This window comes from Hetaerina americana, unplaced genomic scaffold (assembly GCF_022747635.1).
Source record: "Hetaerina americana unplaced genomic scaffold, ioHetAmer1.1.p SCAF_15, whole genome shotgun sequence".
In the NCBI taxonomy this organism is placed as follows: Eukaryota; Metazoa; Arthropoda; class Insecta; order Odonata; family Calopterygidae; genus Hetaerina; species Hetaerina americana.
In genome coordinates this window covers 2341831-2630188 of record NW_027286625.1, presented here as the reverse complement: position 1 = coordinate 2630188, position 288358 = coordinate 2341831, and the positions used below count along the sequence as shown (strand labels likewise).

The 288358-nt window shown below is 40.0% G+C and overlaps 5 protein-coding genes across 8 annotated transcripts in view; 1 reads left to right on the top strand and 4 right to left on the bottom strand.

Annotated features, from left to right (window-relative positions):
• The window catches only part of LOC139686746 (ankyrin-3-like), a 445728-nt gene extending 427791 nt beyond the window's left edge, over positions 1-17937 (bottom strand). The window contains 1 exon segment of the mRNA XM_071583777.1: positions 17513-17937. Coding sequence (XP_071439878.1) covers positions 17513-17701 — 189 coding nt within the window. The 5' untranslated portion in view covers positions 17702-17937.
• Positions 17938-21054: 3117 nt separating this feature from the next.
• Positions 21055-25007, bottom strand: LOC139686864 (cilia- and flagella-associated protein 276). Its single transcript, XM_071583940.1, has 3 exons — positions 24882-25007; positions 24203-24438; positions 21055-21235 (listed from the first exon to the last, which is right to left on the bottom strand). The coding sequence occupies exons 1-3, from the start codon at positions 25005-25007 to the stop codon at positions 21055-21057; spliced, it is 543 nt and encodes a 180-aa protein (XP_071440041.1).
• A 17565-nt stretch (positions 25008-42572) lies between these two features.
• On the bottom strand, positions 42573-66450 carry LOC139686744 (STAM-binding protein-like). Of its 3 annotated transcripts, none has more exons than XM_071583774.1 (11): positions 66346-66450; positions 65946-66226; positions 65739-65837; positions 65385-65553; positions 62265-62447; positions 61084-61235; positions 57932-58157; positions 55801-55938; positions 52617-52729; positions 47761-47863; positions 42573-43343 (listed from the first exon to the last, which is right to left on the bottom strand). In XM_071583774.1, the coding sequence occupies exons 2-11, from the start codon at positions 66077-66079 to the stop codon at positions 43281-43283; spliced, it is 1380 nt and encodes a 459-aa protein (XP_071439875.1). In that variant the 5' UTR covers positions 66080-66226; positions 66346-66450; the 3' UTR covers positions 42573-43280. The 3 variants fall into 3 exon arrangements, with proteins under 3 accessions (XP_071439875.1, XP_071439874.1, XP_071439876.1); XM_071583773.1 differs by having other exon boundaries at positions 66354-66450; XM_071583775.1 differs by lacking the exons at positions 65739-65837; positions 65946-66226; positions 66346-66450 and adding an exon at positions 65629-65676.
• A 2692-nt stretch (positions 66451-69142) lies between these two features.
• LOC139686742 (glypican-6-like) lies at positions 69143-271147 on the bottom strand. The gene is made up of 11 exons (XM_071583772.1): positions 270607-271147; positions 107667-107843; positions 96309-96543; positions 86168-86324; positions 85592-85760; positions 82799-82929; positions 81728-81821; positions 81615-81688; positions 80358-80473; positions 79046-79221; positions 69143-72204 (listed from the first exon to the last, which is right to left on the bottom strand). The coding sequence occupies exons 1-11, from the start codon at positions 270836-270838 to the stop codon at positions 71822-71824; spliced, it is 1944 nt and encodes a 647-aa protein (XP_071439873.1). The 5' UTR covers positions 270839-271147; the 3' UTR covers positions 69143-71821.
• A 9438-nt stretch (positions 271148-280585) lies between these two features.
• On the top strand, positions 280586-284645 carry CAHbeta (carbonic anhydrase beta). 2 transcript variants are annotated; one of them, XM_071583894.1, is made up of 5 exons: positions 280586-280779; positions 280854-280938; positions 281018-281157; positions 281322-281561; positions 283714-284645. In XM_071583894.1, exons 1-5 carry the CDS (start codon positions 280687-280689, stop codon positions 283921-283923), a joined length of 768 nt encoding a protein of 255 aa, XP_071439995.1. In that variant the 5' UTR covers positions 280586-280686; the 3' UTR covers positions 283924-284645. The 2 variants fall into 2 exon arrangements, with proteins under 2 accessions (XP_071439995.1, XP_071439997.1); XM_071583896.1 differs by lacking the exon at positions 283714-284645 and having other exon boundaries at positions 281018-281223; positions 281322-281428.
• Positions 284646-288358: the final 3713 nt, after the last annotated feature.

Sequence of the window (288358 nt, the reverse complement as noted above, 5' to 3'; positions counted from 1 at the left end):
GCGACCGCCCATATGCAAGTTAAATTTATATAGGAATGAAACGCATCCATTCATTTTGGCACAAAGGCTATTTTTTTTGCAGAAGACACCCGTTAAAATACGTGCAAAGATGAAATCAAGTCGCCGAAGGAATTTTTGGGAAAGCTCCAAGAGCAAAAAAGAAAATTATTTTTTAGTCAGGTCCTTCACCTAATACACCAGAGGTAAACCGCCAGGGAGGTCATAAAATTCCATAGCTGACAAGTGCACGTCCTTGGATCGCTTTTCACAAATATCAAACCCAGAGATAATTAATAGCCGCAGCATCCATGAATTTATTCGTGAAAAAAATCTGGAAACCTCTTCGTCTATAACAATACAGGGGAATTACTTGGCTATTCCCACAATTCTCACGACCAGTGAAATCAACGAAAGGCATATATCATGTGGCATTGGCTCTGTTTCACTGCCCATGCTGTTGAGTCAATGATAGGGGGTCTACGTGTATAAAGGGGGTAGGGGAGGCTTCATATATCACACACCGCACCTTGTCCGACCATTCGGTTGCAACACGCGGGTGGGAGAGCGTTACCCCTCGCCCACACACTCAGCAGAGACTGTTCCTCTAAAACCATTGATAACCTTGTTTCCCCCGAGGCTCTTGCCCTCTCCTCAACTTTATCTTTCCTGGGAAAAAAACACGAAAACGTGCGGTGTCTTCACCGCGGCCTATTTCCGCCGAACTAACGCCATATGTCCTCATTTCCACAGTAACTCTCAATGGCTTGTGCTGCCGACCCCACGCTCTCGTAAGATGATGGGGACGTACCATGACTTCTATTTACTTCGTGTGTGCCTATGATTGTTTCCAGGAACACGTTTTTTTCCGGAACTCCCACGGTTGCTCTGCCTACCCTCGAAAAAAAAATCTGCGGATTACTATGCCTCTGTGGGTCAATCCACTTCATTCGTCGAGAATCAAGCTTTGAGAAAAATGAAGTATTTCGCTTCTCAGAAATCTCGACGGCCGAATTGACTCTCGATGCAGAGAGACAGTGCTGGAGGATGTATTTATGGGTGGGAAAAATGAAGCAATCGATGTTATGTCAACCGAAATATACTGGTCCATCGGTTCCAATATCGCACAAGTTGACAAACTTCCGGGTTCACTCAATTCCAGGCTTTGTGGACGCATCATCCGAACGAGTTGAGAAGCAAGAACAGTCGATCCTCACAATCGGGAGGCCAAATTGTATTTACTCAACAGAAATATGTACCAGAGAGCTTTCATTTCAATGAAAAAAAATTTGAGGCGTGGCTTAATGCTTGATTTTAAGATATCAAACAGCTGATGGGTAAATATTTACATAATTGTATCACATCTAATTTTGAGATGAAGACAAAACTGCATTCCTGTTTTTTTACATGTGTTGGCGTTCGTATTTTAAAAGTTTTTCAAGTTTCTGATATTTTGATTAATTCAGTGTTACCAATAATTCTTGATTACTTAAATTTGAAAGCTAAAGCAATGTGTCTCAATTGTAAGGAGATTTTTTAAATCTTCTCTCTTTTTAATCAATAAGGGACAAGGTCAAATGCAGACAGCTTCTTTTTAAAAAGAAATCGCAAGTGAAATGCCAATTACGTGCACGGAAACAACGTATCACAAACAAAATCAAATTTTGAAATGAAAGAAAAAATCAATGTGGAAAGATATTTTTTCTCGTTGTATCAGTGAAGGTACAGGGGCAAAACTTGGAGGCAACAATATTGAAAAAAAATTGAAACTCTGAATAATGTTACCAGAGTTTATAAAATAATTAGTCCTCTTTTGAAAGGGCGCAAACGAGCGAGGGAACTTGGAGTTTAAAAAATTTTTCAATTTGTGAACAATGAATACGCGCAAAAGCTTAAGCGTAACTGAACAGGAGAAACGATTATTTTTTCCTTGTTTAAAACAGAATATTGCAAAAATATTTTAACAATAAACCTTAGTGAAGGTCAAACGAGACAATAGATTTGCTGATGGCCGTTTCGCAACGCGCGAAAAGGAGAAAATTAATTCAAACAATGTGATCGCGACCGTTAATACCGAGGAAAAACTCGAGATGCATGAACTGGGGATAAAAAGATAGATATAACTAGAGAGGCTATGGAAAATATTCATTGATAAAGTCAATACTCTGACACACGTGGTTGTAGTTAGGTGAGTACACCGTGAGAAAGGAATATCGCAAATTCCTAGAATACGGCGTACTGAGATAAAAAAATTTTCTTTGTGATATTGCGATATTTATGGCTGCCGAAATAAAGTGTGGTGAAGAAAAACATATCTGAGACTACTACGGTATTACTGCAAACTTCAGTGATTTTTAAACGGAAGAAAAACAGTTTATGCTAATAACTATTGCCATTTCATATTTTATATGTTATGACGATCTTCTTCGATTATTACTTACAAAATGAATTTCTTGTCAATATACATATAGGTTGTTTGAGTTTATTCCCACGATGAGTAACTTCACTCATTTTTTTCATTAATTAATTCTGATATTTTCTTCGAGTTCAAGGATAAAAAGAAAAAAAGAAAAGCAATAAAAGAAAAACAAATCAAAACCAGAAGATGAACATCCGAAACCATGGTTAGGGTAGCGCCTTAAGTGGATTTCGAAAACTAAGATGGTTTCAAGCAAACTTTTCAAAACTCAAGAATAGTTAGTGGAAACAAGCGAGAGGTAATCGAACGGCGAACGAAAATCTCGCGTATCCGAACTACTTTTTGCTTTACTTAACGTTTTGCGCTGCTGCAAAGTAGAGCCCAGGAGTAAAAGACAATAAATTACATCATTTACAATAATTTGCATGACCAACAAGAATTTACAAAAATCTCAGGATGCTACGGCTTCGACTCATAAAATTCATAATTTTTTCATTCAACCAGAGGACGCTAAAGGCTTTTTACTGATGCTTTTATGTAATCTTAAAATTTCTACTATTTAAAAAAAATGAGTTTTAGCACAAATCCTTAGCTTGCAACATGGAATTTCTTTTTCAAGAAATACATTATCTTAGTTGGAACATTTATTTCTTTTTGCATGCAAGAAAAAGATTACGGAAAATAAGGTATTGACCTTATAAGGTACCGTTATGATGAAGCCATGCGCATCAGGAGAGAAACGAAGTCGATAATTATCAAACAGAAGATAAAAACCTATAGCCCTGTTGGTTCACATGTAAATATTAATTTTTCGTCCTAGATACAAAGATAGTAGTTCTGAACAAATATGCCAATAAACGATTCGCAAGAAAAGCATATACGAGCATTCCTCTAAAGTCACGCGCTTCTAATTACTTGTCAAATTTAAATAATTGAGGAAAGTGAAAAGAGAGGTCAGCAGTGTCATTACTGGAGTAATCAAACATGAACTGATGCTTCTTAATCAAGACTGAAAAATCTATTCAAGAAGAGAACACATTGCGGAGGGGGAGAGGAATTTTCCTGAGCATCCTCCTATCACGTTATCTAGATGAGTTCAACGAGGAAACTGTCTGTCATATCTCTCCAAGTCATGTTAACTCCTGGCTTATCGTCACCACCACACGAGGACGAAAGTGATCCTGATTTCGATGGCAATATTCTGATCAATTGCGTGCTTCCGACATGGAGGCAGAGCGACGTATCAGGAGTTTCACTAACTATATTCACAATTCAAACTATGTATATATTAGTGACGTATACGAGAATATCAGGAAAATCATAAGCTATAGAATGCGGCATGGTTATTCATTTATCCAAATGTAACATTTTAACATCATTTCCTGAAAGAACTGTTCACTCTGTTTGCTCAACGACAGAATATTTCAATGACGCATCAAATTATTATCTCGCTTTCCATTCCATCTATAACACCTTTCTGGGATCCTGAAATGAGTCACTGAAGATAAGCAATCCAGCGAAGAAAATTAAGTTGGGATATAAGACGATTTTTGAGCAAGACATATCAATAGACGCTGGTTATGAAGCACGAAAAAGTGCAGGGGAAATAAGATATGAAGCATTTCTATAAACAATATTTCTGATTTGTGATGCTGGAGTGGTAATATACCAAATGGATGGTCAAAATGAAAACTCAGAAATTGATACCACAAAAAATATTTCTTTCCCCTCTGTAAATTACGTTCAAGTAAAGTTCTGTGTAACTATAAAATTACAACATTTCCGTTATTGCAACATAAAAAAATTAATTACAGCAATTACTGTTTTACAATCATGAAAACATGATTGCGAGTTCAAACACAAAGTACTTAGTCAGAAATAAATTGTGGGCGCAAATAACAACAGCAAGACAAAGAAGCCGATGGAAGAATGTAATTCCTTCGCGGATTTTGAAAACTCGAGATGAAAATTTGGAAGAACAAGTACTTCATAGAACAATATAAACGTCCTTGGGAGGACACGCGACATGGTAGGTAAGACAAACATGCATTTTGATACATCTATACTAAGTTGTCTCAAACTTTAGCGTAAACTATATTTCAGTCCCCTCAGTCTCTAAAACCATCATCTCCTTCCCTCTTCAATCATTGAAATCCCTCGGTACCATTAAAAATCTTTTGGCACTCTACTGAGATCAATAATGGTGAGGTTGAAAAACTCAACTCATTTACTTGTTTAATACCCACAACCGAAGTACCAAGTTTAAGAAACTTTCTCCGAATACAAAAATGGGACCAATAGCACATATTCCTAGGTTAAAATAAATTTGCGTATGCCTAAAGCAGCTTCTGTGATACGAAGCAGGGTAAAATGTAATTCTAAGTTTTTCTTTACATTACATTCTTGTTAACGCTGAATGGCCCGGAACTTAGCAAATAAATTGCCCGGAAAAATAGCAAACAAGTATTCAATATCATATAACCCCACCAATATCATCAAATATAATCATTTTTTATCAAGAATATCTCTTCGAAACCGAGGGCAGGCTTTTGCCGACATTAAAATACTCTAAGAATTATATCGTAAAAAAGAACAGAAGACGGTGATCTTGAGTCAACTTTTTTCAACAGCAGGGAAAGCCTAATCCATTAGCACCCCGAGACATGGGAAACTGGAATAATAAAAGTCTCACGTGCCGAACAACCTTTTAAACTCCTCCCTACGCCGCTCCAGTTCCAAGAATTTCCCACAGGCGCTATGGGCTTAGTCACGATTATTTAGTAGGGGAAGGGATTCACCTAAACCTAAACTTCATTCATAGACTGACTCCAATTTCAGACTTTCCAAGACCCAATTAATGTTCTCCATCAAATCAACGGCAATTTTAAACAAATAGGGTGGCTTTCTTTTGCGTGTTTTGTGACTCGAACTTAAAAACCATCTGCGCTGGGTCCCAAATGCCCGGGGCGAATTATTCAAGATGAAATCAGTCACATGCGAAACAACACCTCTCATTAACTTTTACTTCCGGACTCACCGCTGTAAGTTTGATGAAACCGTTTATTTGAGGCAAGTACGCATATATTTTTGGAATGTTTTTCACGCATCAAAAAATATGTTAGAAATGTATCTGATGTGTGTCATCTAAGTTTAACTTCCGAAAATTGGTTCGCAAATGTTTAAGGCTCAGAATCTGTGTGTAAATATAAAGTTGACGTGATTTTCTTTGGATGAGGAGCTGAGAGCGCTCACACGGCACATTAAGCCTTCTCCCTCCCACACTCCCATTCGCTCGCTCGTTCCGACTGAGGCGATCAAGAAGGTTAGGCCGATGGCTTCGATGGCTCTCGGGTTTGTAATCGAGAAGGATCGCTTTCGTCTCACAAAGGATGCCGCTGTGGACCGCTCCCACACAGTTCTGCACTCTCTCGTACGAAAGGGGGGGGAGAGAGGGTAGTGGAGGCCATGGAGTGGGAAGAGAGGGTCGCTATAGAAACGAGCTTTCGACCTTATCTTGCAAAGGCTGTTCGAGATAGGCGCGCGCAAAGTTAGGTCGAGGGGACACGGTTGCCGGAAGAAAAGGGTGGCAGTCGGGAAAAGAAGCAAACCTAAGCGCATGGAGAGAGAGAGAGACGTGTTGGCTGATATCAAAACAAGACAAATCAGATGCGTAGGGTAGCAATCTGGTATGTTTCTTTCCAAGCGACAGGGATGCTCGTGTTATAAATGCGCGAACCGTTTCCGGTGATACATTAAAATATCCATATATCTAGCCGCGCTCATACTGAATGACATCACGACGATGCTGATAGCGTGTGTCCTAAAAATAGCCCTGCGCCATATCTACCTCCTGCCATAACAACCGAGAATTATTTCACCGCCGTCTCTTGTCTGTGTGATCGCAATGAAATTCTTCCAGTCTACGGGCACTCACGTGACATACCGGTTTACCTTCCGGACAAAGGAATGACGTACTCCATTGTGATACTTTCCACGCCATGCGGTAAGTATGAAAGTATGACGAATACGTTATGATATTCAACATTCAATTTCTTTCGTTTGGACCGGTACGTATGCCATTTCTTGGTATCAAAATTGATTTAACAACTACTAACCGGAACACATTTTAACCACTGCCCCATGAAACCATTCTCATAAACATTCCAAATATATTTCACGCGTTTAGCGTCATGGAGTGTTTTGAATGATTCTTTCTTTGAATGATTCTTTGTACAGGATAATACGCCGTTCTCTGTATCTACTTCATCTGTATTTATTGGCTGCTCATGAAACGATGAGTGACAGGAAAATCACCAAACGATTAAAATCAAGAGACCACCATTAGAATGGTATTATTGGATTTAGATTATGGTGGGGAATATTAAGCGCTTTTTTCACGCATTTATTGTTCTGAGTTAGACTAAAATGTCTAAGTATGTCAATTCAAATGCATCTATTTACTTATTTCATTTAATTGGTGCGATCGACATACCTAGGGCTTTCGAACAATTTCCCTAGCATTGTTCAGAGAACTTTCAAGTATTTAAGTCGTAGATTCCAGCCATTGTTAAAACTACACAGAGAGAAATCGATATTTTGGCACCACAATTTACATGAAGCGTAAATACTGTAAGTACTGTCCATATTTTCGCAAATACAGATTTACTGGTGTCATTACTTATGAAAATGTAAATTGAGTTTCGAATATATAGCAATATCTTATACGAATTTACACGTAAATACATACCTTGTTTTTACATACATGTATACTCGTATGGAGATACTTACGGCCATGAATTAGAACCAATACCACAATTGGTTTTAATTACTTTTCTGTAAAATTTAACGCCACTTTCAACGTTATCTTCAGAGGCTCGAACGGGAGATTACCCAGACTATTTTTAGTGGGAATAAAAATAGTCAACCAAAAGTAAGTGACGAGTTATTTTTTGCATAATCTTAACCGGCCTATGAGATTGAATCAGGCCAAAGGTCATTCCATGTTTTCCAATTCATTGGCCTTCGTAACGCCACCAAATATATTAAATTTTCACAGGAGAGTTGGATCAACCATTGTGGCTATGTGTCGAAAGATATGTAGAATGGTCGTATACATGAACTTCGTTTAAGGATTTGATTTTGAGTAAGTTATATAATTTTTGTAATTACGAATGAACGACTCTAAATTTCTACAATTCATCAAAACATCATCAAACGAATGAAGCTACGATATAGAAATCATCGAGGCAGTTCGCGAATAATTGGCGTAGAGAAATTTTGTTGCCATAGTATTTTGAACAATCTTTGCTTTATTTTCTAATTCCATTTTGTCATTCGACGCACTATCTGCTTCATTCGTTAAAAAAATCGCACGAAATCATTTACAAATGAACATCCACAAACAAACGAATCTGAACTCCAGGGTGCGACGGAACTTTTTTGCGCCACCAGCGTTGTAGGCGGCGGCGAGTGATTCTCACTGATAATCAAAAGTAAAATCGCAACAAAATAATCATTTGCTCCACTGGCACTCTAGAGAGAGAGAAAATGCTTCAACTGCCAGCCACCACGCCTCACGTTCAGCGAGTTGCATAAAAGTATACTTCCATTAGGAAAACCCTCTCGCGGAGAGGTTCCTCGATTAATTCGCTGAAGAGTACCCGGAAAGCATGACGAAAAAATTAATAACGGACCGAGAACTTATCCAACCCCACTTTACGGTGTGCAGGAAGCGACTCCTCGTTCTTCCAAGATATGGCAGCGGCATAATTATGCGCGATATGATCTCAATCGACCTTATATTCAACTCGGCGTGCATCGTAGAGCGCCTTATTTGTTTCCAGTTGTTTTCGTGCTCGTTTCTTGGGCCTGGGGAGAGTTTGACCTCCATGAAGGGATAAGAATTCCATGCTCAAAAGCTGTGGGAGTTTTGGAAGGACCAGCACATTTGACATACTAGACGACATAGACACTAAACATAGATTTTAAAATTTAAACCATAAAACAGCCTTAAAGAATATTGCACAGTGGGTATTTCAGTGAACACGCATACAAGATTGAAAAAAACTTTTCAATATTTTCCGTCGGTCCGAGTTAAGGCATTTCATTTGGTACGCGGGAAATATTCAACCTCGAAACACTAAAAAATGGATTTAACTTTGCAACACAGCGAGTTTTTGCCCCAAAGCAATCACCTCCGCATCCCAGATCAAAAGACCCACTGGAGGAGAAAAAGTGGAATAAAATGTTTCCAGTAACCCCCGATATCCACTCGCTTGCAATGATCAAAGGGAAAAAAACAGGCCCTTAAATATCGAATGAAATGTGGACATGAAAGGCTGTGCGTGAGATAATAAATTTTGACGATTATTAAAGGATTTGGCAGCAGGATAAAATATCAGCGATAGAAATGATCATCCTCAAAAACATCATCAAAAAAGCAGGAAGGCAACCGGATAAAAATGTAACATTGAGCAGAAAAAGCTGGTTTAGGAAATGTATTAAAATAAAACGATGAGTGGGCGGAGCTGCCGCCTACTTCAAACAAAGGATGGAAACGACTCATATTTTTCATTTCTCTCTTTGAATAAGATAGTTGCGCCTCCGAAATTTCAGGATACGAGGAGGAGTGTTATTTTGACGTGATCACGCCGGCCCTGCTTATTCATGATTATTATCCAATTCTATGAGCCTTCCCGCAAAAATCCTCTTCACATAATAATTTTCTGGACGCGCATGAAACCTAGCATATAGCACTCGTAGCTGCCAAACTCTGTCCAACCAAAAAACCGCCGTCAATTCTTCGTGATGGCGACTTAAAAAATACCTAATCCTCCCGATAGCATCTAAATTTTCAATAAAATGCTGGATATTATTGAGCTGACTGCAGATCAATTGAGTTAAATTTCTTTTTCAGTGAAATGATACCGACAAAAATTTTGCAAAAGCAAATTACGGAGTGGCATGATACCCGTTCAGCCAAAATACAACAAATGATAATTACGTATGACTTCCAAAAATGGATACTCACATACTTCGTGGATATAATTTGGGAGGTCCATCATTTTACCACAACAAATAAAATGAGTGCAATTACAAGGTTATTACTCTTCCATTCCCTAACCAGGTTAGGGAATGCCGGAGAATGTTTTTTTTTTAACGGTAAGGTTTAAGATGAATGCAAAGCTCCCACGGATAACACGTATCAAATGACCTCGTATAACTTTTGAATAAATACCAGATACATCCTCATCAAAGTCTAAGTCACAAAGGATTGCGGCACTGCCAGCTGAATGGAATAGAAAGGGTATGATAACCTTACGAACCACAAGTTATCTTTTTATAAACACTGGATATTTTCAGACCGGGGACCTGGTAGCCTAGTAGGTCCAGCGTTCGGCTACTGAACAGAGAGTATCGGGTTCATATATCGGTTATATCTCCGCAGCTGAAAGCAAATTGTGATTTTCCGTGCATCTGAACACCGTTGGGAAACCGCAAGTGACACAAAAAAAGGAATGGTACCCCCTAAATGTGTGAGTATCCCGTGTGTCAGTCCTAGGTGCGAGGCCTGGTCGAGTACCCATCACGCCAACCTTCGTGTTAAATCTAAATGCAACAATTTCAGAGTGTAAAATCATTCGCCTTAAAGACTGTGGTAGGGTAATATTCCAAAGGAATCAGTAGGTCATTTAGGAGTGACCCTCCAGTGACTGCCCGGTAGTAAGTGAAAGAGTAATTTTAAAAAATTGAATTATTTTAAAATTGAGTGCCTATAATAATAAGGGTCACATCTTCATCCGCCACTTTAATATAAGTTCACCCTTGGGCCTCGCGAGTCTTAAGCGACGGCTAACGAAGCTAACTAGGGAGCTTTAGTCCTATGCTTTCGCGTATTTAGTATCAGTGAGGACTTAGGCGGCGGTTGAAGATGATCCTCAGTCACTGGATTGGATCTTATTACGTAAAACTTAAGAATTTTGTCCAATTTTGGGGTTGCTGGTCACTTGGTCCTTTCGAGATACATAACCTGCAATTTAGAACGTCACGCCACCGCTTCTTTACTTCGACTGATCCCTGGTCAACTCTATGGTGCAACGCCTTGCGAGTGTATCAGTGAAACTGTTGCTCTCGTTCAATTTAACTAATTAATGCAAAAACGAAAGGAGTGGACGGCGAGATTCTGTGAGTAGATACTTCGTTTGAGCTCACTACTTCTCCGGCATCTCGAACTACAAATTTAACACTATTCCGAGCATTGTAAATACGAAATAGATTAGAAAAATAAACATATTCTAAATGCATTCAGTAATTGTCACATCACATAACCTAACAATATGTAAACTGTTAGGATATTTCAAAATATATGTCAGTTCAAACTTACAAATACTTAAGCGTGTATCCAGAAAAACTGCGGAACAAATAATGTCCGCGGTAGTACATTTATCGCTAATGAATAATTTCATCCTGGTCAAAAGGCAATGGAGCGTGGTTTCTCACATTCCCACTCGCACGCCCAAGGGTGTTTCCGCTCGACTGAAGCCAAAAAGCTCTTTCGGAATCCAAGACGATACGAATGTATTTGAACTTGGAAGACTGAAACAATTGAAGGAAATGGCATATTTTCTGGCACTTCTAAGCTCGCTTTCAAGAGGAAAACTAAACTGCCTATTTACACAAAAGTGTACGTGGCACTCATGAGAGGAAGCGGGGTTGAACATCCAAAACTTTCCTCACGCTGCACTCAAACAGACCGAGTTAACTTAAACGCCATTTCAATACATTTTGAAAATATTAAGAACAACAAAAATATTCTATTTCTAATTAAAATAACTACTAAAAGTGCTTCACATTTTCTCACGACAATAAGAGAATAGAGGGCAGAGATCGAAAACATAAAACAAACGTTGAATTCAGATACTAAGTGTGGTATCTGAATTTCGAACTGTGGTATTCCCAAGAAAAGAATATATAGAAATCTAAAAATATTTATTAAGAATCATTTAAAACCATTTTGTTTTGGATATAACAATTTTCAGACTAAACAGATTGAGAAAGTGGATCGAAAAACTTTTTTCAACGCTGGACACAATTTATGAAAATAAATCGGGTAGGCCAAATGAGAGTTTGAACAACACTTCAAGGTGGAAGAGAGAAATTAAACCATGGAACTCAAAAGGGAAAAGATACATGAATTCGGATACTCTACGAAGACAAATAATTCGCATGATGAAACACCTTTAAGAAGACATATAAGAGGAATATCAGGGTGCAAATACTTTCAAGGAGCAAATCAAAACAAATTTGAGCTCTATTGGGAGCTTTGGGAGAAGCAAGAAATTACTGGGATTAAAACGAATTTGGATACATGATGGACACCGATGCGAGAGTGAAGTGAAGTATGAAGGTCCTCAAGTTATCGCTCTTAACTTTGAAAAACGATTAAATGGGAGTCTTTGTCTGCTTGGCATATACAAGTTAAATGGTCACCGAGAGTAATAACCCCGATAATCTCACGACCTTCGATTGACTAATAATTACGTGAAGTTACAGCGCCATGATGCAATGCTTCGCTAAGAGGATCATGGGAGTCTAGGGCAAAAACTGATGCTGGAGACGGCAGTGTATTCCTTGATAATTATAGCGAAACATTCTGACGAAGTAAATCGATCTGTGGATCTAAATATGTGGTGAGTCTCGGTGAACTCGCTCATCGCCTTTGTCATGGCATCACCGCATAGGAGAGGTTAGGAACCCTTCTCTCGCGAGATGGAATGCAACATGATACACCGTGTGGCCGCGCATGTCCTCCCCATGACAAGGGAGGTTTAAAAGTGTTACCATGGTGAAATAAGGGATCGGGACTATCCCACGCGACAGGTAGAGGTGCCACCCCCTCCCCATTCTCCCTCCAGCAATACATCATGGGTGAGTACGTCCACCCAGGTGCTGGAGCATGTTTGCCCACCTATCCTATGCAACGGGGTATGGCCACGACGCGGTGGAAAAGGATAGGTAGTAATACGAGGTCATCCCATAGAACCCGCAAAGAATACTCTTTCGGCCATTTATTACGAGCTTGTCCAACACAAAAGAACCGGAAACTCTCTGGGGATAGTCCCAGATGTGGAGGTTGGAGCGAATGTGATTGCAGCACAGGAGGGAAAAAAACCGTCGGCAAGCGGCTTGATCCGAAACTGGTTCAGTGCGGAGTATCACGGAGTGGACGGAGGGTGATGAACGGTTCATGCATGAAAATAGTGACGGAGATAATAAAAAAAACGTGCAAACAAAAACTTTGGGAGTAACAGGAGTGTTTCGAGCATGGAAGGAGGGGACAAGAATAAAAGAGGGCGGATACGAAACCTTAGAAACTTGTAGAAATATGCAGATGTTATGTCAAAATGTTATGTCTTTGAGTGCTCATTCGAAGTATTAAATATTATTATTGTTGTTATTCCACAGCTCAATGTAGGTTTTACTTGGGCACAACATGTAAAGCTGTACTACGATACGTTACCTAGTTTCACCTAACAAAACACAACCAGACATCTGACGCCATAGATAACTCCCTCCTCAATTCTATATACTTCCTTCCTCCCGAGACATTACAAAAAAATACAAACGCGACATTTAACTAGTGCTAGTTATCTAACGTGTTCACTCGAATTTACGCCGAAATCTTAAAAAGAAAACTTCAGAAACAGTGTCCCGAGTACAGCTATCTGGCTTTTAGCATCAAGTATATATACAGGCAATTTTTTATACCCTACCAGCTACTAGACAACAGGGCAGGGTAGCTCTTGCCATCAGGTGACTCCTAGGACTACGAGTATAATCGTATAATGTTGGGAACAATAATGGTACATTAAGGGTCACCTATGACAGATAAAGCTAAGGTCAGGAACCAGACGAAGGGTAGGTCACATAGCGTCTGCTTCTCGCAGTCAGTGAGACGGCGGCAAAGGAGTTTGACCTGAATGGAGAAGCCGTTAATGCGATTTGAGTCACATTAAAAACACTATTGAGGAAGGCATATGTAAAACGACTCGATTATTTTCTCATGAATACATAAAATACGAAAGTCTAGCATTTCATGTCTGGGCATCGTCGAAAATTTTAACCATTTGGGCTACTTATAAAAGAGAGATAATGAAGAGATAATGTTACCAACAAATTTAGCCGTACCTTTAAAATCATCGTGCGTCTTATCAATTCCTCTTTGTTTCGGATGTCCTATATGTTCATGTGTGGCATGGAAAAACCATCATCCGTACTTATAAACAATAAAAATGACACTAAAACTCGTTATGGGTATGACGCTTATAGACCGCTAACATGGAGAACTCGATCACCCCACTTCCCTTGACTTGATTAAAACTTTACGAAAAACTCTTTCTTTGACAAGATCAAAATCATCAGCAGAAAGGTTACAGAAAAGGCACCTTATTATCTGTTTCACATTAAACAAGTGGTTGCAAATTTATTTGCATGTTAGAATTTTTTCTGTGGTTATGCATCAAGCATGGCACGTGACTTTATCTGTTAGTTTGCTGTGCAGGCTTTGTGATGATACATTCCCTGCCATGCACCTTCCCGGTGGCTTGCAGGGTAATAGAATACTATGTAGATGTAGATGAGATACCACTGAATGAACAGTGGCCTCACTAGCCGATGAATCAGCATCGAGCCAGAAGGCCATTTCCGAGAATAAGAATTTTGAATCAATTAGTTAAGAGGAATGGAATGCTCAACTCAACTTTCAGGGCCAAAAGGATTTTTCTTTCTCTCGATGCGGTCCCTGTGTCGGTGATAGCTTCCTTACCTACTGCTTCTGATCATAGCGCCTAACGATCGCAATTAGTTTTCCGGGAGCCTCCGAACCAACAGAGATTCACGGCATTTCCAAGCCCAAGGAAGACTTGAATCCGCGACCATTGGCAGGAAAGGCGGGCAAGTTACCCACCAGTCCGGCCCCGCCATCACACCTCAGCAGTTTGAACGCGATTGCACGCTCTAATCGCTACCACATTGCCGCCCGTCAAAATTTCTAAAGATAGCCTTCCCGAATGTGTGCATGTGCTATTTTTCCCGAGAAGGCGACAATTGACCTTCAAAACGCGCTTACCCTCATTTTCACCCTGAATCGTATTAGAGGATAAAAGATTCGAGCCTTTAAGGGAAATGCCCTTCGCGTAATCCTAGCCTTAATATTATGACACTGTAAACCCCGTTGTCAATCTGAGTTACTAAATGGTTGAATTTTGGGCGAGATGGCGATATGCAAGAACTAAGTGCAAACTCAAAAAAATGAATTATTCTAGCGTTGTACACGTTTCCACTACACCTTAATTCACCGCTGTAATGCAAGCAAAGGAAAACATAATTTCACCATGCTGGCTGCAACTCCGGTTTGCATGAAAGTTACAGTCTGTGAAAACCATCACTTAGGTTCAAATAGAGGTATTTTTATGGAATATATATGCATGAAGTACTGTAATATATGGTGGGCCATGCCCTCTAATACATACAAGTATATTGTATATAGAAGCTTCAATTGAACCATATGACTACTCGGAAACAATTTTTTTGTTATTTGTGTCGTAAGCCATTCATGGCACTACCTCAGAGGGTAGGTATAAAATTAGACTAGGGAGTTCAAGCCAACTTCTATGGATTTGCAATAATTAAGTTTGGGGAGTTAATTAAAAATCCCTTCTGCCTGAAATGGATAGGCTAATCCGTCCATACCGAATATTTCTCAGGGACCATTTTAATTTTTTTCCAAAATCATGTGTCTAGGTTTCCATCATAATGAAATTATCAAATTTCTATTTAATGTAATACGAGTAGACTATAATTTAGGGCATATATTGGACATTAGAGCTCCTTCTGCTCGTCATCTCCTATCAATTCAATTAAGATACCTGCGGATATTTATAACTCAATGAACAGGCCACGGAATGTACAGATCATTTCATTGAAGTTTCCTAAAATGATCTACTTCCACAGACAAATGGATTCTAAGATACATTACTTGCACAAAAATAGTAAAAATGAGCATTCAAATAGATAAGATGTACCTAATGCCAATATTTATAATTTCTATATTTTGAGAGACCAACTTCTATGGTTTACTCCAACTAGCATGCTGCTTGTTGTATTTGTCTGCGCCAAATTACAGAGCCATAGTAAACTGTAAGAAGATTGATAATGAAAGCATGGAACGAAAAAATAAAACCGAACGAAAATGAAGTTATCAGATAAATCATTGTGATCTTTCAGGTAGAGTTGGAACTCGATTTGGGAGGTTATTTTCCATTTATGGAAATCATGTTTTCCCACTAGGTCCACTGCAGGCGTTGAATAACCACTTTCACTCGAGAGACTTTGACGTTCGCGCGACGCCTAAGTCTTCTTTCTGTATTACAAAACTTCAACATGACATCATTCCGTCCATAATGCTTTTTTTATCCTCCTGTAGGTAATATCTTACAGAGAGGGATGCAGTGATGTCACCATCCGATATAGAACTACCTACTATTATCGACCTCCCGCCGGATGGTGATCCCATGACGGCATACACAAGTATACTTATGATACTGGAGTCTCAGATGCATCACGGAATTATGTTTCATCTTCTCGAAATTCAGGAAGAAATAGAAGTTTTCATAAACGATACTGTACGGACAAAATATCAGGTAAAACCCAACACTGGCATCGAATTTTTAGAAACATAAAAAACGCGCTCAAAAATGATTTCGATAGTTTCTCACCTAATCTGGTATGATATAGCAGCAGAAACTGAGAGGCACACACGAGGAAGAGTCAGATTCCATAACGAAGTCAAAGCAGCGGTCATGAACATATGTCTAAGTCATCACAAAAAAGAAACATCGCAGATTTGTCACAAAATTAGTGTATGCAGTGAGTTTGCTAAAACCAATTTTATGGTACTTACCTTTTAAGCTGTAAAAGGAAAAAATATCTGACATTGGATTTTCACCGTCGTGATTGCGAATCGATCGGAAATCGAACAAATGCACAAAATCGGCAAATTCATAATGATATTTTAATCAAAAGACCTTTCACCAGGTTCACTTAGGCACGCCACTTAAAATGGGCAAAAAATCTGAGGTCACCATTCTGGAATGCAAATGTGTATGGTATACTTTATGCTCAGGAAAGTATGGCGCCAGTTTGACTGCCCAAAACTGGTTTCCTGGTGGGTTATAACCCCAGTAGTGGCTTTAGTATCGGCTCGTAGATTGCAGAGGAAAAATATTTTCGTGTAGGTGCTTACTCGTTAGACTACTGGCAATGTTTGAAACGTTCGGCGAAAACCAAGATTACCGAAACGAACAGATTGTTTTCGAGCGTATTACTCCCTCAGCATCGAACGCATCAATGCATTGATCCACCCACCCGGCGATTAAATATAATATGGAGTCACTCGTCAAATCTTGACGAGTGACTCCACAGCCTACTTTCTCGTTCAGAGTCGCTCTTGGAAGGCTTCTCAAACATGCAACTCTTCGTGAAAATTCCATAAGAAAGCAAGGATAACCATTATTCTCAAAACGTTGGTTTTCCTCAACCGGCACGTTGAATTTTTCATCGTCCACATCCTACGTGACCTCGAAGGCGGCCGTTTTGGGCAAAAAACTGAGACAAAAATCTGCATTAGCAAGGTCACAATGTCGTGCAACGTGGCCGGGTCAATCCCGCCCTTTTCCCAATGCTCTCTCTCTCTCTTTCCTTCTCTACTTCAGCCGGCGCGCGCTGGGGCACGGTAGGGAGAGCCGGCGACCCGAGCAACTCCACCGGTATGGTCGGCCGCAGCGGCGGCGGCGAGGAGATGTCTCGCGGGAAGCAGCCGAGCGAGGAGATAGGGAGAGTAAGAGAGGCGGCGAACGACGACGTACGCCCCCACTTCCCTCCCTTCTCCGCCCCCCAGTCTGTCCTGCCCCCCCCCCCCCGCCCCACCCTCGGCCCACAAACGAGGAACGCGCGTGAGAGAGATCGGGAAAGGAAAACACGAGAGAAAAAAGGGAGACGAAGGAAAGCTTGCTAGAAGGAAACCCTCGTTCCGCCCACCTGTTTGCCGGCGTCTCTCGGGAGTGTATCCGCGTTGCCGTTGACGACTGGAGCCAATCCCTGGGTAATGGTCCCGAGATCCGACACTTTCTTCATAACTTCCTCCTCGAACCCCGTGCCGTCGGTTGGCGGGACGGGAAACTCATCCTCGTCCCCGTCCCGCGCCAAGGTATCACCTTCGACCGGCATGTCTTGTTAGTTAAGCACACTACAGCGACGAAATGAGCACCGTAAAACAATCAAAATTACACCACCCAGGCAATGGAGGGGTTAGGCAGCCAAACGTTTAAACTATTAAACAAGGAGCACGAGCAAATATGGCGGATGCTGCCGCTGTTACTATGGAGACCGAGTAAACAAGCACCTCCTTCCACCAGCTTCGAGTGGGGAAGGAAAAATATTCAACTCAGTGATGGCTGACAGACGAAAATACGAAAGAGAGGCAGCACCTATTGCAGAATTCAAAAAAAAAACCGCCCGGCTTCACTAAGTTCTCTTTTCGTCACCCTCACGGTTTAGGCAGAACAAAACACAAGCGAGCACACGCACTGCGACACACCTTCCCACTTGATTGTGAGTCCTTTTTGCACAGAATACAACCGATTCTTCCCCACCTCGGTAACGCGTCGTCAATACACCTCCACGCTGACTCCACGGTAGGTCTCACTGTTGCGGGAGTTAGCTCTGGTTTGTGAGGTTTTCTCTCTCCGTTACTCACTCGCACACACTCACTCCACCTCACTCTCCCTCTCTCACTTCCACCATTCCCTCCGGCCGGCTCCCCTCTTCTTCAACTCTCCCTCTCCGCTGCGTGCCTCCCCTCCAAACTACCCACTCACACTCCTGTCTTTCTCGTTCCCCTCCCTCCTGGCCATGGCAGCTGCCCCTTAACCGTCGACTGCCATCACACACACTCACACACACGTCGCTTTACCTTCCGAACTCCAGGGAGGCCCGTTGAGACGACCGCCCGGGGCAAACGAGTGCTTGCGTACTTTATTCTGTACACATTTAATGTTGCACGATTTTCACGCACTGCACAAAACTCTGGATAGCGATCGATTGGTCACGAACGGTCATTGGAATTTATAAAAATCTGCCACGTGACGGTAGCGGTCTGGAACGGCCAACGGGTTTGAGGAGAGCGCTGTGGGTGATGCGCTTCCCTGATTGGTCGATCAGTGCGTTCAACCGTGGTCAGTTCGTTTCCAAACCAAATCCACGTGCGGTCCAAAAAAAACACTCGAGCAGCCGTGCACAATTATTTGAAAAGGTTGTTACACAAATATTCAATTAAGTGGCTAAATATCGGTTTTCGTTATCTTGAAAGGGGAAACTTGCGGGTATTTAAATGGGGATCATTATACATATTGTTTCCACAAATAGTTGCAAGATACTTTCACTAGTAACTGGTTGAATATATCTCTAGTCATCATTCACGTCGAAGATGTGTATTCGCGGATGGTTGAGAATAATTATTAAATTCAGTTTCTTTTTATCAATTTTAAAGCACTGCTCAGCTAAACGCAAGTTCGGATTCAAAGAACTGTTTTTTTTATAGATTTATGCCTCTTTAATGCAGAATGAAGGTCACAGTGCTATAGCTGTTAAAAATAGGATAAGTGGTATCCCAAAATTCTTAAGAAAGGGGACGTGAAGTCAGATGTCATGCAATAATCGTGGAAAGGAACAACAGATCTCACCTTAAGACTTTAAGGTGAACTCCGTTGGCATTCTAGAAGATGAAAATATTTTAGCGAAATCACGCCTATCCAAGTCGGTAATCACGATGCGCAACCATGATGTAATTCGACTCTCCGGGGTAAGAGATCCGAGAGAGCTCCAATAGCAATCACATAACTCGAAACAGCTCCAGAAGTAACTTTGACTGAATCTAATTTCGAAGTTAAAATAACGCGATGCCGAACCGCCTATCAGAATGTAGCGAAAGTTTGTTGCGCTTCGCTACCAAATTCCATATTTTTATCTATTATAAATTGACCTGTAAATATTTACATAGGATAAACAATTAAATTTACGTTTCCCATATTTCCATGGTATTTAATATCCAATAAGAATGTTGCCCACTGATTTTTAGCGCAGTTTTCAAAAGGACAAAACAGATAATTTTTGGCAATCGACAGGATGATTTTTTTTCCCAATCGATAATGCAGAAGTCTTATATTTGATACTAATACTTATCAGTTAGTGCTCGTATCCCAAATTACGGTTTTCTAATCCAAGTATAATATGTAAACATGTAAAAAAAATAATTAGCACCTTGCCTGTCGACATGTAACTTGCCATGGACCACACTTTGTGAAATGTTGAACATAACCAGTAAATAAGTGTTTCACTGACTAATTTATAAAGCTAATATGATTTAAAACCAATCAGTTTCGGTAGAGTTATTTAATAACATCACTAAAACACAGAGATAGTTTTACATTTCAGCGTATACACAATTTTTTTCAATGACACGTCAACAGGTAAACATACAAAATCGAATCACATAACAAGGGAGTAATTCCACTTTAAAATACAGCAACATTTGAACACTTTATGACAATATCATTTGAGAAAATTCGCAAATATCTTCTGAAATTTAAATCGTCTACACCAGGGTAAGCAGTAGCATTGAATTAAACTCCTTCAACCGACATATTGTTCATCATTGAAACATTAGCACTGGTATCATAACATAGGTAACGTTTCCCCGTTTAAGAGTACTTCACCATCGAAACATTACATTCTAGTATTTGGTGAATGCTTGACAAGTTTTTCATAACCAACAGTCTCATCATAGCTCCGCATTTTTTCGGAGTTATCTGCCCCATTTGCAAGTCGCATGATCAGGGATCGAAAGGTAACAATTATAATAAATCCGATTCAGAGTTACGAATAGCATTGCGTGAGTCAAGAGTTACATTATAGTCCTATATATTCCTTGATTCCAAAATATGTATAGGCCACAAAGCTAATTACTATTAATTCTGAACGAACCTGGTACAAATATGCCACCCGGAGAAAGGTAGTTTCAGTGCTCCCTGGGGTGTCCAACCTTTCTACAATTCACGATTTACACATACTTAAGTTTCATCAAGAATCTAAACTCACGACTCAGGGGAAGTTATTGCATGTCCTATTAACTATTTCTTCGTAATTATTTCATTTCATCATGATTCTTTATTCTTTAGGCCGTGTTTTGTAATAATTATAAAGAAAAAGATATGACAGTCGTCCAGTTTCTTTCATTTTTTTAGCAATGGAACATTTATATATATAATTACATTAATTGAATAATATCGGTCTATTGACTCACATTTGAATTGTCCAAATACACAAGCCATTTGTCACTCGCCGAAAAAATGCGAGAGGCAATATTATAATGAACGAAGGGTCATATCGGTTGAAAAAGTTTTCGAATTTCAAATTAATATTCAACGTCGAAATTTTGCTGACTCCCTGGGGAAAAATGGCTTCTCCGGAACCCAAATCTCAATCACGATATAGATCCGATCCCGGGGTTCAGGTCAAAGGTCCTACGGAGCGTAGAAACTTCCATCGACTTTCCGTCCATACCCACCAGCTGTTCGTGACATGTGATGGGAACTCAGGTTCAAACGGACAGCGTGAGGGCTCCTTCTCTCTTTTACGCCTCCGATAATGACCTCATGGCTGACGTGTAGTGGGGGCACCACCTCCTCCGCTTCCTCTGCCTCCCTAAAAAAAATATATTTCATTTTCATGAAACCCTGATTTTTATCATTTCCTAAAAACTTGTCATGAAGAGCATATGGAGTGATCGATCATGATGTCCTGAAGCCAGTGAGAAGGTGGTGTAAGACCCATCACGAGTGCTGGAAAGAGAACGGCGTAGGGCACCCAAACATACATTACACTCGTGGCTTATACGATTTTCATTTTATCAATGCTTGTGCGGAAGGGCTAATCATGGGGAGTTATTTTTCCCCACACAATTGTATTACTTTAATAGGGCCTACTTTTCATTCCAATTATTTAAATAGATCATCACAGAAACAGAATATTCTTAAACGATGCCCTAGATTTTCTTCAAAATGTCATCATTCATTTTGGGCCCCTCTAGCAGTATATCCTGGCTAGCACCCCTGCATTTAAATCAGCGTGCACTGGATAAGGAGGATTCATTAGCAAATGTGATGAAGAAAGTAACTGATGCATGTCATGACTATACATGTCCGATACTCATGACTGTACATAATCGTTGATTTTACGAAAATTTAACCTATAATCCAGTTCATGAAAAAAAAGGTATGCACTCCTTATATTTAAGTTCTCGTTGGAATTGTTTATTGCTGATGGAGTTTGTAGGATAAATTATATATAAGTTGTTTATTCCCAGATTTGTTCATAATACCAGCTTTTCATTCCCTGGATAAGAATATAACGACAAATATTTTGAGCGATTTGGCATTTCAGTCATTGAAGCATGAATTTATAGCAGGTCGATTAATTTTTTTAGTTTGATAAGCCTCACGTGGTCGAATGTCACAATACATTCCAGATATGTTTTTATCTATTTTACAACTATTGGTACGCATTCCATCGATTTTTAGGTATCTTGTGGCCTTTCGTCTTCATTATAATACATGAGGTTAATAGGTCCACCAGAGGGGCGCATTTAAGTATGACCCCAATGAAAGGACCGCCATCGATCACACACCCCTAATTATCCAAATATATTTTTCTTATTTTCGCATTAGGATTACCATGAACCCTTTACTTCAAAATATACCTCAAATTCGATTTTACTTTCAAATTTTAAGAGAAGGTACTGGGAGTGTTTTAAGAGGCACATTCCTTTTTTTCTGTGCTAAAAGACGAATGGAAACAACGCCAATATCATTGTAACGTCATTCACAGTTGAAGTGAGATATTTTTGCCTCATTTCGTCCCAGGCACCTTATCGATACCGAAAATCCTTTTTTCTACGCTGAGCCGTACCTTGAAAATTATTATTAAGATCTGGAATGTGAATAATAACGGATTTGGTTCCCAGTCGGCTTAAAATATTTGCCTACACTCGATTATCACAATCTCACATCATCACAGCTCATTGATGCTTCATAAGTCTAAATTTTCCTCGGTGATCGTATTCCATAGTTGTCCTTACGAAAACAAAGAACATAAAGAGATTAAATAAACAGTCGTGACCCCGTGTATCTGCCGTGCATTGCAGCTCAAAAATTTGAGAAATTAAATGAAGCACATTTCAGAATAAGAGAATAACTCAAACAGAAGATTTAATTTACAGTGGAGTGAACAGTGCTGCATTATTAAATATTTTTAAAAGCGAACTGCTCGCCTGTATGAATGCCCGTCAAAATACTATAGTCTACCAATTGACTCGGAGACAACACTCAAGTCAACAGTCACGGGAATCACTTTTGTACTCGTAATTCAAAGCCATCACATTGTCATTATTTCACCCCCAATTTAACTATGATGAGAAAAAATTAGCAAAAGCAGCAACCAAAAACATCGATATTACCTGCATAATATGCTGATGCAGTGTATCAGAAACAAATCAACATCAAAATGACAACAAATCAACATCATAATCCTCAGCGCAGAGTTTTATCAGGCCAGGCTCTTCAAAAAAAATCCCCTCGAATGCACAAGTTGTCTGGCACTCTAGCAACAGCAATCCACACGTAATTCCCAGTGCCTGACGCAAGTTGCTAAAGTAGCAATTAATTGCATAAATGCGAGATGTGATTTAATTTGGAAATGCTTCCGAAATTCACAAAAGAGGAAAATTGTAATTATTTTGTCCTTCTGTAAGAGAAACACAAATAAAACGTATTCAAATGATATTACAAATGTTATACAAACAACGAAACAAATCGGTGAAATGGGAAAGAAATTGGCGAAGTGGAAAAGAAGGAAGGAAAAATGGCATGGAAAATTCTAGCACCTAAATTTGAGAATGAAAATTGGAAGTTGAGTAGCAACAAAGGAACTTAACAGGGAAAAAAAAGAGAAAAATGGACACGATAAGGAAGAGAAGAATATGCCTATATGGGCACCTGAAGAGGATGATAAGAAAAGACTGTCTAAAGGAATATTCGACTTGCTTGACCAAAACCAAAAAACTCATTCACATGCTTCTCACTGCTCAAGATAGGACTAAATTAAAATAATATTGCAGCAGAGGAAGGAACAAGAAGCCGAAATGAATCCTAGGAAAAAGGTGATAACTTCCAGTTTATCAAAGAGAAGATGATAAAGAAAAAAATATATAGGATGAGGAAAGAAGAAAGATAAGAACATCATGGAGAAAGAATGAAAAAATATTGGAAGGATGGAAAGAAGAACCGAGGGAAATAATGAAACAATATTTTACATGGTCAATAGATAGCCAGAACGAAGAAAGAAGGAAACAATACTGCAAAACGCCGTGGCTACTCCCAGCAAGGAGCTGCAGGTGCGGAAAACTAAGTAAGTTACTGACAAGTTACTGACAACATCTTGATGCTCATGATTTAGTAATTTAATGTTCTGTTAGCATGGATGTAATGTGAGCATTCATGGTTTGACGGAACCGCGCAAGGTCTTGAACATACATTACCCGCCGATTCATGGGCAGAACTGCTTAGAGAAGTATGTTGGAGGAAAATTGAATATCGATAAAATGAGTATACTTACGTTTGCTCTAAATTTTCCTCCTGGCGATATATTTCCTCATCGTTCGGAAAAAGATACGTGGCGTGGTCGTAAACGGAGCTGAGTGTGAAGTCCAGGGCATCCCCTCCGCCCTTTTTCCGTCGGCGAAGTTGGGTGTGCTGCGAGGCACTGTTGGCTGTGTGGTGCTGATGGAGTCTCTCCCACGGCGATAACTTCCTCCCCCAGTGCGGATTGTACTCCGAACCAACACTTACAACCTGCCGAGAAGTAAAAGGGGTTATCTTCAGTGATTGTGTGATTTCTAAACGAGTGCGAAATTTTCAAAGGCCATAAGACCTTTGAAAATGTCCCAACGATATCATCATCAATATTTCAATCCTTTCGCAGCCCTCCATTATTTCTTCTACCATGGTATGCTACATCACAATGGCTTTTCCTTCTTTTATCCCCCTCTTACTTATCCTCGCCCGCTGTATCACCCCGTAGGTTTTCCCTTCGACGCTCTCTTCACATGTTGCTAACAAACCCATTATGTTTCACGGTCTCTACCAATCTGGTTCTCCTTTTCCTCACAGTGCTCCATACTAGCCTTTTCCCTCCTGATCTTTTGTTGACTTCCTCGTTCCTCCCTTTATCTGTCCATTCGATCTCCAGCATTTTCCTCCCGCCCCAAGTTTCGAAGAACAGCTTCTATTCTCACCTGGGCTGCTCTTCCAATGCTCCAAATCCCTGACCCAAGGAGCGAAAACACCACACATTTATTCTTTTTATGCATTTCCAGCTTGTTTTCAAGCATAAATTTTATGGGCATAGACCAATAATGCATCGTTCAATAATATTGAACCCAAAGAGCATCTTGTTCAGCTTAAAACCAGGAAACAAATATGTGGCTATTCGAGTGTTCAGGGTAGTTTCTTGCAAAGGCAACACATTATGCAACGTTACCCAAAGTCGGAGTCGTAGCCAAAATCTAAAATAATGCAATATTTGATTTTTAATGTACAAATAAACGGCGATTAATGTACGTATGAGCGCCAAAGAAATATTACATAGCTAACAATAGGGCTTTTGAGCCCGACGTTTCCTTACCAAGGCGCCCATGGGCAGTAAACAGGCTGCACAATCGGATTCGGTTGGCTCCGCATATGACGGAGGGAAATGTTCTTCGCATTTTTCTGGCAATAGTCAACCGGGTTAGGGGAGGTTTTCGATGTATATCTGCTCTAAACATTTCTATACTCCTAAGCCCTGACTAGCATCGCATAAAATATTCTTTTCCACTCCATACTTACTATATATTGAAATAACTCGCTATTTAGATCTGTATACTTTCTACAAGACGTTTGCCATCCTAAATGCTCTTCTTTTCCACCCCTTATCCCGCCCTCCCGACGTTCTCCCATCTATTACCGCGACCATCATCCCAGAGCCTCTCAGTATCGTCCTGCATCCACTTGCCTTGCCTTAAAATATCTCAACTTAAAAGTGCCTACGTCAAATAAGCACTCACACTTTTCTTCCCTGAGAACTGTGCATTTTTCTTTAGGGTGAATTCTAAGAAAATGTTTCTGCTGAAAATAACATGTGCCGAGGCGCCTTCATTAATATACCGGCGTTTACTCAAATGAGAGAGTGTCAGCGGAAAAAGAAAGTCTAAAAATCGCTATTCCGACCTGATTTACTCTCAATATCTAACGTGAAGAAGCTTATCAGTTTCCTTAGTGGTCTCTTTTATACGCTAAGAAAGTTAGGAATAAATTTCATTTTAAAGATAATAATCCTTTTGAAATGGAAGAATATAAATACAGAATTAGGCAAAATGAAGTACAAAGAACTGAACAATAAATTAAGGCAGGCAACAAATAAAGCAAAAGAAGCATGGTGGAAGACGCAGTGCGAGGATATGGAAAGTCTGCAGAGGAAGGGTGAAATCGGTGCGCTGTACAGCAAAGTTAAATCGTTATCGGGAAGTAAGAAAGGAAGAGCTATGCTAACAGTTAGATATAAGGCGGGTAAGGTAATAGTTGACGCAGGAAAGATCCAAGAGAGATGGAAGGAGTATATAGAAGAACTGTATAGTAAAGAACTCAGACCAACAAAGTTAGACATTGAAAAAGAAAATGACGTAGAGGAAGACAGCTTAGGTCCAGGCATACTAGACAATGAGATAGAAAGGGCATTAAGGGAGATGAAACTAAATAAGGCCGTGGGGGTGGATAACATTCCCGTGGAACTTTTAAAATGCTTAGGAAAATGTGGGAGGAAGAGGCTATATGGGCTGATCCGTAGTATTTATGAGTAGGGAATCTGGCCAGAAGACTTTGTGAGATCAGTTTTAGTACCTATTCCGAAAAAGGTAAAGGCCACGTCATGTGAGGACTATAGGACAATTAGTTTGATATCCCACGCAGCTAAAGTTGTTCTCAGGATCATAAACAAAAGAATAGGGAGTAGGGCAAATGATTACTTAGGGGATGATCAGTTTGGGTTTAGGAAGGGGAGAGGTACGCGTGATGCCATTGCAGTAATGAAATTATTAATCGAGAGGAATATAGAACACAACCAGGAGGTATTTGCATGTTTCGCAGATTTCGAAAAAGCGTTTGATAGAGTGAATTGGGAAAAACTAATCAGTATTCTGCAGAAAATAGGAATAGATTGGAGGGAAAGGAGGCTAATCCGCAACCTGTACATGTCTCAGACTGCTCAGGTGCGGGTGGGAAACGGGGAGTCAGGATGGGCAGTGTTAGGAAGGGGTGTAAGGCAGGGTTGCCCATTATCACCGTTGTTGTTCAACCTGTATGCAGAGGAAATGATCAAAGAGGCATGGGACGAACTAGAGGTAGGAATGAAAGTGGGCGGGGGATCCGTAAAATCAGTTAGGTTTGCTGATGACCAAGCTTTAGTTTGTCAGTCAGCCAAGGGGCTGCAAGCATTGCTGAGTGAATTGGAAATTCAGTGCGACAGGTATGGGATGAGAATCAATATTAACAAAACAAAGGTTATGCGATTTTCTAGAAAGAAAAAGGCCAAGCTTAACATTAAAATAGGTGGGCAAAAAATAGAGCAGGTAGAACAGTTTACGTATCTCGGTAGTGTTTTGGACCAACACTGTCAAAGTAGTAGGGACGTAAGGAGAAGAATTGCGCTAGGCAAAGAGGCTTTCACAAGGAGGAGGGAGTTGATGACTGGGACTTTGAGTAAGGATGTTAAGAAAAGACTCGTAAAAACTTTGATATGGAGCGTAGCTATGTACGGTGCGGAAACTTGGTCATTGAAGCAGGAGGATAGACGTAGATTGGAGGCTTTTGAAATGTGGGTGTGGAGAAGAATGGAGAAGGTGAAATGGACAGAGAAGAAAACAAATGAGGAAGTACTTGGTATGGTGGGCGAAGAGAGGGGTTTGTTGGGAGCAATCCTATGGAGGCAGGAAAAGTGGATGAAGGGGGTGTTGACCGGCAGTGGGATGTTGAAGACTGTGATAGAGGGTAGAATGTTGGGCAAAAGAGGAAAGGGAAGGAACAGGATAGGGATGTTGGACGGGATGAAGGGAGGAAGAAAGTACTCAGAGATGAAGAGGGACCTGATATAGAGTAGGATGATGGATTTTGTGTTTTGTTAGGAGTAATAAAATATTTGTTTGGTAGTTGTGTCCATCCAAAAACCTACCTTAACCGGTAGATTACCTTAAAAAAAATCCTTTTGAATTCCCTTTCCCCTTCACGAATTAATGAGATGCGAAAAAAGTGTGGGATGGTTTATAAATTTTAAGAAAAAATATGCTTTGAGAGAGCCGTTAAACGAGCTCATTTTTTTAATTTGCTGCCAAGCCAATGAATCCCATAGAAGTTTTAGTTAAATAGAATTAAATGAGTTTTTTACTCATTAAATTATTAGCATGTAAGTGAACGCAATAAAAATCGGGTGAGAGCGTTAAGTAGAAGATGAAAGAGACAATTGTGTCTTCTTCATCTGGCCATTGCTTGAAATACGTGCGTGCGTAAATATCAGCATTTAAAAAAATGCTGGAACATTTGCACAAAGATAGTGATAAAAATTGTACCAACCAAAATAGTGTATTAACAAAGTACGTAAGCAAATCTAATTTAGTCTATTGGCAGTGAATTTCAAATAATCTCCAATTGCAATACAACCGAAATTTGTTGATACATCATGGGGGCTTAAATTCCTTTTTTTTAAGTTAGCGCATTTAATAAAATAGAATGGTTCAGTGGAATGGGTTTCAGGCAGAATCCATAGGTATGAGGTAATGTGGAAGACTTTAACGACGTCACGAGATGCAGTGTCTTCCGTAAGGATGAAGTTTCTCTGGCAGAAGTTACAATAGACTGGGTGGAGAGCTATGTATTCGTTGCGGTATAACGCGCTCACCGAAAGAGGAATAAAGTAAAGATTAAATATTTCAAAATTGGCATAATTAATTATACCACTCTGGATATGCGAGGCTCAACTTTGGGTAATTAAGTGAAGAGAGCGTTTACGATGACAAGAGCGAGAGCCAATGGTGTGAATGAGGGAGGTCAGCATACATTTACATATAACATATATCATGTGATCTAACAAAAAGTTGTGTGGCAGGGGGTGCAAGCACCAGGTGAGAAGGGTAAGGGATAAGGAAGTGAGAGGGTTCTTATTTGGTGAAAGAAAGGGATATGCTAAATGTACAACCTTACCCTCGTACATGTCCATCACGCCCACAATCCGAGGGTATGTTGATAGCATTCCTACAAGCAATGCCATTCCCAGCCAGTTTATATGGTCCGTCAGAGGTCGTTGTGGCGATGTATTTCGTGTTTTGCAGCTCAATATTCTTGTTAGTTTTTCCCTGTCGTGGTTCTCCCATTTAATTCTTCAGCGACTGAATTCGATGGTTTCGGGCTCAATCGGGTGGAAGTTCATTTTCATAAAATAAGGAACACACTGTATGATCCAGTGAATTTTATGAAGGCACAACTTATTTCTACTCTTTAGTGTCATCATCAGGTACAATTTTATCATGAGCAATATATATATATATATATATATATATATATATATATATATATATATATATATATATATAACACTTTTTGAAAGACTCACGGACGTGAATAATAATGTATAACACTTAGCACTAGTGGACACAGACAAAAACACAGAAACACACAAAAAAAGAGACTCACTATTTTTCGAATTTTCGGTGGTCGTTGCCACCTTTATCAAGGAGGAGAGGGACAGAGTTCTGTCCCTCTCCTCCTTGATAAAGGTGGCAACGACCACCGAAAATTCGAAAAATAGTGAGTCTCTTTTTTTGTGTGTTTCTGTGTTTTTGTCTGTGTCCACTAGTGCTAAGTGTTATACATTATATATATATATATATATATATATATATATATATATATTGTCTTCGTTGATAGAAAGGTATGTGGGAGAAGGGTGGGTTCGCAGTCCTGGTGGAATGGGATGGATGAGGAGACTGGGGGAAGATTTACCTAGTAATACAATGAGGGGTGGTTCCTGATGATGACGTTGAATTGTTGAACCTAGTCGTATCTTAATGAATTTCAGGGGACGAATACAGTTTGAAACCATCGAATTCAATAGAAACGCAATTATGGCGAAGAAGACCAAACTCTACCAGACGGTGACTATCAAGTATGAAGTGGTGCCATTTAATATCTACCTCAAAAGTAGATGCCTCGCTCTTGGCCTCATCGCGAACTACGTCAATGTGAATACCAACAGAAAAGAATTAATCCGGAGGTAGGTAGTCCTGGATGCACGGAAATTACAAGTGTAAAAGGAAATGCAAACTTGGTGTGCAAAGAGTAGTATTAGCCACTACATATCCCTGCTACACCCAAGGAAGTGCCAAGAGCTGAGTTGTATCGAGTGGACCTTGTTGGATGACTATGTAAGACATAAAATCAGTGAAATTGTTCATAAAAAGGGGTTGGTCATCCTAGGAAAAACATAATCGCCGTCAATGATTAAAACAATCCTCTGAAACTCCCCCAGGGAAAACAGCATCGCTGCTCTTCACGATAGTGTTGAATATGCCAGAGGTCGCACTGGATATACAGCTAAAGGGATTGATTGAATGTGGTTTTCAATTTGCTCCCAATATTCCAATTGCGACAACAGTTTTCGAGAAATTAGTCATTCACTGTGAAATTGCCTTAAGCAAAAGTGACATTGATTAAAATACGATCTCAGTTTTCAAACACTAATTCTACAGTTAAATATGAATGTCTATAAACAAGTGTTATGGCTACGTGAATAGTGAAGAATTTGTGTAACTTCCAAATGACCCCACTACATCTTTGCAAAATTTGTTAAGAAATGTTGAAAACCATTCTCAGCATCTTCAATCAAAACGAAGTACAAAAAGTAATAGCGATGAACCCGCGGGCTCTCAAATTTTACCGCCTTCTGAAAGTTCATTGTGAAAAATTTCCGTTTGCCCATTGATTTCCAGGGTATTCACTGCAACAAGGATTCTAGCAATCCCTCTAAATTTTTAATTCAGGGAGTTTACGAATTTCGGAAGTAAGGGGTGAAAATTCAAGTGTTTTCTGCCTCGAGCTCACCAAGAGAGGTCCTCCACACTCCAAACGTACGTGTATCCAAGTGACATTTGATGTTTCAAACCTTTTTACAAGTATCCCGGCTCTGAAAGCAGTAAAAGTGGCTAAATAGGGTGTTCAAAGTGCGAGGGCCGAACCGTCCTTCATCAAAAAGTTTGGGTCCCTACGGAGAGTGAATGTAGAACAAAAATATTTCCAGTTTAACACTAACTCGTAATGCAGACAAATTGGTTTGCCAACAGGGTCCCCCTAATCACCACTCCTTGCGACCAATTTATGAATAATGTCGAAGAAAAACTATCCTACTGTAAACTCCTATCCTATCCTAAAACTATCCTACTGTACTTAAATTAAGCATTTTGTAATGGTTAGCTACGATATCATATATATATATATATATATATATATATATATATATATATATATATATATATATATATATATATATATATATATATATATATATATATATATATATATATATATCTCGATGATATAGAAACACTCACACGAACAGTATAATATTTGGACGGCACAATAGAACACAAATAAAACAGTAACACTTTAAAGGACACTCACATTGTAAATTATTTAAGCTTTCGGCCACCTCCGAGGCCTTCTTCAAGTAAGACTGCTTTTTATTTGTGTTCTATTTTGCCGTCCAAATATATATATATATATATTTAAATTGTTCAAATAATGTAGATCATGACTGCTACAGGTACAAGCTCCACGGTATCTAAGTGAGCTCTTCTTCTCTATGCTTGTGACTGGAGCCGTTGGTAACAAATTCCCTCAGTTTGCATAAAAAATATTCACTGTTGGTGAATACGTAGACGATATCTGTGAAGTATGGATTGGTACAGAAAAAAAATAGAAAATTTTTTGAACGTTATAAATTTCCAATGCAATGAAATCAACTTCACATGCGAGAAAGAGAATAAAAGGAAACTTAATTTTATGGATACTGACAGTCAAAAACGGTACGGGATTTTGTATTCGCATTCTTCCGAAAAAGTACCACCAGAGACAGCATCATCCCCTTTAACTTATGTCTACAAAAGTCTCAGGAGTTGCCTACTTTTCCTTTCTTGTTAAATAGACTGCTGGACATTCCTCTCTCAAAAAACAATTTCAACCGAGAGCTAAAAACAAAAAAGGATATTGTACTGAGAAATAGATTCAATGAAAAATTAGTGGAAAACATGCTATGCTTAAATAAAGATCCATTAGAGTAAATATTCTTCTACTTAAATCTATAAGAAGGGAAGAGAAAAATTATCATTGAAGTAAACTCCCATACTACGGGGAGATATCACAAAAAATAGCCAAACTCTTCCCTACGGAACAATTCTGGACAGTAAACTTCGAGTATAATAAAAACAATCTGAAATCCTTTATCAACACAAGCCAAAGACAAAGTAGATAAACCAAGCTAAAGTGACATGTATAATTTAAAGTTTATTGATGGCAGTGCGATCTAATTAGGTCAAACGGGTAGATCATTAAGAACGAGAGCGGAGGATCACAAGCGTAGATCTCGGAAATATAGCCTCACGCATTCTCGCTTCGCCTAACACCTGTGGGAAGAAAATCACGGGAGTAACTTCAACCATGAGTTGTTGCGCCCGATGGATAAAGGGAGGAGGATGGGAAAGTGGGAGGAGTTTGAGATAAGAAGAAATTATAAAAGGGAAATTTGATCAACGACGTATCCTTTGAACAACTCGCCCCAATCGTGGAAGCCTCCCTTTCCTTAATTCAAAATCATACTTTAACCCCAACCTACTCTCTTTGTTTTAGTAGGTAAACCCCCCTCTTCTCCAGGCCATAGCACCTTAACCGCGAACCCCTCTCCCCCGTCCCTTTCCCTCAACGAATAGCATATATACTCGTACCTACGAAAGTTAAAACTGAACCTGATTATTAAAAGCGTTGAAACTTGTCGTACCTTACAGTGCAACAATTTTAAAGTGTAATGCCCATTAACCAATGACTCCGGTAAAAGTTACTGTAAGTTTCTTTGAATTAGCCGTACCTTAATAAAATTTAGTGGACGAATACAACGCGTTCCTGATTTCTCATCTTCAGTAACTATTTTTCCTTACTATATTAGGATACTCCCTCTTCTTGATACGCCCTCGCCTTTCATGGATCTCTCTCTCTTCTTTTATTTTTCGAAGTCTCCTTCATTTTCGTCTCGTACACTTCACATATGTTCATACTCTTTCTTAGTCTCCTATTTTATTTCTAACATTGTCTCTACTGCTGCTATGGCCTCAACTGAGGATTTTAGAAAATTGAACTACATATATGGAGTCTTGATGAAGAGTTATCATGTGTTCTGGCTAGTAATACTTGATATTCGTACTAAAACTACATCAATTGATTCTGAAAACCTAATAGTTGACTACGAGTGGTTTTAATGCGCAATATCAGGTGTTATTACGGTTCAAGACCCGAGCGATCCCACACAGTTTCAGTAAGTTTGAATACATTGCTCGTGACATTGTTTTAGTGATTTGTTGATGACTTCAGGTTTAGGATTAAGAAAGGTACAAAAAAGTGAAAATTCCAAATTCACTTTACCTCAGGCACTCAGAAATTGTGCTGACCTGATTAGCTGGCACTAGGAATCATTCAGAAGCTAATTTAAAAAACAGGGCATGGATTTTTGCTGCAGGACAGATTTTTTTCCCGCTGTGTATACAACGAAAAATGGTCATAACCACATATTTTCATTGAAAATACTTGTTTTTGGGCTCATTACAATGCAGACGTATTCACCTGAAATTTACGATGGACGTAAAACTACACCGGATATCTTCGCCCCCCACAACCTCAGGTATTTATTTAATCAGGACACGTCATCACGACGCGGAATCTCTAATGTGTAAATTTACATTAGGTTAGAGATTTCGCTTTACAAAATGAAATTTTGAAGGCCTAATCCAAGACACTCATTGATTATGGTATCCGTATCAGTCGTGCCTATCCCTTCCTCACTCCATTGCATTGTCATGTCCTAGAGTCCCAGCCAATGAAGGTCACTCTAGCCTTCAGGGAACTTACCCCAGCGCCACAAACGATTCTAATTATTGTGGCGCCAAAGGGTAAACTGCACTCTAAGTGACCTGTCGCCACACCTATGAATCCGTTCGACCTTGCTTGTAGGAACTGCGATGCACTGCATAACTTGCCTGTCATTTTTCCGCCTCAAAAACCAATAGGAAAAGCACACTTGTCCTATTGGTTTTTGAGGCGAGAACCGCAGACTGAAAATCACACCGAAATGGTTCGAGACGGAGATATTTTTCATTTAATGCCACATCACTTCACAAAAAATTTCCCACGCAAAATTAAGCTTTACTGCAGTTAGTAACAAGATGGTGGGTCGGTTGTTCCTGTAAAATATTCGCCAACTCAAATCTTTAAAATCGGGTTGACAAAAAGCTATTCTAAAATTGAGCTTTAATCATTTTCAAAGTATCGGACAGTGTCAACTCAAAGTTCAACACAAAAATTAAACTAGGGTTCAAACATTAAGCGGTTTATTTTACATTATTGTAATTAAAAAATTGTTGAACAGTATGTTATTCGCTGTTAAAGATTATATACCACTAATTGATGCAGTGTCCACTCTTTTTTAGGTGCTAAAGGTCACATTGCCCCATAAACACGTCAATAGAAATTTCAAATACCTACATAGGCAACTCAATATTCTTAGCGGATGCCGGAATCTATATCCGTAGCGTTCAATCAAAAGATTGGTTAACCGCAGCTCTCCATCCTATATTATCATAAGGTAATCTACTGGTCGAGAGAGGTTTTTGGGTGGACACAACCACCAAATAAATATTTTGTGACTCCTAACAAAACAAAACACAATCCAGCAACCTAATCTACATCAGGTCCCTCTTCATCTCTGAGTACTTTCTTACTCCCTTCATCCCGTCAAGCATCCCTATCCTGTTCCTTCCCTTTCCTTGTTTGCCTAACATTCTCCCCTCTATTACAGTCTTCAACATCCCACTGCCGATCAATACCCCCTTCATCCACTTTTCATGCCTCCATAGGATTTCTCCCAACAAAACTCTCTCTTCGCCCACCATACCAAGTACTTCCTCATTTGTTTCCCTTTCGGTCTATTTCACCTTCTTCATTCTTCTCCACCCTCACATTTCAAAAGCCTCCAATCTACGTCTATCCTCCTGCTTCAATGACCACGTTTCCGCGCCGTACGCTAAAGCTACGCTGTATATCAAAGTTTTTATGAGTCTTTTCTTAATATCCATACTCAACGTGCCTGTCATCAACTTTCTCCTTCTCATTACGTTCCCACTACTTTGACCGTGTTGGTCCAAAGCATTTCCGAGATACGTAAATTGTTCTACCTGCTCTAGTTTTTGCCCTACTATTTTAATGTTTAGCTTAGCCTTTTAATAGGGATCGAGTGAATTCAGTCGGTAACAATGTGGGTATCAATTCCCTCGTAAAGGATTTCATTCTGCTGGAAAAAGCAACACTGTCAGCACCATGCAGACAACATCATCAACACCCAATCGGAAGACAAACACCATTCTTCAGATGTTGGCAACTGATATGATTTGTACATTGAAGTTCAGGCTGCTTTGCTAGGGCGGCTTCACAACCAGAACAAAAAGCAAAATTTTCAAGGCCTAAGGAGGACTTCACATCTACGCAAGCTAGTTGATTGGCCTAATAGATATCGAGGCTATTTAACAGCAAACGGTATTCAAGCAAATGCAGCGGATTCACTTCATTTCTCAAAGCGAGCAATAAATTAAGCGCCAATCAAAAACATAATAATAACAGGTGCTGAAATAACAAAAATTCGTACCTCATCATCTGAGCGAACGTAAACGCCTTTCTTCCCAATATGAAATATATTTGTCGACGAATTATAATCTTCGCACATTTTTCTTACAGCACAAGCATTTTATTCAACTAAAAAAATACCTTTAATTTTACCAGAGCGTTTCGCACCAACGGGCACCCACGAAAATTCTTTCATAAAATCGGTAAACACAAGAGTTGCTTGGCAACCACGACATGCTCAGTATCGACCCCTTGCGTTTTCTACTCTTTCTATTAATAAATTGGAGTCGAATAAAAAACATGCAGCTCTCGTAGAATATTAATGCAATTTCTTTACTACTCAAAAACTCAGAAAGGGGGACAAATCCAACGGATTTTCAGCTGCGCCAAATTTGATTTTCTTATTGACTTATCAATGAATAATCGGATGTAAAATTTTTTTAACTTTTTATTAAGTTTCAGTTAATTCTCAGATAGGTGACTCGCTGAGAAAAACTAAAAAAATAATTATTTTGTAAAGAAAAAACATTAACCCAAAGTGTTGGCAAGTGATGAGCTCGTAGGTAAACTGAACCTCTTTTGCCTACTTCCCCCTCTTGATTTTTTTTGCCATTGGATAGCACTGCCATTTTCTTACTCACGTCTATCTTGATAAAAGGCTCAAGGTGGTTCGGAAAAACTGCACCCCGCAAATTTTCAGTAGGTCGAATACCTACTTTTGCACTCCATTTGACAAGAATGACAGAAATGTCATCATTAACATATTATTTACTTGCTTATAATTTATTATTACGGTAGTAAATGAGTAATTTTCAAACGGCGGTATTTGGAAAGAAAGGGTCAACAGATTTGGGCAGAGGGTTATAATCCTTAGCTTTTCAATGTCTCATGAAGGGGTATAAGAAAATGTTGGAATCAGTCAACTCAGGATTGCAAGTAACACGATGAAGGTAAATCATAAACTATGAAGTTCTGACTGAGGGATATTATGGTCATGGGCATAAACCTCTTTACGATTTCTCAATTACTAAGAAAGCAATTAAACATGAAAGTATTCCTGTAATATTTAAAGACAAGAGTGTCCATTGTCACTTGCACTGTTTGACGCATATGAGGAGGAAATGGTTAAAGAGGCATGGTACGAACTGGAGATAGGAATGACAGTCAGCAGGGAATTAATTAAATCATTTAGGTTTGCGGACAAACATGCTTTAGTTTTTCAGTCAGCCAAGGGGTTGCAAACTCTGCTGAGAGCATTTGAATGTCAGCGTGTTAGTATGGGATTAGAATAAATGTAAATAAAACAATGGTTATTCAGTTTCTAGGTAGAAGAAAGCTCTAAGCTTAAGTTTAAAATAGGAGGGAAAAACTAGAGCAATTATGTCTCTACCACATGGTCAATGTGTTAGAGATATAAGTAGAACTGCATCAGGCAAAGAAGCTTTCACAAGAACGATAGAGTTGATCAAATGGAGTAGCTTCAGGCGTGATGTCGTGGAAGTCAAACATAATGAATAACTGATTGCAGCATTTTTCCACTTGTTAACTTGATAACTTATCAAGTGGAAAAGTACTACGATCTGTTATTCATTGACTTTACTTAGAATCCTTATGTACCGTATTGGTCAGAAAACAATACATTTCAGCAGTAGTTTCACAAAAATTGCCTCATCATCTCTGTGGAGTGATGAAATTTTGCAAAAATGCCACTCTTGAGGGTCATAAATTTCAGATTTTGATGACATTGATCTGATGATGCTCTGATGATCTATGAGATGATGACAGGAACTTTGAGTTAGGACTTTAAGAAAAGACTCATCTAAGCCTTGATATGGAGCATAGTTATGCACAGATCAGAAACATGGTAATTGAAGCATGACAATAGGCATAGATAGGAGGCTTTTGAAATACATGTATGGATGTTGAAAAGACTGGGCAAAGAAGGTGAGATGAACAGAAAGGAAAAAAAAATGAGGCGTCATGTATGGTGGAGGAGAGGGGATTGATGGAAGAAATCAAAAAGAGGCAGGAAAAATGAATGCCGAGCATTTTGAATGGCAATGGGATGTTGCAGACCGTGATAGAGGGGAGATTTTGGGCAAATGAGGCAGGGGTAGGAAGAGAATAGGGATGTTGGACAGAATGAATTCAGGCAGGAAGCATGCAGAATTGAAGGGGGGCCTATTATAAAGTTGGATGTCAGGCTGTGTTTTTATGAGAAATACAAAGGAATTGTCGCTGTACCATTTGATAACTAGTGTCCATCCAAAACCTCCAGTAGATTACCAATAATAATAGTGAAGACAATATAAAACCATGGCATATATGTTACTTTTCCCATGTTATATTTCATGTGTCTCTGAAAGACCATAAATTATGCAGCTGTAGAACTTCATGTTCACTCAGGGACACTATCCAATTAATGGCCAATAAGTATCAATCACCTTCCTATCACCAAACATTCTTTCATCTTTCTACTCCCATCCTCCTATTATGATATTCTAAAATGGGTCCGGACTGATATTTTCAATAAACCCAGTGTCTACCACTTTCCACCCTCATAGAACTCTTCTTGTCTCTTCCACCTTGCACATCCACTTACCCTTTCCTGTAACTCCCACCATCTACTTAATATCAAAAGTAAAGTTAAAAAAGAGGAAGTTCTCATGATTCATAGAAGTAGTCATTAGCGACCATCCAAAATCTAACTTAAAATTTTAGCAATTAATTAAATTATCACATATTGCTATTGTACTTCTGCTTGTCATATTCAATGAGTACATCGGCTTTTAAATGGCTTTCACTCAATTCCTAATTAAAAATGTTATCCATAAGCTAGTGAATACAATTTTTGAAAATAGTGGTTGAGAAAGTGTTGAAATGAATATGTGATGTTATCTGCTGAAAAGGAAAACAATGAATCATTTTTTGAGACTTTTTTCCTAGAACAGGACACCTTTTGGGTAACTATGTTGTGTATTTTTGACTATTTTTCCTCTCCACAGATGATATAAAGTTACAACATTTAGGGTCCTCAGATGACAAAATGTCACGAGAAGTTTTACCTAACATGCTATTAAATTCACCAATGTAGAAGCTAGAAAATAATATTAAAAAATCTATTCTATAAAGTCAATTGAAAATCAACTCTGTATACTGGATAATGCTAGAACATTAAACCAGGAACCATGTTAACATTTGTTTTTTATGTAACTGGAATTGTCTGGTATCTCAGCCATTTCTGGTAGGTATAATGTTCACTTTTAATTACATATTTTCATTACCAAAATTTCAAATTATGCAGAACAAGCCTGCAAATAAGAAGTTAGAGGATTGAAATATGAGAGGTGTATTCTAAAAATTACTTCATTCTTCCAATCTCATGAGCAATATCATGACAAAAAAAACATTAGCCAGGCAAAATTAATTGAATCTGCACCTGACATTCAGCATTTTAATATCAGTCACTCCAAGGAGGAGGTCAGTGCCTTTCTCCTTAATGGGACAACAGAATTCTGAATCTTTAAAAAATTTCTATGATGGGACTATCCAATATGGTTTGTACGCCTACAACATCATTCACATTTATGAACCTTCAATATAGTAGCATTGGTAGTACTAGTAGTATTTAGGGGAGGCGACCGACTGCTGAGGTCATTTGCGCCATAGGGGATGGACAGGAAAATATGAAGGGTGGAGCTACCCGGCATCGGCATTAGCCTACTCTTTACGAAAGGCACCAAGGGGTCCACAGCTTAACGTCCCATCCGACGGATGGCGTACTCACTCAAAGTGCCCTCCACAAAGCACCTTCACATTTGCCAAGAGTGAGATCTATTAACAGTTGGGTACAGCCCACGACAAATGGGCACTAAGGTACATGTCCAATTAAATAATGCTGCCTGCTGCAGGAAATGCACACTAAATTCCTATACTTGAAGTGTTTACTTATGGACATAGGTGTGCCTGCATCTTCTATCAAGGTATCTGATTGAAATGATCTTCTCATGTCCAAATTAAGGTTAAAAAAACTTACTCCCCAATAATATGGCAAAGGTACATCAGAATATTAATATGCAGGACCCTTGCAAGAACTGCTGGATTACATTAAGGTGGAACCTTTTCAATATTGACATTATCTTTTGAATTATTAATGAATTCATACCTAATCAGTTTCTGTGAAATTTTATCCACTTACTTGGAGAGGGGTAACCTTATAGTTCAAGTTGTCTCTACCAGTTGTGCTTGCAAATATTACAATTCGTAAAGGTGCCAAGCTAAATTCATTAAATGAGTGCCCTGAAGCTGTTTCATCCACAGTAGTTAAGGCAAAGGCACGTAGGGAAGACTAAAAATGATTCATAATCAGTGAGTGCACTGTTGTTTACTACAACAGCCATGGACCTTGCGTATACTTGATGAGAGTCAGTAGGATTTAGAATTCACCTGGAAATCAAACAAAATTAAAAACGACATACTCTCACTCATTTGTGCATATTTCTTAATAGAACATTTTCTCTATGTTTTAATGAAACTAGGTACAAACGTGGCCATGCAAACTTTTTTTCTTTACAATATAAAAATCCTTCTTTCCTTGAACATCATTTTTGAAAAGAATTTGTTTTTCAAATATCTAAAACACTACACCTAAATGTCTTTAAGATACGTACCTTAACAGATGAGACTTGTAGAGAAAACTCAACTTAAATATCATCAGAATAATCCATAACTGTTTTAGATGCAAACAGAGCACTCCAATCACTCAGTACACTAACATCCAAGTAAGTTTTCTTTTGAGCAACAGGTTCCAAAATCATTTCATCAATTGAATGAGCAAGTTGTTGCCCATGATTAAAAACAGAGCGAAAATATATTTTAATCATGAAATTTTCTATTGTACTATTGGATGAGACATTCTAAAAACCACTTTGTAAAGACTTAATTGAGAGGACATGATCATATTAGTTATTTTTTTCCAGTCAAATGAGGGAAAAAGTCTAGAAATATCACAAACTATGCACACCAACACCTTTACGCCTTCCCAAATATATTTATACACATAAATATAATGAACATCCCCAGATATTCATTTAAGATGGGAAAATATTTTTAGTGGTACCTTCATAGGGAATAAGATACCCTCTCCCTCAAGAGCATTAATAAACAAAGCAAATATTTAACTATGGATATTCATAAGCTAGTTGATTTTCACAAAATTTGCTTTGTACATGTTAACTATTTTCTTTCACAGGTTTAAATCAATGCCAGAATATGTAAGAGAGAGGTATAAGCAGCCAATGGAGCAGTGCCACTTTCTTCAGCTATGTTTTCTGCCAAAGATAATTAAATAAATCAACTTCCAAACAGCTTCACTTGAGAAACGTATGTGACATCAGTGGCAATGCAAATAAATAATAATTTCTTTTTTCCAAGCTCAGAACAACCTCTATCCTGGTATCTTTGAAAAGAGGTGGAGTAAGCTAAATTATATCCATATTATCATGAATGTGGGAAATTGGAAAATAAAGCCATAAAATGTTATTTAAAAGCATTAAGTACTTTTTTTCAGTGAAATAAAGTTTCATACCTGATGAATTGATATTCTTCTCCATTTTTTCTCAAAAATTTATAATTCGTACTTTTCAGAGGGCAGAAATCGAACCTCTACACTTTTTTATCATACGGAGTAAGGAGTGGAGTCAGTCTTGTCCTTCCGAATAAATTGACATATCACCTATAATCCAATATGATCCATAGCTCCCTTCACTAGATCCTTGAAATTGCTGCTATGTGAAATATTATCCCTTTTCCAGTTAATGATGGAGACAAAAATTAGAGAAGTTGAGCAATAATAGATATAATAGGCCAAGGTCAGGCACTGCCTCCAGCCCTACTAATTGTCTTCCTTCAATGCATTGTGATAAATGATTAGTAACATAAAACAAATTTTGGATGACCATACCTGAAGGGAAGAAGAAAAAACTCAGAGATGAAGAGGGACCTGATATAGAGTAGGATGCTGGATTTTGTGTTTTGTTAGTAGTCACAAAAAATGTTTTATTTAGTAGCTGTGTCCATCCAAAAAACCTACCTTAACCGGTAGATTACCTAATAATATACCTGTACAGAGGATCACAATTGAGAGGAAATCATCCTAAAAAAATATATAAATAAAACTTTAAAAACTCTTTCCCACAATCAACACACACACCTAGGCTTTAAATCTTTCAATCACAAATTTAAGTCTGCCACAAATCTCAGGTCCAGGAGACATTTGGTATACAACTACTCAATTGCCATTTTGATCAAAAATATAAGAACTATATAATGTGTCATTGAATTTGATTTTTTTATTCTATTTAATGGAAATTGGTTTTGAGGGTTATTATATAGGATTTCCATAACATGGTCTCATGATGACACTCAACTGCACCATCATAAAAGACTTAATCGGGATATTATAGAGTTGAGAATAACTGAAACAAGTGTGTTAATAGACACGTAGCCCCAATGAGAAATTCAATGAAGTACAATCTAATATAAATTCAGTGAAAACAAAAGTGCAATTCTAATATGCATTCAAACTATCACAAATCCACAAATGCCATTAAATCATTACAAAAACGTGTCATGACATTGTTAAAAAGAACAAAAATCTATAAAAACAAACATAATATATCAAACAAATATATTCTGCGATGCACAAAAGGTTTTAATTTAAAGTGGAAGCTCAACCATGCCCAACTGCCATTACCATTACTAAATCAACATCCACTTCTCAAAATTTGATGTAAAAAATAGATCATTGTAATAATTATTTACACAATTCTTGAGTTCCTGATGAAACTTTAAAAAATAATGCATTTTGATAAGTGAGACCAACATAACTTTCCCAACAATGAATAATGTTTAACATATATTAATAAAATTAAACATAAGCTTAACATCAATGGGTAAATAAAGACTTAAAAATGAAAGAAACTTTATTCAAGGCATTAAGCACGTTCTAAAGTTTTCCAATGGCCATGAATATATCTTCCTATAAGCCATAATATTTCCAATCACAATACTGGGCATTTCCCTTAAAATAATTTAACTACATTTTTAACACATCAAAATGCAAAATTTTAATGCTTTTATAATCACTAGGCCAAAATTAATTTATTCAAGGCAAATATGTAGAAGGCTATTGTAGGAGAGAAACTCTCTCCAATGCTATCCCTTGTTCATGCCATATTTAACAGAGAATGTGACAGAAGTACACAAGAGCAGAGACAAAAGGTCAGCAAAATTCTTATTATGTCACCAACATGATTACCAGATAAAAATTTCAATGATTTTTCACAGCCCCAAGAATCACTTTCAAAATACAGCTTCAATGGATGCCATTAATAAAATATGAATGAATCAAGCAACTCTTCAATTATCACTGCTCCAAGCCAACACAAATAACTCATCGGAATGGCTATTCTTCAATGTGGTAAGTGGCATAACACAAAGGACACCAATAACCGTCATGACTAGGCAACTTGCGGAAGCTAAAACTGTTTCCTTTTATTTCAGTTGTACTGTACTGATTTTGGTGAAGTTCATTAGATGCAAACCCATTTGGAGTTCAAAGTCTTCAATGGCCTTATTACAATGGATAATCATCACGATGTGCCTCAGTATTCTCACCTCCGAAGATCAACAACCTCAATCACAGCTGCTTCATTCAATTTGGTGTGTTCTGCTTCCTGGAAATTATGGAAAATAACCAATGCGTTTCATTACATTTCACAATTTTCAAAATTCACAACACTTTGCACTCTAATATGAGTGATAACTGTATTTATGTCCATATGAATATAAATTTCTTCTCAAAAATGGCTTCAAGGATTTTCATTAAGCATAATAATATAAGGATATTGGGTATGAGAATCATACGAGTCTCACATTTGGGAACATTTATGGGGGACCAAAACTGCTTAAAAAAGGAAATGGAATGCATCATATGAACAAAATCAGAATCTCAGCTTGGTTACCTATGATTTACTTCACATCATAAATATTCTGGCCCATGAGTTGTTTAGTTACTTTACGATTATTGTGACCTACTCATTTGATTTAAAGATGACAGAATTTTATAATGAGTTTTAATGAAAATAAGTTGAAAGTGCTATGTTTCACAATAAGGAAAGGCTAGGTTTAGGCTAAGTAAAAAATTGAGTTCTGTAGCATTACATTCCCTTTGAGGCAAGAAGCTGAATAGAGATAAAGAGGCTTCAGAGAAAAAGAGATGTATATAGGATAACAGAAAAGAATTAAGGAAATGAGTTGGATGAAGAAGAAAAGAATGGCAAAGGCTTGGTTGGAAGAGAAAGGAAATTGCCAAGCAAAAATGGAGGGTAGAAAGTCGAAGGTGGAGAAAAACATGTTTCGCGAGAAGTTGAAAGAGTGTGATAGGAGGGAAAATATTTGGAAGGGGAGAAGAACAGGCTCTTTGGAAATTGTGAAGGATAATAGAATGTTTTATGGTCTAAAAAAATAATGCAATTAAAACAAGAATTTATGTGATAGTAGTTCAATATGCAATAGTTGTTAAGGGCCACCCAAAATCTGTCTACATATCTCTATCTATAAGGTAGATTAGAATATTTACTTTGACATAGATACAGGATACCTTACATCACACTTCATTGTACCTTCAATAGACCTAACAGTTTTGATGGCATTCTAATGCACTAGCAATAAGAAAAAAAATTCTTTTCAAAGGTCCTATTTACAACTATTACACCATTAAATATTTAATGTTTAACTTAGTAGTATGTTTCTTCAGCACAAAAAGTATATTCATGTATTCCTGAGCATTATTATTTTGCACAATATACCATGTCATCCCTTTCAAGATCATGGTGGCACTCGTAGGCCAAAACATATTTTTTCTCGATGCTTAGCCTGGAGAAATTGTACCCACTCCTGGTATGCAGTAGTAAATTGTCCTGGGTAACATCTTGTATATCTGCATGCTGTTCATCCCAAAATATGTCAATTATTGAATAGGGGGAATTTAAAATTACTCCTCCTTTAGATAGTCCCTTTGATACCATACAAGTTGTGCATAAAAGTAGCGGGAAAAACTTCAGAAAAATTGATTTAGTTCATATATTGCTACAATGGCTTTAAATTCTTCCATGCACATCCCTTGAATATCGATACACTTTGGCCAGTGGCTGTCCTTCCTATAGTATCATATTGCTCCCCAATTTGGTCCACCTCATCCTCAACTAATCTAAACTCCCTAGATTGCATCTCTCACTTATTTGCCAAAATAGTCAAACACTGAGTCCCACATTTCTGCAATATGTCCTCAAATGCTGTTCTGTCTTCTCAATCCATTTTTAGTCCCCAAAACCGCAGACTTAAAGCTGATTTAAAACTCCTCCACAACACCCTAAACTTGACTATTGATTGCCCTGAACTGCTCTCTCTCTTCAACTTCAGGATACTTACTCAATCCACCTGCACTCACTCCTGACTCCATCTGCCTATTCCTAGAATATCTCTCACCAAGCGCTAACCATTATTTTGCCTCTCCTCCTATCTAAATGTTCTCCCTCACACTGTTGATCCTTTTCATTTATCATGCAACACAATTTCACCACCAAAGCTTTATCCCACTTTTCAACAAATTAAATTTTTCCCCTGTCCATATTTGGTTCTCGTTGTTTATTGTTATGCTGTTATTGTATTTTGTCCTCTTTCATGTTTGTTATATTTTTCACTGTTAATTGGCACTACTGCTGTTTGTGAATAATGTTTTAAAATAAATAAATAAATTTCCCACGACACAAAGGCTCCCTGGTAGGCAGAGGGTCCTTAAGGGTGCATGCACAAGCTTCTTAGACGGTACTTAGGGTCGCATGGTGGTGTCCTTTGATGGATGATGGATTTCACTTTTGGGTATAGGAATAGCCTGCTGGTGCCAAGTTAGGACTGTAAGGGGGTGGGGGAATTGTTGCATTGTGTCGCAGGTCTTTGCAAGTAGACACCAAACTGCTTTTGGTCCTCTGTCAAGATCTTCAGCACAAGTTTAGCATAGACCTTTCATATCCCCAAATTTTTAGTGTAATGTTGTGCACTGTCATCTTACCGATGTCAATACGATCTGTGACCATGTGCACTCTTAACCAGTGGTCTGAATTCAGCACTTCACGCACATGTTGCATGTTGTCGTTGGGTCCGGACATCGATAGCCATCCAAATCATAGCTCATTCTCCACATTCTCTTGGCCATCTTTGAAGTGCATGTGCCCATTAAAAACTGCAGTTTGTGACATGTTTTCATCCTTGAACACTTGGCAAAAATGCCTAACATTTCCGTACCTGATTTTCCCAGTCCAACACAAAATTTGATGATGTTCAATTGTTCGCTACATTTTGCACTTGCACTAAGCCACCCGATAAGGGTTCACTAAAAACACAATCTAGCCTGAACAAATGCCCACCAGCGCTTGGTGTGTGTTGCACTGCGCAGGCTTGGTGGTGGGGGGCTCTGAGCGGACAGCAATGTACAGTCACATCAGGAAAAAACTGTCCTTGATAATTTTCATTCATACCATGCATAATACTAATAATTCAAAATTTTAAGGCATGAGTATAGAATTTGATTCACTAATCAAAACTAACATTTTGAACTGGTCATCAGATAATTCATACGCTGAAGAACATCTGAATACCATGATGTCACACAATACAATCACAAAGTTCACAAATTATGCTTACTTTTCATAAGGCCGCACCAAACTACATTTTCCCAAACAGCCAATGCATTTGTCGCAATTCATAAAGTAAAAAACACATCATCTTAAAATTGAGTCTCGGAAAAAATTCTTTCAATTCAATGAAGACTGGAGCACAATGATTGAAGGTTAGTATTATTTTCCATGAGGCTAAAAGATTTATCAATTTTATTTTGTTGCAACCACTGTTTATATTTTTCTACCCAATTCTAAGGCCTATTAAAATTTCATTTGGTCATTAAACAGGTGTTTACTAATGATTCAATGAAGGATGGCGATGGTCAACTGAATTACCTGATTGAACCTCAATAAGGGAAAAATATACTTATTCTCAAGGGATATAAACAGCACTGCAAACTATCAATCAACTGAAAAGGTACAGAAAGGCACTGAATACAATCTTCATAGTTGACTATATGAGGGATAATTGAAAAGTAATTAGAAACACTGCTTTTGAATGAGCAGAACACCAAAAACATAAACCTTAGCAGTAAAGAACCAATCCTAAGCATGGGATATCCAGATACGAAATTGCAGTTATACATGGTAAGACATTTTCAAGGTAAGAAACATTCAATATTTTACTCATGTAAGATATAGTTCCAAAGGAATGCTGGCATTATCGAATAAAAAGCAAGATGGTATTGGGAAACCTTTAGGAAAACGTCACACTACCTCTACATGAACCAATCTGCTTTAAAATTGCTTTAAAAAATTAATTCATCCAGAGGATGGCTGATATGTTTTGCACTGTAGGGCAGTCCATCACAGTATAAATTAAAATCAAGAGTCAGACTTTATTCATAGACTCCCTCAGGTTTGAGGGAGATTACAATGAGGTTATGCAAGTTAAATTCATTTAAAAAACATATTTGTGTGATCATAATTACCATTATTTCCAACATTACCCAGGAAAAAATGGAATGCAAAAGATATTTCATATCGCCCATCCATACCAGGAATGCTACAGCAAGTGGAATTTTCAAATATTACTTTTTTCAAAAGGAGTTCAACATTTTGGGTGGATTGGCATCTCTTTGGGTAGATGCAGCATATTTCACTTAAGCATCTTTTTCTCAGTCTTTATGAAGATACCAAAACCTTGAGTGGATTTTTCATGGATGGAAATGTACCTGATTTTTTTTTAAAACCCACAGAGCTCAAAAAAGCAAAATTGGCAAATGGTTATCCTGATTTATATTTACTAAAATTGAATACAAAATATCCACCATAAAACCATAAACACAGTAATCAACCCGAAGGTTGGTTTAGTAGGTGATGATAGAGATCACCCATTACTAATTTTGAAAACCACATTAACCATGGACAATGATTGAACAGCAAAATATTAGCATAGAGCCAACCAACTTACCATAAATAGGGGGGGCTTGGAAGGATGAGGGTGAAATCCAGTCTGCCGGCAATTAGCGATGAAATCCAGTCCATAATCTGGGGTTAAAACATAGAATCCAGTCCTGAGGAGACAACAAATGCATACATCAAAATTAAGTCAATGGATTCTTAAAATCCTGACACCATCTCAGGAAAATCCAACAGAGGAAGGGAGTAAGTTTGTGATTTTCCCTGATTACACAAAAAATTCCTGATTTCAGACTTTCACCGAGAGAGTAGCCACAGAGATTACATTAACATTGAAATATGAGAGTTCACCTTATTCATATTTACCCTTCCCTTCATTCAAGCACGAGGACATACCAATTAAATATTTTCATGTACATTAAACACAAAGTGAAGTCTGAAAAAAATAAGTTCAAAAAATTTTCCTCTCTTGAAAATCAAAAGTCTTTCATTCGATTAGACCAGTGTGAAAAATAAAACCATTGACAAGAAAACTTTGAACACTTATGAATAAAGACTTCTTCATGGCTAATCTAGAAAAAAGATTCGAAGCAAAAAGAGCAACCATAAACCTTTGGAAAGCAGTTGTCTGAAAAAACACAATTTATAAGAACAATTTGAACTCAGATCTTTACAGAAATTAATAACATCTGAGGACTTGCTGTCACGACAACTGGGTAAAAAGATTAATATTATCAAAAAAATAACCGGCTGGATGCCTAGTACTCATTTTCAATGACAAATTGATTAAAGTACAATGTTCTTTCCAAAATGATCTTACTCTAGTCTGTTTTTTCTCCCTGTTGCATCATTGTTGAAAATAATTAATATCTTTTCAAATATAAAAAAAACCATAAACACAGTGATCAACCCGAAGGTCGGTTTAGTAGGTGATGGTAGAGTTCACCCAGTACTAAGCCCTATACGGCATGTGAAATTCACACATCCGGGTAGGGGGGCCGGTTCCTTTCCCTGTGCCGGTTATGGTTTCCCAGGAAGACCTGGTACCCGAAAAATCACATAGCTTGGGTGGAGCCGCAGGTGCCCAGAGTGCCTTGCCCGGGAATCGAACCCGGGACCCTCTGGTCAGTAGTCCAACACTCTACCCACTGGGCTACCGCGACTTTTCAAATATTTATTCTAAAATTTAAAAAAAATTACCTTATGTTATATGACTTATTCTATTCAGTAAAAATTTTACTCAGGTTATATTTTTTTATTTTCACTTCTTTATTCGCCCTTAAGTTTCGAACATCCATTCTAAAAGTTCAGTTGGGTGAAATATAATTTGAAACAATCCTCTAAATATAGGCCTGCATTGCAGTCGGGGCTGTACACTGTACAGCCCCGTACCTGTACACTGTATCCCTCCAGGTACAGCTCTGTACCCGTACACTGTATCCCTCCTTTTAACTCGTGTGGAGCACACCTGGCATCTTCCTTGAGGCCAGGACTTCTTCCCGGTCGGCCGTATCTTTTCAACAAAGTGCCTCCAGACCAAAACTTCCTCACTTGAACTTGCACTATCACATCCAATATTCACTTCTCTTTCTCCATCCAGATGTTCAACTAATTCAATTCTCTATTTTGTCTTTATTCAAAAAAAGCTTATCCCTCTTGGAATCCATTACGGGGTTTGTATACAAGGTTTTTTTACTTCTCTTTCTCAAGAAAGAAATCTAATACCTGAGACTATGGATGGTGGAGAGGCCTTTTGCCCTCACAACTGTTATGACAGAACAAAAATAAAGAATGATACACGAATGGTTCCAGAGAAATTAGACATGGAGACTATAACAAGCAATAAAGACAAACAGAACCTAAGGACAAAGCGTAAATGCAAAGAACTCACTTATCTCATCATGGACTTCATAGATTTATCTTCCTATTAGAGTGGCTTTTCATGTGGCCAAAACAGAAGGATTAGGAAGACTCATTATCTAAGAGACCAAGGGCAACTATAGATATTAAAAAAATTTGATGGCATATCACGCACTGAGAACCACGCTGAGTGGTTAATGTTATGAATACCTGCATATAATGCTATGACCCGAGTATCAACAGACAATGACAGTGTTAACTTTAATTAGCAAAAATACAGGCATAAGAAGAGTGAAATGCTATACTTTAAATTTTACTTCACCATAAGATTTATGGGTACCTTATGATCAATTCATGGAAAATCATGCCTACACTATATGCTAATATTATGAGCCCATATCACAATGTGAACATATACCTATGAAGAGCTTAAGTTTACCTAAGTTTGTTTTATGAAGTAGAATTTGGAGTATGTATATAAGTCAGTGTGTGTTACTAATATGTTCTGTTTATATACTGAAAAGAAATTATTGACTTTGCCATTTCACACACTTTATTTAGTAAACTACCCAGGTTTTGACGTTGAACGTCATCATCAGGTGACCTGAGGGAAAGGTGGGAGAGTACAACTTAGAACTCAGAATGATCAAGAGGAGAAAATTAGGAGATTTGCAAGAGAAATGGTCCAATTATAAATACTTAACACCTGGTTTAAACACCTTTATCAGCCAGATCATTGTTAAATGTACTTAACATTTGGGCCAGGTACCTGCCCCTGCTATCACCCTGTGTTGCAGGTCGTTAAGGTACTTTCATGTGCCACGCTAGTCTTCCAGGAAGATCCTTGCTCTGTGCTCTCAGATTTGAAGTATGAACTAAGTCATCTGGTACTAACTCAACACTGCTAATGATCCATTCCACTATGTTGCAGTGTTTTTTAAACCCTAAATGCATTTAGAATTCAGTTTATGAGATAATGAAACACCTTCTCAGTCAAATTTTTTGGTCTATCTCATGACACCACAGTATAATTGGTACTGATACATTCAATTGACTCCCCTCATGAATTTTGTGTAATACAATTTAGTTTCATAATATCAACTGTTCCCTTCTTTTCTTCCTGTATATGCCTTGATGGTTTAGTAAATGTTTTTACCATTCACACCTCCCATTTATCCTTCCAAACCTGGTAAAGCACTCCTTTCTGACAAGAGAGTGTTTCACTTTTATCCAGGGATTTCCACTTATCCTTCAGGCTGAGGGAGAATATATTATGCTGCATCATTTCACATACTTTTATTTGGAGAAGCCTCTTGGAAATAGTAATGCAGTTATAATAAACATCTTGTCATAATGCCATCTACTAAGATAGAAGGCTAAGACAGCCAAATGTGTTTCTATGAGTTTTTTTCTCATTTGAAGAATATTTTTACAAAGTTATAAGGTGCCCAGAAACACTTTCACACACCTTCCTAGCCATGAAGCGGTGCACATTATGTTATATTTCCAACATTATTGGTTCAAAATGGAAGGTATCTCTCCATAAAATCACTTCTTTATCAAGAGAATTGGCTCATATTCACTTTGGAACTCATCTAATAGATAATGTAAAACAGATTCAATTTGGGGGAGACCATTAGTACATTCTATTTAAGCACACATATGCATGTACTTTTATGGTCCACAAAGCTCTCAGTAAAGATCGATGTCATCAAAACCTAAAAATTTATGACCCTCAAGAGTGGCATTTTTGCAAAATTTCATCACTCCACAGAGATGATGAGGCAATTTTTGTGAAACTACTGCTGAAATGTATTGTTTTCTGACCAGTACGCTACATAAGGGTTCTAAGTGAAGTTAATGAATAACTGATCGAGGCACTTTTCCGATTGATAAAATTTTATGTAAAATAAAAATTTCATCGAGTGGAAAAGTGCTTCCATCAGTTATTTATTCTGTTCGACTTCCACCATATCACACCCGAAGATATTCAATTTGCTAGGTGAAGTTCTTCATCATTTTCTTCATTTAATTGTGCCTCTTTGATATTACTTTCATCCTACATACACAAAAAATAAATCTACTTATCTTTTGTTCAAAGATGAAATAATGTTCTCACTCTCAAAGCCACTTTTCTGTTCACTAAACTACATTCCCAACTCCTCGCAGTTTCACTATATTCCACATATCACATGGTACATCAAAGATTTCCTCTTCATACAGTTCAGTAGTTATTTCACTACTTGCTACAAAAATTATGTAAATTCCTGCCATGGCAATGGCTTGAGAGACTAGTATCATTCAATTATGATAATTAATCGCTGAGAGACAGATGGAAAAGTTAGCAATAAAAACAACACATGAATTCCAATAGATCTCATTCCTTTGGAAGACAAGTTGAAACAGGTAACTAGAAATACGAGAGGTGACAGAAACTGGCCTTTTGCTGTATCTAGCTGATTTCTCTGAACATCCAACTTTGGAATGAGAGAATATGCAAACCAATTTGTGTAGTCCACAATATGATAAGTTGAGATGCAAAGATAAGACTAATGGAGAGTGGTGTGTATGGCTTGGAAACATGGCCATCGAGACAAGATGACAACCAAATATAGAGGATTTTGAGCTGTGGGTTTGGGGAAGAATAGAAAAGGTGAAATGTAAAGAATGAAAATAAAGTGAATGCTGGGCATAGCATAGGAGGAGGGAGGTTGTTGGGAGAAATTCAATTAAGATAAGTAAATTGGAAGCAGGGCATAATGAGTGGCAATGGAATGATGACAGTTATGACAGATGGGGGAACACTACGTAAGCATGATAAGAGGGAGAGATATTTAGGCACGTTGAATAGAATGGAGATGGGTAGAAAATACATGAAGCTGAAGAATATTTTACTGAAGTATTAGTTGTTACAGTGTTTTGTAAATTATTAGGCAGGTCTTACAAGTGTAGAAGTCTCCTGTGTCCATCAAAAACCTACCTTGATCAGTAAATTACTGTAACAAGTTACTTTTCAAAAAATAATATTTAAAAAGTACAACCACTCACTCATTGTAACGAGGTGCACACACAACGGCAACAGCCTCAGGCATCATGCGTTGATATGAACAGTGGGTGTGCAGGTCCACACTTGACAAAAATGCTGTCTGACTGGGATGGGTCTGCAAGGGATTTAATAACGTATTATATTCACATTGGAAGCAACAAACGCACACAAAACCATTAAATATCAAAAAACTAATGCAATTACAAGGCTAATTACAATGAAAAAAATGCAATTAGCATTTAAAAATTTGACTACAGCATTTGATTTTTATTTGAGTGTAGCACGTAAATATGGGCATAAATGATGATTTTTTAAGAATCTCTCCTTTTCAAAGACATTAATATGCAGAGCTTCTTATGATATGCAGCTACAATTTTGCAAGAAATGACACATTTTGAACAATTACGAGGCTAGAAATACATACGTTCTCATTATTTGCTAATAATATTTACTAAACCAAGCAATTATTACAAGTGTGATCATTACAAAGATCAACATGTGATTGAACTAAAATTAAAAACAAAAACAAAATTGTTTTAATAAGAAATAATTGAAGAATACTTAAGAATTAAATAAAAAATTCATGGGATTTATTTTCAATACATTCAGGACAACAATTTGTCCCATTAAACATCTATAATTGAAAACCACAAAGCTTATTAAAATTCACAAAACTAACTGCAACCATAACTTCCAGTACCTCACCGAGATATAAATATGCATTTAATTCTGGCATCACACTATTTCAGTTAGAAAAAAGCCATTTATGTATTGTCAGTGAACATTCTCCCATCTGATGGATAGAGAGGAAGGTTTGGCATCAAAAACAACAAATGTGCCCTTCATGCTATCTATTTTTTGGGAAGGCTAATTCAAAAAGCCTGTTCGAGGAATTGCAGAAAACTTAGTCCCTTTTACACATTTCTTCCACACTGCCCAATCCTTCCATAATTTTGCTACCTCTATCAAATGCATACATTGTTTCAAGAGTGCTCTTTTGCTCCAGACACTACTATTCTTTGCCTTGAGAGTTAATTTGATCACATCCACCCGTGGATTTCCCAGCATGCCCCTCTATTCGCAGCATTTACTTTTATAATAAAAACACAACATCACACCTGACTCTTCACTTTTCGCATTTACTTTTCTTTCATTTAAAGCTATTTAGGGATTTGATAACATCCATTCTTCCAACATGATTAAAAACATCACAATTATTTTAAATTTTACCAACACTGGTACAACCAATCCTTATTCCTCACCTTGTCTCTTCTGTTCTTATGAAAAACAATCCTCAAGCACCAGATTTAGCTGAAAATTATGCTTACTATGCACGACATTCCAGTCCCACATAGCTTTAGTGTTTTCTTCCAGTTCTGAACCTTTTTGGTCTAACACTACTGCTGTCCCATTCTGTCTCCATTCCCTTCTACTGTATGTACTCTATCCAAAATTTCCAAAGTTGAATTCAATGGTTACATGAGTATCAAATGAAAAAAATAGCCTTGATCACCTTCACAGGGCCCAATATAAAACATCACAAAATTGAGGGCCAGTAATAATCCGGGTACGATTTCACAATTCTAGTAAGTTAGCATCCTTTCTAACGGGTCTATATTGACATGTAAACAGCATATCAATTCTTGTATCCCACAAATAAGAGGTATTTGCAGTGCACTGACACACCAGACTGCAGCCGAACCAAAACAAGTTTAATCACTGCATGATGAAGGGGTGATCAAAAGTTTTTTACTGAGTTAATGTTGACTTTCTTCATATTTGATTAAATGGCAAGTATTGCCCTAGCAAAAAACATAAATTTGGGGACTAAATTGATTAATGCATATTGACTTACAGTAACTCTGAGCACATTTTGGTCAACTGCTTGATTGTATTTATCACAGTGTATTCTCCTGTAAGCACACAGACTTGTAGCAATTGAAATTCAAAAACTATTTATCTGACAAAATTATATACACAGTATTTTCATTATTTGTACAAAATTTCTTAGACAATGTCCAAAATCAACCTATCAGAAATAATACCATAAGATTAGCATCAAAACATACATATTTTCCCGGCTAAAACTGCAAAATATTTAATTAAATTAATACTTATAAATATTTATGACTGCATTATTTCCATACTACTTTTCCTAAGAAATCATTATGTTCGCTCATTATTATGTTCCCTATATTTACTTTTTATTCAAATTCCTTTCTAATAGATATCTAGTATGAATATAACCTAAATTGAAGATGCATGAATAGCAGTTGTGGTAGAAATTACAATTTTCCAAAACCCTTGTCAAAGATAATTTTTTGAAAACTTTTAAGATTCTACAGCACTGAATTCTATCATTGCCCACTTTCATACAAGTATGACATCAGTAAATTTTTAAAACAATAACTGTTGAAAACTCATCGTGTTTCATTCACCTGTTGCATTCAAAATTTAATACGACAATATTAACATGATAGTTGATTAATGACAACAACCTAAATAAAGATATAGCAAAAGTTACCACGTTTGGAATCAGAAAGTATTCTATTTCTCAGGCCTGCCAGCAATATCTCGATTCCTAAAGAGCATTCTTCACTGATCATTTCATATTTTGATAATTCAAATACATAACTTTATTCCAAAACATATTCATTGGTGAAAAAGTAACTGAGAGATCAAAAATACTGCTGCTTGTAACATTTTCTAGCTCCATTTGGAGAGTAACCTTTGAATTAATTATAGAGTAATTCAAGCTATGTGAATTACAATATATGAGGATATATACTCGCAAAACTGGATAGAGCAATTATAATCACAGTAACTTCCTGAACTTTATTTTACTTTTCTACATATTCACCTATACAAGTCCTTTATAGCCGGCAGTAAAGAAGTCTTTGGTTTGCTGTTGCAGGAAACAAGTAACCTCTTGGACCACAGTATCATCATTTCCCAAATGCTGGTCACCCAAATGATTGTTTACGGGCTCGAACAGATGAAAATCAATGGGAGCTAAGTCGGGACCTGAACGGTGGATGCTCCAAGCATTCCCATCAAAATGTTCATAACAGCTCCTACATCTGTCTTTCTGGCATTTGCGACATATTTATTGACTTACCCTCGTAGACTGTGAGATTTGAAAATACTAACACACACATAATATTTACATCTGTTCTATTCACTTACATGAATCCAGCCAAGGGTGATGAGATCATGCTGATCTTGGTAGTCAAATATTTCCTCCTCATTTTTTGTTGTACAGGAGTCAGCTGTACCTGTCTGCTTGGGGACCAACAGGTGAGTCACTATCAGTTGATCTCGATGCTAACCTCCAAGAGAGAGAAAGTATGTCAATTTTCATTAATTTTCCTCTGCTTTTCACTGATCTCTACTTGAGATTTCAAAATAAAAATGGTCAACATGCAGCAGATGATGGAAAAGTGTAGAGTCACCAGATGATTTACATCCCTCACACAATGCAAGCAAGAGTCAGTCCATTTCCTATGAATGCTAAATTTTTTGAATTTCTGAAGGAAAATCTACCATGAAACACATTAAGCTGTAAGCATTCCAGCACATATTATCTTACTTCAATCATGATTAATTCCAAAGAAACTGCGGGAGATGCTGCAACAGTGACTTTTAACGGAGTCGTCCGCTAATATGCATTTCAAGGCAACAATTTCAGAGTGTAAAAATCATTCGTCTTGACAAATGATTTTTACCCCCTGAAATTGTAGCATTCAATCATGATGACTAGCAAGCAAAGTTTCTGACAAAGTGAAGACGGAAATATTATGACTATCTTTGTTCTCATCCAGTGGTTGGCAACCTATGGTCTATTATTAGTGATGCTTGGAGTATGTTAAATTATGCCATAACAATTGTAAAATCCAATTGAAATTATACGTAATTTTGATTTTGACATATGTCTCATCATGATATATCTACTAACAAAACCAAAGCTTTCAACCCAAAGGTCAATTCGATAGCTGAGGGTATAGCTCACCTAGTAGTCAGCCCAATGGCATCATAAATACCATAAAATTGGCAGTTCCAAAAATATTCCCTTATTCCTAGTCCCCAGTGAGAAAGATGCTATGGATCAACCAAACTTCAAAAGATAACATTAATGCATAATTCTAATCAGTGACTAATTTAAAAGACATGGACACCATCATGCCACTGCTGGAGTTAGGGTACTTTTAGTTTCATACAAAAAAGTTCCAAGGATCTTTCACTGAGAATTTGTAGCTTATTAGGATATCAGATGACAGTAAGTCATCTTAAACATTTAGTTTCAAGATTTGACCCTGATAATTTTTTCCAATCATCCTACATCAATTACAGCTTTAGAAGCAGTTTTTGTAAACCCTCTTTCTTCATGGACCAGAAAGGTCAACGCCATGGGACACCCCCTCACCGGCAATTTGAAAGTGAGAATAATCCCTCCTCTACCCTTCTGCAAACCCTCGCTAGGGCATGCCCTCTGGAACCATAATATACCAGTGTTCCACATACTTAATGGCTGGTCTTTACCCTTTTTTGCGCAGTGCTTTTTGGTGCATTGAGACCATGCACTCTGTCATCTACCATGGGGAAAAGCCCTATCCTCACTCTATTTCTCCACAGACCTAGGAGTATGAAACCACACCATGGGACACACCCCTTTGGATTTTGGCAACGGGAAATCCCCCTCCAACCAGCTGCGACGTTCTCTCTGGACTACGAAGGACTTAGCACCAAGTTACCTTGTCTTCCCCACCCCCTTCCCCACTTACAGAGTCACCCATGCTGCCTTCCACCTTCCCTCCTTCTTCCCCTCTTTTCCACTGCCCTCCCCTTACCCGCTATTTTGTATTTATACTGGACTCTAAGAGATGACTGTGACCTGATGATGATGTAGTTACATTGTAGCCGGTCGTAATAAATCATATTTTATGGAAAATTGGCAATTTTTCATTAATCATGATGCTCTACCATATCATGCCTGTAACGTCTCTTTTTATTCAACTTGTCATGTCCAAAAATGCATATATCATCATTTTGAAAGCTAATGATGAATTTACAAATATTTAAAATCAACATGATTAATTCTACAAATCACATACAACTACACATTCCTTTTTAAAAACAACAATATTACTTCCTTAATTTCCTAAACTGATTATGTTAAACTTAACATAAAATTTGAATGAAATCAACAGAAAACACCTCATGTCAGGCAGTTAATTCACATCACATAAGAGTACTTTCAATGATCAACTTTGGTGTTAAATTCATCCCAGAAAAAATGTCAAAAAAAAGGAAGTCTCACCAGTTTCCCAGCAAGAATGCCACAGGTCTCCACATTGCATTGCGTGTTCTGCTGGGCTAGAGCAAGGAAGGTGCGCATCAGCCTTGAGGGAATTACGACCATACGTAACCTAGGAGAAGGCCTTCCAGCACTATGAATCATCATTGATGAAGGGCTGAGAAGCAACGATGGAGGCTTTGTTGATCGGTCCACATTTGGGCGGGGCTGGCCACGTGGCTGCAGGTCTCTAGGAGGAAAAGCAGACGTGAGTATTCTTGGTCGGATGAAAAGTCATGAGCATTCTTAATCATACAGAATTTCCCAAGACAGAAGAAGACACAAATTTTACTCAACTAGAGAGAAATTTGTGACATTTTCTGGAAGGAAACAATTGTAACTCTGAATGGATTACTCCTAATTCACATGCATAGGTAACCTGAGAGAGTTCCACTTGGTGCATTTTCATGAACTCTGCTATGGAAAATCCTCACAAAATGACAGCCATGCTGCAATTGGGATATAAGCATTTCCTTTAAACCAGCTGGTACATGAGTTTTCATCAAACTAACCAGGTTCCCTTCCTGGATTCTCAATTCCACAGATATCTAATTAAAAATTATAGTAATGAAGGTTTTAATTGCTTATGCACCCTAGGTATACTTTTTGATTATTAATATCATACTATTGATAAAGTCACACCATTTATAATTCAAAAGAGATTAGGTGGTCAAATATTTAGACTTTCCATACGAAAAGAGGACCAAAAAAAAGAAAAAAAACGTCTATGCATTTTAATTGCAAAAGATTGCAGTCAACTTTTATTGCTACAACAAAAGACAATATGCTAAAAACAAGGAAGCCCATTATTTAGGAATTTGCTGATGTCAATTGCATAGAATGCTATAAATGCAACATTCTTCAGATCAAGTAAAAGCTGGATTTTTGTGATTTGAGTGATCCGAAATGTATTACAAAATGTAATCACAGATGAAAAATCAAGATAAGTATTTACTTCAAAAATATAATGTTATTCCTTTTTCCCCTTAGTACAATGCTGATCACCTAACCATTAGTGATGCCCAAGTGCCTACATGTGAGGCTTTTCTCCATATTAAATGAATTCGCAACTGATATAATTAACAATTTCACATTGGTATCCAAAACCACTTTAAGGACAATGTGAAACTTCATTTTGTGCATACTGACAGCATTTATGCATGCAAGAAGGAACACATTCCTGGGATTCCTTAAAAAGGCAGGTGCTGAACACTTCCCACCAGTCGCAAGAGTACATTAAGAAGGATATATTATCAAAATAACACCATTTCGTATACATCGCATGTCTGTTTTCAGTAAGAATTTCATTTGAAGTCAACATTGTTAATCTGCCTACAAAATGTTTTGAATGAGCCCAAATTTTGCAAATCAATCATGGAATCTCATTTTCTCACACTCACACCAATAAACCTGAGAACACTGCATCACTATTTCTTTGTTGAAATCATTCATATGACCCTATCAACATCAGAAACTCTGGAAATAAGCAAAGGTTTTTCTCCTGCTTACAGTTTAAGATTGTCACTATTCAAATCAAAATTAGCAAATAACTTCATATTTTTTTCTTAATTACACATATCCAGGATCAACTCTGACCAAATGGCTTTCCTTCTCCAAGTTTTCTCTCTCATTGTCACTTTACCCTCCAAATGGTGAAGACTTCCACTGCGAGACCTCAAACAAGTCATAAAATACAGGGTTTCTGTAAATGATGTTTCTGATTTTGATTTTTTATTATGCATACTAGCAGTAAGATAATTTCAACAAGTTTTATTTAATTTGATGTTCAACTGCTAGTTTCGTAGGTTGCCGATTGTACAGCACTACCTTAGCACTGTGATGGTGACAGTTGGAAAAACCACTAAGTGTGTCAGCATTTGAAACAAAAATCTGTTGTTACGGCTGAAGGGTGTTAATGTGAAAACGAAAGTGTCAGCAAACCATCAGTGAGTCCTGAGAGAAATGAAAACCTTTGACATTTGTTTATTCATAGGCCATGAATATTTATCCAGCGTACCTGCTGAGCACTCACAATAGTGAAAACAACTGCCTTGCAAGTTCTTTGCAAATGGCTTCTAAGGTATATATGCTACATCTTACAAAAATTCAAACACACAGTCCTGATTTCCGTGGCAACTTCCTCAAATCTGGCTAATGGTGACATTTATTTTATCAATCTACTTAATTGGGCGAGGTTGAGACCTATAGTCCCTTCTTACACCTTAGTCCCTTCTTACACCTAACCCTTATATTACAGACATTACATTGAAGACAATCACATACAACCAAGCCCTAGATGGAGGAAAATCCACCTAGGCAAAAATCGAACCCGTGACCTCTGGGTTGGTAGGCGAGGATGCTACCCCGCCACCACTGGGGTCATGACATATTTCTGAACAAGGCAGTCTTCAGTGATAGGGCACCCATCTACCTGCTGGCACAAGTGAATCTTTATATTATTTGATCCGGGGCAGTGAAAATACCCAAGATTCTGGGAGAGTTTCAAAGTTGACGTTTGTGCTACATTGTCTCGAGGAACACTATATGGGATGTTCTTTTTCATCTAAGTGATAATAATAGGGTTCGTCTGCTTGAACTTGCTCCATGAATGATAAATGCCACAACTAGAGAAGGTGATTGCAAATGGAATTTATAAACAAGTGGTAAATCTTATGCATTTTCACAATTTAGTGAAGTTATACCTGGATGAACATGGTCCATAACACTGGATTGAGATTAGAGATGTGGCCTACTGGTCTCACACCAATGTATTTTTTTGGGGTTTCTAACAGGGCCAACTGTATATCCCTTCAATGCCAACTACACTGTCAGAGCTCAAGGAATGGATCAGAGATAACTTTGACAAAACTAACACAAAATGAAGTAGAGCATGTTGCATGAGATTGATACTGATTTATAATGTTTGAATTACTAGTGGCATTCATATCCAACTTTGACAAAGACTTGATTTACCGCCATACAACTACTTTTATTGACCTTTCCGTCAGTACGCATTTTATAATTGTAACTTACAGCAGCAATGAAATGTGAAACATCCAATTTGGAAACCATTTCTGGAAACCAATTATAATTGATAACAATCAGCTTTAACTTACGATGTGGGAGAAGGCAACTCCAAAGTAACTGGCTTAAGAGTCCTGTCTGGGACCTTGACTGATGAATTGGAACTGACAGGCTGTGCAATGCCCATGAAGTCATCTTCAAAGTCATTTGTGGAAAAGAATGAATCTAAGGCTGGAAGTACTGCCTAAAATGAAAATAATGTCAAGTTAGTGGAATCAATAACAAACAACAAAGCAATGCCAAACCTCAAAGGCTTACACTTTTCAAACACTTATCGCAAATAAAATCACTAGTGCTATTATAAAATATAGATTGCCAAGACACATTATATGGATCATAACTGACCATAATGTAGTAAGATCTGGAGCTTTCCTGCCGTATTCGCTTGATGAAGTTTTCTCGGGTCTTCCACCAGGTCAGGGGTTCCATGTTGGTCGACGTTTCGATGCCTGACTTGTGCATCGTCCTCAGGGATGACGGACGTCCCTGAGGATGATGCACGAGTCGGGCATCGAAATGTCGGCCAACATGGAACCCCTGACCCGGTGGAAGACCCGAGAAAACTTCATCAAGACCATAATATAGTTTGCAATCAGCTAAGTGGATCCCCACTTAATGCTGAACCTTGGTAATGTATATTGTGAATCGCATCTCAACAGAATGATAGATAAAATCTATTAATTGAGCTATGAAAGGTCATTAGCACATGCATGACCAACTAGAGTTTTGAAATTCGAAAAACCTGCCCATGATAGCAATGAATCACGGTAACAATACAGTAAATATCAAAACTGTAAAATGTGATGCTTTCTAACATCAATTATTTGTGTCACAGTACTAAATAATTCCTCAGAATGTAAACATTTTGATAATTTAAATGAATTTTTAACAGGCGGGGATAATAATAAAAAAATAAAAGAAATACATTACTTGTCATTTTAGACAAGCAAATGATAGCAACCAAGAGGATATTTTAACATATTACATTTTAAATAAGAATTAGCAAATTGGATAAGTGATTTTAATGAGATTGAATGCAGTAAGATTCTCTTCAATGCTCACAATGTTCACGGTTGGTTGCTGCATGTCGTAACAACTGAACAACAAAAATATTTTAATATGCTACTGCTTAACGAAACCACAGGAGCATTATATAAGCAAATGCAAAATTCTTCTAACTGATGACACAAAATGTCAATTCAGCAATCTTTACCTCAGGATTGACATTGGGCATTGGTATTGGTCCATTTATCCAGAGGCTCTTCTCTTTATCACTCATCCATTCCCGCTCATCTTCTTCCTCTTTGGTTTTCAAACTTCGTGCTTTGGCTATTTCTAATTCTTCCAATTCTTTCCTCCTTTCTAATGCTGCTCTCTCCTCAGCCTCTCTCCGTCTCTGATGTACGACAAGAAAAGAGATGAAATTTTAAACATTGCAAAGTTGCCAGTTCATGAGCCATGCCAATGAAACATTTGTCACCAAATTTTTATAAAAAGGTTTTTATAAAAATTAAATAATGTAAAACTCACAATAATTAAAATAACTTATCACAACCTATTTTATTAATATTGAAACAATTCATAAGGTACGACAGTGGAACCACTAAACTTGAGGAATTGAGTCATTAGAAAATTCAGAGCACAATCATTGTGATTTACCAAGTTGCAGCCATCAAAATAATTACATTCTAGAAGTACTTAGAAAAATGGTGAACTTGGGAAAACTATTGATATGATACAAATAAGACATTAAAATATAGTTTGAAAACAAGAGTACAAAGTCAGATAATTTTTTACGACGAATAACAGGTGCAGTTGATATTTTTCTCCTGTGTTTGACTGGTGCTTACCACTGGAGGGTAAAATGTAATATCAAAGCACATCCACATTCATCATTGTGTCATACACTAAGAAAGTGACTGATGGAATTCATATTTCTAGCCAATGTACTCATAACTTTGAAGCAATTTTAATATAAAATTTAAAAAACAGATGTACTGTAATTTCATCAATAAGTTCAAGTTGGGAGTAACAAAGCCCAATGCCAGAAAAGTAATTATCAACACAAATTGGAGTTCACTAGGTTTTCTATATTTCCATCCTTTGGAGACACTAATTCTCCGAAATTCGTCACAAGTCACCAAGGCTGAATGCATAAAAGAAAACTCATTACTTTTAAAAAAAGTCCTATGTCATAACACATAAAAATGAGTCCGCTGAAGTGACAAAAACACTAACAAACCTCCATGACAAAAAAAATATAACCGAATTATATTTCCTACATAATTCATTTTAAATCAACTTATAGCAAATCACACCTAAATCAGTTAACATATTTCCAAGTTAAGGGATGGAATCGGTTACATATTACATTCAGTCATTCCCATTCAGAAATATTTTTAAATTATTTGAATACTGCATACGATAACCATAAAGCAATTTTAAAAAAGGCCAAAATTAGACCATTATTATGTGAAATCGGCAAATCATGTGATTGTGAGATGGAACACCACATTATTTTGCAATCCTTAGCTTACCTGAACTGTCTCAGATCATCTACCTATTCACAATAACTAACATCAGCAAAAAGGTCCTGTCTCGACATCATACTTAAGTATTCCCCAATCATTCTGATAAAAGTATACATGGGGTGGTAAATATACAGCTTTTTAAAACAGGCTGAGCTGGTCAACTATAGAATGCAATTTTACATAAACTGTACTGCACAAGTACAAAGCTAAACATTTTGGCTGTGCAATTTGATTCTAAAATGCCAAACCTAAATTAAATATTTAATCATGAATTTCCAAACCAAATATTCACAATAATTCATTGATAAACAATATCTTGCATGTTTTACAATTATATGACACTCCAGATTCAGACAGGGTAAATTCCCGTCATGCCAGGAATGACCTACACACATTCTTTTTTCTCCTCGTGTATTCTTTTTTTAACAATGTTAACAAAAGGGTAGTTAATATCTGAACACAATCATCCTATCAATGACTCAACTTTCCATATTAAACCATCAAATCCCTTATAAAATATTTTATAAAATAATAAAAGCATTGACTTCGGTGTCACAAAATTAAATACTAGTCACAGAATCTACATGCAATTTTTATCATGCAAACTTTGTAATGTGGTTTCTGGCAACTTATTGCTGTATTTATTTATCACTTCTCAAAAATCAACTTCAGTTTGTTCTCAAAGCTTTGGGAAATTTATGGCAGCTCCCATTGTGGGTCACAAGATAAAGAATGAAAGTAGAATGGACTATCATTACATTAGACATTCAAAATAAAGTCATTTCCTAATATTGTATGTGATTCCAATCCCTCAGGCTATTCACCCATGACTGCAGATGTCATTTTTTGCCCTCTCAGTGCAATTGAACGCATTTTTATATTTGAATAGTAAATACCCTTGTAACACCATTGATGTAATTAACAACTGGATGGTAGACTTATTGAAATGTACATATACTTTCATTCATGTTTTGCAGTTACCTTGATCATATCCATTGCAATCAGAAAATGCCTTATAACTTTCTCAGCAAATAGTAAAACGTATATAAAGGCATAACACTAATTTTGTTCCCTATAATATAATATTTTATGAGTGAACAGTATAGTAGCTTGTGCTGAACACAAAAGAAATTTTGATAGTTGCTTTAAAAGTATATAAAACTTAAGTTTACGTGAATCGCTACTTTTCTGTTCAAGTAAAAGCATTCTTCCGATTTGAACCCAAGGACTTCAGAGCAATCCACTATATTCCCTCTTGAGGACTATTTTTTTAAACGAAATACATTCCACATCCTAATTTAATGATCTTAATGAAAATCTTCAACCTCCATTGGCAATCTGTCTAATTAAATTCCAATAGCAACGTTACATTAATGCCTCTGGCCTTGCCACAATCACTCATTGACAGTGCACACTCAGAATTCACACTATTTGGAAAAACAACAACAAACAACCCCCATATTATAATGCTTGGTCAGTTGCATCTTAAAGAGAGCACAAAAATTAGAGATGGCTCAAACTGAGCATCAATTTCAACAACATGAGCAACTTTAGGAGAGTGCGACGAACTAGGTAACCTAACACATTACAATGTAATCTCCAAGCCCTGACATAGTGGTAAATACATTTTAAAAACATGCCAGAAAAAAACAAAATAAATTAGGATTCCTCCTATTGTACTCCTTCCATACTACTATCTTTCAAACCTCATTCAGCACAAGTTGATTATTGATCGTAAGATAAGCATTTGTTCATATATTAAAATATTTCATGTAATGAATATCATAGGGAGAAACCAATACCTTGAGCTCCAAATGCTTCTGGTATTCTTTTGTATAGCGCTCAAGGAGGAGAGATTTCAAATTTTCGGCCTGCGGCATGACTTCACGCAGTTTCTGGGAGTTAGTCGCTCTATCAGTGACAGACACAGTAGCGAAGTCTGGATGCGTTCGAATTTTTTCTAGGAAGAGTCTGAAATATATATGAATCATTAATACTCATTACAATTTAATACAAAGACCAAAAGGCACAAAATAATGCCAATACTTCATTATTAAGGGCAAATCACGTCGCCGACAACTGGTCAAGAGGGGATTTTCCAGCAACCATTAACTTAATATAGTAAGCATGAGACTTGGCAACATCAAATTACTTACGTCATAAACTTCATGTACAAAATGAATGCATTTTCCAAACTTCCCTCTTCCAAGTAAACATTAGCCATTCGGACCATTTCTAGTCCGGATCTGTAATACCTGAAATACATGCCATTACAATAAATCAATACGCAACTTGAGCGAACGAAGAAATCAATTCCGTAATATACAGTGGATCACGACCCAGTGGATCGGTGATAATTTTACCTCCTCGGGGGAATATCTGTGTCAATATCCACTGAATTTCCACAATCTGTTAACTGCTTTATTCTTAGATTTGGTTCCATACAGGGGTTTCCGCAGTCTGCTACCTTGCCGTGAATATCCGAGTCGTCCTCCATGATTACAAAATGTTCAGGAATACCCTATTATGATTGCTGCTCACGAGGTTTTCACACTATGACGTTGCATATTTTTTATATAATTATTCCTACGAAAATTCTTCAACCACTGCAGAAGACGACACAATTCAAGAAACAAAACTGTACCTAGAACGAAGTAGAAGACGTCAACGGTCATTAATCATGCATTTAAAGATCGCTGCCGGGAAACATGGGTTTCGATCAACAAAACTTTTAAAATGAATGAATAATTGTAAGTTACATACAAACTCACTCAATCATCCTGCATTTCACACATTAAACACCTTAAACTATCAGTTAACATGGTAAACATTGCCAGACAATTTCACGAGTAATCACTTGCACTAGCGCTACGCGGCATTAAATTGAAATACTAACGAATGAAAATCGGATATTTACTTTCAAACCGTTACAACCGCGCGTTATATAATGATTATAGGTAAAAACCTTAATTTAAATAAGCAAATACAGTAGAAATTACTGAATTATTTATCAAAAGGCGATACATATAATATTATAATTTAATGTCTCAAGGTATTTCAGGATATAATACACATTTCTCGTATTTTCGAGTGACAATTGGGTTTTTCCATTGACACTCTCCCCATTCCTGCTAATTACACGACTTCTTGAAATGGTACTCTCTGGCCCGTAATTGGTGTTAGAGGAGATTACATTTTTATATAAACTCATACGAGGGATGCATCAGGGATACAGGATGTTAAATGCTGTCGAAAAAATTCTAGAGTACCATTGAAAGTACCTATCATTATTGACAAGAAAAAAGAATTTCTGAGAATTCGAATCATCGAGACTTTTAAGCGAGTCAAGTAACAAAAACAAGATATATATGATATTGATTATTATTGGGTGCTGTGCGAGAGCAATGTGAGAAGTGTGAGGTGAATATTAACTATGAGAAAATCAACGAAATGAATTTTTCCAGAAGGAAGGCAAAATTTGGCAATAAACTAGAGAAGATAGAGCAGTTGACATATTTAATCAATACTTTGGGGGAAAATGGGCATCCAAGTGGGGACAAGGGGAAAGAATTGCACTGAAATAAGATGTATTTGCAAGAGGGGACAAGTTCAATGAGTAAAGAAGTAAAGAAAGATTGTTAAATACTTTGATACATAGTTTTCTGTTGAATGGAGCCAGAACCCTGTCCTTCAGATAAGGGGAAAAGTTCAGATAATTTTAGGATGTGGCTGTGGAGAAGCTACAGAAGAATTTTTTAACATTCACAAATAATGTTCAACATAAACCTTGATGGGCAAAGGCTCCAATATGTGCTCATGAGAGCATTTTTGTAATCACTATCATAACCTCCCAAAATACAGCGTCCATATAATCATTTTAACATAACTTAATATGATTACTATAAACAAATAATGATACCCAAGTATTTTTTTGGCAAATCGGCTTAGGTATTACAGATTGAAGTCATAACTATATACCCTTGGTCCGTAAGATTCAGGCTGATTTTGGAGCATAAAAAATGAATCTGGGAAATGTAGCCATTACTTTTATCTTTCATTATGGGTTTCAATTTTAAAACATTCATCACATCCTAAATCTCTGTGGGATTAGATCCTATGATCAGTTTCTTCTTGCTGTTTTGTTGTAATTATCTGCTTAAATTGCTAAAAGGCTTGTGGAGAATTGCTTTTCAAATTAATACTCTTGACCTAGACTCTATAGAAGCAACTCTATTCCATGGGTGTGATCTAATATCATCACAATGATCTAAGGCAGCTAAAATGTTCAATTTTGGAGAACAAGGAGTATTGTTAGACTAAGAAAAGTAGTAATATCAAATTGCACAGTATTTGCAATGTGGGCAAGCCACTAGGAAGTGACGCAAGAGAGATATTTGGATTGAAAAGCACCTCACCATACTTCTGAGCACATCACATTTATTAGCACCTGATCTCATCAAGTGGTTGTCAGTAATTCCTGTGATTGTTACACTATTTTACAAAGTAACCACTAGAGTACATATACAATTAACACATACGAGGGCGGTTCAATAAGGACCTGCGTTTGACAAAAAAGGGCATTCCTGAGGGAAGTTTATGTTATCATCGTGTGCTGCCATCTATCAAATGACGGAGACTGATTTAAAGGTTAGTTTGGATTTGGCAGCCATTCGAGTTTGACGTGTTTCGTGATTTTCGCTGAGATGGAAAAAGAACAGTATCGTTTGGTAATTCGCTTTTTGTTTTCGGATGGAAAGAAATGCGAGGAGATAAAAGCAAAGTTGGGTGCTGTGTATGGGGATACTTCCCCATCTATGACCACAGTTAGATATTGGTTCGACGAATTTAAACGTGGGCAAATATCTGTTTTTGATGAGGAGCGACCAGGACGCCCGGCAGACGTGGTTACTGAGGAAATCATTCAAAAAGCCCACGCCATGATTCTCGCTGATCGACGAACAAAAGTGCGCCAAGTAGCAGAGGCCGTGGGAGTGTCGACTGGAATGGCAATTAATATTTTACATTATAAGTTGGCGATGAAACACTTGTTGGGCCGATGGGTGCCGCAATTGCTCACGGTAGACAACAAGCTGATCCGGCTGTCAACTTCGAAAACTGCATGAACTACGTTATGAATTGCTGCTGCACCCCCCGTATTCACTTGATCTGACTCCCTGCAACTTTTTCTTATTCCCTAACATGAAGAAATGGCTCACGGGAAAAAAATTTAGCTCAAACGAGGAAGTTATCGCCGCGACAGAGGTGTATTTTGGAGAGTTTGACAAATCCTCTTTTGTGGAGGGGCTTAAAAATTGGCCGGAAGGTTAGGAGAAGTGTAGCTTTCTAAAAGGGGACTATGTTTAAAAATTAAAAAATATTTTTGAAAAAAAAGTTTCATTTCTAACACGGGTACTTATTGAACCGCCCTCGTAAATCAATGGTGACAAGTTTTGAGGTTCAGGAAGGATATTTGTACATATACAGGTATAATTGGCAAATGAACACCAAGTTAAATATAAAAGCCAAATTTATTTTTCAAATAAATATTATGCCTCTGTTTTAGTTAGCTATAACCACGGCATTTTACAACTTTTCAAAAAATTCATGGTTAAGAAGATAAATATATTTTATATATAAAATGTAAAAAAGAAAATTTTTAATTTTTTAGAGCTAGGAACAACAAAAAAGAATGATCTGCACTGTAATAATTAGCAGCAATATAAAAACAGATGAAAAATTACAAAATTGAAATGCTGTGGAATTACTGTGGTTTAAAAAAGACTGCAACTAAAACTACACATACAAACAACATTATGTGTACTGTTACATCAATGAAAATGCACCTTAGAAAATTCCAAAAATCCTGGTGGGATAAGAAACATTGTCCCAAATGCCACTGAATTGGGACAAGGAAATCCATGACAAAAATATATGTATAGGACTCATGCCAAAATTACCTGAATAGTTCATGAAATTTCACAATGCTCAGATCAAAATAACTAATGTATAAAACACAGTATGACATCAAATTTTTGATATAAATCAAAATGAAGAGAACTATCAGTGGTATGCCTGGAAATTTCCTCACGGGATTGGGAGGGAAAGTTGAATGAGAGCAAGGTTAAGCAAATCGTGAAGTACATACCAAAAAGTTTATCAGGTGAAATTTGACAAGGGTTGAACAAAATGCATGGGAACACTTTATGCTAGGAGGATTATAACCCTCACATACATATTCTACCAAATAACTCTTAATACATCCCTATGGCCAACCACTGATAATAATTTCTCATAGATCTGCGGAAATACATACATATACATACATACATATACATGCATACATATACATGCATATATATACATATATATGTGTGTGTGTGTATACATATACATATATATACATACATATATAGATATATAGAGAGAGCTTTCACTGCTCAAAATTTTATGCACTGGAAAATGTTGTTCCAGATGCCACAAATATCTGTACGTGTGTCAGTAACATTACGAAAAATATACAAGTAAATACAGTATTTTTGTAACAGCCAAAAAAGTATTGGATGAAGAGCGAAGTATAGTTTACATACACAAAAAAGTACAATCAAAGAAATAAATGGCATGGATATGTTATAATATCCACTGTCAGCACCAGTTCATATACACTTTTATTTTACTTGCATTAAAAAAATTCACTTCCCTCCCTCAACTCCAAGGATACTCACAACATGACTACGTTTTACAGGATATACAGGGTTTATAAAATAAATACGATTCCTCAATACCATGTCAAAGATGTCTGCAGCTCACTTCACAATAGAAGGTGAGGTAATGAGTTGACACACACACATTTCAATGTTAAAGTCATTTAAAACTATGTACACAACACACTCTTCCATACACAAACACACATAGATTGTTAGACTACCTATGGACACTACAAAAAATGCTTGTCTTCAATCTTCCTCTTAGCTTTCAGTCTGAGACATTTACAAACAGTCACTCTAAGGTTTAATCAAAGCATATCCAAAAAAATATATATTTTTCGTCTTAAAAAATTGACATTTTTCTCTTGATTCACCAAAGACTGTGGCAAATGTCAATTATGTATTTGTTCACTCTCAAATTTTTAACTACGTGCCTTCAACTCCCAAAGGGTGGGGCAGTGCTGGAAAGAGATGGGATCGTATGTATTTCAACTTTCTGATCATTTTGTTACCTTTAAAAATGTATATAGCAAATCCAAACAACAATTATTAGGTAGGATGGTTGCAATGGCAGTCAAGTTCAACCACTTGAACAACTTGGCCCGACATATCACATTAGACCAGAGACTAAGAAAAGAAATTAGATATAGAATTTCATATTCCTACTAAATTAGAAATGAAAAAAATCTCAGGAAACATATTGACCATTGTACTTGAGCAGTCTGCTTTTCGTCAACGATCTTCAGTGATTCAAGAGACTCATTTTATTTTTTAAACAGCTGTAAAAATACACAAAAGTTTCATGTTTAATTTGTGATAACATCATTCTGCAATGGAAATACTCCTTGCGATTTGGAACTTCAAATAATTAATAGATTAACCCCTCTAGTAGAGCTATCTCTTAGTCCAGTCTCACTTTTAACTGCAGTGGCATTGCTATCATGCAAAAATTCATTGGGTAAATGCACACATTGAATTTCCATTGAAACATTTCAGTCATAACATCAAAATTCAAGTGCAATTCTCAGCCCTTTGTGGTAAACACATCAACATATGACTTAGCAAATTATTTTTTTCATAAACAATGACCACATATCATCACTTTTACAGTAACACAGAACAGTAAAATTAAGGAATATTCCTGATTTCAGTGCTAAATACCATTTTAATTTTCAAAAATTCCATATTAACATGAAAAATTGCAAGGGGGGTTTCACAAATAACACCAAATCATGGAATCATGAGTGATGCCCCACCTACAATGACTTTTTCACTTAAGGTGGCCTTCCTCCTCTATTCGTATGCATCCTATCACTTTTTCAGTCATATCTCACTGAGGAAATTTTCAAAACAAATTTCCAAACGCCCGAGGAAGGGCAAATCTTTCCACTGTGCATGAAAACAAATCACTCTTGCGGATCACCATATCTTTTCACCAAAGGTCAAGTCATTAGCGATCCCAATCTTGACTAAAAACACAAAATAACTCCAGGCATGGCCTAGCGTCAAGTATCTTTCCACCTAATTGTACATACTTAAAGCCAATCTGAGAATAAGCTGCCAAACCACATGACCACAATTGGGAAAAGGTAAGCCTTGACCTCTCCAGGGACACTGGCTGGATGAGATGGGATGATTGGCCTGCGAGGGCCAGCACCAGATGTGGGAGGCGTGGGGGTGTGAGTAGCAGAGTCCACCCTGATGGGCACCTCCGTGATTATTGGAGGCGGAGGCCTTCCCGTGATGCCGGGGATGGATGGGTGGAATGGCCCTACACCACCATGAATGCCTGGGCGTGGAGTGTTGTCCACCTCTGGGTATGAACTGTCGCCACTGCTCTCCACGAGACCATCCTCATCATCAGTTGCCTCATCACCATCACCGGATCCGCTGCCACTTCCCCCATCGGACGATTCCTCTGCAAGGACAAAGGGACACAGTTCATATTAGAGGGCCTTAGGGAATCCCAAGCTGAAATTCAATTGAATCATTTAATGATGACTACGATACTTTTCAATGGAGCTGAACTAGCTAACATGACATAAATATCATTGGGAAAATTTTCATAAAAAGATACATGAAGAAGGTAATAAAATAAGAGAAATAACACATTATACAAAGCAAGTAGCAAATAGTGTACATGTTAGTCATTCACAATGGTATTCGCAGGAGATGATACAATTATTTTATCATTTAAAATTGAGTGAAATATGTCTGCTTAAGAAGCAATAACATTTAAATATTTCGTCACTCTTGGGAGAGGTGAATAAAACATGGCCCTAAAATTTTGAAGCAGTCTAATGGTTTTACTATGAGCTATTGGAGCCTGTTAACTTTTCCAATAGTATAGGATGATCAACATTATGAGAGCATAGCTCAACCAAAGCATTAAATCTAATACAGCATAGTGACTGTCAGTAAAGTCCAAATTTTTAATATTTAACTTGTGTACCAACTCTTTATATCCAAACACTTTTTAATACAAACAGGCCAAAAGAATTCCTTTTGGACTCTTTCAACTGCATGCTTCGAGTTTTTTGCGGTAAGGATTCCTCAACAATGAGCTACACTCTACCATTGGTTGAACCAGGGCACAGTATAATGTTTTCAAAACGTGAATATTTTTAACACTCACAATGAACATACATACTGGCATATAAAGCCATAGAAATTAGCACTTTTGTTGATTACAATTGCAATATGGTATTCAAATACTCCAAGATAGTGTTCCTATCTTGGCATTGTTTTGGAAAAAATTGGTCTGAGCAGTTGGGACATAATAAATAGAATGGTGTTAGACAAAGAAGCTTTCATAAGGAGGAGGGAATTGATGACAGGGATGTTGAGTAGGGATATTAAGAAAAGGCTTGTTAAAACTTTGATATGGAGCATGGTTTTGAATGGCAAATGAGGAAGCGCTAGGAATAGCGGTGGAGAAGAGATGGTTATTAAAAGAAACCATAAGAAGACAGAAAAAATGGATGCAATGCATGTTGATTGACAGTAGGATGTTGAATTCTGTGATTGAGAGGAGAATATTATGCAAATGAGGAATGGGCAGAAATAGGAAAGGGATGTTGGATTGAATGAAGGGAGGAAGGAAGTATGTAGAACAGAAGACAGGCTTATTTTAAGGTCAGATGTCAGGTTGTGCCTTGTTAGGCAAAGCTAACAAATGTAGTGATGATCAATCTGCGGCAATCCAAAACACACCTTAAACGGTGGACTATAAATTAAAAAATAATATTCTTATGGCTGCCTATACAAAATAATGAAATTATTTATAATTAAATTGCATTAAAAATTCTAAAATTACATTCACTATTGAAATAATCCAATTGGAAAAACTTGCACTAGGGATGGATACCTACATGGAGTTTCAATTATGGCTATGAATTTTCATTGAAACAATTTATGAAACGACAAAAATGAAATCTTTCATTGAATTATATTTGATATAATCCTCAAAATAGTAATTAGTACAAAGGTTAATTTGATTTGACAGCTGATATTGAGCTCAATGAAAACTGAGCCCTGAAGTAAGTGTGTTTGGCACCCAATAGGGTAGCATGGGGCTATCTCCCTTCCATGTTACCCTGGCTTATTCCTAGGCAGAGATACCAAAAGAAATCACTCAGCTTAGGTGAAGCTAAAAGTTCCTAGATCCAACCTCATCTAAAACCAATCAATTAGTAGCCAAACCCACAATTAGTAGCTTGACCCACAGGTCTTTGACATACCATGAAGGTGCCTTATTTATACAATCTAACTTTTTTACTGTAAGTCTTTGACACATAAATGGTAGGTTAAATTGAAGGGAATATCCTATGAGGAAAACCAAGGGACAAGTACAAGTTAACACTGAAGGGAAGATTGGAGGGCATTAGTAAACTAATCTTAGGATTGGAATATGGCTGACGATGATGAAGTGCAAATTTTATGCAAGACAAATGCGATCATACTTGGGTGAGAAGAGAAATATAATGAAAAACTCACTTGAGTCCACCATGATTTTAACCTCGATCTTTCATTGGCAGATACGATCATTTTCTAATTTCATCATACCAATCCTTAATACAGAGTGAAGTTTCGAAGAGAATACACAAACTAGGTAATCCCACTGCCTACCTATATAGCACAAGTATGCCTATTGCTGTTTATAATCTAAAATCATCATAAAATAGACTCCTATGCTTTAGGAGGATCATATGGATTTGCAGGGGCTGCAAGTGGTGGAGTATGAAATTATGATGGTATGGTTTACAAAAATACCAGCACTGTTTATGGTAGACCATACCAGTTGGCTCCTTAAGGAGAGGTGATTTATCTATATGGGTGGCAAATATTTTAATACAGATCAATATGCTTATCAAAACAATTGGTTGACTTTCCTTAGTTATATTCAACCAAAATACATTTTGAATTAAATATGACTGGTAAAATAACAGCATTATTACCTACACAGCCAAATTAATAGATTAATACCTATAGATTTGAAGGATTATTTAGTCTTTTAAATTTTATTTTTTTTAAGACACATATGGTGACCTTTTAACATTTTAATTTTTAAATACACCAATTTTGTCAATTGTAGCACTACCAACCCTGAGAATATGTAGAAAATTGGCAGCATGTATTTCATTTCCTCCCCTTAGTTTAGTTAGTTTACGACGTTAATGCAATTTCCATCGCTGAGACTTGGCTTAAGCCTCATATGCCTACCTCATCCATCGACATTCCTGGCTACAACTTCTATCGACATGATCGTATCGGCAAGGGTGGTGGAGGCGTAGGTGTCTACGTGAGAAAAGATCTCTCATTCAAAATTATATCAAAAAGTTCTTCCGTTTACTGCAAAAGACCCGAGTTTGCATTCTTAGAGATAACCTTCAACCTACAAAAAATTCTTTTAGGCATAGTTTACCGCCCACCCAAGATAGGTTATTTTTCCGACTTGGAAGAAGCATTATCTTCCCTCATTCCGAACTATGACCATGTTATTATTACTGGTGACTTCAATGCCAACTTTCTTTCCTCAACTCATGACTCTAAAACAATTACTAACTCTATGTCATCCCTCGGTCTTAGTATACTTCCCCTAGAACCTACCCATCATACATCTTCATCAGCCACTTGGCTTGATGCAATAATTACAGCCAACCCTGACAAAATCACAACATATGGGCAACTTTCTGCCCCAGGAATATCCATGCATGATGTGTTATTTTTAACATACTCAGTTAGATGTCCTAAATTTAAGCAGAAATTCATTCTTACTCGCGATTTCAAGTCCATAGATGACAAATACCTGGTATCCGATGCGGCTACCATTCCATGGCAGTCTATAGAATTCATCAACGACATAGATAAAAAAGTAGAACTATTTAATACGTTCTTAAATGATCTAGGAGACAAACATGCACCGTTTAGAAAAATCCGACTGTCCAAACCACGCTCCCCTTGGATAACAGATGAAATAAAATACTTGATGCGTAGGCGTGACGCAGTTTATAGCCTGTTTAAAAAACATAAAAACGAAAATGTATTCAATATCTACAAAAAACTGCGTAACAAAACTAAACAAGTCATTAGAAATTCCAAAATCAGATATGCCTTCCAAATATCTAAAGAGCCCCCGTCACATATTTGGAAAAGCTTGAAGTACCTTGGTGTCGGAAAAACTAAAAATCAACACTCCCTACCTGCTGACATTTCTCCAGACGACCTAAACCGTTTATTCACAACCCCACCAACGGAAATCGACTTTAATGCAAAAAATGAATACATATACAGTTTGCAAAATTCTGAACCAACTCCAGTTTCTGCTGGAAGCTCATTCAAAATTTCTCCCGTCACACAAGTGGAAGTCCTCCAGGCCCTCAAAAAAATCAAGTCCTCCTCAGATGGAGCTGACGGAATTTCAGCTATTCTCATACAAAAGTTACTTCCCATTGTACTTCCTGTTTTAACTCATATCTTTAATTGGTCTATTTTAACTGAAACATATCCCTCCCTCTGGAAACGTGCCCTCGTCCGTCCCATCCCCAAAAAATCCACACCCACTAACATTGCTGAATACAGACCAATCAGCATCTTGCCTCCTTTATCAAAAGCATTCGAGAGACTCATTCACGAACAAATTTCAAAGTTTCTGAATGAAAATAACTTACTTGATCCTCTACAATCTGGCTTTCGGTCCTCGTGCTGAACAGCACAGCTACCGCTCTCCTTAAAATAACAGATGACATCCGACTATCCATGGATCGCAAAGAGGTGACAATAATGACTCTCCTAGACTTTACCAAAGCCTTCGACTCTATTGACAAAGATATTCTCTTAGCAAAACTTCAAAACCTGAATTTTTCTTCCTCGTCTTTACTGTGGATTCGCTCATACCTAAGTAACCGATTCCAAAGTGTCACTACACCTAATTCATCCTCTAACTGGCTTCAAATACACAGGGGTGTTCCACAAGGATCCATTCTTGGACCCTTGCTTTTTTCCCTGTATATAAACGATATTAGTAAATGCATTTTAAATTGCAATCATCACCTTTATGCCGATGATTTACAAATATATCACCATTCCCGCCTTCAAGACCTACCTACAGTTATAAACCAAATTAATGCAGATCTGGCTGCTTTGTCACTATGGGGAATAAAAAATTTATTGAAAATAAACCCAATCAAAAGTCAGTCCATCATAATTGGATACCATAAAATACATTCTAAAATAAGTATTGATAAACTACCACCACTAAAATTGCAAGGATCTATCATACCATACCTAAGGACAGTAAATAATTTAGGCTTAACCATAAATGAAACATTATCTTGGACTGATCATGCAATTGCTATCTGCAGAAAAATTAACTCATCCCTGCATTCACTGAAAAGGTTAAAGCACATTGCTCCCCCCTCCTTAAAGATGCTTCTTGTGTCCACTCTTCTCATACCCCACTTTGATTACTGTGATGTAGTATACCAAGACCTTTCAGGCGAACTGAAAACCAAACTCCAGAAGACCCATAATTCCTGTGTGCGGTTCATATGTGATCTTAGGATGTACGATCATATTTCCGACTCATTTAATAGAATATCCTGGTTAAAGCTAGAAGGCCGCAGGCATTTACATATTCTTTCACTTCTCTACGGAATACTTTCAAAGCACACACATAAATATCTATACAAAAACTTCCTCTTCATCAACTCAATCCACAACAGAAATACCAGGGGTAATAATAAACTTCTTGTCCCACACCATCGCACGGAAATCTATCACAAATCTTTTCATGTTACAGCATGCCGTCTGTGGAACTCTCTCCCAGATGACATAAAAAACTCTTCATCAACAACAACATTTAGAAGAGCACTTCACAAGTTCATTTTCCTCAGGTACTTAACTTAACCAGTATCCCTCCGTCATTCCACTCAGCTGTTATACAGATCACTGTGTCTACTTTGTTTTTTACCCTGCTTTTTGTTTTGTCATCTCAAGCGGTAGGAGTTTGCATAATTATTTTTAGAAACATTACGCTTCTCATTACTCCGCATGTGTTGTCAATGTATTTAATTTCTCCAATTCAATTTCAGTAACTTAATAATATGTATACTCTGTAAAAATGATTGTTACAATGTACATGTATCTTTCCTCTAATTAATAGGGTTTTCGCAGGTTTTTCACACCCCCCTTCTCTTCGTGGGTGTTTTTCCTGCGTGGGTTTTTACTAGTTGAGCAATGCCACGCTCTCCCTAGCTTTTCCCACAAACCTCATTCTTTGCTTAGACTTTCCTCATTTTATTGTACTCTATCTTCACTGTCATTTAATTTGTGTATTTGAAGGAGTATTCTTAATTTATATATGTATATGCATGTATGTATGGGTGTGTATGTGCGTACTTATGTATGTATTTATGCTTGTGTATGAATGCATGTATGTATGTTTTATGTGTGTATATGTATGTGTGTGTGGATATGTAAGTATATGTGTATGTATGTGTATGCATATAGGTATATATGTGTGTGTATGTGTATGTATGTGTATGTGTGTGTCTATATATATGTATATACTTTTTTCTTTTCGATGTGCAAATTTGGATTAATGAATTTATGTCTATCTCTATGTGTTTCAAAAAACGGCAATGTTGCTCGCGAATGGACACAGGAAGCTTCGGACCGCGGATCGAGATGGTGCGGGGGCTAACGTACTGGCTTCCCACCCTGAGGGCGCGGGTTCAAATCCCGGCGGTGTTGAATATTTTTCAGAGGTACTCTCGATCCCTACTTGAGGTGCTTTGTGGAGGGCACTTTGAGTGAGTACGCCGTCCGTCGGATGGGACGTTAAGCCGTGGACCCCTTGGCGCCTTTCGTAAAGAGTAGGCTAATGCCGACGCCGGGTTTCTCTCCACCCTTCATCCTTTCCTGTCCTTCCCCTATGGCGCAAATGACCTTAGCTGTCGGTCGCCTCCCCTCAAAACTACTACTACTACTACTCTATGTGTTTATGTTTAGATTTGAATGTAACTGTAAGTTTAAATGGTTAATATAATATGTATATGACGATGGGTTAAATGGAAGAAGGGACCATTTCGTCTCAATTTCGCCCAAATAAAGACCATTATCTATCTATCTATCTATCTTAGTAGCGCAAAAGATTTTAAAAAAATACTAACTGGACAGCCAACGCTATTTTAAGTGATAGCAAGGATAGGGAGTGATTTTTGAACTAAAACTTAATTTTTATAAACCACATTACTAACCATAGTCAAGCCAATCCACATCCAGCCCATTGTAGGCATTCTTCAAATTTGATGTAATCGATTTCAAGGTAAATAACTGTTCACCGATGAGACTGCTTGGCTTGTCCATGTACACTTGAACTTCTGGATTATTGAACTGGTTTGACATTCCCTGACCAGTTATATCTGGTTCATATCTACATAGACACAATGTTAAGAATTCAGTTAGTTTAGTCGGGAAAAAGTTACCTAAATGATAACAAGAACACAAAAATAAAAGAATACACAAAACAATGAGCATAGAACATGAAAACAACATACATTATATGCAATTAAGTAATTTTTTAGTAAGAGTAGTCATTATATACTCATTATAAGTGAAAAATCCATAAGTGTTAACCCGGAACAGATCCTTGTGTGTGTTATATTCCATCAGAAAACTGACCTAGGATCTTGAGGTTTCTAGCTAGTAGCTTTGAGCTGTCATTCTCTTCATTTCCAGACAAAGAGGAAGAATATAACAGAACTTTTTGGTAGAATTTTTACAATAGTTGGTGACTAGATTTTTTCTCTGATTTTATTGGTGATTTGATAGATTTTGGGGTCATAATAGGCATGTTCTAAACATATGGTATTACCATTTTGCCACAGGATTATTACAGAGATTTCAGAGTTTATTTCGGAACAATGGATCGCATTCTCCAACTTTATAATGAGTTTATGTTGCAAAAAAATTAAATTCATGTTACGGTCATCTCCATTAACTTAGGCATAAAATCTTTCATAATGACTTGAAGCTATCAGAGAGAAATGAATTCAAATAGATTCAATAACTAATGAAGGATTTCTATTAAGAGTGGTAGATGAAAGACATGCCATATATATTCTTTGAAAAGAAGAAAGGATTTTTGGACATATTGTGAGATACAATGACAGTTTGAAAACATTTGTGGACTGCAAAGTAATTAAACTTGAGGGGAAGAACTTGAATATGATAACAAACACAACATATGATATGACTATACTTAAAAAGTTTCAAATAAAATTTAAAATTTATCAATTATAAATATTCAAGTAATAATATCCTTGGATGGCCTTATTCCCTTAGAAACTCAAATTATAGCTGTATATCCCATTAATCCAGTGGCAAATATTCTTACCAGCAAAGCAAATCTTATCAGATTTACATTTCACCTTGGGCTTCAGTATGATAATTTGAATTTTGACGTCAAATTAATTGCTTGAAAAAATGAAATTATTTCACCAAACTGAGTCCCAATGACTTGTTTAGTGGGACCAAGTGGATTTACAATAAAGATAGAGATTTACAAACCTTGCTTTGGTTGTACCATTCCAACACATTTCATCTTTCACTGGATTTGCAGCAACCTTGTCATCATTACAGATCTGATATGGTAAATTTGTCCAAAAGAACTTTGTGTCTTTGACCTGAGAAGCAGAAGAACAATAAATATTGTAATTTTATATCCATTTATTTCATGCAAGAAATTTCAAGAATCTCCAAAGAACATTATTAGGGGATAATAAATGTCTTCTGATGGAGGAATTAACTCCATAAAATTTTAATACTATATACTCTAATTAAAATTGTACAGAAAAGAACAAAGCCATTCTTTAAATAAAGAGCAGTTGTTTTTCCATTATTCTAGTTTCCGCTACATGATTATTCTATAAATGATTGCCAAGTATTTTCTTTCTCAAACAGTTTCTCCAGCTTTTTCTGAAATCTTCAATTTCTGATTACATAAATAACTGGAATGTTCTTAGTCTTTTCTTACTTATTCTGGATTCCTTGATGCAATGTGGTTTCAGTGTAATTTTGTAGGAATGTACCCAAATTGAAAACATTTAAGCACGGAACTTCATACAAATAAAATTATTACAAAATATAAAATCAAATTTCCAAAAACACAGACATTAAAAATTATTTGTTGAGTAAACCATGGGCATATGATTATTTACCCATTGCACTGTCTATAAGTCATTGTCATTTCAACAAAAACTGCCAAAATTACACCTCCAAAGAAATCATTACATGAGATTACGCTCAAGATTAAAACTATTTCTTCAACATTTAAACAATAAAATTATAAGATCTATGTCATGGAAGAAAATCTATAGTGGCAAAACATTTAATAAATTTCCCACTGGGAAGTATCCATGAGGGTGGTTTCATATGTGATGTTGAAGACAGATAGAAGACCAGCAGAAACAATAAGGTTAGCCATTAATCCTGTAAGAATTACTGAAGTTTCTTCATTTCATACAAAACACAAAATAAACTTCCTAGCGTAAAAATATACATGTAATAATAAAATGAAAACCATGTACTTACATTAGAAATTTGCATGAATGTGAATTTGAATCTGTGGGTTTTAATACCTAAAGACCTATACACCAAACTAGGTTTGCTAACAATTTTTTTCCATAAGAAGTTCCAAATGATAAAATACTACTAAAAATGCTGATTTAACATGCAATTTGCAGTCAGGTATGGGGAATTAAGGTATCAATGTATGAGGAATACTTTGAAAGAGAAAAATGTTCAACTTCATTTTACAACACATACCTTTTGCCTTATGTCTTTAACAAGCCTCTCCAAGCTTGGGCCCCGGTGACCATCACCCATCCCTGCGTGATCCTCTCCATCTCCCCCCCGACCCCCACCTCCTTTTCTCCCACCCTTATTTTTTCCCCTCCCAAATTTGTACGTTTGAAACTGGATTTCAGTGGCATCTCGGCGACCGAGCCTTGGCTTTCCACATCCTTGGAAAACCTGTTTAGGATATCAATCATTAATAATAATAATTATAATGATATCTTTTATTTTTCTAGAGATTTTGACCATGATATATGCATATTATAATACAGAACACATTATTTTTGCAAGTCATATACAAGAGAAGCATAAAAAAACGAACATGTAACTAGTGAAAACAAATAAAAATACCACATCACATCAAAGTAAACAAATTATAGACCTTCATGAATCATAAGACTGAATAGAACAGTGAGGCCAGTGAAAATTTTTTTATTGTGTTTTTGAACAAGGGAAACTTATTCATTCATTGAAGTTCATTATCCAACATGTTGTAGAGAACTAATCCCAAGGGATTCAGTTCCATTGCTGTAGCACAAGGGTGCATAAATGTCCAGCATAAATTATTTCAATGTCTGGTCTCATTGTTATAAAGATTAGTGAAAAGATAATAATTTGAAAATTTTGTATTACACCGTACTCTCCCACAATGCAATTCATTCTCACATATGGAGCAAATTTTCTGTAACAGGAAAGGATATAAGTAAGATTTTGCCCAAAATGAGTAGTTTCCTCATGATTCCTTTAGTTTCAACTTTGTTTCTGTTTGGTAGAAAGATTCAACATCTCTCAACTGGATTATTTCCATGGTTGTTTACCCTCAAGAAAATAAAGTTAATGATGAAAATAATTTTTTTTTCTTTCCCAAGACATGAAGTGAATTAAAAGCAATTTTATTCAAGGGCAGGCATGAGAGTAAAATGTAAATCCTTACACTTCAGCAACTACCCATTTTTGTGCTGAATAAAGCCATCATGGGGCAAGACTCCAAACCATTAATATAAAATCTGGTAAAAATGTAACTTCTGCATCACTTCACTCACTGTTCCATTCTAGTCACAAAAGAATACTTTAAAAAATCATTCCTTCAAAATGTATCAACAATGTTTATCTACCACATACTTTGATGACATGGAACTCATAATAACACATACCTTTTGGGAGACATCATATCCTTTCTCCTGGAAGTTCATTATCGCTTCAGAAATCTTGATATTTATTGGTTCCACAACCACCTCAATGTTGAATGGTCCAACAAGACGCTCTGTCACCTTATCAATTGCATCTATTACAAAGAATAAGATTTCAAAGTCACATGGGTATACTATGAGCTTTCATGAATGATCTATACATTTGCCAAGTGATAATCAAATGGCTAAGTTGGCCATTCATCACTTAATAAATATTTCACCGTTAAACAAACCCCTAGACTAAAAATCATAGGCACAGTACTAAAAATTCAGCTTAGAACACATGTGCACTGAAATTGGCTAATTAAATATAATTTTGAAAAAATCAAGAAGCAAGAAATTTCTATTAAATTACTTGAGCCTAGAAACAAGTTTATTTTTCATTACTTTGAAAATAATTTCTAAACTATACATATAAAACTCCGTTGTTATGATTTCATCAACATATTGCAGATCTTACTTTACCACACTGTCACTAAAAACATAAAGAAAAATTATGTTAGACTCTTTTTTCGGTTTAGATTCAGCTTGGAGGGAAAATTTCACCGGCATGCTTGCACTTATAGCACATAGGTAAACATTTTTTGCCACCTTTTCCGTATGATGAATTTTTTTAAAATCTGGTTATTCTTAATGAACGCAAATCTAATTATTTGCATGTTCAGTAGTGATGCATTTCAGAGATTATTAGTTCTCTGGAATAATCAATTTCAATGACATACCAATAAATTTTAGGCATAAATTACAGCATGGCTATCTCATAACCTGAGTCTCAAAATCTCCCCTGAAGCCACTTACTACAACCAGGGACCGGTGTACTTCTACCCTTAGTGTCAGGAAAATTAATTGGTCTCAAGAGATCACTAGATAAAGATTTAAAAAAAAAATGTATGTCCAGTGATGGGATGGCAACAAAATAATTTCTCCATTGGGTGTACAAATGCATTTACATATTTAGAATTTGTCAAGGTGATAATAAAATCTAGGTAACAATTGAAAAACTGTATCACATTCAAAATCAAAATAGCATTGAACAAAATAATTGTAAGACAGCTATTGTCAAGAAGAAGCTCATTTACAGAGTTACGCTGCTTGGGCAACAAAAATGTTTTTAACTCCTTAAATTTTTCAACTGGTTGTGCTTCCTAATAAAAAGAATACCTATCATTAACGCTAGTGCACAGATAATGGGAATTGACAGCGTAGTAATAGAGTGCATCCATCCTCTAAGGCCAATTTTAGAGTACGCTTCTCTTGTATGGGACCCTCATGAAGAAGGTCATATTAAAAAACTGGAAAAGGTGCAAAGAAAGGCTGCCCGATATGTACTGGGGAAGCATGGGAGGATGGAGAGTGTGTCTGACATGCTAGAAACGCTGGGCTGGGAACCTCTAGAATCTAGAAGAAAAGTAAGCAGACTTTGTGGAATGTTCCGAATTTTGAAGGGGGAGAAAGCTTGGGCAGATCTTAGGAAAGAGGCGGGGAACCCAAATTTTATAGGCAGAAATGATCACAAATTTAAGATAAAATGCCGGGCACAGAGAACAAATAAAAAAAAATTTTCTTTTCTAAATAGAACAATTGTTGAGTGGAACACTTTACCTGCAAAAATATTCTAGCCCTTTCCTAACAGAGTGTATACTTTTAAGAATAGATGTAAGGCATATATGTAATAATTTGATTGATATGTGGTGTATGGTATTATATGTAATAGCTTAATTTTTTTTTTAATTTATCTTTTTTTTTCTTGCTGATAAATGGTTGTAAATGGGATGGGGATTCACTTGTTTTGTTAAAGAGATTTGTGTTTTGAAGTCTAGTTTTATGTATTATCTTTTGCAATTATTTGGGACTTGTGTGCCACCTGACAATGTCTATCAGCACATGTGTATTTTTAATAATAATAATAAAGCGTAAACATATAAGTTGGATATATTTCCGCAGTGAGAATTAAGAGAACAAGAAGGAAATATCATAAAGACAAAAGGTAACATAAAATATATCAAATAAGGAAAAAAAGAAAATACACAACACATTAGGTCATACATGTAAATAGTAAATGTGCTTTCTTAAGCAGCTATAACATTAAAATTTCTCATCATTCTTAGGAGTGGTGAATAAAAAGTATTAATTTACAAAATTTTGCAAATGAAACAGGCTCCCCCAGTTCTAGTGTGAGCCGTAGGAGCTTTCAAAAATATGCTATTATCCCAAGCAAATTCTACATTCATTGCAAAAGTTCATTTTTCACCTTGTACACTAAAAATCACCAATGCTTAAAAATGTTTTTTCTTACTACACATTATCATCACCAGAGACAATCTATCTATTCAAGGTAAATAGATTTTGGATTGTCACCAAGAACTACAACACAACACCATGAACTTGCACTTATTTGGCCAGAATTATTTCTTTCTTCAGAAATTTACTTTCTACTTGCCTTCAAACCACCTATGATCTCCCTTCCTCTATCCTGCTTACCCAATATTCTCCCTTCTAGCACAGACATTTTACATCTTACGATCTTCAGTATTTACAGCTCCACCCAATTTTTCCAAAGTCCATGGATTGACAATGGTAATTCCTTCTCTTTGGCCCCCAAATTCAATATTTTATCATTAGCATACTTCTCTGTTGAACTTATTTTCTCAATTCTCTTTGACTCTCAAATATATGTTTACATATTCTCTAGCTAAAAAAAACCAATAATTATGGATAAACAATATTGACTCATTATTGATTTCAAAAGTAACCCACCAACAAAGTGATTCCATTCTGTATCAATCTCAGCATGGTGAGCAAGGCAGCCTTTCATGACATTGAGGCAGTAATTAGAGCAGGCCTTTAGCCCTGAGGGAAGACCTCGACATGCCGGACAATGGGTCATCCTCATGAGAGCCACTCCACAGGCAGACCCAGGAGTCAACTGGAATGGAGAGACATTATGTGAAATAATTTGGCAAAAATATTCATTTCAAAAGTTTACATTTATACAGGAAAATACACATGACAGCAAGATACACAGGAGATATATCATATAGAAATATTTGACCTCATACTCCTGGTATTTATCATATTTCGTATGAAAAACTGTAAGAGGACATTTCTTTGTCAAGTCTACAATAAAAGTAACATTATTACACATTAATACACATAGATATTAAGTTGGGTTGGATAGAGTATTACGATGAATAGAAAATCATTTGGAAGCAATTTATTCATCTATGTTATAAAGTTTGTTCTCAATTTAACTATTCTATTCTTTGATGATCCAGAGTGCATGGAGAAGTATGTCAATAGGTGCAGAGCAAAATAAAACATGAATTGACTTACCGAAGACATTTTGGATGAAACAGATGCAGCAATGGACAGCGCTTGGGCAAAAACTCGGGTTGCCACGAAGGAACGCTTTACCTGCAGAGATAGCTTATGGGGAACATCTCCAAAGGGCTTTAAGTCTTTCATATGCTCTCCAACACACTCCAGGTATCTGTAAAGAAATGTACAAGCGTTATGCATGAAGGAAACAGGCAAGTATCAGGGAAGGCATCATGACCAGAGCGGCTAAGATGGAGGGTCAACCGTAACCATGCTGGGGAAGCAGACCATCACACTTCTCATGTACTCAATAAGGGTTTTTCCATAACCTAGGGTACCAAATCTTATTATATAGTAATCAAATTACAAATTTCAGTGATTTAAAATTAAAAGTAAAATAAATGAAAATTTCAGGGTACTATTATGATCACAGATGGTATCTCTCACCAAATTTGTTATATGGACTAATACATGGCTTTCTTACAAGTTTACTCTTTATAAAACAGAATATATTTGCAAAAGGCATTTGCAAATTATGCTCGTATGTATTTTGATTTTCATTTTTTCAGATACCACTTAACCCATACTTTTTATTTAAAAAAAATGCCTAGGCACAAAATACCCCCTTAGGGATACATTCACTCTTAAATGAATAACAATAAATCTGTCAATTGAGGTATGTTATTTAAGTACAATTTTTTAATATATTTATAGTTTAAATAAAAGATCTGTATACTCTACAGTTTCAGGTTTCACTATGCGGAAATATTTAGTATCCACATTAAAAAATTGTGTACGTTTCTACAGACTTAATTTTAAGGTACAGCACTTTTCACCGACTTGTGGCACCAGCAAGCAGAAATTTCATGTACATTCAGCAACAGATTATATATGTAAAAGACTTGTCTTATTACAGATTGGTGTTGTGCATAAATGATGTCAGCTAATACAGCTTGAGCATCGAAAGCAATGTTTCAAGAGTATGTGCGTGTTTTGGATTATTATTATTAAGTCATCTTACCGGTTAAGGTAGGTTTTGGATGGACACAACTACCAAATACATATTTTGTTACTCTTAACAAAACACAATCCAGCAACCTACTCTACATCAAGTCCCTCTTCATCTCTGCGTTCTTCTTTCCTACCTTCATCCCGTCCAACATCCATATCCTGTTCCTTCCCTTTCCTCGGTTGCCTAACATTCTCTCCTCTATTACAGTCTTCAACATCCCATTGCCGATCAATACGCCCTTCATCCATTTTTCCTGCCTCCATAGGATTTCTACCAACAAACCCCTTTCCTCGCCCACCATACCAAGTACTTCCTCATTTGTTTCCCTTTCGGTCCATTTCACCTTCTTTCTCCATTCTTCTCCACACCCGCATTTCAAAAGCCTCAAATCTACTTCTATCATTCTGCTTCAGTGACCACGTATCCGCGCCGTATGTAACTACGCTCCATATCAAAATTTGAACGAGTCTTTTCTTAACATCCTCTTAACGTCCCTGTCATTAACTCCCTCCTCCTTGTGAAGGATATAAAATTATATTGACAGTGTTTATAGTTTCATTTATTAACACTCGGGGGTATCAAACTATAATATTACATAAGAACATGGAAAAAAAGCAAAACGTATTTCTGCCATCAAAAATCCTCACTTGTTTATAAACATCAATCCTCACACCAGATATGCCAGCCAAGTAATATCCAATGAATTAAACAGGACCGGTTTGTTTCAAATTACATTTGTTATCAATTCATAATTTCCTTTTGAATTTTCAAGTTTTTTAGGCCAGCTAAAATTAAGATGATATTTTCGAAAACGACTAAGGTAATGCATGCTTAAACAAATGGAAAGGGCTTGCTTTTGAGGCATCAAGATCACCACCAATGGAAGAATCACAAAGGAGATAAATTGTTCTAACATTGGGTTTAGGAGTGGACATAAAAAAATAATAGAAAGCTAAGGGTGGTTAACATATCATATTCTTACGATTTCTGTTTAAGCACTATGCATGAATGGATGTCACATTACTTTTCATCGCTCGCCTTTAATACATGAACAATGGCGACATACTGACTCGCGATGTCACGATCCAACCTCCTTAAGCGTAATCAGTCAGAAATACTTGATCCCAACTTTTGAGAGACTATTATTGAGGATATGACAATACGTAATTCATAAATAGGCACGTATTATCGCCACTGATTGAATACTTGGGAAATACAACTAAAATATTTTAAGATCTCCATCCAGGAGGCAAGACTCAACCTACCAGTACGCAGACCGGTGGTCGCCACCAAGACTAGCAAGTAATGTTTTTGTTGCCGATATTTTCCGAGTGAAATAAATCTCACTGAGATTAACGGTTCTTCGACTTTCTCCCCCGAATCCCATAAACTCCCCGTCGTGTCTTTTCCAACCGTTTTCCGCATTGTATCCGCAAAATCCTTCGTGATTTCACTAAGCGAAATTCCCGAGCCGAGGGAGCAGCGACATTCCTCCGCCAGCGGCAATTAGGAAAGGAGGAAAGTCTCCCACCGCCATTTATTGCCTCGAATACCACACTCGCACTGAAATAGTTTCATGGTCAAGGTGTCCGTGGGGGTGGGTGGTGAGGTATTCGGGTGGAAGGTGCGCGAAATCCGACGCCGGAACAACGACCTGTCGGGACAGGAAACCCAGAGGAACGGAGAGACACCTCTTCCTTCATCCCCCTCCTTTCTCGTGAAAACTCGACGTCCTCCCCATCCCGACGGTCGACGAGCTGAGACCTGCATCTCGACCGGTCAAGGGACGGGGAGAGTCCGTTCGTCCTTTCCCTCACCCAGCCCCCCTCCGCTCTTTCCATTCCCCTTCCCTCGGTATCCCGCCCGACTAGATTCCACCCAACGACCCCATCCCTCCCACCCACACACAGGCGAAAGCTTCCTCGAAACCACCGAGGGGCGGGTGCATATTTTCCACCCCGCGGCCATTGTTACAGCAGGCCGGACACCCCGTCAAACCGCCGGCACCCAAAGGCCCGCACGAGCTACACACACACGAAAGCCAGACGGGGCCCCGCAGATACAACTCCATCTTTTGCGCAAGGGGACATTTTTATGTCCCAAAGGGATACGACCGTTTTAGTCACGGTTGGGGGAAGAAGAAGAAAAAAGCGGGATGAAGCTCCTCCTACTTCTAACCAACGGTTGAAAGTGTCCCCCTACGGAACTGCAGGGAACCCTTTTTTTACTCAAACCGTAAAATGGCTTCTTAAGAGGGTTCCGCGCATACCTACCACGGAGGTGGGGAGGAAGGTCAGGGTTGGTGAAGCGCACCCTATTCAAAACGTGGACTTTATTACACTATTAGGGCCAGGAGGTCGATGCCGTAGGAACGCTGTCATTATCGCGAGGCCAATCTATAAAAATGTGTATACCTCGTAGAGGCAGGCGTTCGGTGCCTGATGTCACCGTGTTTGCGTGAGGTTACAAATTCATCACAACTTAGCATCGAAAGGGTTCGTTATTTTCTTACCTCCGGATATCGCTCACGATCGTTTGAAAAGGTATTGCATGCGGCTTCATAATTACAGACGCCTTAAAAGATCTAGCATGCGATAAGAATATAGATTTCCAGGAAAAAGTCTAATTTCCATATACTCGTATGTACGTAGGTATTAATACATAGACAATTCGTCTTATGAGCTCATGGGAGAGCTATGGATTATAATTTGGGGGTCATGTTTCATGCAAATAAGATGCAGATGTTTTATAACCATTTCATTCTGGGAAAAACTTTACTTCGGAGAAGTAAAAGGAAAAACGTCCAGAGTAATATGATCCAATTCACCGAGATGAATGGTTTATCATAAAATAATCACAAAGCCTTGCGTTAAAAATGTATACTCGAAATTTAATAATGCCAAGGTAACAAATTTATAAAGGAACGCCACCGAGCCAAACCGAACGTTTTTTGCATGCGAATACGGTGGATTAATTCACTCGATTTCGGAGAATAAAATCAAATTAGAGACAAATTGAATACTTATTAAATCCTTCGAAAATAATTCATGGAAAAAACTCACCTCTAATGCAATGGGTTAGTTACTGCATCACCTCATTCGAATCAATTAACGGAAAAGTACAAAATCACAACACTCACATAGATTCTAAATTAAATCCTGTTTCCGAATGCATATAAACCCACCAATTACTCTACTATTTCGCCGAATCACGAATCGCCGGGATGATTCATTTATTTTTTTAAATGATGACTACGTTTGATTGCGTTATCCGAAGTAAGTACTTAAGAAGATTATGTGAGAATGGTAGACAGAAAATTATTAATTAATTGGGTCATATTACCAATATTTTTGGGTGCAATTCCTTCGCACGTGCACGCATTGTACACCATTCGTACACGAGAGATATGTTAAATGTAAGGATGGTAATGTAATATTTTTCAAAAGACTGCACTAAAGATGGTGACGAAATTTCACTATGTAAAAATCTTTACCTTCAAAATCAATTCGCCAAAATAAATCACTCATCTAAGCGAATGATTTTTGCACTGTGAAATTATTCCACTTCGATGGACATCAGCGGATGAATTCGTCGGATGACGAACTGTTGCGGCATTTCTCGCAGTTCATTGAATCTGCAGAAGATTTACATCAAAAGTTATCCTTTATCAAAGGATTACAATCACCTATTAACGCAGATCATTTCCAAATCATTTTCAACCCAGGTAAGTAATTTATTCCTGAATCTGGAACTGAAGTACGAATAGGAGTGGCAACCTGACATTTAGGCCGACGAGGTTGAGCAGTCGACTTCGTCGATTGACTCCATGGACTAGGGGCGTTTAAAACCTTCCAGCGGAGGTCCAAGCATGGAATGTCACTATCTGGAAACCTACGTTAGCTGCACGGGCACATGCAGTCACAAGTCGATAGCTGAATGCCGTAAATAAATTAAAGCAATACAACTGGGGAGCGAAACTGGCACTTTTCGTTGAGCTCTCGACCAATTATGCTTACCAACAAGAAGAGATAATCTCTCGTGGCGAATATTGTTAACGAGTACCTTGTGACGTACATTTCTGAGCGGAGGGTAAAGGTTATTTTCTTCAAAAAGCAGTGAATGCCTAATTATTCCGAGGAAATCTATCGGTCGGATTAGTAAATTATCTTCCACGAAATATAATATCTAAGCAATCCATTACGTATCCTTGCGCAAACTCACAAATTAAGAACTTCTCCCCGCTCATCTAACAATGCTTCACCAGCCATATATTACCAGCCATATATTACCAAGAAAAACTCTAACTTACAAACAACGTAGATCCGTATACTTCACACAACTTTAACATAAACAATGTTAAGCTGAATCATACCGACAAGTCATGGGTTATAAAAAAAAATTTGAAACCTTGCTAATGAAGCATTCAATGAAATATTATGACGCTACTAATGAAAGCGAGAGCAATATGTATCGTGACGTATGCGTACTTGGTGAGGGTGGGAGACCATGATAAAGAAAGTTAATGCTTTCCGAAGATTTTGAAAATAATTATGCGATCACGCTCTTTCATTAAGGCTGGTAAATTTGGACGAAAATAAAAGACGTAATAATAATTGGCAGGTAGCTTCAATTTAACTCTGCTACAAGCAGTTCCAAGGGCTTGGGCCAACTCTGCAATAATTTTTTTAAACCTGTAAATACCTTGCCGTTCACTCAACCATTGGGAAGTAATAAACGAAAGAAGCATTATAGAACCAAATTTATCACACCATTATCCAATCTTATGGGTTCAGTAACAATGAAATGCCCATAAAAGTAAAATTCTCGACAAAACGTCGCAATATCTTAAAATCTTAAATTCATTTTTTTCGATTGCATTAAAAATTATAAAAGAAATTAATTTATGACACGGCGCCAAGAAACATACGCAGGCGTCGGTTGACGAAATGTAAATTATTGGACGTACTGATTTGTATAAAAATATCTACAAGCTACAAAAAATACTTTTATCACTGGATCAATACCGTCTGGCGTCCTCAGCACGATCCTGATAACACCATGAAAACCGATCAACCTTCAATCGATAACACATCTTTTCATAGGGGCAGTAAAAATTCGGGAAAATTATATCTCGGGTATTTTTTTATTTTGAGTACCATTTTTTGGTTTACCGGCTACTAAGGCCATTTAGGGTCATGCGAGCACAACGAGCCATTTTAATTATGGGTAATTAGGAAGGCTTATTTATAAGCGGCCTACTATGCCATAACAGTAATCAACCCGAAGGTTGATTGAGATAGCTTGAGGGTAGGGCTCATCTCGTTATGACCCTATTGCGTGAGAAATTTGCAAATATTTAGGTTGCGGGTCGAGTACATACAAGTACATGACGCCCGAGGTTTATCGCCAAGTTCCGAGATCCACATAAAACCATTTCGCTTGGATTTGATCAGAGGCATCACCCGGAGTTGAACCCGAGTGCCTAGCTAGTTCCCGGGTAGAATACGGGAACTTAATCAGCAGCCGAATGCTATTTACAACAGCTACATAAGCTATGGCATCTTATTACTTTTTTAATGGGGCAAGGAGACAAAAAACATCGACATAACAATGCAAGCAAATGATATCCGTATCAACCTTCGGTATGAGAGAGAAAATGTCACCTACTCGTAATTACAAAAATAGTACGGTTAACTTCTAATTAATTAATCCTAATTAAACTAATTTCGTATCCCACATAAGCACACCGGATCATGACCCTAAATAATCCGAAACCTATGCACTTATGCAAAACACAAACACACACACACATATTTATTTATTTCTACAGTTCATGTATCCATGTTTTTCAAACAGTTTCGGCTCCATAAGAGTTCATTTCGGCGCCCATTGTTACAGCAGTAAATATGAGTCAATATTATTCCTAACACGAAATATTCATATGAAACAGGTGTACTTTATGAAAGTAAAAAGTTTCATAAACGTCCATAAAATTTCGTGCGCGAAGGTTAATCGAAATTCCAACAATTGTGTCTCAAAAAACCTCTGTGAAAAGGCCAAGTATTCTCTCCCTGATTCAGACACGAATGTTTTCCAGTGAGACCTTCAAATCTACATACTTATGAACTTGTATTATTTGATTTATTATGTCGTATTGAAGGTGAATAAATATTTCGTTAAAGACCAAACTGAAAGCGAACCTTGGATCAATAAGTAAATAGTAAGATAGATCGGTTGATCACTATCTTTTGACGCATTGTACAATCACGTGCACCAAGGCGACAGACACAGCATTGTTCCTCGACTCGAGAAAGAATAAGTGACACGCGTCTCCAACCAGCACGAGAGTGCACTGTGCACACGTATCACTAACTGAGCACAAACGTGACGTGCCTAACGATTATATCGCGTACTTTCCTCTCGAACAATTGAGGGTCGACTAAAGAAACAATGAATGGGACAAGAGGAGCACGATGCTACGATTTTCGCAGCGAAGTCCTCACGTGAGGTTTTAAATCTAATATCGCTTCTGGCCGGCACGCGAAATTATGATCGCGTCAAAAATTCCCTTCTTTTTGGCACGCGATGGACGCGAGGACGCCATTCCATTCGGAGAATTAGGAAGCCGACGGAAATTGGGGAAACGACTCGAACGAAATCCGCGTAAAATATTGGTTGGTTGAACCATATAAAATGAAATAATTTAATCAAAGTAATTAACAGAGATTAGCGGACTCGGCAAATATTTTATGGGCATGCAGACACACGAGTTTCACTCATAACGCTTGAAATAAGACTATACAAAAAGAAAAAAAATTTATCACTTGCGATAGTAAGAAATCGCATTGGAGAAAACATACACGCGAAGCTGGCGTTATATTTAATAATAATAATAATAATATTAATAAATTTAATATGCTCAGCGCACAGGATATAATTAATAATAATATCATGTGAGCTGTAAGCAAATGTCAAGCAAATACTCGCTCATGTAATAACACGCAAACTTTGGCAGCAGTGATTCTAAAATGCTAATAATTCTGGTGTATGTATTGCATCTATAACGCTATTTGCCGCCTTCCGATTCCCAATCTCCAGCTTTCTCTATCTTCCCACAGCTGTTCTCCGAAACCTCTTCCCGGCATTGATCAGTTGATTCTCTCACGCCATCCACATTTGGCATCGGCCTCTTTTCCCTCTTCTTACATGTTGTTAGTGTAGGAGTACTTGTTTAGGTGATCTTCATTCCTTCACTCGCAGCACGTGGCCATGCCATTATGGCTGTCTTGTTCAGATCTCATCCTATGGGATACATATACGAGTCGGTTTATTCCTTCATTTTTGGCATTCTCTACTCTAAAGATACCAGCCGACCGCCTCGAAAAAGCCACCCCTGTACTATTTACCGTTTCTACATTTCTTTCCTTTAGATGTCAAACTTTGCATCCATATGCTTAAACACTTATGATTATGACATTTTATCTTTTGTGTCATAGTGGCGAAAACTACACGGTGGCATTAAAGTTCCCAACATAAAGCCACCGTAAAAAATGCTCTCTTTAAGTTCGGTTAAACTTTATCTGGAATATACGCGCTGCCGACCCTCCCAACCACACCACAAAAAGCAATTCGGCACATGCGATCGCCGACCTATGGCGCACAATTGAATAGCTTGGCGCAGCACTGGCACCAACCCAATTTTTCCTCACAGCTTCGTCATCACTGAATTTAACCCGATGCACCACAAATTTTAATCCGCTCCCGGTAAAAGAGCGTGAAATTTACTGACTATAAATCTTATCATAAGGGGCATATATTGAGCGAAAGGCAACAAGAAAAAATAGCACATTCATTCAAGTTATTCTACTTAATAAGGTAGGTTTTTAGATTTAGATGACGCCTATTATTTTCTAAGTGTCGTGGGAGCATTCTCTTTAATTGTCCAACATTATTTATTCATTATTTTCTTTGCAACTTCCGTCTACCTTCGTGATGTCTAAAACCCTATTTATTCTCTTATTTCCCCTAACTCGCTGAATCAACATTCTCCCTTCTATCACAGCTTTCAGCATCCCACTAAATTTCAATATTTCCTGCATCCACTCTCGCTATCTTTTTCTCATTTCCCCATGAACTTACTCTCCTCGCCAACCCTGTTTTAACTTTAGCGTTTGTCTTCCCCCAAAAAGTTAAAGACGACTTATTCATTTTGCCCTTTCATTTTGCCGACTGATGAGTTGACACTAACTAGTCCTAGAATAACACTCACACGAATGAATAGCGAGACGTACAAGTACATAATGGTGAATTGAAAAGGATTGTGAAAGGTTTGCCCTATCACATGTGCTTTTCCTGCCGATATCTAAGACACGAGATAAAACATGCATTGGGGACTGTCGAGCACATTTACGCTTATACTCATCACGTTTCCTCTTTAAAGGTACGGCGCACATCTCGGGTGGTCATCATTAGGGACAGATGTTTCCTCCGACGAATTCAGGGTCAGCTCAGCTGAGGTCACACTGTCGCTTTGCGTCAGCTCAAAAAAAAATGGACGATACCTACTTTCTGCACCCGGGCGGTCAATTGGCAGTCTCTGGTCCTTGTCCACATACCCGTACAGTAAAGTACACTACACTTAAATGCATTGACTGATAATTCGTTCTTCCTACTCATAAAACATCAAATTTATGAAAAGATTAAAAGTAATTTCCCATGAAAAAAATTGGCCCTCCCCCCCCACCGAGATGTGCGAGTTTCACGCGCCGTATAGGGCTTGGTACGAGATGAGCTATTTCCTGACCTATCATAACAGCCTTTGGTGTGAAAACATTGTTTTTTACGTATAATTTGTAGCATTATTCAATCAAAACATCAATTACTATCAATACTAGCTTTTCTCCTTTCAATCCACCCTTGAAGTTTGAGAAAATTCAGCTCATTAAATAGCCCACAGAGAAAACTTATTATGATAACCAGAAGAGTTGTCCGAAAGCTTTTCATAATGCGGATACTAAAACACTGCACTCGTAGGTATACTTACCCTTCTCCACATAGGACCCTAAATAGACACATTCTATTCACCGCACCAACCTAATCCCTAGCCCAAAACTGCAATTTATTTTTATAAGAGGCCCGACTTACTTTGCGTCGAAGTGGTACTGCTGGTTGAGAACGGTGAACATTTTCTGGTATAGGGTCGCGAAGAAGTTGTCCATCGCATCTGCCAGCTCAATGTTCCCACGAGTGTAGTACCTCTCCAGCTTCTCAAAAAGGTCCGTGAATACGTAAGAATTCTCCTCATAGATGACACCATAGGTCCTTTTGAACATCTCGTGGAAATCCTTCTTGGAAGTTTCAAGAAGATCTCGAAAAAATTCTGCAAGAAAAGATCCATCGTTACGTATATTTAGTGGATTCAAAGTAATCATTAAGCATGCATGACAAGCGCGGAGGAGTATAAATATACATTTATTCCACTTAATGAAGCATTTTAAAAAGCATATTTACAATTATTAATTTTTAAAGCGAAATATAGGTGCCCCAGAGTAAACCTGTTTCTGGGGTTAACATCAATAGCATTTGGCTTCAAAGACAGCTGGATAGTGGTCAGCAGAACATTATTTTAATACATCATTCGATACCTTTGAATTTTATCAATATATACAAAGTATTTTATTCACGAACACATAAAAAACAAACAAAAATGAAAATTATTTAATGAAAAAGCGATTAATCACACATGATTTCGGATGAGCTTATATTTTGGCAGTTATTCCTTTGAAAACGGCCAGGATATGATGGAAAACGACGAGATAATGACGCCTATTCAAAACTTAAAAGATTTAAAGAGTGTATACAAAGCGAACGGTAACTACGGCCGTATAAATATAATGGGAAGAGTTCACCCCAGCCGTACTCTTATAAATGGGCAAAGGATGGGTGAGGGAAATTGGAGAAAATACAAGCAGTAAATCGATAAAAATTATAAAATTATTATTATTATTTCTTAATTTTATTTCAATACGTGTGATTGGTGGGCCCCTGACGCAGAGGGAAACCTCTCGTAAGCCCTGATAGAGTGAGAGTGTATGCGACTAGCAAGGATCACTGCTGCATAGTACATCCAAACTAGAGAATGCGTGATTAACTTTCACTTTTTTAGTATTCAAAAATTTTTGTATTATTCTAAATTTTACTACGTGCGTTTGAGTGCTTGAGACTAGCATAGATCAATGCTGTATAGTATATCCAAGCTAGATAATACGTGATTTATTTGCAGTCATCCATTTCATTGTTCTAACCGTTTGCGGTATTTAAATATTTCAATTATTTTCAGTTTTTTTACTATATTTATTGTTGGTCTTATTTTCAGTTAATTATTTAATTTTATAATTTTTATCGATTTACTGCTTGTATTTTCTCCAATTCCCCTCACCCATCCTTTGCCCATTTATAAGAGTACGGCTGGGGTGAACTCTTCCCATTTTATTTAAAGAGTGGTTTAAAAATGATCATCGCAACATATTTCCAAGCAACTGGCCACGTTCATGAATCTCAGTCTCGCCTTTGGACGTCACTATAAATAATTTTAACGACAAATCTCTCTTTATGCAACCACCACTCACACCGAAGACGCTGTTACATCCCTTACATTGTTGAAGCTTTTTTTTTATACGTGTATATTCCCGAAAATGTGAAAGCTGAATCCGAGACAAGCTGAAATGAAGGAAGATGGTCGTCAAGAGATTTGATGAAAGGAAGAGGCGCAAAAATCTCGATGAGTGCATACAGTATTCCATACCAGAGACCGAGCGAAAACGGGTAAAAGAATATTCTTCATAGATTCGGGGAAAGGGCGGCAATTTTTTCAATGGGAGGAAATTCAATGCTATTCCAATTCCATGAGGTATTTCTCCGATTCCCAGGACAGTTTTCACTATTCGCGCAATTTACTCAGGATTCCCAACTACCAGAATGAAATTTTTTTAATAAAATTTTCGACCTCGTTGAGCTCGCATATCGTCTTTAAATTCTACTCTGGCGGCTAGTTTCTTTTGCTGCAGTGACCGACAAAGGACGCTATGCATGCAGTGGTTAGATCTTAGCCTCGCGATAGTGGTCACTATTCCGTCGTTATCAAAGTAAAACATATTTTGCCCATGTCAACGAGAAATCATATTTCGTCGTCGACCTACGCACTGCAATTGTTAAACATATCCTCGCGTGCTCGAAAACTATTTGAACTCCTACTACCTTTTTGCCCGCTGAACTCAGCGATGAAGAGATAGCGACAAGAACTTGGTCAACGATATAACTGGCCTCGGAGCGGTAACATGTGATGAAAAGGAGAGGTTCTGAATTGAATAAGTGGATAAAAATATCAAACGACACCGAAATCAGAAAACAAAGACCGCATTCGAGACACTGCAAATTTAAAATCAAAGCGACCTTCCCGTCAATATTTCTTTGTTCCAAGGTCCTGTCACTGTCCCAATCGGTTATTTCCAATTCTGTTACTCTGAAAGGCCATTGCCATTGAATGGGATTTAATTTAATTCTTCGGAGTGATGAATGTATGCTTGAAATTATCCCAGACAAATTTTCATCCCGACGACCAGTTTCGATTCATAGAATCATTTTCAAGTATTTGAACATCTTAAAATGACGCAATTCATAGTAACTACTTAAAATAGATATTGAAAGAGGATACAATATCATTAGAGGGAAAGAGCAAACATGTTTTCATCACTATAGAACAATATGACCACGTTCAAACAAATGCCGATGGCATGATACACTTCAAAGAATACTTGAAGATAAAATTGAAAGATTTCGTCATGGACGTATTCAAGGTTGGATCTTCCGTGGTGTGTCTAAAATCTACATCTAATCGTGCACGCCGCCACGAGGGTGTGTGGCAGGAGGTGTAGGTTTAGATTTTTGCCAATTGATTAACTGTGGATTGATCATTAATGGCAATCGGGAAGTACAAGTTGACGCAAATTATGTTGCCTAATGTAGTTAATTTCCCTTAACTTATCGCAGTAGTCTCGGCTTGCAATGTTTAACACAAATAGAGTTAAACTTGGGTGATTTCTACTCCTCTAAATTGTGTCAGGATGTACTTTTAAATTTTATGACCCAATATAATGTATATTATGATGGCTTGAATGGAAGAAGGGACCATTTGGCATCAATTTCGCCCTAATGAAGACGTCTATCTATCTAAAAGTTGAGGCCATGCCCCGATCTTCGTGTGTTCAATGCCTCCCAGCCAAGGACTTTCAATAATGACGTGACGCCTTCGGTTCGTCCTTCACGAATATCCACGGAACGGCAGCTTTTCTTCGTATCCCATTTAATTACTTAATTAAGTCCTCCGGCGAAGGATCCGAAATACTAGACGCATCCCTATTCAAAGCGAAGTCTAAACAACACGAAATACAAGTCGCCTCTCTCCTTCAAGTTTTCATTCGAAACTTGAACATTCTTCGTCTGAAGAAACATAGTTCCCTCAGTGCTGTTCCGCAGGTCTTCACGACGAGCTCCCCCATGTTAGGTCTGATGACAGTGTAATTTTAAAGTGTTTTACTAGGCCTGCCACCTCCTCTGAGTCTCCATGGGAGACACTTTCTGGGCAAGGGGAATGAGTCTCCCGAGTGGCGAGGGTGGTTAATATCGTGGATTTCGAAGTAACGATTTGTGTTTTTGATTCTGACTTTGGGTTGTTTCCTTTCCCACCTCACCTTTCTCCCAATTCTCAATCCCATCATCCTTATTCCCATTATCTTTTTTTTCTCCTTTCCCCACCCAAATTACTTCGGAATGCTTAAGAGTGACCTTCGTTGCTATTGCGCAAATGTTTGCTTACAACAAACTTTCCCAACATTTTTTTTCCAAAGACAAGTAATTACTGGGTGATTTTTGTATCGTTAGAATATGAGGAAAGTGATCTCTCACAAAGACAGCTTCATTTACTCCTGGGAGTGACTTAATCCAGGGACCGGTCTTGAGAGATAACGGTATGATCTCGCCAATCCGTAACTGAAGGTGTCAGAAATTTGCAAAAAATGTACGTATCACAAGTATGTCGGAAGGAAATTTCACGATACCATTTTACTAAAGACCATACCTTAATCTATCACGCTCAAGTAGCTTAAACGAAAACAAAAGTTTACTTCCCATTTCCTGGAACACATTTCATTCCAGAGCTCTCTCTTTCCGGACACTTTCATTTCCCGTTTTTGGCTTATCCCAGATTTCCACCCACATCCAACTTAACACATTTTCTCTCTCATTATTGACCTCCTAGTATCCTAGTTGCTGACGAATTCCGGGCGAGTTCTCCGCAACACCCAACAGGATAATTTTAATGCACTCAAATACACATAGCATATCTGAAATCCTAAAACTTCGAACACCTTAACAATCAAATTTTAAAGTCAACCATGAACGCGGGTGGCAAATTGTGAGTGCATGATATAACCACCATAGGAAAATTTTACCCCACTGCCTCACTCGTTATAACGTCCATGTCACATCTCTTTTTCCTGGCCCCCTAATCTAACTATCCACAGTGAAGGTACATAAATCCGAATCATACAGTATTGGAGCTGCCTTAGAACGCGAGTTTAACAAATAAAAATTACCCTACTATTTGATAGCATTTAAGGCCTTAACAGCACAGTAAGAAGTTAAAGCAGTGATCGATCACGACAGATGTTCTACGTCAAGGAATAAAGAACACGCTCGTCCAGGTTTCTCCAGCTAACTTTTAGAATAAGAAAATTACTTTTTAAGCACACCGCAAATACCGTTGTCGAGGCAAAACCATGAAAACATTATACTTGGAAGAAGACCTATCGTGAAAAAAGATTTTATGACATATTTGATTAACTAAGAAGGGGCGAAAAATTCTTCGAAGCTCACCGAAATGTAGAGAGGGGGAAAGGATAACACTATTGTTTCATTTTAGACTCATGCCTCAAAGATTTTTCAAAATAGCAACACCCGATAAGACTATCTATTTACATGAACGACTCTTATTTAATTCCTCTAACACCATTTTAATTTTTCTTACACATAAATCTCTGTATCACATGCGGGATACTAATTTTATGGTGTACGATTCAGCTTTAGGCTACCGAAATTATAATTTTCTTGATACGATAACTAATTTCCTGTTCAAAAATCCTACGTTTATACGGTTGACGCATGTCATCTTTAAAACCACATTCTATAGCTATTGTTTCACCTTTTCCACAATGACTGATTTTATGCCATATTTCATTAATTCACAGAGTCAGTTGGGAAGGCGAAAAAAATGATTTGGTTGTCTCTCATTCGACTGATGCTTGCCCCCAATTTTCCCAAGAATCAGGAAGTAACGTGAAGAAGGGAATGGAAGGCTAAAGAATTAAAATTTCCCGCGAAGGGTCTAAATTGAGATTCATTTCCTGTGATGTTTACATTTATCGATTCATTCTCTAAATTAAATTCGTGATGCGTTTCTTTCCATAATCCAAAACTGTCACGCATCCCGGTGGCTGACGAAACACCGTTCGTGTCACAGTTTAATTACCAATGAATTGCGAACTATTCAAAAAGTCCCTTGTGTTTTCTCCTCAAATATTCATCCATCCCATACGCCAAAACAACGGAGCACGGTAAATGCGAAGCTATGTAGATGCAGCCTGGGCGGATCAAAAGAGGGTCATCGCTCTCCCCAACGTAGGTCGGGCCAGGAAAATTAACTCGACTGACGGGCAGAATTCCCTTCAACCTCGTAGGTTATCATTATTCTACAGTAAAAAAAAGTTCAATGGTTAGCAATTATCAAAAAATGATCTGAATAAGAAATAATTTCGAGAAAACTTTAGGAGTAACATTCACTCCAGCGTGGGTAAATGATGCTTAATTATCCCCACCTCCCCCATAGCTTTCGGGAAGTTTCTTGATCAACCAAGGAGATGCAGTAATTATCACTACGTTCTTTCCCAAGTTTTCCCGTGCAAACTGTGATTTCAAAACGAATAAACTCTACCAACTTTCTGAAACTTATTTGGTCTGGAATGACTCAGTAATGACCAAAGAATTCTTACCTATTCAACCAAATTCTTCGATTTTTACCTCCGCTTAATGGATTTGCGCCGTTTCGTCGCCAATTAGTATTTTGAATTAAATGGCTATTCATGAATAACTTCAACGACCGAAGAATAAATATCATACATTGATGATAATACAGGTTCCACTCAAATACTGTGGAACGGCTTAAGGCAGTGTCCCCATAAGCCTGCTTGATCATATCGAGGGTCTCGGTTGCCGTCTTCCCGAGTTTAGCACAAAACTTCACGGAATAACGTTGCTCTAAATTCAGATTCATTTTGTTTTTCGACGCGGACAAAAAACTTGCTTCACTAAAAACGGTGTCCTCACTCAACGACAGCCCGCAGGCGACTGAGGTTGGTGTCGGTCTGTTGCTAAGAGCCCCCTCCACCTTACCCTGCCAGGCATACCCCCCTCCAACGCTCCGTTCGTGCCAGAGAAAATCAGTCCTACCACTTTTGGGTGCGACCCTGTATCTAATTTATATAAATACTGTCACCTTTCCCCTTTTCCAGGGCGTATTTCTCCACTACTAGAGAACGCAAAGCGGAGCGGAACTCAAATGCAGCCGATGACTATGACAGGAAAAATTGTTTAGAGAGATAAATATTACAATATCGAAAGACATAAAAAGAGATAGAATGGTAAGTAAGAGTGAGGGAGGGGAACATAAAATGTGCTTCTTGAACTACCTACTTGAAAGCTTTTAGAAGAAATTATAGGAAGATAAAGAGGCCATTAACGTAGAAGCTTTCGTATTGTTCGCGCAGTCTGAGGCCATCCTAAGCCGACTGCTACATTAAGTATTATTTTCCGACTAAATATAGAGTCGCTGCATAGTTAGGCAATGGATCGTAAATGGTTCAGTTTATAGAGATAGTAACATTGAAGCCGGAAGTCAAAAATGACAATGTTTCTGCTAATACGTCCAAATATAACAAACCAGTTATGGGGAATGGATCCAAGAGAATATATTTAGCTATATTTGAATCTCATGGATACCGATCAGTAATTGGTCACGGAAAAAGCCCCTCGTTTGATTACTTGCAATCGTTAATATTTGTGGGGCGTGGTATTCTAGTGGGTAGAGCACAGGGCTACTGACTGGTGGGCCCGTGTTTGATTCCGGTTGACATCTCCGAGCACCCTTAGCATTACTCAATCAGTGAGAATTTTCAGGCATCAAATCCTTCTGGGAAACCTCAGGCGCCACACACAAAAGAACTGGCCCTTTTGCCCTGTTTATGCGTGAATTTCACACGCAATTGGACTTTGGTATCTATTGGGTGAACACAAACCTCATCCATCAATCCTTTTTAAAACCCCAAGATGCAAAATTAAAAATACTTCACAGAATACTTATCGACTGATACCCGAAACAGTCACAGGTATTAGAATGTTGGAGGAAAACGTTACGGGGGAGACCCGAAAGAATTCTTCAGAAGGAAATACAAAGAAGTTCTGAGCCATCAACAACAAAGAAATATGTATGTGCAAATGGCCAGGAGAAGTCGGATCCTGGAAAAAATAGAGACGACCTGTTGGCGAAACACAGGTGGTCGATGATATCACGGCGGTGGTGAGGGATGGCAGGCACCTTCCATATTATTCAACGATACTCGGGACGCCCCCGCGATTTCACCAAAACGCCCGGGAGGAGGCACTTGAGAATGGTGCCATAAAAGCGCGGTAGTGACCCGGGATTTATTGGGCGCCGCCGAAACGCACCTCGGTGCCCTCGAGTGGTAAAACGAAATTTCCAAACTTTTACAACTTTACGGCCTTCGCTCTCTCTCTCTGTCTCTCACATGGGAGGCGTGGTGATATTTCGCTCGCCGCTGAGAGAGCCACGCGGAGTAGGCCCTCACTTCTCCCACAGACGGAACCCGAAATGTTTAGCACCGATCTCCGAGCGTTTCTCCAGTGTTTCTCTGGCACTGTATCCGGCGTGTCAGAAATCATCAGGAGGTCCTAGCCAGCGTGATAAGTAGAACATACTAACTAATCCTTAGAAAACGAGGGGAATGCGGTTCTACAAATATATAAAATTTAATTTTTGATGGACAAAAAATATAACAGTTTACCTATTTATGAAGTATTTTAGAAAGTTGTCAACGTAGTAAGGAAGATGAAGCGAATTTAAGAAAAACTGCGCTCGGAAAACAAAGTTTTACAAAAAGGGAAGAATAGATGACGGTCACCTTAAGGAAAGATTTAAGATGGAGAGTTATAAAAATTTTACTCTGAAACTTAGTTTTGTACGGCTGGGAAAGTTGGCCGTTGAGGAAATAGGTTGAGCATAGTATGGGATGGCATTTGGAATGTGGGTGTGGAGAAAATGGAGAAAATAAAATGGACGGATAGGTAAAGAAGGAAAATGTTCTAGGCAGTGGAGGAAAAGTGGTATATATTGGTATAAATTCGAAGAAGGAAGGAAAAGTGGCTGCAGAAGATACGTACCGAAAGGTAATGTGATGCCGAAGACGGTATTAGAAGGGAGATTGCTCGGAAAGCGAGATAGAGGGAGAAAAATAAGAGAAATATTGGCTGGAGTTCAGGGTGGTAGGGACGGGAAGGAGCGAAAGAGCGAGTTATTGTAATATCTAGAATGGATTTAGAGGATATTTTGTGTCGTGCTATTCACAGCTTATTAGTACAGGTACTGTGCAGTGCCTAGGTCGATCGAAACTCTCTACAACCCCGAAGGAAACCGCTAAAAATGAACACCCATTGCACTATGACCATCGGGACATAGATCTAGGAACCGCAGCAATACCATGTAGCAGGAGATGCTGGGACCAAAGCAAACTGAAGTACTCGACCCCGACGGTTGATTTCATGGGTGAGGGCAGATCTCACCTCGTATTAAGCCCTGAGATGTGTGAAATTCACACATTTACACGGTAGGGGGAGCTGATCCTTTCCCTTTGCTATCTGAGGGCTCACAAAAAGACTTGTCACCCGAGAATACACACAGCTTGATTGAAGTTGAGGATGCCCAGAGGCGTCCCCCGCAATCGAACCCAGTTACTGCGGCTAGCAGATCAGCTTTCTACCCGCTGGGATACCACGCCCCCTTGATGTTGGGACCCACTTTGTTTTATTTGCACCATAGGAAGTCATGGATGTACTCCATGAAGGGCTCACAGAAGGAAAGGGTAGAGATGGCGGCATCGATAGATTACTATTATCGTCACGTTTTATGTTGGTCTCATTGTGATCAGATTTGAGGCAGATAAAAACGAGTGGATATAAACATGTATTAGTTGGGCGCATATTTGTACATTTTATCTTGGTGCTCCATTGTGCCGGTGTATGGTTAGGGTCGTAAATTTTCATTACCAAAAAATAAACTCGCGTCCAGCATCTTCATAAAATGTCTTGGTCCGGCTTGCCCCTCTTCGTGACTGGAAGAGATTTCAATCCTTGTCTCCCCGACGACCCTCTAGCAATTATCTGCTTCTCGTAAAATTTAATTATCGTTTAGAAATGTATAGGATCGTCTCCGAACTTCAACTAATTCCTTTAACAGAACTTTTTCCGTCAGGCTTCAATCGCTTGCCACGTACTCTAAAATATGGGCTGACCAAAGTGTGATAATATAATCACAATAAGGCTAATAATAGACAATTTCATAAATACGGGGTATTTCACTCGCCAGATTTTACATACATTTAATAGTTAACGCGTTATCCTCTATCTTATTCGAAATAAAGTCAAATTAACAAAACACCACCGACCCAGGTACTAATAATATTGCGGTGATTTTTGAAAGACTGTGGATCAGTAAAAAAATGCCTTGTTTAATTTTACGCCAGTTTGACGCGACCAGTTATTAGCGAGTAGCAGTAGTAATTTTAGGTGAGGCGACCGACAGCTCAGGTCATTTGCGCCATTAGGGATGGACAGGAAAGGATGAAGGGTGGAGAGAAACCCGGCGTCGGCATTAGCCTACTCTTGTCGAAAGGCGCCAAGGAGTCCGCAGTTAAACGTCCCATCCGACGCACGTCGTGCTCACTCAAAGTGCTCTCCACAGAGCACCTCAAGTAGGGATCGGCATGCCACTGAAAAATATCTGCCGGATCCGCGATTCGAACCCGGGCCCTCTCGGAGGGAAGTCACACGTATATACTATACTATTTTTATATATACGCATGATATTAAAGTTTTCAAGTCTTTCCCTCAAACCTTCAGCTTAAATATCTTTGTCATCAACTCTCTTCTTCTAGTAAAAGCTTCTTTAACTGATGCAATACTTCTTCAAATGTCCTCACCATTTTGACCCCTACCTCTATTACACTCCCCAAATAGGTGAGCCGTTCCACCTACTCCAATATATCTTATTTCCCTTACCCCTCAATTTTAAGGTTTATCTTATCCTTTCTATTTCACGAGAACCTCACCTTTGTTTTCCTCTCACTAAATCCCATTCCAAATCCATCGTATTGATTGCGTAATGCGATCGGCCATGACTGAAATCCCTGACTGGCTAAATAAAGCTTCACCGCTTACTAATCGAACAAATATGATCCGGTGAATTCCCGGCTGACTCTCGCTCAGACCTCCAGTTCCTCCCATGACTCTTTTATTATTTCCTTCGCCAACACGTGAAAAAAGGGGTGATACTGGATAACCTTCTCTTAGCCCGAATACTACTCATCCCGACTCTTCATAAACCACATGCATTGGAGCAGTATGATACATTTACAGGTCGCGGATAAGTCGCCGATTCCTCTATTCTACCACTACCTTCTACGAAGCAGTGTTTAATTCGACCCAATTTGCACTGCCGAACACCTTGTCGAAAATTTGTTGTCTCAGGCGTAACTTTATGGAATTTGCGTTGCATATTGAAATGTAATGAAATAATTGACTTTGTAATTCTACACACTTTATTTTTAAAAAACATCTGTTTTTTTTAAATAAAGTGTGTGGAATTACAAAGTCAATTATTTCATTACATTTCAATACCTTGTCGAAATATGCGAAACAAACAAATGCTTCTTGCTTGTATTCTCAATTCCTTAGTATTAGTTGACTCATTACTGTTGTGGGATCGCGCGAACTCCTCTTCCCTTTCAAAACCGAAACTGATCTTCCGTCGATGCATTGTAACCCAGTAGTACCAAGGATTAAAACTGAGTGAAAATGATAAAGGGTGTTTTAGTCATTTAAAATGGATTTGGCACCAAAAGGTCAGCATAAAACGACAGAACGTAGATCAACTGGGGATTAGGGATCAAGTGATCACAGGCCTGTGTAGAAAGCCACCAAAACTGAATGGAAAATCTCGAATATTTTACGGTTTGATAAGGAAATGCAGAGATTCCGCCGCCAATCGAGACGGGGGGAAAACGTTGAATTGTCGGGGTGGGGTTGTTGGAATATGCTTACCGTCGAACTTAGTGGAGCGCGTGGCGAGGAGGGACGACACCCGACCGAGGTGGTCGGTGAGCACCCTGTCGTACACCGCCCTGCTCTTCTTGCTCAGCCGCCTCTCGAGTGCCTCTGTGCAGCATGACGGCGAGCCCGAGGTCGGCGGAAGGCACAGCATCCCACCCACCTCCACGCCTGCGGGAATAAACGAAGGAAGAGAAGGTCAAACACCAGCTAACACATACACACACACAGAAAAATACATACTACACACAGGATTTCAAGCTATTCACGGATGCATCGAAAGGTGCGGTGACACGATCATGTCCCCGGGTCTTCTACCCTTCAGGAGAACGGACTGGGTATGGCACGACGCCGGAGATCTCGAGAGAACGGAAGTCCGAGGTCGCGGAAACTGTGCGACCTCATTTGTTGTTATGGAAATCTTCATTAAATTCACCAACCATGACGATGACGGAAAGTAAATTGTTGGTTGGGACACGAACGAATTGTTCATAATATCAGTAAAATGTTCACGCTTATCACTGAATTATACTAAATGTTAGCATTTTCATAAATTGTAAATAATCTGCGTTAGAAACATTGGTTGCCATTATTTACGTTGAGCCGTGTGCCATAACAGCATGATCAGTCTTAAACAGCATATAAATGTTCTAAATGTCATAAAAAGAGACTGCGAGGAACAAAACTATGAAAGATCGGAGGTCAAAATCTATGTAAGAATACATCGCTCCTAAAAAATTAATATTTGTAGCCAGTATTAAAACGTATGCATTCACCATATTTGAAAATTCGTTAAATATAATACATAAGCAGAGGGTAAATGAGACGGCAGGTTAGCCATACACGTTTCTTTTGGGCCAAACAGGTTTAACTGACCGTCACGCTCACGATGACGCACATCAGTGATTGGCTGAGGACCACGCCCACCATTGCACTTGCGATTGAATCAATTCAATACATGAAAGCAAACAAAATAAGGATTACAAGTCGTACTCATACTCGCATTTTCTCATACTTCAGTCAAACTTATCGATATTAAATAAACATCGCTAATGGACATGGCGATTCAAATACAAAAATTAAGCTCCATAATACTTCAATCACAAGTTTCAAGTTTCGCGAGTAAAAGTGAATGGGAAGAAAGTACAGCGAGGGTTAAGTGCGACGTAACCAATGACGTAAAATATAAATGGACGGTTTGGCACACCTTCGGCAGATTAGAAAAAGGTAGATGAAGTCGGATGGACGAAGAGAACACAAGGGGTGCGAATACTGGCTGAAGTATTTTTGGTAGGATGTGGAATACATAGTAAAATGTTTGTTCCGGCCAGCTCCTTACATTATTATACCGTTTAATAAAGTGTACGTTCCCCACATTTCTGCATGGAAATTAATGAATACATAACCATAAATGTCGACCAAATGCGTTGCGTACAGGCAGAATGAAGTGTTAGCGGTAAAAATAGAAGAGATAAGGGGAGGAATTTGTGGGTAACGAGAGGATGCATATTAATTAGAAGAACCAGTATCAGATAAGTATTAATGAAGTGCGTTACACTGGTTTGATCACGCTGACAAAATTGACGGCAGTCGAAGCACCAAACAGATACAATGAGAGAAAAGTTAAAGAGAGGAAGGGGTGGAGCGAGAAAGTCATGGGTGACTCCAGTCTAAAGAACACCCAAAAGACGAGAAGTATTAGAAGTTCCAGGAAGAGGAAAGGGCGTATAAAACAAGGTACGCATACGGTAAAGGAGGATGAAAAATGAAAGAAAAGGACATTTTGGATAAAATTTCAAAGAAAGAAATAAACAAAAATAATAATCATACTTTTTCTTTCTTGCTAGGGATTGGCGGGACTATCATAAATGAGAATTCGTACATACGTACATGCCCTTCACTCAGCGTCACAACGGCATCCATATATGTGTTTGCGTTCACTTCGCCTTTTCCCATTTGCCCGCATTAGAACGATTTATGAATTATCAGTTCTTACGATTCGCAGTAGGCGGTTAAAAGCCACAAATGGGTTCAATATTTTGATTTACCTGATACACGTTCCAGCAAAATATGTGGAATTATCTTAGTCATTGTGTGTTTAAAATAGATTTTGAATGTACACAGACTGAACATCACTACATTCATTTAATAACATCCTAATTTAATTTATCTACCTGAATTACTAATCCAGGTGAACATCATATTTATATGACGTAAGGCAGGGATATATATGCTTTCGGATTGTTTCTTGATAATTTTTATTACCATTATTAATAAAAATTTATTATTTTTCCTTAACTCCAAAAAAACTAATTAACGACTGATATATACTAATTGTAGATGATTTCAGAGAGAAAATATCTTCCCAAAGAATAAAAAATATAGCATCAAAGAATAATTGACCCGTAAAAGTTTAATGCTCCGGCATCCTAACTAAAAAATAAAGTTCACAGAGCTTGAGGTGAATACACCGAACAACTGGATTGGACATTTACGTTACTTTCCTGATCACAGTGTTGCCACATTATGAACTCCATATAGAACCCTGCCACATATAGAACAATGTTTATCGTTTGCGAGTACGTACATCGGTGTGGGTAAATATTGACATAACAGAGTTCATAAAAATTTCGATTCCCAAATTCACTGACAAGTCACATGGAAAGGTGTTTCGGTGGATATTCAATGCCCTCTAAATACCCATTGCTATACCTACTTCGTACATATGAGATGAATTGGAAATTAATGTCAAGGAAAAGAAAATAATTCTAAGCCAAGTATTTTTTGCCATGAGGAAATAGATTTTTCTCATTAGAAAGTATTTTTAATATATGTATGTGTGTATATATATATATATATATATATATATATATATATATATATATATATATATATATATATATATATATATATATTATATATATATATATATATATATATATTAAAAATACTTCTCAAAACAGAACGTCTTACGCAGGGTATTTTTCACGAAGTAGAATAGCTACGCAAGGCACATCTGTAGCGATTCGACTTTTAAATATTCCATGACCAATAATACCTATGAGACAAACAATTATTCGACGAAGAGCAAAACACGCCTTGAAAAAACGAAACATTGAGTATTCAAACACTTCCCGGACTTCAGTGCTCATTAGAATTTACTTCTCCACTCTCTCCTTAGTAACAAACATTCCCATTCTCGCGGACATTCCCATTCATTTATTTATTTCAATTTACATAAAACGTAGTTATCACCTTACTACCTGGTTCGCTGATCGTAATCATGTGGTTAGTATTTCTCACGGTGGTGGCATCACCATCTACGTTCCATTGTTAACGTCTGCCTCGCCTCGTGTTTCAGGATGTGAAACAAAAAATGACGCATTCCTAGGGAGAGCTAACGCTTTGAATTTGACCACAAGAGGGCCAATTTTCCGCACTTACGGACCGTTTGGTTTCCAATTACCGGTCGTCCGCACGAACGAGCTCGGTTATAGAAACGAAGAGGACGCGACAAAAAATGGAATGAAAATTATGCACATTTAAACGCGGCATGCCCTCTGAAACTCTCACAGCCATTCCATATGGCGAATTATCTAAATCTAAAATTTATTTAAAAACAAATAAAGATAACACTGAATAACACTAATCATATGCTCTATTAATAGAATATTAAATAATATATTTCGAATAGGAAAATAAGTAAGGCATTACAACCGAAATCCACACCCGAAAAATGCGCGCTTTTGCAAAATGGATGAAAATTAAATCAAGAAAATATGAAAAAAATAATAAATCACAACTATATACGTGCATTTTGCGATATATAAACCAAATTTGAGTATCGTAATAATATTTCCGCGTCTGTTAGGGTGCATAGAAATATTGATTGAAAAGGAGAAACATAGTAAAAATCGGGGAAAACAGAAAATCCAGATATATACAAAAATGCATCTATTTGAAGCTTTTACAGCACGGCGGATTACTGCGATTCCGCAAGATTAATATGAACAAGAGAAGCCACATTCCGTGTTGCGAAAAGAAAACAAAACGTCAGCGTAAAACGGGAGGGAAAATTATACAAACAAGGGACTTGGGATGAACAAATATCGAAAGCAACAATAGAGGGGTTAATAAACAGACGCCCCAGGAGTTAATTCATTCCGCAACTTCGACAAAATCTTGCTGAACGAAGTTACAGAATGTCATGGCTTTGCCTGGCTCATTAAAATGACAATACTGTCTACATACTCGTACCCACTATAGCAAAAAAATGCGAGATTTTATTTTAGAAACACGTTAAATGTTACACTCAACAAGAAGACTCTCTTCAGTTTTGCATTCATTCAGGGATATTCGACTAAATTTACAATCAACATGAGTTGAGAGAGTCACGACGGCGACAGTGCTATTGCCTACGCCAACTCAGAAAACAAATTTACGTAAGGTTCGTAGGCTTCGTACTTGCATTGCAGGGTATCTGCGAGCTGGGAATGGATTTACGTAATATAAGGGACTCGGGCGAGAAATTCGTTTCGAAGACTTGATTAAATGAAAAAAAACCATGACCCTCATTTCATTCGATAAATATAAAAAAATCGACGAGTTCAGTCCTTTTCAGCCTGCACTCGTATCTGCCGAGTGGTAATCGGCTAGACTGAATAACATATGTGACCCTTGCGACTTCAAAAACACAACATTACACACTTGTTAGACTGCACGCATCAACATAAATACCGCTCAAGGCGTGAGGGGGCGCTTCCGTCTCTGGCTTCTCGCCAAACCTTAAGAAGAAGAAGAAAAAAAAGGTTTCAGGAAAAACTCTCTCTTCCAGAGAGTACGGATTTTCGGTCGGGAATGATTCACGAGAACGTAAAAGAAAAAAAATAAACCACTCGACAAGCAAGAAACCGAGACGTACGAATGCCGGATGATTCTTGGAACTGGAGGCCTTCGCGAATAAAAAATATCACCGCCTGGAGGAACCATAAAACACATGCCACGGACTACTTGTCTCGCTGTAAGGAGAAAAACATTTTTCTAAAGGCTTTGAGTCCGACAACTGCGGCGATTAATACGATCGATGCGATCCCATTGGTCCAATGATCAGTGATCTTTATGCCTCCTACTCGATTTTCTTAGCTTCACAAACCAATGAGATAACCATGGCCATATTTCGACGGGATCGAAGAAGCCGCCGACCAACAGAGTCGCATCATATATTTGAAAAGTCAAAATGCGAAGTCTTGGTCTAACATCACTTTATTTATGGTTAATAGTGACTTTCAGTCTTTAAAATGCTCATAACCTGACTTCAGTGATATCTAGGACGAAGAATGCTATCTATTAATATATCCAATGGTGAATCGAAGAGATGCTGAGTGTGCCGATGAATATTGAGAAATCTTTTTACGAACGGAAGGACACTACCCATCATTAAAAGTCACTATGCATTGTAAATGGCAGTTTTTAGTACCAAAATGTTGCATTGCGTCCCACGAAAAGTCCTAATTTCTTGTGCAGCATCTAATTTTTCGACCAGGACAACAAAGGTAAAACACTAACCAATGGTACATTAAGTTAAAAGCAAACTATTACTACAGACATCGAGCATTGTTTTCTACCTGCTATAGTCTCAGACAACAATACCTGAAGATAAAAATTTTACCATAGTCAATTTTTGTCTCGAATACGCATTATGAGACTGCTTTAACTGTTTTTAATTGCTCTTTAGTTTTTTACCATGCTTCATACCGAAAGGAAAGCTGGGTGAGACCATATACTATAGATAAGTTTGAAAGGCGTACGATGGATGATTTTAAATTAGCGTAACATTTTCATGTATTGCCCATAGCTATTAGAAACAAGTTACCATCAAGGTTTGTGCACGCAGTTGCATTTAACACAATCTGGATGAGATTCTATGCTTGGATTTCCTCGACAAGTTTCAATAAGGGTACCATTTCAAGAATACCTTAGTCAATCACAAACGCTCTCTCGAGAGAGAGGGGAGACGGATAAATAGTAAACGGCAGGGTGTGATGAGATCGTAGAACGACAAATATTAAACAAACAAAAGGTAGGGAAAGCTAAGGGGTCAAACTTCGCTGCGGATATTTATAAATAATTTCTTTCTCACCCTAAGGGAAACCACTACCCCCTCGACGAGAACACCGCCAGCGGAAATAAGTTCAAGCGCAATCCTCTATCGAAGCCTCAGAAATGCTAAAACACTAGTTTGTCTAATGCTACCATAATATTTCTCATTACAATTATCCTCACTAGATATTACACAACGACATCATTCATGGGGCGAAATATTCAGGTGTACTTTTACTATTAGTTTCTGACAATGGTTTGGACTAAACGTTGTGCAGGAAAACAACTAATAAAAAGTTGCATTCCGTTCTTCCAAAAGATCGATGAAAATGCAAATAAAGATTAGTACGGCAAGATGAAAAAAGAAATATTTCTCAAAAGGTGGACGAGGGATAATAATGGAAATCGTGAAACGTTTCTGGGCGAGGTAAATCAAAATAAAAACTTCGATTCAATTTCTACTAGGTTCGTCCAAGTGGTCACTCAATTATTTTCCTTGGACTGGGCATAGGCAGTAAGATACGACGGAGCTTAAAATAACGCAGGTGCTCTATTAATACAACGCATAGATGGCTGAACCGTTCAGTCCATAGGGTTCGTATATGTATATGTCCCAAGATTGAGAAACGATTTCAATACTTAAAACGGCGTCCTTTTTAAGAACAGCCTGGTCATGCATTTTTTCCGCTTGGGTAGCTTAACATTCACCGAACTTCAATGAGTGAGGCCTGCGGTGATGGTGCTATGGATGTGCAAAGTGTGCGTTAGTGGGTGCGACAGTTCAAAGACGGCCGAACGTTGTGTGACAAAGAACCCAGGAAGCCCCTGACCACTGACCAGCAATTTTCCAGGGGGCAAAAGGGAACTCTACAAAAGCGGTCTTGGAAGACAAGGCATCTTGGCGTCGACGCTGTGAAAAATGTGTCTACAGGGAAGTCTATGTTGAGGAGTACTTTCTGGTGCCAGAAATTCGTCAAAAAAATTAGAAGACCTGACAGCTTGAACGCACGTCAATCGTGCTAGATTAGAGGCCACACCCTAATTTACTGTAGAACCTGAACGCGCCACTGCGACGTTTTCAATGTTCAAAAATATTATGCATAGGGACAATAAAATAAAAGTTTACAACACGACTTCGACGAACACGACGACCACGAATCCCTAAGCCCGAGATAAAAATTAGGAACGAACGACAGCGCTTCCGGAATGCGATGCTTGTTTTAATGTTCGAATTTCGAACTGTACGGTGCAACGGACAAATATTCCTTTTTTTCCTCGTAAGTCTGACCAAGATTCAAAGAAATTGGATAAAGCAACGCCGCTATTTAAAAAAAAATAAGGTGCTTTCCAGAGAAGTGTTTTTATTATCACTTTTTTCTTCTGATAAAAAAACTCACGAATCAAATCCCATTTATACACCAAAACGACCGTAGCTGTAAGCAAGATATAACTGAACAAGATAAAGGCTTAACTTTCCTGCCACTCCTGGTAGCAAATATTTTCAAGATCACGAAGCGTCCTTGGTCACAAAAAAACGACACAACTCAACCAATCCAGCGTTTGGCGTACGTCCTCATTTCGGAGGAAAAAATATTGGTGAGATAGAATTTTCTACATCGGTAAAGACGTCACTCACAATGGGAGTGGAAGTCTGTAATCCTAGCAGTTCAAATGACAATCATCTGACGCTATCTGTTCGTCCACATCAATTGCCAACGAATCGGCCAACTTCCCTTTGCATTAAGTTCAATCAAAATACTTAAATAATCACGCATGGACTCCAAAATGGTCGAGAGGTATCTGGATGACTTCTGTTGTGAATTAACACATCTCCTTAGCTTTATAACACGAAGCCATTTCTTCTGCCAATCAAGTTACTTACGTACATATGGGGAAGATGAAAGACTGCGGAAGGAAGGAGAGGATTGAATACATGAATAACAAAGATGACCAGTACGTGCAGTCCGAAGCATCAGTATGCTGAGTACTAAATTCATTGGCATGAAAGGGAACAGCGATTCAGTCGATCGCTTCATTCATGCCCTTCTCAACACACCTCGAGGTGTGATATCAGTGATGCTCAAAATGGCTAAGCGTGCAAGTGGAATTTCAAACCGCAGGATTATGCAACGAATGGTTGCATCAACTTGGCCAGTTCGCAGAAAAACATGTGACGCGCGAAGTAATGCAAAGTGTAGTGGCAGTAGTCTCAGATTACCCTTTTTTGGTGTCCCAACGAAAACGATGATATAACTCGGTAATTAATCTCAAGAAAAATATGACACTCATTCCAGAAGCGGTAAACCCGCTATCTTTGGGTTGCAAGGCGAGAACAACCGGACGGCATATACATTACTCAACCTGGACTCGTCATGTTAACATCCGAGGATATGAGCTACTTTTTCGAGATTTTTCACAAAAAATCTTCAGATATGTCAGATAACGACAGAAACGATATGTTTGGTTGGTGCCCTAGTCCTACTTAGGTTTCACTCCCACATTCAGTCTCGGAAATTAGAAAGATCACCGTGAATCGTTCATGTAGCATTTGAAAACGAATGATGAGTTCGAATCCTGAATTAGTCAGCGAATGGTATTTTAAGTGCAATTATCTATCGTACGATCCTTGCCCGATTCCAGGCGGTTGGTCGACTATGATACGTCCTCGTGTTTCAGGGAAATTTACTACTACTTGCTCCGTGCTAAACAAAACGCTGACGGCGTTCATATCAACCATACCTATCATCTACCAATTCACTCTCACTAAGGATGTCTGAATTAAGGTTTTGCGTCGAGCCGCTTTTCCAACTAACTTGCTTCCGAAGCCACGGTAAAAATTAAAAAAAAATAAAATCAGAGATAACACCAACCTGGGACAACGGTCGAACGAGTAAAAACTTGAGATAAGATCCACGAGAGAGACGCTGAGGGAGAAGAATGAGCAATGCTCACTGAGCTGCTCCTGCTTCCCATTTCCTGCTCATTGGACAGGAAATAAGTAATGCGATTCACCGCGTCGCAATATAGACATGGGCTGCGTAACATTAAATTTCCAATTCCGAACCACAATACAAAGAAACTTTTGATATGATGAGGATATGCGAAGGGTATATCGATAAACATTCACAATATCGTCCGCATCGATGCATTAAATCTCTAATTTTTATCGATATCGCTAAAATGGCGAGTAGCGTGGAGTGGGAGATTAAAGTCGTAATATCGTAAAAATGCAATCGTATTGCCATATATCTCGTAGTGGACGCATGGAAAGAGTTAAACACTAAACTAGCCGCAGACTATGTCACCGTAGGGATTTACGATTTTTAAATACGAGGGTCATCCGGAAAGTAGTACCCGTTCGTGAAATAAAGACACAAAAGTAAATATTAACAAACATAAAAAATTTTATTTGAAAGAGGATACTTTAAACTACTTCTCAACATAATCTCCAAGCAAATTAAGGCATTTGTCATAACGTGTGACAAGTTTCTGTATTCCTGCTGCATAGTCCTTCGCCGCCAGCTCATTGAGATACGCGAGGGACCCATCTTGCACAAATTTTTGCATAATGCAGATGGTGTTTAACAATTTCATGAACAATTGTTCGAGAAACATTGGGAAAATGCTCACAGATGTCATCAATTGTGACGCGCCGATCGTTCCTCACGAATTCGTCAACTGAGCTCACCAGTTGGTCTGTAATGACAGACGGTCTCTCCGAACGCTCATCGTCGTGTGTGTTCCCCCTCCCCATGTTGAAGTTGCGACACCACCGCCGAACAGACGACTCGTCCATTACATTGTCTCCATACACCTCCTTTAATTGGCGATGAATATCACATGGGCGAACGTTTCTTGCATTGAGGAATTTAATCACTGCCCTCACTTCACAACTGGCGGCGTTCTCAATTTTTTTAAACATTGTAAACAATCACAGAAACAACACAGGCAATGCTAGCGTCACGCAACTTGGCTCAGAGAAGGCAGACAAGCCACTGAAGCTATCTGACCTCGTCCAGCGGCTACTCGCGTCGTCAGCACTTCATGCGGCACGAACGGGTACTACTTTCCGGATGACCCTCGTATGATCACTCGCAATGCTCGGGACAGCATGTTAATATAGTCTTCTAAGAGTAGGCGCACAGTAGTTTTCCATCATTGTTCCATTGTGTGCACGAATAACGCTGTGGAAGGGCGACAGCAAAAAATCAATCGGTGAGGAGGACCAATGTCTTAGTTTTATCGGCCAATATCGCGCGCGCGTATTCACAGACTGATAGCGAAGACAAAATTGAGCGTTCGTTCCTGAGCCTGGGGATTTGAGGAAAGAATATGAGAATCTTAAGAGATATGGAAAATGACTGGAAAAAATTAACTGAATTGATTTGAAGAAAATGGAGAATTTAGAGGCGAAGATAGCAGGCGAGACTTGACTTTTAGAAGGGTATCTACATCTACTTCATATCCCGCAAGCCGCCGCAAGGGCGTGTGGTATGGGACTATTGAGTTTACCCGTGACACAGAGGGAGTATTTAAGGACCTAACTGTATATTACAGCGGTAGATCCGAACACCCGCGGACAAAATAATTTAAACCGCGACGGAGACTGAGTCAGTTACCATTCTAATATTCTCTCGCACAAATCGTGAACACAAGAGGGCCGAAGCTGGGAACCACAACAGCTATGCTAAAATATAATTATTTTCTGCAATCCTTATTGAAAACACATTCCTCTGAAATTAAATGATAAAAAGGGTGGCACTCTAGCACCTCCAACCAAACACCGCCGTGTCATGTGTAATATGTAAATAACAGGAGGTTTAGTGGTAAACAATGGAAGATGGAAGAAAAAAAGGAGGGAGAAATTTGCGAATTCCAGAAAATATTGTAAGCAGTGACGAAAAGGACAGGCAAGCAGGGATGAGGCTAGAAACGATCAAGCATTTTTGAAAGAATACGGTGATGGAAAATATGAGGAGCTGAAGAAAGCAATAGTGTAGTTTGAAAGGAATTGATTTCATTGATAAGTATTTTGGTAACACACTAGGATATGAAATGGTTTCTACGGACCGCCCAGAAGACATCGCTGTACTACCTACGATAATATTACAGGTCCTAAATGTAATTGCCAATGTCCAAATTTTGTCGCAATGTCTAAATCTGCGAACTTTTTGAGATTTTGAACTTATATTGTACGGCAAACTCGACTGGAAAAAGAGACAATATATTTTTCGCAACGTCCACACCACCTTGCTAAGATCGCAATAATACTTATAGCTTAACAAGTACATAGAGCAATTCCTCTTTAAAGTGCATTCCTGTCTTTTCCCAGTGGGAAACGCGTTGAGCTGCTGACTAGAGTGGTACCGGATTGGGTACAATCTCATCCGAATCTTGCTATTTACTTCTTGCTAACCCTGGAACTAGATGGCAAAGGGTAGTATATAAATCACGCAAGGCCGATTTCGGCTTTTTTTTACCCCTCTCCAAACCTTTGTGAGCATCACTAAGATATGAATCATCCCTCCTCACCTTCCCACATTATCGACGCCATCTTTAAGTTTTCTAAAAAAAGATAAAAGCTCAATTAGGTTTGACGAAGGCGATTTTCATCTCGTTTAGTTACTTATCATTTCAGTTATTTGTTCATATTAAAAAAAGTACGATGCTTGAAATATTACATTTTTTCTTTAAATAATATCAATTAATATACATATAAGGAAATGAAATAAGAATTTCGGAATATTTTTAAGTTTAGAGGAATGCTTGAATATTTCTGAAACGACAGGAGTGTTTACACACCGTGTTCTTTGGTGATTATGGACAGTTAAAATTATTTTTTCATACGAAAATGCTGAATGAAAGCAATAATAACCTTCGGTAAAATGGTTCCTGAATCCCACCTGCCACAAGAAAAAATAACAAAATGACACCCCCGAAATTGTAAGCATGATTTGGAAAGAAAATTGGACACCCTATCCTGTACGCTTGAATTCACAAATCTTAAGATTTCTGGGTGACATAAGATGTACCTATCAAAAATCAATATTCGGGTAGATAACTGGGGTGGTAGCACTATATTCTCTGCAAGTATTCAATAATGGAGTATTTCCTGAAGTTGTCTTCGTTCGCGCGATACTTGAGCTACTCGTGGAGATAATTAAGCTTGAAACGAGCGTGGTTAAAACGATGCGTGAAAATGTTATATTTTTTTCTTTTAATAATCCAGGACAAATATAAAACGATTATTTAATATTTGCGTGATAATGATATTAAAAATACTGTCTTAGGTCCAACCAGCCTTTGGTAGAGCGACTTTAGAAATTTCTACCGCTGTCAGTAGTCCCCAGTGCTCATATCGCGAACTTTTACGAGCGTAACGGGCGGATTACCAGCGGAAGAAGCCGGTGGTGTGAACAAGGCATTGGTGAGAAAGCAGTGGAAGAGGGGAGGGGAGAGATATATAGCAGGGGAGAGAGAGATATGGAGAGAGGAGAGAAGGGGGATGGGATGGGAGAATGTACGCGCATACGGAAGGCCTATGTATAAACAGAAGTCCGTTGATGTGTACACCTCCAGGCTCAGGCGAGAAGATACGTGGAGAAGACGGGAAAGAAGTGATGAGGAGGTGCGCGGGGTTGGGAGGGTTAGGAAGGTGGCCTACGTGGGACCGGAGGGACTCGTGGGTAAGGCGAGGGTGGGAGGGAGGGAAGGCGGCTGAGGAAGTTTCCGGGGCATGAGGTGTACAAGCGAGGGGTTTTCGGGGGGGAGAAGGGAGGACGAGGAAGGGGCGGAGAGAGAGAGAGAGAAAAGAGGGAGACCTATAGACTCGGCTTCCGGAAGCCGAGGATCCATTCTACACCGCCACATGTCCCAACCTCCTCTCGCCCCCTGACTGCAACTCACTCCCGACGGACGGCCATTCTCCTGCCTCCCTACCTCCTTCAGCCCGCCCCCACCCTTCTTCCCTCTCGTACTTCCCGTCCTCGGAGCGGAAAGAGAAATGTGAAGAGACGACTGTCTACGTATATATACTCGTATGTACACCTACTCCCCCACCGGAACCACAACGAAATGAACATGGTTCCATCGGGTGATGGCGAAATATTGAAGCGGAAAAGTAGATCAGGGTAATACGTAATTTAGCATTGGTCATGCATCACCAGGTACACATCAGACGCAGTATTTTGGATTTCAATAAAATGCCTTCAACAAAGTCCCTCACAATGTACTGATACAGAAACTTGAACTTCGGTGTCAATAAGAAAGTGATACATTAATGACTTCAGGCCATATCTCAAACAATAAGTAGACCTCGATGGGTAGTACACAACAGAGGTAAATGTAAATTCCAAGCATCCATCATTGAAGTACAATAGGACTGTTTGTATTCTAAATGTATATCAATGATGTAGGCTCGAGCGTTAGTAGCAACCTTGGATTATTTAAGGCGACACGGTGGTATGCAGGGAAATAAGAACCTCAGAAAATTGACGCAAGAGAACAAGCGAGACTTCCACTTTTAGCAAGGTTCAGAAAACACGAATTTAACGGTGACACAAAGGGAGTTATTTTGGCCCCACATTACTTGCGTAGTTTGCAACACAAATACAAGAAAAGGGAGATAAACTCCACTAAAAATCGACATTATATTCGTCCTTTCCTCGTACAATCAGAAATCATTATAGTAAACAATGTAAGTAAATGTTATTACAAACGGGAACCAGATTAAACGCAGCGGAGACATCTAGTCCATTCGTAGTCCATGTGCTTATGTATATTAGTTGTTACAACATGAATTGACATTTATATGTTAAAATAAGTTTTGCAAAAATATACAGGCCAGTGTGGGTGTGCATTAGCATTGCGTTTAGCTTGGTTTAGCATGTATTTGCATTCTATTTTACGGGTGGTGTCCGCCACACGCACTTGCGGCGGCTTAAGGGGCATTGGGTAGATTTGGATGCAGATCAATTCCGTCTCCGGCACTCTGGGAATTGGAACGGGAAGGTTTCATTCACTTCCGAGTTTGACATCCTCAAACAGATATTGGGGAGATGTTGGGATATCCATATTAAGGAGGATTAAAGCTTTCCATTAGCAAAAATTCATATTGATATGTCTTGAGGACTTGGGACACCGCGAGGAAAGAAGAAATGTATTAAGTGAAAAAAATACACAGAAAAGTCGCAGTATTAGGTTAAATGTTGATATTAACGAACAGAATGCATCGAGAGATTATTTCCAAAAACATAAGAAATGAATTATTTGATGCATGAATATTTTATGGAAGATTATTGGAGAAATAAAAGTCAATGTTACGACGATTCCTAGGGAGGATTGAGACCGTCGGTTAAGTGTGTGAATTATCGCAGATCGTATTGGTATTGATAAGATAACAGTGCACACCCTTATCAATGAAAATTTGCCGACACATAAGATCAGCGCTAAACTCACCCCGAAGCCACCCAGCCACACCTACCCCAAGGTAGCCGACTACATGAAGAATAACGTCATCACTACGATTCCCCAAACCCCTTACAGTCCCGACATGGCACCACCTGATTATTTCCTATACCCAGAAGTGAAATCCTCCCTCAAATGACACCACCATGGGACCCTGAAATGACGCCAAAGAACCTTAGACGTGTACCCTTAAGGACCTTACGGAATCCGCCAACAAGTTAGCCTCAGAGTTGTGGAAAAGCCGCTGGCAAAAGTGGTGCTCAAGGGATGTACTTCCAAGAATTTTGAGGCATTGTAGCAATATCTGAAATAAATCTACATTTCCGAAACTTTCCCCGATACTTTTTATTCAAACCTTCTACGTGTATTGGATGGAATGAAGGAAGTGTGTAAGAAGAGTTAATTGTAGAGTTGGATGTCGGGAAATTTTTTTTGGCAAGGTAAGAAGTGTATTTTTCTAGCATAGTTTGGTCTGCGTCCATAAATGGTAAACAAATAGTTAGCCATTCTATGAGAGGATTGTAGTCATTGTTGAATGCTTTTGAGGCTAACTGTGAGTGGGGAAAGTAATGAGATTTCAACAAGTGTGAAAGATAAGTTACCTAACATCTTTAAATGTGAATTTGGAAAAATAAACTAAATATACAGGTTGCAGTGAATGCTGAATGCATTACCTGAGTTATTCGCAAGATTTGGTATGAATGAAATATACATGGGATCGGGATGGTGCGGTGACTAACATACTAGCTTCCCACCCAAAAGGCCCGGGTTCGAATACTGGAGACGGCAGATCTTTTACAGTGGTGTCCCGATCCCTACTTGAGGTGCTTTGAGGGGGGCACTTTAAGTCAGTACATTGTCCGTGGGATGGGAAGTTAAACTGTGGACCCATTGGCACCTTTCGTTAAGATTAGGCTAACACCAATACCGCGTTTCTCCCAACCCTTCAACCTTTCCCATCAAAGACTAATGGCGAAATTTTTCCCAATACTTTTCATACAAACCATGTATGCCAGTGTGCATATTCATACATAAAAGGTTGGCATACTAGCACCACCCGTAACACGCCCATACGGAGGCTTGAAGGGTATTCTGTACATGTAGGTCCTAATTCCCATACCACTCCTCCGCCCCGTTTAACATCACTATTTCTCCAACGTCCACTTTATTTTTCTTCGTTTTTATTCAAGTTTCCTCTCAGCTCCCGTCTGCAGACGCACTCACAATACATACCCCATTGCCAAGACCATTACTTCACCAACTTATCGTAATTCATCCTTGGTCTTCCTCTGAGATTTCTCCTCTAAGACTCTTTCAACTGTGGAATCGTAGAGGGGAGGTAGAATTTCTTGCCTATGTTTTGAATGGGATATATTCGCAGATCGCAGATATCATCTTGTTTCTCATCCTTCGAAAAATTTCTTCATTTGTTACTCGGTCCCTTTTTTTGGATGGCCTACCGTTTGAGATTGGTTTTGGATGAACACAGGACGAATACAGCTACTTTTCTAATCCTCGCCACACAAAACACAACCCGACACCCAACATTTCAATAAGCAATTTCAATTCCACATACTTCCACCCTTCAACCTGTCCCTCATTCCTCTCATACCGAACGTTGTGCCTTGTACCAGTCTTCAACATTCCATCACCAATGAAAACGTGGTGGATCCACTTTTCGCCTCCAATGGATTTCTCCTAAAAACCCTCTATCCTCTTTCACCATCCTTATACTTCTACGATTGTTTTCTTCTCCATCTATTTTACTTTTTATATCATTCTCCACACCCAAATTTGAAAAACCACCAATGTACGACTATCACTTTTTTCTCATCACTTGGTCTATCCACTTCATTTTCACAATTCCTTAACTTAACGCCACGCTATAATGTTTTACCGACTTCTAATTTCTTCTATCCTATATTGCACATTTAAATTGACGAAATAAATATTATTAACGCTTTGACAATGCATCTTCAGGGAAGATCATGAAAGTATCCGAGTGCCAAAAAAAATATTTACACGTACACTCGTAGGGTGTTAAATCATTTTGGACTGTTGAGTTTAGCTGAGTTCAAATCTACATCGACTGGTCCATGGCGATGAACCAAAATCAGCAGCACTCCAAAATAACTCTCAATTTGTCACCAACCAAATGTAAAGAGCGCGGCAGACCCGATGACGCGAACGGGAGCACTCGACTCGCGGAAATTACTCGTTTTCGGCTAAGTCCTTTTTCTTCTTAAAAAAATAAAACAAATTAAAAAAAACCTTAGCTCCCATTTAAACGCGTTCTCTTGCCCGTGAGTTCATTTTCTTAATTTGGGCGCCGGACTCGCACCCGCTATATACCCACGTCGGATTCCTCTGCGGCGCGGTGAGGTGTCGACTCCCAGAAACGCTTGCGCGCCGGAGGGAGTCCGCATAGCGTCCACCAAACGGCGTGGCGAGGATCCCCAGAGTCGGCCAACCCCTTTCTCCCTCCCTTAGGTATCTTAGGTATTCCACGGCGACCACCGACGTGGGCCTCCGTAAATCTTACGAGCCCCGGAGGTGGGATCGTGCGTATGTGTGTGTGCGCGCGTGTGCGTGAGCCATGTCCCCTTTCCCGCAGGCGTCGCGAGGGGTGAGATGGATGGGGGATCTGTCCCTTCCGGCCATCCAGACGCCAAGGCAGAGGAGATGGAGTTGAAGGAGGAGGGAGAAAGAGCGGCATGTCGAGAAATCGATTTTCATCGACATACACGTATCGATGCGAAGCGTTTCTCAGCACATAAAAATAACGTGGTCGTGGATATATCTACACCAATATATTGATATTGTAATCAACCAACATTCGACATGTTCAACATCCATTTGAATTCCACACCCAAAGACGTTAAATGAAAACATCCAGAGATAGTAAGATACCCATTCACAATTCACACCGAAACGGTGGCCAAGGAAATATCGACACCGGCGCATCAATATCCTTATACACTGACTTTCGACAAGTTCATTAGAAAGCAACTGAATCACGGTACTGTTTCGATGAAAAAATGTTTTATTGGCATCATTTTTATGCTGAAACCAGGTTAAAACGAAGTTTTTCCAGTAGAAGTCATTGCAACAATTTTTTTTACCTTCGCACATTCCACAATTCGGATGTCTATTTCTAACTATGTCGATTTCCTCGATCGATAAGCCGATATTTTTCGCAATTAGATATACACATATGAAGTTATCTCCAAATTCAGATCGAAGTAAAGCCATATTGTAAAGGCCATCTCTATCCCCAATTCAGCCTTTTTACTACTACCTCGTGGCACTGGAAAACACACGTTTTCGACGTATCGAGATAGATATCTCGAAGTTCCATCATTTTTTTGGAATTAATGTTTGGATTAACTCATTAACGTAATCCATCTCATCACTTCAGCCTTCTTCCAATCTCACGATAAGCACCTCGAAGCATTGCCACCGACCTGGTATCAACACCACAACTTTGAAATCGCTCGGGTCTGCGGAGGAGTGAATGGCGAAAAAGTAAATATTCTCCATCTCGTATCCGTACTTCCTATCTTTCAACTCTTGCCAACCTTCCTTCAACCTCGCGATCATCGAAAACATAGTGATATCTCGAACTATCGACATTTTTTTGGCATAGAAGTTCCCAATATGTCCCCTACGCCGTCTCTCTCGTCTCGCCAACACTCTTCCAGCATCCGCCGCCCTCGTAAAAACACGCACTTCCGACGCGACGAGACAGATGTCTCGAGGTATGATCATTATTTGTCTTTGAAGGTGAACAAAATCACGTCTATACTACTATCTGTTTCGCCTCACCGGCCCTTTTCCAAATACGCCCGCAAAACTCGAAAAACGCGCCCTTCCGAACCATATCGATGGACATCTCGGAACACCTTCTCCGTCTACTTGGCGCCTGACGCACGACACCTAACATTTCGACGTCTCGTGCGCCTACAGGGAGGAACATGCGCGCGGCAAGGGAGAGGATTCTCTCTCTCCATCCCGTCTACTACGCGCTCACTCCAAAAAAAAAACCCTTTTTTCCGAGCTCTGCGGCCCTCGAAAACACGCGCCCACTCCAGAGATGCGCAGCACGGGGCGGCGCCTTTTGAAAACAGTCGCGGGCTAAGTAAGACGCCTCTGGGGCACACACCACCACCCTTTTGCGTCTGGTGGTGTTCTCCCTCGAGGGAGAGAAGCGGGGGGAAGGAAAAGGGCCAAGCGGGCCACGAGCGAACGCATAACGAGGGGCCGAGATGTGTGGTGTGGGAGGCAAGCGAGCGCCCTTCCCACCTCTCGCGCTCCGATGATGGAGGGGAAAAAATGAAAACTGAAAAGATGGAAGACATGGGGAGTGAAATGTAAACGCCTCGAGGGTTGAGAAGGATAGGGACGGGAGGGGGGTTTGGAGAAAACCTCGGGGGGGGTCCCTAACGCAAAAAAGCTCTCCAACCTTCGTCCCCTCGCTCTTCGTGAAAAGGAAGAGTGAGGAGGGACGCACCAATTAAGAATGTCGCGAAATGAGGTAGACAATGCTTTTGACCGTAAAGATCTCCCCGGAGGCCATCCCCGGTGTATGTGACGTGGCTATTATTCACACGTTTACAATATAAGCGCTTGATTACTGCAGCAAGCTTCAACACGCTTCTTCTTCATCTACTGACCTCACCAGCAACCTCCACATGCAGAGCTGATTTTCTAATGACTTCTACCTCACGGAAGCGCCCCGGCTGGATCATTTTAGATCGATAGCAAGCCTAACGAAGAGGATCACTGCAAAGCTTTCACACCAGTGTCATTTGGTGATCATTGGTGAAAAAGTTATTCACCACAGGACTGAAATTATTATGAATATTCAGAGCGGGTGGATTCACATCTGAAACGCAGTTAACCATCTTAAACTCAAATTACCTCTTCCAAGGATCACGACAAGATATAAAATTCGTGAAATTAGCAATGAAGGTATTATATTTTGGGAACCTTTTTCCTGCGTGAAATACGTGACAGCAATAATTTAGAGTTCCTCAAATCCCTAATCCCACCCCTTCCCTTTCCCCATCTCCTTTGGATTGTACTTGCACCCTCTGTCGTACACCACAGTCTGGCACTCGTGGTATAAAGGCAGACATGAAAATTTGCTCGCTATTCAGTCTAAGGCATCCACCGCCGTTAACTTTTGGCCCCTTCTCGGGTTGAGTAGTCCCTCAGAATATTTACAGACAATTTATCTCCTCAAAAGTGCATTCCGTGAATTTCAAAAGGGTTTTAATTGAACCACCAACTCTTCTACAGGTTTGCCAAACATAAATTGCACCACTGGCAATTTTTGACACTGGAAAATGTGTGCCATTCTCATGACGGTTTAAACGAATACTTGATGTTAAAATTGAGGCATGTAATTCGAGGTTATATTGTTAACAAATCATTTGATAAATGACAGCGGAAATCGGTAACATGGAATACGGAAGTGCTCCACGGATATCAAGTGTAGATTAGCTCAAGCCAAGGAGGTGATGACCACTTAAAACTAGTTACTATGCCCAAATTGGATACGTTTACAGACAAGAAAGCATCTCGTGTAAGTATTCATACATCGATCGGAGTCTTAGACCTTTGGCAAAAGGAGACCAGTGAATTATAGAATCATAGGAAACCTGGTGCAAGAGGTGAACGCTGAAGATGAAATGAACAGTTAAAACAAAAAAGGGAATTGGTAGATAGAAGACAGACAATATTGAGCCTAAGAAAAAGGAGGCTTAGGTGGATGTGTCACACCTTGATCCATAATGGGTCTATCAGAATCAAAAGATGAGGGACGTTAGGAGGAAAGAACCCAATATGAAGGCCGATTAAGAAATACGCCAATTGAAGAGGGATATTAGACGACAGATCTACATGTGAGTAAAGGGGAGTTAACATTAGAAGACCTTGAATGAGGGGATGGTAAAAGCCTATTATAATGATAATGAATGGAATAAAATTAACATTTTTACTCGGTGGTACTTCATTCATTTTATTTTATGAATGAAATAAACTCAGCTAAGTCAGATTTTTTTTTATTTCCCAAACCGACGAAAGCTTATCCCTTTGCCACAAATACTAAGTCTCCGAGTCATAAAAAAATTAAGTAAAAATAACACCCAGGTTTCGACCTACACACGAAAGTGACCTTGAAAATGGCTTTTGCCTTCGTAATCTGAGTTGGAATATAAAAAAGTTATTGTGAAGTTTACAAAACTTATTTCATTCACGCGAGGCGTCCGCACCACAAATCTCTTCCCAGAGCAATGACGCGTTGTCTTTACTCATTTACGGATTATCTATTTTATCAATTTCTACGCGGGGAAATTCGTTGCGTTAGCGCTGAAATCTGGTGGTGATTCCAAGAACCTTTAAAACTACCCTCGTACAAAGAATGAAGAGAAGGAACAACCTGATAGGTTGGAAGTGAAAAATTAGTAACTTCGTGATTCCACAATGAATTTTCAGCGGAATCACAAAGTTACTATTTTTTCATTTCCAATATGAATCGATTCCATACAGTTACGCCGGAAACCATCAATTATATCTGATAGGTTGTTATTTAAGTAGGACTTTGGAGTTTTCTGGTTCTAGCTATTGTTTCCCAGAGTCGAATGATCAGTCCTTGTCATTTGTGTCATATTGAGCCTTACCGTAAGTACTTGAGTGTGTTCAAAAACTAATTTGCCGGCCCCGCCCCGCCGCCGGCCCCGGTGGCGGCGGGGTAACGTCCTCGTCTGCCATTCCAAGGGTCGCGGGTTCGATTCCCGCCTGGGTGAGTTTCCCTCCATCTAGGGCTTGGGTGTTTGTAAATGTGACCATTGTTATCGTTGTTAACAGTTCGATGAAAAGGCCAAAATGCGCTGTTTTCGGACTAATACTGAATAAAAAAAAAATGTCTACTTTTCACTGGCGTGCGTAAGGAATGTTTTGCGTCACAACGACCACTGTTTTTGTAAATCAACTGGAAACTTTGGGAAACGAGGTCGAGTGAATGCCCCGTAAGATCGCGGGCTGTGTCGAGCTATACATATGGAAGGGCTCCGAAGACGCGAGAGATAGAAGTAGGAGGAGGCTTCAGGTGAAAGAGGAAACGCCGCCGCCACACGCGTTAAATACGGATTCGGGAGGGTTATGCAAAAATAGCCCATATAAGATATATAGTATATCGCATCAAACTTAACACGGAGGGCGGCGGATCCGTGTCAAAACAAGACGAGAATAGATCGGAGGGAAGTCGAGAGAGCGTGTACGGAGAAGAAAACTGAGAGGAGGGGGACCACTTGGTTTCGGGGGGTGCGGAGCGAAGGGGTTGGCGGGGGGGGGGGGGAAGACGGCTCCGGGGAATAAATGAGTTACGCCCACCCACGACGGCGCTAACGCGACGACCGTCTCGGACCAATTTTCCGAAAGATTTCACTCGGTTGGGGGGGGGGGGGGCACGGGCAAGCCGTGGATTACCGCAAGGATTCGGGCCGTCACCGCGATCCACTCTGCCGCCGATCGGGCGAGCGAAAGCCTTCAAGCGGTCTGCTTTGAATGGCTGGTGGCCGGCTAGCGGAGGAGACGAAGACCACTATAGTGCCGACAAACTAAATACGAGGGCTTGCCAGAAAGTAACTTACGTTTTCGTGCAGCGTGAGAATTATGTGGACGAAGCCGAATAATAGCTGTATTGACGCACACATTACGTCAGGACGCCTCGAGATGCTGTGGTTGGAAAGTCGCGCCGCTAGTCGTTTGTTTACAATAGCGAGTCAAAATGAACAATACAAATGAAATTCCAACCAAATGTGAAATTCGTTCGTTGATAAGGTTTTTACCGATAAAATACTTCAAAGCTACTGATATTCATCGGGTAATTTGTGCTCTGTATGGACCAAATGTGATGAGTGACGAGCTGTGCGTCAGTATTGTTGTTCGTTTAGAGAGTGGACATAAATCTCCATGATGACGACAGAAGTGGCCGTCCGTCTGTGGTGGACAATGAACTGCTTCAGAAAGTTCGATCGAAAACTGGCGTTTCACGATATCTGAAATCTTTAGATAGTTTTCTACAGATTTCTACGACTTTGTTGCATGGAAAAACGACTGAAAAGTTAGGCTACAACATGTTTTGCCCACGTCTCGACGAGGAACTTCAAGATGCCGTCAGATCAGATGGCTGCGATCTCAGGCGACAGAATTTTATGCTGAAGGAATTAGAAAACTAGTTCAGAGATATGACTAATTTTCAATGACTAATTTTCACACCTGTTTGGCGAATATGTATAAAATAGTAGAAACTTGTAGTTTTGAAATGAAAATAATAAATTTTCTGCATCTATTCCAGTGTATTTTTCTATAACATAACGGAGGTTACTTTCTGGACAGCCCTCGTACGAACCGATCCGTGCCATGAAGAGGAGACAGAGGGGAGTAGAAATTGGGGAGGTTTAAGTTACCAATAAAAAAAGAATGGGACACCGAAGTCCCTCTAGTATTTTGTAAAAACAGTAAAGAATAAGTGACACATATCTGTAATTTATTTTTGTACTCATTTCCTTAAAAATCAATTTGCACAAGTCATACAAACCCTGATTAATAAATTAAAATGCCGTACGAGAATGTTTGGAAGTTTATCCTACATTTTCAGCTTGCGATTTGATGATATTTGTTTATAATTATGCTAAAGTAGCCATAACAAGTACACTATGTGATTTTTCAAATACAACACTTTATCCAAGAAACTTCGGGTGATGCCACGACAATTAGTTTTAACAAAGTCATCCACTAAATGTGCATTACAATGCAACAATTTCAGAGTGTACAAATCATTCCCCTGGACCGGAATCTCGGACAAGGGGCTCTCTGAAATTGTTGCAATGTACAATACTTTTTTCAGCATGAATACAAATTTTAAGCAGTTAGAAAACATGAGAAGTCATATTAACGTTTTTTCGAACTTTTGAGACATCTGTGTCAAAGGGTTAAGGACGGCTGGACCGCGTCTTTTATTTCGCATTTACGACGGAATTATCATTCAAGCCTTGACCTTACATTAAACCTCTAAGAACATACAAGAGCGTATTTCCTCGAAACTCTGTTCGACGGATTACCAGAAAACCATGATTATAACCCCGCGTCTAGGTTCACCGGCAATAAAGCCGAGCAGGGCATATGTAAAATTTGGGTGTTGCTGGATTGCACTGCGATAAATTAAAATTCATCACTTAGCCTTTATTTTACATTGACGCATCGAATAAAAAATAAAAAGGTAGTTCCGTAAAAATTGGCATCGTCTCAGGGACGGAAAAAGATGGGGACCTCTGAGAAACCTCACAATAATCTTCCGGTCTGCTACATTGAGGAGAACCAGGCCTGCTACCGTAAGAAATCTTCTAAAATATCTTTATTATTGTTGGTAGACTTTTCCATACTCGTATCCGAAATGGTTACAAAATAATATAACATAATATGTTTTTACCATTGGAGTGTGGTGGTGGCTAAGCCAACCTTTCTCATTCATACGCTTTTTAGCGTTAATCTTTCATTTTAAGCCAAATAACTGGGAAAATAAACAGAAACATATGAGCAATAACTGGGAAAATAAACAGAAACATATGAGCTAAAATATCAGATGCAAAATTTTAATTGACCACACACACCGCTTATACGCCGCACGGTCGTCAAAAAACTGATAATTGTACCCAAAAAACCTTACGATCCGACAATACACCAAAGGACATCCCAGTAATTGGTTCACTAGGATGTAATTGTTTAATACATTTTCAAAGCGATCTTTTTGGAAAAGTAAAAGCATTGTTTACTCCCGATTAAGTTTAAATTATTTCTTATAATTTACTACATGTTACTCATTAAAAAAAACACCCAAAACTCTTAATAGTTGATGTTTGACACACCGACCTATTACTACACGTATATTCCAAGGTAATTTCACCACGAACTATTATTGCAATATAAGACTTTTCTAAAATTGAACTTGGCCGTCGACAGAAGCCCGTCGAAATACATCAGCCCTACTACACTTGTACATTAGTCATCCTTTCCATTCACTGCGTGCTCCCAAAGGGAGGCAAGACAGCTCTCGATCCGATCAGGAGGATTCATATCGTGACGCGAAACGTGTCGCAAATAACCTCTGAAAAATGGTAGCTAACTGAAGGCTTTCTTCCAAAATACTTCTCATTGCCTCCCAGCGAAACTCACCCGGAGGAGTAAAAATGCTTACCCACATACTAAACCATACACCGATCTTCCAGGAATGACTTGACGACAGGAATGAAGATTTAATTACACAAATATTTCAATTAATCAATCGACACAAATTACAACGGCCGCAACACAAACGCTGATGCTCACTCGTTTCATTCGCCGCCAGAGAACGCAGAGCTCATTTTTGCGAGGGTGAATAATTCTTACAGCACAGACCACGAAAAACCTTTTTTTTTCAAATTGAATCATCCCATTGAACCATCCTTTTTGCTACGGGGCAGCGTTTTTGGTTCCCGCGTTCCCCGCAACTGGCGTGACCACAGCAGGGATGAAACAGAAAGGGATGGAAAAAATCATTCGATAGGAATTCGGACGGAGGGGGATTTGGCGACGAGAATTATATATGTAAAGGGTTGTGGAAAAGGGGGAAAAATCATCAGTGTGATCGAAACCTTATGAACGCAATAAAAACATCGGCGAAGGGAGGGTATTCTTGACAGAATAACAGCGGTAGGGCCAACTTATGAACCGGATTCATGGAGGAGGCGGTCTTCCCCAACGTCATCATGATTTTTCTCCCCGCATTATCACACTCGAATATTACCAGCTGTCAACCTTTGGAGAGACACTCCGGGACATCGCTTTCTCCATTTGTTACTTTACTATAAAAATACTTGCCAAAATCCTAGATACACAATTGTGTCGATTCACGACCGATCGATTTTTATCGAACCAATCAATGAGTACACACTCCAATCCAGGAGGCAAATCGTATTCGACACTATCATCAACCATGTAGTAGTCACAACAGTAACGCTCAAACCAGTTCGAACAGACCACGAGGATTATGTGAATTGTCGAAATCATGAGTACATTTATTAAATTTTTATCGCGAAGAGAACAAAAATTAGGAAGTGCGCTGTTTATGCTGTTGTCTACACTACTTACTGAACGGATTGGTCGAGAAAATGGAACGCAATCAGATGGCGACTAGGAACTCGACCACTCTATCGATCGATATGGAAATGAAACGCGTCCAAGTTGACCTGTCAAGGGGTCTCTTGACATAAGTCGTATCCTACTTGTAATCGCCGCTTTTAACCTCGAAAAAGAATGAAAAATTGACGACGGTGTTCTTCACTGATTATTCTTTCGTGAAGCCCTTCTCGAACTTCAAGACGATAGCGGACGTCTTTCGTTTACCCTCGATAATTTGTATCGGAGTAGGAATGGGGGAGTTTGTAATAAGGAGTCCGAGGGATGGAAGGAGACGTCATGAAATCGGATTAAGTGGGAGACGGGGTTGGATAAGAGGGTTTAATGCCCTGGGGCGCCAAAAAGTGGCGGGCGTCTTTTCTGGACAACGCCGAAAAGTGGCGTCACTCTTTTCACAATCCCCCTCAACCTTCAACGAAATCCAATAATATTTTCACGCGAAACACACGAGTACCTCGATGAGTATCAACGGTTTTTGTGAAATACTAAAAAAAACCGCTTATCGTTCACATCTTTCGTTTGATGTGCCAGGGGAAAGAGTTATCTGTTTAACTTTAAGCATCACACGAGCGCCGAGAAATCAAATCCAACATCTAAGCTTCCCCAAAATTTTTTAACGGGCCGGATTAAAAGGATATACCGAGTCGGATCAGGCCCGCGGGACGTGGGGAACCGTATACCCGGCCTCAAGGACGATTTTGTCAATCAAAATCATACCAAATCACTCTACGGAAACCTAAGGAGACTGACGCGCGAAAAAAAATACACAGGCGAAAATATCACGCAAGCATCCGTGGTCTTCTGGAGAAACAAATGATGATCACTATAACTTTCCTACCAAAAACTACAGCTTCAGATTGAATAGTAATCCAAACTCACATATCACTTTAACTATAGGCCATCACAGTTGCATACGGTATATATCAGAGGCCAACACGGATTATTGATGATACGAGTATGAAATTTGGGTAGTAGTTTGTTTACGAGTGATGCGAATGGTTGCACCCAATGTTTTATGCCGGTGTGATCGCTAATCATGCGTGGCAAAAACGATTCCTTACATCCGTTTGCTGCACGAGTGTATTTCCCGTACCTCCTCATTGTGGTCTCGACATACCGATTGATGTGTGGGGCCAGGCATTATTCCCTCGGTGCCAGCCAGCATTAAACTCGAACGATTTGCATTTTTTTCCCCAGTGGGTTAAGCCATGCATGTAATACCCCGAGCCAGCGGCGGATCCCGACATGGATATTCCAATAATCGTCTAACGATTTCTCTCCGTTCAGTACAATTTTTTTTTTCAAATCAGCGGCTTTCTTTTGCATTTATGTTTACGCCAAAAAATTAGATTCTCGCAGTTTTGCGGACGTCTGTTAGATGGAAGTTCGCGAACGTTTGTGGTGGTGAGTTGTGCCGACCGCTTTTCATTCACCATATCAGGTCGGATGCGAGATGAAACCAGAGAATTTTTACCTCACCCGCCATACTGACGCCAATTCATCTGGGTGCGAACTTCATCTTAGTATAGATACGAGTACATGTTGAGCTAGAGCTGATACAGATGATTTCGTACATCGAGGTATTGTTTAAATGTTTTAAATGAAATTCTTTCTCCTTTTCAATCGAGCGAAACGGGGATGTGGATTCTTTTAACTCGGGAAAGATAAATGATATTTCTATAAATTTTTTTCTTTATATCTCCCCCCCCCCCCAAAAAAAAGAGCTCTTAAAAAAATTGTTTTTATGAAAATGTGGAAAACCTACACTTTTTCATTCGATTCGTATATCTCGCTCTTCCACTCGGCCGATCTCGCAAGCGGCGCTTTTTCCTTTTACACTTAAGCTTGACGTCCCGTGAGCAAGTATGTATATCATACGTGTATCACAGCGATGTTAGGTACCCAACAGTCACTACTTGCGGGCTTGCTTACCGTCCCAGAGAAAAATCACGACACGAGGAAAATAATTGGTCGCCGTGGCAATTCGATACGCGTGTGAAGATCCTCGGGCGAGCTAATAGCCGAATGAATTATGCCCAGCTATTCTATTTTTTTTATTTTTAACGACGAGTTTCTCCCCAGGAAAATGTCCGATGGGACGGCCGAAAATAAAGTCGATCCGTCCTCCGCTCCGAGGAGGATATGAAAAAAACGAACACAGGGTCGGGGGCGGGGGGTGGAGGGGAAGGAGAATTCGAGAGGGTTCGGAGCCGTAGGAAGGACGCGACGTGGCATCTCAGCGGGGGACTGTGGCACTAATTTAATGCGAATATTAATCACGCGGCTATATCAGTTGCCCAGGCGACGGTTAATGCTGACTAAGGGAATTTTTAACAGCATCGGAGATGTCCCGTCCCACCTTCCACCTTGCCTTTCGTCTTCCCTCGAAACAGGGTAGGTAGGAGGCCGTTCGATGCTCTTAACCTTACAACGAAGCGCGATGTGACTCTGATATCGCCAAAATCGATTTTTCGACGGCGCAGAGTAAGTGGAAGACACCACAATTTAACATCGCACGTTAAGTTTAAACACTAGACGAAGATGGAAGGGTAGTCACGTTGAATGTAATGAAGGGACCAAAAAAGCATGCGGAATTGAAATGTTGTATTGTAGCGCAAGGTGCTAGGTTGTGTTTTGTTAGGCGAGACTTAGATACAGCGGCGATTAGTTAGTGCCCATCCAAAACCTACATTAAAAGACAGACTATCACAGCCAAACAAATCTTATTCACATTTACACATGGTACAATAACACATCTCAGGGACAGAATTACAGAGGACCAGGAGATACTTCCGGGAAGAGTAAATTTTCCATCTAAGATGGGAAAAAACGGACATGAATTTTTCCGTGGAAATCAAAAACGTGAAAGTTACCATCAAATTTACTGAATGCCTTTAAGTAATTTTTCTTTCGAGTGTATCCAGAAAACGAAGTCACTTAGTGTGAAAATTGACTTTTTAATAATTTAATATAATACAAATTAAATATTTTCTCTAAGTGATGCAAGAGACAATATCCTACATAATACATTACTTATAATTTGAATATTTCTAGATTTGATGGACTTTCACCTCATTTAGATTCCGCTTCAGACAGATTTTACTGTAGTTATATTATACCAACGCAACTTGGCGACGTAACCACGACATTTATTTAGGCTTTCCAAGGAAAATTTGATATTAAATACGGACAAAATTTCTCCCTAGGTGTTGTAGGACGCCGACTAATGACTAGGAGAGACAGAGAGGTTTGCTCAATTAAAAACGAAGTTTAGCGTGTCAGTAATATTTTTTCATAAGAAAGGAGAACCCTGTAGAAACTATGACTGTTTATAAGATCCCTGATTGTTTTCCCTTTTCTCTAACCTGTCAAGGGCATATTGTGGTAGGATTAATTCCAAGATGTCGTAAGTAAAATCGCACGAGTGATGTCTTTTAAACGAGCTTAACCCACCATCATTCACTCCTCGGTGCCTCTTATCCCAAATTATGTATTAATCGTGCGGCGCTTTGTGAATTACCAAAGACTGGTTTTCACGAGCCGAATCTCTTAGCGGCTCGGAAGCGCAATGGAATACCAAATGAGCAACGCAGTCGATACATCGCAATATCCCATGATTGATACGAGAATGGGAAAAAATAAATGGGACGAAATGGAAAGCAAGCGATTAAGTTCTAGCCTGTTCTGTAGTAGAGGAGAGAGACGGCTGCTGGACGAAATTCGAAGGCAGGACTACTGTATGCAGGGGATACTAACAGGCAGTGGGGTGCTGACGATGGTAATGGAGTAGGGGATGCCGGTTAAGCGAGACAGAGGTAGAGCTAAAGGATTCGGGACTAAACAACGAGTTACTGTAAAATGCACAACGGAATTTAAGGATATTTTGTATTTGGTCAGCCAGGAATTCAGGTTCAATTCGTATGTAAGAGACTTGACCGGATTCATTGAAAACCTACCATAACTCAGTATACAGCTGATAATAATAATGAACGCAATAAAACAATACATACAGATGCTATCTTTCAACTTGCCGAGTACTATTGAATTGAATATCGCATCGACAGAACTTGAAATGGCAACCAGCCGATTTAAGAGAATTTTTTAAATTTTTTCTCATACAATCCGCAATTAAAACAATCTTCAACACTGTCACAATAATAGCAAGGCTTTCTTACAGCATCCAATAAATTATTCATAATGCAATAATGGGGGCACGCGGTAGTCCAGGGGTAGAGCTTTGGACTACTGACCGGAGAGCCCTGGTTCGATTTTCGGGCAATCCTCTCAGGGCACCCTCAGCTCCACCCAAGTGGTGATTTTCCGGGTACCAGATATTCCCGGGAAACCATAACCGGTATAGGGAAAGGAACTGGCCCCCTTACCCTGATGTGTGAACTTCACACGCCGTCGGGTTTAGTATTGGGTGAACTCTACCATCACCTACCAAACCGACCTTAAGGAAGATCACTGTATTCATGGTTTATTTAATGCAATAAATTAAAAATAAATTTCGATTCCAGAGTAAACGATAAATACAAAGAGCTACGTTTACTCTAGTGAGCTAGAACAGCAGTGAATATGAAGAATGCAAAGCTGTACTACTAAAGGCCTAAACCGACGAGCTCGTGTGTTTAACGCCCAAAACGCAATCGATTAACCTAAATACCAGGTGAACATCAAAATCGATGCATCGTAATAAGCATATCTCACGGGCATATTCTCCAGTTAACACGTAAAAACTTCGTAACTTTTAAGATTGAAACTAAAGACATATTTCGAGAGCGGCGCAGTACTCCGTGGAGGACACCACAGGGTTGACTCATTAAAAGGGCGGAGCGGGAGGGCGACTATCAAAAGGAATCATTCTCCTCGTCTCCTCGAGCCTATCGCGACCCTCTTCCTCTCTTAACACCCCTCTTCTCTTATCTCTTCTCCCCGAGGCCCGGGTGTCCTCCGCCGTTATTCGCTTATGCCTGGGCTTTTTTCCGCCATCTCTCGAGAGGTCCACCCTTTCGTTTTTTGGTCCGTGCTTCCGACTTCTTTTTTTTCCCACTCCGACGCCGCATATGTACCCGTGTGTGAACTCAGCATGCGACGGGGTCAATTCGACCTCTCCGCTGCGCTATCTATCCCCAACCGCCAAACAGTTCTACATCTTTCGCTGCAAATATCGCCCACCGCTCGTAATTTATACTAGTCGTGTGGGTGGAGCGTCAGAGTACGCACGACAGGGCCCGGGTTCGACTGAAGTTGACGACTCTTTGACAGAGCTCCACTCAAGCCGTGGGACTTTTTGAATTTCCGGATCTTGCCGGGAAACCCCCCGTAAGACCTCAACCTGTATGAATGCATGAATTCCATCGGTTATAAGACTCAGCACGACGTAAGCTACACCTTTATTCACCTAAACAACCTTCCGGTCGACTCCTGATGTTGATTTGGTAATCACTCGTGCGTGCAGGGTATGGAATCGACCAATGTCACAAATTAACGAGGATATCGAGGAAACTCTTGATGGACGAAATAATATAGATTGAAAATTGATGAGGAATCAATTAAGAGCGAAATTGTGGACGTTTTCCATCATAAATCATTTACCCTGAACGAGATTTGTGCGGGGATATCCTAAATAATGGTCTGATGTGTTTACCAGTCACCCAAGTGCAGTCATACTAATTAAAAGCTAATGCATGAAGCGGAATTTTCCGAAGTTTATGTTAGACAATTAGTATAATTAATCTGGTTGGCTTGTTGGTCATCACACATCATCGGCAATCTGAATTGTCGTATTTGTACACGGAATAGTTCAAGTGATTTTCCACTGAAATTTTCCACTAAGTTGAAAAATAGTTTACATCCATGTGAGTTACGGCGTAGAGCGCTCTTCATGTCATCTACCCAAGAAATTAAGGGCTGATTTGGGAGAGTCTAATAATTCGTATGGAAATTCTTAAAAACTAAGAAATTTTGGCATAAAATTTAGCCATTAAATTTTATCAACAAAACAAATCCAGAAAAATTATTTGAAAACCTCATAATGTCTGACAAAATAATAGATTGAATCAAACGAGTTTCACAATAAATATCAGATAAAAGTACGGAATAAAAATAGAATGGAAATTACATATGGTCCACTACGGTTCTCTGTGCCTCATTATTATTTAAAAAGTTGTTTCAGCTTAAGTCTTATGTTGAGCCGTCGCTTTTAAGAAGACAAATTATGGATTAATCCAAAACAATGCGATTTTTCCAATCCAATACTTTATGGGTATTTATTACAAAATTCATGCATTATCACACGGAAGATGTATTGCACTTTTTTACTCGAACCATCCAAATCGACACCGGAACATCGCAGAAAAATAAATCGCCGATCCGATAACAGAAACACGGATACTGACTTAAGAAGCCGGCACCTACTAGCAACCGAACGGATGCAATCCCATTCTCAACGACCCGAAGTGAACGTGACATCGTAACAATGAGGAAACAGAATGAGGTTTGGTTTCCCGAATTAAAGGTTCCTCCGTCAAACTCTATACATAGAATATTTCCTATTCGGCGAGGCTGTCACCTATGCCAGATGGGTACGATGAGAGAGTTTCTATGCCACCATCCCCCAGATTTCGGACCTCCTACGATGTGCGCAGGAAGATGACAAAGGGAAACGGATCAGGGGATACGACAAAAGTGGGAAAAATAAATTTTAACGTCCAATTCAACGCAGAGACTGTGGACGAACCATTTTCCCTCGCCAAACTGTGTTGCGGGGGGAATATTTTGCCCCAGGCTAAAATATCGCATGGAATTCAAATGACCTCTCCAGAAATCATCAGCCAAAACCGTAATGCATGGGTTTTCTGGGTACCGGCTTTACTGCTGAGGCGATTGATGTCCCGGGACAGGGATCTGTCCCTCATTCCCTGAATTAACTCGTGCGTCAGAGATAGAATACGCACGAGATGAGCCTTAAGCCTCCGTCTATCAAGCCAAACTCCAGTTTCACCTCCTTCGTTCTTTTATTCCTGATATACGAGTGTGTGTGTGCGCGCATATATATATATATATATATATATATATATATATATATATATATATATATATATATATATACACATATATATATATATATATATATATATATATATATATATATAATACACACACACATATATATATATATATATATATACACACATATATACATATATATATATATACACACATATATACATATATATATATACACATATATATATATATATACACATATATATATATATATATATATATATATATATATATATATATAACATTTGGACGGCACAATAGAACACAAATAAAATAGATAACACTTAAAAGGAGTCTTACTTCAAGAAGGCCGAAAGTTCAAATAGTCTACAATGTGAGTGTCAAGTGTTATCTATTTTATTTGTGTTCTATTGTGCCGTCCAAATGTTAAATTGCTCTTTTCAGTGCTTCAAAATCATCGATATATATATATATATATAATTATTATAAGGTAATCTACCGGTTAAGGTAGATTTTTGGATGGACGCAGCTACCAAATAAATATTTTGTGATTCCTAACAAAACACAATCCAGCAACCTATTCTACAACAGGTCCCTCTTCATCTCTGAGTACTTCCTCCCTCCCTTCATCCTGTCCAACATCCCTACCCTGTTCCTTCCCTTTCCTCGGTTGCCTAACATTCTCCCCTCTATTACAGTCTTCAACATTCCACTGCCGATCAATACGCCCTTCATCCATTTTTCCTGCCTCCATAGGATTTCTACCAATAAACGCCTCTCTTCGCCCACCATACCAAGTACTTCCTCATTTGTTTTCCTTTCGGTCCATTTCACCTTCTCCACACCCACCTTTCAAAAGCCTCCAATCTACGTCTATACTCCGGCTTCAATGACCACGTTTCCGCGCCGTACATAGCTCCATATCAAAGTTTTTACGAGTCTTCTCTTAATATCGTGACTCAACGTTCCTCTCATCAACTCCCTCCTCCTTGTGAAAGCCTCTTTGCCTAGCGCAATTCTTCTCCTTACGTCCCTACTACTTTGACCGTGTTGGTCCAAAATACTTCCGAGACACAGTAATCAACCCGAAGGTCAGTTAGGTAGGTGATGGTAGAGTTCACCCAGTACTAGGCCCGACGGTGTGTGAAATTCACACATTAGGGTAGGGGGGCCAGTTCCTTTCCTTGTGCCGGTTATGGTTTCCCAGGTAGATCTGGTACCCGAAAAATCACATAGCTTGGGTGGAGCTGCAGGCGCCCAGAGTGCCTTGCCCGGGAATCGAAGACGGGCCCTTCCGGTCAGTAGTCCAACGCTCTCTCTCTCGCTCTCTCTCTCTCTCTCTCTCTCTCTCTCTCTATATATATATATATATATATATATATATATATATATATATATATATATATATATATATTCAATTCAAAGGCAAATATTTTAATTAAAAATCATTACTTAGTCGAAAGAGATGACCTGACATTTTGAGCACCAAAGCAAAACGGCCTCAATAGCAACCCCATTAAACCCCCTTCCCCGTTCCTTTTATCTCGTTCATTCATTTCATTTCATTCCCTTCAGCCAACGAATAATTCCTGACAGCTCCTCGATATTAATGGTCTCCGTTCTTCCGAATTTTGATTCCCACTAGTCGGTCATGAAATATTTCGAGCTTACAGGAGACGTCCATTATTTGAGTAATTATTTTTTTTATTTTAACTGCTAGACCGGTGCAGAGTGACTCTCCACCTTCAGCAACTCAAGGTCTGTTCCTGAGCTTAAAACGCAATGGGCACCGGCCACGCCATGGTAAACGGAGTCACTTAAATGTTATCTTCTAAAGCGAAAGAAATTTTGCAGCTTCGGTAGTCGAACCAAGAAAATTGGAGCCTTTCCACTATGAATATAAAATGAAATTTTGAGAGAAATGATTTTTGGCAAAAGAATTTTTTGTTCCCCGCAACCAGAAATTCTCTCAGAAAACAAAGACGGAAATGAGGACTTACCAACGCCCACCCATCGAGCACCTGATCCCACTGGAGGAGCTGAATCTTCCTCAGCGTTGCCAATTATGTGAAAAATACATGTAGGTGAACATAGGTAAAGAAGTAGTATAGAGCATATCAGTAATAACAGTCGTTGCTGGGCCTCTAATGAGTGGGAAACAGAAGATATGTCTTTTTGTTCAACTAAATTAGACCGAGAACTGCAATTAAAAGAAATCAGCCAACCTCAGCCTTTTACTATCGCACGATACCAAAACGTAGCCATCTAGCACTGCAAGTTCGATTACGGTACAAGAGTGTTGAAACAATGCTCTGTATAATAAATCAGAGTAAATAATTTAACAAAGTTATTTGATTTAACAAATATGACATCAATACCATTCAGTAACCGCCTCTTCGAGTGAAGAGGTGGTGTTTCCGTCAAATGTCACCCGTCGTGGTTTTTTGCTCATGAAAAAGTTCCATGCCACATAGATCACTGAAGTGGGACAATAACATCACGAAAGGTGAGTACATTTCTTTAACAAAACGGATTGTTCCACTATTAAATTTGCTTAAAGTACACGATCGCTCCGTCAAATATCGTGACCATGATACCAGAAATCGGTTATGCGTTGCATGTAACCAAATTTTAAATTGGGAAAATATATTGTTTTACAAAATGACCAATACGCTTTGAATTCTGATCTTGATCCGGATGACCACTCGAATTCTAGTTTCCCATTCCAATCTTTTTCCCGACTATCTCGACAAATATGCCGTCCTTTTCCCCAATCTTTCTTCAGAATATTCGAAATATGATTAGGAATTTTTTTATGTGGATCATCCCTCATACATGTGCGTGTCACTGATATCACCAAAGTACTTCCTGTTTTGTTTTTCTTGCTGGGAATGCACGCGCAATGACCTACGGCAAACTCTAACAGATCTCGCAAACAATATGAAAATAGCTTCCATCGGGAATTTCCGATTTGAAAATCAAATCACCGAGCTTTCAAAAATATTCGTAGCTTTTCCTGATTTTCGACTGCATGGACACGCTTTTAGATAGTAAGGGCACCGAACTTTCGAGGACCTTCAAGGCGGGACGCGAGGGATCGCATTAACGATTCCGAGCTTTTCCAAGCATTTTTCAATTTCCCCGACAGGAGTCAGAAGTGGACCGGGCGAACATCATGGTCGTTGAAGAGCCTCCGGACAACACCATTACCTTTCGCGCTGAGGCTATTCCTTCTCTCTCTCTGCCTCTCCGCGGGGGTGGAATGAGAATCGAGAACCCCGCGGTCTTAATTCCGCCCGAACAAAGCCTCCTCAGCTCTGTATACATCCGTTCAATACCCCGCGAGAGACAGAGGGAGTCCCCGATTCTCAGTACCCATTCCTAGACCCCGACTCCTCCATCCCTCGGAACTTCCCCCTCTCTCCTTTCACCTTCCCAGCAGACGATCCGTCAACAAGGGTTGAGGGGGAACCAACTGCACCCCTCATTCCCGGAGGATCTATCACCGCTCAATCCCGCCGTCCCCCATTCCCCCAACCACCCTCCCGCCCACTCAAAACGTCACACACACGCACCGCACAAACACAAAGACGTACGCAGGCTCCATCCCTCACCACCACCCCTTTCTCTACCCGATTTCGTCCAGGGGCGAGCGCCCCTGGACGAAATCAGTCACCCACCCCCCTGGTCGCGGGGTCGTGTGATATTTCGGCGTACCGCCGGGCGATGTCCGATGCGCACGCGATATCACATCGATCCGCACAGACATGCGACCTCAACGCAGCCGTGCGAGGCGAGGGAGAGAAACTTGTTATGCTACCTGTGGAAAATTACTAATCATAATAATGCGGATGGATATTAAAAGCTTATACGAAGAGCAAGCTTGAAGTGGCTGATTTTGTTGGGTTATTCCGCATAACGGTTATAACTACTCTGCTCGACCGATTGGCCGTAAGATTACCAACGTGGGAGGTTGGCGCAAGGGTGAGGGGAGACGGCGAGACAGGGTTGGGTGAAAATTACGGAAAGACGGAAGGTGGAGAAGTAATTCCAAAACCACGACAAACTCTTCTACGACGGCTATTTTCTATCAACAATTTCGACACTCGTTAGAAAATCTTTTCAGGTATTGACAATTTTTAGAGGATAAATTAATAAAATTTCGATGCAAATGATAAAAAAGAATATATTTTAATACTCACAAAACGATATTTATCACATGAAGCTTGGGGGTGGGAAGGGTCGGAAATCTCACAGTATCCACGAGATGAACGAGAAGTTATCGAATGCTGACGTTGTGAATGTGGTCACGTGCATTTTTCACGCAACATGCACGCATGGAATCTTTCGTACAGGTCCAAATCGAAACTCAAAGTGATGCTCAGAATCGAACATCGAAGAGTGCTACCTCTTCGCCTGCCTTCTTCTCTCCTTATCTTTCCATCTCTCTCTCTCTCTCTCTCTCGTCGTCCACACGCCGACGGTCCGAATAGGGGAGGAAGGCTTTTGTTTCGTTGATTGAAATTCCATTCCAATTTACTACAATACACACACATACACACACACATACACACACACATACACACACACATACACACACTCATTCACATGATGTCTCTCTCTCTCTCGCGCACTTTAAGACACACACACACAGCCATTATGAATCTCTCCGTCACGTCATCGCGGTCCGATTATGGGGAGCTAACGCAGGGCGGGCGTGCTCGTGAATTTGGGATGGATATTATGTAGTCCGGAGGGTAATCGGTGGGAGGGGGGAGCCTGTGGAGGGAGAGATGGTCTGGTGGGGAGGTTAATGGAACCGGGTGGGAGAAGGGGGAAATGACGGGGGGCTATGCGGGGTTCTGTGAGGGATCCGGATCGTGAGGGATTTCAAAATCCCCATCGGAGGAGATTTCCGGCGAGCTTTTTGAATCGGACTGGGTGGCTCCATACGGTGAAAGACCCCGTTGATTCACGGGCGAGTTTCGTGGGAGGACGAGGAAAAAATAAATGGTAGGGTATGTATCATATATATATATATATATATATATATATATATATATATATATATATATATATACCAAAAAAACCACGTCGTTTTCAGTCAAAAAAGAAGGCAATGCTGACGGTTTTCATGGATTACAACGGTGTAGTGCATCATGAATTTTTGCCAGAAGGCCAGACAGTAAACAAAGAGTATTATTTGGGCGTTATGAGACGTTTGCGTGAAGCAATTCGCCGAAAGAGACCAGAAATGTGGGCAGAAAACTCGTGGATTTTGCACCATGATAACGCACCGTCGCACAGTGCTATCATTATTCGTAATTTTTTGACGAAAAATGCAACAAATACCATCCAACAGCCACCGAATTCACCTGATTGGGCTCCCTGTGACTTCTTTCTGTTCAATCGAGTTAAAAAACCATTACGGGGAACGCGTTTTAGTAGCCGAGAGGAAGTAATGGAAAAATCGCAGGAAGCACTGATAGACATACCGAAAACCGACCGTAACTTTTGCAAATGTCAAGTTATGACACTAAGATTTAAAGGGAATATCAACAACAGATGTACCAATTTAACAAAAAAAAACAGAACTCAAATCGGAACGATGGGAGCGCCACACGGTGGTTATTCCGGGAACGTTTTGATCAAGGTAGTATATATATATATATATATATATACATACATACATACATACACACACACACACACACACACACACACACACACACATATATATATATATATATATATATATATATATATATATATATATATATATATATATAGTGCATGAAAAGATGGTATACGATATAAGTAAAGATGTGTGTATATATGCCTACATGCATACACAGACACATTCATGTACGCGATCGCCCACGTTTGTGACCCAAAGATGGCAGTTCACGAATATGGGTATCTCAAAAAGGCCCACGAGTGTCCCAGGGGGAAAGAGATGCCGCACTCGACGCAATCATGACGTTTCCTCTCTGCGTCGATTACCGATCGGTCGGCACCCCGTTGTCCCGGAAGGAGCGAAGAGGCGATAGCCGCTGATGTGCCGAACCGCATTCGGACCCTGTAAATACAGCCGCGGGGAGAATTTGATCAACGGAAGGGGGCATTGTGGCGCGTAGGCGGCGCAGCAAAAATTTCAGTCGGGGGCACCGTCCTAAAATTTGAATACGGTTCGATTCACAAATCTCCACTGTTTTTCTCATGCAGTACCAATTCAATTGCAATCGATCTGCGGCAACAATCACGACGTCTATATTTTGCAGAATACGATTTAGAATGTTTTACTTCAACGAGTGTTTTTGAATGACATGTAATAAGAACAGACAGATTGGCGAAACTGAACCCGTTAATATTGGTCGGCGGATTTCCTGATGGAAAGCCCAATTCTTTTTATTTCCTCGGAAGGGAACAATTGGCAGAAGTCCTTGATTTTTGGCGGTACGAAATCGGTGAAAGTTCGAGGAGGTTTTTCTTTACTTTTTAAAGCTAGGGTTTTGAATCAGATAAGTGGCTTATTAAGTTTACTGTTGAGTTTCCCTTCACTTTTGGTGCAATGACGAAATGGCCCCGAAATCATGTCATGATTATGCTGAGCTATCATTGACCAAGCACTATCTAAACCGCGATTAATCGCATTCACTCTCCTCGAATTATGGACCGAGTGTGTGGTCGATAATGACTTTTGACGATGGAATCAACCAACGAATAACTGATACACATGAAATTTTAGGAAGTAAAATAAAATTAAAATTATCACACGGGTAAAATGAAGTACGTACTCCTTTCGAAAGTAAAGGTAATGGCCTGGTTAACTAAATTCCTCTTTCCGACAACACGTTCCCGTTTCAACCAGTTAATGAGACAATCTCACATGCATCCTCGTAAAATTAATCGCACCAACCTGATTTGATGTCTAAACTTACGATATTCTATTCATTCAAACACTCGACTGACAGATAATTCCTTCCATGGCAAAACATATAAACCAAATTTATCAGAAGGGTGGAGTCTATAAATTGAGATTGGCAAACTGAGGAGATGTACGCCCGCACAAAATGAAATTTCAGAATTCCGCCTTAAACATCGTCAATCACATTAACCTCATGGCAGCTTAGATTAATGTAAATCCTCGGAGAAATTAATAACATATTTACACCTCCCCAGCGTTTAGCCTATCACTGAAGCGCTCAATTCTCGACCTTTCGCGAAATTAATGCTGGCGAGATCGAATCGTATGCATACACCTCTGATTGGTATCCCTCCAGTTTCCATTATAAGTGCTTTGCATAGTTTCATCTTCATGTCCCCTTTAGCATAATTTGAAACCTGGTCCTTTCATATACTCAATACCCGTGACCCACAGATTAACACCTTCCAAACGAATGGAATGGTTTGAGGCGTCACTTTATGGAAGCGATTCATATCGGAAAAGAAAAGTGTTTGTTCTTTCACATGTATTTTACTGTGCACGATCTAGGTTTCGATTTACAAAGCCGAAACCTAGGTCGCGCATAAGAAAATAAAATGCATGCATAATAAAATCAGGCATCATCATCATCACCAGATGATGACTTCGTAAGTCGAAACCTAGGTCGTGCATAATAAAATATACGAGTATGTGGAAGAACTAAGTATTTTTTCCGATCTTCCAAACGGCTTCGATTGTCCCAATCCTTCTGAAGTAGGTATCTCCTTATCCCGTTTATCATTCGCATCTTTTATCCCCAGCTTCCCCTCTAATCTGTGCAACGTACATAACGATGCATAATGAATAATTTGATTTACCTGCCTTTGGCTCCAATTGCTTGTTCCCTGCATGGAAAATTTTAGCTCTCTACTCCATCCAAAGATTTTTCGATTGTAAAGGCCAAGTTTGTTACTAAAGGGATTTTTTGTTAAGTTAACTAAACACACGATCACTGTGACATAAAGGCTCTAAGCAAAAATCAAATGATATAATAGGTGTGCTTCATTAATGATGCAAACTTATTAGCTGTAACGGCGGTAACCTACGACTTGCAAGATATATTTTCACTTACAATTGCTATAACTCAAAAAATCAATTTCACCGGTTAAACGGAAAAGTGTAGCACAAAATATTTTCAACTCGACACCATAAAATTAATTAATTCAGGAAATTAAATTCATAATATTTAATGCGTAATCAATTTGCAGAAAATTTCATGCGTTGACCGAACAAAAAGCTCAAAAACTGTTTCAGATGTAAAAATATATTCCCATAAATTGCCATTAGAAAGGATAAAACTTTTTTCAAACACTGCATGAGTAAAAACGTTCAAAAGTTGTAAAAATGGCCTCTTCTAATAACCTTAGCGATATTCCTCCGGTTGGTCTAGCGGGACGGGGTAAAAATTTATATTTTAATAATATCTACCGTTGAAGGTAAGTTTTGGATGGACACTCTGAACAATAACACAGTTATTTGTTTCCCTTATCAAAACATGTCCCACACTACAAGCCTCTCTTTAATTGTGCATGGTTTTACTTCATTCCTCCCACCATTCAGTACAACATCCCTATCCCATTCCTGCCCCTTCCTTGTTTTCCCAACCTTCTCCCATCTATCAGAGTCTTCAGCATCCCACCGCCAATAAAAATGTTCCGAGTACATCTTTTCTCCCTCTTCAAGATTGAACATTGCATTAGAAATATTCACCACGTATGAATGCAGTTATATTTTTCACTTAATTATAGTAAAATCAGGGTTTTTTCAACCAGTTTAAGCATTAATCAGTTATTATAAATAAATATTTGTACTTGTGTATTTGTAAAACGCGTTTTTTTAGTTGTTAGACTTACTAATTATAATTTTAAATATTTAGTAAACAATCCGTTTTCGTTCGTGCAAGCCGCCTAACCTACATGCTAAGAGCGTCTCGCGGGGGTGCAGGGAAAACAAGAACGCGACAATATGGGGGACTGACTTACATAGGGCCTCTGAGACTTTCTCACCACCGGAGGGAGGACACAAGGGGTCGAGAAACTTCACAAAAGGCAACCGAGCATTATTTCTTCCCCAAAGATTTTCTCTCGTTCCTTAATCCCAAACGGAAGTTGGATTCGATTCTCAAGGAAAGAGAGCATTCGACACGATTGGTGGGGAGGCAGGGGGCGAGGAGGGAGGGGAGGAGGGAAAGAGAGGACGAAGCGGTCGAGGGTGGGGTCGGCCCTACCCGTTTAAACTTGGGAAAGTTCGACCATGACGACGTCTCCCACACCAAAATGGAGAATTGATTAAGATTAATCACACGTCGTGAACTTGTCAGAAGTGAGCTAGGGAGCGGATGGATTGACGGCGGAGGGAGGCAGGGGTGAAAGGGTCCAAGGCGAGGGCAGAGAAAAGGAATGGGGGTCGGGCGTGTAGGGGTGGATGGACGAGGAAGGAAGTGCGATATTCGAATTTCAAAATCCCTATGCTATGCAAACTTAATAAGAAAAAAAAAGAGTCGATAAATCCATTTTTTCGATATTACTTACTCTTCGATTCGATTTTTCTTTCGATTTGTTGACTCTTTTCCGATATTACCATGGTTCCCGTTTTGTACACAAAATATCGAAACCAGATGTTCACTTATTTTACGGATTCTCACAGCAAATTTTTACCGATTTTACCGACTAATATTCCGTTATCTACTTTGTTTTGATAATATCAGGGTGTCCCCTCTGTACTCTAGATATCGAAAAAAGGTCGATTTATCGACTTTACAATGTGAAAAAGTGTGTCCACTCGTTTCATTAACCCCCACTGACGACGTTTTACGGATTTTCTCGACCAATATTCCCTCCTTTCAGTCCCGTTTTCTCTTAAATGTTTGGAATCATCTGATTAGGATCTATTTTTCTTGTACATCATCATTCACCGCTGCGCATGCCACCGATATCGCTAAAACCATTCTATGAATTCTTTCACCAAGGAAGAGTCCCACGAGGTAGACCACGGGACAATTACATTAGCTAAATAAATTAGGAAGTAAGACGGAAAAGCTATCAAGGCATAAGAGTCCAGGCATAGATAGGACAAATAAGAGGGTTGCAGTCAAGAATCAACCAATCTTCGGATTAAAATACTGATAAATTATATGAATGCAAATCTTTTAAAGGCGGAATTAATTCTTAGTTAGTATTTTCACACCATTTTCTTGATCTTAAGCAATAACAATTGTCAGCCACCTTGAAGGAAGGACTGTGCTGATTAGCATAAGTGTTTTCGAACTAGTATAACGCTTCGAAAATCCAACTACAATTATGAACCTAAAGGTCAGTTGGATTGGTGAGTGTAGAGTTCATCTGGTACTAAGCTCTAGAAATTCGCACAGGAAAGGGAGCCAGGTTCCTTTCCCTGTGCCTCATGTGGTCTCTCCAGAAGACCTGGTACCCGAAACATCAAACACCTTGGGTGAATCGGAGGGTCCCAGCAATTGAACCCAGTTCTTCCAGGTCAACAGACCAACACAATACCCACTATACTACCACGAGCCCGAAAACCCAGCTAACTGTAAGAAATGGCACCTTTGGGGGCTACCGTAAGTGGCGAAAGACGAGAAAATACGTTGAATGCACTTACCGCAACCAGTAATAATAATAATATCAATTAGAAGAGTAACATTAATAATAACATCACTGGACCAATTGAATGAATACACCCTAAAAGAAAAGAAACCTGAAAAAAATCCACCCAATCGATAAAAGTCAACATACGAGTTTATCGGCACCCCTTCTACACTTATCTAATCGATTTGATAATTAAAGGAAATGTCCTCTGAGATCTTCTTCTTCGATATACTTTTAGGATGTCATCAAAATAAAAACGAAAACTGTACCAAAAAATAGCAAGAATATACCTTTATACATATATAGAATTCTATCGAGAAGTAATAAAAAAATTCTCCAGATTTAGATAAGATTCGTTAAGTAATCACGCACGCTCACGTTTGTTTTAGGATGTTAAAAATACTACATCGCAGGACCATTTCCCATAAATCATAAGATTTCCTTGGAAAAGGGGAGGCAGTCGACAAGATGTGGTGGGTCGATCGCTTTCTTGTGGCAGTTGAAATTTACGAAGGGTCCATCATTAGCCCAATCGACGAGCGAAACGAACTCCCGTATCAATGCCTCGGAAATAACACACCCAGAAGAATTTTGAAAGCAGGGAGATTGATCGCCACCAATTTTGAGGAACGAGAAAGGAAGCCGAGTGGAAGTGGACTTTCCTCGCGGGGAAACGCGCTGCTTGACCGGGAATCGAACAGAATTCCACGTCAACTTCTTAGGTCATCAACCCACCACAATCTCAAGAGAATTCAAGTTCACAGAAAGTACTTTTTAACTGAATCGTACATTCAACATGCACTGCTCTGTCCATCCAATGAAAATATTTAGTTTTTCTCGACGAAAATGCTGCCAAAAAGATCGCTAGGGCAGCGTACTCAAAACTCATAGCCAAGATAAGAATTTCTGCTTATATCTAGATTAAAGATTTCGACGAAACTGCTTCCATCTTGGCCATGACCGACAGGGCCGTCCAGGGGTAACCGGAGAGAATCTTGTCTTTAGCGTTGCTTTTAATCGCGTCTTTAGCGAAAACTTTAGCGTTGGAGTACATTAAACTTTGGTTACTATGCAAAAGAAAAACAATAGTATCTCGCTTTGATAAATCCATTTAAATTGTAGTCTTTTGTTTAAGTTAGGTTTTGGATGGACGCTAGATGAACATGCCCATATTTCTTAATCTTGTCTAACAAGACATAACCAGACATCTCTTTCGATAAAAAACTGTTCTCCAGTTCCGAATACTTTCTATCACCCTTCATTATGTCCAACATGCCCATCATTTTCCTCCCCATACATCGGCGGCCTTAAGCTCTTCCCTCTATTACAATCTTCAACATACCATCGCAAATCAAAATCCTCCACTCCAACTTTCCTTCCTTCTTCAGATTTCTCCCAACAATCCATTCTCCTCCCTCATTATACCTAGTACTTCGTTTGTTTTCCTTTCCGTCAATTTTGCCTTCTCCATTCTTTTCCACAACTACACCTCAAGAGCCTCCAATCTACACTTATAATCTTGCTTCAACGACCCCGTTTCCGAGCTGTAAAGAACTATGCTCCATTCCTAAGTCTTCACTAGGCTCTGATAAACGTTATGCTAAAAATTTTATGTCAACATTTTTGTTATTTCCATTCCATTTCAGGTATTGCAAATGCACTATCATTCACGAATTCTCCGGCGGAATTCAGGAATTCGCCGGCGTTACAGAAATTGGTAAAAAGTGAAAACGCTCATACTGGCATCTAATGGCTGTCAGACACTTAAGGCTGCTATTGTTTCAGTTCGCTTTGATAGCTCGGGAGTGTCCACAAACCACTGAGGACCACCATAACGAACGTATTTGTCCTTCCCCGATTCTCAGTACGCCAGGAACCGCTAACAGAATTTTGAACATGATAGTACAGGTGAACCATTGAGAACCAAAGTGGCGGAAGACGGCATTACCTATACATTGAGGAGGGGAAGGTGGCTATTCCTGGTTGGGGAGTCCCGCGTGTCCGAAACTTCACTAATTTGCTTTACACTGTCGCCATGAAACATCATTCTTCTAGTGAAAAATAGCTTCACATTGCTCTTAAAAACACCGCACGGAAAAAGTAGTGAGGATGGAGGGAGGTGGGAGTTCGGATTGGACATATAGTATGTTCCATCATCCATCTGGCATGGAAGATTTACGGGTAACAAGAGAGACGTGTGCTCTCTCGGGGAAAAGGAAAGTCATAGATTTCTTCCTTTTCCCCAAGGGAATGGCAGCTTGTTTTCTTGCTTGTGTGCTCTTCCCTACCTGAAAATTACAAATCCAAAGTGCGGAAACTTGAATTACAACACCATGGATCTCGACGGACCAACCCTCGACTTTTATTGCGATCAAAATGCCAATAGTCCAAAACATCGATGCTCTCTTAAATCTGCCAACGCACGCTTGCAGAATCTTTGATTGGCCCCGATAATTACTCCATTTTTTTCAAATGAAATATTCAATCGAAGACTGTAGCGAAAACTTGAAATAAAATTCTTAGAATAAGTAAATTGCTTTCTAAGGGGGAGAGCAACTGCAAGTCTGTTAAGTCCATTAAAATATTTTCACCCTTAACGATCACGGTTTAGACACATTGTTTCATTTTTACAGTAATTATATTATTAATCTGAATCCTATTATTTATTTCCAATTTGAATTTGCTACTTCCAAGCCAGGATGATATATTTTTAGTTAAACACAAGGTACAATTATTAAATATACGATCATATAAGACACGGTTAAATATTAATAGACGCGAAATTTAAAAAAAAGCCTGTAGCCTCGAGTCGGTGACGAAATATTCTTCTCTGACTCCAGAACAAAGTTCATAACGCATTCCCCGTCCTCTCGTCCCTTCGAGAGCCCAGTCGCTATTCCCAGTAACCATTTCTCCACTCCCTTCACCACTCCCCTCCTTCTTCCACGCCTCATTCCCTTCCTTCCCCGCACCGCTGCTGCGAATTCAGCATTTCTCTCCTTCCACTTCCCTCCCTCTTATCCCCCGACATAAACATCCACTCTCACCCCCTTAACTGACTCCACCACTCCCCTCCATTTCTTTCACTTGACTTTCCCTACCCTCGATCCCGTTTATTTTCTTTTTTCGGCGATGTTTTGGAGACGGGGGATGGAGGGAGGAAGGAAGGAAGGGGATGAGATAGAGAGTAGATAGGGAGTCGCGGGGACGAGCGAAGTAGACCGACCCGGCAGACGGGTCGGCGAACGATGATGCTCGAGAGAGGAGAAGAAGAGCAAGGGTGGCTGAGAGAGAGGTCGGCCTGCCCTGTCTCCGCTGCTGATACACACACACACGTGCGAGAGCTGAGTCTAGGTGGTTCGTATCTCCCCGGCCCGCACACACAGACACCCAACATCACCCCTTTCCACGATCCACACGTCGTCTCCCGGCCCCGAGGCGGAAACTTCCCTGTGCCCGCGACAGACATGGGAGATGGTGGGGGGGGATGACGCGACCCTTATTTTCTCCCCCGTCACCCAACAACTCCCCTTTCCCCAAACCCCACACCTAAGACCCTCACCCTCCGATGGTGGTGGTAGATGCTTGCCGCGAGGTCGCGGGGAGGGGGGGGAGGTTCGCGAGCGTGAGCTCAAAGGATTATCACACGTTCCCGTTTATTATTTTCTCGTTTTTTCCTTCCCCGCTCCACCAACCCCTCCGCTGTTTATTTTCCCTCTTCTCAACCCCCCCCCCTCACACACTTTCGTCTCCGAGGGGTCCCGGAAGGTGATTTGCGCGCGGGAGGAGGAGGTCGGTTCGGAAAATAAAGCACCAATGCGTCTCCACTTTTCGAATGTGTTCCGCGGGGATCCGTGTCCTTCCGGGATATCCTTCCGTGTGGATTCACGTCTCCGCGGACAACTCTTCCGCCGACGTTGCATCCGGCGTCTTCCGGTGGCTGCGCTAAAGATGCTGATTTTTGTTCGCCTTACGTGCCTACGTCTCTTCCGTCCGATCGGCTGCGCCTCGATCGGTCAATTCATTTTTTTTGTCGAACGCGCGCAAGTTTCCCGGCGACGGCAAGCGTGTCAAGTCGATGGCAACGCTGGCGAAACTGTTGTCCGAGCAATATGGATCATCGCGGGGGAAAACTCGGGCGACAAGACCCTTAGACGCCGATGCACTTTAAATTAATTCGACCAGGAAATTCCAAAAGACACGGATATTCGAGAGCACCACACCGATGGGTTCACAAGGAAGTGAATCTGTGAGGGCAGTCTTGTAGAAAATCTTTTACTTTTTATTTAATTTCGACCAAATTAAAATTATAATGCCCTCTAATACATATATTTTACCAAATGGTTTAGTGGCATGATTATTACGCATGAGAAAAATTTCCATTGAGTAAGACCCTTGCGCGCATGCGAATATCTGCGGATGCTGTCAATTAAAAACTCGTGGGGTTCGGATAGCCTTCACCAATCCATTCGTTGAGCCCAGGTCACTTGATTGACAATTATAAGTCATCATCTATAGCCTGTGTTAACTAATTAACTATAAAAAGCCTTATTAAAAAGCCCTTATTAAATGATTTTTGACTTGAAGGGTATTTCTATTGTCATCATTCTAGGCAACCTGGTCAGGGATTACAGTTGGCGGATCACATTCAAAAACAGTGTTTCAGCATTGATGATGATTACTGGTTGAACCGGGTTTTACTACATTGTGGATCAGGTTAAACACAATGGGCTAACTAGAATTACTGCAATGCCCGGAGATCAGGCTTGGGAATAAGAGAATAAAGGATGGAACAGATTCCAGTAGAAATGATTGAAATTATTGCAAAAATTCTCCGAGGGTGCTTCCACTATTGGGATTTCGAGGGTCGATGGGATCAAAAGGTATCACTCGTGGCCAAATACCAGGCCTTTGGCCGACAATAATAATAATTAGATCTTTCTCAGCCGCTTTGATAAATGAAATGAATATCGAGGAAATCGGACGAGGGTTATTTGAAATGTCCATCGTAATACGTCTGGGCTTATAAAGATTTAATCCGCGAACACATTGCCTGTAACAATAAAAGAGTTAAGTGTACCCAAAAGCATGATGCCCACTTATTACAAAACTGGCCAGGACTCAGGGCGACAGAAAAAGAAAACAAACACTAGGATTATATCTAAAATAAAATTGTTGAGAATTACACAATCTAACATCATAAGACATTTCATTGTTTTGAATGAGAGATGTCTATTGAGAATGAAGACAAAATCGTGGAACCCAAAAATTAAAAAAGCCATATGAACACAAACTCAAATTACATTCTACGGGTCTCTCTTACACCCATTTGTCTAAGAGATCGCTGAGCTCCAATCACCCAGGGCTTCACACCTACTAAAAGTTACGTAGTAAGGATACGACACTGCGTTACCCTACGAAATAATTTAGTCTAGAAGTACATACATCACGGTATATTTTCCACGGTACGGTGTCCTAAGTACAATTTCAGTTCCGAGTTTTCAGAACCTATTTATTTCCAACCAGTTCCGTTCGAATTCTCTTTCCGCTTCAGAATGTATTAAAATCAGAGTTTCGAAACGCATGCATTCTTCGATTTTCCTTATGGGATCTACCTTCCAACTTCGAAGCGTGGCGAAGGCAGCTCGGGTCGCCCATCAACGTTTGCCTTTTTGCGGACTCCGGGACCTAATGTTGAAATGTAGGGGCATCACCGAAGAGAAGAAAAATTTAGAAAATTCCCTATCCCTTCGAAAAGCAGGCACTTCAGGCGAAAGAAAGGGGAGTTCAGCGACTTGGCACGCATTTAAGTTAACGTCTATCTCGAAATATAACGTATATGAGGAACACATTAGCTTCACGGCTAATTTGGAGTGATCTATCTCTAAGGAACCGCAGCGCAAATTTGCAATTTGTCACTGCTGGGAGGGTATTTTCGGTGCGTGTGTGAACGACACAAAATTAGGGTTCGAGCATTTTCGTCGGTACGAACCACTAATAAATATCGTCCAGCATACTACAGGTCATCCCAGACAGTAAGTTAGTGCGCCTGGGTGTCTAAGGGAATATTTTTTTATATTTCCACCCGACCGCGCAGCGCATTCATTTATTCAGTCTCACCGCCCGACTCAGAAATCACTACGACCATGGATGCGAGACGGGGCATGTGGTGCATAGGACTAAGCGTGTTCGTGGGGCAAGAAGCAGGCAAAAAATAAACAAGTGACGAGTTCCATACCCAAGTGTCACACGCAGGACTATCTTCGCGAAAACATTATCCCCTATCCAGACTCTTAACGGGGCTATTTTTAAACCCGAGGACGGTTCCTCACTCACGACTAACGCATTCGCGACCGCCGTTTCAAGTCCACTACCCTCCTGCGCTTACCCCGAGGGTCAACGAAAAAGATTTTGTCGGTTAAACAAAAGCGATAGAAATCGATCGATCTAATGATATCCTTCTGATCCTTAAATGAATGGTTCGATTCCGGGTTCCTTTTTAATGCTGCGTGATCTTTCAATTTTTCGCGGTAATGCGCACCTTTTTTCCAATTATACACCAACTAAAAGAAACGAATACAAGCGATTCGATGTTAAAAGCGATGGAATACGTAATTTTATTATATTAGCCAAGTTTAGGGAAATAATAGCGAGGTTACGACATACTATGTTATGCATGGTAATTGGCTCTCACTCAATGAGAAAAGATAATATTCCAATTTAGTAAAAAATTTATGAATTCTCCAACAAAAGATATCTTCGTGGTTTTTCTTTCTTACTTTCGTGAACCGTCAAAAAAAAGCGAAGGGTAGTAACTCGAACTGAATGGGGTCTGCATCCATTACAAAAGATTTTGAGATTTCACGGATGGGCCTTCCCTTCCCGTCGCGAATCTTGAATATATTACACTTTCGATGACACGAAAAAACAGATAGGGGCGATGCCCTCAGGAAAGACTTCGAGGGGCACAGACTGGAATCTGAACGCGAACTTCTTCCGAAAAGCACATCCGCTGAGGACAGTTTACTTTATTTGCATATGATTTCATCTTAGGTGCTCTTGCCACACCCCATTCGACTCCGACCTATCACAGCGATGCAAAACATTGGCAGACCAGTTTCCAGTCAGCCATTGAGCATCAACATGTTTAACTTATCCAACTTACCAAATTTTTATTTGACATACTATACTCATCGAAAGTATATTATTAATGTAAAGCAATAGTCCACCGGTGATACTCCATACAACATTTAACTTTTAACCTTGAATTCCGCGTACTTTCTATCTCCCTCCCTGTCCGTACAAGATGCCAATCCTTTCCCTCCCCCTCTCTCTCCTGTCTAACGCTCTCCTCCTTATCACAATTCAACTTTCCATCGGCAATCAGAAAACTCTAAATCCACTTTCCAGGCCTAATTTCGGTCTCTCCCAGCAACTCTCGCTCCTATTCCACCATGCCTAGCACTTTTTTTGTTTTCTCTTCTGTCTATTTAGCCTTCTCCATCCATCTCCACATCTCAAAGGCATCCAATTGACGCCAATCATCGTGCTTCAACGCCTAAGTTTCCGCACAGCATAAAACCACGTTTCATACATAAGTTTTCACTAATCTTTTCTAAACATCCTCATTCCACGCACTTATCATAAGCTTCCTCCAAGTGAAACCTACATACTTAGGAAAAGTATAGTACATCCAAAGTCAAACGATAAATTACGCTGATATTCAACTTTTACGTGCATTTGATGTGAACAGGAACTTCAATTTACAAGGGTGTCATTCAAGGACGAGTGTTAGATGAGTATAAATCAGGAAGGAAAGGAAATATTTTGCTACAGGCCTTGATAAATCCTCAAGGATGGCCACTCTGAATAACTAAAATAACATATCCCTGTCCTTTTTAATTTTTTTTCCGAAATTTACCACAAGCTTACGGATTAGCTGTCCACATTATTGGTTGACCACAATACACCAGGAATAATTTAATTTCACGAATGACCCCGCAATCCGCCACAGAGGCAGGTGGGCAGACAAAAAGCGGTAGGAAAGGGAAGAGAGGAATTACAAAGGGTGCTAAAAGGATTAAGTTGAAATAAACGAGAGAGGTGTTTTGGAATTGGAACCCAATGATATCGTATATCACAAAGTATTATCGACCTATTTCAATTTCATTTAGCCCCTTCAAACCGTCACCGTGTGTTCAGGATTTCATTCCCGTGGCGTCTGAAGAAAAAAGAATAATTTTCAAATCAGCCATTACAGTTCCACACGTAGGCGATAAAATTTAGTTTTTGGTTGCAGATTCTATTTTTCAAACCACATCCAACACGGCGAGCGGTAATATTCAGTCGACAATAAAGATCACTGCCACTAGCCGTGTTGTTGAAAAAAATTTACCGCAATAAATTTAATATTTTTAAAACAAGTTGTGGTTCTTCATTTTATTTTATTAATTAAATAAACTTAGCGAAGCCCAAAAAACGTTTTTATTTCTACAACCCAGGCTGGTCCAAAGGATAGCGGGTAGTTGACCGTTGAAGAACGGTCCCTGACGGTTTCCAGGTGACGGTCCCTAAACACTACTGCGCATCGCCTTTTACTTCTGAAGCAATACACCCCAAGCTAAACTTGCCCGCCATACGTTTTTTCCTTCTCCGATTAATCATGCTTTTTTAACCTCCTCATGGCGATTAACATGCGTGTTCTCTTCCTCCCTCTTTCCCGCTTACCAACGTTCTTCCTTTTATCAAATCACTTTGCTTCCTCCTGTCACTTTTTCTGCACATCATATTTCCCCCAGCCCTATCAAACACCACTTCGTCCTCTTTTGACTACTTTCACGACCCATGCCCTCATCTTTTAAAAAAAATTCCACTCCTTGGTATTCCTATTCCTACGAGGACCAGATTTTTAACCATTCATTGCCGCCGTTCGAATTCCCATGCTTGCTGATTCATTCCGTATAGTCTCTAGTAAACTTCACCCAATTATTAATTTCCTCTTTACTGCAAATACAATCAAATTCTCTCTTATTTATTTTGGCCAACGAAAAATAACCAAATTTATTCGTATCCTTTTCTCGTTTTCCACTTAATTTCTTGCATTACAGTAGTTATTCTTTATTTTGCTTTGTTTTTTCCTCATCTGCCCTACGTTCAGATGTAATATCTTGCTTGCTTGACCTATACAAGAACGTTACTTACATAATTATTAAGTTATACTTAGGCTATCAGGTATGTGGAGAAGCGAAATTATTTTCAATTCCTCTCCACCAAATAATTAACTTGACAAGATGAGAAAAATTTAGTTCGGAAATAAGTATCGAAACAAGTAGATAATATTCAAGATTTGACGGACATCGCTGGATTGAAATAGTGCGAAGTGTTACCTTCGATTGTAGCAACATTATATTCCAATATTATCTCACAATAGGTAATAAATTTGGTTCACAAAAGTATTATGGGAACGGCTATAGTTTCTTTATAAAAGATTTCGCTGTTATACCAATATAAAGTAAAACACTTAAATCAATCAGTGGGATTTAACCTGATTCATGATGATGTGAAGACAGGGGTTCCGATGTAAATACCAGCAATACTTACACTTCTTAAATTCTTAGCTTGGTTTATTTCCCTTCGCGACTGAATCGACTCCCGTCTTCATTTCTCTAATGAGGCGGCACAGCTCTCGACAGACCTCTCCCTTCGAGCTTCACCTAACCCCTTAATTAACTCCTAGATGAGCGTCGCCGCACTTGTCAAACAAACGGAGATAGTTCTACATATATCACGCCACCGCTGCCACCCGGGGGTCATTCAGGCGCGAGACCAAAATAAACAAATTCATCCGCTTAGATCGGGTCAGCGTGACACCGGGTGCTTCTCATTCGCCTCCCCACAAATGACGCTCGGGGGCGAAACATTTGATTGCGGCTCGGCCGGGGAATTTCCCTACGCCGAATTTCCACCGAAATGAATCATCGACAACGCCACAGAAATTCGAATGAAAGCCACGCAATCGACCCGGAAAAAGAAAGGTAAGCGGAATATAGCCCTTCTCTTTGCTCTCTTTGTTTCGGTTTGACAAAAAAAACGCGAAAGAGAACGACGAATCCGACGACTTGCGCCCGCGGAACAGGGAGCTTTTTGAAGATCGTGGACATTTTATAGAAATAACAGGAATCATTCGATTTTCTCTCTCTCTCTCTCTATCGTTGTTGCAAATAACTACGCCCGGGGGATGCGGTCGGGTGAACGATGAGAAGAAAAAAAGATCGAATTATGCGACGACGGCTGGAAGGAAGAGATGAAACGGTTCCGTGAACAAGCAAGGAAATCAAAGGGGTGGGGAGAAGGGGAGGAGGTGGAGGGAGGGCGGCGAGTGTGCAAAGGGGGTGTGGTCTGGAATCGTTGAGTAGAATGAAATGGAGCCGATGAGATGAAAAAAGGGAGGGACGGGAAAGGGAGGAGAGCATTATGAATGGAATGCATTCGGCTGCGGCGTTTTGTTCCAATCGTTCACATTTAGTTTTTGCGCAACGAGAAATGATTCGCCCCCGCACTAAATGAAACCCGAGAGAGCGAGAGAAGGAAGCGATAGGAGGCATTTGAGACGACGGCTGCCTGACACGATATCTGGAAGTACCGAACGCGATGCCAACGCGACACAGCACTGCGATGATGAGTTTCCCAAGCAATTCGGCGCATCGCTCCCAAGATGAGAAGCCCCAGATTCACGAGGGGAATTGACTCGAAACTGATCGATCTGAAGTCAAATCGAACACCCAGAATGACTTCACGATTGAAAGGAAACGAGTCCATAAATATTATCTGATAAAGCTTTTTTGAATTGGCCGCCACGCTCAAGCAATCATTGAAAATGGAACAAAATCTCCATCATTTTTTAACATATCATTTAATGCGCACCTGCAAACAAAAAATGAAGGCGCACTGAGTAAGTTGTTTACTGCTTTTTTTCAGAACCGAAAAATTTGATACAAGTTAGATTCGTACAACTTGTTCGAAATAATAGAATCCATTATGATGGTGTTCAGATCGGCGGCTACTCCACGAAGTATCGGACTACAGCATAATCGAAAGTTAACTCTTATTAGAATGAAATGCGTATTAAAATCGATAATACAAAAGGAGACCCTTAATTTTAATCGATCGATACGACTAAAACCCCTGTGTGCAATCACTTTTCAAATCCGATGCTGAATTGGAAATATGTGTCGTTCGACTGTACGTTTCAAATATGAAAATGATAATGAAATAAATCACATACGTCGAGCGATTGCCCTCGTTACTTTTTATGGAGATTTTAGATCCAATCCATGAAATAATTAATTTACGACGATGGAGACAACTTAAAATAGTTTCCAAAGCGAATAAGAGCGAATGAAAGGTTTGAAATGGCTGGGAACAAATATGAATACTTTAAACATCGATAGTATTGTTATTAGATGGGATGAAAGCCATCACATCGATCGAAGCATCGATAAAAAAACGAGCAACTTTGATCTAAAGGATACATAGTATATGAATTAGATCTGTGACATGATATCAGAATTCGTCAAATTAACTCGCTATGTCGATGCACTTTCACGATGTTGATCTTACATCGTGGCGTGGTACTCAAATTAGGACACCGCAGAGCACTGACTGGAACTGCGGTGGGCGGAAGGGGTCATTTGGGGGTCACGGAGGTCGTGGAGAGGACGGGACGCTAGGCTCGGCGAAGTGACGAAGAGCGATCGACGAAGGCGAAGGAACGACTTAAAGAGGATTAACCAGAGAGAGAGAGAAATGGGGAAGGGTTTGGAGATTCATGTTATCACAATAAGCACCCTCAGGGGGATGTGGGAAGGGTTTACCCACACATCGATGACTGCGACTGCCGGAAGGAGAATGATTGAAAAAAAATGAGCGGACGTTCATTAATCAAATACCCTTTAGGTAATTTGACCGTTTTTTGAAAAAATATTTTTATTAGTCGAATCGGCGTCAAGAAAGGTCACACAAAACTCGAGAATTAAGCTCTTCACTGTAAATTTAATCCATTGCACAAGGTTATGCATAATATTCGAGAGACAATTGACCATTCAGGTCTTTCGGGAACGATGCTTATATTTTTATTCATTGAGATATTTTTTGCGTTGGAAAAACTGAACTCTTACTGCTCGACGATAGCCGGAAAACCATTCCAAAGTTACCGCTTTAAAGAGAGATATAATTGCTTCAGGTAAAAATAAAATCCTGCGGCCGTAAATTTCCACAACGATATATTGAAGGTAAAGGGCTTTCAAAATAATGCCCAAAAATAGAATAAATGGTTCCACAATATCAGATTTCAGAGCGGCTGAAATCGCGTCATCGCTGAAAGTCATTTCATAAACCAACCAACCAGTCCAATTACATTAACAATGATTTTCTGGCAAAGCTACGTACCGAAAGTCTGTTATACGTGTAGAGCCATAACATAAAAGTTAGCATTGACAATCAAGCAACAAAGGTTGAGTTTTGCTTGGGATATGATGCAAAACTACATTTTCCCCAAAAATGTCTCTTAAAAATATACAGTAGAACGAAAAAGATGAAAGTGTCGAAGCGCGTGTTTAAAGACGATTAGCGATCCGACGGCTGACGGTATCAAGTAACAATACCATATCATCGTGAATTAGTATGAATAATACGTTCAAAATGGGTACTTATTTCTTCGCTCATATTTATTTAACTACTCTTCTCCATGGATACCGGTAATTCCCAACGTAATAGGGCAGTGAAAAAGAACTATATTATAATCTTAAAGGTGTCTAGCAATTAAAAAAAAATATCTGATAAAAATATGCATTAACAAAACGAAAAATATTAACATGTTTATATTAATGTTCCATTCTGTTATATAAAAAGAAATTTTACATTCAATTTTATCAACAACAGGTGTTTTGCTAAAAATTTACTTTTCCTAAGATTATTTGTCTGATTTTTTTCAATGAATAAATATTCAAAATGTATCAATCATCGCCTAGAGAGAGGCCAAAGGAAGCGAATAAGTCTTGGACCAACCCTGGCTACAGCCGAAAAAACCCCAGGGAAGGGTGGAAATCAAGGCGAAGTGGTAGTGGGTCGCTCCCGGGAGTCGAAGCGAGGCTGCCGACGTGGGCGGTCGGCCTGTTCGACCGTGGTGTCAACTGGCAGAGGAGGCGGCGAGGGAGGGAGGGGTCACGAAGCAAGGGCAGGGAAGAGGCAAGGCGAGACCCAAGACAGGTTGTTCGGGGATCATTCGAGCCACGTTGGATCGGGACATATGAGGGCGCCGGCGCAAAAGCAAGGGAGTGCTAATCGCGAGCCTGGGACGCGAGTGCACCCACATGGGGGTCCGAATCGGGCGAAAGAAACATGATTAGGGAGAGTCAGTTCCTCAGTTTTTGCGGTGAGGGAACATTCAATAAGATCATACCCCTGGAAAATCGTGTCCCGTTTCATGTTTTCATTCTTATTAAGTTTCACTCGATACTGTAATTAAATTTCGGGCGACCTCCGATCAGACCTGGTGATGATGCTTATCGTAGATACTGGAAACTAGGTTGCGTGAAATTAATAAATCATCAACACGGGTTATTAATTCGAGAACTCGTCTGTAGCAACTCTCCACACAATCTCTGTTCTCTGCCAATCTCTTTATTCCCCCAAAGCTCTTTATACCGACATTTTTCATTACTTGCTACTCGTAGGTCATTCTAGGTCTCCCTCTGTTTTTCTTCCCCTCCTATCTTCAACCATGGGTCTCAATAAGAAAACGTGTCTCAGGATATGTACAATTAGTTTCTCTCCTCTTCTGGTAACTGTATCCAATAGGCTTCTCTCTTCACTCACTCTTTGAAGTGTTCATGATTTGTAAATCTTCATATCCATTTTATTTTCATGATTCTTCTGTAGTACCACATTTCCGCTGCCTCCAACCTTGTTCCTATCGCTTCTATTTTCCACATTTTATATACGTAAAAAAGGACACCCCATACATAAGTAAGTGTCAATGAATCGCTTCCTCCATACCAGTGCTAGCAGTTGCATTGACCCAGTTAGTAGTTGTTTATTCAGATAGAATGTCTTCTCTAAAATTCCTATTACTAGGGCAGGTAAAATTTGTAAGAAATAAATTGAAACATCATGTTGAGCGGAGGTAAACAACCAAGGGTTGTTTACCTCCGCTCTACTGAGGAGGCGTGACCTCATTCTGTTCCTCGCCTTGGTGACCTCCCTTGCTTTAACCTAAAACGCCTATTCTCTTCCTCCTCCTACCCAAGATTTGATTGATTTTTTTACAACATTAAGTGAATGAGATGTATGTTCTCTCAATCAGTACGCATTTAACACGAGGGTGTTAAATATAATAATTTTCAGCGAAAAGGAACGTGCGCCTTTTTAAACGAATCCCACAGAAAATATTATAACTGGGAAATGAAGAATTCCTGTTTCTAAATGCAGAAATATATTTCCTGCGGGCCATTCTTGGGTCGGCATCATCGAGTGCATTGCCGAAATGCCCCAACCGACACTCGGGTATCTTGTGCATTCACGTTGAACATCGGCAACTATGTGGCCAGAATTCACGTAAGCTACCCAACTTCAAGAAATCGAAAATGCTCCACTATTTGAACCCACAGAATAGGTCCAGAATCCCCTGATGATCCAGGAACAGAGAAAACTGATGGTTTGAGAAATGCTTGATAAGAGTGTCCACACTGACTGCTATGAAAACAGCATCAATTAAAAATATCACGCCTGAAACGTCTCCTTTTATATGAAAACAGCAGTTTTGATAAAAATACGAGAGCTGTTCTACCTTCAGCTGTATCAAAATAGGCCTCGTGGCGATGACTAAGTCCATGCGAGTCAAGGTTACATAATGTAAATTTCATTTCTCCACTGCCCAAGGATAACTAATCAACTTAATCCTTTGCTCATTCCATCCGTCAACTGACTTTGGCCTTTACTTCCCACGCAGTTACTTCAACTTCCTACGAAAAACCTCAGTGATTAACCTTTCTTCTTATCTTCTACAATATTCCCGTTCCTATCAATTATTGATTTTATCATCAGGCCGAATTTCTTTGACGAGCAGCGTGCTCGTCTACTAACCAAAAGTCGCGGGTTAGAGTTCCGCCTCAGGCATGTGTTTACAATGTAAGCGGTAAAAGTGAGAGAGGGGCTCATGGCCCCATTTCGCCCTTAATAGAGATAATATATCATTATTATTACTTACTGTTCCTGCAGTCCCGTTAATTATTTTCTTATGCGATATTGTGATTATAGACTCCGGTGCCAAGGACATTTGTTCCCGTTTTTGGTACGCTAACAAAGGCACAGATAAGTAAATAACCAGAGAAATATCCTACCTGCCAGAGGCTTCCCTACTCTTAAGCTTCGCTCAGACCAAAATGACTTTTGTCGTAAACACCCTTCCATCCTCCGGGATGCATTTTCCGGGACACTACTGAATGAATGAGCACAGCTCACGGATGTAACGAGTGACAGCGTATGATTTTACGCGCTCCGGTAATTCTGCTCCATAAACACAACTTGCCATGAATCGTCATTACGCAAGAAGACATCAGGCTCTCTGCGGGATTCTAAACCGCGACCTTCGCGTAATAAAAGCGTACGAGTTAAACCTCCAGGTCGGTCGATTCAAAATAATGAAGGTATGACGAGCAGCACACCCTCTCACGGACTACTTCCTCCCTGGACGTTTAAAAAAAAAATTAAATAAATATCCTTGAAACGCATGCTTTCTTACTTTTTAATTCCACTCGCCCACACTGGCCCGGATGTGTTCGCAAACATTAAAAAAATACCTCTTTATAATAAATGAAATGAAAGTATATGAAAACAATCGCTGGTACTCCACGCCAAACACTTCAAGAATAAACCTTTACGCCACCGGCAAACTTAACTTTAAGGTGAACACTTAATTATAAATAACCAAAGGCCAAAGCTCATGCATAGGTACGAAAGAGGATCCAGTTTATAAAAGTGGGGGAGGACCAACGTTTAGCTGCAATGGTCATGTGCTCATGATTTTCAACATGAGGACCGAGTGCATACATATTTATGTATATGCGCGTGTATCGTACATGGGTGCAAAGTACATGACAACATGTTACGTAACATATGGCGAAGAAAAATAAAAAGTATATACAAAGAGCGCTCCTCCAGGGCGAATGTTCAACTAATTAAACTAAAAGTAACAACGCCCGCTTAGCTGACATTTCATTGAAGATGAACTTAAAACGTATTTTTCTACAGCTGGACCACTCTGTGACACCTTCTGGAGGTCAGACAAATTTTTATTCACCCGTTCTCTACTCTGGTAACGGGCAAGGTCGAATATGTGATCAATGCGGCATTGCACCAGCAAATTATTTTTCTCAATTGGAAATTCAAAACGCACTCGAACACGCACCAACTTCCAGAAAGAAGTCCGTCCGGAGCGTTTAGGGAAAAAACGCGCGTGCTGACGGCAAACATCAAAGCCCCCGCGAGTAGGAGCCGATTGTTGGGAAGATCGGGAAGAAAGGAAACGGAGTCTCGAGGGACGGAGGTGAGCGGCATATTTATATCTTGCGGGGGAGATAAAGAAAGTAGATAAGCATCGCGTTCGATCAGGAGGGGGAAAACACTCGGCTCCGGCGACGGAGGGGAGATGCCGGCCATTACTTTTGGAGCTCGGTCGCCTCGATAGACGAGAGAAAAAAATTAATAAATAAAACCGCCGCAGACCGAAATTAACTCGATTCGCACCTCATTTACGGCACCAATACCTCCCTGTTTTCGCTCTAATCGCGCGCGCGCTCGGCCGCTCCGTGTAAAGCGAGAGCGGGAAGGTTGAATAAAACGCACTCGATCGGAATTGAATACGATTTACGACGAGTTGCCCTGCGCTGGATAAGATCACACGACCCAGCCTCCCGTGAAATATACGACCGTTGATCTCAATGGCAGCGATTAATACGCGCTATCCGCCGCGTGTGCTCGGCGGGCAGATTAATTCTTGGGCGCGGGAAAAAAATCCGAGCCGCGCCATGATTCCCCTCGGTTATGAACGCGACTATTCAAAATTGCTAATTGCGACAGTCTGGTTAATATACTCGTCAAAGGGGAGAGAGCTAATGCAAATACTGCCCCGGGGCATTAAGGCGTGCATGCTGTTCATTCTAGAAAATAGGTCATGCAAAATGGTGTGACATAATCCTTCCCTTCGGCACTGTCGCTGTTGACACGGGAAGGAAAATTAAAATTTACAAAGATTTTATCGAAGAAAAAAAAAGGACAAAACTCATTTGTGTGCGTGCGTAAATTACTCACTTCACGGTTGAATAATGCAGAATTAAATTCTGCTAACATGGATTAAAACTGAAAATCTGGAGGTAGATTAACGATAGCCAATAAATATTATTATTTTTATAACTGATGTGCTATTGATATATCTTTTAATGGAAACGGACATGTATTTGCACTCTTAAATTAGAACTTTTTTGCAAAATCTCCGGAAAAAAATGAAACCGAACTCCTAGAACGAATGAGCGAGTAAATATATTCTAGAAACTGTCACAAATTGATATTTTAAAAAGTTCGTTGTGGTCGTGCAATCACTCTCCCTCGATGCTCACGAAACTTAGCTAACACTATTTATTATGGGAAATAATGAAAAGACAACATGAAGAGAATTCATTTCTAAACTAGATATTGGATTGTGAGTTCAACGTTTATTAAAATTGAGGTTTAAATTTTAATATACTAATGTCAATCACGTCGGTAATATAAAATATAAATAGGAAGCATAAACGTTCCTTCTAATAATTTCTGCAATAGATTTGTTTCTGTCATTGCATGAACATCAAGCGATTGGCGCACGAATGACGGGACAATTCAGCCAGTAACTACTCGTAGTACCTATATGGGCATTCTGCCTAAAGGCCTACGTCAAAAACATACTATAATTTCATGTATTAGAGGCTAAAAATATTCCAGGTATGAAGTAGAAAGTAAAACTGAGTATATGATAAGAAACGATACTTAAAAATACATCTGAAGAAGCAAATACTTGTTAAGGAAAGGCAATGTGATTCACATACGTATACTTATCTCAGTAGGCTACTAGAATACCCAACACCAGCAACAATTATGCAAAGACCTTTTGTACCTATGAGTAAACACCTTAAAAATTATGCGAAATAATTTCCTCAGCAAGGTTCCCAGCAAATCTCTTAATAGTTTCATCACCCATGTCAACACAAACAAACATGACCATTGGCAACTACCATTCTCTTTAGCTGCGAAAGATGATGAGAAAACATTTACCACAGGGTCAAATTCAACTTCATCGCTCCCCTCTCCCCACAGGGCGCTGGCGATCTGACGGACGGGCGTATTTACCACGGAACCCCGTGGCTTATAATGACAACTAGGGTCAGTGCACGCGAAACGCCGACTCTTCCCTCCCGCCCTACGCAGCAAATTAATACGTTAGCCCACTACCACCCGAGCAACCCCCACCCCAACACCCGCCGGGATCCACTGAACCCTTGAAGTCGTCATCAATTTTTTTCCGTTTCCCGACGCATTTCCAGGGACGGTCTAGACCACTCCACGGGGGTGGAGGAAAGAGGGAAGAGGTGAGACAGTGTGGGACGATGGGAACAAGACGAGAGAACAACCCTTACATGCATGTATTTTTTTTTACCCACGCCCTCGGATACGCGCGCGTGTGCCTTTGACCCGACTGACAGACACAACTCTGAAGCCTTTCCTGGAGGACACTCCTTCCTTCCTTTGATCCTCGTGAACCTGCATTGGCCCAGTGGGGATGGGGCGGGAGGATGGAGCGAAATTCACTCCCTCTCGGCTCACACGGCGGGTGGAGCGAGGAAGGAGGACGAGGCTAAAGATTACCCGCGGGCGCGTGCTCGAAGAAAATTACGAGCGTGTAGAGAAAGAGTGGTAGAGTCGGAATCAAAAGGAGGGACATAAGGAGAATGGGGAAAGGCGAGCCGCACAGAACACACAACGCGGGAGACGGGGGACGGAAACGCGGCGATGATGGGAGATTGCGGAGATTAAATTATAGAGGAGAAAAGGGGTTCGCATGGGGACGCAAAAGAGAGGGGTGGCGACGCGCCTGTCAGTGCTGAAAGGGTACTGAAGGAGCCGAGTGGGAGGGAGGGCGGGGAGACGTTATAGAAAAAGAAGAGTCCGTTGTGGAGGAGTAGGGGAGGGTGGAGGGTATAGGGGGGAAGGGGCGGAGTCCGTAATAGAAAAGGGAGGTTCTCTCGGATAATGGTGGTGGGGGATCTGAAGAGTGGTGGCGGAGGGGATGGATGCTGAAGGGGACGGGTGTGAGGAGGCGGAGAGCGCAGAGGAGCAAGAGGAAGAGGTGGCACAAAGGGAGGCTTGAATCCGCGGCTCGCGGACACCACAAAGAAACAAAAGGCGGGAGTGCATGCGTGTCGCGAAGGGAAGGGGTCGGGGTACACGAGGACGACGCATACGAGAGAGAAAGAGATATTGCACACAAGTAGGAGAGGATATAAAGGAGAGAGGAATGAGGGATGGTGAAAGGAAGAGGACGAGGCAGAAGAGAAAGGGGTGGGGAGAGTGAAAGAGAGAGAGAAAAAGGAGAGACGGGTGGAATGGGAGCACGTGAACGAGCCAGGAACATGAGGACTTTCGACTGAAAGACTGAGGAATCAAAAAGCTTGCCATGCAAATGAAAAAGGGGGAGTGGCAGCGGTGATGGGGGGGGGGTGGTTTATGCACGGAGTTCGTCCGCTCTCCACCCAACCCTTTCCCCCTTCCTTCCTCCCACCCTCCCTCTTCCACAACCCTTTCCGAGAATTTCGGGAGCACGGCTGCCAACTTATTTCGGAATTCAAGTCGCCAGACGGACGCCGTTCTTTTGGAACCACAATCATGATAGCCGCAACCTCGCCCCCCCACCCCCCCAAAAACATATCGCGCGCGACCCTTCCCAACTGGATGAAATCAACGGTCGCCGCGAAAAAAAGGGAAGAATAATATTAATTCACCGAAACAAATTTTAAGCAAAGTGACCTGGGTCGGTAAGGTCGAAAAGAAATTTTAGAATCTGATTCCCGTGTTTGATGCCTATCCCTGATTCTGGACCGATCTCTATTAATAATCGCTTTCGACTGCAGGTCTTAGAGTGCCTAAGTGGCCATAGTGATTGGCTAAAACTCTCATAGGTGCTTCAACTCGTCATATCAACAATAATAACAACATGAACAAACAATGCTTATCACGGGAGGTTTCTTAACTAATGAAGACTCCAAGAAAAAAAACAGCGATTCTAGAAAACAAAAACTTGCGACTATATTTCCAACTACGCAAAATTGATAACAGATTTCTGTATAACCTATTTTCTCTTTAGGCGTACGCACCTTAGACTACGAGTGGTGTTTTTTAATTCTGTTTAATAGCGGCACATCCAGCTAGGTATTTTTTCCCTTGGTACCGCTATTTACTTACATAATTTTTCACGCACCACCTTTTCTATTCATAAATAATTTATAAAAAGTAATACTTAGTTTATGCTAATATTTATTATGAATTGATTAAATCATCTATATAATATTATGCTGTTGAATCGATAGTTATTCCTGTACTGGGCTACGAAAATGCCGCACTAAAAAAACTATTTCGACGATAATTTTCATATAACGACGCAACATCAATGCGGTTGGCGTGATTAGTACCCTTGACCATTGCACAAACAAAATCGGGTCGCTTGTTTGGCTATTAGATATTTATGAGCTAAAAAACAGCAGCGTGCTTAATGGTCACAGAGCATAAAGTTTGAAGGATATTTTTACAGATGATTAACAATAATATAAACAAAATAAAATCTTTCCACGGACTGATTTGAGAATAAAATCCTTTCTCCGAACACATTATGTATACCTGACGAGGGTATGAGGTACTCGAGTGTAAAATTTAAAAATGATAAAAAGGCAATATAAAATTCTTCTTGTGAAAATTGATGCACAATACATCTTTTCTCCGATTCACTCTAGTGTCATTTTTTAGCTCGAGGTAAGATATAACCAGATCATTATCGACAATGTCCTCTTTTCCATTTGCGCGGGGCGGTCATAAATAATGCCAAAGATAAGGAAATTCTTAGTGCGAAAGGTACGATCCATGTGTCAAGATGCGAAACTTTAGATTTAACAGTGGGCTGTCTGTGGATACAAACCACGAAAATAGACGGCTATGAGACGGTTCATTTTTGATATTACAACACAAAAGTAATCATAGAAATGTAAAGATAACAACTACATGATCGGGTTGAACTAATAAACTTACGAGGAAATTCCGTTCGTTTGAGTTAATGTTTTATTTTAAAACGTAGTTTCTGAAAAGCAAATGCGAAGCCACTAATTCAATCCTGTTTCTGAATCTATGAGCGTGACCAACTTCTATTTCTTCCAAGAGGGTTAACTCATGCACATTAATAAATCACGACTCATCTCTCACCAAATAGGCATTAAAAGCGTTCACATGGAGGTGTTAGTCATTTCAGCAGACACTTCCCAAATTAATTTTGGATTTGGAAGAAATGAACGATTTCCATTCAGTACACATCTTGCTAAAAATGTACCCGCCCATGCACTGTTCGGATTAAGATAAGGCAGGAGAGATACTTTATGAGCAGCGGAGAAACAAGGGAAGGCGGCGACTTATTTTTTTTACCAGCCAATGAGAGCGTATTTTACTTTGAACAAATTTGACGAATTTATACTTTAGGCACACTAGGGTGACCAGCAATTATTATTAGGTAATCTATCGGTTAAGGTAGGTTTTTGGACGGACACAGTGACTAAATAAATATTTTGTGATTCCTAACACAATAAAAATTCCAGTATCCTACTCTACATCAGACCCTTCGTTCATCTCTGAGTACTTTTCGACTTCCACCACATCACACCTGAAGCTACTCAATTTATTCTGAGTACTTTCTTTCTCCCTTCATCCCGTCCAACATTCCTATCCTATTCCTTCCCTTTCCTCGTTTGCCTAACATTCTCCCCTCTATTACAGTCTTCAACATCCCACTGCCGGTCAATACGCCCTTCATCCACTTTTCCTACCTCAATAGGATTTCTCCCAACAAACCTCTCTCTTCGCCCACCATACTAAGTACTTCCTCATTTGTTTTCTTCTCTGTCCATTTCGCCTTCTCCATTCTTAGATGGTTTCTAATCCCGGGTAATTTTCTGATTTTATAGCATAAAATGACCTTTATCAAGGTTTTGTGCAAGCCAATATTACCACCTTGGTCCCCAAATGTAATGCACGGCTTAATTTACATAGACAAATATTCTAGCGTTTCCCTCCGGTATCATAGATATTCATGGATGGATAATGAATTTCTAAAAATAGCTTCAAAATTCTAATAAATCGCCGAATCAAAAAATCCTGCTTACGGAAGAAAGATTACCAAACTTGGGAATTTAACTTTTTTTTAAGCATTTAGATGAATTTTGATCTTATTGACATGGCATTCAATTGAAGTTTTTTACTGCTAGCATTCAGGCCAAACAAATACGTCAACGACGGAAAATACTAGAATCGCTAGATAATTCATTCCAATAAACTCAAAAATGTCATTTTTCCTTAAATTTTTCACAGCCAAATTTCCAGTCAAAAATAATAAATATTTTACAAAAATCCAGGGTTTTGCGGCTCAATTCCTGGTTTTTCCAGGATTATTTCCAGATTTTCCGCTTTTCATAGATGACTTGAAACACTATGCATACACCCATATTTAAAACAAAAAGTGGCACCTATTGAAAGGATTAACTTCGAGCTGCAGGGAATGCCGAACGAAAACCTTAATACTTTTTCAACAATTGACTAGTTAACGTTTTCCATCTTCAAAAATCATTGACTGCTAACTGCCCCATTATAATTGTCAATAAATTAGAAAAGCGAGGCAAAGCGTAGATTTCACGTTCATGACTCAGGATTGGCATCCCTGCGGAGAAAATAAAATTTACGTCCTGACTAGGCATCACTTAGCGGTCACAGACGGGGCAAACAAACTTGCGCGACAAGCGCACGAGTCAACGGAAATAATGAAAAAAATCCATACATATTTTTGCATTCTTATCCGGCGACGCGTAAACAGCAAAAATTTTCAAATACGACAAAGAAGACTCTGAAAAGAGAGAGGGTTACGACTCCATGAGCAAAAGGTGGGTGTAAACGAAGACTGGAGATCATTTCCTCGAGTCTCTGCTTAATTTTTCTTTGCATTTCCGTTTTTGCGATAGTTTGTTTTGGATAATTTAAAAGCAAGTGAGACGTGGAGTATGGGGAGTAATTTTCCTCCGGTGAAAATCGATGCTTCTTTAATGGGAACAAACCGGGAAAGAATGCGCTGTGAGAGTCGAGTGGCAAAAACAAAAAAGAATGGGAAACGAAGCTGCGCATCGGAACCGTAATTTAGAAAAGGGAAACATACTAGTTTTAATATTTTTCTCCTCCTTCAGAATCACAAGGGAAGCTTGCTCTTTCCATTCTAAAATCAAGCTACGTCGTCAAAGTCATTTCCAAACATATTCTCATTTGAAAGAATAGTGGTTTCGAGTGTCACGGGATGTACGTAGGATACTCTCGTTCACAAGGCATTTCTTCGACCGTGGATTATAAATAATATTAAATAATTATTATTTTTTTGCCTTACGTATTTGTCCCTCTGTCACGTTGAGCTTAATTACCCACAAAGCAATTTCAATAATGTCCCATCCTGGCCATGGAAGCGACACGGAGCACGGAGATAATTAAATCGAATCCTGTCAAGCGCATGCCTCCCCGGATCTGCTCGGGTGGGTTTAAGGAAATATTTTAATCAAATGGGATAACAAAATTCAACGACATACGGAACAGCGCCACTCTTCATGCAGGAATAAATAAAGCATGAATCCGTGCGTGGAACATAATTATCAAATTAAATCATTCTAAAAAGAAAAACATTTACGTGCAGTGTGAGTCAGTCATTACTTAGGTATTCTATGAGACGACACGTGTACATAGCACAAAAAGTTCCAACTTTAACCTTTGAGTGATGCAATACTTTAATTATGTGTATTATATTTCACTATAATTAATCACTGCATTGTACGTTATGCTAATAAACAACAAATCTCTCTTCCTTTCACCTCAAAAAAAACCTTCATGAAGTCTGCAGAAGATAGCAATGAAAATAATTTGCTACTTGTCTGCCTTTTAGTAAGATTGAAATGAATTACAAAGTTATCTCCTTCATTTCAATATATTGTGGTAATTCCATTACGCCTGAGACAAAAAAATTTGTATATCTGACCTCGCAACAGATCTTTTAAGAGCCTGATAATAAGTTTATATAATGTTTTGAAATTTTTTGTCTGACCTACTCTTTGTTTCAGCGATGACGAAAGATTATAACCATTAAGGTGAGACATTTATAATAAGGTTTCATCAATGTTTGTCATCAGCCATCGCTTAATCTAATTTTGAATTTCAGATAAAATTTTCATATTTTTAAGATGTGTGTAGGAAGACTACTTAGTATTTTTGACATAATTACAAAAATTATCTCATATATCAGCAATAATTAAGAGGGTATCTCTTACAGTTAAGGCTTTCTCCTTCCGATCGTATGATGGAAACCACAGTATTATTGCAACACCAGGACCAGCTTCAACAGAGTCACGTCATTTTCAAAAGAGGTAAACTGGTTGAATTATTGCAATAAAAGTTTGGAATATCCTAAAAGGTTTTTTTACTTTGAACATCAAGTCCGACGCCGTTTTCGATCGGAAATAATGAAGAGGCAAGTCAGAAATCTCAAAAACGTTGACCGAACGTTCTAGAGGGACATTATAAAGCTCAATTGTAAAGTGCATCAGAATTTGTGACAATGGTACGAGAAATTTGCTAAATCACTACCCTACGTGAGGTTTGCCTGAAGAGAAAGAGTCGAGCAAACTTTTATCCAAGTTTTCCGCTTGGACCGAAATCCTACGCCTCCCACTCCCGTCCCCGGTCCCAAACCTCAACCCACAGTCGATATCCCCGGCACACTCCAGAAATTTCCATCCCTACTGCATTCATAAATCTCAATACGCCGCAAAGACGAGACGCATTTCCGCGGATTTAATGTCGGGGAGGGGAGGATGGTTTTCTCGCGGGAACATCAAATGCTCCCGTAAAAGGAGGAGTTCCGTCTCCGGAGCCATGTTCGGCAGCAAATACCATCGCGTTGAAAGGAGGACCAAGTTCAAACGAAATTAGTCGAAAGGACTCATCAATCCGAAATAACTCGGTAGAACGCCAGATGCGTTACGATATTCTGTAAGATATTTGCATTAAATCCGTCCGTGAAAGATTACAAAGCGTCACCGCACCGAAATCGAGCTGCCTAAAACTCAATCGGAGGCCAGAATGATATAGAAAAAGTACTGCCGCTCCCCGGAATATCAGGGAGTTTCAGAGATCGCTCGAGCGACGCTAAACCCAAGGTGTTTAGTGCAACTTTGGGGAGGAGTATGAGACATTATCACGAGGGATGGGTCGCTCAAAGAGAATGTATGGCATCCCTGAGAGGATAAATCCTGTAAATTCATTTTCTTGCGACGATCTCCTTGTAATATTCTAAAAATGACGCAGCGGCCTTTCATTGGAGCCAAACTACTATATCACCATCATCATGAGTAAATCAATCAATATCACACCCGAACCAAACATCTACAATCTCTTTCATATGCTGTTTTCACTGGATTTGAGACTATGGCTACCAATATTCTTTCGCGCTCAATCGACGAGGCCTAGCTCATTTTCACAACCATTTACTGGCTCTTCGAATTTGTGTATGGATAATAATATTATTTAGAAACAATAGTGTTTCGAAGAGTTTGAATATTTGAAATACCTAGGGTGACGTTTCGAGTACATTAATCAAGATGCTCAAATGCAAGGGTTTCTTTTAATCAGTATGAATAAATTACATTATCATTACGGGTTATCATTCAAAGGATTGGTTTGTGCCAGCTTTCCAAATTATATCTTGTCCCCATACACTCTCTTCATTCCCTCATAGCTTTTCGCGCCCATATTTTCCATTTCTATGACGACCTTCAGGATACAAACATTCCTCAGGATGCGTTCAGTTAATTTCCCTCTTCTTCTTTTAAGTACCCTCCATAATATTCTCTCTTTACCTCCTCTTCGAAGTATATAGTCATTAGTTACGTTCTCTACTCACTTCCTCAACTATCCCAAACATTATCTCCTGATGATAAAATGGATCACCAAAATGGCGTTAGAGTTAATTCATCTACCAAACTTTATCTCTGAAAAAAATAATCCGTTAAAGTGCTTTTATCTGGTTAACACGAATTTTGAAAGACAGGGTAAATTCTGGGTTTTAATTTGCATCAAATGTATATTTACTTGTATCTAGTGAAATAAAACTTTGGGTATGCAACGTACTTTTTAATCAGATATGGGGGGGAGGGAGGTCTTTATTTTCCGCTTTATTTTTGGGAAGTAAAGTGAAGAAAAATATACTGAGACTGGCCATGGAAGTAAATTTGAACGAGTAAGAAAACTGGGGCCTCGAGTGTGTTGTATACACACTCTATTCAGGGAGACGAGAGTAGGCGTCGAAAGAAATTTCCCAGCTTCACGTCACTCTCGGGACGTTTGCACAAAGTTAACGGAAATAAAAGAAAATCCCTTCGTGTCTCGCTATCCACATGCAAGCAAGGAATTGGAGCCCTACTTTCGAAAAACTGTCACATATTTCATCAGGCTTCGTCAAATATTCGGCGACTGAAACGTCCGCAATAAAATCTTGAGTCATCACATTGCTTCGAGATACTGACTGGCGACTCTCCAGCTACGCAAAGAGTTGTGATTTCCCTTCGGGGGTCGACGACGCTTGCTCGGAATGTGCGTCCAAAGAATTCGATTGTCCCGCTTCACACGTATATGCCTTTGGTGCTTCCCAAATCAGATCATTCTCAACTGTATGATAAAATTGTGCACCGACTTCGCTGAAGTTCCTCTCTCTTCGGGCTTCCGAGGGTTTTTCGATCGATCTCAACCCCAAATTTAAAGTTGATCACTCTGAATTATTTTCTCGGAGAGCTGAATTAATTCAGACTATGCAGGCAAAATAAAATAATAAAAAACCAGTAATAATGATCAATAATATACTTGCCGATGTAATGAAATTTCGTATAATTTACAAGATACATGAATGTCATACGTACTTTTTGTATAAATATAAAAATTCGAAAAACCGCGACGGTTTCTGCGTATTTAATTCATTTCCTTAAAACAATTCCTCCCGGACGATAAATATCCTACCAGATAAATATGATAATCCTGGGTTAGAGCACTGCGTCAGAGAAGTAATATCCCAAAGAGATGTGAGATGGAGCTTTTCAATAACATGCCACAGTGAATAAAGGCGACTACGATAGCGATTTAATACAGACAACAAAATATTAGCATATATCTAATAACGATTTTCCAAAAATATCAGGTGAGAATTCCAAAAAACGACACCATGAAATCATAAAAAGCCAATAGCTAAGCCTACAAGAGGTTGTTGGGTAACGCTCATCTCCAGCATCCGAACACTAGTCGGGCGAAAAATATTCTTCGACCCGGGGTCTAGACGCTGCCTATTCCAAAAATAAAAATAAATTTAACACACTCCTTAAACATTTTGTTTTTTATGAATCCATATACACTTCCATAAACCGGAGGAGACCTACAGCTTGGCTGGGATGCACGCCCAGCGACCGAGATTAGATCTCATAGAAACCCATCGCAGAGAATAATACTCACGAAAACGCTGCCCCGAGCTGATATATTTCGGAAGATACACATCCTTATCATCCTATCATCCCCGCACTCGGAGGCGGGCCTATCTTCCCTCGGAAAGTCTCAAGGCGGGGAGAACACTCGGATGATACATGGCACTCACGAAATACACCAATGGGGCGAGCTACAATTTCATTAAGACTTGGTTCATTCATTCTTCGTTTCACGCGCGAGACTTAACGGAAAGCTCATATTCTTGCCTGAGGCCGGGAAAAACCGCGAGGAGAGTGTTCACATCTTCTTCAATGATCATCAAGAGACAAATTGAAAAAAGCAAGGAACATTCTGCAATAATCCCCCGAGTTCCAATGCTGTGAGAGAGACAAATTCGTGAGCAAGGCAAAGTCACATTGATGTTGACGGTTAAAGTCACGTAAATATAAATACCATCGTGCATAATAATCCAAATACATAAATTATGCCGTGGAGCAAAATATGATTAAGGGCAGTACTTGAACTGAAACGAAAAGTAAAACTAACAACTGTATTCCGTACATTTGTGCGTCAGGTGAAATAGAAAAAAAAAGAATGGAGCAAACTAATACATTAACTTATCTTCATTATATTCCCACTGACCAATGTTCATTTGACTTAAACCAGGATCACGATAGTAGTCCATCATTAAATTAAAATCCCTAAAACGCATCCATTAACGAGTTAAAATGCAAACAACACCATAGTAGGTCGGAATACAATTTCTCTTACCAATTATTCTTATCAGAACGGTCTATAAAATTTCGCTATGCAACGGATCTTCCAAAAATGCATCAGCTTATTATGTGTCCTAACTAACGCGCACTTACATACACATTACCCTTATTTTTTCATCAAGTTGTCCAACACCCAATGAACCCAAACATATTGAGGCTAGCAATGTATATTCTTCTTGAAAACTTCCATGAATGTTCCCCGTAAAATGTTAAAGACGAGTAACCGTGAAAAGTGATTAATAATTAAAAACCCTGCTAGGGTTCAAACGAAATTGGAGACTTATAGGCAACCAATCACTACTATTCAATCACGTGGAAAATTTTCATCTGTCACGGAACTGCGATTAAAATGTTGCCAAATCATTCTGGTCCAAAAGGCACATTTTAAAGAGGAGGGGCCGGAAAATAATGATTCCCTGAATTCTATTTCTTCCTGCTTTCCTCCGAGCAACGGAAAAACATTAGTCCGCGAGTCTTTTTATATTTTCCGGCAGTAAAACAACACGCCTGAGCACATAATTGTATCCACAACCGAAGGTAGGTTACGAAAAAAATGCGATATGCTATAACCCAACGTGAGGCAACAATTTTTGAAAAGACTTGAGGCAAAGCATTACAGTCAGTCAAAGCACCCGTATCCGAGTGAGGACAAACCCTATGCAAATTTGCCAATGCCGGGGAGATGGGCCATTAAGTTCACGCTGGATGCGACGATCTCTCCACTCGGCAAATAGTGCTCGAATGGCTGACCAACTCTCAGCGTCATGGGCGAAGACTGTCTCGCGGAGATGGAAGAAGCCATGCCCCGTGACGCACACACACACGTTAGATAGTCCATCGGTCGAACAGAGACCACCCTCGGCGAATGATTACACAAGGCCACACAGAGTGGAATGCGAGGCAAACGCAGCGCACCGCACGCTTGATACCAACGCCGCTGGAGATTGGGGTGTCAGACACACGTAGAGCACACAGTGGGAAATTCAGCATGAAGTCGTCGGGTTTCTAGGCCCTCGCCACACTTAACTCAACAGTGCGGTCACTGACACTTGCTCGAACCTCCGAAGCGGTGACCGATCCGTGGGGGGTTTAAGGAGTGTTAAAAAAGCTAACTAAGTAATTTCCCGACCGTCGAGCGAATAGCCTGTGCCTCGAAAATCCCGGTTCACTTCGCAACAAAATTCACCGATTACAATTTTAAGGAAAGTATTTCTAAATTTTACGTTTCAAAACAAGTAATTCCTAATTTATTGCCTCCTTTCCAGTATGCTATCCCACGATTATGAATGACAAAAAAATCACCAATCAGTATAGTACACACTGATGTTGTCCATTATTATATTTATTCCTGCATTCGTCCCCGCCCTGTCGGTGAATTCTTTAAGCTCAAGTGCACATTTTATCCCTAAGATTTATATCTACGCTACCATGAAAAATCTATAGATGCACTACAAGCTACCAGAGGGCATGTCATAGGTAGTTAGGACACGAGCCATTAGAGTATTTGGCTAAACGCGGTTAGCGTTTGGTATCATTTTATTGTCGGGAGCCTCGCATTGTCGCACTTGATGTTTTCTAATGACGTAGTCACGGAATGAGAAAGGAGTGAAGCATTCCTGATATCGCTCGTTCTACTCGGCAGTCAATTTCCATGAACTTCGCGTTGTGGCCTTGCCTACTAATGTAACGTGGGGATATTATTATTCTGTTTCAGCTTAAACTCGAATAATTTGTACCTACCAAGTAGTTAGTCGAGAATGTAATTTCCAGTGGCTCCCAATCGAAGTAATGCAACAATTACGTAAAACTTCTCCATTAGTTCATAACTATTTTTCACGAATCGAACAGCCTATCTCTGTATCTTGTTCAATTCTGTCATTTCGCACTTCTGCGCAGGGTTTCAAATACTAAATGCGAATTCATGGTAACAAACGCGAAATAATACCTCTCCTGAAGTGTTATTTCGCGAGCGTGATTTCCTTAAATTTCTCATATCATTACTTCCCCACCACTCGTTAAATCTCTAACAATGAGACCCTTCTATCAAACAGTTGTTTATTAAGGATGCTTTTTTTTCTTTGGCCAACTGATGATTTGACATCGTTAATCATGGGTTACCACTTTAAAACCAGGTCATAAAAAAGTAATTACTTATTTTAAAAAAGCATGTGATGAAAATCCATGAAACATTCGTCTACGAAGTAATTTATTTCGTGAAACGATTAATTGAAGTAAATGAAGAAATCCTTTGAACATCCATTGCAGGGTTTTGTGTTCCATTATGTTAAAAAACTGAACAACTGGCTTATGGCAGAACATAATTTCAATTAAACTACGCTTAAATGGAAGGATTAACCAGGCGAATAATGGACTCGCCGGCCATAGTGTGGTTGTGCTATTAATTCCAACGCGGGCGTGGATAATGCATTGCACACATTCGACCGTGCTCACGTGAAAACAAGGCAATGGAGTTCATTTTGCTCTTTCTTGCCGACGCTTCTGGTAGCCCGTACGATTTGAATCCACATACTCTCATCCCTTATTTCCTAGCGACTGGACAACCAAAGCGTACCGATGTACATTAATGCTCTCAATTAACACGTATATGGAACTATTAAATGTGAAATAATGATAGCGATAGACACGACGACACATCCATTTACATAACGAAACTTAAATGTTCGAAAAGGTTAAAAATTAACGAAATATTTTCATTAACATCACCAAAACGACCTGAAATGCTGACAGGGATTTTGGAAAGGTGCTCTCTCAACCGATAAATTGATACGCAACCCGAGTACGAGCGAACACGTTCTTTCCGGACCTCTGGCACATCGATTTTACTTCCAACGAGGTGCAGAGAATTTCTTCTTCCTCCATGAACATAAAAGGGCAACGCTAATAATAACCTCATTATTTTAAAGGGCTTAGTTTATCATAAGCAGCGTTTTCGGACTTTTACGAACCTGGACCCCACTTGGGGAGTTTTTATGGTCATCCTTTAGGGGTCCCATTAGCATCAGCAGCCACACAACCCAGACGCATCCCCACTGCCAGACTGAACACCGCGCGACCTGTTCTTCGAGCATCGAGAGGATTGTTAAAGAACCATTGGAAGTGCAATAATAATACTGTGAAATATGAACAGAGTACAGAACACCGAAAAAAATATTATTGGAAGAGCTAACGTTCCGTAAAAACCTAACGTACAACTAAGCATTTTACCGTGTGAACAAAACTGAGATACAGGTCCGGCAAAAGATCTTGTACAATCATTTGTTTCAAGTATTTCTGTAGGGAAGTAGGTCTTCGCAAGCATATTTTAGTTTATAGCCCTTTCCTGCATGAAATATACAGACAAGTAATGAAGGCATAAGCGTCGTAATCTTAGTTGTATTTATTTAATGAACATCTCAAAATTCGAGATACTAATCGCTAAATCTGTCCATTCATCCTTCAGAAACATTCCATATTGACTTTACACGTATGAGGCGGGCAACTGAAAGTCTCCTAAAACAGCCTCTACATCGATTACGGCCATTTGCTGGGTGACTAGGACCACATTAGTAAAAAGCGATAATAATAGGATATCCTTTCTTGCTATCACCAACTGTATTTACTGCAGATGTTTATTAAGTAAACACGTGAAATACATGCCCACTATTCTCGCGGGATATTTCATTAATTCATCTTTGAAAGCGCCCGAGATAAATAAGGGGGGAATTTGAATGAATTACGCCAAAAATTTTCATGAATATTAGATATAACGAGTTCAATTTCTTGGATATGAGGTATATTCTTGGTAAAATAATGGCTTCCTAATAATTCCTTCCTAAAATAATGTATTTCCTAAGATGTTTGTCCTGTAAACCTACCCTGTGTATTATGAATACCGAACGAGTTTGCCTAATTCGGAAAAAACTCGAGGATTTTAAACTGCGACACCTCTTTTATTGTATAGTTCAATGTATTTGTCATAAGCAAGAAAGATTCACGATTGAAACACCGAGCCTTGAGTGAATGTTCTTGAAAAATGCAGAAGAATATCTAATGGGCTAGGAAAGACAAATGACAAATCTCCAACTTTAAGTAAAGAATGGTGGATCTTTGTGCGGGATGATGTGTGCGGGACAGGTATACAGCATAGGTCGTCATATCTCGACGCAAGCAGAAAAATGCTGAATATTATATAAATTGGTAGGAAAAGCAGGTCACCATAGAGTGGACCTTGCTTGAAGCGGTCGGCATCCCGCTAGTTAAGAATAAAATTCTGTCTTTACGTGCTACAAATTCATACATGATAGGAACATCCTTAACCATAAAAATCTAAAAAAATCACCGCTTGAATGTTTTTAAAATAAAATTATAAATATCGATGGCAGTAATTGGGCAATGAGCTAAGGTGTACGACTACCGAATACATTTTTCATCACCAATTAGTCGACGGGGAAGAAAGAAGGTGCGGGGAAGGAAGGAGGTGCAGGGAAGAATGGACAGAGGGACCATTGGTACCTACTCGGATGAAATGACTAATACAGTTCGAACCGATCGTCATTTAACTGTAGTCGTATACCTGTGGTTATGCAATCTGACATAAAAATCATATGAATTCAGAAAAACTTTCAATCGACAAAAACTATTTTACCTAATACAGACATTAACCCAAAACCTATTACGACATAATTTTGGCACGACCGTTACGAGTGACCGCCATTTTTCATTGTGCAACAGGAATATTCGTACATTTTCCTGAACAAGCTTGTGAAGACTATAAAAATTATCTGTCCACATTCCTTAAGTTTTCTTATGCAAAGGTCTCTAAAATAAAACACGGGTTTTCCGATCAAATCAAAGTATTCATGTATAGGGCGTTCCTACATTGCTATGTCGAAATTTTGGAATCATTTTCATATTGATCCTATACACGATAATTTTGCCATAATTATTAACTGTCTGAGATTGAGTGATTGCTTTTAGCGAATCGCTGGGCAAGGAAACGGGAATCAAGATCGGATCCGGCGACATCTATGAATACACGTAAACTCATCATTATTCACTGCACTTTAACTATCATCCATCGGAGTTCCGACAAGGAACAGTAGACGAGAAAAAATGAAGCACGACGCGTACGAGCTAAAAGTCACACAATTGGCACTTTACGTAATTAAGGACTCAGGCACTACCTCCTACAACTATAACGACAGCCCGTTCATAATGCGTGAAAGGGACAACTGTACTGGCTTCTCCACCTCTTCACACCTTTACGCTTGCTGTCACTTGACAGCGGGTGAAACACTCCAGTTCATCTAACATGAAACCATGGAGTCCAGTCGACCAGACCATAGTGAAGCCTTATGATCACCACGGCTTAGTCAACAGATGTTACTCCTAGAATTACGACACCCTATTAACCGCCACTCACGCGGAGGCCGGGAAGAGAAAGATTTGCCTCCTAAATGGGGATAAAGGATTAGTTATGGCCAATGAGGGCGTCAACACTATGACATCACGGCGAGTTTGGCTAAAGGATTTTTCCCCACGTACCCCAATTTGTTTCGACAAAGCCCCCCCCCCCCCCCAGGCCTTTTCGGCCGCTACAAACGCTTGATGACAGTTGAAATCCGAAAAGTCACGCATGGCATTCTACGTATCCCTAAACGGAATGTCCCCCTAAAAGGCTAAATTCAGTTGTCCCTAACGACAAAAAAATAACCAAAATCCCAACATTATGAATTGACAAAACATTCATTCAGACTAATGCCACCGATACAAAGCAGAGTAAAGGGTTAAAATGCTATCTTTACAACCACGAATCCTACTCTTATGGGCTGGCATAGAGTTATATCGAGTTATTGGGAAGTCGAGCATATTGCCACGGTCACATCAAATCGGATTTGAGAAATAAAATGAGATTTACAACCACCGTTATGAACTACTAAACTGACACTGATTTTTATTTATGCGCTCCGCAACGTATATTTTTATGGCAAGAGTGCTTAACTTTGGAATTTTTCCAAGGAAAAACCCCACTCCAAGTCCCTGGTCAAGTCTAGCAAATTTTCCCGGATGAAAAAAGAATTTATAACCTTAGTTTATTGCCTTAATACTGACATTTCTAAAGAAGGAATTAAAAGATAGTGGCCTATTGCAGTCTTGTAAGAGGCCCAATATATACCCATTAAAAATGGTCATAAAGGAACTAAAGTCGAGGTAAATGATGCCAAATGCGGTGCTGCTCACATTCTCCTTTTTCATCGTGCACCTCTTCATTCAAACCACAAAAAACGAGAGCAATGGCGCATTTTGTCAAAGAAAGTATTCGATGTGTAAAGCATACAGGAATAAGTATGATTTTCCCGTTCAGTGGAAAATAAATGACCTGAATTGAATATTCGATATCTGCGTAACGCTTTCGCTAATTAGCACAACACCCCTTCAAGACATATAAAGAAATATTTTCATACGACTAATTATATTTTAAACATGTAATTAACTCCATTATTTCGGAAATGTCATTGTATTCTCCTATGCTATGGTTACTACTTTAAAGAAACCAAAGAATGCTTAGCTGGTGAGGATTGAGCTCGTATACTAAATCATACGGGGCGGATTGTGATCCACGTAGATTCATGTTTGTAAGAGGTTCCTCATCTTTCGCTCCCAGTTTCCGAGGAAGTTGGGGTATTCATGAGGAAAAACGAAGCTTGGGTTTCACTAGGAGTTTTCGAAGGCATCAATATAAATTAATATTTATCCAGGATCCTCTGTTCAGCTGCCGAACACTGTACCCACTAGGGCACCACCACGCCCACCATATCATCCAATAAAATAAAACATGAGTCACATTCTGATTCAATTCAGTTTAGTTTATACGAATTACGCGGACTGATTCCCTAACGCGAACTCAACTAACGCGTCAATTAGGGATCTACGTACGTATACTGATGACGCTGACGTCAATCAATGTATATTTCGCCACAACGTCCTAACGAGGCGTAACCGACGGAAGAGGATTTGATGCATTTTATACTGGGATATGAATAGCAGAAAATTTCGCAGGAATGTTACCCCGCCTTCCGACATCGTCGTCTGCCCCCTCGCCGCCAGAGCCGGCCAGAGCCGGCCAGAGAGGCAAAAATGGGGAAAAGAATCTTTTTCCGCCCATATCCAACTACCACTCCCCAGGTAAACAGAGAAATGTCTTACAACACATATTTTGGGAAATGATTTTGAAGCATCACATCACATAATACTTTAAACAACCAAATAAATAATATAAATCATCAAAAAGAAGATGGCATTCCTTCGAATCCATCCCCGAGAATGCTCAAATATTCTTGAGACTTCCCAAGGACATTCTATGAAAACCATTCGTTTTCCATGGAAATTGAAGAATTTCCCTCCATTTCAACGAAAACCTTGAAGAATATTTCCTCAAGGGTTCCCTACTCAAGGAATCGCATGCAAAATTTTTTAGTTGATCTTACATTGTTAATTTTAAGCTCGAAATAGGAGCAAGAAATATTTTGGCTGCTCCTCACATATTTAATTACAGTTAGAATGACTTAAACAGTTCGACCCTGAACCCCAAGTTTTACTTCCCGGGCCCTAATGGGTAAAATAGGTAGCACGAATACATCCCTAGTGGGATGTACTCGTGCTAGGCCATACACGAACGCGGGAACTCGCGAAAGGGTGCGGCTGCAAACCGGGCCTCGAATTCACCCGAATGGATACAGAGTCGCACGCAAAAGTGGTAGGACTGATTTTTTTTACAAGAATTTTAATGACGATATACTTACATCGACTTAACAATCTTCAAAGCATGCTCCTTGAGCTGCTACACACTTAGTATAACGTTGATCCCATTCCCCGTACGCCCGCTGGAAATTTTCCTTGGGGATGCCGTTGATGACCCTCGTCGAAGCCTCTTGAACGGCCTTTATCGAGTCAAAACGTCGTCCCTTGAGCTGTCTTTTCATGAGGGGGAAGAAGAAGAATTCCGGTGGTGCCAGATCGGGAGAATAGGGCGGGTGCGACACTCAGAATTTTCGGCACCATCTTGGCGCACACGTTGCGCATGGCAAAATCCGGTGAAATAATGCGTTGGACGTTGGATGCAGACAGACCCAACTGGTCTGCAATTTCTTTACTGGTTAAGTGTCGGTCTGTGTTCAGCAGTGTCCTCACTCTGTCCACATTCGTGTCGGTTCTTGCCGTCGACAGCCGTCTTCAACGAGCTCCTACCCTCTTTAAATAACTTGCGCCACTAAAATACTGTGGAACGGCTTAAGGCAGTGTCCCCATAAGCCTGCTTGATCATATCGAGGGTCTCGGTTGCCGTCTTCCCGAGTTTAGCACAAAACCTCACGGAATAACGTTGCTCTAAATTCAGATTCATTTTGTTTTTCGACGCGGACAAAAAACTTGCTTCACTAAAAACGGTGTCCTCACTCAACGACAGCCCGCAGGCGACTGAGGTTGGTGTCGGTCTGTTGCTAAGAGCCCCCTCCACCTTACCCTGCCAGGCAGACCCCCCTCCACCGCTCCGTTCGCGCCAGAGAAAATCAGTCCTACCACTTTTGGGTTCGACCCTGTATTTTCACTATGACTTTCACTGTTGAGGGCCATGTTCCGCTAATTTCATGGAGGGATCGCCATACCAGAGAGGGAAGTTCATAAAATTTTCGCTTTTCCCCTTCCCCGCAACACCACATCGTCCCTTCTCGCAGCGAATAATCCAAAGCTCTCCTCCTCCCCGCCCTCCTCGCGGGACCACACCGAACGTGAGATCCCCAGTCCCCTTCCACTTGGGCCTCTCGGCTGGGGCCAACGGATCGGATCACCCCGTTTGCTTCGTGCGCACAAACACGGCTACCAAAACAACGGCCCTTGAATTTCCTCGCTCACCCGGAATGTAAACGAAAAAGTTTTCTCCACTTTTAGAAGACTTGGAGCTTAATGAGAAATAAAGCTGAAGTTTAGTTACTTTCCAACATAATACGATCTTTCCGCTTGTTTTCTTCGGGATTTCTAATTGTAGTCGTGCTTTTTTTAGATAAAATTGAACAAAAATCTTTAAATGTTAACTTAGACTTAATTATTTTCATTATTTCGTAACGTACCCTATATGTAAATACCAAGGCTTGCCGCAATGAATGGGTGTCCAGTGAGTGGAAAGTTGGAATACTGATCGGAGGGCCCGGGTTTGATTCAAGGTGACACCTGTGGGCACACTCAGCTTTACCCAAGCTGTTTGATATTTCGAGTACCACCTCTTCTTTGGAAACCGTAGGGAAATGAACTGGCCTCCCTTCCCTGACATGTGAATTCCACACACCGTATGGGTATGGCTTAAACTAGGTGAGCTCGAACCTCACCTATCAAACCAACCTTAGAGATCATTACTGTGGTTTTTCTAGGCAGCACTGTGGCGAAATTAAAACTTGAGTGAGAAGTAGATATAATTCCAGAGATAATAATTTCATGCATGCACATCACATGGTCGTGTTTTTATTCTAAATTTCGTACACATCTCCCAAAGAACCGAGATGTTCCCTCCAATCGACGTCAGATGTATACGCTTTCAACAGTGGTATTCGAAAAGGGCGACATACCTCGTAATGGTTCTAAAAGGAATACAATGGGTGCATAGTTTTTATCTCCAGGCCAATAAAATGAATGTTTAAAATGGCTTTTTCACCGCTGAAGCTTGCTTGTAAGGTAAGGCACGTGCTTTCCACACCGGCTTTCAAATTAGCAGTCGATTCTGCAGGTTCCTTTAAAGTTTGAGGAAAATTTCCTCTTACCTTAAATAGTTCGAAACTAAATAAAAGTTGCACGTTCATATTAGGTCATTTTTTACCGAGTTCTCCATTTAAATACAAAGCACATACGATATTATCACAAATATTAGCTTAAAAGCAATTCCCTTTAAACTATATCCGTTAAAAATCATGAAATGTTACAACGAAATTCAAATATTTTCACAAAATATTTGTCTCAGCTGCCATCCATGTGAAATCATTGAACGGATGAAGGCGAGCCATTTTTAATTTTAATTTCTTTACTCGGCATAGTATCAATATGGCATATTCGATCACATCAAAGTCAATTTCAACTTTCTTCCGCCTTCCTGAACTTGTTGGGACCCTTCCTCGTAATTCACTCGCAGTGAGTTAAATATTTGCAGAGGTCTCCGCTATTCATTAGAGCATCACTTCCATTGGGAACACAAATATAATTTTCGAAGCTTACGTAGTGCAGTTTCTAAAAATCCCATTACTTTTGTTTTTTTACCGAGTGGTTACTAGGGTGTTGACAACCCAAATACAAAAGGAATCTTGGAATCATACTTAATCCTGTATCAATCAACTCAACACCAAATTGTAACTCGCATAAAACCTGCAACATTAAGCCTAGAGGGGAATCTGAATGATATGTCATAAAAGTAGTTCAAGAAATGATTCCATCGTAAATTTGCACGGCATAAAGTGAAACGCATCAACTAGAAGCATTTAAAAAGAATTAATTGGAACTCTTGCAACTACGAAGAGAACAATGCATCACTAGTGAAGTCAGCTAATAGCACCAGCTCACAGCTCCGAAAGAGATAAATGAAAAATATTCCCACGCGAGTTTTGAGGCAGATGATAACTTAGGAACTCCCAGAGCTGGGTAATGATTATAAATACGGGCGTAAGACTTAACGACCTGCCCCGGTGGCGGCGGGGTAACGTCCTCGTCGTCCAATCGAGAGATCGCGGATTTGATTCCCGTCTAGGTGGGTTTTCCTCCACCTATGGCTTGGGTGATTGTAATTATCTTCAATGTAATGTACTAGGGTTACGTGGCAGAAGGCACTATGAAGTCTCAATCTCGCCCCAATAAAGTCGTTAAATAAATAAATAAACAATGGTGCAAGGCTCTTGAGGGTTTTATACGTGATATGATTAAATTGGGACGTATTAATAAGCAAACAGTTGTGATCTTTCATTAGTTAATGAATTTATTTTAGACCCGGTTTCGATTTACGACACCATCTTAAAGTGAACAACATCACTCAATGATGATGTAGTACACGCATCGAAACCTGATAGGAAATAAATCCGTTAACGACCGGAAAATTGCAATTATTTGTTCATTAAAATTTGAGACATATTCAGATCTTAGGCTGAGATAAAAGACTTTCCCTGGCACGGTAAAATTGAACAACACTAAGGACCCAAGAACTGAAACACTAAAACTTTATTACGATTGGCCATCCCTGTAGCAAACACTTCCCATTTGAACAGAATAACGCTATTAAAAACTGGTGTCTCAAAGCCCATAGTCCTCTCCGACTCTGCAACTAAGCCACAGTCCTTCACGGATCTCGTTAGAACATAAAGAAGAAGTAATTTTAAATCTTCCAGCGTCCCCGTATTCCCATTTCGCAAGTCGCCCGTGACTATCGTACAATATTTATCGCCAGTTATGAACACATTCTAGTTTACGGAAAAGAAGAACCCTCTTGAGCGCGCTCTCCTCAAAACTCGGCGACGGACGATTCAAGCCCGTTAAGGTGGCAACCCTTTCTGAGCTGGATGACAAGTACAAAAGCAGTGATGATGATGATAATTTAGTTTCGGACGGTTTTGACGCCACCGCCGCCGGTCTCACGAATTCCCGTAACGACGGCGGACGCGTTATTGAAAACAACAACCAAGCTCACCGAGTTGACAAGGGCCCGTCCCATGTTTCCATTACGGCGGACAGAAGACTCCCTCTTCACGACGTGTTTTCCGCACGCAGCTGGCGAAGAATGGCACTTTCAATCCTCTCGATAATGAGGGCCATTTTTTATTTGTCGCGCATATTTGCCGGGTCGTGTCGAGGGAATTCTTCCCTTTCATCTTCCCTCTCCGTCTTTTCTTTCTCTCTCTCTCCTTTCCCGGCAACAAAAGGAGAGGCGGGACCCGGGCTTGTTAGTGCCCCTTTCAATTCCACCCGCCGCTGCGAAGATCGGCGAGGGTTTTTGAGGCGCGCCGAGTCCGCCGCCGCTGACAGGCGGAAGAATTCCGAGGGATTCCTCAAAGCAGTCCGCGGCCGGCCGACTACCCGGATTTCGCTCGACCCTCTCGCTCCCATCGTTGCCGACGATTTCGAGCGGCGAATTTGACGCCAAGGGCGAGCGGCGATGAGAGCATCAGCGAGGAGGGATGAACGATCCCGATTCCATCTCGTTTCTCTATAAATTGCACGTCGACTATGACACTCGTTGAGCACGATCCTTGCCAGTTTTGTACAAAAAAATACTCGTTTACCAACACCCCTAGAGCGAGGATAAATCTAAGGGTGGAATAATGATTTAGGTCTACGGAAAAGAGAATAAATTTTTAAGCGAGACAATGTTTTTACTATAATCTATACATTGGCGTATCCAAGGGAATGGGGTGACAGGTGTGATGCCCCCCTTGTAACTTATTCCATTATGTGACATCATATTAACACTCGGTTCATATTCGGTTACAATAAATTGTAAAAAATTACTGAATCCCGAAACCGATTAAATTTTACCTCAAAAAAATTATTAACTTTCAACTATACGTATACTGTTTATTTTTAAACTTCCCCTCCACGCTGAACGTTGTGGCCAGGATCACATTTATTTTGTTTAACGGAAGTGGTGTGAAGAGAAAAGTGTGCCATAAATCACGATTCAGAAAGAGAAATAATCAACACATGACTTTTTCAGATACAGAATTATCTCATACAACCATAAAAACTGGAATATTGGGCGGGAAGACAGAAAATCCTTTGTATATTTGGTTATGACTCCCATTTCTATTGTACTGATTACGTTAACAGAGGTTTAGAAACTCAGGCACGGTGAATAATAAAGCCTAAAGGGGACTCTTAAGTTATTTATTCTTACCCCTCAACATAAAGAAAGTCCACATGGTAACACTGCCAAAACGCAGTTCACTGGGAGGTTGATTTTTCCCAGATCAGCAGATATGCCAAAAGTGAACAGAAGTTAAATTCATCTCCACGTTTTACGCTGGGATTAAAGACATCCTAGACAGTGTAGAATATGAAAGGTAAGAAAAGAAGTACAAAGTAAGTACTTCCATGTAAATAGCGAGGCAAAGAGAGATATTCATCGGGAAAACGATGTTATTTCGAAACATCATATTTGAATATACATATCGATATTTTTTCTCCTCGCTTCGTCCACTCACCTAATCGATGTCGTCTTTTTTATTTGGGGAGGAAGGATATGCTCGCCGTCTCCCCTTCCCTTGCCCCTCCCCAAACCCAGACCCCCACACGGCACCCATCAACGCTGGGAAATAGCGGCAATAAATCCCCATTAAAACGCGACGTTTTGAAAAGGCGACTGAAACGACGCGGGACACACCTCCCCGCAGTGGCACACGCGGGAGAGCTTTGCCGCCTTTCACGGTATCACTTATCACGATGAAAATTCTATTTTCTCGACACTCGACTCCTTTCTCCTTCTCTCACCTCCCACTTGCGATCAGCATCTCCATTATATCGTCAGAAAATGATGGGACGAAACCAGTGCTACTCTGGCGGCAAGTGATCGTGCGAAAAAAAATCATATCAAGTCAACAGGGACGATTTATACCGGGAGAGAGTTTTCGTATGTGTGCGTTGAAATAAACTGACTGTCGGTTCGAGCGATGACTCCCGTGATGCAAAATATAAAAGCTTCCTTCGCCCATCCAAACGGACGGATGGATATTTATTCCAAATTTGGCACGAACGCTCTGAATATGCAGATGAATGACTTTAGGTGGAGTGAATTAAAACCGGCCCATAAAGAGGTTAAACAAAGAGTCTCATATTTCAACACGACCCACGATGACTTCCAGAAGAGTGGGAAATAAAGAGCATAGCATTTAATTTCCATAGTCTCCGTGAGTATGATCGAACACTAACCGTAAATCATTGACAACGTCACTTAGGGCCACCTCATAAGTTCGGGCACGTTGGCCATGGAGGGCAATAGGCGACACGAAATTATTTGGGCGTGAATTTAATCACAGCACGCTCTAACGTCCGTTTCAATGATGCCGCTGAATCGGCCTGGTCCCCGACCTGCGCCGTTTCCACTTCAAAATTATTTGTCGACAATTGGCAAACTTTTGAAGAAAAATCATTTTATAACTCTGAAAAACAACTAAAAAAGTACAATAGGCATTAAAATACAACTAATTTTTGCGGAGAAGTTATTTGGCCATCTTTGCTCTAAGGAGATACCTAAGAGAGCCCGCAAAGACGAAATACTTTAAATTGAAAAGTATAACGATATCAATAATTATGCAGTCAAAAAGGTAATTGGAAATACGAGTACATCATTGGGAGACAGTGCGGAGTGGGGAGTGTGAGGCTTTTGGAATAGTGCACATTTTAACCTACTTAAAATTGTGATTGCAGGCTTGGCAAGGGTATACTGATATACATTGTTTTTAAATAAGTTCCTGAAATACGAGCTCGTACGTCAAACGGAAACATTTCCGAAAACAAATTCATTGATTTTAAAAAGACATTGTGTTTGCTTCAAGCCTTCATGTTTTCGAAAGAACTTTTGACAAACATAAAGTAATAATCCTGACTGTCTTCGTTTGTTTGATAAATGTAGCAAGTAATACAATAATAGTTCAGGCGATAACAGATATTTTAAATATGTCCTGCTTTGGGCTTTTATTTTTAAATACATTCGTCTTCGGCGTCAATACTAACGATTATTTAATATATATTGTACAAATGACAAAAAAATCACAGATCAACTGTCCATCCCCAGGATTTGTAATTTACCAAGTGAAATATCACCATAAAATACTCTATTACAAAAATTCTCTACCAAAAGGGTATTACGCATTTTCCTGCAATGATATGTGTATTTTATGAATTTATTTAGATGTGTCACATGATATTTTCAATTAAAGTCGATATATTTATTTGAAAAATCACATTAAATCACAACTAATAAGTGTCTTTTAATTTGCCTTAGTTAATTATGTGGATGGAGAATATTTGGAAATGGAGGAAACTATAATAATTCGTTAAAAAATCGATGGCATTAATAATCATTTGACTTCCTCCAGTATTTTTATGGTGAGCTAAAAAAATACTTTACGGCCACGTAATCAAACATTAATTTAGCTTTAAAAAGAATTCTGAAAGGAGGGTCTACCGTTTCCTGCAGGTTAAAGGGCGCGAGGAGGAGTAAACGACGCGGCGAAAGGGTCAGTAACCCAGGCTGGGAGGATGGATGATACTAATTTCACTAAAAAAACCCTTATGCATTGAAATTAATATATAACGCATCTAACACTAATAATATAATCAGTATTAATATTATAAATATGAATTGAAAGACCCCACGTAAATTTTAAAGTAATTATTATAGTGTTAGCAACTATGGCCAAGTGTTATGGACAAGTGTTATGTTTTATGGCAACTATGAAATATTTTAAGGCAAATTTCGATTTCCCACAGTGAGTGTGTGCATGAATATGTTTCTGTACATGTATATAAATGTGTATGTATATATTCATACACACACATATATACAATCAAATATACATACATATATGCATACATATCTATTATAAACATACACATATACACACACACATATGTATGTACGTATATATAAGGTATTATAAGCATATACCTGTATAAGGTATTATACCGGTAAAGGTACGTTTTGGATGGACAAAACTACTAAACAAATATTTTGTTTCTCCCAACAAAACACAACACATATGTATACGATATATACATTAGATATAAGTCGTAAAAATATTCCCATCACTTACAAGTAATGTAATATCATGTACAAACCAATTATTATCCAAAAAATTCGGCGCTCCATCATTTTAACAGGGTACCCAAAGAAACTAGGTTAAGTGGACCGCAAATGGTGGAACACTCTGTACATTCGATGTCGAATATAAATCAAAGTTTCTGAGCTGCATATTTGTCAAGTCTCTCACAGCCCTTGTTTTTAAGCTTCAACAACCGGCTGGCTATTATTCCAATCGGAGGGTCAAGTGAAGATCCACTTGGGATCAGAGGATGGTTATTGGGGCGAATGAACTCCGTCTGGTAGTCAATAATATCGTGTTATACATGTCTCCACGTCTTTCGCTGTTGTGGCGGTCCCAATTAGATACACCCATTCCGCACTCGGGCGTCTTGAAAAAAAAAACAAACACGGCTAACTTTCCGTGGTATTTCTCTGCTACAAAAATACATTTAAAAAACTCTCACATGACCGAGGGAAATATGTCAGTTTTCTATTGCGTATGGAAATTTTATTTTTTCGATTAATTCAAAACACTGGTGTACGGGGCGCGTACTAATTTATGGCCTTCCCATCGATGCTATTGTTGGTCGAATATATTTCAGACCCATGACGCGCGTAAGATTGGCCAAGTTGCTCGGTTATCACAGAACAGAAATTGATGTGAAAACGTAAAATCTCTTTCGTCCATTAATTTTGAAAACTCAGAACAGGATATTCAGAGCCATTCTTCTCTTTATTACACTCTATCAGGTCGCACACTATATATCCTATACCAATTGTTTAAATGAAAGCCTTAATAATTACGTCATAGCACGGAAGGTTTTTAGAGAGAGGGCATTCATATAATTGTTAGATTTCCAGACAGGCACAAGTTAGATTGCCGGCCTGGGTGGCGGCGGGGTAGCGTTCTCGCCTGCCAACTAAGAGGTTCAATTCCAACCTAGGTGGGTTTACCTGCGCCTAGAGCTCGAGTGTTGGCCATTGTAACATATAATGTACAAGCAATGTTGAGGTGGAAGAAAGGACCAAATGAAGTCCCAATCTCGCCCCAAAAGAAAGACAAATAAATTAATTTGAACTTCTCACCGTACGTAAGTAATCATTACATTACCTATTCTTAATAATAATTCTTAATAATTATTAATTCCTTGTTCCTCCAAAATATAATTTAATCGCGCTAATATGAGCCTGCCTGCCAAATATTGAAGAGAAAACAAACCAGAGTCAATGCCGACGAAAATTGATCCCTTAATTCGAATTTTGTTTCGTGGTCCACAAATCGAGTTTATTTAATTGGAAAACTGTCGCACGTGAATAAACTGGAATCCCAAAAACCAAGCCGGGATGCATGCGCGGTTCCGATCAATTACTTTTTCAAACCACTACCTCTGTGGTTCGAAAAACCGTCCCTGTTCCGCCATTGCCATTAAAATCATCAATTAGAACGCCAGGGCCACGAAACCCAAACCCCAACCCCATTCTCTGAAAATCTATCAAATCTCGAGGATTGATTGACAAGAGGAGAAACCTCTTCGACTCGAACAATCGGATTAAATCGTTTACCCAATCACAGATGAATCCATCCATGAAATTTCGCAACGTTCCGCAGAACACGTAAACAATATTTCGGCAAGAGCTTTTTATTTTCTCCACCGCAGCCAACCAACACTTACGTATAGCTTCTAACGAGATCGTCCACGAACAGACAAATGGGCGAAAGAATAATAAAAAGGGAGATCGCGAGAGAAAGAGAGAGAGAGAGATGCGCTTCATTAATCTTTTCGCACAGAGGGGAAAAATAACCGCACATCCGTCCCTTTAAAAACTTTTGCCGCTGATGAAATGAGACTCGAGAAGGGGAAAAAATAGACAAACCACGTCGATCCGTATCGTGGCGAAGGCGACCTCGAAGCAGGAATGGGCCACCGCTCGCATTAGTTACCTCCCCCCCTAAAAACCCCTTCCCAGTCGACACCGTCCTCTGGGATTGGATTAAACCCTGTCAAGGGCCGTATCCGGCCCGCGGGTCGTAACCCTCCCTTCCACCCGTCCCAACATCTCGCCCCCATTTTTTTATCACGTAAACCAATGCCCCCGCCCCTTCTCCTCAGCTCGAAAAAAATGTGGAGGTGGTGAAAAAATAAACGAAAGAGGCGTGGTTTTGGAACGATAGGCAGCTGCTGGACGGAGAGAGAGAGAGAGAGAGGAGGAAGGAGTGGTAAATATACATATGTAAGAAGAAACTTAAAGCGTGCATTCACTACTGCTGAGTATATAAAGCTGACGAGGAAGATGATCAAAGAAGTCTGACCACAATTAGACCCCCCAAGTGTTGTTCTACGCTCCCATTTAGATGGCTCCCACTTCTTCCAGGCCACAGACAGATTTATATTGATAATCATGGCATCAACGCGGGCATTCTTCACTCCCCTTCCCCACATACCTTCTCCACATCTTGATTATACTCGCCCCGAAGTGCATTTGTACTACGTACACGGCGTGGAACGCCATCCTGGTGGACGTATGCGCGGATGACAGGATTTCGATTCCCTCCCGAGTCGGAAACCTTTCCATGAGGTTTCTTTGAGGCGCCAAGTACGGGTCATTCCTATGTGTGCGTCCTCAGTGCACTCTATAAAATAACCTTGATAAAATAGAGTCTTAGCATGATCGTTTGCATAGAATTTCACATCGAAAATCCGAAGTTTTCAACACATGCTCTTCTGGCATCGGAGGAATAACACCGGAAGAATAGGCGATTCACGAAAAAATGATACCATGAGCGCAGTTATGTAAGGGTTTTGACTGTGTTAACATAACAGCACATGTGTTTTAATAATACTAATTAATACGTGAGAAAACAACCGAAACAGCATCGTTTCCAAAATCGGCGCCTCAGACCTCGTCCAATATAAGTTTTAGAGCTTGTTTCAAACATGATTTAGAGCCTCTTAAGGCAGCTTAAAAGCTATGTTATCACATCACCTCTGGGGGTAGTAGTAGTTTTAAGGGGAGGCGACCGACAGCTAAGGTCATTTGCGCCATAGGGGATGGACAGGAAAGGATGAAGGGTGGAGAGAAACCCGGCGTCGGCATTAGCCTGCTCTTTACGAAAGGCGCCAAAGGGTCCGCAGTTTAACGTCCCATCCGACGGACGGCGTACTCACTCAAAGTGCCCTCCACAAAGCACCTCAAGTAGGGATCGAGATACCTCTGAAAAATATTCAACACCGCCGGGATTTGAACCCGCGCCCTCAGGGTGGGAAGCCAGTACGTTAGCCCCCGCACCATCTCGATCCCCACATCACCTCTGTATACGAACTATGCATGAATGAGCATTACGCTAATTTCATTATTCTTCATTAATGCATGGACTAAGGTGACACGTTGACTCGCGCTGTCTCGATCCACATTACTTAAAGTTTAAATTTTTCCGGAGCAAGGTCAATTTATTTCGATTCTAGCTACAATGGGGTGCGAATGCGAGAAACTTCGCAGAATGAAAAACCATTCACCTTGACCGGTGGTACCGAATACCTGTAGCTCATTTGGTCTTATTTCACATTAACCGCGGGTAGGCGGTCCAGACATGTATTGAAATAAATTCAAGCACACAAAGTATTTTTAAACATAATCACACATTTACTGAAACAGAATTTCTTGAGCAATTAAGCATATCAAAGAATTGTATGATACATAAAATTCCTAATTATTTTGTGATCCCTTATGACCTATGCTACAAATAGCTTCGCGGGCCGGATTAAAGGATGTGGCGGACCGGCATTGGCCCGCAGGCAGCAGCTTGGGAAACCACTAGCCTAGCTTGATGTGTTGTCTCTCACGCTGAATTTCTAAGTTTTGAAGGTTCATGGTTTGAATGACTGTAGACACTCGACCGATGATCGAGGGAACCGAGCTCGAATCCCAGTCTAGAAGATTTATTTCTCCTCCTTGAACATTTTCGCGTGCGAATCAACTGGGATGACTTCGAAAAGAAATACAGCCGCACAATTTAGCGTCATTACTTCACAATATTCTAGGGTTATTCATGTTCATTATGGTGTGAAATGTAGCGATTTGTTACGCGTTCTCCACGTGGCGGGAGGAAGAGTTTTCATGGTTGGGGGAGAGAGTGAGACAGAAAGATTAATAGTTCTGATGACGGACATTGAATGAGAAACGCGGATGGTGCACGTAAGGAATGAGCAGTGGCCTTCTTATAACACATAAAGAAGAAGCACCAGCCGCAGAAAAGATTTTAGTCGACTTGCTTCCATTAAAAACCCAATAACTTGTGCGCTCGTAATAAGCAATAAGGTCAAATTTAAAGGCACAGGCGAAAGGATTTCGTTAACACTTCGCGTATGTGCCACATTCAAAAGACAAGTAAATTAATAACTTTTAGGTGCATACGATTATATACTTAAATCGAGTGATTCAATCTGTGCTAACCATTCCATTCAAATAAACAATTCAGCATTGATTTCTATTATTCGAAAAGAGTATCCGAAATCGTATGCAATAATATTTTTGCACGCTCCTTTATCCCTTAGGTAAAACTGTGAGCTAATTTTTCAGAATAAAACTGCTAATTTCAATGTTTAACCTATCGAAGAAACGACAGATTACTTTACTCTGCGAATGACGCAGACTTTAAAGAATGAATGACTTCTACATAGTTGCCGATTTTCATTCAGATATCATGGTAATGCTTACCTTATACAAGGAGATTCCTGATGATTACTCATTTAGTAGCCATTTGAAAAAATAAGACACTGTTCTTCACAGTGTTAGTAGCAAAGCTCATATTTATTTAAGATTTCAGCAGATCGCACAACAGAGACAATGGAAGAGTGATCTACGAGGGCTCGAGAGGAAAAATGGCGATAGCTATCCAGTAATTTTTAATTACATAAATATTTTACCGAACTTATGGAGATGCTACTACTGCGAAGTTGACGAAGAAAAAAAAAGAAGAAAACGTTTATATTCAAATATTTCTAGCAAACATGATCTCCCATCTATGATACTCCCGCGTTCCTAAAGTTTTTAAAAACCCCGTTCCAAAAACATATCATCCGCAGGGCTCCGCTCTGCGCAGCTAAGATTCTTGACCAAAAAAAAACAATATTGCGTAAAATTTGAATGAGCGGAGAAAAAAAGAAAAGGGCCGACGAACGACAGAGGATATCAATAAAGGACGAAAGGCGGAAAAATACAGAGACTTGCGGTACACATGTACGGGGAGGGAGGACAAAGCACCGTAAGAAAAGAGTTTCGAGATGTTTCGGAGGCGAGGATCGGGGAAATGAAAAATAAAAGAATAAAGCCGAACAAGGGGACGAGAAGCTATCGAGCGGAGGAGGAAGACTGCAAAGTGGGACAACAACAAAGAAAGACGGAAACGAGAACTTCAGATATGTTATTGCTTGACGGAGGTGGAAGGGGGAGGGAGTTGGGCGTGCATTCAATCACTCACATTCGGTCTGGCTCTCTGGATACTCGGGAGGACTCCGAGATGATTTTTTCAAGGACTACTCAAACATAATAAAAGCGGAAAAACCTCCAGGGAGATTAAAGTTTTTACGAGGGGATATTGGAATTTATAAGTTTTATCCCCGCTGAGATTTTATTCCGCAAATTCGACCTGGAATAATCATAATTTTTCACTCCGCGAAACGAGGCCCTTCGGGGGGTGGGGGGGAAGAGATTTCAGACACGAAATTTGCCAAATTATTTTATTCTCTCCGAAAAAAAGAAAGGGATCAAAAAACGTACGGAACCATCAAAAGTTTTCCAGAGCGACCCGTAGGATTTTTAGAGACCATTGCATTCGGGAGATCCACCTTCGTATCTTCAAGACTTGGCTTTTTGTTTAACGTCTCTTTTTATACGTTACCCACGAGTAACTAAATGTACTTCCATGTTTTCTCAGTCTACCATTTTCCCTCTAATACACCTTTTCAACGCAAAAGATCCAGAAATACCGCAGAATTTTTACTCGCACGTCCTTGAGACATTTTAACTATTTACGCGTATATTTTTGGGTCCGACAAAACCCATTTTGGCTCAATTTATGGTTGCTCCCTTTCATCTAGGCGGATGTTGGAATACGTACTCCTAGGCAAACGTATACAGTATCGAAGTGAGTTTCCGGTGACGGAGACTTATCGGGAGAATGACCTCAGCCGTACATGGCTACATCAAGCCTAGATCCAACGACCTCTTATTCTTTCGCGTTTTCCGAGATGCTAACTTCGTCATGTAACAGCAAAATATTTTAAACACACGACGGAGTTAAATCAAAATTCACTATATAGGTAAAATTATGAAGTACTCGGGATGTATGATCATCAAGGAACCCCCAATGAATGAAGTTTACATTATCAATATGTCAATTTTCAAAATAATTCACTTAAAAATGTGATTTCAAAACTGTTGTTCAAAAACTGGGCATATCCCAACTAATATAAATCTTGTACAGTTTCCAATAAGAAATTTTTGTTTTTTATCACTTTCCAAGTACCGCAGACTTCACGAAAACATCCAGCACTAAAAAAATTGTTCAATTCAATACGCTGTGAATGGCTCATACTTCCTTTTTCCCGGATTTATCTGTTTTATTTCATGGAACCGACCGAAAGACTTGCTATATAATTTCATAATAGATAAGTAATCATGTGATAAACAGCTGGGACGGCGCCCAGAGAGAGAGAGAGAGAAGCAAAAAGCGAGTCAAAAGTCTTCCTCTTTCCTTTTCCTGGTATATTCTCACCTGTCCCCCAAACCCTCGCAACCAACTCCCTGCCATTTCCCATACCGCAAATCCTTACGGGTGGTTCGCCGGGATAAATAGCCCACGTGGAGGTTGGATAAGGGTACGCCGTTTTTTTACTCCTGTCCCCCACGAGAAAGGGGCGCGAAATACCACGGGCCGGATGTCCCCGAGACCCCCCCCCCACGTGGTTCTATCGATCCTTTCTTCCTCTTCCCGGAGTCAATTTTGTCACCCCCACCTTCCCTTCCCCTATCCCTCCACCCGGCCACGCTCCGCACCCCCCTTCCCGACTCTCTTCCACATCCTCCAAACGCATTATTTCCCCCACTTCCTCCTCGCACCCCCTCCCCATTTTCCACCAACGCTACAACCACCACCCACGCACGCACTCTCTGACACCCGCACGCACTACTCCCCCACTGCCGTAGCCGCCCCTTCCTCCCCCCGGACTGCACCCGAATTCTCCGGCCGACACCCTTTCCCCTTTGCCCTAATCAATTTCTCCTTTCCCGCCCTTTTAAGTCCTTTCCTGCTCCCCCTTCCCTCCCGTCCTGCGCACCTTCGACCGTGCCCCGCGATTGAGGACTGGCTGCTGTTACGATGCGAACCGCGATGGTCGCAAAAGTTTTGTTGAGTCGACCACATGATGTAAAACGGACACTTTAAATCTCGAGTTTCAGACTGCTCGTCGTATTTAAATTTACATCTCATCTACATCTACACAATACTCCGCAAGGGCGTGAGGCGGGTGGTGTTAGGTCACCAGCCACACGTGCACAATCCTAACCATTTTATCTCTACACAAATATTATTTTGATTATGCACTTGATAAATGTTAATTACGCGAAAGAAAGTACTTGCATGCAACAATATTCAATAACAGGATAAGTATATTCAAATCATGCCGTAGAACTGTTAAAATGATGGATCCATTAATTAAAAAAATTAGATGCAAGATATGGACAAATGTACTGGTATACACCACCAATTCTAAGAGTCTCCCACGCGATTTCTGTCATACCTATTTTGATCAATAAAGGTTCAAAGAAAGAACGACATTTTAAATCCATCCGTCCTACTTTAAATCTCCCTGATATTACGTTAGTGATCTGATCTACCATATTAAGTCGGGGCTTGTAATACGCCTTTAACGTCCTTAGATAAGTAACCCGTCTCAAATATACACAGTAAATGTAAACTGTATTTAAACCTACGGTCAACTAGTGGCTCCCATCTTGCATCTGCGTCACAAAAGCCACCACATGGGCGCGTGGAGTTGGGGCACCGGCCGTACATGAAAAAATACGACTTAATGCATGCATGTTAACATACATTTGCTCAAATGACCAAAATTTTCATCGCCGCGTTTAACTCGTAAGTCGTACAATTTGATGACGTTTAACTTAACCACCATTTTTCCTTCAGTTCATCAACGATGCCTTAATCGATACGTGATATTTTCGACAGATACAATATTCGATACATATTTATTAATTTACCAATAAAACCTTGTCTACACATCATCCCTTTTTTCCAATACCTAGGTCGCCAGTCACTTTATAAGCCGCAAAACCAATATCGCACAATCACAATTACATACACATCTACACAATACCCCGCAAACCGCCGCGAGGGCGGGTGGCTGGGGGTGTTAGGTCACCAGCCGTAAATGGGAAAAATCACATACAAAATCAACACATCCATGTAAACCTATACCGACAGTGGCGTATAGATTCATGTAAAAATCCTTTCAACTTACACGCACGCAAATACATATACCATCAACTAACAAACAGTTACACCTAAGGATGCAGCAAAAAATTTATTTAATAACGTACTAGAATTTGAAAAGTAAGAAGGCGAAATTCCACTACCACATGGACATGCAACATACCACGGTCTCCTCCCCAAAGACACAAGGGCGGGCCCCCCCACAGAGAGAGACGAGGGATGGAAGGGGAAACTTAAAAACAGACAAAGAAGAGCAAGCAATACTGTAAAGGCACTACTTTATGTAATCGGATTCCAATTCGGTCATGCCATCAACATCGGCACTCATCGTCACATCGGCCAATTCATCAACATCGGCACTCGATATCACATTACTCGGCGGTTCGATCACAATGACTTCGATTAAGTAATGGGAACGAAAGTTGATTCGGTGAGGAAACACCTAGCCACATACAGAGCTCGCGGAGAGTGCAATTCGTTAATTCAGGTGAGGGAGGCCAGTTTTCTTTGGCTCCCAGGAAGGTCTGGTACACTATAAAAGCCTAACGACGAACTTTGTCCTGAGGTAGCTCCCGGAATCAAACCCAGAACCCTCAAAACCGTTTTGCCACCATGCCGCCCTGGATAATACCGGGGACCTTGTATTAACATCGAGTCCGATATGCATCGTAATATATCGCAGGGCGTTACCGCGACCACGGTAACCCCACCCTCCCTCTCTCCACTACCTTAATCCTCACAGTGCCGTCCCCTCGCTCGACCGCAGGAACGACACCAACGGCGACACCGGCCTCGGCCCCCGCGCCGACCGGCCGCCCCTGAGCGCATTCCCCGGGATGACTCATTGCAGGTCGGTCGAGGAGGCGGCAGCGCACTAAGAAACCTTCCTCCCACCCCCTTCCTCAACCGCGTGGGCGGCACGAGTTTTCTACTCCCTCTTCCCACTCCACCCACCAACGTTCCCGATTCACTTTACGACCGGACATCGATTGTCCCGCGTGTGCGAATCGCATGTGCGACATGTCCGACTGGGCGTCTCTGGAGTTACCACATGTCCGGATTAAGGCCGATCGGCCTTCCTCTTCCTATTCAATGCTCGCTCAACGCCCTTCTCCTAATTGCCCATCGTTGGCAGCTGGGAGAAGATGAACAACCTAGGGCAACGACCCGGGAGGATTAGAAGTACTCCTGTGCGTATTACATATTGTTTGCCTTGTTTTGCTTCATTTTTAACTGACAATTATTGTCGTCAAAACTATGTCATCACCACGGCATATTTATCCGATGATTAGTTCATGGAGTTCATCAAGCTATTACCTGCAATTTTTTAAATTCCTTCGACGTTCTTGCCCTGCCATCTCCCATCAATATCATCGGCTTCTCGTAGTTCACTCTTGGTCTTCCTCCCACCCATGATTCCGCAAAACTTTTTATGTATTTTTAATTGTAAATATGAAATCCATTAAAGTAGGAATTTCAGTAATCAGCAAAATCTTACATTGGCCAGGAGATAATGCGTTCGAATCCAGCCCCGGTCATGCATACATTACCTCACTAGACAATGAATTAACACCAGAGAAACCAACCCTAAGTGGTTAGACAAGCTCACCTTACCGAGTCCATGATGTGTAACTCACACCCCAGGAGTAGCCCAACGCTCTACCCACCGGACTATCACGCCTATTACAATGAACTAAAGGCTAAAACTTCAGCCGTTAGGGAAACTCAAATATCAATTATGTTCTTCCACAATACATTAACCGCAATATTACATTGTCTGTCAACACACTACTAACAGGGGTTAAAGGTAGAAAGCGGGAATATTCAGGTGTGCTGAGATGACCATCAGTAAGAATATTTTGGTTGTAGCTTGCGGGGGCGAGGGCGTGTCTAGAAGTGCGGGGGCGAGGCAGCGTGTCTGCCTACGGAGCCGGCGGTCACTCGTTCGATTCCCATGCCAAATATATTTTAGCTTAGAAAAAATGTATTATTGATTTTTCGCAACGAGACAACCACACATTAACAGAATAAACACAACAGTTGTATTCCGGAACGAGAAAAACAAGCTACAAAAAATCTACCCTGAATCCCATGGTGAAAGGCACCAATGGTTTCACCATTAGGCACTGATCGCGCAGACCGAGTGGGTCGGCCCGGCATCAGCTGCCACAGCTGCGGGCGAGAGTGAAGTTCACGATATCGGCAGCAGTACTACGATGTTGAAGGCAACAGGAAACCCAAACATTACTTCCCTAGAATTTGTAGCCTTACCTTGCATTCTAATAAGGGGAGAATGTAGCAGCTGCAGTATAACCAATCCAAGGATTGAAATACCGACAATGAGCTCTAAGAGGGATAGGGTACACAAAAAGAGACGAAGAGGTAGACCAAGAACAGGATGGGTGAATAACATTTAAGAATTGGCCAACATGAGAAAAGCTAGCACAGGATGGAACAGCATGTAAACTTTACCGAGAATTTCACCTCCACAGTGCGCTCATAAGTGACGGGGTGCAACCGCTTTAAGTGTCTCATGGAGTGCTCCCCCTTTGAAATTTTAAGCAGCGGGAACGCTTACGCAAGGCTTTCCTCGGAAGAAGTGGTTTTAAAATTTCACCAGGAACAAGAAGACGTGGATGTCCGACGGACAAATTACGGCCCGTGGTACGAAACGTCACTTCAAACGCCCCACGGGGCACAAGGTAGGAGCACGGGAGGATACCCCTACTTAATATTAGATCCATGGGCAGAATGCTTGAGGTGGTTTGGCTGTTAGGCAAACTTAATTAAATTACTTCACCTCGAATCAAGTTTATTATATTTTCATGTTTCACTACAATGTGTGTATTTACATTCATTGTACATTTCATTCAAACATTTCTTACTAAGGAACCAACGAGGTATTATTGTTCGCAGTAGTCCAACGGCTTACATATACTCCCAAAAGCTTTTCGGTAATCTAAACTTAAATCGATTCGTTACCTTTATATACTGAGATTTTAAACAATTGAATGAGTTAAGTAGTACTTTGTTACATTTAGAAAAACAAAATAATTATTTTCATTAGTTATATTTCATAGACATTTTGATAATATTTTGAAATAATCCGAAATGCTCACGATTCATTAAAAGGAAAAACCAATACTATCCGAGGCGAATTTCGTAAATAATACATAAACATACAACTTCTTAAGGATAATATATGAGTTTTATGATAGTTTATGTACATTCTAACTGAGAGAGCCAACTTTTTGGTATCAACATTCGCTACAGTACATAATGACGCCCTTAAAAAGAGAATGTAACAAACCATTGAAGGAAAAAGAATTTGGCAAAAATAAACGTCAAGCTTAAAATACATCTAGAAAATGGCAATTTCATCGGCAGAACGTCTTTCTGTAGCATTACGCTGCATTGATCGCGTTTGGAATATAACGCAGGCATGGGCTCGATTCAGGATCGTTATAGGTAAGGAAGACAACGAACAGCGATAAAAGCAAAAATGTTGATGCGGAAACAGCTTTCCGGCATTTCCATATCGAGGAAGCAAGATTACTAGCGTAACGTGTGCCAACGAAACTCTGGCAAAAAGCAACTTCTGTTCCAATTAATCATCAATTAATATCGAAATCCAACTTCTGGGCACATCTGTTAATATACTATAAGGTTTCATTAAAAGTGCTGTTGTTTATCTGTGACACAATAGGATTGGATAGTAAATTGCAAATCCCAAAAAGCAATCCATGTTCGCGATTAGGTAGGGCCCAAGTTTTTGTTCAGGCAAAGAAAAATCATTCGTGCAAGACCACTGCCATGTTTTAAGATTGGTGCCAATAATGCCAAGTGATGATTGATCAAACAACCGATATTATAATACATCGTTTTACTAAACTAAGTCTCACATTTCCACAGCAAAATAAACCTGATCTGTTTCAATTTGCCAGGATTAGGAAGAAAGCTAGGAAAAAATATTTCCCGAAAATTTTTTGTGCCAATACATATCATGCAAAATAAAATACGTAATTTCATTACACTACCCATCAAGTGAATAGCTCAGGCATTCATGAAGAAATACTTTGATCAAAGAACCTGAGTTTGCAATGAAGGAAGCAATTAGTCAAAAAGTTCGTAAGGAGCATGGTACTCTATGGATCAAAGGCATGAAACATTGGAAAAGTGAACGAGCGAAGAATAGAAGCCTTTGAAATACGATATTGTACTAGAGAAGATTGCTGAAGATTAATTGGACCGACAAAGTATACAGAATTGGATGTATACAGAAGAGGAAAGGGCCAACGGCAAAGAAGATCTACATGGATTTGACACGCCTTTAGACACAATGGATTATTATTTAGAAGCATATTAGAAGAAAAAACTGAAGATAAAGTTCTACAAGGATGACCAAGAGACAAGTACAAAGGACAAATTAAGGACATAAAATAAAAAATCTATCCGTGGGAGAGGGAATTAGCACTGAATAGAGCAAGATTAGAGGGCCGCAGTAAACCAATCATAGAGGAAGATTGGAGGGCGGAAGTAAACCAATCTTAGGATAGATACAGTGATGACGATGACCCATCATGTGCCAGACCAATCACAACAGCCATAGGATGAAAGCCCTCCGAACTTCATTAAACTTAAGGATAAAAATTGCTCACATTTACAAACGATGGCATGATGTAGCGCACACGTCGGGGAAATTTACGAAAAAATTAACGCCACCTGATCTCGTCAGAGAAGGAAAAAATTCCGACAACTTATTAAACCTTAGGAAAAAAAACATCTGCGCGTGACAAGCTTCAAAAAAATAAGTTTCGGCGTCACCTAGTGTGAAGGCACTCGTGGTATTTCATTCCTTCCCTCATTCTCACACTTCGAACGACAAGCATGTACGCGTCGGGGTATGTATACCTCCGCTCACATTCCTCGTCCCTTCCATTCAACCTCCTTTTTTCATTCCGTTCATTCATCCCCCTCGCTTCGGCCGTGCCCCCCCCCTCCCGCCCTTCAAACATTCTCTCAACCGCCCTCCGATAAACGAGGGCCTTTATTTATATGCCTCTGGAATCCGTCCCTCACACCTACCTTTATCCCTCCCCTCTATCCCCTCCCTTCCCTCTTGAGCCCTTCCCGGTTCTATCCCTCCCCCCCCAAGATCCTTCCCATCTTCCCCCTCCATTCCTTACAGAATATATACCACTTCTGCACAGCGTCCGCTCGCTTCTCACGAACCCCTTCCTTCCCCGCCAGCTACATCTGCTCAAGAGGTACCTGCGTTTACACGTAAACGTCGTGGTGAGGCGCCGTGGATCGTTCGACCAATCGGGGTCCGGGGGAAGTGGGAGAAGGTGATCTGATCAGTTCCGCGGGCGACGCGGCCATGCGGTGCCGAGTACGTGCGGCGAACGCACGGCAAGATTCACACCCGGTATATCTTGAGAGGCCAAGGTCTGACCGCGTCTGCGCCTCCTCCAAGGGGAAGGCCCAGCACCTCTTTTTTTTTGACATCTCTATTTTCCTGATCGACTTCTTAACGATAAACTTATTACATTTAACCGAGTAAAATCATTACTTGGGAAATTTTGTTTCAAATAAGTTTCCCCAAGATTTCATATACTGCAAACTTGTCTGAAAGTGCATAGTATACGAGTAATGTATATCGTACTTAGCCTGAGCTGATTCCTAAGCCGCTAGTAGCGGCTGAGGACGGAGTGTTCTCTTGAAGATTCATAGGAAGCGTACCGTTCTCTCGTTCATGTTATTTCTGTCGCTGTCCTTGTATCATCCATGCTAAACTTATTTTTTTAAATAAATTTAACATGGATGGATTTCATTATTTTGTCGAATTAACTCTTCAACGGCTGCTTCCAACGAATGAATATGGATACATATGCAATACGTCTGTGCGAACACACGTATGCATTCACTAACTGATATCACAGGGGTTCACACAATAGAAAAATTCATTCATTCAAGATATATTCTACCTATTTAAGGTAGGTTTTGGGCCGTCCCTAATAACTATTAACTTACGCGCACCACAAAAACTTCAGAGAAAATGAAGTGGGAACTAATGGAAGCACAAATAAAGACAATCGGTGTTCTTTTTCAAAGTTTTAGGTGGACTGGTCATTCCATCAGTGGAGTAATGCAACTCGCATGCCTAGATATAAGGTAGGTCTGGTCCCTCTTGACCGTTCAGGTACGTACCTGTATCCATGCATGTTTGGGTTAAAAAAAGAGAGTTCCACCGACCAGCGGAAAGGATTCACTCTTTCGCCGCATGTGAAAACAGTAATCTCTTGGAAAGTACCCAAACTTCAGTGTTTGTAAATAAATGATGAAGGCAACCCCATCCGAATATAGTTAAGGAGCTTCAGCTCTGAATGATTGTTTCTTGCCTCCCATAACAATTCTGATTACTCTGTCCATCCATGCTAATTGGAATTCAGAGATTTGCGGTGTCTTGCGGAGTACTGATTTAAAAGCCAAATTGGTCGACAGAGTAGGGTAATCGCAAATAGGGTGAAGTTTTAGGTCTTCCTGAGATAAGAGGTCCGTAATTTCAGCCGTCACTTAAAAAGCGCGCCTTTTTGCAGATCAGATTGAACGAATCATGACAGAGTTGCATACTCTTTTAGGCCCTAATAACTTTCCTTTCTTTGTATCTAATATATTCAATAATCGTTCAAGGGTTACTCTCACACCTTGAGCGACGATTGACCAAGGCAAGCAGGGGTCTTTCTTCCTAAACAATCGTCACATCGTGCTAGTGGGACCTTAAGAGACATCTGGTGATATGGTCGAGATTCAGTATTCCGTTGTGGCTCTTGCGACTGGTGAGAGCATTAGGTGAGGTTTCTTTTACAAGTTTGACAAAATGCTTCGTCGGTTATAATTTTTAACTATGGTGAGGTATTTTTAGAGTAAAGAGGTAATAAAATCCACTCGAAGAGATGAGCACTGAAGGCATTTTCCCGCTTGCCACGTGCAAGAAGGCACTCTTGCGTTCGCCGCAATGGTGGAATCGCGCCGCATGCTTTCTTGACAACGTAGCGTCAACCAATCGCGGCGAGGGGGTTAGCTTCTCTTTCGCCCCCCCCCCTCCCGCCCTTCCCAACCAACTTCAATCCTCTTTCATCTCCTCATTCCCACTGCGAAATTATTTTTCCGAGCCCCACTACCTCATTTTCAGACGAAACATCCGGAAAGACTTGATTCGCTTTCTTTTATATTTTTTCCCCCATTCTCCTCCCTCTTTTCATGATCGAAAACTGGCGTGGTAAAAAAAAAGTGGGAACTTCTAAATCACGCGCCAACAAAGGCATTCATTACACTCCTTTATGAGGAGCTTCATCAACCCCGACGCGATTCCCTGAGAATTTACAATTTATAATTCGATACTGCGGACTGCGGCGGGGATGAGTAGGGGGGAGGGACATCCGATGGGGCTGCCGAGTCGGAGGTTCATTAATTTATATAGTTTGCAGGTTGCCTATGATACACCGGTCAATTACCTTCTCTGAGGAACTTTTCATTCTGGCATGAAAGTAGAACTCGCTGGGAGAATTTTAGCCCGAAAAATCGTTGAATTCGATGCCGCTCTGAAAACAAAATTCAGGTGTCAAAAGCACTCCCCGAGTTTCGACGATTTTTAAACCCTCTCTCATGTAGAAAATCCCAAGGGCGCTAAAAAATCAGATTAAGGCAAATGAGGTCGATGCATATGAAGTACATAAATTTGGCTAGAAACTTGTAGCTTATTCAGGGAAAAAATATTTGCCCCATAAAACGCGGATAATTTTTTTTCGATACGTTCCCCGCGAATTGTATGCATTGCAATCATCTAAAATTATATAGAATATGAAATCCATAACAAAAGGGCTTAAAAATAAATTTAAATCCTTGATCTGCGGGTGAACCATTCATTATATGAAAAATACAAGTAGTGATTTGTCCCTTTCATAGTTACGATTTAGGGCATTTTGAAAGAATAATTGAAATAAAACGTGAACACCCTTTCTTCCTCATGTTTTTGTCTTCATCCTTCTCCTGGCTTTCTTGTGCTCTCTCACTTGATACAACTTTCCTTTCAAGATAACAAACAAAGACTCCCCCAGAAATGATTAAAATACCTGTAGTGTGCATTTTTTCAAAATATCCATTTTTGTTATCTATCAAAAATAGATATTTTGACATTTGATAATTTACTCCTGTGATAATATCGGTAGTTGCCCTTCATGGAGGGAATGGAATTAAAATTTTATCATTGCACTTGATACACATTAATCGCTTACCAAACTTCGAATACGGTTGAATCTTACCTTCAACCTTAAACAGGAAAAAATCAATTCGAGAATAAACAGTTCCGTTTCATTGGAACCATCCTTTACCATACGGATGGTAAGTAAATATAATTAAAAATAACAGTGGTTGAATTATTTTAACATCCCATAGTAGAATTTGACAAGTCTTTTGGGCTCGTCGGCCAGCTTAAAAACGCATATGAGTATTTAAAATAAAAAATCAGGACTTTTTCACAAAATAAAAAATTTCAATGGACGACGACAGGCGTTTTCACTCACAGTCATCAAAAAATATAAGTACTTGATCTTTACCTGAAGATGACTCTGTTTGTTGAAACGTATTTTGTTTAATAAAACTTTTTTAATTTGCGGGTGAGTAATAAAATCTTTTGAGAACCGCTGAAAATGTGCGTGTTACATCATAATCTGAGAAACTAATGAGGGAACTCTATCAGAAATCGAACCAGAAGAAGAATTTCAATTAAAAAGGCATGGGAACCTCAAGTATTCTTCACTGCCAGATAAAAATCAGTACCACATAATATTAACATGGTAAAATATGAGAAATGGTCCCATCACTGATAGACTTAAATCCATGCTTTCCCCTTGCCAAAATTCCCAATTACAACGTGATCAAGATTAAACACTAGAATGTGTACGATGGTTAGACGTTTCAATCATGTTCATTTTAAGAACACATGCCGCAAACTCATTTGGCTGAGTAGGATTCAATGCCAATATTATTATTAAATTATGCCAATATTCTTGGGTGGCGATTGAACATGCCGAGAACTGAATTAAGGCTAATGGATATTCCCAGTGGATTACATATATATTCTCCTATATTTTCATCAATTAATTTTTTAGTTTACAAAAATCCCATTTCTTTCAAAAAACTTTTATTTAGAGGCCAATGAATTACTGTATGAATTAACCCATCGGCTTACATCTAGTTAGTATTTCATCGAAGTGAAGAAATCACACCTTGACTACGACTAAGTTGATTGAGTGATCTATCATTTTTCCGTAGGCATGCAAAATTATTCCTTTGGACCGTAACATATATTACTTACTACGTTAGGCAGATGTTCAACGCTTTAAAAAATGCATCAAACTCACTCCACACCATAAAACTCCTGAAATTATGTTCAATAATAACGCAGAGTAAAGGGCTGCTCAATGCAAGCTATCTCTCAGGCTTGTCGTAGAAGGGCGAAGTCGCATTTAGCAGCACACTCATGCGTCATAAAGTGCTTCAAAAGGGCCTCTTGGGCCGTACTTGGAGAGTACTTTATGCACGCTCTGTGGGTGACGGAATGGTGCGCTCCTGTCAGAACGCATGACTGACTGACTGGCGCGGCGGAGTAAGTCTAGACCGAAACGCTGGTAATCGCTGCTATATTAAAGCTGAGAACGCTTCCACCCTCGCACCCCCCCCCCCTTCGAAGTGAAATACTGGCGCTGGCGAAAAACAACAAAAAAACACTCTCCCGGGAAAAAAGGCAATCACCACGCAAGACTGCTTAAAAAAGGGATCTCGGCATGTTAAGACAAACGGCGAATACCCCCGGCTCTCGTCTGAGAACACGGAAATAGCCGTGAAAGTAGTGCGCGGATAAGCGACTGCGTGATCATTTATTCGCGTTCCAAGTTGGAATTCACGCCGAGAATCGATGCGTGTCCGCTGTTAAGACGCCGTTGATGAAATGGCAGCTCTGGGCATATGAGCACGGGAGCAGCGATTTCATTAACTCGGTGTGGAGCGCGGTGCTTCTATCTCCGGGAAGGGAAAGGGAGGGAGTGGCGGGGGGGGGGTAGAATCGAGCATTGGCCCCTGGAGGGGAGACCGTCTGACGCACGCACCACCACTTGATAGATCTGGGGGGGGGGGGGGGGGGAGGGTTGTGGTGACTTCTGCGGCCCGTATGGTACGCCGCGCATGTCGACGGGTACGCGACCGCGATTCGAACACAAAAGTCGAACTTAGCGAGTGGGCGATTTCACGGTTCACCAGGGTAAAAGGGGATAAAAGAAATTTTCTTCTTTCACTGCACGCGACTAGACTTGGAAATCTCGTTTGGACTGAAAAAAAAGATCGCAGAGCATTCCCAATGAATCCCTACTCTCGGTATTTCCGATATATGTTTAATTGAATACTTTTAGGTGCGCGTAAATACATTACCCACATCTACCTCTGCAGCGAAGGGGAGCGTTTGGACGACTATACAAGAGAAATGCTGATAGAGCAAAACATGTAGTTAGATAGGGATTGAAAGGAAACATTAATGAAACGAGACATTTAATGATAATTTGAAAGGACTGAATATTGCGTCTGATTTTAATTTTTTATGGAATGAACATGAAATGTGGAATAAAAAGAATGACATCGTGAATAACTTTCCAGGAATCTATTATCATTAATAATTAATAAAACGTGAAGTTAGGTTAAAATTTTTCCCCCGGTTATAGGAATGCGTTTGACGATTTTTAGGGATATCATTACTGAAGAGCATCCCCATGTCAATCCATATTTCAGCATAGGTCTCAATGAAGAGAAAAGCTCGTTGTAACAGGTTAAAATATTATAAAGCTCTTCCGCACTTAAAAATATCAATATACCACGAGCATGGTTTTATCGCAAAGCAATGTCGTGAACGATCGATAAGTGCAAAGCAAAAAATAATGAAATTTTTATGCCTTCCAACCACAAATATTCATCAAAACGATCCACCAGATGCAATGCTCAATAACTCAGTATTTGTCTAAATCTGAGCCGGAACAAAGAAATATGTGTCCCCTGAAGCACAAAGATAAAATGGAACGAAGAGAAAATAATAATAGCATCCCTATGATCGATGGAGATGAAGGATTGCAAACCTTCGTTTGGCATACTAACGGAACGAAAGCAAAAAAAACGTAAAAAATGACAATCGCGCAATTGAGAGAGATAAATTGGACGTTTAACGAGGAGAAATTGCAAAAGAATTCACGTCATATATTACACACCATACGAGAAGCTCGTATATGCTTCTCATTAATCTCCCTTTCGTTCCTTTACGATGCGCTTACAACTACTGAAATCCGGAATTCGCACGCACGACTTTCCCTCGAGAGAATCATAGGCCACGACTTCATTCCCACTTTTATCTCCAACCTTCAGACGGAGATAATTTACCCCTCCCATCTCCCCATTATCTAAAATAGCTACGTTTAACGCGTTGTCTGGACTATGGCATTAAAGCGGGGTTTGGGCCGTCATTTACTGGACCAGCCGGCAAACCAGTCCGAACCACGGCAACACGGACTGACACTCGTGAAAAGGTTGCCGACCTGTTATAGATAGATCATCAGTTTATCGAGATAACTACGCTCCCATGGTGATTGGGCGGGTGAGCCGGAAGAGGCTCCTGAGAGTTTTATTGATGCTTTTCGGCCCCTAAATCGTGCCGAATGGCCTTAAAAGGCGCGTTGGACCAATCTTCCAGGAACCGCGCGAGGCTATACAGACGTAAAAACGAAGGAAATTTGAATCGGAACTAAGAGCGGCGCAACAAACTACAGTATCTCCTCCTCCACGAGAATCTCGAGGAATAAAAAGATAGAATAAAGAGAGCGCCATAAAGGTTAACTCCCTTCGGGAAGGAAAAACGCGCGGACGACCAACATTAAAATAATAAAAAAAGATATAATACGAAAAAGGCCACACGGAAAAACTCGGGTATATTTTTCAACCCAAGGTCGTTTTTAACGGTAGCCAATCCTCCGCATATTGCAAAGGGACGTCCGGCGCCAGTTATTTACAAATTTAACACATTATCGAGCGCAAACGGCTGAAATTACCGTTTAGGGAGAGAAATGTCAATTCCGGCACAATGAGCCGCCGAAAAGACACCGAGAGACCGGCCTTTGAGGAGATCTTGAAATTCGAAGAAGCAGAAAAACATAAAGGAATGCTTGAGGATGTAGTTAGATTGCTCTAGCCTTCGGCCAGTTTCACTCACTTTGCTAAACACAACCGCGAGAAAATTAGCATCTGGAGCTTAATGCCATTGTCAAAATAAGTTATTAAATAGATAAAGCAGTTGGTTAGTCCACTTCATTGCAAAAACGCTTCCCTTTTAGCTTCCTTACGAGAGCTACTTCTACAAGCATTCACAACTCCCGGTCTTCTAATTTTTTCACAAACGATACATGATTATGAAACCCTGCTTACATTCGTAAAAAATAGATACAAAGGCACATTCACGTTACATTTCTACAAATGTAGGATAGAGAGTAGTCACACTCACACACAAAAGATAAAGAGAGAATTGTAAGCAAAGGAAAATTGGTGCTACATAAGAATGATGACGACCAATAGGAAGGGTACAGAAACCAATTAATGTGTCGCTAAGAAAGAAGTGTACGCTGAGAAGAAGGGATGACCATAGTGGAAGAATTTTAAGACGCGAATATTTTGAGACAGAATTGATGACTGTAACTGAAAGGATATGGAGAAATACGGAGGAAGGTGAGGATCGCAAATCAAATATAAACAGTGCACTAAAAGAGGCTAAAGCAAGTAACAGCAAATAAACACAATTCTTCATCCGGTGGAGAGTAGAATGATACTGATTTTACGACTGCAAATTGATGGTTTGCCCTTTCTCAAGTTTCCTTCATGTAATTAATAGGGTAATATCATCTTCAGAAAATGAAGTTAGCACTGCCATATCAAGGTACAGCCAGTCTTTCAGAACGAATATGAAGCACGTTCTTATATTTATCTTATTTAAAAATATCAGGAAATCCACAAGTAAAAAATGTAACAATTTAATTTAACCAACGAAATAAGGTGATCTGTGACACATAGTGTCAAATCCAGGGCAAGGGTTACATTATCAAAAGCTTACAAACAGAATTTCACAGATACACGTTACTAATAAATATACCTGCATAAACACTTCGATTTTTTAAATCATACCCAAAAGAGGATGATTTTTCACGGTAGTAAAATCCAATGAAGGCAGCGAAAACCGAGGTAACCCTTCAAAATAATAAAAAAACCGGTAAAGGCGTAAAGCATATTTCTATAAATAATTAATCCTTCGCACTAAAATTACACAGGATCACTGAAACTATTTACACAGATTCAGAATGATGCCAATTATTGGTCCCCAGCGAGTGTTAATAACAGCAGCGTAAAATCATTTCGACATAAAAATTTGCTCAGCAAGACATGCGGGCACATTTTTACGCTTGGACGTAACACGATAACTCGTTCCGAGAAAGAGGCACTTAAAATTATTAATGATACACCAATGTCGAGCCACAATGGTGGAATGAACAGGGGAAACGTCTCAAGTTGAATGACGGAGGACCACTGGATTACTCCACGTAATGCTTGGAGAGTCCTGTCACATATCGCAAAGTAGCGACTCACCGATAACCAAGCCACCATCATCTTATTGATAGCGTAAACGGAGTTGAATTACAGGTTTTGAAAAGAGATCTATAGCGAATAAGACAAGGCTAAAGAAAATTCGAACATCTGAAAGGCGAAGACCAAACAGTACTAACTTTCAAAATTTCATTACGATGATCATGGATCACAGTGGTGAGTAGTACAAAACAGACCGTGACCTGAAAAGAGGGGACACATTGACACTCTGATAACCGATATTAACGAAAAATATGGCAGCAAATTTTCAATTCGATAATAACTTCCAATGATCTGTCATGCCCAGAACATGCCGATGACTATGAGCATTCACGAAGAGGTTTAAAAATGTAATAAATGAAAAATAACTGCATTTATTAAGCCCTTTTCTCAATTTCCTTCGATTTAACGGATGGCGCAACGAAGATTACCTTTATATGCGGCCTACCGTAAGTGATAAGTCTTATATAATATTACATATTATCTTGGATTTTTTAAATTCTTCAAAAAAAACATACAAACCTCACTCCCTAAAACGTTTTATTCCTTAGTTCCTCTTTAGTTTCTGCCCCCTTTCGAGAAGGCGACCAAAATGCCTAGTTTAGTCCCCATTTCTCTTCCCTCATGGCCTTCAACAGTTCAACTGATCTCCTCTATCCACCAAGTCTACCTCGTTAAAATTTTCCCTGACAACCTCCCTCCCTCCCCAACCACATTTAACACTTGGTTTATTTTCTTATTTCTCTCTCCAGCCTATTCTCTCCATCCTTCTCTACACATGCACATCTTCAGAGCCTTCAATCCACATCCCCCTTCCCACCCTATGCTCCTGAACTATACCCACCAAGTTCTGCCTTCCTCCTTACCATGTTCCTGAATTATACACCTCGCCATAATAAAGCCTCCTACTGACCTTTTCATTACATTTCCACACGAAATTCCTCCCTTGTTTCTTCATTGATGCTCTCCTTTCCATACATTCCTATCTTAAAAAAAGGTAACTTAAACCGTGGGTGATAGCAATACTGCGACCATGTTTTTTGGCAAACGAAAACATTATTGCAAAATTATTACACCAATTAGTTAAACAACACTCCTCAAAACATACCGCAAATTAGAAATGTCCTCCACGTCGACATGATGCCTCGCAAGAAACCGCTAGGGGCGAGGAGTATGGGGTGATTATGCACTAGACATGATACATCCAAATTAAATCTTGTTTAAAAGATAGGTAATAAACTAAAAATTTAATAATTCAGAGAGTGGATGTAATTTTTAAGTACCCTAAACCGGACATTACTTCTTTATAGAACTCCAAGCTAAGCCTATCTACGGGTAAAAAAACTTAAATACTCCTCCAATATCTCTAAACATGCCTACCTAATTCTCTAACCTATGCCTACAAAGGAATGTAAAAATTAATCGAATGTAATTTAAAATTTTTACTGAATCTATCAAGCCCCGCGACGATTTATTTATTTCTCGTGACTAGTATGAACGTAAAAATGAAATCGTCTCACAAATTTTAAGCTACCAGATTTTTTTTCTGTCTAATAAGTTAAAACCGGGCTTTTATGATCTTTCTTACCTCGAAAGAGAATTGCGTGAAGTTTAAATACGCATAAGTGAATATTAGGGAAATCATCAGAGTACCTACTACAAACCCTTAACACGAATACGATCCGTTATGAAACTAAATTCAAAAATGTGAAGGTCCTAGCTCTTCAGAGTCCAACACTCCCAAACTAATTCACAGTTTGTAGTTCTCATTCAAGTTTTCAAAATCACCATTAACTACAAAATCCTGTAGCTTCTGATACTATAGGAAAACACTTCCAAGAAATTAAAGATAATTTACTAAATGAAAAGACATCCCCTACTCATGAAGTCATCTCCTGGTAAAGGATCTTTATTGGTTGAAACCAGTCAAATCACTTCATAAATTCTGAATCAAATCCTCTCCTTTTTAATTTATAACTAATCCGCAACTAATTTGTACTTTTCAAAGGAACCGCTACCTTTCGGTCCCTCGCTTAAGAGGTGGATAACGCAGGGGCGATCATGATTCCACGCTTCAAATTCCACAACGATAGTCCTTAAGCATTTATTAATCCTATCGGGTTCCAGAGATAGTGATGAAGAACAACTCTGCGGTCTAGCTCTTAATTTCACCACCGGGGCGGCTCGAGCCCTTGAAGACGAAAGACTTTATGAGTCTCCCCCCGGAGGCTCTCTATTATACCACACACGTCGTCGGACGAATCATCGGCGAACCTAAACGAAAAGCGTTTCCCCGAAGAGGGGCCCACTCACCTGCGCCGCGTAAGAATTCTAGCCTCGGAACCACAAAAGAGGTGGTCGGTCACTACGGATAAAACAAAAAATAATCAATGGGCGATCCATATCTCCACCCTGCCCCTGCCTTTGGCCGCAGGTATGATCGGCGAGAGAGAAATAACTCTCTTCTGCTACTAATTTCTCGTCGAAAATGACTGGCGCAAAGCGTTATACAAACTATTTAGAGGTAATAACGACTTTTTCCTTCGGAAGGCACACGGAGGAAGAGGAAGGAAACGCTATCTAAGTTTCTCAGTCGGATCACGCATTCGCCCAAAAACTTAGGCGTCCCAAAGTTCCCGACTCGAACGAAATTTACATAAAGGATAAGCCTGTGGAATTCAAAACACTGACCGACAAAAGGGGCCGATTATCATAACCCGTAAAACGGAGGGGAGCGTCGGTTACACTAACTTTTTGGTGGCATAACATCAACCGTAACCCTATTACTACGCACCGTTAACGGATATAGTGAACCTGAATTTTCCAAGCCCTGATGGGACCTGACGACGCATCCTTCCTAATTACAACGCTTTCACTGCACGTTGGTGCCTCCTTCGTATTCCGGAAGACTTGAGATTATATCGCGTCCGGTACCCTTAAATTTACCCGGGTCACTTTTAATGAACACTTTTTAATTCACAGTGACCCACGGATTTTGAGTAAGCATGATCAATCCATACAGCATGGATTCAGTACAGGGACTTTTCAAAACATTTCAAGAAAAAATAACTTTTCTTAGTAGTAGTCTACGGGTTAGGTTAGGATTTCGATGGACACTGGCAGTAGACACTATAGTACCCCTAAGCCATAATTAATATCACGTATTTTATCCTTAAGCCTCATACTAAATATTAAATTAACTTGTTATTAAGCCCTGCATACCTTCAACCTCGCCTAACTCCATTAAAATGCCTGGTTCTTTTCCTCCCTCTACCTCACTTTCACCGCATTCTCCCCTATGTTTATTAACGAATTCAAAACTCAGTTGTCCAGAATAAGTAAAATGTAATGTGTAACTCCATCGTGGCCAGACAAATAGAAATCATGCCCGGCTATTCTAAAGTTCTATTATCTAAATTTATTACAAGAAACCCGGCCCATTTGCTCCTAACACTTTATGCTCTATTTTCTGCGTCTTGAAGTATGGGGCCCTTGGATAACAGCCATGAGAAAGGAGATAAATTCTGTAATTGGAGACATGAATCATTGTATTGAATTCCTTCCTCATTATTGCTAAATATATTGCTATTCTTCCTTAACCAAACTTAATAACCGAATGGCACGTTCCACCTAAAATGAAAAACGGCGAAATTTAGAACGGCGATCTATGAATTACACCGGCCCGAAAGTATATTTCACAAGACATTAGATTTCAATCCTATTTCCTATCCTATCAATCCACCTACGAATAGAACTCGGCGTCGGAAACCATTTCCAATTTAATGACACCACGGCCATAATTATTCGGGGTAACTGGTTGGTGCGGTGGCTAGTGCAACGGCTTTCCACACCGAAGGTCCGGGTTCGAATGTCAGATGCGGTAGGATTTATTAATACTTTCTCGATCCCTACTTGGATGCCATGTGGAGATCACTTCAAGTGGAGTATTCCGCTCGTCGGAAGGGACGAGAATTGACTGTATGAACCCTTGACGCTCTTTCTCAAGAGTAGGCCTAATGCCAGTGCCCGGTTTCTCTCCACCCTTCTCCAATTGTAATCGACAAAAAGCAGTGAAATACGTGTCTCTCTTACACTGTAATAATAGGGACCCTTGTATGTAATACTTGAGTCACTGGTTTAAAAGAGACTCAAAGATTCAGGTCCTAATATAGACGTGAAACCAGAAACCACAGATGTACAAAATAGCCTTTGAAGAAACATCCTTGAGGGTCTCATTTATGAAACGATTATCCGAATTTATCCGAAAACGGGCGTGCCCCCAACGAATTACGAAATTATTGTGGAATTCACGAGAACGAAGATTTTTTTAAGTACGAGCCCACTCACTTCCATTCGATGAATGATTGCTCTGAATTAAATCGGTTTATGACTCAGGTTTCCACGGCCTAAACATACAAACGCTTTGCATGAGAAAACATTTATTTAAAGATCTCTTTACAACATCCCTCGCGACAATATTTAGTGGAGAGAGGTAGCAATAACGGCTACTGCGAACGCCAAACAGTTCAGAAACCAAGACGCTTAATTCGGAGCAAAAAATAATACAACGTTGAACTATCCACAGTTTCTTAAATACCGTATTTCGACTGAAGGCGAAAGAGGAATCACCCGAGCCGAACCCCGTTGTTGGGGAGGATACACGGTCAGGGAACCCACTCGTGAAAAGTGTCCCTCCGCGAATGACCACTATCTTTTAAAGGGCTCATTGGTTGTTTCCTAAAGATAAAGACCACGGGTAACCAGAAAATCACCACGAGACCTACCTATTATCTTCCGCAGACGCGACCAATTTTGGCGAAAGACAAGACCCTTAAAAGAAAAAAGCAAAAGTACACACGTCCCACCATCATCAACTAACCCAATCTTGGGTGTATGTTAATTCAGCCGACGGTCAAGACGACCACCGAAAGCTATTGGAGACGACGGGGAGGCAAGGAGGAGGGCGCCGGAGATGAAAAGGCAAAAAAAAAGAACCTGACGATAAGAGAGTAGAGGAATGCGCAAGGGAAGGAAAAATGAAGAAATCGACTGACGTAATAAAAAGATGAATCAACCGCAAAAAAATGCCCGACAAAATGGTGGTTTATACACACGAAAGGTAGACACGTTTAGTTTTGGATGGGTAGGCTGGTAGGTAGGCAGGCAGGCGGGCGGGCGGGCAGGTAGGTATGTAGGTAGCAGGGCGGACAGTCTCGGCGTACACCGTCCGTATTAGGAAGTGGGTTGAAGAGCGGAGTGGGAGAGACGGAGCAAAACGGGGAGGGGGCTGAAGAGGTGAAGAAGAGGCACATGGGGAGGGTTGGATGGGAGGGAGGTTGGGGAGAGGAAAGCGTTTTCACGACCAGACAAATCACACACCTCTGCGCTCCACGATATTCTTTCCTATTTTTTTTCCTACCCTCTCCCCTTCCCCTCAACGCCGGCCATGTGCCCTCCTCCTCCCTCTCCGGCAACGCCGGCCTGGAGAGAGCAGAGATCCCTCCCCCGTGGTATGCAATGTGGTGGAGGGCGAGAGGGAGGGAAGTTGAACCAGAGGGGGGGGGAGGGTTTCGGAGAGAGGAGATTCCAAGTGGGTGGGTGGCGATCCCAAGGACTGCCACCAAGGAATTCGGTTGCCGTGGAAGGGATGAGGAACGGGCCTGGCCGATGGAGGGGAGTGGAGGATGCGGAGAGAGGGCATGGGAGGGGGTTAGTGCGTGCGTGTGTGTGGGACGACGCGCACATACTAGCCGTGGGGTGGAGGGAGTGTTGGCCGGCGAGAGTGGAAGGGGGACGGGTTCTGGGATGGAATGGGAGGGAGAGGGGGGGAAGAGAGAAACAGCAGAGGGGAGGATGGGAAAGAGAGAGGTGGAGTCTCAGGGATGTCAGAGGTACAGAGGGGAGGGAGGATGGGGAGAGAGAGAGAGGGAGAGGAAGGAGGAATGGTTCTCCGTTGAGCGGGGGAGAAGGGAGAGAAAGAAGCATAGAGGGAAGGTTAAAGGAGAGAGAGAGCGCGGGAGTGCTCTCCCCTGATGGCAGAGAAAGGTACAGAGCAGGAGATAGAGAGAGAACCGGGAGTGGTTGAGGGGAGGGAGGGCCGGGCGGGCTCTGGAGGAGCGAACCATGGAAGGAGATGAGTAGGATGGCTGCCGGGGAGAGAGGGACGGCGAGGAGGAGGGAGAATAGATGAATAGAGACGGAGATGAACGTCTTCATTATCGGGGCGGGATAAAGACCGTGACATCCACGCTCAAATCTAATCCCGCGTTGAGAAGTGACCGGGTGCCATCGGAGGATCCGGCACGGACCAAACCAGCTCCGGAGGCACCGGGGGGGTGGGGGTGAAAATCCGGAAAATAACCGGGGGAAGGTCGAATTAACTGTGGATAATTAATTCCGCGTGCGATCCCTCCATGGATGTTCGCTTTTACCAAAAACGATCACCGACGAAAAACTCCCCCAAGATTACTAACAAGCCTCTCGTGAAGGTTGTTATCGGGAAGACGCGATCGTCGAAGGTGAAGCCCGTTAGTGATTCACCTTTTTTTTTAGTAAGGTCAGTTCCAGTCATGCGTTCAGTCGTTCGCACATTCGGCAGTGTAAAATTAATCAAATCAACTTTATGAACTCTAAACCATTAAGTTCTGCGTACATTTTCAAAATATTCATCCCCGCCCTTGAAAGAAAACAGTCACTGAAGACAACGGATACCCCACATCAAAGATGAGAAGACATCTTTTACAGACTCTTTGGGGGGTAGAGTGTTTTGTGGTGCATTTTCATGTGGTAGTGATGTTTCACACTCTTGCCTGTTGTGTCCTGGCTTGCGTGTTTTAGGATGGCTTTCGTGCTGCATCCTGGGGTGCAGTTTTTAGTTGTTTTGCGGTATATGTGTTTGCATGAGTGTTGGATGAAGGGATTTTTGCATGAGTGTGTGCGCTGATGTAGGTGTAATTTTCCGTGTTGTTCTTTTGCATGTGGTATTTTTCCTTTTTACGGTTGGTGACCTAACACACCCCGCCACACGCCCTTGCGGCGGCTTGCGGGGTATTATGTAGATGTAGATGAATGTCAAAGAGTGGCACACTTAACTTGCGTAAACAGGAGCATAAAAAAGTTAAAATACATTCATGCGGGCAAATTTATGAGAATACGGTCTACTATACTCCCGCCCGTGCAGAGTCACGAAATTGTTCGCCAGAAGATGAACCTTTCCAAATGGCCCTCTCCTTTTAAATTACTTACTGCCCCAGTATGACATACACGTATGGTATAGCACGCCTACTCCGATTTATTAACTCATATTTTGGCGCGTGAGTCCAAACTTTGACCCATTCCTGCTACAGATTAGCGTATTTTATGCATACCCTCCGAGAAAAAACGTAGCGCACTTGAGAGGTTGCCCAAAAATAATTCGCAAGACTAAAAAAAGAAAGTTCCACGTCAGGAGACATTACTGTTTCTGAGAAAGAGCCTTCGCGTGAACGAGAAGGGAGGGGGTGACAATCACGCCAGAAATATTAGGGAATGGAATATTTAACGAAAGAAAATGATCCACCGTCTGAGATAAACAAGGAAATAACTTACCAGTCACAGAACTGTCACGATAATAAGCATAAAAACATGAAGGGTAGGCGAGAGACGAAAGAATGGGGAGTCTGAGGGAAGGAATACAAACTAAGTTGGGTGTGAGAAGAGGAAAGTGTTCCCGGTGCCATTGGAGCGAGAGAAGGAGATGGGGGGCACATAAAAGCGTGGGCCGATGGGGTCGGTGGGAGGCAATAAATGGACCTAGTGGAGACGGGATGGAGATGCAGAGCGGGGAAACAAGACAGACGAAGGAACGACTTTTATTGGAGGGAGAAAGTGAAGTCGTTGGATCAGGGCCGGGCCAAGAGTGAACATTAATGGTCTAGGCAAGAAATCAACTCGCCCCTTGGTGTCTGCTTCTAGAGGATTCCAAGATATATATCTACGCAAGAGTAGTTTTAAACAACGATAAACTAGATCTTCCAAGAAGACGGACAAGTTTAAATATTTCCATGGACATTCCAATTTCATTTTAATTTCATCGAATGGCTTTACTTTCTATGACACGTAATACTCAAATAATTTCATGCGGATTCTGAAGAGGTTCATCCGCAAAACGCTGGTAGTATTTTCAAATCTCATTGTAAGCTTATGCAGTCTCTATACTAAAACTAAGGAAAAAATACCGAATTAGCCTCCGTTATTTTGGCACGAAGACGATAAGCATTTTAAAAACAAAGATGCATACAAATTTTATAACCTATGGAAGCGGTATTGAAGAAGCAATGTTTTCAGCAATCGGTCATATCACTAAGTTTGTCAGCCATATTACAGGGCGTGTTTTTCGTGGAAAAGGTTTGGGTTTTTGAGGAAAAAAATTTTGATGCGACCCTCACCAAAGTAACTTGTATTAGAATTTTCTGGGGCGCACTTCACAAATAGAAACGATCTTCTTTGTTTACCATCTGGATCTAGGAATGTCTTTCGCGCAACTGTTTAAATAATATACAGCTACGTGGGGGACGTTGGCCATTAAATGAAATTTTAACGCTTTGAGGGGAAGTGTGTACGTGAAAGAAAACAGTAATTTTCCCCACCTAGCCATTCACTCCCATGTTTGCCCTTCGTTTGCCATCGAAGGTCGGGAGTCCCATCGAAAAATGACTGGATATTTCGCGGAATGCAGGTAGGAAAAGCCTGCCTAGTACCTAACCTCCAATAGCCCGAAGGAGTCTAAGGTTGATGGTTCCGAACCCTCTTTGGAAGAGATTATTGTGCCCTCTACCGACACAAGGCGGACGTTTCGATACTTCAACAGCGAAACTGTCACAACTCAAAATCACTAGCCTCCAGCAACGTTAGGAAACGATTTTCTAAGGGTTCCGACTATTACTGGCCGTGACTTCCCTCCCGGGAGCCTTTCAATGTAATTTTATGCGTTTACATACGAAAATTGGCGAACATACCGATCTAATATCTACCAGCTGAAAATTTCGGTAAAAATTATTCGACACTGACATTATATTAGTACTCTCAGTGAAAAATATCACCAAACACAAGCACTACATTTCACGGATATACGAAATGACTGAAAGCCATTGGCGCATCCAAGGAGGTATTTCACTGAGCCAGGTTAGGCGAAGACACGATCTCGCCCCCCAAAATGAATTCTTTTGATCATCAGGCGGATCTCCTTGATCGATTAAGACAACGTCCTGCTGCCCATCATCATAATGAATATGTTACAGTGAATGATCTAACAGTGCTTAATGTCAGAAATCGCCAGTGGATCTAGAAATTCACCGGGAACATTGGTGTACGTTCGAAAAATAATACAGGTATTACACATTGTATTTCATCAAAATCGTACATTTAACGGTTAAACGGAGGGATCGCGACGAGGAGTTGATTATGGCCGAATCAAAAAAATATATGGCAGCTAAGAAGCATATTTAATACTACTAAATGGAGAAGAATTGAATTCAATACAATGTTTTCAAAACTAGACCGAAAATGCAACGCTCCAAGGCGGTACTCGACCAAAAACACGTCAACCATAGCCTCTATAGGTAGATATCCACGCTCACCTAAAAACGTCAGATTTTTTTATTTAAAACAATATTTACTTCTCTCGGATATTAACCAAAGTTCTCAGTTACCTGCGTTGGACTCGTGATTATCGGCATTAATGAATTTCCAGCCTCCATTTTAGGCGCACGCAGTCACTCAACAGAAGTTCACTCAATAATCTACCCCTAAACTCACAGCAAGATTTTCTAATAACAGACCATTTTCTAATAACAGGCCGTCTATGAACGTCTTCTATGAATTGTCGTTAACTGTTTAAACCAGACGCTTAACAAATTAGCTGAGTCTAACACTTTAAATGAGGGCCTGGGTTTTTATACTGGACCCTCTCTACATTTGGATCCTACCAGTTCCCACTGCACACCCTCAGTGCAACCGGACGAAATTGAGAACGCGGGAGTCCCCGCCAACCTCGTGTAAACAAGCGCGACGTGGAGGAAGATGTGAGAGGGACAGACAGATATAGTGAACCGGGATGGGAGAAGAGAAAGGGATAGCAGTGGTGGAGGCGTGAGGTATGGCGGGTTGGGTGGAGACGTCTGAGGGCAGAGGGAAGGGGCGAGACGGACAGGGGGGGGAAGAAAAAGGATGGGAGAGAGGGGGGAGGGCATGGGGAATGGGAATGGGCGAGGGAGGGGTTAAGGGAGGAGGACGTGGGAGCGTAGGAGGAGGAAATAGGAGAGTAGGCAAAGAGAGAAAAGGAAAACGGTCTTTATTGAGGCCGAGAGAATTTGAGACACTGGAATCCCTCTTTACATTTAAGTTGTTTGGGCGAGGGCAGGAAGGGATGGAACTTTTGGAAGGGAGAAAGGCTTAACGGGGGAGGGAGAGACAGAGATAGGGTGGGGAAATAGGAGGGTAAGAGGGAAGGCCTTCTCCTAGGGTGGGAAAACACGGCTAGATTAAGGGATGAAGGAGACGGGAGGAGGGGAGGGTGGCGGTCGTGGTGTGCGGGGAGGAGAATATAGCATGCGGTGTGGCACGCGGGGTATGAGGGCCGAGAGGGAGTACACGGAACGGACTGAGCGGGGGAAAAAAAAGGCTCGGGAATGCCGAACGCGAAAGTGACGGGCGCAAAGCTCTTGGTGGGGAATCTGCGGTCGGGGTGAAAGAAGGAAGGGAGATTGAAGGGAAAAAAAGAGGGCCGAAACAGAATACGCTTCACTAGTTGTGCCCAAGCCGCACGTCGCGACACGATGGGGAGTCGAAGAGAAAAATTGGAAAAGAAAAATTGAAAAATATAAACCTAAAATTTCTAAATGGTACGGCAGCCCAAAGACAGTACCTGACTGGGTCCATACTCAAAGCACGTACTCTTCCTCTCTAATGTTCCAAACAAGTACCAAAACGCGCCCATTACACCTGATTTTTCTTTTCCATATTAGCAGCCCGTACGGCCGGCCTTTCCTTCCTCGACTCTTCCAAGTCTTCATATATTTCAGTATTAAACTCAATCCTACGACGTTTCACAAAAACGGCTTGGGCTTAATGAGCATTGACCATAATAATTAGCAGTACCTACCGGGTTAAGGCTTCAAGTAAGTTTCCAATTGACAATGTAAAACCATAGTTGCATTCCTAAGTCCCGACTAACGTGACAGCATCCTTTAAACCCCATACTACGAGGGTCATCCGGAAAGTAGTACCCGTTCGTGAAATAAAGACACAAAAGTAAATATTAACAAACATAAAAAAATTTATTTGAAAGAGGATACTTTAAACTACTTCTCAACATAATCTCCAAGCAAATTAAGGCATTTGTCATAACGTGTGACAAGTTTCTGTATTCCTGCTGCATAGTCCTTCGCCGCCAGCTCATTGAGATACGCGAGGGACCCATCTTGCACAAATTTTTGCATCATGCAGATGGTGTTTAACAATTTCATGAACAATTGTTCGAGAAACATTGGGAAAATGCTCACAGATGTCATCAATTGTGACGCGCCGATCGTTCCTCACGAATTCGTCAACTGAGCTCACCAGTTGGTCTGTAATGACAGACGGTCTCTCCGAACGCTCATCGTCGTGTGTGTTCCCCCTCCCCATGTTGAAGTTGCGACACCACCGCCGAACAGACGACTCGTCCATTACATTGTCTCCATACACCTCCTTTAATTGGCGATGAATATCACATGGGCGAACGTTTCTTGCATTGAGGAATTTAATCACTGCCCTCACTTCACAACTGGCGGCGTTCTCAATTTTTTTAAACATTGTAAACAATCACAGAAACAACACAGGCAATGCTAGCGTCACGCAACTTGGCTCAGAGAAGGCAGACAAGCCACTGAAGCTATCTGACCTCGTCCAGCGGCTACTCGCGTCGTCAGCACTTCATGCGGCACGAACGGGTACTACTTTCCGGATGACCCTCGTACATATTACGATAACACGTTCTTTTGCTCTGCATATTTTCTACCTCCCTTTAATTCCATCCATAATATCTATTCTTCTCCTCCCTCTACATCGTTTCCCCAACTTTCTACTATCCATTAACATCTTCAGCATCCCATTGCCCCTTAGTATCTCCCCCATTAGCTTGTCCTGTCATTTTTTATGATTACAAGTTTAAAATCTCGGTGATTTCCGTGCATATGTTTACACCTAACTACCCTCACCCACAATTTAATAACTAACCTCACTGTCTCTCCCTAAAAAAATACAGCATGGATAAGTATTTAAAGAGCTTTCCATAGTCATAATTCTTCATTCTTTACGGATTACCAACAATTGTTTCCCTAATCCCGCAACGTCGGAAATAGTTTTTTTCGCGGCCAAGTGAGGAATTATTTAAAAAGAAATTCTTTCGGGGACCCCTAAAATAACGCCACCGGATAAAACCTGTGGGAGGGGGAGAGAGGGAAAGGAAATTTTGCGGGGCTGGTACTGCGGTGAGGGAAATGAATTGCGCTCGGCTGCTCACCCTCATGCTCTCTCTCTCCGTGAGCCATGATGAGTGTGGCCAACATAAAAAAAAGAAAGGAATGCCTGGAGAGACCTCTAACCCCTCCCGGCCCTCCTCCCGCACGCCCCTTCCGCACCGCTCTCCCGAAAGAGCGTCGGAGTCCGGTTCCGTTGCACCACCTGCTTCGTTCTTCCGGCGGGTCAGGTCGTGTAAAGGAAAGTGGTGGACATCTGCTTTGGAAAAACCTACCTCAGCAATTCCCCTCCTCGAGGGCAATGGTTAAATAATGACGGGCCCGGAAAATTCGAGGCCGTGGAAATAGAATAACGCGCCCGGGACTTGATGGCCATTAAGGCGTTTCTTTGTTTCTTATCCATCTTTCTTCACCTCTCTATTATTACACGGCAGGTCTACCGTGTAAGGGTGGATCTTGAGCAATCTCTTGAAAACTATTCACAAATTCCTGTGGGACTCTTTTGAGTCCTATGCATAACATAAACGTCTCTTGCTCTACACTAGTGCCTTACTCGGGAGGACTAGTGCGATGCTCGACTATGATCACCGCATTGCGATGGAAATTGAATATTGCAAAAATGTGACTGCAAAATCGAACCATTGTAAATAAGCGTAGTATCTCACATTGTAAATGTGATATACTACGTTTATAATTTCATATTACCTACCATTTATATCATCGCTGTAATGTTTGACGAAAGGTATGCGATACATGTATTTTAACATGGGTCTCTAGTGAATGACATCGCTAAGGGATATTGGAAATAAGGATACGGGCGATAACATTAGGGAATTAAAACAACCAAATTGTAATTAAAGGTGTGGTGGGTAGAGAACTCGACTTGACAATCGGTACGTATGATATCGCACGACGAGTACAAAGAAAGAGCTACGCCGCAACACCGCTAAATTCTACCTTAATCTCCCGACCCTCATACGTTCTACCCAAGGTTTGAATGAAATATGAAGTATGCGTTTTAAGGATACTTTGCGTCGTGTAAGTCAGAGTGGAGTGGAGAGTAGTTGGGTCCATCGAAAACCTACCCTAACCCGGTATTCTACTGCTAATAACAACAACATATGTTCTAACACACTTGAAGCCATCCAAATTGAATTCCATTTTAGCCTACTTCCCTGTTTACCGAACTTTTTCCTTTATATATCTGTTCACAACAAAACCTAACATTAATCGATAATTTTTGCCACAATCAATGTACAACTTCCTTCGAATATTTCCTACCCACTTTCTCGACAAAACATATATAACAGTTCATTTTCCTTCCGCTCCCAATTTCATTTTAACACCAATATCCAAACCGACATCCCAAAAGCTTCCAATCCAATCTCGTTCTCGAAGACTATATTCCTGATCCATACAAATTTAGGCCCACGGATATTAAATAAATCGACGAAAAAATAACATCTCGCTCCTCCAGACGTCGCATTCCATACGGACGCCGAATTAATGCGATTCCCGATTCCCTTATCAATGCTTTCTCACCGCCGATCGGACGGAGGTGGAAAATGTTTCCACGAATGGGACGCGATTCATAAGCAAATCAGCCGCGGACCGATGGCGATTTGCACTCTCATGGCGCCAATAAAATATATTCACGCATAATTTAGAGAAGACCGTGAAGCGCTGTGCTCACAAAGGATACACCATAAAACTTGGGGAAAATGGGGGAAGGAATAATCGGGAGAGAATCAAGGGACACTTTTATAAATTTTGAAAAGATGATCGAATAAAACTAGAAACGAATATAATTTTCTCGCGGGGAATGGTTAAGATTATCTCGACCGGACTCATATACTGCTCAACTTTGTATTACTGCAATGAGGACTGTGGGAAATGATTGTTTTTAAGGACTAATCTGAAGTCTCTCGCCGGACTCCTTTTATTTCTTTCTCTTTGAGTTATGGGTGGACTCAAGGACGGACGAAGGGTATAATTAAAACCCCATAGAATTTCCGAGCACTGAAAATTTTATCTCTGATTTTGAAGTTACTAAATAAATCATGCGTGGCAAATATTAAGTTCGGACATTTAACGTTATTACTATTCCGTGAAATGAATACAGTTCGTCTCACACTAAATTTAAGAACAACAGACGTAGCGAAGTCCAAAATCCTTTATCTTTCAAAACAACAGTGCTTCGGGTTTTTAATTTTATTTAGATCCCGTGAGCCACCGCTAGGGTGTTAGACCTTGTTAGCCCTCGCGATTGGGTATCTTAATAACTATAAGGAGAAAAAAATGAGCGTATTTGACTATGTTATAGCGCCGTATTGTTAACGCACCCGGTTATTTCTCCAATCAATTACCTTTAACATTTTGCTGAGGCAAAGGAAGTAACAACATTGCAGTTGCACAATAATTATCGGCTCTGCGCTCAAGTTCTTCAGTCAAGATCGTAAATTGAAAGTAAACCGGCTTGAAGAGAACGGATGACATACGAGTACCTGTCATAATGAAGGTAAGAAGTCTAGAATATCACTACAACGTCCTTTGCTAATAAGGCATCTTCTTTCCTTGCCATTCGGCTGCAAATGTTTGGAACTCGCATTTTGGCCATCAACTTAAAAATTTCTATTTTTTTTGTTAAAATATGAGTTGCATCACGAATGCGTCAAGTATTTTACTTCTCATTCAAGAGACGTACATGCCTTCCCTTGAGTAAAACCTAGGTACCCTAAACGTTTCGAATGGATTATATTTTTCAAAGGAATGCATCAGAGAACGCATAGCCTTACACTCTCGAGCGCGTTCATGTAAAGAAATACCGCGCATTCGATGTTTCACCACTTGCTTATCGCCAACGCAAAAAGAAAGACGAAGCCGAAGCACGAAGCGAGCTACCGCAACGGCACGAAGCGACGCGGTACGAGAAAGATTACACCCAAGCGAGCGAGGAATGCGGCCGGAAAGGATTCCCAGGCGACGGCGGGCCTCGAACCCCCAATCTAGAGATTTAAGGAGGCAGATAAAAACCCATCCCACGCAGGTTGCCAAGGACGGCCGGCCGAGGACGGGTTTCCTTCACGGACCCGGGATGCTGAATGCGGCGATCACCCAGAATTCGAACGACCCAGAGGAGCGCACGGGAAAGAGAGAGAGAGGGGAGGGGGGAGTGAGAGTGGAGTATTTTGGGAAACACCAGAAGTAGACGAAGAAGAGGAGATAGAGGAGGCGAGAATGAACGGATGAATGAACTAGTAGGGCCCCAGAAAGCGCCCTATGGAACGCGCCCAGTCGACGAGCAGCGATGATGTTTTATCATGCACCTCCTTTTCTCGCCGGAACCGTCTGGACTACGAGTTAAAAGATGGCTCTGGCCTCGGGGTCATTTACTCCATATGATCTGTAAAGTTACCATAGCAATAAAGTAAAGTATATGCTAGGCTGATATGATTTTAAATAAAGTTCTTTTGCGGCTATTTTTTCATATTTCTCCTTTAAAGTTGCGCCAAGTTTAGCACGGGATCTCATGGGCCAATCTCCATTAGCACCCAAAAAAAGTGTAATTGAATAAGCTTATATATTTCAGATGTTATTAGTATTTGCATGTCTCATTATTTAATAATTATTATCCATACATCAAATGAATCTTGCACCAACCGGCCTTAGTTTTAATGCTGCTGCGCTAAAAGAAACGAACATTTGAAATATTTAGCCGGCACCTGAAAGTGGTGTCATTTTTTACATTCAAACATCTAAAAGTGAACTATTTAAAATAAAATAATGCAAAACATTCTTGTAAACATAATTGATCATCATCTTAGAGATAAAATTTCACAGCAAAAATTTTCAACTGCATAAAGACGATTTCTTTCGAAGATTCGAAAAACTATGAGTGGAGCTCATTTTAAATTCACATCCATCATGATCTACCACATCGGCAGTATAATACTCTTTATACATGATCAGACGTAATTTATAACTGATGCACTAATATTCAGGAATTGAACGAAAATAGTAGATATATTTACGTAGTCAGGCCAGAGCTTTAAGAAATCTCTTTCGAATACCGCGATGCCTCAGCATCAGCTGCCCAACTTTCAACTTCCAAACGCCAGCTGCATGCTGAGGCGAGCGAAATATGACTCTCGCCATCATTCATTTGTTCATCACCCACAAATGTGATTTTCTTTTTCGCTTTTCTAAAGGATATTCCATTAGTGTTTTTATGAACACACAGTTTCGTGTTGCACCGCCGACAGAAGCTGTTTTCGTGCAGAACCGCAGTGAGGTAACCGAGGAGAAAACTATTCGGAAGAAGACTCTGATCCGTGCGTGGTGAATACTGCAATATTCACCGAATTCGACCGTCTTTAGCTAAGGTACCACACAACAAAAATACCTGAGCAACGTGCTTTGAAGTTCGGGGGAAGTGAAAGACAAACAAGCCTATGAATCCACAATGACGAGCAATCGGCGTCGGTTTTCGGAACAGTGCCTGTGTCTCATCTACCATAAGAAATTACTGAATGTGAACTCACCATGAGGCAATGCAAAATTGACGCATGAAAACATCATTTAAAAATTTTGTGCATGACATTATACCGAAATTGGCCCTGCCATCGGAAGATGTTGGAAAAGTCTCCCGAGTACGGTCTCCGTCCTATCTCCGTCGACTTTTATGCCCGCAGTTGCGAAAGTAACATAACGTGAAATCGCATGGCATGTGGAAAGTTAGTTTTAGAACGATGTATTCTCACGCGAGGGACAGGGGACACTGTGAAGGAGAGGGGCGGATTTGGAAGTTTCCTTGCATTATTTTATTAATGTTTTTTTTTTTTTGAGGTTCGGACGATCCCGCCTTCGGAGACTGCTAGCTCTTTTACATTCCCCATGTAGGGTTGGCTCCCAGTGTCCTCTCGTATGTCTCCCTTTTGTCCCTATATGTATATGTCTCAAGATGAGCAGGACCGGGCACAACCCCCCTTCCTCCTCCCCCAGGTCTCTCTCCCTTTTGTGCGTGCTCTTGTGTCAGCGATCGGCTTCATCTTTTTTTCTTTCTTCTACCTCCATCTCCGCCTCTCGAGACAACCTACGACTGTTGAGGGAGTAAAGCGACCTTACCTCGCGTCCGTCCCCGTATAATACCCACGCAATCCCACGAACACAAACCACACTAAAAAATAAAGAAGAGCCACCTCTCCTTTCCCCGGCCCGAACCCCCACTACCACCTCCGTCCCAGATACGGGCTTCGGGAGAGAGAGAGGGAGGAAAGAACACTTTCGCAGAAATTTTGGGACCACCGAAAACAATAAAAATGGAGGTGGGCTTTTCATTTAACGAGTGGTGTCCGGATGCAAAAGAGGTAAAATAAAAAAAAATAGATTCTTATCTTAACACTGGTTAGACCACGTGTTGCGTGCGGGCCGCGCATTAAGGACTCCGGGATAATAATAGCAGTGTGTTTTACAGGAAATAATGCTATGGATTTCCCCGCACAAAAAGGTCTTCTATTAACTTATTTGCCAAAAAAGTTCCCCTTACTCACTCTTGAAATGTATTGGATGGCTTCCCGCCAAGTTACCCAGCGATTACGTGACTATCGATTCACATAGGTAACCATTGATCAATTTCGAAGCTTTCTTTTAACGTCCCTCCCGTAATCATTCGTTCGCAACCATGAATGGCTGCGTCGTCCTCATGCGTTCACAAAGAGAGAAAATATTACGGTTTGTGCCTCGATAGTGAGAGCAGAGAGGAGATTCTGAATGACACGGGTCACAATATTTTGAGAGATACATAGTGACTTTTCGCCATCCTAACTCACCCCATGATAAATGATTATCAATCAGGATATAACCCACAGACCATACCATTGAAGCATTTAAATCATAAAAAAGCAAAACCTAATTGTAAATTAAGGCTTCAACTGTTGAGGGGTGCATGTGCTTTGCATGCCATTCACTAAGGCTTGAATAATCATTCGAAATAACTATTACTTGTGTTTGACAAAGGAATTACATTAAAAAATTAAACTATTAATTTAAAAAATTAATACAATCCGACACTTCTACGTTCTTTTAGAAATCACATCCCGGTAAGTTACGTGCTCGACGTGGCCTGAGACTGTTAGGATATTATGATATAGACATTTCTGAGTGTCATTACAAATGTGATACGGCCTAATTCGTTGGAGTACAATAAATCCAGCTACTACCAATCAGAAATCACCCGGCAATAGTAATTATCACCGTATAAAAGACGGAAATGTCCTTTTCAGAGCGGTCTTCGCCGTAATGTCGACGAAGGAGTTGCGTGAATTCATAACAAGCAAAACCTCAGCCTCAAACCTGGATTTCACACGTTCACCTATCCTATCGAGTGAAAATACTTTAATTGACGATTTTGCATTCAATCTTAATCTCATATTACAATAGCTATTTCGATGTCTTCATCAGTGAGGCCACGCTTACCTAACACAGGAAAATAATTTATTAGTTTTCCATCCGTCAAGGGACACAAACTTAAGTGCCGAGCTCACATGATGGGGTTGACCAAACCGTATTTTCCCCAGCTGTGACATACGCGTTCAACACTCGTAAAACCTCGCCGGCAGACTTGATAATTCTTGGTAATATTTTCTTCCGCGACGGATCCCAAGAAGAGACAAGCTTTTACTGTCAATCATTCATAACGGGAGACAGCGGGGATTTAAAGTATCTTAGTGCTTCCTAAGAATGGAATTTATAGATCACATTTTACAATATGCCAAAAAAATCATAAAATTTTAAGTTGATAATTATGGATTTTAATCGCCCATATCTGACCCGATTTAGTTTAACATTCCTAACTTGCATTCTGTACCATATTATTTATCCAATACTAACGTCGGAAGTGAAATTGATCTTCTACAGTTTTTCCCGTCCGCTCGAAGATGCATAAACGAGGACTCATTTGAGGGAGGCTAACTGTACCGTTCAAAATGAATGCATACAAACATTTTTCCGATTTATCAATCGAAACTTGGAATTACGTGAGAATCACCAACTGAACACTTCAAAATTCAAACGCATAAAAATGTTCCAACTTGATAGTCGAAACTTTGACCAAATCCCTGATGCCGATCCGTGAAATTAATATAACTAATCAGGCATACACGGCATAAAATGGGCGCATTTTCCATTTCCCTGAGTTCAGCACAATCGAGTTGTGAAATTCACCCTCGGGTAAACGAGTTTTCTTCCATCTTCGCCAGCTCTGTATTTCTATTCCTCATCTTCAACAGCCTATTATTTAATCTCTCACCAAATATAAGTACGCTCGACCCGAACTAAAAAATTCATGGCCATTCAACAGCTCCGAAGACTCGAGACTTTCAGCTTGCTCCCCTCTCCTGGGCCTTTTTTTCCACCACTCTAAGCCCACGAGTGCTCCTCCCTCCGCTCTCCATTAGTAATTTTACGTGGGAAGAACACGTCCGGTCATATTGGTCGGCCGTCCCCCTCTCTCGACTGCTGTTCCCAGCCCGGGGGGGGGGGGCGGGGGGTGACTGAGACTTAAATGTGTCAAGTGCACCCCCTTACGGGCGCTCGAGTACTCGCGAGCAGCGGTGCGCGATGGCGGCGTCGGAAGAGGCGCTAATAATTTTCGGTCCACAGGACTCCGCGGAAAAGACCCCGAGTAGGAAGGAGGGGGTTAAATATTCTAGGGGGGTGGAAACTCATTTTACGGATTCCCATTCCCGACTTCCTCCCGATGTTTTTTCCCGGCGAGTGCGCAGCCTCCCGATTTTTCTCCCCAGTGTTTAGAATCCCTATTAGGATTTCCTTTAAAACGGCTTCTTCCCGCTTCGTGAGGTGTCACCGAAGTCAGTCGTACTATTTGCTGTGGGCTGCACGCGCGACAGAATAAATAAGCACTGATCCTACAACTAAAGGGTGCGTCGTTCTCGGCGTGAATTCCTGAATCCCACATCGCACTCCCCATTTTCATATCAAAATGCCGACGCTTCAAAACAATCGGCCTTTTTCAAAATATTTTTTCCAAAAATCTGAAGAAATTGAGTTCTTTCCGGATTTTTCCCGATTTTCCACACTGAGTGGCCACCCTGAAAAAAAATATCGCCCTAATCGACTAGTCCTACTTTTCGTATGATATTCACGATTGAATTATCGATTTCCTGACTTTTAAAAAAAGGAAAATCGGCCATTTTACATATTTTTTTCAGCATCTTCTTGTTGGAGAATGAACGTTTCTTGAATTTTTCTCGATTTTCCCGACTGAGTGACCACTGTGTAAAAGAAACATCGCCTTCGTAGGAGATTTCCGATATTTCACGTTCGAATAACAAATTAAAAAAAAAAGAAATCGGCCATTTTCCCTTAATTTCCCCGAATTGCTTTTTAATAAATCGTTCGATACAGAACTTTTTCGCCATTTTCCCGACTGGATGACCACTCTATAGTGGAGGGGGGGGTCGTGCGTGCTTAGCCACTCGCCACCCAAGAAATCACCGGTGGCCGGAAATTATCCGGTCGCCACCTTATGACGTAAGCCTGCAAAAACCTTACGGGAAAGAAATAGTGAGTAGGGAAAGATCGCCGGATTCATTTCGTTCGAGGGACTCTTTTCGTTCGAGGGACTCTTTTCGTTCGAGGGAAGGCTTTTCTCTCTCAGGCGGGACGAGGACGTGAGACGAAATTAAGAAAATGTCTTGCTCTCGCAGAAGAAAATGGATGACGGTCACCATGGGACGACCGAAGATACAAAAGGCCGGCACGGACACGTACCACGAGGTCGCTTGATGACGTGCCCGATAAAAAACAGAAGAGTGACGAAGATGCTGCGGGCGCTGTGAATCACCGATGAAAAATTCCTACCTTCTGTATATGAGAGGAGGGTCTCGCCGAAAGAGGGATCCCTGGGAAAGGAAAAGACTCACTCTACGCATTCTGAGGCAAAACAGGTAGTAGCAGAAGTGAAGGGAAAAAATGGGCGAGAAGATTTACAGAGGAAGACCCGAGTATGGAACGTGAGGATTAGACACCGAAAGATGAAAAAGCAAGGATTCAAGGCAGGCAGATACCTGCCCAAGTTTCCCGTAGGGTAATCCAAGACGATTCCATAGTTTTTTCGTCATCGGTGAGATCTCACGGTTACCCTCACCACACCCTTTAAGTTCCCGATAGAATGCGTTATAAGCGGTGTTAAGATACCAGTCCTAAATAATGCTGGGGTATGGAATTAAGAAAATTCTCGAGGTATATCTAGCACGAATCTAATGTGAAAAACATAGAAATGAATGGTTATGTGGAAAGATCAACGGGGTATTACGAAAGGCAAGTTATGGTTAGATTCAGTACAAGAAAGGACGAAGGAACGAGAAATTTGCAAGAAAAGGAATAACTGATGGGACTGCTTCAAACCAATCTTAACATTTAGGAGCCTGTGATGATGTGTAGGAATATTAAGGGGAAATAATTATTAGGGGGTAATGAGAACGTGTAACGACAAGGTCCCTAGGTAACGAGAAGATACCTCGTATGGTGGGCGAGGAGAGGGGATTGTTGGGAGAAATCTTAAGGAGGCATGAAAAATGGATGAAGGGCGTATTCATCGACAGTGGGATGTTGAAAACTGTAATAGAAGGGAGAATGTTAGGCAAACGAGGAAAGGGCAGGAACAGGATATGGATGTTGGACGGGATGAAGGGAGGAAGGAAGTACAAAGAGATGAAGAGGGACCTGATGTAGAATAGGTTGCTGGATTGTGTTTTGTTAGGAGTCACAAAACATGCATTTGGTAGTTTTGTCCATCCAAAACCTACCTTAACCGGTAGATTACTTAATAATAATCATAATAATACTGTCCCAAAATAATACTTAAATCTTTATCACTATTATGTTTATTATTATTATATTCTCCAAATACTAGCAACGTAAATCACATATGTACATTTGAATCAGAATACAGCTTACCACAAGCACAATATGGCGTCCCTAAAGACATTTATAGTGTTGTGATGCAATGGTGGGAAGTGAATCCTCTCGACTAGTGGCTCTACCATATAACCCTTTGGGCGGATTTACAATGAAGTGAGTGATTGGTAATCACTCTTCGGTCCGAAAAATGGCCAAGCGGCGCATGACGTTTAGTCACCGAAAGTTTACAGTGGAGGCACTTCCTTCCTCAATCCCGACCTAATCGACTCTTCAGCAAGACTGCCTACCTGAAACGACTTCACCCTAGCATTGCAATAAAGTGTGTTGTCGACACTCGGAATAATCATTTCCCCAAATCCCACGACAGCAATTGGTACAGAAACACTTTCTGGACCTACGATGCTCTCTATAATGCTCCCACAATATCAAATAGTGGGTCACTTCACGGGGAGTACCTCATAGTATCATATTTATAACCAATACCTTAGTATTGAAATATAGCACTTGGATAACGGGAAAAAATATAGCCGAACGCCAGGAGACACGATTAAATGCACCGCCGCCACTGGAGTGTAGCCAAAGTTATGTCAATATCAATCATGGAGATAAGTAGAATGGCAATGAGCCTTGAACACGCGCTCCCATAAATAATTCCATCTCGGGGCAAGGGGCTATGAATAGTTTGGTACGGCTCGCTCGAGCTGATTCCTTTAAATGAAATTAGTACAGCAAAATGAGTTATTAATGAGGTAATTTCCTTAAAAAATGAGACAATATGGCGACCAGAGAGAGTTATGAAGGCGAAAAACAGTACCTGCATCTACTTTCACACATGTTTTCATAAAACGTCAACTATAAGGGATTTAAATGTTCAGATCTTTTATTTAAAAAATAGAAATAGTCCTTTGAGTCAGAAAGGTCTGTAATTATCACCATTACGACTTTACGAAACGTCAGTATATACATGTTTTCGTAACAAATTTAAAATTTTCTTAGAATAAGCGCTATTCATTCCAACAGTGTTGAGAGAACTATCACGTTTTCATTCAAAATTCCATTCACTAACAGTTCGTCAATTCCCATAATCACATAATTGAAGAACCTAGCTCCGTTCGTTTCGCATGCATTTTTAAACCCATATTTAGTTACGTTTTATTGCATCAACAAATTTTAGATCACAATTTGACCCATTTCCTTGGTCGACTGGCAAGCCTGGTGCCCTAACATCTACTGCCACACGCACACATGGCAGCCCACAGGAGTAAATGTATTAAACATTGAGAATAATCTTCGCAAAAATCATTACTACTCCTAAAATGGCTACTCCCATTACTACGATTTTGTATTATTTTCTTTATTTCTGATTTAAGGGTTAGCATCGACCAAGGTACCGCTTTACTATATATACAAGGGATGCTGCTCCCGACAGGACAGTACAGCCTCTGGAGTGTACACATTATTCTGGAATCGTATAGCGTAAGAAAACTTGTACCCACGACTCTGTGTACGCGTTATTTCCCTTGGATTGCTCGAACCGCAGTGGAAATTTTGTCAGCTGCGAAATCACTCACTCGAGAGAGTCATGGGACGAAACAAAATTACGTTCACACACGAGGACTGCTTCGACAAAAGATTCACGATAGGGACTTGCACGATTCCGATTCGGACAATGGCCTCGTACAACACCCCCACAAGCGCTTAACCACATTTCGCTCTCCCACTCTGGGGCACCGAGACAAAAGCCAAACGAAATTGAGCCTATTTCGAGTTTACACGCCCGCACTTAAAAAGAGTCCCTCCAACAAGCGGGTGATTCCGTGTGGAATTGTTTTAACCCACACCAAAGAGGGACCGAGAGAGCTCCCGATTAAACCACAACGTCCATTTTAAGAAAAAACAAAATATTCTCCGGGGCGAAGAGTTCCATAAATTGAAGGGCTTCCCCAAACGGGCACACGCACACACACACGCACATATCATCATCACTAGCATCATCATCGTCGCCATTACGATCCCTTCCACCCACACCTCCGAGGGATGTCTATGGAGGAGGATAGAGAGACTGGGGGGGGGGGGGGCACCCTCACTCTCCCTTACCACCCCCAACAACCCCATCGAAACATCACCGCATCCACCGGCTTTTATCATCAATGACCATCATCGCACAAAGCATGTCCTACGAGTGCTCCCTAACGTCGCATTTGCATATACGCCCCGCTTCCCCGACCTTTTAAGAAACAAAAATCCAGTCAACACACACACACGCACGCAATCGTCCCGCATCCCCCGCTCGGGGCTTCAGACAGACATATTTTAACTCGCACACTCCACGCTGGGGCTCTCGCTGCCTCCCACCGCGCGTGGGAACAATGGGGGGAGGATTAGACTCCATTGCGGCAAGGCCCGAACACCTATCAATCCTCGCCATGTTGAATTGAATGCCTGGGAGAGCGCCCCATTGTTCGCCCACTCCTCCTTCCCCTCACCGCTGCCTCCTCGTTGGTAGGGACATTTTCGTTCGCCCAGAGAACGCGCCGGTGTTTTCCCGCGACGGCATTCCGTGAGGTCGCGGGGCGCTCGCGGAGCGTGCATGTTTTATGGGCGAAATCGGGAGCACGGGGAAGAACCAGCGAACCGACCCCTTGGGTTCCTCAGAAATTCTTCGGGCTCGAATTTGTTCGAATGGATCTGAGAAGTTTTTTGGAATGAGTCTATTCGGTATGAATGTCGTACCTGTATGAATCCTAGTTGTCTCAATATAGTATTGTAAAATATGTAATTTTCTGCAGCCATTTATTCTGCAAAACGTGTTTCCATTCATATGCATTATCATTAGTGCAATACAATATTTTTAATCCGGAGAGGGTTACATAATTTACAAGTTTGTAAATCCTACTCTGAACTTCCAACCTTGTAATGTAGTGGGCACCTATGATATTACATAAGCATTGAAGCGCGCTGAATACGGTAGGTAATAGAGGGGAAAATACGGGGAGCGCGAGGAAGTGCGAGGAAAGGAATATGCATTTTGGATGGAAGTAAGGGAGGTAGAGATTATGCAGAACTAAAGAAAATGTTATTTTAATGTGTACTATGGAGTTGAAGAATGTTTTATAACAGATTACTCAGGGCTTATGGGCACTCGTGCAGTGGCAGGGTCTATCGAAAACCTATACCAACGCGATAGACTTGTGATAATAATAACTCACAATACCTGTTCATATTTTTCCCTTAGATGCTTTAATAAAACCATTCCTTCCGTAGTCATACAGTGGACCAACAAGGACTGTTGTATTTGTCGGTAAACACAGACAGGCAAAGTCAACCATTTAAGAAATTTGACATGGATAGAAACTATTTCACTCCAAATACGTAGATGGAAAATTTCCATCGGAGAGACACTGGACTCCTCCATTCTTCCCTATTTTACTGCCTTTATGAGACTTCTACTTCACAGTATGCCCAAAAACACATTAGTTTTATTATTGGAGTTACTCTTGGAATTACCAAAACAGCTGAGGCCTAACCGCATCTTTCCTTCCCGCCCTTCGTAGGTGATTTCAACCAACTTGTACTCTCAAACAACTTTTCATTTCACCATTCAACCAACCAACCAACCAACGCATAATTTTCTACATACTTTTGATTAGTTTGATGTGTCGCTGCTCAACTATACGACAGAATGGCCTAATAAAATAGTGCTATAAACAGCCATTGGGCGACGAGTAATCGTGTTAGTTTTACGAAGCCATTACTACCAGGCATCATAACCCTTAACCCCCAATGGGAAACTACACGGTTATCGCACGAAGGGAACGAGCTGTGGGTTTATCGATGCTCCAAAAATCACCGCTTTTGTGAATGTTCGCGAGTAATAAGTACAGCTTATTTGCACATAAGAACTTCTCGGACGGTACAACGCTCGCAAGACACTCGGAGAAGTCATGCCACTCATTTTCCTAGGAGATTTTTCAAACACGTATAGCATCCAATAGCTGTAGCAGTACCTTCCACGGACGGAAGATATTATATAAGGAGAGGGACATTTACGAGAAGTCACATAAGGAAAAGAACACCATAGCGTACGGTTTTCTATAATGCCTCCAGCAGTCAGAGAGGCAGACAGACGTCTCTGAATGCCACTTTCTAAATAAGTGTCGCCACAAGCAATTGGCTTGGGCACCATAGCGTCAAGCGAGGGTCTCCGCGTAAGGGCAATTAGCGAATATCTGCAAGGCTCCGGTCACTAAGGTGAGATGTTTTGTAAACCCCACATGGCATACACAAACATATAGCAGGAATATCAAACGACGCCACTTTGGCGAGAAAATTATTCTACTCATTAGCGGAAATTTCCTTCTTATTCGGAAACCCTAAAGAATTTTCTAAAAGAATAATACCAGAAATTGAAAAAAAAACGCAGGCTAAATAATTAGATATCTTTGGCCACCAGTGAATGACTGCCTAGTTGCACTCACACAACGTTAAAAAAAATCGAGAAAAAGTGTTCCAAAATTTGGAGTCGAGTGAAATTTATGTTTGTTATGAGAAGTTATTTGCTATAAAAAAAATCGTTAACTGTTAAACACTTGTTTGTTATTTTTTCTATACTAATTTGTTAAATATTTACTGCGAAAGTGTATCTGCAAAACAACCACTGTAATCAACTCGAATTTTGAAGGTGATGAGAAGCCCTACGGCGTGAAATTCTCACATCAGAGTTGGAGAGGAAAGGGGGTTTCCTATCCCCAGGCCGACTGCGGTTTCCCAGGAAGGTAACTGGAGTATCCCGGAGCTTAATGAACTATGGGTCTGAATAGCTAAGAATTGAACATATACCCTCCCAATCAGTAGTCGAGCTCTCAACTCATTCGGCTACCATAAACTTGGATTTTCTGATATCAATACTTGTAAAAAGATTCCCTGCCCAAAAGACCCCTGCCTGCACAATGCATCAATATGAAATAAAAACTATCACATCGGATCCAGCTATTTTCTAAAAATTTACGGTCATTAGTGTGGGTTGGAGGGAATATTTTCAATGCCCTAGACCTCTTGCTCTTTTCAAAGAGTCATTGCCTGATCTATCAAATCAGAAAATTTGATTTTTAAGATACTCGATGAGGCCATTTACATGGGACTGGAATAAGGAGTAATAGAAAAATTAGAATTCATAATTTACCACTACTTTAGAAATATTTCGCAAGAATTACTACTGTCTATTTTATTAATCGAAGAAATATTGGAAATTCCTGGAGCAATGTATAAATCTTATGTCTTAGTAACCAATTTTAACATTCTAGGATAAAAATGAGCTCTTATAAATATCTTAATCAATTTAGGTAGCTGAGAAAAGAAGAAAAACCCTAAAATTGCTCACAACTTCTTCCAATAATTCCCATGAAGGGTTCAATGTCCTTCGAAGTCCATAATAACTTTCAACGCTTACACATAGCTGATTGGAAATATATTTAGTCAAATTGATAAATACATCTGATTGGAAAATCACCACAAGTTAATAATAACCACAAGAAATAACTTATGAATAGTCAGTTTTTACACGATTCACGCTCAAATGCCGAACGAATATCAGCAATTACTCTCGAATATAGACGCAACGATTTAGCATGCCACCGACTGTATGACGTAGACATGAATGGAGATGGGTATGGATAGAATTATTAATAGCAATACAATTACGCCTTTATCATGCAATAAAATATAAACAATGATATCATGAATAAAAATCTTGGCCTGTTCGGCGCAAAATATGCCAATCTAAATCTAAAATTAATAATGGATAAACGTACAATCCAGTTCCTTAAGTTTGGTCACCATTTGGTCGATATTAAATCAAATATTAATATATTCAGTACACGAAACCTCATCATCGCCGTGTTTTGCATAAGGGTAAGCCATGGCATGATTATTCTTGAACCTTCGGTTTCATACTAGTAGAGCATTCAATTGAATTTGACGAAATCCTCATCACAATACGTATATCGAACGGCCAACATTACTGAAAACGCACCGGAGCAAAAATTTTAACAAAACAATGACATTCGATGAATTATATAAATACGCCAACATTCAATTTCCCAAAGCGTTCCCATTAAATGTATACAAACACAGGGACAGAATTTTGGGTACATTGGGAAGGATGGGGGGACACCCTACACACGCCCATCAATTTCATAATAAACGGTAATCCGCAGGAGCTATAATGTGCCATCCCATTGTTCCAACAAATTGTCTAACAGGACAAAAAAAAATCCCTGGTTCTGTAATCGCAGGTCTCCCTAGTCGTAAACGTTCACTTTTCTTCTCCTCCGCATCCCTACTATATCCATTTGGCTCCTTCGATGTTCCTTCGCTCGTCTCCAACCCCCCTCCCCCCAATCTCTCACGCTCGTCAACCCTCCACTCCCCCCAAGCGGCCGACCTAGGAACCAAAAACGACGAATCCCGGGAGGGGAGAAAGAGGTGTGAATTGAGATTCGTCTCTTTACCATTCACCGGACATATTCCAATGCTCTTCCCCCTCTTTCTCTCCCTCCCCTGTCACCCCTCTTCATCCGTTCTACCCGCACGCCGAGGAGAACGACTGCAGGGCTGCCACTTACGCCCGACTGCAGATTTCCCCACGCTGACGAAGAGAAAAAATCACGTATTGCAAAACCTACCCAACCTTTAAATTTAAGGCGCATTTAATGCATTGCTTCCAAGTATTACCGTCTTAAACACCTACAACCGCCTAAAATATACATGCATACTCATCCAGTTTACTGACCTAAAATCAAAATATTAATACGACCAAGTTTGTTTAATTAAGGATGGCAACAAATATTAAGTGCAAAATTTACGAAAAGAAGCAATAAATTGCATTTCCTGTTTCCAGAAAAATTACCACCCCAGTCTTTCTTCATAAAGCAACGGACACATTCTTAACTGTATCCTGACAAAGCACCTTGAAGAAATTTTTTCCACTGATTTTTGTCGTATTATCTGACTTTCCACGGAATCCCATACCCAAACAACAATTCCCGACTTCCCCACGATTTCCCGATCGGTGGCAGCCCTGGACTGTCTGGCGACACTTCGGGCTATCCGGACCACGGGGGCCTGGTCCCATCTTCCGAATCTCACCCCTACTCATCCCCCTCCCCCATCCCATGCCAAAAAGCAGCGATCTCTCGCCCGGAAACGCACAACGAGGGGCTACTACAAGCTACCCTGAGCCACTTGGGATTGGCCCTTCTATTGCTCGTTCGAGACACACTCTTTACTCCCAACCCATCCCCTTCATACACCCCATTTTCAACCCTCCCCTGTGAAACCCTGTCTCGTTCAATGCAACCCCCTTCGACGACCAAACGAACTCACGATTAGATGAACGAGTGAGTGAGGGGAGGGGGCGTTGACGTCACGCTTCGTATTAGAACGAGTGGAGAGGGGGCTGAGTTTTCTCCCTTCCGAGCACACATGAGGGGGTAGGGGAGGGATGTTGGAGCGGGAGGAGCCCTCCTCTCGCTAGGAGAGCCATTTCCTCCCTCTCTCTCTCTTTTCTCTCCCCCCCACAATCCAACCCTTCCCGTCCTCCGCCCGCGTTTCCTCCTCTTCGCGTCGAAGTGTGAAAATGCGCGTGGAGTGGTCCTCGATGGACAAGTCAATAAAGTGAATTACAAAACCTAATAGGCGTAACAATGGAATAATGAGAGTCTCCCCCTCCCATCCTCTATCCTTCCCCGCATCTCTCCACCGGTTCCATCCTTCGGAGCAAGAATATGAATTGACGGCTGGTGATAATTTGGGTTGCGAGGGGGTTTTTGGCGCACGCCCTCCCTTCCTTCGCCGAAAAAAGGGCTTTCCCTGCTCGGCGCAACAGACGGACGGATGAGAGGGGTACCCCTCGGCCTCGCTGTTTGCTCAACCCGTTTCCTGTCTATCGTCCGGTCGATCGGTGTCCCCGTTTCAACGTACGTTCTTTTCCTTTATTCCCTCGTTATCAGCGTTTTATCCCTCGGGGGAGCGATTAATGGGTTCCACGTCACCTTCTCCTCTCACGCGAAAAAACGAGCGAACGCGCGACTTTCCAAGGATTGCGTCGGTGCGGTGGCTAATGCACTTTCTTCCCATTCTGACGGTCCCTGGTTCGAATCCATACCTCAGCATGAATTTTCGATCTTATTCTGATCCCTACTAGGAGTGTTACAAGGAAAGCACTTCAAGTAGAAAATGTCTTCCGTCGATCGGGGCTTTAAATTACTAACTGGCGCCTATCATTTACCCATACAGTAGTCTAAGGCCGACGCGGGGTTTATTTCCACCCATTCCACTCTAATCCCTGAAAATCCTACCACCACCAAATGACCCAACTATTCCTAATGGAGCAATTACGTCTACTGTCGTTCACCTTTCTAATAACTATTATCTACTACTCGTTTGTCTTCACAGTTCAATGGGGGAGGACATTTTCCGGACGTGAGCGGAGAGGTAGGTACACGGGGCAAAATGATGGCGCCCACCGTGTGGGGTGACCGACTTGCATGGGATGGCAAAATCGTTCCAACGCCCAAGGGCTGGGCTCTCTTTGGGCGGTAGCCCATTTTCGAGGGAACAAGCCGTTTTCGCCGTTACGAGGGTGTTGGGTTACTTCGGTCGCTCACCCCTTGTGCCGAAGTTGGAAGGGAAATTAAGGTCCCGAGGCAGAATCGTATTCCAAAAGACAAGGGTTTCCCAAGTTATACTTCCCGGGTGCCTTCGCATAACAACCTTTAACCCCTCCCCCTCCCCAAGTAAGAAGGCGGATCTCACAAATAACTTCTGGTTCACGGGAATCGCATTGTTGTCATCTAACTTGCCTGACATAAAAGATCAAAGGGTTTTGAATCGAAGACTCACGCCTCCTCTCCGTTTTCCATCCGCGATTTAACTTAACCCTCCTTCCTCGTCGTATTCTAGTGGGAATCAAAGCTGTCTGACCGGACGGTCTAGGGATCGAGTCCTGGAGGTGTACCATCAATAAACCGAGGTTATTTTAATTTTGGGGTAAAATAGCATTTCCGTTAAGCCGAGGAGGAGAGCAGAAGATAACTGGCCTTCTAACCCGAGTTCACGAAATTCGTATACTTAGGCTACAGAAGAGCACGAACTCTTATTTCAACTACTAAGCTACGCTTGGAGATGGATCCATGCTATGATTGGACGATCCGGACGAAAAAAATACGCCATCAAAAATCCTGGAGAAGATAAAATTTCGCCTTCGGAAAACGAAACTCAATTTACTACAGCATTAATGAGTCTTTAGCTTTTGCAACAGCTGTGTGAGCGATAAGTGATCGTTTAATACCACTCCTAACGTTTTTTTGACCGTCACCAAATGATTAAGCACAAAAACGAGAGTGGGATCCTATCCTATTCCTGAGCATAGAGATCCTCCACAATCACCTTAAGAACATTCACAACGGATGACTTTGAAAGGGCGCAACAGCCTTTCGGATAACGCCGTCGCATGCCAACCCACGAAAAGAGGTGTGCGATCCTACCAGAGTGTTTTGTACCGGAGGACTGGAGGCTTCAATGGAACGGAAAAAAGGGGGAAGGCATTTTCTCCCCTGAGACGGTGGACCACACAACAGTCGTCCCCGGGGCAAGTCGAAGCACTCGGCAGAAGCTCCCTCCCCCCCTTTTTTCCATTCTCAATGAAAGTCCCCTTGTGCGTCGCCTCTCCCGACTTCGGAATATCCACTGCACTTTCAACCGTATGAAAAGCGTTGTTTTCTTCTCAAGTGAGCCGTGGAAGGCGAGGCGACTGGAGGAGGGAAGGAAGCGAGAGAACGAGACCTCGTTTCCGCATCGACTGCGTGGGTGTATTTGCCTTGGGAGCCTGAGTGGGGGCGGGGTAGTATTCCCTCCTACCCACACTCCTCAAAAACCACCCTCTTTTTCCTCCGTCGGGGACGGCTGGGCAAGACCCCTGGGTGGCGGCCGCCCCTGTGCTCCCCTGAATGAGTCGGAGGAGGAGGAGGAGTGAAAGGCGGGGCGGCGGCGAAGACGACGGATGATGATGCTCCGACGGCCACTGGCTAAAGGAAGCGTTCAGTGCCAGACCGCCCTTGATTCCCATCCGGGACGGGAGAGGGCCCCGTTGAGAGGTATTCCCTTTTTCGTGTCCAACCTGTGTGACAAATTGTACTTCGGTCGAGGGTCCGCAAAAACAACTACGCCGCGAAAAAGGGCCTCCCTCTCTCTCTCCCCTCTCCGTGCGCTCGATTGCGAACCTGAGGACCTCGGCGCCGCGCTCCGATCACATTTTCTGCAGCCGACGACCGCGGGCGAATTTGCGCACTCTAATAAAAATGGCACGGTCCACTAGCGTTCGAAAACAAACAGCAACGCAGCAGCTGTTTGGTTATAATGGGTAACTCCGGAAGGTGGCTTCTCGATGCTTGGGCCACAGCGATCGCTCCACTCTGGATAGCTTTACTGGCCTTTTAAAATGAGCGAAGTAAGGCGGTTAGTGACCACTCATCCCTGGAAAATATTACAAAATAATATACACTACTTCCACCATCTCTCCGATAACAATTACCAATTACAAATGAAATAAACACATATGATAGCGGGCAGAAAATAATATGCAGACAGTCTCCAATGTCCACTGATTTTCACATATCTGTTAATTCCCATGAATTAAAATATACTTTAACCTCATATCTTTGGCAAAGAATGATTTTCTTTTCGCGCGAATCAATTCAATAGAAGGATTTATTTAATGAACTTGATTAAGGAATGTCGTAGTAGTTAAGAAGTTGTTTCGTAGTTTAAAAAGGCTCGAAAAAATCACTGGTTTAACGAACCGGAATTACAAACGGAATTACGATCGAAAAACTTAATATTCGTACACGCTAGGCTAGCCGTCCAATACAGCGACAGTTAGTATAGCGTCATTGTTTGAAGATGAAAGACACCTTCCTATTCCATAAAGAGTATTTTTATTACGACGTAGTTTTCGTTATAGCGTAACATCTTCAGGGGAAGATGTTACACTTTCACGAAGCCTAGGTCGTAATTAGAGTATTCTTGTGGAAAAGCAAAGCGTCAGCGTCTTTCATCGCGAAGGAATTCCACCATGTTACGCCTGAAACTGTGTAATTTATTGTCATTGCTTAAAAATTAATTACACAAGGCTGCGCAAAGGGCACCAGGACTGGGATACGCAATATCTGGGAGGCCTACATTTTCACCGGGTGTGCTAGGGAATAGAACATATCCACAAGGATTTCCGATTATATGCTCACATTTGGTTTTCAATGAAAACGGCCACATTTCACACCGAAGACTACGAACATTCACTACTCCCAATGGCAAACCCCACGGAGGGAAAATGGAAGTTCACGGTATGGATCAATGCTTCCAACAAGGGAAACTTAACGTTGAGTGCCCCGAGGGTATCAAGCGGCAAATGTTCGTATATTCAGGAAGGCGGTAGGGCATATGAACCTAACCATAAGAGTATTCGAGGTAATTTGGAAAAATGCTCTTTGAAAAAACTGTGACTGTTGAAAATATTAGCCATAAAACACGACTCAATTCAATGCAATCACTGTAGGAGAAAAATAATGTTTCCTAAGCGCAAATTCCATTTCAAAATAGGTTTCATCACCACATATTTATAAAAAAATGACAATTAATTATTACTGCAGTCAATTTCATCATTTTAAGTGCATCTTCTGGGCCGGCCGCTTCTCTAGTTGTGCTAACAAGGGCGGTAGCTTCGCGATAAGTGGACAGTGTATGTACTTCGTTTCATTTGTTACGTCGGCAGGAGGTAATAAAGTATCTCTTGTCGCCATACCATGTGGTAGGTTTCCTTGGCAAAAGGCAACACTTGTGACACATACAAGTGGTGACGTAATGGCAGCCTTTTACTACGATTAGGCGTCGTCGATTCGTACTTACATGCAGTGTTGCCACATTACGTTTGATTAAATCAATTTACAGTGAGGATTAAAAATTTGATCAAGATATTTTTTCGCCGTGAAATATGGTAAGAATGCCAGGGGTTAGGTACAGATTATATGGGACTAGGATACTTGGTACGAGAGTACGTAGAACTGAAAGGCAATCAATAATGACTTCAAAGGTAATATTCACACGCAAAAAATCCAAACGCAGTTATTAAAATTTAAGGGAAATGGCCTTGAAAAGAAATCAGGAAACAGGAAATATTTTCCCTGAAGTGTTTCTATGGCAATACAAAGAACTACTGCAATTATATATTGGCTACATTATAATATATTACATTAAACGACAGAACAAAAATCTTGGATGGAGTGCCACACAAAATTGGACAGTGCCTTTATTTGACTACTTCCCTACACCACGTTAAATTTAGTTTTGATGAAAGTACTTGAGAAACTTAAAAAACAATTACCACTTTCCAATAGGATTAACTTAAATGAATTGCCTACTCTTATAGATAAGTCGATGTAGAGTAGGTTGCTGGATTGTGTTTTGTTAGGAGTCAAAAAATATTTATTTGGTAGTTTTGTCCATCCAAAAACCTACCTTAACCGGTAGATTACCTCATAATAATAATAGATAAGTCATTATCTCTTATCATAAAATCCTGGTTAAGCCTACTTACGACGAATAGACATATTATATCATTTTTAAGAATGCTAACAACATTTAAATGCAGTTCGTTCACTAAGTAAGTGTCCACAATCAAAAGTGAACACAAGTAATCCGATTGGATAATGATGTGCTGTTGTCCTTAATGAATAAGAAAACTAAATGGTCAGAATGGTCTGGATCATCATCCATTTTCTTTAGTTTCCCGGCAATATACAGGTATATGTTTTCCCCAGACGACACCAAATGCGTGCCGAAGTGTTCGGAATGACACCAACCCCAGGAATCGAGAGCAAGCCTGGGATCTGAATGAGAGGTCAGTGCGCTGGCCAACGCAGCGACCATGTTCACTCACTGGTGCTCATCCAAAGGAAAATAATTTTGCTTACCTTTCAACGGCATTAACCACAAAATACTAATTTAAAAACTTCACATTGCACTCTGTGATTATTTTTTATTTCAACCGAGGCAAACAATCGCAACTAATAACAGGCCAGCTCTGTCTTCACACACGTCTTCATCCACCTTAGAATCAGTTGCCTTCGAGCGCTTCGTTTTATGAAGTTATCGCTCGGTGTGAGATTTTAATCAAGATTGAGATTGATAATTCTAAACAAGCCTTTTAAATTCCAAAAAATTAATTTGTTAATACTGATAAAGCATTTTCAGATTAAGGGCACATTATAACGGGATGCCGGGGTGCCAAGGCTAATGATCTAAATGGCCGCGTGGCGAATGTACGCAAATAACGATCACCATCTAGAAACACTGCCGAGGCTAGGGCATAGATGTTTACCTCGTCCTCACGCACATGTTAGGCGTAGGAGTGGCTCGGGGGGTATTTACGATGGTGCGCTGTTTTTTTAATCTGGAATCGGTCACGTTCTCAAGGCTAACAGTACTAAAACCATCCTAACCTCTATAACGGAACGTCAACCATCCCACGATCGACACCATAAAATGATCAGGATTACTTGGAGATACACAGATTAAAAAGAACATGATAAAAGAGTAATGAATAAGACACAAAATACCATAGCGTGTGATCTCTACGTCGGGATCCCAACATCATAATGCGCATTGACTCTTGTTTAATAATTCTATCAAGTAATTACAGTCTAATTGCCGCTAGAAAAATCATAGAAATTACAAGAGAGATATTTTCAAATTAAGATAAGAATATCGACGCGTGTGTTTGTATTTATATTTAAAATGTATTTCCATATGTAAGAATAAACATGATCATACTTAAGATTTCGGTGGCTACGATGAGAATTCTGTGTAGATTTTAAAATCAAAAAAATATCCGAATAAGAAAAATATTTCATTCTCCGAAAATTTAGAAATGATATAAATAACACATTCACATTATTTTATTTTTGTGAAACAGCCAACTCAAAAAATAAGTATGACTGAGTTAGCAAAAAATTCATTTTTTCAAATACCGAATGAACTTCCACGGCGAATTTCCGCACGCTCAATACAACAATTTCAGATTGTAAAAATCATTAGCCTTGACCGGGATACGAACTCTGATCCCGATCAAGGCGAATGATTTTTACACTCTGAAATTGTTTCATTGAAATCCATATTAGCAGATGACTCCGTTAAAAGTTACTGTTGCGGCATCTCCCGCAGTTTCTTGGAATTTCCACACGCAATTGAAAAAAATACATTGCGTGCGTTAAGCATAAAACTGCGCACAATCAAACCATTCCCCAGGCGCATATTTTACCAGTGAATTGAGATATCACTTAGCCTTATCAATTTAATTATGTAGAAAGTTCTCCTCGCTGTAAACGGCTTTGAAAAGAAGTAGACATCGAAAATCTATTAGAAATGATCAAAGCTAGGACGGTAATATACGCTACACTAGTATACTATAACTAATACACTAATATCCTAATACTATAGGCTAGGACGGTAATGTACACTAAATCAAGGGTTGGAGGGGGTGGGGGAAAGTAGGCTCTGAATAAGCTTGCACAGTCACTTTCATTTCTTCCCCTCGAGAAGTACAATCCGCCATTTTCATCAAGTTAGAATCTCCAGCGATCGAAACGAACAAATAAACACGGCAAAACGATTTACATTGTCACTTTTTACTCGCACAACTGCCTACGTGAGAGGCAACCTCAACATGAATAACTCCATGCCGAGAGCTTAAGTGAGCTTAAATCACACCCCAACTAAGTGAAAGGGATGCCGTATTACGCTTGGGTAAATGGAAACGCGGCATGTGTTTCCAACGATCGCTGGCAGCGAACGAACGGAAAACAATCCTCGACTAAGATCGCGACTAAGGCACTCGAAGAAAGAAAGTTAACGGTCACGCGCTCGGGCTGTCTCTTACTTAACCGAGTATTATATTTCAGAAAGCACTGGTGCACGTGATTCTGCTCGGAGCACATTCGCTTCCCTTGAGGGCCTCCCTTAAGCAGTTTTTTTTGTTTTCAGTGGGGTTACGCCCCTTGTGGTTCATAAATAAAGAGAACAGTCGGATATTTACACAAGGGCACGGTCGCAGCCCACCGCGGCGGTCGGGATTGCTCTTCCAAACGAGCGTCGCCGTGTGGACGTTCGTTTTAAAAAGGACAATATGTTAATTCACGGCGGAGGGTGGAGAGCGAAAGGGTGAATCATTAGCAGAGTCGTCTAAAAATTACAACTCTTCCTTCCCATTCCCTTCTCCCCAACTCTCCCTCCCTTAAATATGCTGCCAATAAATACTTCAATTATCACGCGCACACTAAACATCCAAGCCGTTCTATTCCGGGTCGGGAAAAGTCAAAAAAGACCACATCTGAATTTATTTCTGTAAACTTGCTCCATTTTAATAATTTCTCCCACATTGCCCTTATCCTTACGTTTTCCTCCGCCAGCATTCACATTAATTGTTTCGCACGTACTTTGTTAATCGCGAGACTTTCAATATTCCTCGTCTTGAGCTACACCGATCACATTCTCAGCCTCGGCCTCTCACTTCCTCTTAAACCATTTAATTTCGTTTTCGTTAAACTGTTCGGTAATTCCATAACCCATGCATGTAATACACATTCTTTCATAATTTATTCTTGACTCAACCTTTCTCTCCTATTTTTATTTTGCGTTTAACCCTAGAAATCCAGACCGCCCGACGACGGGTCTTGACATTCACGATTACATCCCCGAGGCGAGAAAGCCACAAGAGATCAAACAACCCATACTGCAAACCTAAATCAATAACACTATCAGTTATGAGGAATCATCGGACGGATTGAAGAAAATTGTAAAGAAAGCATAAGAGAGAGAGGTGCAACTCCGCTTCAATTAGGCCACATTTGGGATTCGCGGCCAATATTAAAGAACAAGGAATAAAAACTTCAATTGAGAAATCAGCTGAAATTCAGAGAAAATCTGCTAGATTGTTAAGAACGAGAAGGGAGCAAGCGTGGCGTGATGTTGGGAAGAATAAGGTCGGGAGCCCTTTTATTCCCTAAGAAAATAGGCAAGAATTGAAGAAAGGTACGTGACACCGAGTTTGCTGTGAAATTTTAATGGCCTCAAATTGTAATTTTAGATACGATAACCAGGAGAGGAGAGATATCAGTCATTGACGAATTCAAGCACTCGTTCATTCCTCGGACAATATGGAATCATGACAAAATCGAACCCACACACCCGAATATTTTCATTTCAAAACAAAAATGTAACGATTCATTTAAACACACCGACTACCACATGATGTATACAGTGTGTGTGTAAGCATGACCAATTATCCATTCCGTTAAATGAATGCTTACATATTTGTAAAATAGTGCACGTTTGCCTAAGCCTCCAGCCACAGGCCTTCGCGGCAGCTTATGGGTTACTGAGTAGATGGAGATGTTAGTATACCATGGCTTACCGATGTGAGAGTCCTATCCGCATCGAGGAAATGGGTGGTCAGTTATGCTGATGACCAGCAAATTATCATGATGCAAAGATGTGAAAACGATTTGTATTGCTGAATATTAAAATACGCTCATTTCGAACTGATAAATGAACCTTAATCGTACCAATTTGGGAAGTTCCTGACTCCACCCCCGGATGAATTGCTCGTAATTAGTCTGGCGAGGAAATTAGCATAAAATTTCCTGCCCACTTTACATACGCAAATCGCGAATATGGGCATGCGTTAGTTCAAATTAATTTTTCGAGCCTGTAAATTACACATGACTAACACCGATAACTAGGCCCTAAATGATATTATTCCAAGCGAACCCTTGATTTACTTGCACCTCACCTCGCCACATTTTACCCTTCAATTCTAAGGCATCTAGAATTTGGGTCGGCAATAATTAACGACCAAAGCAATAAAATATTTCGAAGTTATACAGCCACCATTAACCGTGGCAAAGGTATTGGGATAACCAACCAAACTTTTACCACCACAATCGCTCTAATATTCGATTGATGTGGAGTAACCATTGCCTGGATCCATTAACCGGGCACAATCACAGAAGTAGATAATAAGTCAACATTTGAGATGATCGAATAGCCAAAAACAAATCACCCTTTGGGACCGAAACCCAACCCACAAAACGTTTTTTGAATGAGACGGAATCAATTAGACTAATCACGCCCTAAAATAGTATCCGAAATATAATCGCCGGAAAAACAGAATGAGATGAGAGCCGGGGGAACGTTCGCTTTTATGGACTCGTCCCGATCAGGAATGCGACGATGGAAGCACATTATGGACGTGCGCCTTCCCTACTTTTCACAGTGGTATGCGACACCCTTTTAACAATAATCACCCATTCCCTCACCTAACCTACGACATTTTCTTCAACCCCCCTCCACCCCAACTCTTCCCCAAACCCCTTACATCCACTGCACCAGCAGCTGCTTGGTGTCCGGCGAAGGCAAGGAGGTTAGACTGGCACCTGCCCGGCGGCCGAAGAAAAGGAGCGGAGTTGGGGGATGGAAGCCCTCAAGAATGCCACTGCACGTCTTGAAAGCCCGTGCCAAATCTCCGAGGGATGAATGGGCATTTGGACCGCCACACACAAACTTCCTTCCCTTCTCCTTCAAACCCTCCCACCGCGCCCACCCACGCCCCCTCTCTCGCGAAAAAAAAATTCCTCAGGAGTGAGTGGACTGCGGGGCAGCCGAAAATCGTGCCCGGACGGACGTGACGCATGCGGACCAGGAGAAGAAAAAAACACACACACGATTGGGCGTACTTGGTGAGCACAATAGGGACAGCATTTTTCGGTCATTTTCACACGGCATGGTGCGCGACACTTAAAAAGAAACTGCATTCCACGTCGGTGCGGAGTATCGGGTGGAGAGTGCGCCCACCGACGGTGGCGTCGGCACCATTACGCGCAATGCTCCAAGTGGTTTCAAGTTCGACATCAAATCCGCGAGAGAACTCCTCGTGAGCAAGGACAGAATAATGAGTAAGGCTATTCTGTACAACAATGTCTCGACACTATGCCGACATTTTCGTCACATCGACCAAATCGATGTGAATAATTTGAAGGAACTGAAATGTCGACAGTCGATAATTACCAAAGATATGAACGATTTATCAATAAAAGAAAAGGATGATATAAATCGTGCGCACGATCTGGGAAATGCTCTGGATTATACGCATACAAGAGTTCCATAAATCAATATAACCTATGAAGACAATCTACCCTTACTGTATTCGCCCATTTTCCCATAATTACTTTTGCGATAATAGATATGGATAATGGAGCCAATATGGTGGACTAATATACCACAATCCTATACATTCAGATGACGTTTGAAGAAAGTTGAGATGCTATCTCTTCTGTATGAGCTCATGTTTCCATAAACGATATTTTCATATGACTACTGCCACGTCAATATACCGTCGACGCATAAATACTTAATTGATATATATCGTCAAATATGGAAAACGAATATCTCAAAGCCGCCATCGCGGGCAAAGGTTTTTTAATACACGTATATGCATTCTGGCAGGTTGCGAATTTCACAAATGTAATGAGACAAGGTTCAAATTGGAGAAAATAGGGGGCGAAATATTTACTCCAAGGAAACTTGCCGATTTCACGCATCTATTCGATGACATTTAGTTACGATCTTTGCAGCGGAAATATCCGGGTAAAGGGATTGGATGGCATTTTTCTATCGAGCTACAAGGGCGCACACCGTATGTCCCCTACCTGGAGAAGTGACTTCTCAATAATTTCAGTTGGCGCATTTCTGAGATGTAATCAACAAAAATAGGTTGCCATGAATATCGAAATGATCCTTTTTGATAATATACTTATTTCCCACAACGATCAGGATATCAATGATTTTTCCAATTCTGATCATAGCACTACGTATAAATGTAAGTATCTACTGGAGGCAGTTTATAGTACTTCGGTGCAAACGTTTGTTTGGTACGATTTATTGAAACTACTTACATTGAACCATTAAAAATTTAATTAAATAGGGCATTTTTTCTCTAAAAAAATTACGAAAAACAATGCTCTAACTGCCTTGTGGAGCCGCTAGGCTCTGTCGATGTTTACCCCAATTGACACGAAAAAGTGGAAAACGATGGGTGCGACTATTCAAACAACTCTACAAGAGGATATTATCGCATTCTAAATTTCGACGAAACCACTTCCCGAAATGATAAATCATTAATCAACAACAATTTTAAAGGCGGTTGACCTAACGCCCCCTCGTGTTGGCTTGCAGGGTCAGATATGTAGAATTTCTGGCGATCTAACATCGCCTGACGAAGGCGCTTATGGCGTATTACATGGTAATTGTAGATTTTCACGCCAATATCCGCACTTTTATGAACCCACGAGCAAAAAATAAAGGGAAGAAAACGATTCTCACACTCATTGAAATTTGGCGGAAGTTAACTACGCACAACGGATACCAAGGAGACCTCTCTAGTCGAGTCCCTTTCACTTCCGCTGAGAAATAAAATCAATTCCCAGGGTTCAAACAGGTAGGCGTTCAGATGGGTGAGGTGAAAGACTTTTACTAATACCCTGGCCTCACGATCTCCGTAAATCATGGTTCCCTGAGTTTCTGCCGCCCCCGGCAAGAAAGAATTAACTCCCCCCGTCATTACTACAGCAATTTGGAGACCCTTCTGTCAAACACGGGCGCAGAGAGAGAGTGTGAGTGAGGGAAGGTAATGGCTGCCTGAAGGTAGGAGTCGACCGTCGCGGTGGGCCCATGGTTTTGACTACGATGACCACAGGTGTAGCACTGCACATCCTTGTGCGCACGGCGGTCCTTTATTGAAACACGCTGTTTAAAATTCCGAATCGTAGTAACGCAAGTAAAGACGTGAAAGCAACGAATGAACTGAACGGATTTGTGCGTGCCAACATTTTCCAATATCCTCCTCCCGAAAAGTGAAAGAAGCACATCGCTCCCAGATGCGAAATCATTAACAATATTTGAATTTTGAAATAAAGTATGTGTCAGCGCTATAGGGTGCAATTTTTAAATTATATTCTATTTGAAAAACCAATTCCAATAAATAGTCTCATTTCAATTCTGAATTCATCTGGAACAGATATTTAAGATACATAAACAAAATCTCGTACATTTATGGGAAGAGAAACAATAATTAAAGGATTCTTTGATGATGGGTTGGGATGGGGTATTGGGATATTTTACCACGAGTAATACTGGAGCCTTTGAAAACGTTAAGTCTTCTCAGGAAAACATTAGACTACTCGAGAGGAAATTATAGATGTTAATGTTCATATAATTGATATTATCGTTAACATAATTTCATTTTAATGTACACAGTAAGGGTGTTTAGAACTGAAAAGTGAGAATTTCGATATGAAGAATAGTTTAGTTTGACTGTAAACTTGATCTTTAAGACCAGAGGACAGGCGTAAATTGGAGCCCATTGAGATGTGGATGTGGGGAAGAATAGAAAAAATTGAATAGACGGATAGGAAAATAAACAGATGACTAATTGGGGAGAAGAGAACATTGCTTGGAGAAATACAAAGGAGGAAAGAAAAGTGAACAGAGAGCATTTAAATTGGCGAAGGAACGTTGAATGCTGTCACGGAAGGAGACTAATGGGCAGGCGTAAATGGAAGAAAAGAATTTGCATTCTGAACAGAATATAGGGAGACGGAAAGTATGCGAAATTGAGGAAGAGTTTAGTGAGGTGTAATTACGTCATGCCGAAGTGAACTTGGAAGTGCAGTGGTGGTCACTCCGCGTGTTCACAAAAAACCTACATTAAACGGTAAACTGCCATTAATAATAATTATTATTTATATTTAGTTCTAGTATCACTGGCGAATAAGATAATACTTAACCTCATAGCGCAATAAAATTAATAATATCTCCACCTCATGCATAGACGTTATATTTAATTCACACAAAGAAAGACATAACCCGGATCTGTAAATCTAGCACAATTCAACAATTTTAATCGTAAAAAAAACCAATCAAAAGGAGACTTTGAATAATGAAATTATCGAAAAACTCCAAATATTTATGCTGCATCAGCAGCGAACACGAATCACAAAAAATGACCCCAGAACCATGTCCCGTTCATACATCCCATTGTAACAGTGAAATGACAAACGTTTGCACGAGCGTGTTTTACCCGAATATTTAAAAACCGTTGCCCAACATAAATTCCTGCCATATCCTGAGTTTTAAGAAATTACAATAAATTCACCGGTAGACCCCCAAAAAAATATTATCGGGCAAGGCGAGTGATTCGGAATGAATTCCCTTGCTGTTATCCCCGAATTTTCAGGAAAAAAGGGAATGCGATATCTTTCCCGTTATTTATTTCGCTCTGGGATTCGAATTCAGATTTCCCAATTTAATTTGGACGATGTAAATCAGACCGCGCAATTAACTAGATTTATCCTTGAAATTCAAATGCCAGATGGGAGGTCGCGGAAATGGGACTGGAAAATTTCCTGATTTTTCCAGGTTTTACCGGGAGTGCCAATTTTCCAGGGGGCATGCCAGTGGGAAAATGACGTAATTTTTCTCCACTCCAGTTCCTAGAGTTCAAAATGACTGCTAATGGTAGGTTTCATTTAGGACGGAAGCCCCTTCTCCATTGTCCCCCATACATCTACGTCTACGTACGTCATATCCAGAAAACCTCCAGGTGTATTCGTGGCAGACGGTGTCTAATGGGCCTTTAATTACGTGATTCTGGGGATTTACGAAGTGTTTCTGAAAGTGATGGCGGATAACAAGGTCTTCTCATCAAAACTGTTCGGAGTGTTTAAGCATGGGTTTTGTAGTAGCCAAATTTTTCGCGAGGGAAGTAGTACTACTTAAATCTACAGGTACATTAACCAATTCCACTTTATTCACACGAGGGGTACTGCAAAATAAACCACGACAGTGGTGTCGGAGATGAACTCGAGTGACCCGTAGCTTCCCATGAGCCTCAGCCTGGTTTGTACCCTTCGTGACTGGCGCAGTAAAAAATTAGCTACAAAACGTATAGCATTAAGAGCGAACGATGGGAGAAAGCCCCGAATTCCGCGGGAAAGAAAAGTTAATGCTTGATAAAAAAAATATTTTCAAAACTGTAGCGATAAAGTTATCCAAAAACTCCCCATTGACAAAACAGAGACACCCCGTTGATAAAACAGAGGAGAGATGCAAATTATTAATTTACATTTTAACAACTTACTCAAGCGCAGAGTGGACCACCAGATGGATTCGGAGTAAAGTCGTCTGCTAATATTAAGGCCGCGAATACTATTCCCACCCGGTTTTCTTTTGCCAAGAGCTCGGTTGTTGATGATGATTTCGTCGAAGTAACACGGAAGTGTTTAATAACAATCTTTAACAGCAACAAACAATATAAGAACACATAAAAAGATCAAACACACGTTATTTCTTGATAATTTCGATGGAATTCAACTCCGTCGAAATGATCAAGAAATAACGTGCGAGTGATCTTTTAACGTGTTTTTATATTGTTTGTTGCTGTTAGAGCTTGTTTATATATATATATATATATATATATATATATATATATATATATATATATATATATATAATGTATAACACTTAGCACTAGTGGACACAGACAAAAACACAGAAACACACAAAAAAAGAGACTCACTATTTTTCGAATTTTCGGTGGTCGTTGCCACCTTTATCAAGGAGGAGAGGGACAGAACTCCCTCTCCTCCTTGATAAAGGTGGCAACGACCACCGAAAATTCGAAAAATAGTGAGTCTCTTTTTTTGTGTGTTTCTGTGTTTTTGTCTGTGTCCACTAGTGCTAAGTGTTATACATTATTATTCACGTCCGTGAGTCTTTCAAAAAGTGTTATATATATATATATATATATATATATATATATATATTCCCGAACACCCACCGCCACACATCCTTTCGGTGGCGTTGGGAAATTAGGATGATGTGGACGAACTAAAATGTGGAATTGAGGAGACAGCCACAGTTCTAATTCACCACTGGCCAAGTCCCAATCTAGATCAATGCATTGAATTTTCTTCGCGTGATTTCGGAACCTATGTAAGACCTACGACCTCCCAGCTTTTACCAAAAAAAGTGATGCCCGTCTCCACCATTTCTGTTAATATATCATTAAAGATATGATGCCTGCCGTGCTGCAATAAGCCAAGTGCCTCCTCTTTTTCCTCTTCTACAGTAAGGTTGTTCTGCTCCGGCTCTTTTTCGACAAACACCGAGCTGAGGAAGGAAGCAGCATTTTCCCGCTCGCATCGAACTGCTCTCAACAGCATTATCACCTTTTATCCGACACCACTCTCTTCTTTCGCTCGAAATGTCTACCTTCCTCCCCACTTACCTTTCCTATTGCATCCCTAAAAACACCCAACTCCCTCGAAATACATTTACTCACTTCTCCCAACTTCCTTTTATGTACACCACCGGCTTCCTCTCTTTCTTCACTTATAGCTTCAAAAACTTCTTCGTTTGTCTTCCTAACTCCGCAGCTTTTTTGTATCCTTCTCCGTACCCACAGCTCGAAAGCTTTCAATCTAAGCTAACACACTTTCCTCAAAGAACAGGTTCCTCGACCTATCCCGCCACATGCGGTCTTCTGCGGTTTTTTTTTTGCTTTACGTCTTCATTCGTAATTCACCGCTTTTCATTTAAATCCACATCATCTGCATCTACATGATACCCTTCAAGCAACCTGCAAGGTCCGTGGCAGGCTGTGCATTCACAACAAGTGTACACGGTCAGGAGTTTTAGTCACGTACCATAAAATTTATCTCAGGGTCACCGTTTGCATTAATTCCGATCCTCTATCTGTCGCGGGGGAAATTATATCTTAAATGTGTCGATTTTACAGATGATCTCTATATTCTTATTTTCAAAAACCTTTCCACTATAATGCGATGGGGCTAATGATACATCGTTGGCATCGACGCAAAGAAGACTCATTTCAACTTACGACAGAGATTTCATCTGCACTCAGGTGCTTGATTACCAATCTAATTCCATCAATAACCTGGATAAGACATACCATATCTCGGTTATTGATGTGATTGCCATATCATTATGATTTATAAATCTAGTTCCTCTTCGCTGGAGGATGTTTTTCGACAATCAAACTGATTCCGTCGGTACAAGCATATCACCAGCATATTCTAAATGAGACCTTACTAATGATGGCCATCTCCCTTTTATCCTATTGTCACATTTCCCCGCACACTTGCACTAAATACAACATTTCTGCTAGCTTGTCCACATACTCCTAATATATTTACCCAAACTGAAGTCGTGAATATGATGAATACCCAGGTATTTTATCGCGTCTAGACTAGTTCTTTCGGAAATTTTGATGCAACGACGAGAAGTTCCAGAAACATTTCTATATTACGCGTCTTCGGTGATTTTCCTTTTACATCATCTTTTGTGATTCCCGGGGTTTTATATAAATCTGCGCAATACTTTGTACTAAATAGCAAAAAATGGTGCGCGAGGCGTGCTGGGATGCTGGCGTTAACAGCCTTGAAAGCATCGAAGCTTGTGATGTCGAGATATGTATTAATTTTTTACAGTTTCCATTTAGTTCTGCTTTGCTCGTGACTTGCGACAGAGAAAGGTGAATACTCCCTAAGTTTCTTATTACTATCAATCTGCCGATGCTTGAATTTTGTCCTCTTCGTCGTGGGCCCTAATTGCACGAAGCCTTTGAAATATGTTTTTTTCAGTAGCCGAATCTTCCGAGCCTCCACTCTGGACGCGCTCTGTGACCTCTTCTCTGTGACTTTTCGATTGAGAATCCTGTTCGATTCTGAGTATCCTCTTTTTCTGTCCCAAGCGCTGGTTAGAACTTCGATTCTGGGTCGAGCCGACGACAAAAGCCACACGCTTTCCTCACTTTTCAACTATGGGATTCATGAGTGTGAGGCTGGGGTAGTACAGCTAAGTTTGTCCGACGCAGAGGCACCGGGAGGATTAATTACCTCGCAGCTTCTTGGGAACGCGGAGGGGGAGAGGTGAGATGCATAAGTGTGGGTGAAAGCCGAAAACAAAAAACGTCGGACGGAACTCGGATGCTTATACATGCTACCAGGTTTGTTTTGGGCCGCCGCGTGACGGCTGGGGAGTTATTTCCGCTGGGCTGCCATGCATACTCTGAACGGACTACATGAAGTGAGAGTAACCCCGCTCCGTTGAGCGCCTCCGGCCCATTACGGAAGGGAGGACGCAGATCAAAGAGAAATGGCAAAATCCCGATAAAACTTCCCAAAGGGGATAAACAATCACGCCGACTTACCCCCCAGTCTGGGTAGAGTAGCATTTTCCCCAGCAAAGGCCTCATCATTACGCCCTCCGTATAAAGTAAACAAATGGTCACTAAGAAACCAGAACCATTCCAACATTTGAGTTTTACGCAGTTTGGGCACATTATTTTGACTTTTCTTTTTCATCTACATAGAAGAGTATGCGACATTACAGTGCAAGAGGTATGGCATTTATATTAACCACCAGAAAACGAAAGTAATGAGACTATCGAGAAGTAGGAAAACTAAGAAAAACATAAAACGATTACGGAATAAACTCATGTAGGAGGAGGCGTTAATGCATTTGGAAAATATTTTAGAGGAAAATTGTTATGGTAAAGGGGACAATAGGAAAAGAAATGCTTTAACAAAGTAAGAATTTATAAGGAGAAAGGAATTAGAAAGTACAAAGCACACTACGTGAAGATTTGCAAAAAAAACATTGCGAAGACCTTAAATATTGAGCACTGTAAGGATCTATCTGAAACCTAATCTTTGAGGCAAGAGGATGAACGTAGACTGGAGGCTTTTGAGACGTAGGTTGGGCGGAAAATGGAAAAGGCTAGGAAGACTACGCTAGTCACAGAGGAAATCCGCAAAAACATTCTAAGTAAAATGTAAACAGGGCAGACTAAGTGAACGGAGGCAATATTGATATGTGGTGGGGTGTTAAAGGACGTGAAAGAAAGGGGAATGTTGAGTACGCAGAGTGGAGGAAGAACAGACTATCTAGACAACATGAAGGCAGGCGAAGGTTACGAAGACATGAAGAAGGAAATAACACAGGACAAGCAATAGGAATATCTCGTAATGCGTAGATAATAGTCCACAAAGATCGCCCAAAACCTACCTTTAACAGGTAGCATGCCTAGAATGTATTGAAAATTATAAACTCCTAGAACGCAGTGCTACTATATTTTAAATTACTTTCTGCGAATGCCTTGAGGACTGAATAAAACACAGTATATATTTTTCTCCCTTAAACAATTGAAAATTGCATTACGGTAAATTTCCAGAGCTATACTAATATTTACGCGCTACCTCTGGTTAAAATCAATTGCTGGTATCCTGTTCTTTGTCCATCTTCACTAATATTGACCATTGGTGTGTTAGGGAAACACTATTACCAGCTAATCCAAAGATCGCAAGCTCAGATTCCACCGAAGTTATGGATACGCAGCAATTCAAATGTGCTGAATGTTCGATAGGTGTGCCCGCTTTAGCTTCGTTAATTGATGCTCCATAACCAAAATTATAAATGTTTAAAGAGTCGTTAAACTCTGGAACTATTAAAATCATGAGAGAGAAGTTGCGGTTTTGTTTAACGAAGGGATTATCAAATTTTTTAAAACGAATAAATATGATTCCGGAAGTATTTAACACGAAATGGCGCCGAAATTCAATAATATACATTAAAAGAGAAGCAACAAGACTTTCCTTGAAAAACACGGAGGAAAGAACATTTTAACACTGCCGGGATTACTTCAAGCGTGGCTTAAAAAATATAAGTCAAGATATCTTAATCACAACTTTCAACACCGAGTCAATCCACCTTCCCGATGCAAAGTGCTGTTTCCCTCATCAAACAGAAAAGGACTCCAGAAAAACTATTACCGCAATGACACACGACACCTTCCCTTCACGCTGCGTAAATACGTACAATGCACTTGGCGCCCGCGTCTCGAGAAAAAGAACAAATCCACATCACAATGAAACGGAGTGCTGTGCATACGGAAAGCACGAAAACCTGCGAAAAAGGAATGGCTTTTTTTTGTGCCCTGCTGGATGGAATGGCTCATTTCGGTCGCTCGATATTCGTTGAGCGCTCGAAACAAAAACGGCTAAAATACTCCTTCTTTCCCAAGTTCCACAAAAGCTTTCCAAGAAAATGACACCCCCAGTGACCGAGAGGAGTCTCAAAAAGTTACGAGGAACTCTGCAAAAGCATTGTTTTTAAATGCAACCGAGTCTCAGACTTTAATTAAATTTTATGCACCTCCAGCTTCAGGATCGCGGTTTTTATCTTTGCAAAGACTAAAGGTATTCCCATTAGTTTTGTAGTTTTGAATGACTTTAGTTACGATGCCAAGTATAAAGAATAAACACGATAAACGGGACCTGTTTTACAAGCAACAACCTATTTAAAATTTATATCAACTTATGGGCCATTGATGGAAGAAACACTACGGAGCGCATCTATAACAGTATGAATACAGAAGAGAAATAAATCCAGAGACAAGGTGAAATTCCTTTTTTCGCCAAATTTTGCCACATTTGAATGCAAGAAGGATGCAAAAGCATCCAATTACCAAAATGTATCCGTTCTCTTAAACATTTTAGAAGAAATTATGTCGAGAGGAAAGTTTAATCCAAGGCTCGTTTCGATAACTCTTGTTTCGTCGATGGCCATAAGCTAACACACTTGTATTTCAATCGCCCAATGTTTATTAATTACAATTAACGTATGCCAGAATTTGCAACAACTATTATTAAAATCCTATGTCCATTAGAATACTTTAACATATGCATTTCAAATGTTTAAGGGAACTTGACACTTATAGCTTTTAAATACGGACCCCTAATACTTCTACGGGTCGAAAGCACGGGCGCAAAAGAAAATATGTAAAGTGAATTCAGGAAGTTTTTTTCAAGAATACATAACGGTAAATTTCCAAAACGTATAGCCAGACAGTGGCCGTTTTTATTGAAAGAAACTAAATTAATATATCTATTAATACCATGTGCTAGCAGTCCTTCCGTGCTAGGGAGTATTTTTGAGTGATTTCCAGGTCTTCTGAGACCCAAAGAATGGATGACTTAATTTAAGTCTCCAGTAAACCAAAAAATACAAGAAAAAGCCCCATAGTTCAAACTCTAGAACAATTTAGAACGACTGCTTTTTTCAAGAAAAGTGAGGCGATGTTAACAGGGTCCAAAAGTAAGGCAGAAACATTATCTAAAAGCAACATAACGGTCACATCAACAAATAAAAATCAAATCGATTGAACATGCAACGTCGCATAGATTAATTCGAACAAAGAATAGAGTTGAGCAAAAATATTAATACACGATTACATATTTGGCAAATGACATAACTTAGGAAATATAAATCGCCTTTTACAAATATGCTTACAAAATCTACTGCGGATTTCCTTTACGCCGACTACTCTCTGATCAATAGCTTCACATGTCCAGCAAAAAGATTTCAAAATGAAAAAGGAAAACGAGATACCAAATTCGAAATGTGGGGAATCGTTGTTGCACACTGGTAGTTCCACGGAAACGCGACTTTGGAATCAAATATTTCCACCGCAACTTCCGTGCATTGTATGTCGCCATAAGATACGTAGAAAGATGAATTATGTCAAAATGAACAATAACCTACAGCCTTAACATAATAGTGCCGGGACCGAAATGGGGAATCACCCAATCGGGTACACGATTTAAGGCAAGATTATTGCAAGGTACAACAATCAAATTTCATTTTAGGTTGAAAATTTTCCTCCAGTCTAACACAACTGAACGATAGCCGACTTAATAAGTTGAGGAGTCACTTCAGGATCCTAGAGCCTAGGACGATATCGCGGGCGTTTACCTGTGTCGAAGAAGTTCTAATTAGTTTAGCCATGATCGGTATACCTAATCAAACGTACAACTCTAAAAGGCTGTGCTAAACTATTTTTTCTCCATTCAGGGAAAATAACGGCTCACATCAATCAAAAACGCTTCAACCCGAGGAGATGCAGGTAATGAAAGTGAACCCAAAAGCATTCAAAATAAGTGTCAGATTACGAGGGCATTCATAACTACGAAACAAGGAAATGTTTGGAGAAAGTTCCAAATGGCTGAATACCAAATAACTAAAAACGAATTTCCGATGCCCATAACGCATTCATATCACTTTCCTATTATTCACTTTCGATTCCCGTCCACACCACCAAAGGTCAACAACATCTGAACAGCATTCATCATTTCGCAAGTTACCGAATACATTATCAAGTTTCACAACATTAAATTCTGATGGTACAGAGTTATAATTAATCGAGCGCTTACGTACGTTCAACGTGAACGGCTACTACTTAAAAATTCTTTTCCACGCGCATCAAACTGTTGCATTTAATCTTGTGGGTCACCATTTCAAATTCGCAAGAAATAATTTCGTGTTTCAGCGGTTCAACATAATATCTTACACTTCTTCCGTGGCTCACGAAAATAAATAATGCTCGCCAATGATGTAAAAATGGTTAAGTATATAATTAATTTCTTCAGGAAGACGAATTAATCTTCACTAATATCAAGTATTGGAGCACCATGTTCCTAGTCAGTTCTAAATCATTTACAGTCCCAAATTATTATACTCAATTCCACAACTGGGCGAACTTGTAGGACGTCGTCCATCTGACGGTAAGAAGTCGTTCGCAGCTCCTAAGGGGCAATGACTGTTAGCATATGCATCACTGCTACTCTCACAAAGGAATATCAACATTCTCGTAACTAACATAAAAATGGAACCCAATTAAAACAACCCGAGGGTACCAAGCTGAGGATCCCGTCCACTCAGAGACGGTCGGAACCTGCCAAAGGGCTCCCAGTCCTCGAAAGTTTTCGAGTCCCTAAGTAAAATTTTCAAAATCAATTTAAAAAATTATCTTACAATCCTGCGAGCAAATATATTCATTGTGAGACCTCTAAGGAATTTGGGCAACGCCAATGTTTTAATGGAAACATTCGTGAATTCACGTCACGGCAAGGAGCCAACTGTTAGAGGGACACTACTCGTAATGGTTTAGGTGGTTGTTTCGAAAATCAACAGCGGAAAAAATAATTAGCCAATCTTCGACGGGAGATGATTCATTTTACGGAAGGGACATTTTCAAACGGTGATAGCCGACGGATTCTACAGATAAGACATTCACAGGTATCCAAAACATTACACGTACCTGTAACTGGATCACCCGAAACTTCCGGGGGCGCGATTCCGATTTCCTGGTAGATGTACTTCATCCCATCGCAGCCTCCGGTGACTCCAACACCGGTGATTGAAGCGGCTTCAATCGCCCCCCATATATCCAACACGACGAGCACCAAAATCCACAACAGCCAGTGCCGTCGGCATCCCTTGGTGCCGCCGATGGCGATGAGCGAAGGGACTGCAACGACGGTCGGATCCATGTCAATATTTTTGCCGCCTCGCCACTGCACCTTGGCCGCAAGCAGCAGGGAAGTCTGTTACGCCTACACGGAACCTACAGCACTCCAGCTAACAAAAATCCAAACTGGCAAGGTCGCCCCCGAATAACAGCGACAGCTCCAAAAATTGTTCAACACGGTCATTTATCGCCGCACATCTGGTAACCTCGGATATCGACTCGAAAAATGATAGGAAGGGGACTACAAGGTAAGTGCGACGGCCCACGGATCTAGTTGGTGGTCTCCGCAGCAGTCAGGGAGGTATCACTACCTCGAGTCCTTAATGTGAAGTGTAAATACCACAGCCTCCATCATACCTTCCTCCAGCGCGTGATCTTACCTCAAGCGCTTCGGGCACTGTAGCAGTCAGCGCATGCGCGACACCTAGCGATTCGTACGACACGGGAGGGGAAGGGAGAGAACTCGACCCTCTGTGTACGGAACTGAAAGCATTGGTTCAGCTGGGAAACAGCAGCGTTATCTATAGGGCGTTTGAATAACTTGTTGATACTCCTTTATGCGGAAATTGGGAAAGGAGCAAACGCTGCCTCCACCGGTGCCTTTATTGGTGATTGATTTTTAATCTAGCAATTTACTCGGCACCGCACGTGGTAGTTAAGTCTCCAGTTATGCCACCTGGTTGTTTTCGGTACAACAAATTGCTCTCTCACTCAGGAGAGAGAACCCTTCGGAATGAAAATTTGTTCATCATTGTTCCGTATTAAAAATTATACCGTGTTTATGGATGCGACTTCAAATTTTACTCCAAAGTAAGACGCGTTTAATTACACACATCGCTCCATATACGGGGATCGAGATGGTGCGGGGGCTAACGTACTGGCTTCCCACCCTGAGGGCGCGGGTTCAAATCCCGGCGGTGTTAAATATTTTTCAGAGGTATCTCGATCCCTAATTGAGGTGCTTCGTGGAGGGCACTTTGAGTGAGTACGCCGTCCGTCGGATGGGACGTTAAGCCGCGGACCCCTTGGCGCCTTTCGTAAAGAGTAGGCTAATGCCAACGCCGGGTTTCTCTCCACCCTTCATCCTTTCCTGTCCTTCCCCTATGGCGCAAATGACCTTAGCTGTCGGTCGCCTCCCCTCAAAACTACTACTACTACTTCGCTCCATTTACTTCTTTCGATAAGTTTAAGGTCCTGCTCTTGAGGGAAATCAGAGGACATTTACGGCGACCAAATATCCGCCGTTTACCAGTAACAATTTGCCTGCGCCCGAAGTAAGGAAATTCTCGTTTGGAATGTTTTAATAATAGTGAGAGATAAAATTCATATTTATTGAAGAGATTAGCACTCGGGGAGTGTCTTGACTACAAATTAAAAGACAAAAGCAAAGTAAGTACGAGTGCAAGTCTGCGAAAGGGCAAAAATTTTTGAGAGAGCTAAGCAAAAGGACTATGAAAAGGAGCCTATCTATGCTGTTGCTTAACAACTACATTCACGTAATTGCTATTACATCGCCTTGTGGGCAGCGGGGGCTTAACTTTTCCCAAGCACAAAGAAATCCTAATTAACCATTGCATTCAAATAAAAAACGACGCAAAAAACTGCGGCAAAAGTTTTAAACGACCGTATTTCAACTTAGAGCTCTAAATACGAAGATATCGGAGAAAAGTTAGGTCGTTGTCCTCGGTAGTAAAGAACAGAAGGCATAAACGCTACCAGAGCAAATCCCAGCACTATATTAACCTACGTGAAAATTTTATCATATGACGTAATCACAGACATAGACCTCTAAAGTTAATATAGGTGAATGCACTTCCGGCGTTCCCATTCTGGATGCATGCAGAACACAGTCAGGTGGAGGGTTTACTAGGATACTTTATTGGCCAGTGCGATACGAAAATAATTTTTATTTTTGGATTGATCGTTGAATATCGTTGCACCTAATAGTCTTTCCTGTGTCGAGTTTAAACTTCAGATTTCATTAACTGAACCAATTACTACAATTAAAATATTCTTAGATTTACTTCGCCTTATGCCAAGTTCCTTTTTATCTCGTTCCAAAATACCTACTAATACCTTGGAAGTGATAAGAAACCAACATGAAATCCTAAATCTGCATTTCTAATCCTGAAATACGCCAAACAAAAGTTTTTATTGGGAAAGGGGTTGAATTTAGTATGTCCTGTCCATCAATCCATGCATGTCTTACGATCTCAGGAATAGTCCGAAAAGCGCATAAATTTCGAATCCTCTAAAATTATTAAACCGTATTTAGGGAGAGTATGTGTATTTACGGCACATGTTTCGTCATATTTTATCAATAAATTAATATAGTTTATTAAATTATTTCGTGGAAAAGATTGTAATGATTTCGCGGTGGTACCCGAATCGATTTATGAATAATGAATAAAAATAATTTTTCCGTGAGAAATTCGTATTACATGAGCCAAGTCACGGAATCAAATATCAAAATTCATTAATTGTATTATAAACAAAAAAATATTTGCAACTACCTTCAGGGTCAGTATTTTCCATTTGTATACTCTATATTATAGCTTCTAAAAAATCCTTTCCTAATAAAGAATGCATCGAGTTCTCTGTAAACACAGTATCTACCATCTATAGGTGAATTTACAAAAGAGGCAATGTCTTAACATTCAATATCAAATTTCATTGACTAAAAGAAAAAGCAACATTGGGGGATTTTCGTAAAACATTAATCCTTGAAGTATACATGTGTTCAGTCAATATACTCAGCAGTCTGCACCCATCACATGGAAAGGGAGGAAAAACATTGTATTTTTATGATCAATGCAGACACATATGCTCGCGTGATCTAACTATGGTATTACTCATTTACTTACTACTGTAGTATCGTTAATGTGACATAAAAGAACTGGCGATTAATTCCATTTATTGTAGATAGACGGTATAATAACTATAAAGTCGATTCAGCATATCATTAACATATATAACTTATGTACATAACATACACAATAGTTAATTTTCATGATTATTTAGTTTTGCATATATTTATTTTATTTATACAATTGACCAACTTTCTGCACACGTGAGAACCGTATAGTTCGGGTTTTACGCAGTCAAACGTTTAAATATGAGACATTTCATATACATATGCCTTTTCCTGGTATTGTGCTAGTGTAACATCCTGATTTCTAATTTTAAACTGACTTAATTTCACTACGTGCGAAATTACTTAAATACATATTATGCATACACAATTCATTTAAGCGTATATCGCTTTCCCCAGTTTAACGTATTAAATCATTTATTAGTTGACTATCAATTTTTCATAAATGGATATTTTTACCCATTCCTCTGCGTCATATTCTAGGCGTCTCGAGTTCAATATCGCTGTGGCGAATAACGTCGGTTCAAAGATACAAAGGTAGAAACCAAAGGAAATTTGAGGGAGGTACTTAATGCAAGTACGATTTCATCACTTTTTTCACCATTGATCGATAGATATTACAGTGAATAAGGAAGCAAATCTCATGCAGTTTTTTTTCAGAAATTCGCGCAAAATATATCAATTCATTTGAATATTTGAACTTTTTCTAAATGCAAGGGTTATGATTGACTATGACCGAGAGTATTTTCAGGATATGATGTGTGCAGAATTGCCTATTTCTTTGGATTAAGATTGACCGCAGCAGGGATATGAACTAAGCCACATACCAATTTTCAAGTCAACCACTGGCGGAAAAATCAGAAATGTACGTAGACTGTTGTCGAATAAACATGTAGTTTTTTTGGATTAGTGTTACCCCCACAAAATTCCTAGAGGGGAGCGCTTTACATATTAAAATGCATCTCTCTCTTCCCTTCCGCCGCTGTCCCTGCTCTCCTTGACGTACGCCCTAGCGAAGTACCATGGAGACGTGTCAGTGCAAGATTCGCGATATTTTAATGAATTCAATGAATGAAATTGGCCAAGGGTATATTATATAAAGATATTTCATAGGGATTGATTTATCCTCGCTTTGAAATTGTAGAATAAGTGCAGTTTTTGATGACTTGTGCATTGTACCTAATACCAAATTATTAAATAGTACATAATTTACATGGTTATAATTGTAGGTCTTAAGGAGTTCTGGAACTGCTAAATAAATAGTTGGAATGTTTCTGATTTCAGCATTAAACACACATAAATACGCATTTATATAAAGTTCAAATGGAAATTTAGTTCTGTAAAGTTCGACCCGCTTCTTTTTTAACAAAACGCTGTATTTACAGGCATCCTGGCGCGTCACCAAGTCCATAGTATTCCAGCAATTACCAAAGTGGATAATGAGTTTATGCATTTCCTCTGACTAATTCCTATACCAAGCTAATACCAAATGCATCACGCATGGACTAATTGAATTCAGGAGCGAATGCATAGGTAGAGTTCGTTGGTCGTCTAAATAGTGGCACTCCCCGCCAAACGCAAATACTTCATTGATTCCTTTTCGATTAAATCCAGCTTTCCATAAATTATATTGGCCATTGATCACACAGCACTTAATCTATGAATTTTTAATTTGATTTATCAGCTTCGCATCTGCGCTCCTACGCAGAATGGAGCCCTGGCGAAAACGTGCATAAATGCGCTTCTAGTTTTTTCTATTTGTAATTGTGAATGAGCGGATTGTACATCTTCTATTCCTCCTTCTAGGACATTTAATCCTTTTGAAATGTGCTATTTTATATTCATAGTAAACAAAGATGTGAAATCACTTTTGCGACGAAGATTTGAATTTGGATTCTCGATATTGTAAATTCAAATATTATAAAATACACAATTTGCACATTTCAAAAATGTTACCTTAGGGAAACTCAAAGAATTTCGATTCAATGAAAGCATTTCAACATCCCCAATTGAGACATACGTGTCCAAGTCCAACTCACGCATGGAAATGAGTTTCAATGCAAACATAATAATCCTACTTTATAGGCATTAAATAATGACCATGTGGATCTTCTTCTATTGGGGTCATTTCATACTGCGTTCCGTCTGTTTCTAAAGGCGACTTGATGATGATGAATGATCAATACTGAAGAAATATCATACGCATTTTTAGGAGTTTACATACCTATTGTGCCGTGGGAGCTCAATACCAAATACTTTCAATTTGGCCACTATGAGGGAGCATTGAGGATGAAATGTTGACGGCTGTGTTTGTCAGGTGAGTTATTGACCAGATGGTCGCCGGTTCTGCTCCTGACTCGCGAAGTGCAGCATACGTAAACACAAAAAAACATGCAGCACAACTGAGACAGCTGGACCTTTTTCTGAAATCCGCGAGTCATTTTACAAATCCTCATAGAAAGCCATGGATGCGATACAATCTCTATAATCCCAGCCTGTGCAATGCATGAACGCAAATTTTAAACGTCATTAAAAATACGCTTTTGATTTTTTTTAACAGAGCAAAGAAAAATACAAGAAAAGAAAACTGTAGCTGTTGTTTGCACAAAACTTTGCAAACTGCTTGGCGGGGGGCAGAGGGGAGCCCGAAAAGAAAGAACCGTCTTTGCGATAACGTTTTTTTTTTGTTTTTACTATCTTTATTTGGATAATAAAAACAAGTTTAGTATGTAGAAAAATTGGGACCATATTTCATCTGATGACACGATTGAGACATAGAGAAACCGTTGATGCGTGAACAACTTTGCAAATGCAAATATTTTCCGTTTTTTATGAGTCCATTTTACTACACTGGATTTATTTTTAAATCTTTAGGTCAACCCCGAAAATGCAATTACTCACATAATTGTCACGAGGTGTACGCTCTTCAGCCAAATTATTCGTGCTTCCAATTACTTGTTAGATATTGAAAGATATAATCTAAGAGATGATGCCAGCTAATTTATCCTTCAATTGTTTACCTTAAAATAATAGGCAATTTGGTAAAGAATGCTAAAAAATCAACGAATACACCTTCGTGTCAATCGAAGGACAAACACACGCACCCCCATCGATATATCGAGAGCCAAGATAAAAAGGTTAAGAATGTAAGCAAAAAAAAGGTAGGTCATTATCTTGTCCTCTAACATATTTTCCAAGATAGATAGCTGTTAAGTTACATATTATTTTCTTGAGACTAAAAATATCGCTTTTATTTTTTCTTCGTCTGGGTGATAAAATACAAGTTTTATCTTATATTCATCTCGATAGGAGTCCATAATGGCAAGGAGAGATGTGGTGAATACGAGGAAATGAATTAGAGAATAGAGTACGGGTAAAGATTCTTATATTGTTGAGAAAATATTTGATAGGCCACAGAGAGGCTTGGAAATATTCAGAAATATTTATAAAATCAAAATCTACAACATAAGGAACCTGAAACAATGATAAACCTCAATACTTATTAACATTGCCTCGTGCTACTACGGAACCAGCGGGGCGGAGTGTCTGTTAATTTTTTAAGAAAGATTACTCGGGAAATGGAACTTGTTTTTTTAAAAAACCTTTTATAGATTACCATTTCCATTTTGAATTAATGACGAAAGATGATGCAACTCAACGAAACCTGGTGAGTAGTAAAACGTTTAAACAGTGGAAAATTGCTATTACATGGTCATTAATATGTTCCAATTCCACTATATTACATCTGAAACTACGCAATTCGAACTATTTTCACTTTATTCTATAAAAGTATTGGCATTATTGCAATTCACCCGATGATGAAGCTATATCGTTGAAACCAGGTTATTTATTTATTTCAGCAGTTGTATGGATTTTTGTAAAAGTTAAAAAGATTTTCTTGTTGTTCGACTGTTTCTTAATCGATTTCTAGTCTGTAACGCCACATGGTAAATAAAGAAATTAATTGTTCGGCAATTTACATGTTCAAGGACGAAGTGAACGGGAGATGCCGGACGGGATGACTGCTGCCCTAGAGTAATGAAATGGAGTGTTATGTTTTACTCTATGGTTTTTACCTGACCTCAGTCACTACATTTTATGAGACCGAAACTAAATAATAAAAATAAATATAGGGATAATAATAGCGAAGGAATACGTTGCACTATGGAAGTGATCTAAGGATGGAGTTATTCGAATGTGGGAGATAACGTAAAACGTGCTATTCGTATTGCACACAAACGCACACAAGAGCACAAATACACACATTTTTTTATACACACATACATATATAAACACACACACGTATATACACACACACATTAATGGCACTGTATTTTGAACCAATCAAATATTTTCCGGCAGCCAACGCCGCAAGAAGGGTGTGTGCTAATGAGGCAAACAAGGAACATAAAAACTGCACGCACTGTTCTGTTGCTATTTTCAGCATTCATGCCAAAAAGCAGACATTGCAAATAATTATTGTGATATTTTGGCAATCCACCGAATTTGAGCGGGGTTTAGGGACACGTTCCCTCTCTGCTTTCCTCAAGTTACCATCCATAAGGGCCACTCGCGTCAATGGATAATTTTCGAATACTTTATTGCGTCGAATGCCTGCAGTGGATGGTGGACATCCATTTTCAAATAAGACCACGGAAAGACACATTAGAATAAGATGAAGAGTTTGGATGCATAGGCAACAAGATCATTAGTCACGGAAGAAACGAGAGACAACATTAAACGACGCAGCTTTCTACTGCATGAAACTTACGGCAAATGGTATTAGCATCGTCCATCGACATAAAAACGTGGCTCGTAAAACTTATTCCCAGAGTATACCTCCTCATTTACGTCTGTGATCCATGGGAGAGGTACCTAGAAGAATGGGTGAAAATGTAAGTTAATGGCAGACCGGAAGAAGAGGGGAACTAATTGAATGTGTCTTGAAAGGGGATGGTTTATCTAAGACCATATTTGAATGAAACATCATACAAAGAAATTATAAAGGAAGACCGACGATGACACGACAAGAAGCAGGTAACGGAAGAATGTTAAACCAAGGAATTTTGAAAGAATGCATAAATTGCCAGAGAGATTACCAATGATGATAATTATGCAAATATTGAGGAAAGCGCCAGATCAAACGTTCCTGTAGGTGACTCCCCGAATCGAAATGGGTTTAGCGACAATCCCTGAAAAATATTTGATTTCTTCGAGTTTGAAAATACATTGTAATTACTTCTATTCGATAAAAATTTGTTGTATCTTTATTTACTTCCTCAGCTCGTCATACATTTTTTACTCCTTCATTCCTATGAAAACACTTGTATCACTGTTCCTTCCACTATAACTGTTAATATTTCATGATCTCTTTATGTTTACGATTTTTCTATGACTTTTCTTCTTTTCGTTTGTCTAATATCAATACATCAACAAATGAGAAGTTGCATGGAAGTATAGTGTGGGATTGAGCATCTCGTAAAATAAAATATTTAAGATGTAAGTATAAATATATAGTAAGGATATAAAAATCACAATATTTGGCTTCATTTCTGTCAAAATAACACAAAGGAACAAGTTTTCGTATATAATGTATAAACGACAAAAAATCATAAGCACTGCAATACAACGAAGACTCGTAATTACACGTGATAGCGACCCGGAAATCTTATATCATTTACTAAAAATATTATTTGCGCAACGGCATTCACTAAATATTAAGTAGGAAGAAAACTTCAATGGCCGTAACAGTAGGATTGCGACTGTTTGAGTTTTCTCTCTCATCTCATGAAGCATAAATTAAGTATATGAAAGGCAGCGGCCAGATTGATGACCTGAGATAAATATGCAGTTTTAACACAAAACGTATCTCTCTCTGCCTAAATTAATTAGGTAATAAATACACACACATAATCAGCTCTAACGGATCAATGCGTACACATATTACAAATCTGCAACACAGTTACACCAGATTAATGGCAATTGGTCAACAAGCATTTAGATTTTGAAGTTTGAAATAAACCCACCTTCATTGGATTCGCCATCATTCACGCCACAGGCTCTAAAGATTTGTACTACTCCTGCCATCTTACGGCAAAAGATAAACGTGCAATTCCTACACCACCATTACCGATTTCAAATACTCAACTCTTTAAAAACAAAATTATCCTTGTAATTTAACCTTATAATAATTGGAATTTTCTTTAGTTTCAACTATTATTTATCCAGTACTATAAATGATCGGAGAAATTGTTATGCCTCGGAATGACTCGTTTTGCAAACGTTAGAAATCCAACTTTACGGCGGTCTAAGACAGCGAATAATGACAACATAAACAAAGAGGCAGAGGAATATTCATTTTGATACTTTAAAAACTATTAATATTTAAATGCAATAACGAAGGGCTGTATAAAGTTCTCCTGAAGTACGGTTGCCCATCATGTGTAGAAATTCAGTAGATAGGTTGACCTGTTTTTGAAAATTTTCTTTTTCAGTCTTAGATATACAATAAAAATCCTGGAAAAAAGAAAGTTATTCGAAGTCCAGGAATAAGTTTAAAATAAAATTCAAACAACACATGTTCTAATTTACGGATAGCGTATTGCAGAAAGCCTTAAAGTCATTTAAAAGTGAGTATAACTAATTATATCGTGATCAATAGTAAACATAATTACATAGATACAGCCGCAGGCTACTCGTTTCTTGTATTCCCCTGATTTCTTCAATAATCTTTACAACTTCTATTTGAAAGAGATCTACACAATTCAATGACAATCATCTAGAGAAGGATCTTCACTGTAACTATTGTACTGGTTACATCTCGTTTGCGCTCTGGAGGTTTTGAAAGGTGCGCTCGCTGATGCTTACGATGCGCTTTCCTGCAAATAGTAGCGGAAATGAACAATTTTATCAAAGTTACTTAGTGGTCATCGATTATTTTGGAGTTTGGCCCATGGTTATAAAATGAATTTATTGCTTTCTTAAAATACTGTTGAGAAATGGATCGCATACTGAGAGGAATAATGAAATACCGTGTGACTGATCGGAAAACGATGGTCGAACAATTTGAAAGGGTTCGAGACCAACCTGAGGTAATCTGTTGCATATTAAATTTATTGTAATTTGAAAGTAATGTGGTGTTGACATACTAACGTTTATATCGTAGCCCAAAGCGGTGTTTTTCACATGCATGGACAGCCGTATGATACCCACCCGATTTACGGAAACAAATGTTGGAGACATGTTCGTTGGTGAGCGCTGTTGAACAAAATTTTGCCTGAAAAATTATTGTGGTATTTTATGCGATTAACCATCATGACACGTTTTCAGTTCGAAATGCTGGAAACGTCATACCCCACTCCCAACATTTCGTCAATGAAATGACCACGACCGAGCCTGCAGCCTTGGAGCTGGGATGCATTGTGAATAACATAAAACACATCATAGTTTGTGGACATTCGGATTGCAAAGTTAGTTTGGAAACAGTAGATTAACTAAACATATACCTGTAACTGGGCAGCTTTGTCATCTGTCCGGTAGGATTGTTTAATAGGAATAACGCAGTAAATGTAATTGATTCACACTGCAGTCGAACACTTAGGTGTGATGATAATACAATTTCCTTAATTCTTAGGCCATGAATCTCCTACATGATTTGCGAGATGAAGAATTCTCCTCCGTTGAAAACCGCAGACGTTCTCCTCTTCGAGGATGGCTGTGTACACATGCACAATCTTCCCTAGCTAAATTTCAACAACTTCAAGCGACAGGTTATGGCAGTCCGATGCTCTTTCAGGCCGAAACTCCAATGCGGAAATTCGTAGCCTACATTGATCCAGATAATCGGTTCGCAATTACTGACAAGTTGTCTCAGGTGTGTACCTTGGTAAAAAATGCCCTACCATGATAAAAGTTTAAATATCATTGTATTATGTCATATTTTTGCCATTTAAATAAGCAAATGAGATAATCGTCTTAGCTCATTTACTTGGGATCTAGAACACTAACATGTTGACTAAGGAATTCGTGCTAAAGAATATGTAAATAAGAATTGGTATATTTGCCATTGTGTGTAAAAGGTGGATAATCATGTGTAGATATCATCCAAAACATGCACAATTAAATATCTCACATTACTAGGCACAGACATATGTGGATCGGGATGAAATAATGAATTTATTTTTGTTTGTTAAAATTCATTTATTCTCTGAATGTTTCACTTTGTTTCTCAATAGTTTTTAATGATTGTGGCAAAACATATTTCATGTGCTTAGCCTGATATACATAGAGGCAGGCAAATGGATGTCATGTGAGGGTTACTGATAGATGAGCTTTTACTGCTGAAATCTGTTTCGTTATTGCCATGCATAGCAGGATCTCTGAAATGGAATTGATTCTGTAGTGGCACAGTTGTAGGTGGTAAAATGTTGTAGGTTTTATTTGATACTTAGTTTGCCATGATGTTTTAATTAAGAAATGTATGCCCTTAGCATCAGTCTTAAAAGAGGAAAATATATATAATGCTAGAGATAAACTTATTATACTGAAATGAACACAAAGATGGTCTTTACCCATGACACTTAGCCGGAATTTTGCTGCCAAAGACAAGCTGACATCCTTCTCTAATGCCTTGCAGGTTATTATATGAGGGGAAATATTAATCATATTTTTAAGCAGTGGTGACTAGCCCATAAACGTTTTAGCAGTCTGGTGTATTTCCACAAGAAACATTTTATTGGGAGAGGTTAAATTTTGTCATGGTGAAAGCAGTAAATACAATTATTCTTAAATTTTAGATGCATTTTTACCAGTGAGAATATCATATGTAAATGTCTGTGGCATTGGCAGACTACTCTTGTTCCAGTGGAGTTTGTCAAGAGGGTAGAATGAAGTTTAAACCAGAAATCAAGGTTCTGTAGTGCTTGATTCCAAATTGACCAAAGACTATTATCAGCTCAGCTGAGCTGGAAGGACTTGTGAGGGATGTAGGGTAGGAATGAGTCAAGACAGGTTTTGGGCGGTTAGAGGACATGTGACCCGAACAAAATTATGGAATTTTAGACAATGTGAACAAATATAAAGCAGGGGGTTTCTGAGGACGAGTGGGTAACAGTAGCTTCTGAAACTCCAGATTACAGTCAGTAGTGACCACCTGAGTAGAGCACCTGCCATTGAAAATTCTCAAAATCATATATCATTTGAAAATATGAATCATACATCAAAACATCAACATATATCAATGTCATTTGAAATAATTAAAATTTTCTAATATTTCATTGCAAAGAAATGGTGAAATTAGAAGCAAAGGATGATCCCTTCTAAAGTTAGACAGTAGAAATTACATCCAGTGGAAGAGAAATATACAAAATTTAACTTTGACCCATAGTTTTATTTCTGGTTGTGCAGCTGCAGCATGGAAATGCATTGATGAACTTTCCATGCCTTCATTTTGAGGATGATGCTCCATGAAATGTGAAGTGTAAAAGACTAAGGGCATCTATTTTTTAAATAAAGCAGTTAGAGGGTTCTGAAAACACACAGAATGCAGTAATCTTGGAAATTCTTGGACGATAATTTATCTCCTCAGCCAAGTGAAAAATGTGAATAAGGACTGCAAAAAAAGTGAAAATAATTAAGGAAAAACTTCTAGAAATAATTAAGGAAAAAATCAAGAAATTAAGGAAGATGGTAAATTTGTGAACATAAAGTTTATTGGCAAAGTAAATGTTTGAGAGAAAACTGGAGGTACTATGGTAGAGGTCCACTCTGAGAATATAGGCACAGAGAAGAGTAATAATTTCAGAGTTCAAAAATTATTTGCCTTGATTTTTACCCTCTGAAATTGTTGCATTAAAATGCATATTAACGGATGATTCTGTTAAAAGTTACTGTTGCGGCATCTCCCACAGTTTCTTGGAATAGTAAAAGAGAGTGGTTCCAGAGGTTTTGAAATCCCAGAGTACTAGGTTGCCAGAAATTTGTTTTGGCCAAAAAAAATATTTCTCAATATTTTTCTTTTATTATAGGTTAACTGCTTACAACAACTGCAGAATATAGCAAGTTATGGTTTCCTGAAGCATCGTCTCGAGAGGCATTCTCTTCACATTCATGCAATTTGGTTTGATATATATACTGGAGATATATTTTATTTTAGTCGCCAGCAGAAACGATTTGTTGAAATCAATGAACAAACGTATGATGCCTTGAGAAAGGAAATTGTTCGGTATTATTCGTAAAGGAACATATGATTTATCATTTCATGGGTAATCACAGACTTGATACATATGTCACCAAATTATGTACAACTAAGTATTTAGTAGTTATTGATGTATGTTATTGATGATTTTTGGAACATTTTTTAAAAATATTTACACATTTGGATAGTTGAAATAGGCACTACTGACAAGTTACTTTTATATTATGTGTGAAGAATATAATATAGCATATTTTTTTATTCAAAACAATTTATATTTCCAGAATTGTATTTACACAAGTTCCCTTCAAAGTGCTTTTATGACTAAAATACCTCAATGGGAACAGTTTTATCCACAAATGTTAATTGTGATAATCAACTTTTACCGCAAAAATATTGCAAATGAAATATATATACTGAGGGATATATATATTGGATTGATATGAATGTTGAAGTAACTGTTTGCATTTATTGTACAGGAATAAGTAACGTTTTTGGTTGTTTTATTAATTAATTCTTTTAAAACATGTTCAGTGGATTTTTTAATCTTTCATTTTCTTAAGTATTGTTAGCTCTCTAAGACTGTTATTCTTCTGTTGATTTTATACACACAAAGATTTTTCTTTTATCCTATCATCAATATCCTTTTCTGCATTTTCATTAACAAGGAAGATGAAGGGTTCTTCCCAGGGTGTTTTATAATGGATGTGTATGGATTGTATCAAGTAATTTTATACTCCAAATAAATGCACCTCCTTTTTACCACTTTTCTTACAAAACTTGGGGTACATGCAGAATTATCCCTTAGCATCTAGCTGCTTGTGAATTCAGTACACTGCTGTCAGTTTGACCCAGTATGTAAGCCACTTTCTAATGGTATTATTTGACCATTGCAAAGCACATTACATTGTTAGTTGATGGGAAAACAAAATGAAGAGATAGTCCAGGGGGTAGGGCAATGTGCCAATGACTGCTCAGCATGGGTTCGATTCCTAGTAACATCTCTGGGCACCCTCAGTTTTGTCTAAGGTGTAGCCACAGGTAGCAGAGTGAAAAGAACTGGGCCCTATGTCCCAATGTGTAGATTTCACATGCCATATGAAGCTTACAATTATTATTACATGACCTATACCTATCAAATCAACCTTCATGTTGGATAATGTGGTGTTATGTAGTCTGGCAGACTTACTCTCCCTCAATTAAAGTTTGGGACTTGTACAAATAAAAGGGATAAAATTTGAAGAATTGTATGTTACCTGATTAAGTTTTGAAATTGTGGAAATGAAAACAATATTACCTACAAAATTCATTGTATGCATACTGCACATTTAAGAGAACTGATTTCATCAAATAAATGGTGAGTGTATTCAATGGAATAAATAAAGACTTGTGACTGTGTATTGATTAGATATTAAATGATATGCATTTGAAACCAATTAGTAAAGGTGTTTATACATAAAGATTAAGACATGTGCAAGAAATGTTAGTTTATTTCAAGCACACAAGGAATTATGAAACACCACGCAACTACTTCTGCTAGGTTTAAATACAGATTTTAGATTGTAATAAGTGGTCTTTGAATGCATTAATATGTTTCCTTCATAAACACTTCAAAATATATCTTTCACATTCCCAGGATCATGTCGCAAGTTTGCCACATGGTACTCCTTTCCTGGCTCCTCCGAATACCCCAAGCGATCAAAGAGACAATGTTGCAAGTATGCAACAGAATATTCCTTCCCTGGCTCCTCCGAATATCCCACGTGACCAAAGACAATGCTTCAAGAGTATTCCTCCCCTGGTTCCTAAATTGGGTGTAAAAGCCCTGGTCGCGGGGCGAAAAGCGGTCAATTGGTTATCTGGCAGTGACCAGTAGGGCACGATGCTTCGGCTATGCTGCGCTCATCGCGACAGCGTGTCCTATTGCTGACTCAACTTCAGACGAGGGCTCTGCTTAGGTTACGTTCATCGTGACCGCATCCACCCTGCCATACTCCCTTTCTTTCCAAAGGACGAGGGCTCTGCCTAGGTTATGTGTGTCGTGACCGCGTCCACCCTGCCATACTCCCTTCCTTTCCAAAGGACGAGGGCTCTGCCTAGGTTGTGTTTCGTGACCGTGTCCGCCCTGCCTTTACCCTGTCCCAGGTAATGTTCTGCCATTTTAATGCTGTCCGTACTCGCGTTGGTTTACCGAGGGTCTAGCCATCCATAATTTGCTTATACCTATGTAAATGGTGCATTATGACTGATGTTGTATAATATACGATTGTTCGGGTAAGACTCGGTGTAGTTATTCTGACTTTCCCAGATACTCTTTGTGTCGCACCATAGAAACGCCCATTGTGACAATCAGTCCACTGGTGTCCTTAATCCCACTTCCATATACCCTTTTGGGGATTAGAAGGAATTATCTAGTAGAGTTGGTACTCCAAAGCCCAAGATCCTATCATGACCACTATTTTATGAGTTGTAAAGGTTGATGCTAATCAAACTGCATTCACTTTAAAAAATTATTGACAGTTACAAATATGACAGGGTTGCTGCATACTCCAAAATCATGTCTAAAATTATAAAGGTTGATAGTTTGCTTAAGTTATTAGTCCTTGGTCGACTGACTATTAAACCAGCTGGCAAAATAAACTCTGCAAAACATTTGAATATATCTCAGGGGCTAGTGTCTTAAGGAGAGCCATGCCCAACTGGGATCTTTTCAGGACTGAGAAAAATATTTAATACACTTACAAAGAATTATATGAAAAATCTTCCCTAAAACAATGAAACAAAATACTCCCAACTATTGAGGGCAGATATATTACCATTACAATAAAACTATAGATCTTGTTCATTACTTTGGGTTATAAAAAATCTAGTAGTTTTCATACATATTATTAATCATAATAAAAATGCATCTGGGATGGTATCAATCCAATTATTGCACATTAATGAGATATTAAAATGAAACCCATTTGAAGCACAAAAATTTATGCAACGTACAAAAATATTTTGACTTCTCTACATAGGCCATATAAAAATATGGTGAGATCATTTACCATTTTCAGGAACCTGGAGGTTTCCACTTTAGTACACAATATCAGATAATGCGAACACCTGTAGAAGTGATATACACCAGGAAACGTCAGTGATAACCAATAATTTTTTCTAATTTTAATGAAAAATTTAAAATAAAAGATAAATATTTTTATAAAGTCGGTATATTTCTTAAGATCTCATCATTTTATCTTTTAAAAAACCTATTTTTAAAAAAGGGGTTCCATGATGTCACAAGGAAGTGCACAGAGAAAATTTCAAGAACCTTGGTAAGACATGATAAAAATATGGCTAGTCTCAGGAAAGCACATAGTCAACAAATTAAAGCATTCAATACATTTACTAAATTATGTATCACAATAATATTATTGAAATACATAATATTCATTCAATCACATTTGCTTTTCTTAGAAACCTATGACAATTTCTATTATGAGACTTGATAATGATTTTTGTGTATCATAATTATAAGAAAAACATACAGAAACTGACTTTACAAAAGTATTGTGTAAAATACATTATACTAAAATAATTCAGTCCATTTCAAAAGAATGTAATATACAAGACATTTTACTGCAGAGTATCTGTAAAGCAACTTCAAGACATTAAAATAGCATATGATTACAATCAATATATATGCAACTTTCCAAGTTACTCTGAAATGATACAGTCGAACTTCCATGATCCAAAACTATTTATAATAAGACATTGCAAACATTGAAGGATTCATTAAATATTTATATCAAGATTTAACTTTAAACATTACTGTAATATTCAATTATCATTCTGTAAGATCTTATGCTGCATTTAGAGTATTCATACATTTCATTTAACTGCGTCCAATGCAAAACATAACTTATCTATGCCAAAGAATGGAAATATTTAGCCCAAAACGTATCCTGAGGTGATCAAAAAAGAAACTTCCATTTATCCATAAAATCATAACATAAATGAAACTTGGAGACTGGATCACCAAACAGAACACAATTTAAAAATTTTATTACACGCAGACCAATTATTACCATATTTGACAGCATATTAAATGCACCCTCATTTCATTTCCAATAGGGCACAATATATATATATACATATGAGGCTGCATGTAAGCATGACACCCTCCACCAACTTAAATTGCAGTTCCTTGTTTTTTCCATGGTATTTTATTATGATCAGCTGAGATAAAATATGAAAGTTTGTTTGATATCTCGTTTGCACCTCTTTGACATCATAAAGCAAGCAACACAATATTCAAATCACATAATAGTGATGCCCTTAATATAAACAATCCCAGCTACAAAAATTTTTCAATCCAATTATAAAATAAATTAAATATTATAAGTAAACATAATTGAGTCAAATAGGTCGTTAAGACCACATGGGGTAAAAATAACATTCAGTATTGAACGTTAATCCATGGAGTTTGAACCTTT

Bases quoted from the DNA above. Each gene is read 5' to 3' on its own strand.
- LOC139686864 (XM_071583940.1), bottom strand. From the start codon at position 25,007: ATGCATTATTGGTCTATGCCCATAAAATTTATGCTTGAAAACAAGCTG. The intron at 24,439-24,881 runs GTGAGAATAGAA...ACTTCTCGGCAG, and splicing joins GCATTGGAAGAGCAGCCCAG to GTTGTAAGTGTTGGTTCGGA. The intron at 21,236-24,202 runs GTAAGTATACTC...TATTTTTTTTAG, and splicing joins GAGGAAAATTTAGAGCAAAC to GGAGGCAGAGGAAGCGGAGG.
- LOC139686744 (XM_071583774.1), bottom strand. From the start codon at position 66,079: ATGGAGGACGACTCGGATATTCACGGCAAGGTAGCAGACTGCGGAAAC. The intron at 65,554-65,738 runs GTAAGTAATTTG...TATATATTTCAG, and splicing joins TTGTACATGAAGTTTATGAC to ACTCTTCCTAGAAAAAATTC. The intron at 55,939-57,931 runs GTGAGACTTCCT...CTTGGAGGTTAG, and splicing joins GCATTCTTGCTGGGAAACTG to CATCGAGATCAACTGATAGT.
- LOC139686742 (XM_071583772.1), bottom strand. From the start codon at position 270,838: ATGGATCCGACCGTCGTTGCAGTCCCTTCGCTCATCGCCATCGGCGGC. The intron at 107,844-270,606 runs GTACGTGTAATG...TTATTCCCGCAG, and splicing joins TTCGGGTGATCCAGTTACAG to GCGTGGAGGTGGGTGGGATG. The intron at 96,544-107,666 runs GTAAGCATATTC...CTTTTCTTGCAG, and splicing joins GCGCTCCACTAAGTTCGACG to AATTTTTTCGAGATCTTCTT.
- CAHbeta (XM_071583894.1), top strand. From the start codon at position 280,687: ATGGATCGCATACTGAGAGGAATAATGAAATACCGTGTGACTGATCGG. The intron at 280,939-281,017 runs GTGAGCGCTGTT...ACACGTTTTCAG, and splicing joins TGTTGGAGACATGTTCGTTG to TTCGAAATGCTGGAAACGTC. The intron at 281,562-283,713 runs GTGTGTACCTTG...CTTTTATTATAG, and splicing joins TTACTGACAAGTTGTCTCAG to GTTAACTGCTTACAACAACT.